The sequence below is a fragment of the Typopeltis vanoorti genome, chromosome 9 (assembly GCF_054136105.1).
Source record: "Typopeltis vanoorti isolate ZY-2024b chromosome 9, IOZ_Tvanoo_1.0, whole genome shotgun sequence".
In the NCBI taxonomy this organism is placed as follows: domain Eukaryota; kingdom Metazoa; phylum Arthropoda; class Arachnida; order Uropygi; family Thelyphonidae; genus Typopeltis; species Typopeltis vanoorti.
The window spans coordinates 58378732-58660000 of NC_143557.1; the positions used below are offsets into that span (position 1 = coordinate 58378732).

The following is a 281269-nucleotide window of genomic DNA, read 5'->3' on the forward strand; positions in this document are numbered from 1 at the left end:
TTTGTTTTTGTTTTTTGTTATCGGCAACATCATTAGAGGGTTGGATTAAAATCTTCGGTTAATAAAATGAAAGTTTGAAAATTACATATAGTTTACCATTTATTATTTCTTGGCAAAATTATTAATTTTATAACGCGATTTTTATTTTGATTTCACTTAAAAAACGCAAATGCAAAAAATGCGGTAACTCTGTTGTCTACTCAAACACCAAATTCAAACTTCTTTTTTATGCGCAGTCAGTTATGTAATTCGGGGAATTCCCAATAAATGAAATTCGTAAGAATTTAGAATTTTAAATTAAGGGGATAATAAATCCCTCATTATTTTACAGGCAGATACGAAAACTTGGAGATCAAAATCTAAGAGTTTTATGCCGAAGAATTATCGGCGAGTCCAAGTGTAAGGCATCACTTAGGTAGTACTTACGCTTGGACTCGCCGACAGTTCTTCGGCATAAAACTCTTAGATTTCGATCTCCGAGTTTTCGTATCTGGCTGTAAAATAATGAAGGATTTATTATCTCCTTAACGTAATTTATGCCACCGAAAAAAAAGCCTCTTGACTCTTTATCGTAATTTAGAATTTTCTTAATTGAAACGAGAATGCAATTCTACAAAATTCTCAGAATTTTCTTGAATTGCAGATTTTTTCTTAACTTAGACTTTAGGTTTGTCACGTAAAAGTGAATAAAAATCGGGTAAAAAAATTATTTTTGATATCCCAGTTCGCGTAAAAAATCGCATAAAAAGAGGTTTAGGCGTATATAATTACACTCATTTGTTATTTAATTTAATGTAGTTTATTTGTATTTTATATGTGTAATTTATGGTTTATATTCGTAATCGAAATACATCTGAAAAGGAGGGATAAAAAAAATCATCCGCTTTCAGTATCTCCAGTGAGTTCTGTAGATAGACTGCTGCAAGAACTAAGCTACAAAATAACTTGGGAAAGTTAATAACATCGTCAAAAATATATCGGATGACTACAGAAACTTTTTATAAATTTAGAAATGGAATGATTCGTCTCTGAAAGTAATTACATTTATATTTGGGATAACAGAGATATCCTGCATTCTGTAGTCGTATAGAATGCGTTGTATGTTTTAGGGATCTTGGATTTCATCAAATATGAAGCCAATTTTAAGTCTCTTTATAGTACAAAGAGCGCTGTGAACCAGCAGACAGAATAATATAAAGGAAAAAGGAATTTTATTCGAAAGGTTAAAGGGGAAGATACCACATAATCTTCTTGGGAACGAAGAATTCTTTATAAGCAGGTCAGAGAGGCATGTTTCCGTCTGTTCAAGGAACAGAAGTTTCCTGTGCCGGAAGAGAACCCAAGTGGTGGTCTGCGTCGACGATATAAAGGATTGAGAGAAAGGCTAAAAGTTATTTATAGTTCAAAAGCCAACCAGAATACGTCGAAGATATATAGAGAAACTTAACACATCATTATAAAATAATCTTAGCTTTCTGTTCTCCAAGTATTATTTATTTAAATTATAAAAATTTATGTTAACTAATAACATATATTTAAAAATTATAAGTCTTAATATATATGAAAATTTTTATCACAAGATAAACATATTATTAAACACCTATTATTTTCAAAACGTATTGTTTTGAAAATAATAGGTGTTTATATTATGTTTAAAATCGTATTAAAATCGTATTAAAATCGTTTTAAAATCTAAATTCACTTGAAACTCGTGTTGGTCATCCAAAGAATATAATAATCGACCGCGAGATGCGGCCATCCATTACCCTTGGAGGGTAATGGATGGCAATGCTGTAGCCAATGAAGTCCTAACTGAGGCTCGGCTACTGCTGTTACTCTCCTGCCATGATCAGAGCTTTAATAGCCCAATTACACCTACACTGTCCTCTACAGATAACGGGGAAGATGAAAAGCATTCTTGCTTCTCCCCTTTAAGCTAGTTCTTATAAGGACTATAAGAACCGTGTATTTTACTCGATAATAATTCTTATCTAGTGAAATGAAAAACCTACTATCTCTGAAAAAAAAAATTTGTCATCATAAAAACTTTTTCATTTTCAATATTAATGTTGCACCGTTGCCTTAATGTTTTGTTGAAACATTTCATGTTGCTCATCATGTTGAAATCTCCAGTGCAGTGGATAATGAAATTATCCACTGCACTGGAGATTTCAGGAAAGAAGTTAGCTTAAGAATGACAGGAAGTGAACCCTTAGTAACATCCTTTCCCTGATTGGTAGTACTTTGGTATGTTCATCAACTAATTTTTTATAATTTTCCGTTTTGGTGTTACTCAAAGTTCTGAAGGCTCCGGAAATCTTGAAGTTAGGTGCTGAAATTCAAGTTTATTTTTTTCCCTGTGCTAATATTAAAAGAGGTAACACCCTATTACATGATTTTTTCCTTCGCCTCATACTAGTACCGCAAAAGGGGTAGACGATCATTTTCACTGGATCCATTAAATCAGATGAATTTTACAAGGCGTGCAACAGTAATTACGATTCTATGCTTTGAATAATAATAACATAATACGATATTCAAACAGACATAATGAGGGATTCGAGGGATGTCAGAACCGTAACAGACACGATATCCCTCGATGTAAGGATTCACACGTGTTTAAACCATACATTGCATCAAAAAGCTACAACTGGACAATTAAATTCATGATTGAATCATCGAAAAACCTATGAAAAATATCTGAAAGCGTTAGAATCGCCTCAATTAATTTCGGTTACAACAAATTAAAAAAAAAATCATTGACCGCATTATTGTTCTGGACCACAATTGCCTCAATGAAGAATCTAACAACAAACAACCTTTACTTATTCAGTAAAAAATTTAAAAAAATATGAAAATAGATTACCGATAGCAGCCTGTCGTAATCACCGTTTAGCAATTATTTGTTCTCGTCATATAATTACTCAAGTGTACCTTTTAATTACAGCAAGGAAGACCGAAACAAAGAAATTCTATTATCAGCTCTTAAGCTATACTTAATAATCCCCGTTTTAAAGTCACTAATCACGTGATAATAATGAAGTCGTCGGCGTAGTTATTCTTGTAAACAGCCTGCTGTGAGTTAATAGGTTCCCTTATTAATCAAGTACTTGAGTGTATTCGAAGCAGAATCGGATTACAAGTAATAGCATTACAACAGATTGGAAGAACTAAAGGGATCTTACTTGCTAAGATACATACCCGTGAGTGAAGTTTAGATAAAAGGCCAGAAATTAATTCAAGAACACGTTGCTATAAAAGAAATTTATAGCAACGTTATAGTCAAGATGTTCAGATTTATTGTTAACAATCAGAAAATTGATTTTTAACTTAATGGACACGTGTAGCGTGGATTTAGCTCAAATACAACATTGTAAATAAAAATTCTTCGATTGTTTCTTAGATCTAAGTTTATAGATTGTCATATGACCTACCAATGCTACTTGGTTTATGAATATTAAAAGTTCTGAACTTATGAATTACAGAGCCGCTTCGAGAATCTTGTCTTGTTGTAGTTTCTTATCAACGGTCTAATGATCCACTGAGATCAGATTAAATTGCATTATATAGAATAAATAAGTGGAATGTCTGGTATGTCAAATGATGGTTGATTTAAGTTCAATGCAAAGCGTATGATAGCTAATGATGATGAAGGTGAGATGTCTAGTTAAGATGCCATTACATGCCAAGAGTAATTGTATTAATATTTCATGATTAATAACTGTTTACATTAACCTATCTATTATGCTAGCACCAAGGGCATTAAACTGTAGCTTATATTTTAGTTTAACAAATGGCTTAATGATAGATTTTAGTAGATTAATTACACGTTATGATAATGTTCGGTGTGCCGATATTTATAAAGGACAGAGGTCTGTTTGAGCGTAGTGACACATGCCGCGTAAAATAGTAAAATTTGGAATGTGAATTAATTTATTGCGCCTATTCCGTTAGTGAGTGCAATCATTTAAATAAATGGTGTTATCAATATCGACAAAGGAAAAAAAAACATTAATTTATATCGCCCATGCTATAATGAGCTATTTGCGGTACTAGAGGGCGCTAAGATCCACAGTGATAAAGCGATTCGCTCTGTCAACTTAGTACCGATATTTGTTTAGTGATGTACAAAAATATAATTTGCAGCGGATTAACTTCTGTAATTTTCTTTTTACATGAGAAACAGTTCACTTCATTATAATGTATGTTTTGAAGTTTAGGACAGTCATATTAAAATAATTTCGCCAATCTTAAAATCATTGAGAATTTATATGGTTACACATGCATTCAGAAAGGGCTCTGGAAATATTAAGTTACAGTGTCGTTTATTGGGAGATAATGCTAATAACAAGTGGGATAGAACATTATATAGTCTTAATACTAGCTGGAATGAATATTTAGTTTAATTAATTTACTTATTTACTTTTAATTAAAATGTCATACGTTACTGTCTTAAATTTTTAAAGAAAAATCAATAATTATCTGTTGACTTCTTAATACACCATTATTTGTAATAAATGATATTTATATATTAATCAATATTGTAAAGTTTCCTGTTGGATAATTTTAATTCATTTGAGTGTTTTACTTCTATCTAGTTGATATCTAGTTGATAATCCGTTTAAAGCAATTTTAAATTATTTAGTGTTACATCTATCTAGTTGATAATCCGTTTAAAGCAATTTTAAATTATTTGTTGTATATTTTACACATCTGCTCTATCTATCTAACTATTTGGTAGCATCGTACATGTATCTCGATGCTAAATTCTTCCTATAATTCCCACAATATTAGTAACCATAATTTTATGTTATTAATGTTGATTCGATACATAATCTTGGTAAAGTAATTGACTTGCTAAATTTCTCTTCCTATAGAATATTTAAGGAAAAATATTTTTGACATGAAGGGAGGGGGGGGAGGAAAGGATTGTTCTTCTAGCTTAGTATATCTACGTTATAGTAGACACAAAAGTCAGAAGATTAAATAGCAAACAGATGTTATGGGTAGGGACAAAGTAATCTGTTGATATTCTTCTTGAACTGATAGCGATTATAGTTCATGGGGAAGCTGTTCCACAGAACTGAGGAGGAATGAATGAAAGATGACTGGGAACAGCAGATTTTGTGAGTATGCAGTTCGACTATAAAATGATGTTGAGCAGCCGGAGCAAGAACTTCTGTAGATCTGGCAGAAATTGAAGGTATAATGGATCTTCTATGAGATGATGGCTGAAGAGAGTCTGTAAGAGAATTGTTATTTATCAACCGCACTGGTTAGTTTGGTGGACAGTACATGGATCTTCAATTATCATTCAAGTGTAATTTCGGTAATACACAAAATCAATTTGAAGTATCTATCTTTCTAGTTAAACACTATCAAAAAAAAAAGCTAAACAAATATCAGTTTCTTTTGGATGTCAGAACTTGCACTTTCTTTTTTTTATTTTGAAAAAAAAAGAAAAAGAAAAAAGTGCAGTCTATAATTTATGTCATGAATTTTCTTATTTGGTATCTTATTTATCATATATTTGAACCGAAGAGGTTTCAAGTGTGGAATATTTCTATCCGAGAAATAGTTGTGTGTTAACATATACGAACTTGGTCATAACCCTTTTCTTTTCCAATTAATAGATATATCTCATATCGTGAACCGTTAGCCGTATATATTTTCCCACCTCTTTTTCGTTAAAAACATCGTACGGAAGGAAGGAGAATAATAAAAAGAAACATTTTTTAAATAAGCACAAAACACTGTGTGATCAATTCGAAATACAGACATCATCTCCCTCCATTTCTTTCCCTCTGGATGCAACCAGGATAACATGGAATCAGCGAATATTTGCATAATTCTCTTTATATTGCGAAATCCTTACCTTCGATCGAAGCCGTATCTAACCAAAAGGTGCTATCTATTCAGCGTCACAAATAGCTTCAGATTGAGAATGGCCCTGTCATTCTCAATTCGGAGAATGACAGGGCCACAGATACCGAATAAGTTTTTGTGCGCCATAAAGCTCACTGGCAACCATCTCCTACTCTTTGTTGACGAATATACCCGATGCTCCTGAATTATGTCTCCACTCACTATTAATTACTTACATTACGTTATATTCTGTATCTTCTTCAAAGCTACGTTATTTTCTCAAGCTCCGTTAGCAGCGTTTTCTGCATTTGTCAAGAAATCTGTCAAATGTACCTCAATAACTATACTTCTCGATTTCCTTCTTCAACCAAATTAATCACTATAGCAATTATCTGATATACAGGATTCCTCCGCGTGTCTTCTTGTCTGAAAACTTAGCCGACATCTTTTCAGTGAAAGGACAGTTCATTAGGAGCAACCCAGCACACAAAACGAAACACTTTTGAAGTTCGGAAAACACCGGTGAGAATTAGACTGCCATGAGTGCTAAATCAGGCAGTGCTGCAGAAACCAGAGGAATCATGGGATCTCGCCTTTCGTTAATATAATAATTTAAAAAATCAAGTTAGAGAGTTTCAAAGATTCTTCCTCGCTAACCCCCCCCCAAACGTAGCCTGCATGCTATATAATCTATATAAAAAAAACAAGATAATTTAGTATTCAACTTGTTTTTTCCTGTTCACTTTAGTTAGTGCTTTATTAGCCAATTCCGTTAAATCCTTTGAATAATACTTGAATATATTGCATGTATTAACATCAGCAAACGTACCATGCAAAGTAAAGATCGGTCGATTTCTCTAACGGAACTGATTCAGTTGAGATATTTCAAATAATTGTCGCTACTTAGTTTAACTTTAAGCATACGGGTGTCGTTTAAATTTTTCCAGATAATGAGTTAATCCTTAACGCTCTACAGATTCTCTTAAGACTCCATCGTTTAGTAGAGATGAGCACGCAGTTTGCATGTTCTCCTCCGTATAAAGATTGATCTGTTCATTTTCACAGTATGATATTTGTGAATTGTACGCAAGAATAAACAGATAGATAAACAGCGACATCTTTTCTGATGTACATTTACTGCACAATTCTTACGAGAAGACTCAGCATTGGTAAAAATATTACTCCAGCCTCAAACAATAAAAAAAGCTGAACTATCTAGCAATGAAAATTCAGATTTTACAAAGAATTAAGATTAGTTCCAGCCTCAAACAAAACAAAAAAAAACGCTGAGCTATCTAGCAATGAAAATTCAGATTTTACAAAGAATTAAGATTGGTTCGTTTCAAATCAAATAGAATCCCAATCCCATCTTTATGTACATAATAATTCCGGTGGCTCATGATGGCCGCTTGATTGTTTGTAAAGCAGCCAACAAAACTCTTTATTCGTTAGCTAGAATAACCAGTGGACAATATGCTGATATTAGTGCTACAACCCAGACTGACTTTTGACATAATATTCACTAGCGGTGCCAAAACCCAGTCTTTAAAAAAACTCACGCTTTAAAAAAAAATGTAAATGATGTACATTTACTGCACAATTCTTACGAGAAGACTCAGCATTGGTAAAAATATTACTCCAGCCTCAAACAATAAAAAAAGCTGAACTATCTAGCAATGAAAATTCAGATTTTACAAAGAATTAAGATTAGTTCCAGCCTCAAACAAAACAAAAAAAAAAGCTGAGCTATCTAGCAATGAAAATTCAGATTTTACAAAGAATTAAGATTGGTTCGTTTCAAATCAAATAGAATCCCAATCCCATCTTTATGTACATAATAATTCCGGTGGCTCATGATGGCCGCTTGATTGTTTGTAAAGCAGCCAACAAAACTCTTTATTCGTTAGCTAGAATAACCAGTGGACAATATGCTGATATTAGTGCTACAACCCAGACTGACTTTTGACATAATATTCACTAGCGGTGCCAAAACCCAGTCTTTAAAAAAACTCACGCATACAAGGATTTTTGTTAATCGTATCACGAATTCCCCAGTCATGCTGAAACGCAAAATATACCCGTGCACCACTATTGAATAGATAATCACACTTTACCTATCTCGATGTCGATATGAACTGGAAAATGTGCAAAGAATACGAAACACTACGGACCTAGCTTACATAAATATATCAGCTCAGGGGATGTTACATATTAAACTATTGATCTGTAAATTCTTGAGGGAAATCTCCTACTATGTCGATTTTATATTCAGCGATCAAATATTAAAAAAAAAAACAGTCTTAAAAAATTCCAAACATAATAAGATTAATTTAGGTCAACTCGATGACAAAGGAGATATAAAAACACTGCTTGTAAACCAATAACACTGTATTGTACTTTTAGAAACTCATAAATATTACTTCGTGTAATATTTCAGAACCACAAGTCTCGCATCACTTTTGTTGGCTTAGACACAGAGTCTCTATTTAGAATGTTGTAACTTTTTTCGTCTATCAGAAAAATTATAGAACTATTATGAATTCTCTCTCTCTCTCATACACTCAAAATCAACATTATAGAACTCTCGTGTATGATTAACAGACAAGCAAAAATGTACCGAAATGATAAAAAAACAACTTAGAATATATAAAATAATATATATTTTATAGTAAATAATAGAATACAACATAGAGATATATATAATTTTGAAAATATCATTAACTAATATATTGATCTGAAAAATACAGCAAAAATGTAATGTTTGTAATTTCCCTACGAAATTTCTTATTTTAGCTTACACCAGTGTTATGTAAACCTCCTCATAAGATGACCTGTAAAGTGCCCATAAACCCACTTTTATGTTCTCATTTTAATTCTTTTATAGGATCGTAAAATTGAATTTGTCTCTTCTCATGTCATCATCCTGAGCATTGCGTAGTAGACACTATAATTTGCATGGTTCGAACCCAAGAACTAGCCAAACTTCTGGTTGAGGGTTTGAATTTTGCTATGATATCGACTGTGAATGTTCTTACGGAGTAGTAGGTAGTGACCCGATCAGTTCGGTGTTGCATGTTTACAGAGTTCCCGGATGATAATTTGTAGTCCGTTCATACTATTAATACGTTATAAGCTCATAAAATTATAGATAAAAAAGTGTTCATTTATTGTTTAGAACCGTTGAAGCGAGAGAGCGGCGTCAAATTAATGACCTGGAGAACACAATGCGCACAAAGGATCTGCGCATCAATTAAAATAAAAGTTGTTTATCTATGAGTAGTATAAGTAGGAAGTTGGATGAAAAGATTCTTAATCAGTTTTTCTTCTTCTTTTATATACAAATTGATTCTCCTCAATTAAGTTTCCACTTTTTAAAATTGTAATTTTTTCTTAGGTGCTATCGAAAAACACCTAAATTCTAAATGTATAAGGAATAAAGAAATACTTGTTGCTGTCATACGCTATATATAATGTATAGGCATTCTTATACTAGTGACTATTTTCTAATGACTGGGTTATGTTTTTGTATTGTATTTTTTAACTTATGGATGTCTTTCAAACGCAGGCCTTGCGATCTTTGTGTTATAAAGCCTCGTTTAAAGAATTTAAAAATAGTTCATTAATAACACCAATCTGATGTAATATTCGAATCCAAATAGTCTCTCTTTCTAATAGTGCATGATAGTATTAACTGAGGTCGACCCATACTTTTACACAGTGAAATTTATTTGATTTTTTTAAGTATATTAATGTTTTGATATTGTTTCTAAAATATTTGTAACTAAACTTTAAAAGTTTTTTTAATGTTTTCTAAGAAGGTAATATATTCCTTTAAATTTTAATTATCGTATTATCCCAATTAAATGATAATTGATATAGACCAATCAGTATCTCAGGCGTGGTGGTAAAAGTACTAGAAAAATTAGTAAAAAAGAGCATTCAAGAATGAGTAGATAAAAATATGATACTCTATCAGGGTCAACATGGCTTTGTGAAGGTTGGTCATGACTTGCTAACTTTTATAATAGCTTAACAGCTGAGATGGATAAAGGAAATGGCTACACGATGATTTTGCAAAGGCATTCGACAGAATACCACATGGGACTCTGTTATGTAAATTAGAACAAATGGGGATGGATGCAACACTGGTTAAGTGAATAAGAGGGTGGCTGCTGGACAGATATCAAAAAGTGGTATATGGAGATGCAGAATCGAGGCGAAAGCAGGTGACTAGTGGTGTGCCACAAGGCTCAGCGCTGAGACCATTGCTGTTTAACTTGTACATAAATGATGTAGGAAATAACCTGAAAGGAAATATTCAGTTGTTTGCTGATGATTTAATTAGGTAGAGTAATATTTAATCAATGGATGTAGAGAGCGTGCAGGAAGATTTAAATAGGCTGTCAGTATGGGCAAAAGTTAATGGGCGTCAGTTTTAATTTCGAGAAATGTAAAGTTATGCACTTTGGGATAAGTAGATTACAAGCCATTTATCATATTGGTGGCACTGTACTCGAGGAAACAGATGAAGCTGGTGATTTAGGGATGGTGGTAAACAGATAGTTAAAGTTTAGAGGACATATTGCTAAGGTAGCCCATAAGATTACTTGGCTATTGAAGAACACATTAACAAGTAGAGATAAGGAAGTTGTTATTCCTCTTTAAAAGGCCTTGATACGCCCACATCTGGATTACTGTGCTTCTTGGCGATGATGAAGCGGTGGATGGGATTCAGAGACGAGTGACCAAGATGGTGAGTCGCCTATTCAATGTTCTCTATGAGGATGGTTTGAAGGTGTGTGGATTGCAGAAGTTGGTTGATAGGAGAAAAAGAGGAGATATGATGGAAACATTTAAGCTGCTTGAAGGATTTTATAGGATTGATGCAGGGGAAATATTTTAGCACTTGGCTAGAAGGACGAGAACGAGGGGTCATCACTGGAAGTTGAATAAAGGTGTGGTCAGTAGGGGTGTGAGGAATAGATTTTTTGTTTAGAGAGTGGTGAATGAGCAGAATGGGTTGCCAGAGTCAGTTGTGAGTGCTTTTTTTCTGTTAATGGGTTCAAGGAGAGGTATGATAGATTGGGTTTCGCGTGATGAGTCTTCGGACTCCATGGAGGTGCCCTTATAATAATAATATTTGATAACTGAACACTTCGCATTTGAAGTAGCAAGAGTAATCTTTCTGTTTTCTCGTATGAAAGTCGGATTCGTATCACCATCGGATTCTACCATCTTCATCCCTCAAAAATTGTCTAAAAAGAAATCTCTTAATTTAGACTTAGAGAGTAGAATCAAAACTATTAAGATTATTGTACGCTCGCGGGAAAATGGAATGAACGGCAAATTTAAGGTATTGTTATACATATTATCACAGAACTTTGATATTATCATCGGTGGTAGATCCCTCTCCCATTGAAGCAGCTGAAGTCTCTAACCTGATCAGCGGGATAGAACATCTCTCTGTAATCCCGAGGCTAGCTTACTGGCTGCGGGTGGTAGATGATTTGAATAATAGATGATTGTTTGGCTTATTGGATTCAGAAGTGGTTTAAAAAATACCGTGTTTTTTTTCGCCCCCAGATCATGGCTCCTGGATTATCTAACCCTTTGTCCGTATACGATACTACTGTAACAGGTTTACAACCTTCCGTGGGTGAGATTCGCATAAAATTATTAAAAATATCGTCCAATATGTGAAAAGTGTACTTCTGCAGAATGGAATCATTCAGTTAGCATAAAAGGTAGGCAGATCGAGAAATGTGCTAACTTGTAAAAAAATATTCATTTAAAAAACTCGATTTACGAGAAACTAAACTTTTAAACTTCCGACTGCTAAAAAAGTTTACCTCCGATTTGGTATGAAGTTTTTCATTTTATCTTCTGGGTTCAGGACAAGGTTTGAAACCGCGCTTTTCATACCACTGCAAATGATGATTTGTATCGTATTTCGAACTGATTCTATATTTAACTATATTGAACTGATTCTGTTAGAGATGCGCGCTATTAAGGAATAATTAATACATACCAGTGGTAACATTCGCCTTTCTTTCTTTCTTTTTTTTTGTCACTAGCAAGCAGCTAGCTTGTTTATTTTTTAATTATTTTCAAGACAAGTTTCGTGTATTCGTTATTGTTAAGAATATGAAGAAAAATGATTTTATAGTGCTTTCGCAGAGCGTCACTCCCATTGTCAGTATTTGTTACTTATTCTATTAGAATAATCCTTAACGATTATTCACTATCGGGCAATTATTTTCATACTTTTCGCATTTCTCTCTTTTTTTTTTTAAACATAATGAAAACATTCTCTTCGACAGGATATTTTGGATTATGATTAACAACTTTAAATGCAACTTAGTAGTTCTCTCCCCCCCCCCCCCCACGGGAAAGAAATGTGGATTATCAAACGTCAGGTTAAAATACTGAAAACCTAACCCAAAAATGAAATTGTCACCATTTGGGTGACAATTTCATTTTTGAAATTGAAAGCAACTGAAAAAAAAAAGCAACTGCTATTTTTATTATTATTTTTTTTTTATCGAAATATGGTTTTGAAGAGCTTCATTACAATATTTTAGCTTTCACCCTAAATTGCTTTAAAGTGAAGATGCTAAAAAGCTTTAAAAAAGCTATTTGTAAAAAAAATGCAATTTATATTTCTACCCTGAATTTATAAAAAGAAAAATAAACATTCGAAGAATGTTCTTATTGGACAATAAGATGTCATCACTAACAAACCGAAGATTCTCGAACTGCTAAACTGTGTCAAGTGTTATTGACGTCATGTTTTGAAACTGCCAAACAAGACATTAAGTACACTAAACCCTCTATTTTACGCACCTCGATTTAACGGACAAAATTTCTGCTCCGTATGTCGCATGTGAAAATTAACACCCTGTTAATTTAAAAATACTTTTAACCAAGATTTGTTTATCATTAAATTAACAGGTTATTTTTTGTTATTAATTTCCTGTTATTTTTAACAGGTTTTGGCAAATTCTCAGACTTGTTTTTAGAGCCTCAAAACCACGGTGAGGTTATAAGCAATAATCCATATAAAAGCTTTTCTGTGAAATTAAACTTTTCATAGATACAGTACTTAATGTTAATTACATAAACGTTTCTATATAAGTAAAATATAAATTAGATAATTTGCAAATTTTTTAACATACGTATTCGGAAAATCTACTTTATTATATAACGGACTTTTGGATTTAATGGACACCCCTCGCCCGAATTAGTTTCTTATATCGAGGTTTTACTGTATATAAAGAAGTATATAATAGAGAGATTATGCCATTCCTTCTTCAAGGTTCAATTTGCAGTATTTAGTCGGAATAACAATATTATTCCATAGTTGCATATCCGAATACAAATAAACACAATTGACACGACTGTTGGTTAGTTGTGCTTATTTGTATTCAGATATGCAAGTATGGAATAATATTGTTATTCCCACCAAATACTGCAAATTGAACCTTGAAGAAGGAACGGCATACGTCTCTATTACGAGAGTGGTCTGAAAAGTTCTGGGCCTAACAATGAAAAAACGAATTTATAACATCAAAATTATTTTTATTTTTCAACATAATCTCCTTTAAGACTAATACATTTATCCCAGCGATGCTCCAGCACCATTATCCAGTTCCTGTAGTGGTTCCTCACTAAGATCTGCAAAATCCCCTCTACAGCTGCAATCACCTCTGGATTCGAAGAGAAACGCTGACCAGCGAGGAAGAGTTTTAGTTTTCGGAAGAGATAGACGTCAAAGGGAACCAAATCTGGGGAATAGGGTGTATCTTCCAACAACTCATAGTGAAGAGCCCTTAATTTTCCCATTGCGAAAACACCTTTGTGGGCAGGTTGTCCTGATGAAGGATGATTTTTTTCTTCTGCAAACCAGCTCTTTTCTCATGAATTTTTTCGTCTAGTCTGGTTAAAAGATCGGAATAATATTCCCCAGTTGTTTTCCCCTTTTCAAGATAATTAATAAACAAAATGCCTTTAGCACCCCAAAACACCAATGCCATGACTTTTCCTGCTGATGGAACGGACTTTGTCTTTTTTCGCGCTGAAAACAACCGGCTTTTGACTGCTGTTTGGATTCTGGTGTGTAATGGTGAATCCAAGTCTCATTCATAGTAATAAATCGACGCACAAAATCAGTTTTATTCTTGTTAAACCGCTCCAAGCACTGTTCAGAGATTTTCATGCGAGTGCGTTTTTGATCTTCTGTGAGCAAGCGCGGCACCCATCTTGCGCAAAGCTTTTTCATTTGCAGTTCTTCATGCAAAATATATCCTACACGTTCTTTTGAAATGCCTACAGTCTCAGCAATTTCACGCACTTTGACTCGCCGGTCATCCAATACCATATCGTGCACTTGATCAATGATTTATGGTGTTGCTACACTTTTTGGACGTTCTTCACGTGGTTCATCTTCTAGACTGATACGGCCACGTTTAAACTCGGCAACCCATTTCTTAATTGTCGAAAACGAAGGAGAAGAGTGCCCATCAACTTTTATGAACTTCGAATGAATTTCTTTTGGCGTTAAACCTTCTTTTACAAAGAATTTTATAACCGCACGATACTCAATTTTATCCATTTCAAGGGATACAGACAACACTTTTGCTTCACACAGCTGTATAAAACAAACTACTTGATAGAATGAGTTGCAAGTTCACATGGATGCTTAGGACAGATGTACCAACTTATAAAAAAACTTTTCAATAGTTTTGCTATCTAGGGTCGAGGCCGAGAAATTTCAGACCGCCCTCGTATATACTTCTTTATGTACTTAATGTCTGGTCTGATAGCTTGAAAATATGACGTCATTAACACTTTACCCAGTTTATTTATGAAACTGATTCAATTTTTCTCAAAATCATAGTTTCTTATATTTAGATATTGATTTAAATATTAAATATTTAAAAAAGTAATTAATTTTTAAAATATACTAAACCTCTTTTTTTAATGATATCATAATTATAAGTAATTTTTAATTAATTCCTATCGAATAAATAGGAATAAATATGAACATTTATTTTAGTTTTTTGTTTATTTTTCTATCGACAGATTGATAGGATTGTGGGTATCAAACTATTAAGATACTTTTATTGTATTAATTTAGTTATTAATTACAAAAAGTGTCAGTGTTATGATAGATAACTAAATTTATTTTTTGTTGGTGCATTAAAGTGAAGAAAAAATCGCCCAAGAAAGCGGCAAACGAAGGGATATTACGAGTTCACATAATTCAGTTTTCTCAATGTCTGTAGATGTGTAGACAGGCGTTCTTTCCGCGGGTAGTTTAGGGGGTTTCACCCTGAGATTTTGCCAGCATGTGCAATGGAAAGGAAACTATATTGTTCTGAATGGTGTATTTGTGAATTTAACTTACATGTGAAGTGACTAATTTTGGTGCAATACAAACTATTTACGAAGGGGAAAGACAGACAGAAAGAGATTGGGGGGGGGGGGGATATGGTTGTCTGAGTGTACAGAGATTCCGCTCTTTTATTATTCCGTCAAAATTCGAGTTATGAAGCGAGCCAGTAGCCCATCGAAATAGAATAAATTATTTTGTAACTGTAATCCTTCTTTGACATTGGAATCATGTCCAACGGAAGTTAATGAGGACAATATTGCATTTCCTTCTTCATTTGAGAAATTTGTGTACACAATCATTCAACTCTGACATCCTTGCTATTTCCCGGTGGGGCTAGGATAATGCAAACTCCTATAATACCAAAATAAATACCTATCTTATATCTGGAAGGAAATATCCCACTTCTCTTTCGCTTATATTGGATAATATCGGCTCTCTAAAGGTCACATTTCTCTTCTAGGGCACTTATCCCTGTAGTCTTTCCTGACAAAAACACATCTCGGCTGTAGTCTTCAATTTCCATAAAGTAGGCGCTTTTTCCACTCAAGGCTACTTCTCAACTACTAACACCTGGAAAAATGCTTTCACTTTTGAAAGGGGCGTTTAAAAATGCTCTTAAATGCAATTGCTGCTTTCCAGAAGCAATACTCCGATCGATATCTTCCACCTATGTATATGTGTGTGTGTGTGGGGGGGGTTCACTTAATCTGATTAGGAGTTGTCTATCCGAGGCATCAATTAACTATAGGTTTAATAATCTCCCTTGTACGGTGTGATACAAAACACAGATTAGATTCACCTACTTTCTCATATATTCTGTTTCTTTCCTGTGCTTGTTCTAGAGATGTTTTCACAACACCCACACAGAGTGCTATCAATCTCCTTGCCATAACATGGCCTCGACAGTGCTTTCACATCCCATTGCTCGGTCTCCCTCTCCGGAAAAGATCTATAGTTCTCCTGCCATACACAAATCTCTACGTGTTATTGTCACATCACACAAAGAGGTTTTTAAAATGCACTTCGCAATTTAGAAGGATGAAATATATGTTATGCTATCTAAGTATGTAATTAAATTTGTGCTAAGAAAAAACTTGAGGAAAGTAGTATTATGAGATCGGCTTTTAATTGTATCTTGCCTAGTCGATGGCTCCGTTTTGTGTTCGTGTCTTTTAAGTTATGCAATATCAAGACAGTTGGTATGAAAAATCGTAAATAATTTGTTGTTGTTGTTTTTTGCTGTTGGCATTTGAGTGATATAATTAATGAGTTTTAAGTTTCTTTCAGAATAATTCCTGGTATTTGAATTAATACACAAAAGTGAAATATAAACATCTAGTTCAAAGTCTCCCCGAAGCAAAAATTACTTATAAAACAATACGCTACTTCTTTACGATATGTTGATTTTGTTGAACAACAACCAGCAACAATAGCTTTCAATTTATTTCTTACTAAATTGGAATAGTAGATAACTAATACAAAAAAAAAACCTTTTAATTTGAACTGGAAATTGCATTTAAAGGATTAGTTCTAATATTGCAGCATTCACAAAGCATGGAAGTTTTTTTGCCGAAAAATGCTTTAATATACAATCCTTAAAAGAAAAACATGTAAAGTTACAAACAAGTATTCGTAAGGTTGAAAAAAATATCAAAGATAAAAAAAAATGAAAGCGAAATTATATAGCAATCACCAAGCAAAGAATAAAAGTCGTCCTTGAGAGATTTAACATTCCAAAAAAAAAAAAAATGGTGCACGGAAAAAGCGGTCTGATGTAGTTGTGCTGACGACTTTGCAGTAGGGAATTCAAAGGCTTGTTGCTTTTGGGGAGCACTCAGTGCAAAAGATCGTATCCCTAGGCGAGATCAATTGTCGTCGTTTTTCAGCGAAATTTTACTGTGAGATCCAGAAACTGCATCGGTTTTGTGGAATGCAAAAGCGCTTCATCACATACACGGACGAAACGAAATTCGTGCTATTGATAGGCAGTGGAGTTGCCGATGATAGAATTGATAAAAGGGACTGTGCAGTGTTTTTTCCTTCTGTAGTTTGATAGAACGGCAGAGCATCAACCAACGTAATGTGTTTAAAAGCGTTTAAGATGAGCTTAGCATTATTCACCTTTGATAATAGAAAATTCCAAACGTGTCATTGGCATTTTAGGTTCTAACAAACAGCATTTGTGAACGAGTGGAGTTTTAAACGGAAATAAATCAGGTCGTAAATCAGATTGGGGACTTTTATTTGATATCACGAGAATAAATTGAGTATTTAGTATACTTGCATCGAAATTATGAAAGTGATCTTTCCTTTCTTTACTTCCCTGGATTTTTGTTTTCATTAAAATTGAAAAACCTGCGTCTTGATGAAAGTCGCTACTTACTTTTTATCATAATGTGATGACTGACTTATTTTACAGGAGCAATGAGTTCCTTTTTGGTGCATCATTGCTGCACCATGAATACATCAAACGGCCAATATTTTTCATCGTTGGTTGTGATGACGACAAAAATCAAAATAGAAGCTCTTTCTTCATATTATCTAAGCCTGGACAGGGTTATACAGCACTGTTTGACCCGTGTTCTGATTGATTAACTCATGAAGGATGATTATAATGGACTAACCGTGAATTGTTGATCCAGCGAAAGACTGCACTCAACAAAAAACCTCGTTAGTTGCTTCTACTCCAGTGATTTCATGGCGTTTGATATACCATAGCTGTGCTTATGAATCTTATTATTTGATTAATGAATATGGTCCGTTTTGATGATGTCACTTCTACAAGAATTGCCCGCTATTGTGAGAATTGGTGCTGCTTTGTTTAATAATTTACTGACCAAAATAGGTACTGCTAACGTCTGCAGTAAAATATGCAGGAAGTCTATTAACTGCTTGTGCTCTTTGGCAGGACAGCGTACTTCCTGTTGAGGAAGAAACAAGCAATGTCACCGCTTCTCATTCGCAGTTGGAAAGGTCCTGCCCCCCCCCCCCCGTCTAGAAACTCGGTTGTTTTCATTTGGCAAAAATAAAAGAAAAAAGCACATGATTTAAAAGCATAATACCCTGGTCTCATAGCCTTATTCGCTTCTATCGTAATTCTTACCAAAGAGTATCTTTTACTTGTACAGCTTTTATAAAATTTCCTGCTCTCTTAGATGAGGTTTGAACTCGGGTCTTTCAAACTAAAGGGTAAAAGTGTTTTGTTCTCGCAACTACAACGCGTACCGCTAAATTACAAAATAATAAGTAAATAAAATTTGCTGATGGCAGTTGTATATACAGCAACATGTATTTCGTGTTTTATCTTTTAAGACTTTTTCCATCTCAACTCAGCGAAAGATCTCAAATTTAGAACACATCGATGCTAAGAATGAGTAAGAGGGGTTAAGAGGATAGTAGAATTCTCTTTGTTTCGTAAACAGTCGGAAGTTATAGCCTTTGGGGAAGGACAGCTTAAAGAAGGCTGTACCCAGTAAATGAATGATGATCAGAGCAACTTGTGTTCTTACAGTCTAAAATGAAATGGAGAGGTGATCAGAAAGTAAGAAACAATGAAACAGATTTTTATTTTTAAATTCGTATTATTCTTACAGACCAGATGTGACAGAAGGTAAAGCAAACTGATGCAATGTGCGTGATCCTAGCAATCTAATTAATTGACAACCCCCCCTCTCTCTGAGAATAGGGAGTTTATAAGTTAATTATAAACTCTTTTTTAAAAAATACTTCACAAAATGCCATAATCTATACCCCACCTCCCTCCACGAAACACATTTCTCGAACTGTATTACTTTGGACCTCAACACCTTCTATTTGCAATCTTCTAAACCCCACTTCTCCTTTTCTTAGTAATTCTCAATAGTTAGTTTCTTCAAACAGTACTCAATATTAGAAGTATTAGCGTTGGAAGTATTTATGAATATTCCATTGTAGAGAATTTCTATTTAGAATCTCAAATCTCATTTCTATTGTCGTTTTAGAAAGATATCATTCATATGTTCTTTTAGTAAAACTAGACATTAGTTGTCTCCTTTCTTTAACCATTAACTAATCTTTAACGTACCAAACTTGTGTATTTTTGAAAAAGAAAATGTCTATGGTTATATTACAATCATGTGCGAATGAGTCAGTTTTTAATACCTACAATTATCTCGATTCTGGGGGGGGGGGGGGGATGTAGAGATAATATATTTAGCAACTAAAATAAAAAAAGAAATTGAATAAAATAATTTTATTATTATAATTATCCTAATAAGATATTTGGGTATAAATAAATAAATATATATATATATATATAAATAATATCCAAACATACATAAGTATGCTTGGATATGTACAAGTTTTGATCTTTGTGTTCAGTGCAAATAAACGACTCAGTTGCAAACCATCAGACATCCATCCATCGTGAAATATAACTTTCCGAACAATCATAAACTCAAATAACCACAATGGTGTCGCCTCGTGAAGATAAGTTCATACTGGACAATTTGAAGGCAAGCGATGTGTATAGCATTTCATCATGATCAGTGTACCAAATAATTTTCCGCATTGTAGGCAACATTTTGCATTCGATTTTATAATCAATGGCTCGTGAATTTGTTCATCAAGGAATATTTTAATCATGCAGTTCTGCCAGAACGTGGACCTAATTCGCGTTAAAATAAACCGATATTAATTTCTCACTTGCATTAATCCACTACTACTCATCTGTGGCTAATATTAATTCTTTTCATTATGTCTGATTATTTATATTTCAGAATATTCATTATGGGCATGATTAGGATGAGGGAAATCGAAAGAGTATCGGAATTTAAAAGGCAAATAAATTTTCCAATATTATCACCGATCTTTACATGATTTAAAAATCGCCAAATTAGTTCTTAGATTAAACAAAGACACCTCTGTAACCCACTCGGAATGATGGATAAAACTAGGTTGAAATTCTTAAATATAAGTAATATTTTTAGGTTTTCCATTGAAGATGTAACATCGAAAACCGATCATTGAATACGCTCAACAGCACGCTAATACACTCGCCTTATGGAGCTCATGTAGCCATACTGTTATGCAAATAACATGTAGCCCTAAGTTATCTTTTAAATTAGGTGTGAGGCTTATAACTGTAATAATAAGTAGCATTTTTGATAAATTGTTATATCGCAACGTATTTAACCAACATCATGTAAAAACTAGCACACCTAGCGGGGAAAAAACGCAACTCTTTTCATAACAAAAAATGCATGAAAGCAACGTTGCTAATAATTTGTATTAGAAAATTTCAAATTTTCATTTATTTTAATAAAATTTGGTTATATTTTAATTTCTCTTTCATCTTATCATTTTTTAAAACAATTGTATTTATCTTTAAATTTTATTATTTGATCATACACCTAATAATAATTAACATCAATTATATAGTTAAGGTTTTATTCTACCGATGTTGAAAAGTCGTTACTTCAATGATTTTCTGGCCTAGTTGTCTTTCAGTTTCATCAATGATGGTAATAATAATATTATTGCTGATAAATTTCAATCTATAATATTTAATTTCAGTCTATAATATTTAATCCAATAGATCTTTAATAATTCTGTTATATTTAAATGTTTTATATTCAAATCTTATTTTTCTCCTTATTTTCACTACTAAGAAATAACTTCGTTTCTATGATATGATTGCTTTTCTCAAAAGAAAGCAATAAAATCATCAGATAATTACAGTAAATGAGAGAAATAAGGATAGACTTTGTAGGCTAAACCTGAGAATAGATTGAAGTCAAGTATTCAAATGAAGAATTAAATGCTTTGAAAAATAGTCACTGATACAAATAAATAAACTCAAGACACTAAGCGCTCAACAGATCGCCTAGATCTCAAATAACGAAGCATTTACTGAAATGAATAACATGTAGGGATAGTGCTGTCGAGGTATGAAGCATAGGTGACAAAATAGGACGTTACTTCCATGGCAGAATAGAATTTGTTTGAACAAAATAGGAAATTTTATTTTCTAGACATTATTTCGACATAGGTGAACAAATTAAAAATTACCAAATTCCTTTTGATCGTTATAACATTTGATTTTATAACTAGATGCATGCGACTAATTAAAACAAGATGAGTTTAACATATATATGGTAACATACAATGATGATTTATATGTTTAATTTTATATAAATATAAATTAGCATGTTACGTTTTGAGAAGATGTTTAAAATAAGTCGTGTACCTTGTAAACAGTTAAGGAAATTGCGAGCAAGAGGATGGTGTCGACTGTGGGATTTGATTCCAAAGCAGGAAATAAAAATTCCGTTCCTCGTTGTCTCCCGAGTGTAATCTATTTGAACTTACTAATATTAAATGAGAATAATATTCTCACTGTCTTATTTATAATCCATTCTGCACATTACCGCCGCAACAAATGACTTTTGTATTATTTCTCCTTGTTGTTGTGTGTGACACGACGGTTTTCCATAGAATTTTGTCCATCATTCCTCTGGTGTCCATCTATCGATATTTATTTTCATGGTAGACCGCAACTTTGCTGTCAAGGGACACAGTTGTCGTGAAGCGTGAGTTTCCTTCATGTTGGTATTACGTAAAAAATTGCCTTTCAATTTCACGGTCCCTTGGATACAACCTAACATTTCTCGATGATTTGACAAAATATTTTATAGTGGACATGTCGGGGAGATTTCTTGCAGAAAACCGAACTTTTAAACCCTGCGGGTGAATAAATAGAAAATACAGAAAAATTTAAGACTTAACAGGGTTAAAACAAACTGAAAAAAAGAACCCAAAAGATGAGAGGGAATGTACGAAAAGAGTAATCCTTTTTTATATTATCATTTTATGATTAATGTAGCATTTAAATATCTTCTCTTCAGCGGTGCGTTTCTTTTATTAATATACTCTGTGGAAATGTATAAGTAAAACATCTTCAGTTGACGATAGGTATAAATAAAGGAAGTACAGTTGCATTAACCTCTGACCTTCTAGTTTTATCGACTTCTCGATACTTTAAGGAAAGCAAGTCTTGCTCTATATTTACATTAAGTTCCAATCAAAGCATATTTTCGGATTTGAAAATTCCGCTTTTGTGCCACTTACGCACTTTTAGTTAAATTCACGTGACTGCTAGTACTACAATTCCGATTTTAGCTTCGCCAACCAAAAGGTTTTCCGTGCATGAAATGTAAATAAATAAGTAATCTAATCGCATATATTATTCTTAAAATACGTTAATTCTCCTCATATTTTGTATATTTGGTTTGAATGTATAATAGGGATTACAAACAGATGCATCATGGAAAACCAGACCTAAACAAATAGGTTACGTCCCTTCCAAAATAAAATATTTATCTGCGGCTAAAATACGAAGAATTTAACACACACTGCTTTCTTTTATTATACTAAAAATCGTTTATTTCCATTTTAATCAATAGCTAAGGATGAATGTAGTTGTCCAAATGAATCTCCTTTCCAATTTCGTGATAGATTTGGCCAATGACACTCATCGGATTTCGCTAAATGGCAGTTCTTTCTGTATTTCAAAGGTGGACGTAAATAACACGTTTCAGCCATTTTTGACAATACAAAATCGAATTATTTGTCGAACAGCATCGGTCACAGATGATCAAATCACATTACCGACTTCCTGCATTGTCGTAAAGACAAATTCTGGAAGTCAGTTGTGGCGCATGCGTGTTGTCGAAGAGCTAATGGAATAAATGGCCAGAGGGAGAAGTGAACCGAACTCAAAGATAGGATAACTAGGAGAAAGGCTCGCAGTAGAGTTTTAAAGCATCGGTTGAGGGTCTTCGTGTGGTTTATTTGGGAAAGTTATCTTGGAGTACTGGCAGTGATCTGAACGCAGGAAATGTTTTGACACTAACTAAGACTAATTAAGCCATTAGAGGACTAATACTCGTCCTGACAGTTAATATGTCGACCTGAATTTGGCCATGCTGAATTTGGAACGATAACAATTAATTGGTCGTTAGCGATAGGCCGTGATTGATTCTTCTCTTTTGAAAAATGTGTCCGAAGGAAGACCGTTAGGTCCGAAAAGATTGTTTCGGCAGTGTTAACTGGGATTGTTGATGGAACATGCATTTCATTTCTTAATAGGCTATACTTCAGTTGGAAACTACCTCATCCTCAAAATAATCAATAAAGAAAACTGCCATCAAGTCAAGATGAATGCGGATGATTTTTGCTAATATTTACACTTTTAGCGCTTTTAAAGTGACTTGTTAACGAAATATACCTTTAGTTTATTGATTGACAGTATTATTTTCCATTTTATAGGAAAGCCATTATTAGCTTTTCATAAGTAGATCGACTTTAACTTATCTAAGAATTCAAGCTCTTTCAATCTCTTTACTTCTTTGCTGATGACAAATTTATCTCGTAACAGTAAAGCATACACTGCTGGAAAGAAATCAACGAACATCCCCATGGAAAAGGTGCATCGTGTCACGTGTTTGTAGCCGGTATAAATTGGAGGAATATGATGCTCCCAAGTGAGTGCAACTGTGAAATGGCTGCGAGAAGGAAACTGACCGAGTTTGAAAGAGGCGTTGCGATAGGATGCCATGTTGCAGGACTATATATTCGTTGACAAATGGTGTTACCCCAAGTCAACAATAAGGGATACCATACTGAGATAGAAGCGCAGTGAGTCAACTGCAAGTGTTACCAGCAGTGCAAGACTCACCACGCTCACCGAAAGTAACCGTAGGGTGCTACGAAAGCTAATATGTAAAATCTGCTATTCGTCGACCGACACGTTGAATTCTGAGTTCCGGTCGATGACCGGAACTCCGCTTATTCCTCACTCGACGCTTGAACCGAGTGTCGAGTGAGGTCAAGGGACGTTCGCTCCCACAACAGTCCAGGACCTCATTACATGCCTGCGGAAAGAATGGTCCAAACTTCCATTAATCGCTATCATTTGCTTGCGAAAGTATACCCCGTAGGATTGCTGCAGTCATTTCGGCGAAAGGTGGTCTTGCATCTTAATAAGTTGGCGTGGCGCGATCTTTGTTCCTCGCACTATGGTGTTCGTTGAGTTCTTTATAAGCAGTGTGTATATATAAGGAAAGGAATAGGAGTAATAGAATGAATATTCATGAAAGTGCTCTTTTTTGTTTTTCATTGATCAAAACTGATATGACATATTTCCCTTTTTTTCCTGAGAAATCTATCTACGATTGTAATATTGTAAACTTAGTTCTGTGGTTGGGCTAAAGTTTAGATAATTCTAATATCCTGCCTCTAGAGACAGAACAGTAATGAACATTTTTCAAACCACTTCGGGTCTCCAATAATCAGGATGGTCGTATAGCGACGATGAAATATCTTTCAGTGCATCACAAAACGGTGCTTCATAGATTTGAACTCACACCCCAAAGTGTGATTTGTCACATACCACCAGTCCGTGACATTAAAAAAAAAGAAAAACGATCCAAAATATACAATTTGAAATAGGTTACTCAAGCAGTTGATAAACAACTCAAACTATAAAAATAAAATGTGAAATTAAACAACAGAAATGTATTTCGTGACAGATATCTTTACTTGTATTACAAATCTACTTATTTAAGAACTACATACATAGGTGTATACATTATGAGCAGCAAAAATTATACTGACAACCCCTCCTGTGGCTACGTGAAGTTTGTGAAACGATCGTTGGTGCTCTAGACCAGTGTTTCTCACTTTTTTCAGGCTGCAGTCCAATTGGGCAAAGCACACAACTCAGTGTCCTACTATTACAACATTAGGGTCATATTTTAATACCAGAGGTGAGGCTTCGTTACCCTCCCCCCCTCCCATAAGTGCAAAATGTGAAATACTTAACATAAGCAACTTTAATATTTTTCAATAAGATATTAAGTCGGAGGGAAATTAGAATAAAATTCTCAGTCGGTGACGACACACATTGGCTGATTTTATGTACCACTACACAGCCGCGTTTGAGATATACAGTCAGAGGCAAAATATTATGCATATTATAATTTAATTATGTATAATAACTTTCTAAACTGATAGAATTTTTAATATATCGTATTCTAGAATGTATCTGAAATTTTACTCACTAAGATAATTTTTAGAATAAAATTCTATCGTAGCATACCGGGAAAAGCCACCTGGCTTACTGAACTATTTGCTGCCGATATGCATGAAATATTCAAGGCCAGGTCGAATACTACTTCCATGTTTAGGGAGATTCCTGGGTTCTCCCAGCACCTCCTTAAAATTCCTTGATCTCCTTAATCAGAACAGTGAGCTTGATTTGTGATCGTTACTCTGGTTTCCTTTACCCCCCCCCCCTCCTTTGGACTTGCGCGTTCATTTACTGCTCTGATTCACTCTTGCTAAGTTTTCGTAAGGCGAACCTCTTCCAACAGAAACTACGATTTGTAAGCAATCAACAGACCTGCCAATAGCTTTTATCTTTCTACGCAATTATTGATCCACAATCGCATTGCTGTATTACAGGTTTTGAAATTTTCACGAGTGAGTCTTCTTTAGAAATGGTAAAACGTTAAAGAAATCTTCTCATCCTTTTTTTACTTAAAAGAAGTAGATAACGTTTTGAAAATCTTTGGCGGTTGGTCTCCATATTTGTCAATTTCTAGGAGATGAATGTGCGTATAGTTGCATTGGTCTAGGCATGGTTGTTTGGTATTACTTCGGAAGTTGAAATAGCATTTAAGACTTGCGTGTGGTCTTTCTTCTGCTAGCTTCTGTTTTTGTTTTGCATATTTGCTTAGGATGAAAACTCGCGTTTCTTGGAGGAATAGCCCTTTAACCTCTGTATATGAAACTGGCTCATTCACTTTTAGTTGAAAAGTCCTGTAAAGGTTTGCACGGTATTCGAACCCTAATCATTGCGTCCAAAGCAAAGGTGGTGATACGTACACAAACAGATAGGAGTATCTGTTTGTGTACGTATATTTTGTTGATGATGCAAACGTAGGAAGGGCAATCAGAAACGACTGACTGTAACACAGTGCGATATCACTCTCAGTGATGACTTGAATAGATCAGTTATGTGTGCGTAGAAGGAAATGGGTATCAGTTAGACGTCGAGTTGTAATGTGTTGCATTTTGTATTGAAGAGAGTGTAAACCAACCAGGAGAGAGAGAGAGACTGGATCACTATATGAGGTTAAGATGGCATATTACAAAAATGGCAAAGACAACACATAAGGTAAGAAATGCCATGAAAAGTACACAAATAATAAGAGGGAGAAATTTAGTGTTCCAATTTATAAAACCTTGATCCGACCTCTGGACCCCCACCACCCATAAATCTAATCACCTGGGTTTCAGGGAGCTGTGGAAAGATAGAAGGAACGAACATTGAATCTATCTTTATATTCTGCGTTCTATTTAGCTATGGAACGTTAAATATGAGAACGGATGCAAATAGACGAAACAGAGCAAGGAGATTACCAAGCATAGAAGTTAGTGAAGATGTTTTAGATATAAAAGAGATTTTTCAAGATATATTCGGAGGGAAAGAAAAAGAGGGATCATCTTGGAATTTGAATAACAGTGTAGTTAGCGGGGGTCCTTGTCTTGCTAATTGTTCTCAAGTAGATGGAGTAGAATCTGTGACTTGAGAAAGCAGTGAGATTACTGACATTCAAAGAAAAGTATGGCAGGTATGTGTGATATAGAATTCTTCTACTGATGAGTCCTAGGACTCAACGAAGGTGCCCAACTAACAATAACATAGTGTTGTCATGATGCTAGCTAGAATCGCTCCTGATGGTTTTCATTTTTTTCCTAGTTTATCATGACAAAAAATACTTTTAAGTATTAAGATATTCCATTATAACCATCCATTCTCTCGGCTTTGCAAAGCATAAGCATGTTTATTTGTAGAGACACTTGATCAGGAACTGTGTAACAATCATGAAAATGCAGGTAGATGTTTCAAACCATTGGTTAGTTTATTGCTATAACTTAGTCATTTTGTTACTCATAGACTACTGCACGCAATGACATTGGTTCCCAAATAGGGTGAGATTTATTTATTAAAAATTACATGAATAATTGTCCTCAGTGAGAGAGGATACTAAGGAATCAAACTGGCACTAAAGATCAGTTATAATAAACCATGTCTAAATATGGTTAAACTATAACTATCTAATTAAAATATTCCCTCAAAGAATTGGGTTGCAATGTTATAAACTGGAATCATAGCCTGTTTCATGAGCTGACTTTGGATGGTTTTAACCATTAAGGTTAGGTCAGGTTAGACACTTGTTACATGTCTTAGGACAGCGCTTCCCAAACTGTGGGCCGCGGCCTCCTTGGGGCCGTAGGTTTTGTTGAGGGATCCGTGAAATAATGAAAATAAATTGAAAATGTTTTAAGACTAAGTAGTTCTTTTTTTATAATCTTAAAAGAAACGTATTTAATTTTTATTATTTCTTTTTTGTTATTTTTTATATTTTAATGGGAAAAAAAATCACACATCGGTGCGGGTTCACAAATTTTGTTTCCTGCGTATTTCGGCGCTTAATGAATATTGCTAAATATATGCTTATTCATATAAGTTTCATTTCAAAGCAGAAATCTAAGAATTGCAGTTTCAAATATTTCACCTGATATTGACTTTTTGTGTAGCAGTGTTGAAACACATCCATCATATTAAATTGTTATTACTAATCGTTTTACGTTTCATGTGCTTGTACTGCAAATGTACAATAACAATATATCTATCTATATAAAAATATGAGATAATGTGCCATATCAAATGTGTATGTAAGATGCTAAAATGTAATATTTGCATTTGAGTTTTGCAATATTCGCTGTGTATATTTTGTATTGAATATAAATACAATAAATATTATGATAATATATGTCTATATTACGTTTTCTTTCGAGGTGGACCGTGAAATATTTTAATTTTTCCAAAGGGGGGGGGGGCTGACATCCAGAAATTTGGGAAAGCTGTCTTAGGAGATTCTCTGTACAGGTCATAAACGGTAAGAATCTTGTTGGGTGCATTCTTTTTTGTTGTTTGTGGGACCAAGGAATGTGTGAAAATGGTTATAGTTTCATATCTTTCTTATGGCTATTAAATAAGTCAACATTTAAATTATAGATAGAAACTTAGACATTTGAAACGTATTTAAATATTATATTTACATAATTAATTGCACATTTTTATTCATAGCAATAAATATTCCATTTGGTTTAAAAATTCGTTAAGCTTAATTTCAATTTATGGGAATTATTTTTCTGTATTTAACCGCAAAATCGCTGTTTCTCTATTTCTGTATGTTTTCTAAGGAACAGGCGTGCACTGCTTCCGACTAAATCGGTCACGGCAAGCGAAAACGTGCTGTAAATATAGTACGGATCTTTACAAACACAACAGAAGCTAAGCTCTGGATTACGCTTATGAAGACCGACAAGCTGTGCGACTGCACCTCGCTCTTAGAAACAGTGGCAAAAGTCTAAGTCTGGTTCTTCCACATTATCCGTCCCATCGCTCAGAGTTTATTTATTTCGTTTTCTTTCCCGCTATATTGGTTTTTAGAAAGCTTTGACTAGCGGTTATAAATCTCTATCGGCCATTTCTTTCTTTAACTTGTCCTTCTAGTATCATTAAACATAAATCTCTTACGTTCTCCTGCCTTCCATTTCTACTTCATATAGCCGTTAAAATAAATTGCTTGGTTTCCTTCCATACTTATGGAGGTCGACTTCCACTGGGCCCAATAAAGATGTTAGTACAATATTCCTTCGCTTTATATGATTTTATCTGTTTTTTTTTCTTTCTTTCCTTTCAATTATATCCATCCATACTTCCTATTTAGGCTTATCAATGCATATACTCGTATTTACAAGGTTAGATTTATTTGCAGAGCTTATAATGTGTTTGTGATTTGATAACAACAATGAAACTATATTGTTTCATAGTTTCATTCAAAGCTACTAGAAATTGTATTTATACGTACAAGTTTACACAATATTTCGTTTTTTATTAGTAATCTTCTCGTTTTAAAATTTAATGTTAGTAATTAAAATTTAATGATTTAAAAAACGTGGAGCATAAAAATTATTATTCCTAACTTAATAATAAGCATATTTTTAAATCATAAAAGTACATTTTAAATATTTAATTATGAATGTTTCATAATTTGTAAATTTTACATTTAGCAGAAATTCAAAAATAACTACATCCTACTTTACATCCCACCTAAAAAGCATATTGAATATAATAAATTTTTCGTCATTTTCGCTTAAGTTTATTATTAATAATAAAATAAATAATTAAATTTAATAAAAGAAAATTAAGTAATTAAATCTTTATAATTTTATAGAATCTTAATAATTTCTGTTAAATCAGACACCTTTATAAAGAATACATGATTTAAATTGAAGTAATACAAAATAAAATGTTCAGTATATCTCGAAAATGGAATTGGAGATGAGACAATCCAATACCCTTGGAGGGTAATGGATGGCAATGCTGTACCAATGAAGTTTTAACTGAGGTTCGGCTGTTGCTGTTACCCTCCTGCCATGATCAGAGCTTTAATAGCTCATTAACACCTTATCCCTACACTGTCCTCTACAGATAACGGGGAATATGAAAGGCATTCTTGCTTCGCCCCTTTAAGCCAGTCCTTATAAGGACTTCAGTATATCTCCTAAAGACGTCCACTCATTCCAATGATCTAGTTCAGCAAGCTTTAGCCTATGAGCCTACGGATACATTCAAACACAAAAGCCATTTTACATCAGTGAACTTCCTTCAGTGATGTATAATCTCCATGCCCATTCTGAGCGAGCAAACTGCTCATAACATAATATTTTCCCTCACTGTGACCGTGACAGACAACGGGAAATATGAAAAGCTTTTCGCTTCACTCCTTAAGTCATAAATGTCAATCAATCACGTGTTCAGTATATCTGAAATAATTTTTCTGCCTGCTTTTTCAGTAATGTGCTTGTAATGTGCTGTGGTCGAAAAAACAGGTTGCTTCTAATTTGCTGCTGACTCTATTTATTTTGTCCATTGAAAATCATATTTATAAGGTACTTATAAATCGTAATATTAGATCTGTAAAATGATTACTCTGAGTTCAATCTTAAATTAACCAACTATGTCGTGTTCGATACCGTACTATTTTCCCCACTGAGTACTTAAAATCCACTTTCCCACATGAGTAATCACATCCTTATACAAGAAAGGAATACTGCATCACACAGAAAGATTCTCAAATAATCTTAAGCTTGTATCAAGGATTTAAACGTGTCTGCGCAGCAAACGCACGAACTCTCTCTTGAATATTTTAATCTTGAAGTTAGAACTGTATGAAGCGAAATCACTGCCATTTTCCCAACATACAGTTGCTTGTGTAAATGATATATTATCTATTACAATAAGAGACATCATTCATTCGAATATTTCCCCCTCCTTTCTTGTCCGTAGAGAGCTTTAGAATAACATGTTGAGTATAAAGACTTGTGTGAAGTGGAGCGTAGTGACATATCATTTATTACATTTCATCCACTAACTGTGATAGCCGAGCTTAGTTTTCTTTAAAGTATATTTCCCTATATTTCGCCACCTTTCTTTGTTTGCCATAATATTTCACAGTTTAAATTTTGCTGTCAGTAGGCTCTTATCATTCTTGGTGTGATAGACGATTGAGGCAATGCGATTTATGGTAAGTTCGTGTCGCTATAAAAATCGTAATATATTATCAGTAAAAGGGATAGGAAATGGGTGGCACGTTTTGCAATATGTTGTTTATGAATTTCTTTGTGTCCAATGCAAATATGTGTGGAATTAAGTACTTCATTTGAGTGGCTACACAGTCATGCTTACCTATAATATCTTATCATAATTATTAAACCATCTATGCATAGCACACCGTGCTAAAATATTGCCTATAAATTTGACATACGTACAGAGTTCGTTGTTGTAGAAGCATGACGTCACATCCGGGTTAAACAAACACTGTATTACAAAGATATCCGTATGTGGATATTTAATGTCTAGATTTCGCGAACATGAAGTCTGCAGCTGACCTTTCAGAACTTTTAAATGGTCTAGTCTTGAGATACCACTGAGAAATGAACCAGTCATAGCTAATGGAAACCAATAAAGTTACAACTCTGAAGCCTCATCGATTGTTAATAAACTGCAGTCTGGGTCAGAGCATTATAGTCATAATTTCCATTTTCCTGTTTGTACATCATTAAGAAACATCCACTATAGTCTAAGTAGTACAAACAAGAATTTATTGGCAACATTACAAAATCCAGTTCCATGCATCATTAGAAAACTTTGTAGGGATAAAAATTAGAAACATATCTTTCTTTTTTTTTTTAAATATAGATTCGAATTCTATCAACATTGTTTTTTTAACTCTTTCTTGGCCTTTTCAAGAAAGGCAAGGTTAACCGGTCTAAGGAGAAGTAACGGCTTCTCTTTCTCTTCAGTTTTTTCTGTTGAAGGAAAATAACCATTTAACAATGATGGGAAAAAGTTTGATGACACAAGTCAAAATTTCGCTAACCATCTTTTTTTTTTAATTCTTAATTATGAAAAAGATAACACGACATACTAATAGTAACGAACATTCCCCGAGAAATCGAAAACGTGGTTATAAACAGGCATTTACTGATCCAACATTGCTTCCATTAACGTTCTTATTATTCCTCTTCACTCTATTGGGAGCATAGACTTCGCTCACTTGTAGGAAATTTGATTATATATAATTTTTAAATGAAAATCACTCGTCACATTGTTTGTCTGTAATTTCATGTTTATGGTAACAAAGTCCAAGAAATTCCGGTTCATCCAATTCGAATCCTACTCCCTCTCTTTCTTTTCCATCCAGATTTTAGTACACGTTATATGAATCCATACTGTAGACTGTGTTATATTATTTGGTTCATTGCAGCTACATCAGTTATCTTTAAGTTAAAAGCACTATCTATGATTGTTTCATATGCAATTGTAGATATATGGCAGAATGGAGCGCTCTCTAGTGTCAAAGTTTTATTATTGTTATGTTACAATTACAAGTATTTAAAATTCATTCTAAGACCGACTAGGAGCAACAAATAACTTGTACCTAATATGTACAAGAAATGCTTTATTTAATTCAGATAATTAAACCGAAAGCTGGACAACAATGTAGATGAGAATACATAAGAAGAATAAAAATGAAGGCAAGTGTGATTTTTCGGAGAAGCAACGAGTTATATTACAGTAAGTCAGTAAAACTCGGGAGACATTTTTCTTTATTAAGCGATCGATGTTGTCCTCGGTCACCTATAAATGGGTAAGAGGGGAAATAAGGGTTGATATTTTCCTTGTCGTCTCTCTCTGATAACCGACAATGCTCTGAATAACGATCCCAAGTTCGGTGTATACAAAGCGAAGCACTCTACTAGTTACGACTCCGGCCACTATCAAAGCACGACACCAGATACTCCGAAGGTAAAAAAGAGAGAAAGAAAAAAACCTTCTTTCTAAAAGAAATATTTCCGCTGCCTAGGGTGGTTTAAGATTACATTCTTAACTTGTATTTCCTTGGGTTATTTCTTAGGTGGAAATGGAGTAAATTACCTCTCGATACCCACAATGTCTAGAAGGTATCCTTTTAACCTTTGTGTTCTTAAAGGACATTTAGTGATTCAGTTTACCTCTTTAGTGGTTGCTCGATGGCATCTAAAGATGTTTCTCTCAAGCTTTGTAAGAGTTAAGTATCTTATCAATGTTGCTTGCTATATTGGACCCAATGTAGTCTTAGATGTCTGCACGCTGTTTCTATATGTTTAAGCGATAGAATATTCGCAGTAACTGCACTTAATACAGAGTCTACGAATTGTATCTGGGTAATGAAACGCTCCGATCATTTATTTTTTATATTTTGGACGTGCGAGAACTTTAACTAAATAATGCTTGTATTTTATTCCACTCCATTTATAACACACTGTAGAGTCATTCTTAACTACATTTATTAATATATTAAGAATACACAGGAATAAATAACTAGAAATACACAAAATGCTATCAGACTGGATCACTAAATTACAATCAGAAGTCAAAATTATCTATTTAATATAATACTTGGCTGTAAAGACTAGTCTGTAACAGTGGAGGGATCTTCATGCTTTGCACTGAAAATCATTTACCATCCTATTAAGGGACTTAGGTATTTGGTTATTAGTGTACAAAAGATTTAAAACACACTTCGTAACTCATTTAAATAACTAATTCATAGATGGAGAAAATGGGACTAGGGTTGAGAAGTGCTATATATCCGACAACGAAAGCGTGTTGTCTTTAAATTAATGCTGTGTGCGCTCTGGTTATTGTGGACTATATTAACATCTTGGGATTTGACTCTGAGAGCTGTTTGACACTTTAATTAACAGAAGCATGTCTTCCTAGGTTTATATTCTTCTGCTGTTTCACTGAAAGATTTCTAATTTCATGCGGATGGCCTCACGTAACCTCCTCTACCCTACGCACACACGTTCGGCCGTATTATGATCCTGCCTGACCTCCATTCACAAGCATTGGGAAAATAATGAGGGTTCTGAGGTTATAAAATCGAACGTAGTTTCCTACCAACCTAGAATCTTTTACGTGGTGGCTATTTTTTTTAAATTCAGTGTGAAAGTATCACGTCTAGGAATTTGAAGTTTTCGTAAGAATCTCGATGTTACGAAACTATAATTTAGATTTGATTTCAATAAAAAAATCATGACAAATCATCATCATGCATATCAAGGATTTAGGCCTAGCGTGGCCTGTTCCGGCCTTAGAAGTCATCGTTGATTCGAGGACGTCCTCGTTTTCTTTTTCCTAATGGCTTGTACTTTAAGGCTTGTTTTGGTAATCTTTCCATTTTCATTCTTTGAACGTGTTCCATCCATTTATGTTTATATTTTTAAAAATTTTCTATTACTGGTTCTTGGTTTAATTCTTTCATTATTTCTTCGTTTCTTTTGTGATCAAATAGGGTATACTTTGCAGATTTTCTCAAAAACTTCATTTCTGCTGTTGTTAATCTTTGTTTGTCTTTTTATTTTATTGTCCAGATTTCACTTCCATATAATAATAATAAGAAGAAAAAATAAATAATAAATAATGCCCATTACTTGTCACACTACACAAAGGTAGATTGAAAATATGGTAAAATAAAGACTTCTCAAAACATTTTAAATATTCTTTCGATTCCCTAAGCTATATTTATTAAATAAAATTTTATTTTATTCAATAAAAATTTTGAAAAAATTTAATTCTTTCGTGTTTATTCTTTAGTTCCCATAATCCCAGTATATAAATACGACATTCTTAATATTGGATTATGTACAGTTAGCAAGTTTAAATTAGATAATTGTAAAATTATATCTTCCAATATTTGCTACTAAATACTTGCATATTTATGAAACGTTTAAGATTATTTCACTTACTCCTCCAACCTTATTTGCATAACCTTTTATTTACTTGATCGTATTAATTTTTCGCATTGCATTTTCACATTCTTTCTCTCTTCATTTCTTCCTATCCAAGCAGTCTTTACATACTTCCATTTTCCTGTTTTATACTTCTTCCCAGACATTTCCAAATCTCTCGTCCGTCCAAAACGCGTTGAATCCCCATATTGAGAGATTCAGGTAATTTAATGCATGCGGGCTTGCCATTCTTCTCTTGCATCCCTCTAAGGGATGAGTATTTTAGAGCATTTTATTCCTGTAGATATGTGTGGAGCCTGTTTGCAGAATAAAAAGATTGGGCTACATTATTATCAAAAAAATAAATAAATAAAATAAAAGAGATTCTTGTATATCGATGGAGCTACTAAGGTTCTCCAATTTATTTAAATGCAATTAATTCTTTAATATTTCCGCCCTCAACGGTTATCTATGTCTTGGATTTATTAACTTCTGCCAAAAATGTAATGAAGCTGTTTTTAATTTATTAATGTTATTATTTCATTACATATTTGTGAATTCTCTTTTAAAGTTTTTCCTTTATTTCTATCCCCATATGACAATCTTGAGCCTCCGTAACTCAGTCAGTATAGACGAAGCCCTTTGTTAGGAAAGACCTGGGTTCGATTCTCGTCCGTGACGTGAGGCACCTTCATCTGGTCTTTTTCGACAAAAGGTGAGTTAGGCGGTCTCATACGTAGGTAGGGGTTTTATCACCTTATTTTCGTCCCCCAGAATAGGCAAACTGTCCCAACGTATACACACGGATTACAGTCATGAATACATCCCAGCCAATATGCCGGTCCCGAGACCGGATAAATTGGAGGGTTGGGGGGGGGGGAAGCAATGGTGAACTACCCTCATCAGGAATACTTTGTGGGCAATGCCTATAAAGTTACCTACGGTCGGAAACGACTGAAAGCGAAAAACCAGGATATGATACCCTTCGAATGTCAATATTTTCTTTTACCTTCCTTAATATATTGTAATCATAAAGATTAGTAGCGAAAGTCTGATATGTGCTATCGTTGGCGTCAAACCAAATTTATTTCTTAAATAAATGTGCAAGCTAGAATTAATTACTAATAATTATATTCTACTTTTAATTAAAACGATTTTGCCCAGTAGTAAAAATAATTAATTCTTCATTTATAATAACGAGGAATGGTATTCTAATTTTATTCATCAAAAAGTAATTAATTTTTTGTCATATTAGAAAACGTTGGTGGGAAAGCAATCAAAATAAAGACAGTAGCAACTTTAAGAATAACATTCAAATGTCTCGGCGAATGTTCTGTTCTCAATTCCTCAAAACTATTACTACAAAAAATATAAAAATAATATTATCTTAATAATAAAAAAGAAGTATTATGCACTTACCTTTCTCTTTTTCACCGTCATGCGATAGAATCCCAGCAATTTTGCAATGGGCATGCTGACGGTGGTAACCACCATCTTTACAAATATACAAATACAAATATTATTTATTTTTTATACATATATCTCTTGTATCTGAGTTATCGGATGGTGTATCCTGTCAGTGAGCAATTGTAGATGGAAAAACTTGTTTGTATAAAATTGAAATTCTCAAATATTTTCTCGGAGCTCGTGTAGAAGCCTATAATCACTTCTTTCTCGATTCCCGAAGAGAAAATCGACAATGCTGAAGATGTTTTAAAGCACAGCTCGCTCATTGCAGAGAGTCCGTTCGATTTGTATTTCTTTCGAAGTAGATCAGATAAGAGAAGCTGCCGAAACGAAGCTAATGTATTTTTAATGGCGAGCTCAGACTGCGCGGTAGAGGAAATTTCCTCTTATTTAATGTAAAGTGTCTTACATATTTCATACAGTTCTTCAGCATGCGAAATTCGTGAGTAGATAAAGAAACTCTACCTGTTGTCCGTCACTTATCATACTTGTGCAATTAAAAATTCATTTTCTTTTATATTCATAAAACGATTTGCTCGAGGTGTTGCTCGACTATGAATAATTGAAAAGATAATCCTTTTATCGTTATTTTCCTGTGGAAAGTTTCATATTTTACTTTGTATTTTTAGGAGTAACAATTTCAAGAATAAACATTGTTTTTATAATAAATAATTTAAATCTTACTTTAATTATCTATAAAATTTTAAATAAAAATAACACTTTAATGAAAACACCATTTTGTTTTTTTAATGAAATAAATATTTATATTTATTGCAAAAATGTGATATCATTTACAATTAGCCTACGAATTATGAAAATACTACTATACTCTACTATAACATTTAATGAAACCGAAAAGCACTCATTGCAAATTAATTGCAAGACCAGTGTGTGTGTGTCGGAACACCTATACTCTAGTTCAGAGAATTTGAGGTGAAGTGGCTATCTTGGAATACCGTATTTAAAATAATAATAAGAGAAATATATTTTAAATTGATTAATAAAGGATAGCTAGTCATGATACATAATAATAGGAATGACATCCAATAAATGACGATAATTATCAACAGTTTATAGTAAAAAATTCTTTACAGAAATTCTTGGGTTACAGTACAAAGACCATACATGTCACATGAACAGTGGATTTTAGAAACCACTGGTTTCTTAATGGGTGGAAGAGATGATTTAGAAGCATGCAGAAATCTTGCATAGTGGGATGAAAGTTACTTTTATGTCGTATTGTCCAATTATTTCTGAAAATTTATCCGTTACATTTTGAATATATGGAAGTTTATGGAATATTTTGAATATATGGATAATGAGACCAGAACAGACCAATCTGGTCTATATCCGTAATTAGCGTTATGATAATGATGATATATGGAAGGATTACGAACTTTTTTCCTAGTTTATTCTAGGTTGTTGTTGTTGTATGGGAGGGATTGTGCAAGATATTGTTGATCATCTTGCATCGTATGCCGCTATCCATCTCTAGCAACATAGAGAAGTGGATTTAAGAACTTAAAGACCTCAGATACACCCTGTCTCAAATTTTCTCCTCCCTAACTCCGGACAACGACAATTAAGTAATAATACAAAGGTGCGGTAATCCTTCCTTATATCGAACATGTAACAGGCACATTTTATGGAATACTCCGACAGTTTTCCTTAAACTACTTCATCCATTCCTTTAAAAATCAAGGGTGGTCTATAAAATCCATTAAGTCAAGTTACTTGGGCGTTACAGATCAACTGAACCTAAGATGTTATGAATAAAGATAAAAGTAGTTTTTAATTTAAATAGAAAAGCAAACAGCGGTCATTATGCCTTAATTTAATCCTAATTTGTCTTTACAATTTATTATTTTATCTGCTATTCTTTTTCGCTTTTCTTGAAAATAACAAATCTTCGACAGAATGAAAAAGAAACGCATTCAGTTCCACCACAAGAGAACTGTAAATTGAGCGAGAGAAGAAAGTGTACAAGCACACATTGGGACACGACCGTCAAGCGATTCTCAAATCGAATTTTCAATACCCAATGACTTTATTCAGTCTCTTATGGTCCAGTTTATCGAGCGAATGCGATGGAAAAAGAAGTAGCCAAAGAAAGACAAGAAAAGAAACGAAAGAAAAAAAAATCGTTTTTCGATCAGTTTAAACTCAAACAGAAAAAAAAAAAGAATTCGTTGGTAGAAATGGAATTAAGCATTTATTACGCACAGAAATAAGGATCTTCTTTCTATTTGAATTTTTTAGAAATCAATGAATACTTGTTATCAGTTGGTAATGCTAAATATATTCGAAGCAAGAAGTATTTCTCCCCGAGCTGTTGGGGGGGGGTTGAAAAAAAAGTTACTTTTTATTGAAATCTAAAGATTGGGTGAGAAATCGTTTCTCGAACTTTGTTATTAGACAACTTTCTGAATTTATGAGTTTTTTTTTTCCTCTCTCCTAAATGACTAAGAAAATTTCAGTTCCTCATCTGAGAATTGAGGGCAGTTAGAGGTTTCTATCATCCCAGCTCTTAGATAATATTACGTAAGTATCGCATTATGGGCTGTGTATATGGCTTGAGGTAGGAGCTCTGTTGACACAGTAGTTAATACTAACGTGATGAAACATAATAATCGGGATTTAATATCACTCCGCATCCACAGCATCATATGCTAATAGAATGAATGCTAATATTTCCATTGTTATTATTGATCCTAACTTCAAATCAGTATTTCATTCGTACTCGATTACGACACATCTTAGAATTTCCGTTAACTATTTGGAAAATAAAGTAGGGGCCAATTCAGTTAAAAAGACGTATGCTGAACTGGACTAGTCCAGGAAACTAAGACGGTTGTACATGAATTTCGGAATGGATAGAAAGGAACATAAACTTGTAAAGAATGACATTTCTCAATGACATCCATTAACTTTTGCACATAATTTGAATGTGTTTTTTTAAGCGGGAGAGAGGGCTAGGAAATAATGAAGAAATAATATAAATGGTACCGAACGAAGAATCTAAGAAAACTAAATATTGTTTAGTTTCTGATAGAGATACTTTCACTAGAAAAGTTCGTTTCCATCGAACTTTTCCATTGATCTCGAAAAAAGAGGCAGACCTAGAATATATTGGATAGGCAATATATAAAATTGGGCAGGTGCTTCGTGGAAGATTTCTGTGAGGAATATTTCCTGATGGGATGAAGAAGACGAAGTGAAAATCCTTTTCGCGCACTTATTCACTCTTCTAGGGATTACCTGCAATGCATTCAGATCACTGTAACTAATACGCATCACTCGAAAGAAAAATTGTTTTTGAAATCGACAGTCGGTTTCCGACCTTTATCATATCAACAAGTTGACTGCATTTGTCATCAGCGTGTTAAATGAAAAGTGACACAAGAATGCAATCAACTCCGCCATCTCATGTTATTAATCCTAAATGTGCATACTGTGTATTCTAAGATCAAGTTGTGTAGTTAAAAATCCGAGTTATTTCCTGAAGGGGAAGTGTGACTGCTTACCTGATACGTAGGATTTGATTTTTTTCCCACATTATAAAAGGAATATATTTTTATAATTAAGCGAAACCAATCGTACTTAAACGCGAAATAGTCTCTTCGAAAATACTACTTAGTATAATAGCGATAGCATTAAAGAGAGAAAGAAAGGTCAATCAATATTCCACAAACTTGGTCGATTGGCCGAGTAGATAGTGAACCCTCTCTCTCCAACTAACGGGCTCTGTGTTTCATTCCCACACTGAGTATTGGTGTCTGTGAATGTCATTTCGATAACAAATGAATTTCATCGCCTATTGTAATACCTCACTCTGCTTAATGGAGGCCTGAAGTGCTTGAAAGAAATTCCATCTTTGGTCTTGAGATCTAGCAGAGTTTCCATGACGATGTAAACTAATATTCTTACCTCGAGGGGGCGGGGAGATACACGAGATCTTTCCAAAACACAAACTGAAATGCGATATATTTAATAAAAAAAAAATAAGGTTTTGTACTGTTTATCATTTTTAGTTTGTTTCATAAAATATTGAGACGCATTGATTTTTTGTTATCAAATTCAAAGAGCTCTTTAAATGTGCACTGACTTGTCATTTTTCGTTATTGTTATGGTTATGCACTGTTCACTTTTTTTTCTTTATCACTGCAACAATTAGACTTCATCCTGGAAACAATAAAATCAGATTTGAGGAACCATGATACAAATGAACAATATCCTTGAATATTTTAGGATGACTTAACAAAACAATCATAAGTATGATTATGTAAACTGTTATCTACAACAACATTTCTTGTTGTTGTAGATAATTACCGAATGGTTCTACTAATTGTAACTCTACAAATCAGTAATGGAGGAAGTGTAGATGTATGAATAATTAGATTCAGTATTATCATATAAAATATACAAACAGCAGGTGATAGACCTCTAAAGTTATTGATTAAAATGAAATAGTTGTAATCTACAATCCACGGATTCTTAATTGCACTCACAATATTATGATCCAGGGATTGCTGAATCCTTGGATTGTAATCCCAAGAAGAGATTATTATACTACACATGTTGCATGACAAAAATGACGTTAAGAAATTGGCAAGTTAACAATTATATTAACTTCTCTCAACAACACGAATTGTTGGAGAGACGTTGAACTATTTAAAAATATTCACAGAATTAATATTACCATGACAACAATATATGTAGAGTACAGATCTTTTTTCTGGGATTTAAGATCTGTTTTCTACACTCAATTATGAATACTGTTAGCAATTTTCAAGGCCTTATTTTACATCTAAGTTTATCCAGACATAAAAGCTTTAACATTCTCTGAAAGGCAGTTTTAGATTCTTCTATCCGTCGTCATGACAACTTCGCGATGTTGACTACCTCTAAAATTAGATGAGTATTATAGCAATCCTGTTTCTTAGGGATTTGGGTCTTCGCTTATCAACAGGAGCATCGCGTTTTGTTCGAATAATGAAATGCTGTGAATAGCTGGTTTCTATGCCAACAATTAACTTAAGAAAATCCTCAAAAATGCAAACCGTGTTTGGATTACAAAAAAAAAAGCTTTCTTTGAAGTAGTAATCCCCACTATGCCTTTCATCCAAAGCATTTTTCCAGCTATTTCTTAGAAAATGTTTAGATACACCGCACTAGCGGTTGAATACCAAAAGAATTGCTACAAAAACAAAGGTTAGGAGTGTCTTCTAAATTACAGAGGCACGCGTTCCAGTGCATCTTCTCTTTTACGGAGTATCGAACTGGATGATGAGCCCAAATCAACTACGGCATAAACCGTCTGCGGTGCCATCCTTTTATTTAACTAGCTACCGAACTTGTCACTCTGCTTTGTGTGCTCTACTTCTTAACCGGATCTTCGCATCTCCCACGATCCAACCACTGAGTAATCAGCGTTCTTTCCATTAACGAACAGACTTAGTCACGCATTAGAAGGAAAACTGTCCGACTATGTCATGTGACTTGTGTAGTGGCTTTCGATTCTTTCACTTTGCCTTCAAATTGGCAAACAAGTGTCGAATGTAAGTAGATCGTTAGTGTATGCTGACCGCCACGTTAAATTCCACTATAATGAGCAATTCCTGTTGCGAGAATTTTAACCGTAATAAGCTTTAATAATTGAACCATTAGTGTAACATGTTAATCTTCTTAAAAATAACAGTTTTACAGCGATTCCTTAACGAGTGGTTTTTCTGGTTTGTATTTAGCTTTTAAGACGATAAGACTTTGCCATACGTCGGGCGTTGTTTGGAAAGATGCGTGCAGTTTATTAAGATGAAATAAAGTCAACACTGCAGATTGTAAAAGTTTCTTGTTTTTTTCATAAGAACAGGAAGCTTAGGGTAATAAGGTTTTGATTAAAAAAACTGTAAAATGTTTGTTTTAATTCCATACATTCCTTTACAGCATTGTTGTAGAACTTAAAACTCGGCAAATTTGATTGCTTATCTATTCTAACGGATAAAATATATAATAAAATCATAGAACCAGGTGGCAGGGTGTCCAAGACGGTTATATCTTTGGTCAGACAATCAAATGGTGAGTTAGAATGGCAGACGGCTGCATTAATTTCCTAAAACCCCAAATTAGGGAACTCAATCCGTTTAGATAGACGAGAATTTGAATTGGATTGAGCCTCCACAGCTCAGTCAGTTTCCACGAAGCCCTTTCATTGGAATGGTGTAGGTTCGAATCTACTCTAAGAGGCGAAGAAATTTTATATGAAGGTTAATATATCGATCTTCGGAAACTACGGTTAAGTCTTATAGCTAAATAAAGAAATATACTGAGTGTGTGGGTATGTATTTTTTTTTCTAAGCTTTTTTTTTTCTGGCTGATTTTCCGAAACTCAAGTATTTTTATTTTCCTGGAAGAAAAAAAAAATCTTTCCCCCTTGGTATAATACCATCTAACACATCTTCATCTGAAAAGACTTTATCAAGATTCTTTGCGTGTTAAACAGGATTCGAACTTTAATCTTTCCAGCAGACTTCGTCGAACTGCACTAAAGATGCTCTTACAATTACGTTGCATATCTTTCTTCGTGACCATATTTTCAATCATTCTTCCAATCCCCACCCCCCCACACGCGGGAACGATATGTTTTTATTTTTCGTATATACAGCTGTTATTATTATTTTATTTTTTGAAATACCACGGCTTCTCTACTCTGTACAGTATGCCATATCACATCATTCTAAAAGAGACATGGACTTGTAAAATAAGGCACGCTTTTCGATAAAAGGATGGTCTACGTGTGCGAGAAAGTGAAAAGCACCAATTATCGAATTTGAGGAACCAAAAAAAAAAAAAAAACATACGTCGTAAGTGCGATCGAACGGTTTCCCAAGACGAATATGTCGCACACGTTGATGACAGAATCTGCCCACTGATTTCATTTTGTGGATATACACTGGTAACATTGTTCGCTCTATCAAAGTGTATTCTAAATGGAATTATTAAACTTCAATAACCCGCGATGCATCAACCATACTCACTATCGATAAATTGCATGAAACCAAAAATAGCGTAACATTTTTACCATTTGTTTTGCATGATCACGCTTAAGATCAATAAAATGTTTATAATAATTCATTTAGTTTTTCAGTTTAATTTATACAAACTATAAATATATTTTATGAATAATTTATATTACAAATTTAAGTAAATAAGCTTTTCTATTTTAGTATATCTATCAAAAAACACACGTTTTGTAAAACACCAATTATAATTATTAATGTATTTGTTTCATCATTGCGTCCAAAATCTTTACTTTTATATATTTTAAAATAACACTTTGTTATTGCGTCCAAATTGTTTATTTTAAAATAAAACATTTTAAAAGTTAAAATTTCTTAAAAGAAATGAATATTTATTTCATTACTTTTGGTGGAAATTCTTAATTTTTTTTTTTCTTAAAACAAAGTGAAATGTTTTGAAAACGCACGCCCTCTAGAGGAGATATTCATTACGAATATCTCATCTAGAATACTTGCATTTTAAGAAATTCATTTCGACTCTCAACGATTAGATGAATACATTTAATTTGTTTTTTTGTTGTTGTTTTTTTCCATAAAAATATCGAAGTTCACTCCACATAAAATAATTCTAATGGAATAAACTTGGCAAAATCTTGTCGGTTCAAAAGTCTGGCAGACATATTGTTCTAGATGTTTTGGCAATATGCCAGTGCTCCACTCGTTCCATTGCATATTGTTTTTATTCTGCAGAAGTTATCCATGCGAAGCCCAACAGCTGTAGTTTTCTAAATGATTTCCTTTTAATATGTATTAGAATTATAAATTAACAGTCTTAAGCACGGAGCCCAAATGGCGTAGATTATTTTTCGTATACGACGTAATTCGCATTAGTTATCCAACAAAGAGGAATTTGAAGAAAGGAGAGGTTTGAACTATATAATTATCTCGAAACTACCAGTATTTAAAAGAATATCATCTTTGTTTCAGTTGTACATGTTCATAAATACCACGGAGGTCGTTCCCTCCATTATGTAAATAGTTTAGTTCTTTGAATACTTACATATCATTAGAGTCAGTCTGTAATTTAAATTCTTTGGAATGGATTATTGTAGATAAATTGAAGCCGTTTCCCCCCATAGATTTTTTAATGAACATACGAACCGCACGAGAATGATGACGTCACCGAGTTATCTGCATTGCAAAAGGAAAACGGTAGAATGTGTATTAGGTTTGGTAGTTTTCATTCGTTGACCTTAACGTAGGAATTTGAAGCAGTGGAAAGTCATCAAAAAGATTTTACAAGAATCTTTGCACCGCGTCGGGTGAAGGAGATGATTGATGGGTTAATGATTTCGCGTTTCATTTTGGAGCAGCTTCCTTCCGGAGGGGGGAAAAAAGGACCACACTGAATTCATCGGTCTTGAAGAAGTTATTTAAAGATTCTTCAAGTGTTCATTAAAGCAAGTGCAGTGTGAAACAACCTTTCTAAATAATTAATCCAAATAAATCGTATGTGGAGTTGTACCACGAGCGATCGACCTTCAAATTACGCTTAAAAAGGTTTTTAATCCGGTTTTACGATCATACTTTACGCGCGGAGCATTTATAGTAGTCAATTAACTCACCAAAGGGGTTTTGTACCGTACACAAACAAGCCGGAAAACTAGACAAAATACATCGTAGCAGGTTGTAGTAGAGGTCAACCAATTGAAGCATGGAAATTGTAGTACATCTGTGAATGTATTATTATTACGTGACACTTCCAAGGACTCTTCGCGGGAGGGCGCTCTACTCCACCCTGCTACACGATCTGACTTTCTCCCCTACTATTTAATTCTCCCGCTACCCACAACTGCCATCAATGCCGTCTACCGCCAATCACCACCAACAACAATATTTTTGTCTGTAAACTGCATATGTTCTTTGGCCGATTTGCTTGTATTCGGGATGAAACTTCCTCCGTATCAGATCGGCTAACGCAACTAACAACTGAAAAATCCCATATAAAGATTCCCCTCGTCAGGACAACGAGAATCGAACTCCATCCAGCCTTAGTCGAAGGTCGCGCAGTGTACGGTCGTTCTTTCAGTTGCGCTACGGAGACCTATGAATGTAGTCCTAATTGGCTTTACAAGTCGATTGACATACCAATTACTACAATTGCTCGTTATACGCAGTATGTACATCTAAATTCTGCTTTTATATGGAATCTCGGGATTTTTGATTTTCTTTTTGGGAAAAAAAATCGTGATCAACTGTTCATATTTTGTTTTGTTCATCACTACTTTCTATACATTACTTTTTCAAGTCATTACTTTTTCAAGTCTTTACCAATTTAGTTTAATAATGTATTTTTTTTTTCTGATTCAAATGCTCTTGTTTCTGGAGTTTACTGTTCTCATTAGCAAAGTTCTACCTCCAAGCAAAGCAATAGTCGCTGTTTTTTATTTAATGATCCTTTATCTCTAAATCTGGGAATATGGTATGGGTTGGAATTACATTGCAAACAATCAGGCTATGCGGCCATTATTAATTATATCTATTATGTGTGTTTTAGGGGGGTTTTTTTTTGGTTTGTTTTGAGGAAGTGAAAAATTCGTGTTGCCTCTGTATAAAGCTTAAAAAAAGTATTTAAACTTAATAGTTCTTATAAAGGCTCGTGATATTTTTGACCCGATTTAACTCAAATGTTTCAATGCAAAAAAAGGAATTTCAAAAATATAGCATTCCCCCCCCCCCCCCCACACACACACAAAAGGGAGAAGACATGTAAATTGCCCATTTTCTTTACTCCCTTAGAGCAGGGAAAAGTTGAGCAATAAAAGTGGCTCTGAGATTCAGCAGAGAGAGAGAGAGAGGGGGGGGGAATAAAGAGTGAAAGAAAAGGTAATAGAAGCAAGAAAAGGGCTTAGTGAAAAGACAAACGATCGTTTGACTTTTTCATTAAGCCTTTAAAATTTGGGGGACTTTTCCTTTAAAATATTAAAGGAAAAGTCCCCCCCCCCAAAAAAAAAGGAAAAAATACACTGAAAACTTAAACAAGAGTGAACAAATAAAAAGAACATTAAAAGACTATACAAGAAACCAGTATACAAAATATAAAAAAAAACTGTAAAACCTAATAAGCAGATAAAAAAGTAATAAAAATAAGTGAACAAACTGGGAAGACTTGGCCCTGTAGATGCCACCCTAAAAGGACTCAGGACCGCCTCGATGTTAGCCTTCGCAGCCAGGGTTTGTTCAGGTCAATCCCCCCCTACATTGGAATAAAACAAAATTATATTAAAATGACAAAAACGATATGAAAATCTGAGTTTTTAAGGTAATGAAATAATGAAGTTACAGATATATGCACACTTTAATTTCCCCCCCTGTGTAATCTGACATATGGTTGTGGCCCGCACCATCTCCTCAAGAGGTGTTGTAGGTTAGGAATCAAGGTAGATTCTGCACTGGTTGAAGAGATGCTGTACAGGTTACTAGCGATCATTAGAGTTTCCAAGACAACGGAGAAAATTCTGATGTAATTTCGTTTAAAAAAATTAAATAGGCTGTTTATTTAAAAAGAAAATAACTTGGTTACAAGTGTCACTTCAACATATTACAAAACTAGAATTTTTCATACTAAAATATCAAATTTATTCTTAAAATTTAAGTTTATTCATATTTTATAAAATGCAATTATTTTTTTCCATTTTTATTAAGTAATATATAATAGAATTACCTTCTATAAGAGAAGGTAATTTTATTCTTCGGTATGATATCCCAGTGATTTGTTATTGTTTCTTTTCTGTAAGCACAATATTATTATTTATGAGCTCAAACAAATAATTTTGGTGCGACAGAGTAATAATACTTGACTTGGTCACACATTGCTGCATCTAAAGTCACCCTTCATTAACTCGAGAAATATTTGCAGGAGGAAATACTAACAAAAATGATTGAGTAACGTTAGTAAATGCAATCAACAATGAAATCTTCTCTTACTCTTTGATATGTTCCCTGTTGTTTTTCTGTTTGGGTCGGTATTTATTATTTGAAAAGAAAAGCAGATTAAGAAAGTGTGATTGTATTTCTTTAAAATTTCTTGCGGATAAATGGGGCAATGATTATTATTAGTAGACACAGGATTCATTCTATTCTATAAGGAATACAGCAGTCTGTAAGGTTTCAAAAATTCCTTACAGAATAGAATGAATCCTGTGCCTACTAATAATAATCATTGCCCCATTTAGCCGCAAGAAATTTTAAAGAAATACAATCACACTTTCTTAATCTGCTTTTCTTTTCAAATAATAAATACCGACCCAAACAGAAAAACAACAGGGAAAATATCAAAGAGTAAGAGAAGATTTCATCGTTGATTGCATTTACTAACGTTATTCAATCATTTTTGTTAGATCACTGTGGTATTTTCCTCCTGCGAATATTTCTCGAGTTTTTTTTCTCTTTTATTCTTTTCTCTAAGGAATACAGCAGTCTGTAAGGTTTCAAAAAATTCCTCAGAGAAAAGAATATTTTCTGCCTTAGTCATCACCTTCGAGTAGAGAAATCCCCATCGTTCCACCTCTGTGTGTGTGCCATTAAGCTATAGGGAATTATTATATTATAAAATTATAAAAAATTACATATTATAAAAAACAGCAAAAGCAAAAAAATACTTAGTCTGAAGATAGAAAAAAATAACATAACACGTACTTTCACCTGGTAGTATTATTGAAATATTTATATGTGAGCTATTAAATGGTGTCTAAAATTATGACTATATAAAAGAGAATAACTTAACTATTTAAAGCTGTTAATTTCAAAAAAGAGATAAATATTTTGCTATTTTATATGTTAAATTAAACTTTATTTTTAATAAATAAATTATTTTTCAACATTTTTGTTAGTATGTCATAAAATACAACTTTCCCAGTAATGATGCCATAGTCATGGTATAATATTACGCATGCAAGAAACATAAAAAAAAGCTAAATGAAAAAAAGCTATGTTGTCTTGTTAACATACATGTGTTAACACTTTAAGCGTCATAATATAATATCTTTATGTAGGAATTGCTTATTTTATGTGATCCAATAATAAATTTGAATCAAATTAGAAATAAAAGAAGGAATATTGAGAGATGTGTTCTTTTGTTTCCCGTATCATCATCATCATAATCTTCTCTTGAATAATTAATGAACTGTTTTATAATGTTATTTTTTTGGTATCAACTTTCCTTAATTCTCAATCACATGGTTCGAACGGGTGAGCATGATGGCGATTCTCTTTAATTGCATCACCTTAGGCATGTATCAGCCGTGTGCTGATGAAGTCTGCAGTACAAATCGATGCAGGATGTTGGAGATATTTGACGACTTCATTTTCGCCTTCTTTGCAATCGAGATGATGATTAAGATGATAGCTATGGGAATCACGGGGAAAACAGCATATATGGACGATACCTGGAACCGTTTGGATTGCTTTATTGTGGTGGCTGGGTAAGTACATAAACTCAAGTTAAAATAGAAAATCTCTGTGTGAAATGTTCTGTATAGTTTTGTGTAATTGTGTTTTAATATGCATATAATTTATTTCTGAATAGGAAAAAAAACAAGAAGGGCGACATACCGTTAATACAATGATACCACGTGGTTATACGATGACGTAACAATTAGAGTAATCATGCATGTAGTTAGCTTGGCTAACATTATTAATTTTTACTGTTTTTATGTATTACATTTGTTCAGCTTCAGCTAAAAATGTGTTCATTTCGTCAGAATCTGTATAGTTAGACATACATATTCAGAAATGGAAATGACTATTACGTTAACAGAAGCAAATACATTATTATAAAATGCCAGAGAACTGGGGGATTAAAATATTTTCTTGTCCAGTGTTGCACTGGTTAGCAGTATATGTATGTCTTAATTTTAACTTCATGTGAATGCGAAATGAGAGGATGAATTCCCCACAGGATTAAATGCGTTGGAAAACTGCATGCATTGCTATTCTAGCGATCCTTAATATGGTCCATCTATCTACGTAGGCTGAGTGCTAATTACATGGTTAACAGAACAAAGCTAATCTTATCTTCCAATTTGCACTCGCAGTTATTGTGTTAAAGTTCATTCTTCCGAATAAAATATAGTCAACTAAGGTCTAATGGGGTGCACATACAATGAGAATGGTTACATGAGCAGCTAGGAACGCGAAGCGAGAATGAGAATGAAAAGATCCACAACCACGTTTTGTATGTTGTCTTGTTAAAAGTATGGAAACAATAGCGTACAGAATAATTGGGAAAATACTTGAGCATTGTTATATCAACATTTTCAGCGGTTTGTGTCTGTTTTCTATAGACTATAGCGGTACATAAAAGTCTTGAAATAAATGTTTTATTACTTAGGATTTAAATGGTTAGAAAACTACCACAATCTCCTTTGTACGCAGCCTGATTTCATTATTCTCCACGCAATTCTGAAACGACGTAACCCTTCGTTTCATAAGCATGCAACTTCTGCGTTTTTCAAATTTACCCGACTGGACAAATTTTGATGAAATTTGATACATAGAATCGAAAAAAAGCCTTGAGAACATTCCGTTTTAGTGTCAACAACCAATTCAGTACTTTGCAACTTGCTTTGCGGTTTGTGAACAGAGAATAAAGTCAAGACACTGTTTAATGAAAACTTTGGAATATGTGATAAAAATTGCACATAACTGTACATAGTTGAGAAAGGTGAGTGTGTGTGTGTGACTTTTCAATTCGGTTTCCGTGAAACAAATAACAGTGACACCCATCTGTAATGAATTTTGGAGCTTAAATTTAAATATTATGCATTGACCAGAAATTTACAATATAAGAATGGCTAACGTGACCTTGAATGTCTATTAAGTTCTACGTGAGAAATCTCCATAATACGCACTCGAAAGAATTCAGGTTTTATGGTGATCCAGCTCGAGCCAGGGCGTTTCCAGTCAGCTGTGCTTGTGGGATTTCTCTTAGTTATTACGAGGATGCAATGATCTAGTTAGAGTCCCTGTCAATCCCTTTCCCTTAAGTTCCTAGCAAGGGCATTATATTAGCTGCAATTGGGAGTTTTAAAATGATTAAATACAGCCTCAGTTTCGACGATGTTCTTTAGTCAGATGCTTCTGTCTTTTCAGGTTCTCCACTTCTGTCCCTCTTACAAACACCATTTGTGCTATTTCTGAAATAAATGTATCTTGCACAGATATTACTCCCTTGACATTTTCTTTGTCATTAGATGCCTGTTTGTCACTGGACATCGAGTTTCTAATTGCCTGCCTTGCAATTAGGACAATAATAATATCATGAAAATGAGTAGTACTTCTGCGTTTGGAGCAAATTTTGTACTGAACCACAATGTGACAATCTCATACTGTACTAAGAAGTTTAAGATGAGCTTCGTATATTTACTATTATACGATTATGCGTTCTCCAGGATAGATTTTGCCAGACCACCCTCTTAACACAGTGTCACCGTACTGTTGAAAGTCTTAAGATAGATCTACATTCGGATAATTGTCTAAATTAGGAAAAAATGGCTTCCAATATATATATATATATTTCTTTTCAAATAAATCAAATAAATAAATTCTAATATATATATTTATATATTCCAAATAAATTTCTCCAGAAATTTTACAGTTGTTGAAGACAAAAGCATAAAAACTGGACAAACTGTGATGTGAAACATAATTTACAAAAAAAAAAAAAAAAAAAGGTCACAGTAAATAAAAAAAAAAAGAATTAAGTTTTGTAAGAACAAGAAAAAATTCATTATTATTATTATTATTACATGACAAAGGAAGGAGTCGGGGACTTATCGTGGATTTACATGGCAAATTGGTTTTTCACAAGTTTCGTGGAAATATGAATCAAGACCGACGTTTGTATAAAAAATGAAGATATATTCCGTAACACCCAATTAAATATTTACGTATGTTTTTAAATAAATTTATCACTTTATTTTTATGTACACACAAAAAAACGTGTGTGTATATATATATATATATATATATATATATATATATATATATTGGGGATCTAAATATCAGAGTAGGAAATGATTGTGAGACATACAAAAATATTTTGGGAAAATTTGGAGAAAAGAGCAAAGCTAATAATAATGGCAAATATCTGTTGGATTTCTGCTCAGGACATGGACTGGTTATTACTACCACCATGTTCCAACATAAAAATGTGCACAAATTCACATGGAGAGAAGAGGCTAGGAATAAGAAAAGTCTCATTGACTATGTTATTGTTGATAGTGATGTTTTCTCCCTGGTGCAGGACACCAGAGTGTACAGAGGATTTGAAATTGGAAGTGATCACTGTTTAGTCTTGAGCAGGATAAAATTGAATTTCATATTGAAAAGAAGAACATCGAAGAAAGTTTTAAATGGAATAAAAGTTTAGAAGCTCTCAGATTTGAACTGTAGACTAAAATACACAAAGATTATTCAAGAAAAAATGAAAGAGTTTGAGAACAGGAACCAAACCTTGGAGATTCAGTGGCAAGCCTTGAAGAAAGCACTGATTGATTCTGTCAGAGAGGCATGTGGTGAGGTTGTCTGCAAGGAGAGAAAAATCAGAACTCCATGGTGGACACAGGAAGTTAAAGAGACAGTGAAGGAGAAGAAGAAAGCATATCAAAAGTTCCTGACAAGTTAGCTTGTGCTCTTGCTCCTTGAGAATATAGAGACAAATGTAAGAAAGCTAAACACCGTGTAAAACTAGCTAAACAAAAGTCATGGGAGGACTTTGGCAAGAACATAGAAAATAAATATCAAGAAGGTGGTAAGATATTCTGGAGGTTGTTGACGAAGCTTAGAAATGGAGGAAAGAGTGCTGTAAAAGGAATTAGAGATGATAAAGGTGATATGAAAACTGGAGAAAAAGATATCCTGGAAGTATGGAGTAGTTACTTTGAAAAACTGCTAAATGAAACAAGCAGTGATGACAGCACAGTGGTAAAAAACACTGACCAGGCATGCAGTCAGGAATACATATCCATACTTGAAGTCGAAAAAGCATCAAAAGCCTGAAATGTGGAAAGGCAGCAGACGTAGATTATATTCGACTACTGCTCAAGTATAGAAGTATAAAAGTCGTACAGTGGCTATATTGCATAGTTTAGAAGGCCTGGACAGATGGACGAATTCCAGATGATTGGAGTAGAGCCCTTATAGTACCCATATATAAAAAGGGAAATAAAACGGAATGTGAGAATTACAGAGGTATTTCCCTACTAAGATCTATGCAAGTGTACTTGAGAAACGGTTGAGAATAATTGTGGAAGAAAAGCTTGGTGAAGAACAAGCTGGATTCAGGCCAAATAGAGGCTGTCAGGATGAGATCTTCACTTTACGACAAATAGTCGAGAAAGCATGGGAATATAACAAAGATCTGTATTTAAGTTTTGTCGATCTGGAAAAGGCATATGACAAGGTGCCAAGAGAGAAGCTATTCAATACGCTGCAGTTATATGGTGTCAATGGGGCATTATATCAAGCAATACTTAGTCTTTATTTGAGTTGTAAGTCAGCAGTTAGAATTGAAGGAAGTACAGGAAGATGGTTTAATGTTAAATCTGGTGTGAGACAAGGATGTACATTATCCCCTCTGTTATTCATTATCTATATGGATCACAGTATGAAGGAAAGTGGTATTAAATATCAGAATTGGTGATGTTAATCTCAGCTCTTTGCTTTATGCGGATGATGTTATACTTCTACATAAATCCGCTACTAGTCTGCAAGATTCCCTGACTAAAGTGAATAACTGTTGTAATAGATATGGTATGAAGGCAGCATGACAAAGACAATGAAAATAGGCAAAAACATTGAAAATATCAACTGCATTGTGAATGGAGAAATTATAGAACAAGTAAAACATTTCAGCTACTTAGGCACGATTTTTCGTGAAGATGGTAAATTAAATATAGAAATAGATAACAGAATCAGCAAAGCTGGTATGGTGGGAAGTCAATTGAATAAATTCATATGGAATAAGAGAGAAGTTAGTCGGAACACTAAATTAGCTGTATACAAGACAGTGTTCAAACCAGTTTTAACCTATGGATCTGAGAGCTGGGTCAGAAGTAAAACACTTGACTAAAGACTAGAGACTGCAGATATGAGAGTCCTGAGAAAGATTATAGGCGTGAACAGATGGCATCAATGGCAATATCATATTAAAAACTAGGATATTAGGAAAGAACTTGACAGTCAGCATCCAGGAATGCGTTAGCAGAGCTAATCTCAGGTGGTATGGTCACTTGAACAGAATGGGCGAGGAAAGATTAGCAAAACAAGTGTTCTCTGCCAGGTTGGCAGGAAAACGACCCAGAGGAAGACCAAGATATTGGTGGATTGATACGGTACAAAGTGCCTTAGACGATAGAAATATAAGATCTGATAATGTTGGAGTCTTGACAAGTAACAGACTGATTTGGAGGAAAATTGTAGATAGAAAGTTAGTAATGATGTAAATTTTTCATGTAGTACTATCATATCCTGTACACCCCTTGAGGGTATATGGCAGGAATTTGATGATGATGATATTTTTACAGCCATTTTCAACGGTAAATAAAAAAAATAAACAACTAAACCAATCATACACTTACATCGGAGGTCGCGGTATCTCTCAGATATAATTTACCATGAAATATCACACATCTTTACATAACGTGTTAAACCAAAACTGACCGCATAAACAGTGTGGAATATCATTCGTGATAAATGCATGCGCAGCTACTCACGACCTTCAAGCTATACACTGGATATGTGTAAGAATATTTATATTAAACAATTTGCATGTATCTGTCAGATGAGCTGCGACCTCCGCAGGGATAACAAACACAGATTTGTTTTGTTCTTCTTAAAAGGTGTAAAATCAAATCGTACTGCGTAAAACAAAATGTTGTAGTATTTTTTTAATCGATAGTGGCAAAAAAAGAAATCATTCTATTTCATTCGAAGCAAAAAAACAGCAACGGTAAAATTAAAAACACAACCTTATATAGCCCTTATAAAGACTGGCTTAAAGGGGGAAAGCAAGAATGCTTTTCATCTTCCCCGTTATCTGTAAAGGACAGTGTAGGGATAAGGTGTTATTGAGCTATTAAAGCTCTGATCATGGCAGGAGGGTAAGAGCAATAGCCGAGCCTTAGAACTTCATTGGCTACAGCATTGCCATCCATTACCCTCCAAGAGTATTAATTAATCACCGCATCTCACGGTTGATTCTCATTTAATCTCCCGGATTGGAAAAAAAAAAACACAACATGATCTCCGTATATACATCTATATATTTGTACGTATAGAAAGCATTATAAAATAATACAACAAAATAAAACGTAATATAGTATAACATATTATTTATTAAGAAATGTTAAAAATGTATTGCATCCTTTACTATTCAAAAAATATCCAAAAGTAGAATGACTTCCTGTTAGATTTTTTCACGTTTAAGTCATAATATAAATATGTATTTATGATTGAAACTGTACAATGAACTTTAAGGAAATGAAAAATAAAACCCGAAAATTAAACTGGAAAAGCATTAAAAAAAACCTTTTTGGTAAAAACATTGTTCACAGTGTGAAAAATATTGTAACTCAAAAGAAATAACAATGGATTGAAGCTTCTGTTTACAAAAGTTTGTAAAACCAAAGCTACGTATCACGCTTGGAAAACTCCAGCGAATTTTGAGTTATAAAACAGAATATGTTTCCCAAATAGACGTCAGAAACTATTACTAGCAACACAAGTCTCTTTGGCCTGCAAGTGATCAAAGGAAAGAAAAGTTGAAAGCGTGTTTAGTTTAGATTTAGGATGCGGAGTAGAAAAATACTCATTACTGAAACTGAACAAATACAAATTTTTTCGTTTTGCTTAAACTCCACTAAGATGGACTTTAGACGTGGACTGCAATACTCCACTGTGCACTTTAACCTCGTATTAGAAATATCGGTGTAGATCCGCGTCCTTATTTTTTTTACTGTAAATTTATAGTATGAAAAAAGTTCTGTTTTGTATCTGAGTTTGGAAAAACGGATAATACAACTAAATTCGCTCTTTTTCTTTCTCTAATTGCTCTGATTTTCTTGCCATGGCCATTTAGAACACATGCCTTGCAGTGTAGCTATAAAGTCGTAAGCTTTCCTTGAAGTTTCTTGTAAGAATAGCATTGAGTTTCTTGTGCACTTTCCTTCCTTTTTTGCCATTATTTCTTATTTATAACGATAATATTTACCGTGAGAGGCTAATAAATGTCTAAGAGGGTATAACACGGAGAAATAGTTTCCTGAATTTGCTACTTTGGTGGTTTGGTAAATGGTTAAGTTCAATATAATAATGGATGTCAATTATTAAAAAACCTCGTCTAGGCAATTACGTTAAAACGGTGTTCATACTAAAAGGGGTCAGACATAGTAATTGGCACCAGTGAATTCAGAAATGAATTATACACGTATAAGTTGGAATGTAGAATTTTTCCTAAGTGTAGGGGACTAATACTCGTGGTTTTGTTAAGGAGTATAACTGATTTTAACTTTTGTTTTCTCTACTAGTTACCAACTATTAATTAAAAGAATGATGGGTGTATAAAATCCTTCGAAATACTTAAATAACTAGAAATGAGAAACAAACGGTTCTGAGTTAACCATTCATTAATTAATACAAGGTTAGCGACTCTAAAATTTTACGTTGGTATCTGTCTTGATAAATTATCAGCATACGTAGATATAGTATGACAACTGACGAGTGCGAAGATGACTGAGCCAACGGTGTTTCGGCTAGCCAAGATTAAATGGGTAGTTTGTGCAATAAGAATTTAGATCACACCATACACAGTCTCCTGTTGTCTTTATAATCCAATTCACGAAAGGTTGTAAAGTCCGTCTTCGCTGTCATCCATGCAACAGCACAATTCGAACCCGCAGTCTGTTGGCCGGAGACGCTGTCTACTCAACAACCAGAAAGTAGCGCAAGAAGTCCTGTTTTGTTTCATCCACAAAACATATAGGACGACAAAGAACATAAGAAGAAACTGGCAACCGAATTGAGGCTATCGCAGGCCGATGTACTCGTACTCAAGGAAATTCCTTCTTGGTGTTTACATCATATAAACACAAGATATGTGTTATATCTACTGCTACAGTTATGTTTTCTCTGTCATTTCTGAAATTGTGAATTTCCAGCAATTTAGTGGAGAATAAAAGTTGAAAAATTACTCAACTCAAAAATACTTCTTTATTACTTTGTTAATGGAATCAAACATTGCATATCGCTTTAAACAACTTAAGCAAAAGAGCTTTCGACAAACTGGCGCGTTCTCCTTTTAATATTGCTATCTATTGTGGCTGGCAAATAACCTCGTTTAGATAACAATAGAATAGAATAGTAGAATAGCATAGAATAGCGATATCTATAGTATAGATAGCATAGAATAGCGCTACTTTGAAAAATGCTTGATTGCAGCATGACTTTAATGCCAGTTTTCACTACACTTTAAGTTCATCGAACGCAGTGTCACTCTTTAATTCTGTCAATCCAACAGCACAAACACTTAGGAAACAAAAGATCGATGGAGTCAATGATCGGAAAAAGATCTCTCCCGGAGATACAGTCCAAAAGCAGTAAAATATAGCTTGTAGGCGTATTAAATTAAATTATTAAAAGAAATTTAAATATATTTATATTTATATTATCTCATTCATACAAGAAAAATTTCAGTGGAAATTTCAATGGAAATATTTCTTCAGAAGGATTTCAGATTTTCGCTAGTTACTCCATTGATCATGAGAAAAAGCTATATCAATAAATAAAAGGTGTATTGGTAAATTGTAAAAATTATTTACATTTTTTATTCAAAAATTATTAATTGATGTAATATTTAAGTGCATTAATATTTTACATAAAGAATATTATTTTTTATTAAATAGAAAAATCAGCATTGATTCTAGAATCCAAGATTTAGAAAGTCATTACAGAAATAGAATGGAATGAAGCTTGTACACCTTCGTCACGAGTTGCCCTTCCATCTATTTCAGAATGGTGCATAACGAGGCAACTCCTAACAACGATCACGTAAAAAGCACAAAATAAACGTTACTAAATTCAAGTTTCGAGGATTTTTTACAACTTTCGAAAACACATCATTGCATTTTAAATAAAAATACAAATAATTCAAGCATCCAATGCGAAGTATCAGTAGTAACGCATTATCCTTATCCGTGCAAATTCGCCATCCCTCATCTATTTTTACTAGTTTTCGAGACTGAATGAATATGTCTAAATAATACTGATCGCCATAGTTTCTCTACCCAAGATAAACTTGTGTTGCAATCTAAGAAAATGTGATTTTACATTTATTTATATTTTATTGAATTTATCATCATCATCATCATCATGCGTATCAAGGATTAAGGCCTGTTCCGGCCTTAGAAGTCATCGTTGAATCATTTAAGAGGACGTCGTGGTTTTCTTTTTCCTAATGGCTTGTACTTTAAGGCTTGTTTTGGTAATCTTTCTGTTTTCATTCTTTAAACGTGTTCCATCCATTTATGTTTATATTTTTAATTTTTTCAATTACTGGTTCTTGGTTTAATTCTTTCATAATATCTTCGTTTCTTTTGTGATCAAATAGGGTATACTTTGCAGTTTTTCTCATAAACTTCATTTCTGCTGTTGTTAATCTTTGTTTGTCTTTTTGTTTATTGTCCAGATTTCGCTTCCATACATTAAGACCGGTAGGGCTAATGTATTGTATACTTTTAGCCTGGTTTGTTTTTGAACTAGGTTTGGTTTAAATATAGAGTTAATTACACCTGTTATTTTTAAATATTTTGCAATTTTTATGTTTATATCTTTTTCATACGTGATCATATATCCTAGATAGTTAAATGAATTCACATGTTCTAAGATCTTGTTATCTATTACTATCTTAATTCTTGCTGGATCTTGTCCTTTAAAGGCCATAGTTTTTGATTTTTACGTTGATATTATCATACCATAATCTTTGGATATCTCATTTAGATCTAAAATAGCTTTCTGTAGTTTATCTTCAGAATTTGTAATTATTATTTGGTCGTCTGCAAAGAGGAGAGTGTTTAAGTTAACTGTAAGAGAAAGTTTAATTCCTTGATGTAAATTTTTATTCCATTTTATTATTATTTCATTTAAGTAGATATTAAAAAGAGTTGCTGAGAGGGGGACATCCCTGTCGGACCCCCTTTGTTTATCTCTCTCGTATATGATAGCTCGTGATTTAATCTTATTTGTATTTGATTATTTTCATATATACTCGTGATAGATCTCCTTCCATAAAGCATTTGTACATTTTGTAAATTTTGCAAAGACTATTGTTTTCATAAGTAAAATTTAGCAAAGACTATTGTTTTCAAGCGTCCATGTGTTTGAAGAGGAGTTTTATTTTATTTTATATATTAAATATTATATATATTAAAAAATCAATCATCATTGTAAACTAATAGCAAATTGTATCTGAAACGTCTCATGAATACATGAAATCCTGCAGAAATATCTCGAATTTACGCCACATCGACTTGAGTCACTCTCCTTAGCTACTTGAATATCCGTCCCCAATATATCATCGTGTACACTTTTTGCTCTGATATCAAATTGCTGTTTCACCTCCCGTCATCAACATATGACAAATTGACTCCACTCTCATAAATCAGCAAACTAAGGATGCAGTCGGGAAAATATTCTCGGTAAAATTTTCTAGAAGTCTCTCGCGGACTGTGTTCTCTACATTCATAATAATCATTTTTCTATTCATATCTTTTTTCATAAACACAGTTGAAATTTGTTTCGTTGTGTATGTTTTAACAGTAGCTTCTCCCTTCATTATATTTGTTTTTCAGGGCTTTAGAGTACTGCCTAGATGTGGGAAACATCAACCTTTCTGCAATTAGGACAATCCGCGTACTGCGACCGCTGAGGGCCATCAATAGGATACCAAGTAAGTTTCACTTTTATGCTCTAAATATCTGAGTATGAGTCACAATTAAATGAATTAATAACAACCATTTTGTTGAAGAAACGATTTTCAGTTTGTAATGTGAATTTTGAATTTTGGTGTTAAGATATTAATATAAAATGAACGATCTTTTTCGGTGAAGAAAAGTCCTTAGAATTCAGTCGTTCCATTTTTTAAATATCACTAAAATATTGACCTATTTACTTATTTAGGATTTGCATCGTATATTCTTCTACCAAACATTACTGTACGTCACAATGCATAAAAAAAGTTGAGTATAAAGATGACAGTGTAATAATGTTACCGGCAGGTGGCGCTTTATTCAAGGAGACAATCTCTGCTGTATTTTGCAAGAAAAGTTCACTTGTTATCCTGCCATATAAGTGAATATTAATTGAGTGTATAGTTAAGAGGATAATGTGCATTTCTGTCTTATCTCATAACACTAAAATTAAATTCTCATTAATAAAAATTATATCCAGTCTACAGATATTTTTAGGCAATCTCAGAAGGCAAAAACAAGCTTACCCAACCATTCATATTAGAGTACTTAATGCTGCAATTATTTAATTAAAATTTAGTAGACAGTATTAAAATGAGATTCCCCGTGTTTGCCAAGCTCTCATTACCTTTTGATTTAGCATCGGATCTCTTAAGCATTTGGATAGTTTCATAGCAGAAAAGAGACTGTTTTGTTCCATTTTTTTCGTCTAATTTCAGCATGAGAATGTGCCAGATGTTAAAACGATGCCTTCTTTTTACTTTCTTATATCCATATTTCATTTCTGTTTTTTATTATCATTAAGATCAATGATTAAGCTGTTTCTGCTTTAATTGTCTTAAAATTAGAGTAAAGATTTCTTCTTTCATGGGTAGTTTTTGTGTACGGTTAATGTTAATAATTCGAGTTTTTTGAACTATTAGTTTCTTCCGTGTGATCATATTTCTTCGCTTGATGCTTTTTATCAAATGTTTAAATTTTCTTTCCTCCGTTTTTACAAACTTCGGCACAACTTAATTTTGTGCCACTACACAACATTAAGAATCATTTGGAAGATACTGCATGTTTCAGTTACAAACAACGTAAAATTCTGAAAATATATATTTTTAATTCTTACTGGGTTTTTTTAGTCGTTTGTCTCCCTTTGAATTGCTAATTGTATATTTTAGAAGAGCATTGTTGTTCTTTGTCAGAACTAGCGCCATCTATCCAATATTTTATATTCGCATGAAGCATTGCAATTAAGGATTTTAATTAAAATAAATAAAATAATTAAAATTAAAATCAAATTAAATGATTACAATTAAATTAAATTACTGGCGTCATATGATAAATTTGCTCGACAAAGGTGTTTTGGATTTAGCTTTCTACCTTATTTTTTGTAATCTGAATTGGAGAATAAGGGGAATACTAGTAAACTGTTCTACATTCCAAACACTTAAGTATCTTTTAAGTTAGTAATACAAAACTCTAAGGTCATGTTCAGAGTGGACCGAAACTTTCCTATAGCGTAAAAGGAACTTTGAGTACAAATATTTCTCCACAGTTATAAGTTGTATTCAAACAAGCAGACGGACTTTTCAATTGGGAGGTGAATGTTTGTTAATTCTTTAGAATCAATTCTCTAGGTCGTTTAAAAATATGTTTAAAGCATGTATGATAGAGAAGATTATTTTTTCACATCCCTCCCCAACACACTGCTTAGGGATAGATTTGTCTTAATTAAAATGAATTTTTCTTTTCTATGCAATGATCAATAACTGATCGATATATAAGTTATATATTGAGTTTGCTGTGAGTTAATGAGGTGGAAAGATTTTACGAAATTTAATTACACATTGCTTTGCAAAAAAAAAAAAAAAAAAGTTATCGACAGTTTGTGTTTACAAATACAAACAAAAATAACCGATATCCAATATCCGGCATGCGACTCAGTTATTGTAACCTTATATTAAAATAAAATCACCCCTCAGGATTTTGTTTTTCATTTTATGAATTTCGGTTCGAAATAAATTTTACAAAATGGATTTTACAAACCACTTCGTTGTCAACAGAGAAACACAAATGTCAATACATACATTCCCCTATTGTTGCAAGAAAGTTAAAAATATTGCATGTATTTGATTACTAGCGCCATCTATCCAAAATTTTAAATTCGCATAAAGTATTGCAATTAAGGATTAAAATTAAATTAAAATAAATTAAATAATTAAAGCAAAATAAATAAATTAAATATTTAAAATTAAATAATTTAAATAAAAATAAAACAAATAATTAAAATTAAATTAAATAATTAAAACAAAATAAATAAATAAAATAATTAAAATTAAACAATTTAAATAAAAATAAAATAAATTAATTAAATAATTAAAATTAAATTATTAACATCACGAAATATAGCCATTAATTTTAAGGAAAAGAAAGTGGAACATTATGAAAACGAAGCCCAGAAGAAGAATACAGAAAGGTGAATAATAAGATTATGTAAACTACGTTACCGAAGCACATCTAAGAATACTCGAAGGTTGTAATCATAATTTTTATTTATTTATTTTACTTGTCCAAAATACGAAACATTGAAATGGTTTAGTATTATTCTTGTTAATGACAAAAGCAGGTACCTCCCTTAACTATTGGACAATTCAAAGTTTTTAAATTTTATCCACTGTTTAATGGAGCGGACACCTGGAGTATAGAACACGTTGTGCAATCCGGAAGATGAAACCGTATTCAGGTCCTCACTCGTATCATTGGCCGCTGCTCTGGAACACACGTTTCATACAACAGGATACTTAGAATGATCTGAACTCCACGGTAACTTCGAAATCTGTAGCCGCGAAGAAGAAGCAGACGAAAATGCGTTGCCTTAGTAACAAGGATTTTTTTCTTCATTTGTTTATTTATTTTTATTAAATAATCCTTTTATCGTTACTTGTAAACTCGTGTACAAAACGTAACTCATTTATCGCTGCTGAATCTCTTGAATTCAGTCATCATAAACATGGTTTCCTTATACATCCTTCAAACCCCCCCCCCCCACTCACGTAACTCTTCTTTCTCAAGTATTCGTATCTACATTTGTTATGAGTCGAAGATGATTTAAGTTGCACAGAATTTTGAAGTAGGCAAGCGAAAATGGGAATGTGGTCAATTTGTTATATAAGAAAAAGAAAAGAAAATATATATCCGAAAGATATTTCTCCATTATCTCTCTTTACCTTTCCTGTGTTATTCTCCGTACATGCCACAGCTGAAAAAAAAAAAAAAATTAACAGAAACTTAATGTTGTACTGGGGTGAAAAACATAACGCAGTGTCCGTTTTCCACTCTCGTAGTTGACCGGATTACTCATCTTCAGATAATAAAACCCTTCAAAGATTCTAAGGGTCCTAAACGGGATTCGAATTTTTTTTTTCTTTTTCATAATTGATAAACTTTTTTTATTAATGAAAACGTTTTGCGACCATTTGATATGCAAAGAGGGTTTGGCGAATTTACCATACTTTTTCTATTCTAAGGCTGATTTAGCATCTCCGCGGTCCCTGTGTACTGCATCCTCTTCTTGCCAATTGTCATTGTTGATACTTACTTAAAATTTAATACTTGTTACGTTCAAAGTATATACAATAATGACAATTCCTCGTAACGGAAAGTGACAGTGTCAACATACGGAATTCGCATTCGGATGTTGGAACTTCTACGCAGTAAAATATCATTCTGTTTTCTCACTTTAAAAAAAAAAAAAAAAGAAGTTAATTCGGAATATTCCTCAGTAGAAATGGTGGCTTCGTTTATTATTGTTAAGATAATAAAAGTGTGTTGATGGTGAACTATGTGCTATGCAAGTGGACTGTACACGGATACGTAGATGACGGCGTATCGTTTCTTCATGTGAAAACCTTCTTCACCCTTCTGCTGTACACTTCTTCCTTCGTCCCACCCCGCACACTTTTCCATTCGAAGTTAACCAGAGGTGGGAGACATCAGTAAGTCTCCATTGGTTATTCTTTAAGCAGTCTTCAACAATTGCTCTTGAATACAATTGTTGAAGACAATGAACAGCAATTGTATTCCCTCCATAGTAACTGCTGTTACTATGGAGGGAATACAATTGCTGTTCATCAGTTACATTCCCTATGGGGGATCCCCCCCTCTCATAGAAACATTTCCTCCTTCTATCTTCATCGAATCAGAGCAATTGTGGATTTTCAGTGATAAAACAAAAGGCAAGAAAATATCTGTAATTGTTTAGTATAATACGAATAAGGAATTTGAAATAAATGCTATAACCGAAGAGATGAAGTCAAATATACTTTAAAGGATAAATATTAACAATCGTAATAAACTTGTGTCTATCAAACAAACAAAGATATCGTTAAAAATTCTCATAAACTCTTGTTAATGTCGGCCATGTCGAAATCCTCCAAGGACATATCTTTTATCTTCTTTATCCATTGGATTCGACAAAAATGTTTTGAAAACCTATTACAATCTTGTTTCAATCTGAATTTAAATTAAACTTGCTAAGAAATTATATTTTTGGTTTAATCGTTTATCTCAGTGTAAGCGAACAAAGTTCACACGTGAAGTATCTTCAGGATTATTGCCCTTGTATATAGAAGCTGTTTCACAACGTCCTTAGTACAATTCCACAATACGAAGCATACTTCCGCAAGGAAGTGTATATTGCTGTGAATTATGGAAAGAATCACTACCCAGAGTGGTATGAACCTTTATTGAAAGTATGATTGGTTCTCAGGATTCCAATAACGAATGAGTCACCCAATGATGTCGCTTTCTCATGTAGCTCACACAAAACCTATTAAATTTCTATCGTATCTCTTGGTCACTATCAAAATACCCTTCCGAATGTCAGACGTGCACAATCATAAGCAAAGAATGCCAAAGCTTCTTAGAAGCAGTTAAGAACTACAAAGTTCCAAGCATCAGCTCAGCACTGCAATACATAAAGCCTGGCAGCGTGCAAAGGGGCGTCAGCTCAGACAGGGAATTGGAAGGGCGCTCCAAAATGAACATATGAGTAAAGATTCTGCTCCAGTAACTAGGTGATCCTTTTAACCCCAATGAGTGACCCGAAAGATCATTTTAATTCATAACTCTCCAAGATACTCAACAGTAATCGCCCCCACCACGGAACAGAACCGCTCATTATCGATCTTACCCAAAGGATCTAAAGCAGTGGTTCTTAACCTTTTTAAAGTCACTGACACCAAAAGCATTCGGGTCATAAAACTAACCGTAAAAATATGCATGGACTTGCCTTTTATAAAAATGGAACTTATTTTAATGCGAAACTTGAACTTGTCCGCTTTTGCAGATTTCAGCAATATCAAGTCTAATATGTGATATAGCTACCCTCATCTCTTTGTCTATATTAGTAAGTCTTTCACGCTTTTTAGTTTTTTTATTGGTTAATATTGAAAAACCGAGCTCACACAAATATGATGTTGAAAACTGTAACAAATTTTCAGTGCTCTTGTGGAGAGAGTTGGGTATTCGGCTTGGACAAAAATCCAAATTTCCTCAAGAGTTATTTCATTTTTACAGTACGATTCGTTGACGAGGTAACAAATTGTTCTTCTTGTAACGAAAATTCCCAACTCGATGTATTAACTGTGCCAAATGGATTTCGTATCCAGTCATAATTGTATGTATTTAAGGAAGGAAAGTAACTTGGAATCTTTTCTTCCAATATTGTTAATTGTTTTGTTATAACGGAAATAATTCCCTCGACATTTTTATTCAGAGTAGCCAATTACACTCAGAACTGTGTCATGTGACATCTTTCACCGGCGGAACACTTTAACTAGTTCGCGGAACACAACGTGTTACCCGGAGTAATGTGTTCCGGGTAACAGCGGTTAAGAACCACTGATCTAGAGAAGAGAAAAAAGTCTATAATAACAATCCTTATAAGGACTGGCTTAAAGGGGCGAAGCAAGAATGCTTTTCATATTCCCCGTTATCTGTAGAGGACAGTGTAGGGATAAGGTGTTATTGAGCTATTAAAGCTCTGATCATGGCAGGAGGGTAACAGCAATAGCCGAGCCTCAGTTAGAACTCATTGGCTACAGCACTGCCATCCATTACCCTCCAAGGGTATTAATCATCTCACGGTCGATTAACCTATAATATAATATAATAATAATAACAATATCTCGTTACTGAATTAATGTTGAATTCATATATTTTCTATGAAAAAGTGTATTGACTCATTATTAAAATACTCTGGATTATTGAAAGTATATGTAAATATTTTAATTTTTTTAAAAAACATATTATATTTGTCAAGAAATTATATTCTTGATTAGTCCATTATGTAATTGTAAGTACACAAAGTTTGTACTTGAAATATCTTCAAGACAATCATTGAAGATACGTGCTAACTTTGCTTACACGTGGATAAAGAATTAAGAATATAATTCCTTGTCAATAATAATTTACAGACTGAGTTTGTTCTGTAATGAACCCAGTGACTATGTGTTCAGTACAGGTAATACAATACTGACCTGTACTGAGTCCATCAGTTCGCCTCAGTCGGTGATCAGCGGTCAGAATGGCGTCAAGTTCCGTATCATTGTCTAGATCAGTCAGAACAGGCTTTTGTGAATTTAGTTGTCTCGCACATTCCCACTCGGCCTAAAAACGAATGGCTAGTGCAACGTAAATTTCTTTTAATACACAGGAAGGGTGTTTGAGGGATTATATATATAATTAAATTACATTAGTTTCCAACATTTAGAGTAGTTTAGTTTATTCCCTTTGAAACAACAATCCGCATGTACGAACAGAAAACTTCGCATGGAATCAACAGCGCAATCAATTATTTCATCAACGGTTATATGGTTTATCAGAATATTCTTAATAATGCAACACATAAAATGCTTCTACTTTAGTTACGTAGTCATTTTTCGATTTTGGAAACGACTGTACTTTTTGGATCACATCGATCCCCTCTTTTTGTGCTGTCAAATCTTTTCTATTCAAGATCAGGAGTGGTGATTCTCTCCTTTTACTAGTGCCTTCTTTTGATATTTCTTGAATTAAATGTTTCGTGTTGTCTGTTTCCTTTAAAAGCGTTGCTTAGCTCAAAGGACGTGAGATAGTAAAGATTGGCTTATTCAAGTTGGGGAAGAGGCTGCGCATGGATAGATTCCTACAAGAAACAAAAGGTATATAAAAGCTCCACATTAAAGTTATTAATCTATGCAAGCTTTTTTGCAGGAATATAATTAAAGAATATCCGCATCTACAACCGATTGCCTCAAGACAATAACTCCCTCTAGGTAGAGCAGGCTGAGTCACAATCTGTTGCTATTTTAAACATTTCAGTTATTGCAATTACCCTTGTGGCAAAAATGATGCTAATATTACAGTTAACATTTGATTAAATAAATTTTTTTAAGTCCAAAAACTCGCATAACGCCCGCCAATTTTATATTAAATTATGTAGCAATAAAATTCACACCCGTATCACTTAGAGGTAAGCCAAAGTAATGACACCGAGTGTTGCAAACAACCAACAAATGAATCCAGTCAAAAATGAAGTACTGTTGTAGGCAAAAGGTGTGGAATAACATCAGTGGAAATAGGTCTGAGGGTTTCTTCTACTTCTGAATTTCATTGAATTTCATCCGTCCTCAAATTAATACCCTAACTCTGCATCAAACGTATTGGGCTATTATTTCAGAGGTGTTCAGCTTCATCTGTCTCGAATTAGGCTCTTTTTTCTTTGTATATATGCGTGTTCCAACTTTCCCTCCATAATTTATCGTACAGCCTTCAACTAAAGTGTGAATAGTTTTTTTTTTAGTTTCTATTGAAAATTTTTAATGTGTCAACACCACATTTTCTTTTTTTTTTTTCACATTTGATCTCCTTTCAAATATTAAGAAGTATATTATTGCACATGCCAAAGGTCTTAGAAAAACGAAAGAAAAGTAGGCGCGTGAAGTAAAACGGTCTTCTCATGGATGATATTGCGATCTCATGAACAGATACTACTTTGTACCATTAGCAAAGACTTCGTATATAAATTCTTCGAGCGTTGCATGTAATAATGTTTTGTGAATGATTCTGCATTTTTAAAATGAATCAAAGAATCATAAGCCGCATTTTCATCACCTCGTTATGATTTTCATTAGCAAGCAGAGATTATTCAGTCCTGTTGCCATAATTGAATTTTATTGATCTCAGACGTTTTCATGAGGAATAATTTGACTTCTCACTGAACTTTGAAAAACAGCGGTGAATCAAGGGATCCCTCCCCACAAAACAAAAACATGGTATTGTGAGTTATAACCGAACTTAATTTAGCGGAATCAATTTCTGCATGTAAAGGACTCGAAACTAATGAGAACAAGATAGTCGAGTTACCTCTAGGGGGCACTGCAGTCACACTCAGACTGCCTTCCGGAAGTACTGGATACTTGATATATACACGATTAACGACTATAAATGTTTATATCCCTAAAGCTAATTTAGGGATAGTAAACACCTTCGGTAAGAAGAACCAAGTTACAAGAATTCCACATTTACACCTCAAGTAGCAACGGAAAACATCCAAGCCTGTATTCAAAGTTCTTCCAGATCCCATATAAGATGTCATAAATGCAATGATTTCTCGAATACATTCCGATAGTTTATTGTCCAGTTTTAGTATTGGTGAAATTAAACATTTTCATTGACATACTGCACATCTTCCTTCCCCAGCTAAGTAAAGTGGAGAATGTATTAAGTTGGGAGACTTCTAGGACCAAAGGAATCAGATCTTTCTTTAAGTTTGCTGCACTCTGTATTTTGCTTAACTTGTAGTGAGAGCACCAATGAGATTGGATGGATCATTAGCCCTGTTTGTAGAAATTTTATTATCTATTATTTTGTCTTTTATTATAAACCTACCGGAATATGTCAAACTATTCTCATTCTAATTGCTTTGCAAGATCTTAATTATTCATTCGGTAGAATTACTAAATAAAATTATAATTATAAAATTATTTATAATAATTATTATAATAAAATAATAAATTAGTATGCTAATTAAATAAACGAATTTTTTTTTATCAATTGGGTTTCCTTTTTATTTCTATCTTTCGATAGCAAAATATTTTGTACTAAAAATGAAAGTGAAATAATTTGTATATTTACAGGTATGCGAATTCTAGTCATGCTTTTACTTGACACGCTTCCTATGCTTGGAAACGTTTTGCTGCTGTGTTTCTTTGTATTCTTTATCTTCGGCATCGTCGGCGTCCAGCTTTGGGCAGGACTGTTGCGACAGCGGTGCTATATAGAGCTTCCGGAAAATGTGTCATATCCAAGGTAAGCCTGCACTCGACTGAAGCACACTTTTTACTGCAGTGGATGCAATTAGAAGTGTAAATAAATATGTAAAAGCATGAATAGTAGAAATTCTGTGAATATAAATATGCCTATATGTTAATGTTAGCTGAGATCTCAAGCAGTCGATCATGATATTATGTTACCTATGCTGGGCCAGTTGAAAATATATTATCTCATGCAACATAACTGTTTTGTATTTTATTTTATTTTGCGCTATTTATGATGAAGAAATACTCATTCCCTTCAGGTAAAATATCAGGAACATATTAAAATCAGATAATTCTTGGGAAAACCTAAGTCAATAATTCCTGTTGACTTTCAAGGTCCTTATAAGGACTGGCTTAAAGGGGCGAAGCAAGAATGCTTTTCATCTTCTCCGTTATCTGTAGAGGACAGTGTAGGGATAAGGTGTTATTGAGCTATTTAAAGCTCTGATCATGGCAGGAGAGTAACAGCAATGTCCTAGCCTCAGTTAGAACTTCATTGGCTACAGCATTGCCATCCATTACCCTCCAAGGGTATTAATCACCGCATCTCACGGTCGATTCACCCCACTTTCAAGGTCCATCTTCATATTAAAATTTATGTATATTTTTAAGTTAAAATTTTGCTGGTATGTAAATATTAATTAATATATAAAAATATTTTATTAAGATATAATTTTAAAATAAAATTATTTTCAAGTAAAAATAAACATGGATTATTATTTATATAAAATAAGTAATTTGTTTGGTTTTATGATGAAAACCAGCGCTCTTGGAAAACTCCAGCAAAACCCATAAACAGAAATTTGGCGAATTATATCGGCTAGGATAGAATTCCGAATTCCTCCCTTGTAAGTCATGTACTATCAAGTTCTGGACCACTTTCGAAACTTTTACGATTTAGACAAACATTGTTTTCCCTACTTCGTATAATTCTGCATATTTATTATTCTTTCTTTTTGAACATAATTTGTATATGAGGACTTATATCGCATCATTGATGGGAGGAAATGAAAAGCTACTAATTAATTTAATAGCTCTCTTCTGAGCATATAATCAAGAATCTGTTCTGTATTTTAGATTTTTTATGGAGAGTAAATAGTAGTTTTAAGACAAAAAGAAATGCCCGAAGCAAAAATATACCTGATTTTTGGATGTATAGTAAGCTACAGGGGTAATATGTTTACGACCAGAAAACTGGAGGGAAAGATTAATATTGTTAATCCCAAACGAAATCCTTCTTTAGTATAAGCAGGAATGAATCTTGCTTGTACTGAAGTTCAGTAAGTTATTGCTCTCCAGTGGGAACGATATAAGGTCAACATTTATGCGCTAGGTATCAAATATTTTCCTTGTTTAGTGCACGTGAAGATTGTGAAATTAGAAAGATGAGAACCAGCTTTTATTATCAAGTTTGCTGTGAACTGATACGCGAAAAGAGGAGAATATAGTAACGCCCAGAACACTCAGTAATCGAGCCTTATTAGAGACTGAAGATAAATCACTCTCATCACTCTCCAACATCACACACCCAAATAAATAAGCAGCTAGTAAGGCAACGAGTGAACTACCAAATCTCAAAAAACAGAAAAGAAGAGTTGAGAATAAAACTTGGTTTAGAAATCCTACTCTAATCTTATTAGGGGATTGCAGTAGGATTTTTAAATTAAACATCCTGAAAATATCAGGAAAAATTTTGAGATCCGAATATCTCTTTGGCATTCAATGGCAAAATTATTCAACCTTTAAGGAATATACGAATGGAAAAAAATATATCATAAAAGGCCACTAAAAGTTGAATTTTGGAACATATTTTGAAAGTATTTGGCGTATATTATTTTTGATAGAAAAGGATGAATAATATCTTTCTGGAAAAATATCAAATTATCGGTTATGCAATTCCTGCATACTCATTTGTTGCCCTTTTTAAACTGGATTAAATTAGATAGACACATTGCAATTTTTACATTTATGTGAACAGAGAGAACAAATATGGAAAACATTTTTGAAGCATTAGAAGTTTGTCAGCAGTTTCAAAATAGTCCGAATCATGTTGTTTATGGAATTAGAGCCAAATGGAAACGAAGGTACTATAGGAAAAAGGTCCTATAGGCTTTATCGTCTCATACTTAAGAACGTGTGCAACAGTGTGATCAGTTTCATCAGAATAACGATGTTCATGTTACTAAACAGTCAGATCATATCCATAAGTCTGCTACAGCGTAGGAAGTAGAGAATTGCCAGAACGTCTATATAACGTTCTGTGCCCCCCCCCCCACCTTCTTGCCAGGTACTTCGTCAAGAAAGGAGGGTATGAGATTCGTAGTCCAAACGCGAAGCAGCAGCCTCAAACTGCAAGTAACAGATGGAACAGCGCATTCTGGTAAAGAACATTCTCTTTGAAAGGCACAACCTGGACATCTCTATTGGAGAAACCAACAAATATTAATTATCTACAGATATATATATATACAGTATATATATTGTATTTTGTAACCAACAGTCACAAACTTTTTCCTTTGTCCCCAAACGAGTTTTTAATTATTGCTAAAACGTAGCAGAAGTGAAATCCATGAAATTGTCATTAACCAGGACCTGCATCAAAATGCGTTTAGTAGAAAAGAAGAGTAAATTAAAAATGAATTAAAACAGAAAGAAGAAAAATATATTTCTATCAAGGCACAGTTACCACTACACAGCTGACAAGTGATGATACACACAACAAATTAGTGAGGGAAATAAACAAATACTAGTGACAAGTACGAAAGCAGACAAAAATTCTGAGTATTTGGTTCAGACTTGATTCATTCCTAATTGTATTAACTCCGTTTACAACTGTAGAATATATACTGAATCTAATTACCGTTTACTTGACGTTTTATCTCTCCAACCTCACTAGATGCCATTTTCATAAATTGGAAAATATATTTACTGAATTGAAACTAGGAATTTTTTTCCCAAATGGTGGAACAAGGCGAAATGGTAAGAGGACATCTCTGGAACTTGCTCATAACAGGTTTTTTTTTTTTTGGAGAATGGCAAGTGAATTCTCCAGTTATACAAGAGTTTATGAAGTCATGCGTTTGACTAGTCTGTAGCTGATCTCCGCATGTTTCAGAATTCATCAGACATCTTGAGAAATATAATAATATGAAAATAAAAACATTGGAACATTATTAATACAAGGAAAAAAATAAATAAAAGAATGTTGCTTTACAAATATCGAGAAAACAAATTCATATTTCACTGTACACCTATTACAATCTAACATAAGCAAACTGGAATAAATTATTCCATATTTTAGGAATGTGTTGACATTGGAGGTGAGATGCGATGATTAAAACCCTCGGAGGGTAATGGATGGCAATACTGTAGCCAATGAAGTTCTAACCGAGGCTCAGCAATTGCTGTTACCCTCTTGCCATGATCAGAGCTTTAATAGCTCAATAACATCTTATCCCTACATTGTCCTCTACAGATAACGGGGAAGATGAAAAGCATTCTTGCTTCGCCCCTTTAAGCCAGTCCTTATAAGGACTAAGGAATGTGTTAGCAGAGTTCATCTCAGATGGTTATGTTGGTCACTTAAACGGAATGAGAAAGGAATGTTAGCCAAACAAGTGTTCTCTGCCAGGATGCCAAGAAAAGAGAGATTCAGAGGAAGACCAAGATATAGGTGGACTGATACAGTAAAAATTGCCTTAGAAGATAGAAATATAAGATCTGATAATATTGGAGCCTTGACAAGTAACAGACTGATTTGGAGGAAAATTGTAGATAGGAAGTTAGTAATGATGTAAATGTTTCATGAAGTACTATCATATCCTGTACACCCCTTGAAGTTACGTCAGGAATTTGATGATGATTCCATATTTATTAATATGGAATCATCAGTTTCCTGATATGTACCCTCAAGGGTTGTTCAATGACGGTACTATATGATTAAGTTTACATTATTATTAATTAAAGTAATAGATTAAAACTAATCTATTACTTGTTTACACTTCAATATTGTCATAGCTAACATTTCATGACTTCTGACTTAATCAATCCATCTTGACTTTGGTCTTCCTCTGGATCTCATTCCTGCCATTTTGACATCAAACACCTGTTTTGCTAACCGTTTCTCACCCATTCTAATCTAAGGCTGTCATACCACCTTACATTAGCGCTGCTCAGACCCTTGAATACTAAAAATGTCAAGTTTCTTTCTAATATATTCATTTATAATATGATTCTGCCATTGCATTGATGAAACGGTTCACTACCCTAATTTTTCTCACAACCCTCATATCTGCGGTCTCTAGTCTTTGATCAAGTGCTTTATTTCTAACCCAACTCTCAGATGTATAACTTAAAACTGGTTTTGAACACTGCCTTGTATATTGCTAATTTGGTTTTTTAGCTAATTTATCTCTTATTCCCTATAAATGTATTCAACTGGCTTTGAACCATACTCGTTTTGCTTATTCTGTTGTCCATTTCCATATTTAACCTGCCTAAAAACTGTGCTTAAATAGCTGAAATATTTTATTTGTTCCATAGGATCTTCATTCAGAATGGAGGTGAAGTTTCAGTGTTCCTGCCTATTTTCATGGTTTTCGTCTTTTTATTGCTGATTTTCATACCAAATTTAGTACAACAGTTTATTAGTCAGGGAATCTTGCAGACTTGTTCTGAATTTATTCAGTAGTACATCATCATCTGCAAAGAGCTAAGTTCGACATCTCCAATTCTAATATCAAGCTTGATGTCACTTTCTTTCAGAATGTGATTCATATAGATGATGAATAAGAGTGCAGATGATGTGCATCCTTGTCTTATCCCTTATTTTACATCAAACCATCTTCCTGTATTTCCTTCAGTTCTGACTGCTGACTTGACTTAAATATAGACTGTGGATTGCTCTGTATAATTTTCCGTTCACCCCCATATAATTGCAGTGTTTTGAAAAGCTTTTCTCAGAGCAACTTGTCGTATGCATTTTCTAGATCTACAAAATTTAAGTAAAAATTCTTGTTATATTCCCATTATTTCTGAACTATTTGTCATGAGGTTAAAATTTGATCTTGACAACCCCTATTTCGCCTGAACCCAGCTTGTTCTTCTCCAATTTTCTCTTTTCAAGTAAACTTGCATAAATCTTACCACGAACACTCAGTAGGGAAATACCGCTGTAATTCTCACATTCAGCTTTATTCCTTTTTTTTTATAGATGGATACCATGAGAGCTGTAATCCAATCATCTAGATTTGACTTTATCAATTATGCAGTGTAACCACTGCAAACTTTTAAACCTCCATATTTGAGCATTTCTGGTCGAATATCATCTACTCCAGCTTCCTTTCCACATTTCAACTTTTTGATGCCATTTTTTACTTCAAGTATTGACATGAACTCCTCTTTGCATTCCTCTTGAAAATTTTCGAGTATGGTTCTGCCATTGCATGGTTCGTTTAATAGTATTTTCTATGTTCTTATCTAAGTCTTCCTATAACTTTTGTTTAATTACTTTTACAGATACTAGTAGCTTAGGTGGCTTATGTTTTTCTCTGTATTCCTTTAGGCATCTGCCAACTTATTTGCTAGGAACTTTTGTTATTCTTCCTTCTTTTCCAGGACTGCTTCTTTAACTTCTTGTGTTCACCATGGTATTCTTATTTTTCTATACTTGTAGGCAACTTCACCACATGCCTCCCCCTCCCCCCTAGCTGAATCAATCAGTGTCTTCTTCAGAGTTAGCAATTGAGACTGCAAGGTTTGGTTCTTGTTTTCAATTTTTTTTAATATTTTCATCAATACTGTTTTTTTCCAGTGTGATAATCATTTTTATCCTACTTAGCACTAATTGATGGTCGTTTCCAATTTCAAATCCCCTGTACATTCTTTTAACCTGAATCAGCCTTATGATGTCACTATGAATAATGACGTATTCACTGAGGCTTTCTTATTTCTTTTGTCTTCTCTCCAGGTGAACTTCTGCACATCTTTATTGTTGGGACATGATGTTAGTAATGACTAATCCGTGTCCTGAGAAGCATTCTTTTATCAAGGACTATTTTTTTCCATGTTCTTTATGTCAACTGCCTGTTCTAATGAATCAAAAAAATTCCACAGAAGGTCCTTGAAAGAACCTTCAGTGGGATCATATGCACAAATAAGTCTCATTGTCCAGTTCCTTATTTTGAAGTTTGCCCACATTAACTTCACTTGAAACTGCCTTCAAATCAAGAAGTTCTTCATCTTTGGTATTGAATGCAATCACCACTCCTTTCTTTCCTTGATCACTGCCTGAATATAACATTCCATACTTATTATCTAGTAAGATCTCACCTGTTTTTGTCTTCTTGGTCTCAGTAATTCCAATTATGTCCACGGGATACTTTTCCAGTTCTTCTGCAAGTTCGATTTCCCGTTCCATCAATACTCCTTATGTTCATGGGTCCTATCTTCAGTTCTGATGTTGGGTTTATTCTTCATCTTCTTCTTCTTCTAGATGTTGAGTTGGAGCTTGTTTCAGTAGTTGACTTTTCACTGTTCGCCTTAGTTTCCTGAAGAAAACAGCGGGGCCTTGTTCAACCGGGCAACGCCCAACTGATATAAAATCTGATGATAATGATGATGCACCATTATATGCATTTGTGGTTTAAGCCAATAGATAGTATAATATGGTCAGTTAAGTCTCAAATTGCCAGCCAATCCTCGTTCGTTCAGTACCCAGATACCTACTAACGGGTTGCACCACTTGAAGACTGAATGTTAGAGCAGAAGCCAGGTTGGTTCTCCGCATTCCTGAAAGGTGATGTAGAGGTCTACTCCCAGTTATTTGGCTTTAACCCTTAAGCGAATCGGTGTAATTTATCAATGCTAATGGTATAATAATAAAATATTATTTATATATATACTATTAAAATTTAACCACCAGCAAATTCAAAAAGTTTCTACATTTTATTAATGGTGTACAATACAATATTATACTATGGTTTATTACTGGTGTTATATAGTATAATATAATTGTATTCACTTCCTTTAGTTGTGATAATTTTTGCGTTTTTACAGTTCCATGATGCCTTTTTACCAAAATTTAGATGATGAATTAGAGTATATATGTAGTTTGGATAAGGATCATGGCATGCATCGTTGTGTCGACCTTCCTCCTGTACGTTATCTAAACGTCACTTGCAATGAAACCGCTGTTCCATTTAGCAATAACACCCCTACTCTCACGTCATGCGTTAACTGGAACCAGTATTATACGAGATGCAGAGCGGGTGACAGAAATCCTTTTCAAGGAGCCATATCATTTGATAACATAGGATTAGCTTGGGTAGCTATATTTTTAGTAAGTATATTATCATATCTCCAAGTTTTCAAAAATAATTAGATTTATTTATATAAAACAATTAAGGAAATTAACAATGCAATATACTTGTAATATTTTTACTCCTTATAATGGCAATTTTTTTTTAAATAGTTGTTTTCTCTATATCGTGAAATATAAATTGAATCTTGATTAAATAAATAAAAATTATTCAGAAATGTTTCACTAAAATTGATTTTTTTCTAGGTAATCAGTCTCGAGGGCTGGTCGGATATTATGTACTATGTCCAGGACGCCCATTCATTTTGGGACTGGGTTTATTTTGTGTTACTCATTGTGGTAAGTATATACGCTCCAGATTCTTTTAATGTCATCGAGTTCATTGTTAATTATTATATTTTATGTTCGTATGGAACAGTGAATGAAATGGAGTAATTCATGGAGTTCATGCAGTTAGCCATCCTAAGTTGATTTAAATCTACTTATACAAGGTATATTATAGTTACAACTATAATATAATATGACTTAAATAACTGCTTATTTAAAAAAGTATAGAGTTTGCTTCAAATATATGTGGTAGTTGTAATAGTAGTCAATGCCTTAATTTTGAATAATTTTTTCAACAGATACTAAATGCTTCGTACTTATTATTTTTTTTACTTTTTTTTGTTCGTTGGTTTAGTTCTTCATATCTCATTATCTGTCAGACCCAAGCAAATGATTTTCGATCATTTTCGTGAAATTTCTTGTCTGAATTGGTAAAACTTTTGCCTTGACGAAGCCTCGTATATGTAAATGATGTATGGATGCCATTATGAGGAGAGAGCACGACTAGTTCGATATATCCACATCATTAGGCAATGTTGTTTGACTGACAAAAAAATTGAAACGTGCATTCGCCTCACTGTAACTGTATTGTTATCCAGATTCTTAAACAAGGCATTTATTATCTAGCCTTTTGAACTTTAGAGAATAAACAATCATTAAGAATATATATTTGTAAATCATATATTTGATACAGATTTTTAGATATGAAAAAAGCAACTTATAATCAGTTAAATAAGTTCCAGATATCGTTATTGACCATGAAGAAAGACAAATTTACAAGAAAAAGTGTAAATCGACGAAGTTACTTTCTTATAACACTACTGTATGATACGTTAATCTTTTGTTTCAGAATAGTATTAGTATTACTTCAATGATAACATTAGTCTTTTCAAAATGATGAAAACCTTTTCGTTTACCAAATATGTATGCAAGTGCTTTACCAAGAACGTTCATTAGACTTGTTTTTTTGGCAAGGATTACGAAATCCATCGTATAACCAAATGATAATTATTATTGAGCAACATATTTTCTTAAAAATGGTGTGGTAAAATTATTACAGGAATTTAAAATTCATAACTCCTATTAGTAGTAAAGCCTCTAATTTTTATTAAAATCTTGAAATTAATAATTATTATATATCATTATACACAGAAAAGATGTGAAAATCTATAGCAGACGAGTCCCTTTGGATTAAAGTACACTTTACAATATCCACTGTATTATTTGTGGATTCAAGGCGCAGTTTCTGTAATTCGTGTATATATTCATGCAGCTATTATAGTACAATAGCTGTACAATAATTGTACATTTATTTTTGTATTTACTCGCTAGATGTTGTTAAAGATTGAATATTTTAATGATAATCAAGCCGAGTACTATATGTTTAAACTAAATAATATAAAAAACGGATTTTTGCTTTAAAGATATTTTATTTCAGAAATATCAGTTGCGCTTCTAAAAAAATCAGGACTACAAAACTGGTTAAAGTACTTAAAATTGAGCCTTTTTTAAAAAAATCATTTTGCATTGTATATCTGTACGCTCATTCTATATCGGATCTACACGGCAAATCAACATTAATATAATGCATCGGTCCCAACCGGCGGTAGTACACGAAAAATAATCAGTAAACAAAATGTAAAACGTTAGTTACAGAACAATAAATGTTAAGTTTGAATCACCGCTAATGGAGACACTTCAAAACTAGCTCACATTAGTGAATGCTGATTGTTGAGGGAGTGGCTATGAACCCTTCCCCCAAACCACTCTTCTACCAATCATTGTCTATTTTAAAAACAAAGGGTACAATTTATAGAAATGGGTTTAAAAGGGGTTCACAAGTGGAAAAACGTTGGGAACCACATGTAATGTTATGAACATTTCAGAACACATAAGTGAATGATAAATCGATCGTTCATAGTTCTTTTAGAATGATTTCCAAGAGGTGGCGCTACTACACTTGTTACGTCATTCCAAACATGGCGACTGTATTGTCCATGACCAAACCACGGGAAAATTAAATGTTTTGAGACGTTTGTACTTCTAAAATGTCAAAGTAATTCAATTAACTTCAGCCACTGTGGAAAACATTTCTGGTTTGGGTGCCATTATTCAGAGCAAATGAAATAAATTAAAGAATACTGCCTGTGATCTACACATTTCGTAAATAAGAATTGTAAACAGTATCATACATCGAAGGCTTAGTGAACTGTCGATCATATATATACGACAGAAACATTTTTTTAAAATAAACTCTACATGAATAAATAAAATAAAGTTGGGAAAAGATGTGACAAAATGGTATAAAGAGGAATATTGTCTATTCGGAAATATTAATAGCATGCTGTGTCAAACGAAAAATGCCAATCAAAACACGTCTCGATTTACTCTCTTAAATACTTCTGTGACCTTTTAAGATTAACGACCTCCAGAAGGACATTATACGATGATTTTTAATAAATGTTACATTAATGGTGAACTTCCCATCAGAGTTATTTCCGGTTAGCTGTCATCTTGTTGTAATTAGTAATTTTTTCCCCTCTTGCAGATCGGGTCATTTTTCATGATCAATTTATGCTTGGTTGTGATCGCTACTCAGTTTTCGGAAACGAAGAAGCGCGAGATGGAGAGGATGCGGCAAGAACGTGCTCACTTCCATTCCAACAGCACTCTGGCCAGCAACGCTGCATCAGAACCAACGGGATGCTACACGGAAATCATCAAATACTTGGCTCACCTATGGCGGCACGCGCGCCGGAAAATAATTCTGTGGTACAGACACATGCGCCGTAGACGGCGGCGTGACGAACTACCTCGAACTATTTCTCTTCGGAGGAAGAAACAACGGCCCCCTTGGAAACCGGGTCAGAGTTCAATGAAACGACGGGAGTCAGAAACTCTGGCGAACAACAACTCGGGGTCCCTGCACTCCAATGAACATTCGTTTGTAAATATTCCTGCAGGTGTCTCCATGGAAACGTCCTCTAGTAGTAGCAGTCCTCAAGCCCCTTGTGCCAGCCCAGAGATATCCGATATTGACCCCGTGTCATCACCGCGTCGCCCATTTACACTTTATGTGCCTCAGGCTAAGCAGGAAGAGTCTTCTTGTGCGAGTGATAGCGTAATTGGTGCTGAAGCAGTAGGTAAGTGTGCTTCGAAACAGCTTCTGCCTCTCTTTTATATACATACATATATATATATATATATATATATATATATATGTGACGTCACCATATTGTTTTTATGTTGATTGTTTACTGAAATATTTCTCTAGAAAATAATAATGAAATTTGTTTTACTTATAAATTTGCATTCAGTAGCGATGACATCCTTTTGCTGGAAAGATCAAGGTTTCAATCCAGTCTTAAATGTGATATTGCAATATCGTTTTTTCCCCTCTGCATAAAACACTGACAGACATGACGAAGATAGGCATAACTTCCCAAATGTAGCATTAAGGAGATTTGAAACGCTATGTTGCTTGGCTGTAAATCAGTATTGACTTGAGGGAAGAGATATTTCACTTATAATTTAATCTACAACCAATTTGCAGACACGTTCTTAGTTATACCCTCTAATGGAAGACATGATTTTCATTCTAGGAATGGAGAGAAGCATAATATCTGGTGATTTCCAAAAAGAGCAGGCGTCACTCTTTTAGTCCTAATTTTTGAAAATCGCTTTAGCAGCCGCCATTATTGTTGCAGCAAGCCGAGAGTGCATTTCTAGCTAGTGTGATTAGACTAAATGAAGAACATATAGACACGGTTCCATGAAAATTCATCGAAAAAACAGTTAATCGAAAGACAATTCGTCGTAAATGCAGTTCATCAAAAAAACAATTCGCCGAAAATTTTAACTAAAATTTCATTAAATTGATCCGGTCAAAGAGGAATTGCTAAATATCATTTCGAAACTTTTTTTCAAAAATATGATAAAAGTGAACCATTTAGAACAAAAACTGAACCGTGCAGACAGCTTCTCGTACCGACAACTTCCACTAATTCCGCTAAGTCAGAGAGTTAGTGTAATACATAATTTGGACACGTGATTTCTTTGATACCCCGAATATAGCTGAACTGAACAGTGAACCGGTTCGACATTTTCTTGTAAAAGTTTCAAATAGCGAATCAGAATCAGATTCGCTATTTGTAATTTTTATTCTTCCCTTAATAATTCTATTTGAATTATTGTGGGATGAATAAAATTCATCCCACAATAATTGCTGTATTGAAGGCGCATATTACTACTAGTAACAATGATAATTATGGAGCCTGCGTAGGCTGGGCCTTTCCTCCTGGAAACAGGCAAATCAGTCCCATGAACAGACAGTTATCGGACAAGAAAGACAATAAGAAACCCCATTGTTCTATAATTATTCCCTATTAAAGTAGCATTGCCTTCTCACTCTGCATATTTGTTCTAAATGGATCACTTTTATCATAACATTTTCGAAAAGTTAAAATTTTCGGTGAATTGTTTTTTCTATGAATCGCATTTTCTATGAATTGTTCATTCGATGAATTGCCTTTTCGATGAACTCTCCGGATACCGGTAGACACAACCGCCGCGACCTCGTGATTGTGATTAGCATTACTGCTTGTTCTACTATGCAATGAATTAACTTCGGGAACAGGCTAGGGGGAAAAAGCGCCTGTAATCCGTGACTATAGTGCAGTATAGAAGTCTTTCTTCTATAGAGAAAATATCCTCTCTAAGTTAACAATAAGTGGCGCTTAGAAGCCCTTAAGATTCACGACCTGCCAAATATGCTTGACTTTCACAACCATAAGTTTCGGATAAGTTGATAAATATCTTGAAATGTTTATTTGGTATGTAAATTGTGTATTTTGTGGTCGATTTGAGGGGATGAAAAAAATTATCAATTTAGTATATGATCATTATACATTTGATAACAAAAAAAAACAGTTTATTCGCGATAGAATTCTATATTAAACCTAAGCTAATAAGTTTATCCGTTACGTTTCTCAATGAATAGTATTATTATTGGGGTGGGAACAAAGTTAGATACAGGATAGTATCTATAAGCTAGAAATGGTGCATTTACCATACTCCACATGTTCAAATTCTGTGTTCCACTTTTAATGCATCACATTAATACTGACGAATGAAACTCATTATACCGTATTAGTTCTTGTATTGTTCTTGGGGATCCTGGAACTACACCAATCACGCCTGGGACAACTGTAACCTGATTTTGGATTACTTCAAGATTCTAGCATCTTAACGACATCAATTTTAAGATGAATGACAAGAAAACTTCTCACCTGCGCATCCTTCTGGGAGTAATTTTTAGAAGAAAACAAAAAAAAAAACAATTTTTTATCTCTCATCTATATTCAGACTCTTATTACAGAAGAATTCATTCGAAATAAACTCTTTTAAATGTAGGAAGGATTCGGTTACTAAATTAAGTGCTGTTTAAAGCGGTATCGTAATTATTAATTTAGCTTCCTTTCTGCACGAACTGCTCACAATTAAATTTTAAAAGCGTTAATGGACAAAGTTTGAATCATGTGGGAATATTTGGGCATGCGCCAGTCTGGGTAAGCAGCCCGCTTGCACTTTTAATATATTAAGGACTTCACTGTAAGCATAATAATACTCAATTATAACGAGAGAAAGAGAAACGTGGCTCGGAAGTCTTAGAATTAACAAACTTTGCTCATTTAAATACAATGGAATTCTTCACGTACTTATTAGTATGTTTGTTTTATTATTATTCAAGAAAAACTCGCGTGGCCTTATTATTAACACTATAAAATATGCGATGAAAATATTTGTGAAAATACAGTGTTTACTACGTTCTGTAATCTCTCAAAATAGTTTGCCTATTTAAACCAAAGGTTTTTAGCTAAGATGGAAATCAGCTAAATAATTCCCGGATGCTGATCTACTATAGAGACCGCAAAACTACAGCTTTTATCTATAAAAGATAACGTCGATCCTAAATGTAAATTTCTGATCCAACAGTAAAAGCTCAGTGAATTTATTTTATAATTATTATTTTTTTTTTAATGATTTTTTCATTGTTATACTATCGGATGTTATTTAACAGTTTGTCCTAACTTTGGGTATGAAATTTTATATTATTCCATTAGATATCACTGAATTATAGCAGTGAAAATGGTGCAGGGTGAAGAGATGGTGCCAGAGTGGATGAAAGCTTTCTGACTGCGCATGTCTATAATCGCTGAATGAAAATTGTTTATAACTAGTGCGTATATTTCTTTTATATCCTACCTGTATATGAGAGATTACGGAACTTACGTTACATTAGTGCAGCTTATCTATAAAGGATAAGAAAGCAGAACCTGTTTATTGATGTTCTTTTTGAACAGCTTTTGTCAAAGAAGATTTCTTTTAGGATGCAATTGAAGTAAGTCCATGAATGAGTGATCATCGCCTAATAGTATTGCTCTCTTCAGGATAGTACCAAGCATTATTGGGGGGGGGGGGTAGGTGCACCATTCAACATTTATGAAGGGTATTCTATATTGGGTGAATTTGGTTTTATATGTAGGTTGTGTGGAATGCATGCCCACGTTTTCAGCCAACAGGCATTGATTTCCATCACGGCCATGGATGTTTATGATCTTGGCCACTGGCCTATTTTTGAAGGCTTGAAAAGGTTCCATATTACGTAAAATAAATAAATATTTTTTTTTATATAAATTCGTTAACCTATCAACGTGCTAATATACACTGTACGAATGTACTACAAGTTCACAACTTCTGCAGGTGAGAGTGTAAATATGTATGTATATAGTGCTGGCACTTCTACATATGAGAAGCAATGTATATAGAGAAAAAAGATGATAGTTTCTTGGACTAGAGGTAAATGTCAGCCTAAGAAAAGAGATCTCATCTTGTCTGAGGATTTGGCTATTATTGAAGCTGAATTGAGACTTTTTTTGCATGACAAAAAACAGAACAGGGCTTTACTAGCAATAAAGTTGACGAAGTTGTGACACTCTATTTGTATTTTACTTTACTTTTGATGAGTAATATCAGAGAAGAATTTGAGTTTAATACTCAACATCTTCGTAAGAGAATATTCACAAGATTTTTATATATAATTATTTTTCTTCTTTGGGTATGTTTTATTTCATTGCATACTTCTAATTCTCGTTCATGTTGAATTGGCGCTTGTTCTAATACATATTAATCATATAATGTGAAAACAATTTCAAAACAGAAATATATGTGACTGTTACAAGCTCTTTCATTCTGAGAAACCGAAGAATTTATTTCTTCTAGTCGAAATACACAGTTAATAAGTTAGGTTGCTGCTTTGTTAAAAGTTAAACATTTAAAAGTACAGGCAGCCATCGGTTTACGCCTCAGTTCCGTTCCTGAAAAAACGGGCGTAAAACGAACCCAATTTTAATGGGAGGTATGAAGTTATGCTCTGCGCAGTCAAAAAATATACACATGAAGTATGCAAAACATTATTATATTTAAAGCTTTGATAATACATACATATATATTTGTTAAAATGAAATTATTAATAACGAAAACAAAACAAAATTACATACAAAAAATACGAAATTTCGAATAGATATTACATATTTCTATGTTGAAGTTTCGGATCACCTGCATGTTTTTAAAAAAAAGTATCCAGCGTTAACTGCGTAGATTTTCTTTTTCTTTCTTTAAGAAGTTCAGTGCAAGTTCGAATAGATGCGATTACACTCTTTTTACACCCCGTTCCCAATCGTGGTCCATTTCGCAGAGTTCATCAGTCAATGTCTCTATGACAATTAAGTCAACATCCAAAGGAGGAGAAAGAAAACGAAGAAGGTCCTCTGAGAGATATGAAAACGTCCGATTTACAGCTTGACTTAATTGTTCTGCTAATTCTTTTAAGTCTTCATTGGAAAGCGGTTTATCATGGCTCTCTAAGACTTCTGTCACATCTTCAGCTGTAATATCGTACAATCCCACCTCTCGCCAAGCTTGGTAACATCTTCAATAGCATTCTCCCTCCTGCTCTAATTCCTCGAAGTCGTGCATAAATGCTGGAAGAAGTTTCCGCCATGCTCCTTTTAAACACTTTGCCGACACTTCGTTCCAAGCTGCCTCGATGTTGTTAATGCCCTTCAAAATATCGAATGACCGCTAATAGTCTTTAATAGTTTTTCCTGAAGTGTCCAAGACTCTTACCATTTCCATAAATGTTATACGAATGTAATAGGCTTTGAAGATTGATATAATCCCCTGATCCATCGGTTGCAAAAGCGATGTTGTGTTTGGGGGCATGTAAACAACCTTGACATCCAATGGTGTTCTTACTTCAGCAAGGTTTTGAGGATGTCCAGGGGCATTATTCAAGAGAAGCAATTCCTTGGCTGGCAAATCATTTTCTTTACAGAAGCGAAGCACGGTAGGACAAAAATAATTTGTGTACTAATCTATAAAAACGTCTTGTGTAACCCAAGCTTTCTTGTTCCATTTTCAATAGACTGGCAGCATGGCTTTTAGACTCTTGAAGGCGCCTGTGAATGGTACACCAACATTGGTTTAAGCTTCAAAGTTCCGGAGACATTTGCACCCAACAAAAGCGTAAGTCTATCTTTTGCAGCTTTAAATCCGGAGCGGAACGTTCTTCACAGGAAATGAAGGTGCGTGATGGCAATTTTTTCCAGTAGAGCCCAGTCTCATCAACATTAAAAATGAGATCAGGAGGATAACTTCCTTGTTCTACACAGTCTTGAAATTCTTTAGTAAAAGCAGCAGCTGCCTTAACATCTGCACTTGCCGCCTCACCACATAATTTGACACTGTGGCACTTACTTCGAGACTTAAATCTCATGAACCAACCTTTGCTTCCTAAAAATGTTTCTTCGCCTCCATCTGTCTTTTTAAGATCCTCAAAAATTGTTTTTGCTTTCTTGAAAAACATTTCTCAGTGGAATGTTTTTCTCATTCAAGTTATCCACCCATAATGATAATTTTTCCATTTTTTCATGAAGTTTATCCCTGCTATAACGTACATGTTTTGCATTTAGTGCTGCCGTAGATTGTTGCGCAGACTGTTTTATTCTATCTGCATTTTTCATAATTGTAGTAACAGTCGATGGAGGTAAGTTCATACTTCTACAGACATTAGCACGTCTGCCCATCTTCCATTTTTCGAATCACCTCCATCATCTTTTCAAGTGCGATTGATTTCCGCGTCTTCTTAACACCAAGTTCTGCTAATTTTTCTGCACTTCTATTATCAGACATGGTATATAATTACGTACTTTATCAATTTAAATACGTATGTACTTAAAAAATATTAAATAGAACAATTAGATAGATTCAACATTAAAATTAGGTTTGATACATATACGTCGTAGTAGCTCGGTAAACACTCAAACACTAGAGTGCCTGCTAGCGTCATTTCTCAGTCAACCACACTACAGTAAGCAAGCACGCGCAGGCAACCGGCGTTATTGTGAATCGGCATAAACCGAAGGCTGCCTGTATTGCTTTTTGGCAGTCAAACGTCGCCTTATATATAATGCGAAATTCGACTTTAATTCCCACATATCGATAACTGTTAACAGTTTAAGTAACATATGAAATGAAAGCATTTTTAAATTAACTCGCATTAATAAATTTCTGGTCTATTAATTAGGATTATGAACTATATTTAAAAAATAGGTGTATTAGCAAGAAACTAGTATTTAGTCAAGAAATATCAGAACTTTCAAAGTAATTTTCAATAATTTTCATTTATCTCTCTGTTTTGCACAATGTTCTATACAAAACATCCTTTGAAAATTGATGAACAGCTTTTGATATAACAGTCAGACATATTACTAAATCATACAATTGTCAGAAAGAAGATGAACATTTTTAGAAAAAAAATAAAGATAAAAATAAATATGTTATTGCTGGAAAATATATTTTTCTTCACTAATTGAGCAAACCAGTACTTCGAGAAACATTTTGAACAAGCAAATTTTACTTACTAAACTGCCTAAAAATATTACGCGCTATAATATATTTTAAACTATAATATAATGTTGATTTATCTTAATTACTAAAATTATTTTAAATGTAAATATTATGTATTTTATATTTATATAATTTATTTTGTCTGGAATTGTTTTGAAAAAAAAATAAATAAAGATAAAAATAAATATTATATTATAGTTTAAAATATATTATAGCCCGTAATATTTTAGGCAGTTTAGTAAGTAAAATTTGCTTGTTCAAAATGTTTCTCGAAGTACTGGTTTGCTCAATTAGTGAAGAAAAATATTTTTTCCAGCAATAACATATTTATTTTTATCTTTATTTTTTTTCTAAAAATGTTCCTCTTCTTTCTGACAATTGTATGATTTAGCAATATGTCTGACTGTTATATCAAAAGCTGTTCATCAATTTTCAAAGGATGTTTTGTATAGAACATTGTGCAAAACAGAGAGATAAATGAAAATTATTTAGTTACTTTGAAAATTCTGATATTTCTTGACTAAATACTAGTTTCTTACTAATACACCTATTTTTTAAATATAGTTCATAATCCTAATTAATAGACCAGAGTGACGTTAATATTTTATAATATTAAACATTATTAAAATTAACTGGATTAATTTTAATTAAACTTTAATTTGAATTTTAAAATTTCTTTATAAGTTTAATCTAAATCCTCACTTTAAAAAGACATTTCAGTAATGAGTTATAATTTGGACTAATTTAAATTAAATATTTTAATTTAAGATTATAATCCTTTTGAATTAATAAAGCATTTCTTATAAAAGATCTTTAAGATTAATTATTACATTCTTTGAATTCGAATAAAATTATTTTTCTTGTAACATTAAAGCTCTTGTGTTTCTGTTGAATATTTGCAGGATGACTAGTTAATGTATATTTTATACTAAAAAAAAAAAAACACTCAATACGGCGGGGGGATTATTATGGATAATACTGACCCGGACAGTGAACATCTGATAAACACATCGGGTAGCAAAATTTTCAAACAGAATGAGCTCTTGGATTTGGTAATATACGAATTAGTGCAGACCCTATTAATTAATTAGAGTTTGTATGCGATAAGGACCCTTTGCTCATGATCATTAGGAAATATCCTAATTTCAAGAACACTAACTCTGAGTGTACGAAGGGGGGGGGGGGGAGTTTTGATAAACACTTAGAACAAAAATGATATTAATTAAAGCAACTGATATAAGCACATAAGTTACCTTCATCACTCTGCTACTAGGATGTAGCAGAGATATTCAGCGATATCGTTTAATAGAAGTGACATTCATGCATGCAAAGAAAGACATCTTACATAATTCAATGTCTAAGTTCGTCAACGGAAGTTGGTATAATAGTAACTCTGGAAAATGCTGGATGAATAAACAACTTCTCAGAAAAGTATACGAAGAAAAATCTATGGAAAATATCAATAGTTAATTTATCAGATTAAGTGTGAAATAAAAACAAATTATTAAATTATAAAAACAAAATTTGACACTAATTAGGACTTCTAAGATGAAAAAAAAAAAGTTTTTTAGGCAAAGTATATTTGTAGAGGAGTCAAGGTTATTGTTTGAGAGCCAAAATTTACCTAATGACGGAACACAAAGAAGAAAATATTTTCTATCTTAAATCACTTGGGAACTGATAAAGTTGAAGATAGGGATGATAAATGTTTGGTAGTGGCAGTTAACAGACAAATATCAGGGTAAATCAATCTTTATGAATTGAAATTGGAAATTTGCATTCCAATTCACAAAGGTGATTGATCGTATAAAGTAGAGAATTAGAGTCTTTAGTGGTATTAATGTTATAAACAATTTCCGTGAAAAGTTAATTAGAAATCGAGGATCATTTAACGAGTAGCTCACAGCATGACAAATCTGCTTACTTTTTTTTATGAAGAAGGCACAATAAAATTAAAACCATGCTAGGACTATTTCCCGTCTTGGATTGTGCTTCTCTTCCTCTTGATGTAAAGCTGAGCGGAGTAGGTAGACAATTTTTAGGATCACTTAAGTGGCTACACCACTCGGCTTCATACAAAATAGGTCTTGACTGTTAGAGAAGTAGAATATTATGAAAATTAAGAGAAGTAAGGTCTTTTTTGTGAGAAGTAAAAGAAACCTCTGTTGTTTTAGAGGCATGGATGGTGAGGTCGATTGAAGGATGATGTGGATATTAGTGTTTGAAGCACTTACTTTTTTTGTGACCCCATCACACGAAAGAGTTTTGTAAACCTATAGTACATGCATACCTTAGGCAGCTAATTATTTTTATTAATTTAATTATTTTGCATTTTTATTTGTTTTTACATATTACCAACATGGAACTTTTTTCAAGCCACTTCAGCCCTCCGATAAATGTAGGAATAGCAGATGAGTTTGAAGCTTGAGGTATTTGAACAATGCAAAGTTTGTTGTAAATAATATGTGTACTTATTAAACTTTTACAAAAATAAACTAATTACTTGCTTACTTTTTGCTCAGCAAAATATTCCAAAATTTTATATTTTAAATTTCTTGCTTTATGGTCCGATTTGGCCCGATCAGCTTAGTCGTGGATCTACTGTAGGTGTTGATTAGTTGACAGTTCTCTGTGTGTCGAAGAAGTTGACCATAGATTATCTTTTCCATCAACTATTGACCTATTGCACATACACATCAGTACTATCTTGAAGTAATGGAGAAAAATAGACATCTGTAGCTTTTTTTGAACTGACTGTATATGGACTTGCTTCCATGCTATTTAATATAGTGTATAGATGGTACAGATGTTCTTAAGAGAAAGTCGGGGGATACTATCACGACCAGAAGCATTTTCGGTACCTAAGTTGTTCAAAATGCTTGAGATACCTCTCTAGCAGACGGATGTTAGTCAAAGTTGAAGTTTTTCAAACCGTATTACATATACTATTTGCAGACATCAGCCATCCTTCAAATACATATTCTAGTATATATCTCATTTGTTTCTGTTCTGTCTCGTGTATTATATACATATCAGCTTCTAAAGATTATTGTAGCTCGATTTAAACTAAACACTGATTCAAGAATACGGGCATTGTTATTGCTCTATGCTGCTTTCAATGGTAAAAATTATCTTTAATGTCAATATTAAACGTAAGAAGTATCCTTATACGAATTCATTAGATTCGGAAATATGCAAATATAATGTAATAGGAAGCCTACTTATATTAATCTCCTGATAAAGACACTTAGGTATGAACAGCCGACGTAATGTATGATGATTTGATGTGAATGATTCCAGTAAGTCAAAGAACTCCGGCTTATCCTTCAGCTCAGAGGACTTTATTTCAGTATTTATTAATATTAAACTCAGTTCAAGGAAGCAAAGCTCGTGCACCACATTTTTATTCACAACCAAAATGCACCAATAGTTTTTAAATTCTTTTGGAATAAAAACTAAATCTCTCCAGGCCTAAACACGAAAACAGATTTTTGCTGCAATCGACACATCACTTTTGATATATTTTAATTCTGAAATTTTAGTTGTTTATTAATTCAGAAATGTTAAACAGTTAATATGGTTCTAAGAAAGACATCCGTTCTTTTATCTCGTTTAGCACCAAAAGAAGCTGAGAACTCGGCATCGAAAGACACTTCATCAGCACAAACTAAAAATCATCAACAGTCATCATCATCACCAGCCCATCATCATCCTCATCACCAACCAACTGTCATTCCATCACCTCGCATTGTGACTGTCCGACCCAGAAATCGTGTACCATCAGGAACCAGTAGTAGCAGTCGACGAACATCTCAATTAACGTGTGCCCAACTTCTCGCTCTTAGCGGTGCTCAAAGTGCAGCTTTAGCAGCAAGTTTTGCAAGTAACTTTGCCATACAGCGATTTTATTCAAACTTTAGAAGAGGTATGCTTAATCCTTAGACTGTTCAACGTAGTTCAATCATATGAGTTGATTTTGATATAGTATATTATTATTGTTCCATTGATATCAATTTTTTTCCCTAACTTTGCACCATTGACTAGGAGAGAAGCATTATTCAGCCCCACAGCTCTTGTTCTATTATCCAGAGAGCGATAAAGACTTCTCTTTGACTCCATCTGAAGAAACGTGGAGCGATTCTGACTTCGATTCAGACAGCATAGATGATGATGACTGCGAACGTCCACATGGAAAATGTTACCGATGGTGGAAATTGCGACAGGCCAACATTAAACATCTTGTTGACCATCGGTATTTCCAGAGAGCAATCCTAGCAGCAATCTTGGTGAACACACTAAGCATGGGAATAGAATATCACGATCAGGTACTAACTAAATTATATTTAAATGATTAAGATAATTAATGTCAATAGTCAGCGTAGCAATATCGATTGGATGACTATCACTTGACACCATTAATTATGCTTAATTCATAGAACTACATTCAATCTATGTTTAGATTAGTCAGGAGTGGAGAAACGTAGATCGTTATATATGTATACTGCCATACCAAAAGTATCTGTATATCTTGGTAAGACCAATTTCAGATGACGTCTTTGAAGAAACCAGTAATGGCTTTTAATGCGATTATCCAATTACATTAAATTGATTGAAATATATCTCATAAAACGTGTAATTTAAAATACTATATAACATCTCTTAATCAAATTTATCCGTTCATTTTGATATAAATTTCTGTAGGAGAAAATGTGTTTTAAAATTCTGACAGTGTCTGTTGCAATATAAAATATATAGCGATATTTGTTGAATAATAAATAATCTTTTCTTTATTAATGCATGTTACATTGCAATGCCCCTCCCCAGACAGCCTTAGAAAAACCTCTGTGTTACTTCGCAAATAGCCATAAAAATGACACAAAACCGGTGCTACGTTTCCAGAGGAAGCAGTAGAAATTAAGCCTGTAAACTCGGGATAACCAAGACATTTACATGTAATTCTCGAAACCGTATATGTCAACAATTGATTTAAATATTGTAATTAATATTGAATATTAATGTTTAAAATCGATTTACTGTAGTGTTTTTGACTCATACTTGGTTTCTATGTCTTTATTTCGTTCTTTTTATTTAGATGCCTCATTCCCTTTAGTTTATGCATTTTTTTTCTTGTTTCATTTTAACGATTTAGCCTGAGGAGCTTACATTGATGGTGGAAACGAGCAACGTTGTTTTCACTGGGATTTTTGCATTTGAGATGACGTTGAAAATCATTGGCGAAGGCACGTTTGGGTATATTAGCAACGGCTATAACGTATTTGATGGAGTGATTGTTATACTTAGGTAAGTATTCTTCTAGGTAATTAAACAAATTTTCTTCCATTCTGTAAATTCTTCGTTAAAAATATTATTATCTGCCACTTTTTATAGATAAATGTAAAAATCTCAATAAAAAAAGTTTACTCAACTTGATTTTCTTAATTGGGAATTTGCTACTATTTTATCGTATAATAATTCCTTTGATAATTAAATTATCCATTTGATAGACATATTATAATCATTAAAAGATTGAATATAAATTTCTCTAAGTAATGAAGCTTTTACATTTTTTTTGCTCTGGTTTTATAGCAAAATGTTTCTAAAAATATAATGTATTTTTTAAAATTTAAACTTATTCTTAAAATAATTTTGAAATATTTGAATAAATTAAAAACATTCTTCATAAAATAAACACACCTTAATTTGATTTATATATGCATGCTATACTATTTATGTTAAATGCCATACTGCTTGTTTTATAAATGCCATAAACCTAAATGTTTTCAACGCAAACAATCTGGAGATCTACAATGGCATAATTTGCATCAAGCAATTGTTCACCATATAATCTAATACATGCAGAATTTTCACGTTAAATAAAAAGTTCAGAATAGAAAGTTAAGAATTCATTAGTCCAGAACGTTACCAAAATAGTGATCAAGTTGGGCTGTGAAGTTTGTTGATTTGTGTGAAACCAAAGGAGAGGAAATGCATTGCATCTTCAATAGTAATCTGAATTTCATGCATTTTGTTTCATAATTCTAACTGAAAATATTCTTTACCGTGTTTTTTTTCTCTTAAAACTTCGTTTTTACAACCAAATATATTCCAGATGCAGTCTGGATGGACGGAATTCAATCTGGCATCTGACAGATTGTATTCTGACATCCCAGAAGTCAGTTCTTTGTCTATACTGATGATGAATCACTAGAAAGGAAGAATAGTATGAAATAAAATATTTTCAAATTGAGGGGGAAATCTTTGTTATGATTTTAACAAAACCATGACAACTTCTTACTGAATGGTGAGTGAAATACCATTCGACTCTTTATCGAAACCTAACTTCTATTACTTTTTAGCAATATAATATTAAACTATTTTCACTTATCATTTCAGCGTAATAGAACTGCTTCAGAGCAGTGGGAGTGGTTTATCAGTACTGAGGACCTTCCGGTTACTGAGGATACTGAAACTAGTTCGATTTTTGCCAGCATTGAGGCGTCAGTTAATCATTATGTTACGCACAGTGGACAATGTAGCAGTGTTTTTTGCATTGCTTATTCTTTTTATTTTTATTTTCAGGTAAGATTTGTTCTTGAAAATATGCAACTTCTTTGTGTCAATAATTATTTTCTCAAAGAGCTAAATGGTCATTTAATTACTGAATCATGTTTCCTTATTGATTGTATACAATAATTACACCTGACTTTTTTACACAATAACAGTTGGTGTTTATCTACTATCAGCGCCCTCTAGTAGATAAACACCAACTACAATATTCTCGGTTACTCTTTAAAATAGACAAATTTTACAACAGTGGAAGTGGATGACTAATATTTATCCGATTGAATATTTCTCATATAAATAACTGACTGCGGTCGTTTTTTAAATGCAGTGAGATCCTCTCCCTCTCTCACTCAGGAGACAGAGATCAGTTAGAAGAATGAAAATATAAAGCTTTTAATTATCTCTAGCTATTATTCTAGCGTTTTAATTTATCCTAAAGGTTTTTCATTTCATCGAAGATGTTTTCTAATATTATTAAGCCATAAAACAATTCATGGTTTACTATTGAGGTGATTACGAACTTTATAAATTAATAGGAAATACAACTTAAATATGATACTTCAGCAAATAAATTGGTAGTTTCTCTTCATAAGTCAAGTGTTATTAACAGTAAATAGATGATGTTCTTTCTCTTTTGTATTCATCACATTCTTTACATAATACAAAATAAAATATAATTAACACAATTTTTTTTTGAATCATTAATATTTTGAAGCAGAAGCTTCTACCTCTTGTAGGTCTTCTTCATTGCATTGGCCATGTGAAGCTACTCGAAATTTTAGTAATTTTTTTAGGAATTATTGCTTTTATGAAGTATGATATCTCGATCATCTTTTGTCTAATTGGAAATGGTTAAAAATTCCCGCTAAGGTATGCATGTTTGCCCTATTTTTTTTCAAAACTCAGACTAAATATATGTTATATATCCAATCCTTTATACACTCATGTTCATAGAAACTGCATCACCTGCTGTAACCATGTTTTTGGTAATTAAATTTGAATGCCTATTTCACAAGGAATAATAACACACAATAATTGTCACAAATAATGAAGAAGGTAATTATAACATTTTTATTTTCGATTAATATTTGGCCCTTTTTAGTACAAGATACGACATAATTAAAAATGACTACAAATTTGCAAATATTTCAAAATGGAGTGGACAGTGAAAAACAAATACCAGTTTCAAAATTAATTCAATTACACAGTTTTACTAACATTCAAAGCTAAAAATTCACTTTTTTTTGTTTAGTACTTCGTGAGTCCACCTCTTGCCTTTATTATAACTTGACATCGGCGTGGCATTGATAAAATCAATTTTCTGATGGATGCAACTGTCAATGCATGGTTCCATACCTTTATAATGGCTTCTTCTTGTGTGTATTTCAGTCTCCATTTGGTACCACAAATTCTCAATGGGGTTGAGATCTGGGCTGTCTACTGGCCACGGTAATTGCACGTGTTCACTGAGCCACTTATTACTCTTCGAGAAAATTAAGTTTTTTAATTAATAAACGCAATTCTTATGGCACATCTTAGGGTTATAATAGCATTATTTACACTTTTTGCTATGACAAGGGGTAGAGTCATCTTGAAATATGTAGTTTGTCATTACGGTGAAGTGGTATCTGATATTAGGCAGCAATTCTAAATTTTTCTGTTATACTTGTGCATTCACTGAACCTTTTGTGAAATATCAAGATAGCAACATCATGATACAACTTACAACCCCAGTTCATTTAATTGGCTGAAAATTTGATTGTTGGTACCAGACAGGATTGAATTTTTTCTCTGATCGTCTTCGAACTGTCTGTCTGCAGTCGGCGCCTTACAGGTTAAGTTTTTTCTTGTCAGAAAAAATGACTCTTTTCCACTGATCAGAGATACATTTGGAATGCTCTTTGCACCAGTTTAACTGAGCCAATCTCGTTTTTTTTTGGTTAACAAAGGCTTTTTTATTTAGGGCGCCTGGCTATAAGTCTCTGTTGAATGAGTCTTCCCACTTCCATTTCATTTCTCCACTTGAGTTTCGAGGAAGAGCCTCTTTAGAACTCTACTTTGGCATAGTGTAGACAGTGGCCCTTCTTCCTTTCAGCAGATCCGGTCTCCTTCACTTTCGACAGTAGCCGTACCACAGTGGATTGACTACAAGACACCCTTTTAGCTATTTCACGAGAGGAATAGCCTTCTCTTCAAAGCTTGAATTACACTTTTCCGTGAGGTGTTAACTGCACGAAAATGCGTAAACTAGCTCTTGCTGTCGATTTATAGAATTAAAAAAATCTGATGCAAGAGCAGCAACGAATACCGAAACCGTGGGAGTAATAGATGATGCAATACAACGAAATATCTAATGCTAAACCAAAAAAGACTATTTAACTACTTAAAACTATATTTATGTAAGGCGATGCGGTTTCTAAGAACATGAGTGTATGTGTATAAAATATCCTCCTCAGTATTTCGTGACTATTACAAAGCTTTGTATTTATTTTCCTATGACATTATATTAATATATATCAGGAAGAAAAAATTCAAATCATGGTGTGTGTGTGTGTGTATATATATATAAATGACAGAGGTGATATTTTCTCTCTCCTGCATCACCATGAAATTATAGATTATTAAGAATCCTTTCATCTAACTGAATTTGAACTTTGCTATTTCTTGTATTTGTTTAATTTTTGTAATATCACATTATTTAAAAAATCAAAGCGAATTTATTTAACATGTGATACTTATCTAGTTCATAAACTGGTCAATATCTATCATGAATTTTAATTTAGTCTACGTTTTCAGTAGTTTTACATGATGTGGATGGAATCACTAATAGTTTTCTTTAAAATCCATTTAAAAATATCAATTATGTCAAGGATTAAAAAAACATACCATCTTATGGACGCATCTGGCGAGTTAACGTCCACCTAACAATTTTGTTTATGGAACCATGGTAAGTCATGAAAGAAAATTGTTGGCGACTACTACTATTTTTCAATTTTTGGAGCTTTGAACTAGGTAAAATATGTTTTGCTAAAATGAAAAACAAACAATAAACCCGAATATCCATATATTATTCTTTATATGAAACAAGTATAGACTGTTCTTGAACATTGATGATTATTAATTTTAGTAGTTGTAACGTCAGTATGAATTTTATTGACGTACTGCTGCTAAATATGAATTTTATTAACATACTGCTGTTAAATATGTATTGTACAAGATTTTATCACAATCATTTAGCTCTTTGTGAATTAAAATACTTTATATTTTTATTATTTCAGTTATATATCATTTCATCTGCTACTGGATTACTGTTTAATGAAATTAATGACAAACTAAATTCATCAACAACTACCCAATTTTATTATATATTATTCCATTTAAATTTCAAAAAGGTGTTTTAAATATTTATGGTTTATTTCCATGAAATGACATTTTAGTGACCAGTAGTGGATGGAATAGGAATGTATTAAATATGTTTCATAGCTTTTATTAGCAAATGTTTATTAATTTAGTAAAATATATGATATTCAAGACGTTCAGTAATGGATCTGAACTACACAGTAAAATACAGAGAAGAGGAAGCTCAATGTCATGTGTCACATAGCTGCTTCTCACCCTGGTCACTTCTATCTTGTCATATAATTTCCTCCTTGCCTGCCTTGTTCGACATTTCATGTTCCCATTCTATGTGCTTCTGTCGCATGCCACATTTATGTTTAGTACCCTATCACACCTCTGCTTCCCTATCCTTTCATTTACATTAATTGAGGGGAGGAAGGGCTGGTTGGGATCTTTCTGCGGTTATATAATTAGCCATAACAAGCGCTTTGAAATGTACTTTTTCAAATTAAGAAGCAAATATGCTAAATTGCAATTCATTTGTTCTCTTGCATGACAGTTTTGTAGATGTTATTGTTTCCTAATCGTGTCAAAATTGATTTTATTCGTTTTTTTTTGTCTTGCATTTATTCACTGTTTGCACGAAAAGTCACTTGTTAAAATTGCAAAATTCACCTGATGTTGCTTTAAAAGTATGTTGCAGTAATGCCACTATTTGTGCTCTGAATAAATTAAAATACGAAATCACTTCTATTAAAATTGAAAACTGCATGTTTTTTGCTTCGTCATACAGACGTCAATAATTATTTGACATTGTATTTCAAAATTATAGATGCCTATACAACAATAATAATGTTTAATTACATATACATGTATATAGAGAGAAACACTGTATCTAAGCTATGGAAAAAATTAGCCAAAATTAATATCACACTACCTTAAAATTAAATTTATTTACTCAGTTTTTGATTTTTGAAAAATCATGAACTGTAGTTCTTATTAAAAAAAATAAAGAAAAATGTGAAGCACTAACTAAAAACTAGAATAAAAAAAATCAGTGATCTCAACGGTCACTAATATTTTTTCCCTGAGAACAAGATAAATTATTTTACTGGTAGCATTTTGCTTCTTTTTTTGAAAATACATACTACAATTAAGTACATTCATAAATATAATCTCGAAGAATAAACTTGTTAATAGAAAATTACATTTTCAGAGTTAAATATAAATGAACTCATTTACTTACCTGTGAATAATTTTATAATCTGAGGTAAAAAATAAATTTTGGAAATATTTGAAATAATTATGTGATATACGAAAAATAAACTAATTAGAAACATTGTAGATATTATCTTCTTACATAAAAATATAAGGGAAATTTTGCTTATTATTATTGTTTTATTGAAAAATTTGCAAAATTTGCGCACACCATTTTTCAAAATCAATAGAATCTGAAGTTCTTAACGGGGTACAAGTGTTATTTGAATATTATTAAACGAATATTATTCACCTTAAAGAGAATTGAATTGAATTGAATTCAATCGACCGTGAGATGCGGTGATTGATTCATTCAATCCAATACCCTTGGAGGGTAATGAATGGCAATGCTGTAGCCAATGAAGATCTAACTGAGGCTTGGCTATTGCTGTTACCCTCCTGCCATGATCAGAGCTTTAATAGCTCAATAACACCTTATCCCTACATTGTCCTCTACAGATAACGGGGAAGATAAAAAGCATTCTTGCTTCGCCCCTTTAAGCCAGTCCTTATAAGGATAAGGAGAAATTTAAGGTGGGAATGAAGCATAATCGACCGTGAGATGCGGTGATTAATACCCTTGCTTCCCCCCTTTAAGCCAGTCCTTATAAGGACAAGGAGAAATATAAACATAAAGACAATGTTTGCATACGACTGTAATTAAAGCGTGTTTAAATAATTGTATTCAAGTTTTATTATGTAATACGTCCAAATAAAATACTTATAAATGGCACCCAAAATTAATTTTCAGATTAATTCCACGTTCTTGAAAATTAATTAGAGATTCTTATAGCACATTACTAATTCAGTGCACAAATTATAGGATATCACGTGAAGTAAGTAAACGAGTTCAACTTTAATTATGCGGTTAAACAATTGATAATGGAAACTGCATGTCTCATCTTATGTTTCACACTTGTACAATTTCAATTAGAACAAGTTTGTTTGGTAGATTTTCATTTATGGAGCTGCTCGGTTAATTAACTTGAAATGACAGTACTATTCTCCCTATTTTTACGCAAAATTTTCAATTTTTCTGTACTAGTAAACTTTTTTTCTGCACGATCCAAAGTGAAACATCGAAGCAACTATGTGAATTACATCAGAGAGATTTTTTTGAATTTTTTGTGATGTCCTGTGTATGTAAACCTAAAAACCAATATCACCAACAGAATATTTCATGTCAGGTTTCCCATTACCTCACTTCTAGCATACTCGGCATGAACCTTTTTGGCTGTAAGTTCTGCAGAAAGGAAGACTCTGAGATACTCTGCGACAGGAAGAATTTTGACTCTTTGCTATGGGCCATTGTCACAGTGTTCCAGGTACATTTTGAACCAGGCAACAATGCCCTACTTTTGTTAAGATGCCAATGATTTATATCCTTAAAACTATACAGATTATTTTTCGGTGAATCTTAGCGTAAAATAACTTTTAATATTTTGATTACCAAATGTGCGCGGATTAATATATCCTAGAGGTTTTGAGTGCGCCAGCTAAATTGTCATTTAAATATATTGTTGCATGGTTATAAATAGAGTAGACACGATGGGATATTTGCGCTTGCGCTGTTGATTGGCATGTACGGTTGCACTATCTCTAGTTGCTATGGTTACCTGTTGATAAATAATTCAAACCAACTGAAGTTACTAACCGTTGCTTCGAAAATTATTTTAACGTATTTCTTAAGCAGTGTATTTTTAAGAAATGGGAGAAACTAACAGAGCATTAAACCCCTGCAGCATACTGCTTTTTATCCACTTCCCCCCCTTAATTGTCGCTTTTCCCAGCACTCCCATATATGGTCATGAACACATGTCTATTATGTTACCAAACTGCTTCATTGCCATATTTCTTTGCCACGTTATCGTATTACCAGTTTTAGCTGGGGCTTCCTCTCTCTTTATAAATACGCATTTAATAAAATTACAAGTTTAATTAAATACTTAAAGATGTCACTGATTAAGAATCAAAATGTGCAAGTAATAACTCCTGTTTTGCTAATAAGAAAACACAGATATGAATTTGGAATAAATGAATAACTATTCCATACCATTGCACACTAAATTATTTTCTAAATCAATCTGATTTATATAGAAATTTAATATACTGAATTATTTTGAGAGAAATTCCAAATGTGTTATATCTTGTAATGTCGTAATTTAAGTTCTAAAATGTTATTATATTATATTATAGTTTTTAAACTATAATAATTACTTCATTATAAAAACTAACATATTTTAAATTACTTGTGATTTGAAACAATTATTAACAAAGTTTATAATGCCACTGAAGCTTTGTCGACAATCAGAGTTTTTTCCCCTACCTGGTAATGAGTTAGTCACTCCAGGACAAGGACAAAGTTTTGTAGGTTTGAATAACAGATTAATCGATTTCATAACGATCCCTTAGTTGATTCCGCGAAAATGACCACCACAGGACGGAATATAGATGCATTACCAGCAGTTATTTTTGGGAATGCTAAAAATGGGATTGTAAAAACAAGTAAATGATCATTCCCTTCAGTAAACAATACCACATTCGTCTTATCGGAAAGTTGTATGTTGTAAAGAAGAATTCCTGGAGAAATGGCAATCACAGTCAATATTAGACACGTAAGAAAATAGTGACTTTACAAATTCCGCAGTGTAACGATCCCAAGAAAAATGCTGACGGTATTACATTTATTCTATAATCTATCTTTTTCACATGACAAGATTATGAATATATATAGAAATAATTTAAAGGCTTCTCTTGCACTTCCACAATCAAGTCATACCAAACCAATCATGGCCTGATGCTGAATTTTGCATCAGGTCATTATGGAGCAAATTCTTCAAGATGGCAGAAACATCGTGTATTTTACCTATTAATTCTAATCTCATCCAATATTAAAATATGGATGTTGCTCATAAAAATTCTAAAACCATTTTTGTGGTTGCAGAACTCAGAAGATGGTAGCAGATATTTTGTTTGAAGGAATGAAAAACCGACAACTGCTTGTCATTGATCCTCCCAGGACTCCGTAACACTCATATCTTTTCTGTAATCAATCCGTGCATAATAATATCTCCAAATTCCCTTAGGCAGAGAAATTTCACTCACTCTATAATGAAGTCGCTGCTCGCCCCACCGAGTTAAGCACACGGATGTTTTAATAAGCTCTTATTAAGTTACTAAACAAGTACAAGCTTAAAAGGTAGGTATTTGAACTCAATGATCACTCGAAATCTGTCAGTGATTTGCTCATTACCTGTGTACAATTTGTATCATCTCCCTCTCAATACCTTAAAAACACATTTCGGTTAAACTAGATATAAAATTAATATGTAAGATTTAAAGTTGTGTATATAGAAAATTAGCTGTCTATGTTCATTAATAAATCTTTATCGCGTATTTTTTATTATGAACTCGACAGCAATTACCAAAGTATATCAAACTAAAAGCGATATTTTACTTATTAAGTTTTTATTTCGAATTAAATTAAAAATGCTGAATTCAATCTAGATCAGCAGTAACGTTATTATTGGTTCATAAATGCGTTATAACTGGTGACAAGTAATTTGTTTTTATGTGAAAAACGTATTTTCTTTGGAATTTCTCTCAATTAATGGCATTTTAAATTCAAATTGATTAGAAATAAATGCAATTTTACGGAAAAATCTTTCTAATTATTGACTAATTATGGCTTACTAAGTAGACAAAAGTACAATAAGTATTGTAAATATAATAAACTGGCGTCTATACTCCGTGATATTAAATTTTCATTTTTTAAATATTGTCATTACCTGACAAATATTAATCTTTGCCCGAGTTTGTATAAAAGATGACAACCGAACATTATCCAAGCTTCTACCAGTGATTCAAATCCTAATTGATCAAATTACGTGTTTTTAAAGTATAAGGAAGGTAGGAAATAAAAGTTTAGAAAGCACTAAACACATAGCATGTTTCGATACGTAATCATGTTACTTACTTACCTTTTTTAAATAACGAAACCTATGGTGCGTTCATAATTAGAAGAAATACACATATAAACCACAGTGAAAATTATTTAATTGTAAATATTTCATCCTAAGTATCTTAGGACATCATCAGTACAGTATTTAAACAAAATTAGGAATAACATACAGTTAGGGCGCATGATTACAATCTCATGAAAACGTGCATAACGTGCTAAAGTAGTACAAAAAAAATGTTAATTATTTAACACAATTTTGTATGATAATTTCCCATACTTTAGGAATAGTAAGAACGTCGTTGCGGTTTAGGTTTGGTCTGCGCCCTAACTGTATGTTATTCCTAATTTTGTTTAAATACTGTACTGATGATGTACTAAGATGAAATATTTACAATTAAATAATTTTCACTGTGGTTTATACGTGTGTTTCTTCTAATTACTTACCTTTATTTAATACAATCGAGTGGCGGTTGTGAATTATATTCTTGACGAATGTCGATTTGCAACAAATATTATAAAAACATTTTTACTAGCACTAAATGGTAATGTTTGATTTACAGATTGCACCTCAGTGTAAAGGAATTAGACAGAAATCTATTGACACCACTTTCTTTCAGATATATGATTCATACATATAATGAAATGACGAACTATATGCGGTGATGGTTTGTTATGAAGCGAATGGATCCTAACGAGAATACCCTTGGAGGGTAATGGATGGCAATCCAGGGTAACAAATGGCAATGCTGTAGCCAATGAAGTTCTAACTGAGGCTCGGCTATTGCTGTTACCCTCCTGCCATGATCAGAGCTTTAATAGCTCAATGACACCTTACCATACACTGTCCTCTACAGATAACGGGGAATATGAAAAGCATTTTTGCTTCGCCCCTTTAAGCCAGTCCTTATAAGGACTTTTTTGCGGTGATGGTTTGTTATGAAGCGGATGGATCCTAACGAGAATACCCTTGGAGGGTAATGGATGGCAATCCAGGGTAACAAATGGCAATGCTGTAGCCAATGAAGTTCTAACTGAGACTCGGCTATTGCTGTTACCCTCCTGCCATGATCAGAGCTTTAATAGCTCAATAACACCTTATCCCTACACTGTCCTCTACAGATAACGGGGAAGATGAAAAGCATTCTTGCTTCGCCCCTTTAAGCCAGTCCTTATCCAAGGACTATATACGGTGATGGTAAGGGGATGAAAAAAAAAGTCCTTTTTAGGACTTCCAGGGTAACAAATGGCAATGCTGTAGCCAATGAAATGAAGTTTTAACTGAGGCTCGGCTATTGCCGTTACCTAGCCATGACTAGAGCTTTTTAGCTCAATAACATTACATCCACACAGATTTACTTCATTCAGATGACGGGATAAAGAGTCAGGGACTCAGTCCATCGCCCAGTTCTTTTAAGAACTTAAGATATGCGGTGATCTGTGAACTGATAGTCCTTTTTAGGACTTCCAGGGTAACAAATGGCAATGCTGTAGCCAATGAAGTTTTAACTGAGGCTTGGCTATTGCCGTTACCCAGCCATGACTAGAGCTTTTTATCTCAACAACACTCCATCCACACAGATTTACTTCATTCAGATGACGGGATAAAGAGTCAGGGACTCAGTCCATTGCCCAGTTCTTTTAAGAACTTAATATGCGGTGATTAATAATATCCTTGGAGGGTAATGGATGGTAATGCTGTAGCCAATGAAGTTCCAACTGAGGGTCAGTTATTGTTGTTACCTTCCTGCCATGATCAGAGCTTCAATAGCTCAATAACACCTTAGCCCTACACTGTCCTACAGATAACGGGGAAGATGAAAAATCATTCTTGCTTCGCCCCTTTAAGCCAGTCCTTATAAGGACTATATTTTCATCAAGGAGAAATAATCGAACGTGAGATTCGGTGATTAATACCCTTGGAGGGTAATGGATGGCAATGCTGTAGCCAATGAAGATCTAACTGAGGCTCGGCTATTGCTGTTACCCTCCTACCATGATCAAAGCTTTATTTATTTATTTATTTATATAACACCTTATCCTTACACTGTCCTCTACAGATAACGGGGAAGATGAAAAGCATTCTTGCTTCGCCCCTTTAAGCCAGTCCTTATAAGGATATTTTCATCAATTGTGTACAGACGGGGAAATATTATTATTTAATTTAATAAAATTAATCGCAGGCTTCTATTTTGTACTTGGATGTGGTGACAGCCCAAGACAGGAGGATGTGGAGGAGACTCATCATCAACAGTGACCCCACTTAAGTGGGAGAAGCTGCAGAAGAAGAACGCAGGCTTCTAAAAATGTGCACCAAAGATCTAACATCCAGTTTTCTCTTTTAACGCTGAGCATCGGGCATGCTGATGTTGCTAGAATTTACTAGGAGTTGGTCGGGTGTTGTTATGTTATGTAATAGAGCCTACCAGATTATGATATAGAAAGTGTGTAGTATGACTTTAAGAAGGCTGTGCATGAAACTATAGTCGACGAGAATACAGTAAGATATGGAGAAATTATTGAAGTAAAATCGGTGAAGCGAGGGATAAAGTGGGTATAAGAATGAGGATGGCTTCGGTAGTGTTCAAACAATTATGGAAAACTTAAATCTGTAATAGTCTGGTTCTGTGTTTGCGTTGTTGGAGCTGAGACATTGTGTAAGATAAGAGGGATAATGGAAGACTTGATGCGTTTGGTTAACAGTGTTTAGGGAGGACTAGTTTAGGAATCAGATAGTTTGAATAATTATGCGATACGGCTCAGCATTATTCACGAGATGGGTCTCATTTCTTCAGTACACTTATTTCGTATTTTTGCTAAAACAATGGTGGGAGGGGATGCTAGGTTGCCTTGGCATGTCTTCTTTAAAATTCCTTAAGGAGAGGTGGTCAAATCCATGACTTACTTGATTACTGCGAAATAGTAAAAACTCAGCATGAAAGAAATTAACAACCTGTTTACCTTAATTTGCATTTGCCTTCAAATGCTGTGTTTATGTGAGATTTAAAAAATGGTCTGAGACTATATTAGGCGCAGATTTAAATAATATGGGTTGATAATATTTTTCCGACTGAAAATGTTGCTGGCTTCACGTTCGTCCTATACTGAGGTAAGCAGATTTCAAGAGTTGTCCACCTGGAAACTAGAAGATCAATTGATATTTACGTCATCTATTGAATTTATTACGTGACAACTTGGTCCCACATGTCTTTGGGCTGACCTGAAATCGCCTTAACCTTAGACCTTCAGAAATCAGGTATTCAGTTGATAAATCCTATGGCTGGTTGCTCAATTATCCTCTTCGCATCCATCAAGAGCTGGAACTTTCTACAAGCTTTCTATATTTGATTTACTTCTTCGGATGCAACGAATGAAGTATCCTTCATTTTGCAGTTTAATTTCAATGATCAGAGTATCTTGCGTTCTGAAAGTGTATGCTACTCAAGATCAAACGAAGGAGTTGAAATTCCGTCCAACTTTCATATTAATGCATGGCGCAGAAGCAATCGATCTCCTACTGAGTGAAAAGTCAAAGAGGAATCAGCGATGCATTAATGCAACTAATGACCTGTGGTTAGTGGGGTCGTTATTGGTCCTTTGAAGTAATGAGATACAGAACTGGCAAACAGGAGCATTTCTGTGGTGGATAATCCTCAAAGGGCTGTGGTGCTCTAATTTGAAATCGCATTTTCATCGCTATGGGTTAATAGTGCCCCAACTCATTAACTGAGCATAACGTGCGATTATTGAGAAGTCATCCGGATAAATTTATTCGTAAAATACTGCCCTACTAGCGATTAAGAGAGTGACAATAAGTCTCAAATTATTATTTTGATTCTATTTAAAATGACACATTTTAATGTCGCATGTAAACCTATCTAAGATTCTACTAACATTTCAACTTTATGGTGAGTGTACTGCTAATGTCTGTGAGTACAAAAACACCTCAAGAGGAAGGAACCAGCTTAAACTTCTTTTTCTTTTCTTCAAATGACTTACAAATGTACTGTTAACTACACGATACCTTTGATTCTGAAATACTGTTTAAGTGAACTCTTAAAATAACAAAATACAACCTTCTCTCATTTTGTCCCACTCTCATAATCATTAACAACTTATCTTCAATTGTTTTTTTCTTGTCTCCCACTTGTCTGTTATAAACCATTATAACTGAACGTTTGCAGACAGTCATCAGTCAACAATATTCCATGCATCTTGCATGCATAAAGACAATAATGGAATTAAGTATTAAATGATACCTGAAATTGGCGGTGTGAATGGCAGAACCTACTTATCTGTCTACAGAAGGCTTGCGATTTGAGGGGGGGAGGGTCAAAGATCTAGGCAATTATAAAGCCAAGATAAAATACAAGATTCATATTCAGTTGAACGAGTCATCATTGAAACTTGGTTTTGTTTTGGTGATATTCGTTTCCTTTACTGCCGTGATCGATTCTTGGAATTCGCTTTAAATGATAATCTGTAAAGGAAAATAGGGAAAAAATTACCTGTTTTAATATACGTATACACTTTGTAAATATAACTTATGAGTAATCTTTGGTTAAAACGTTATATTTTTTCATCATTATTAGCGTCTTTATTCTACAAACTATTTAAAAACAAAATACAAAAAGCTTTGGTAGATTCTCCTGATAGCGATACGACACATCCGATACGTTATTTCAGAACACAAAATGATAGAAGCCATGACTCTGTATCCCTTCATCTGATTGAAGAAAATCTGTGTGGAAGGGGTATTATTGAGCTAAAAGCTCTAGTTGTGGCTGGGTAACGGCAATAGCCGAGCCTCAGTTAAAACTTCATTGGCCACAGCATTGCCATCCGTTACTCTGAGTCTGTCAATGGAAATACATGTATCCATATAAATTTCCCTATCTGGTTAAATGATTTTTTTTTTTTTTGGCTAGATGGGTGAAGCAAAAATGCTTTTCATATTCCCGTTATCTGTAGAAGAAAATGTATGGATGGTGTAATATAGGGCTATAAGCTCTGATCATGGCAGGAGGGTAGCAGGCAATAGCTGAGCCTCAATTAAAAACTTCATTGGCTACAGCATTGCAATCCATTACCCTCCCTGGATACCCATTTTAGTCGCCTCGTACGACATGCATGGGTTACAGTGGAGCTATTCTTATCCCGGCCACCACACGGGGTAGGTTAAATGATCCTTATAAGGACTGGCTTAAAGGGGCGAAGCAAGAATGCATTTTATCTTCCCCGTTATCTGTAGAGGACAGTGTAGGGATAAGATATTATTGAGCTATTAAAGCTCTGATCATGGCAGGAGGGTAACAGCAATAGCCGAGCCTCAGTTAGAACTTCATTCGCTGCAGTATTGCCATCTATTACCCTCCAAGGGTATTAATCACCGCATCTCACGGTCAATTCTCCTTCTCCCAGGTTAAATGATTTCTAACTCAACACCACCTTAGTCCTTATAAGGACTGGCTTAAAGGGGCGAAGCAAGAATGCTTTTTATCTTCCCCGTTATCTGTAGAGGACAGTGTAGGGATAAGATATAAGATATTAAGCTATTAAAGTTCTGATTATGGCAGGAGGGTAACAGCAATAGCCGAGTCTCAGTTAGAACTTCATTGGCTACAGCATTGCTATCAATTGCTCTCCAAAGGTATTCATCAATCTTCCCGTCCACTCCAGGTTAAATGATGATCTCTACAACCATTATAAATATTCTCATTATATAATAAAAACACTGGTGTGTTTATAAATATTAATTTTTGCTTTAAATTTAATGAAATGTAGAGTATAAAAATTTGATAATGAGTTTGAATCACGATTTTTGTCTCACAAATGAATGTCCCCAAGATGAATGGATTAGAAAAAAAAAAGATGAGACGCATATTTTAATATTAATCTGCATGCAAATGATAACAAAATTTGCAATCTTGGTTTGCATTTTTCGAGTTTATAATTTGTGTTCAACATCTCTGTAGTAGAAACAGTCTAAAGTCATTTTCAATATAAGTATTTTAACTTATGACATTTAACTGTGATCGGGTCTATCAGAAAGGGAAAACCTTTGATGATAACAAGCGCACTGTCGACAGCGCGCTCCTTTGCTGACGACAGCATTGGAGTGTACTGTCATCGGCAAAACTATGGATAGGATTGGAAGTCTGTGAGAGCAGGTCATTTATACACAAGAGGAAGAGAGTGGGTGAAAGAGCAGAACCCTGGGGTACTCCTGCATTGGTGAAGAAATCTGAGGAGAGTAAACTGTCTACTGTGACATCTCGTTGGCAAATTGGAGGGAGTTGTTAGATATTCTTGTGGGAAGACTGATGATCTGAAATAGGCCATTACTGATGGCGAATACTCCAGCATCCCTGCCTTCTTTTTGATCGGTGAAACCGGAGAAGGGGGAGCCAATGTAAGTTGTGGACATTAAAGTCCCCAACAAGGATGACCTCACTATTGAGGTAGACTGCAGAAAGTCGAGTTTTAGAGAGAGAAAGTTGAAGAGGCCAGAGTAGTTGGTGGAGTTTGTAGAGCGATAGATGGAGCAGATGAAACCGCTAAACATGTGAGGGTTGTTTTGACTTCATTAAATTGAAAAACCTTAAGTGAAGTGCATGTGAAAAAAAAAGGAGGGGGGGGCAAGTTTATCTTGGTTTTTATATGCGAATAAAACAGGTTTTGACACACGAAACTATAAGTGAAATAAACACTTAGCATAGAGAAGTAAAGAGAGACTGATGATAGTCCATTCAATTCATTTCTGGAGTTCTCCGTGAGGAATTTATTTTAATGATTTCTGTAAAAATTCTTTACCAATAAAGCGATCTCTCAATTGGGTTCGCCCTGTGTCTTAGTAACTGGAACTTAATTGTAACAGTTTATTTTAGTTATCAAAATTATAATACATATGAAGGAATGAGACAAATTATAAGACAAATTATCTTTATAATTTTGGACCTAAATTATAAGATAACGGGGGTGGGGGGGTGCTGCATGGTCTCCATGTGTTCTAGGCAGAATACACGCAACAGTTTACTTAAATTCAAATCATCATAGTGACTATCCGGACAGACATTGGCAAGGTTAATTATCATTGAGATATTGGCTGAAGTATCCGTTATGCTAGCAAATGGTTTATTAAGTTCGATCGTGGATATAAGCTGATCAGATAAACATGTCTGAAAGAGATTCATATGCATCTCATCGAATAACAGGATCTTGTATTTAGTTCAAAGATTTGAGATCCTTAGAGATAAATCAAATGTCAACTTACTCTTTACATATTCATCAAAAAATATAGTCAAGGGCATAAGTATGTTAGCAGTTATGACAAAAAAAAGGAAATATAACAAATGAGCACTGTTTATTTAATAACGCACATTATGTGCACTCCTCTGTACATTATTTCTACATAACGATCTCTGAAAATTTAACATACTTTTCAAATGGATGTTTACTTATTCGGTTGATGTCATGATAAGAGTGTCTTGATTAGCTTTTGACTTAACAGAAACTTCCTCGTGGGGTCGAAACTTCCTCTTTGAACTAAATAACGAATATTTCTATTCTGACAGGAATATGATTCTAATATCTCTGTCTCTTCCAGACATCTTTTGCAAATCAAGCTGATATTCAAAATCTATAATAGATTTCCAGTATTAATACCTCATTAAAGACCTAACTGATAATATCTTGTTATTTTCTATAAGATGGTTATTCTTATGATTTCGTTGTCAGCGAGCTCTTGATACACGTTCTAGAAACTAAGAAACGGCACCTCCCTATTATTTTAAAGCTAGTTTCTAAAATGTGCTCAAAACCATCTGGCTGCAAAATAAACATTTTAATTTAATTGCCAACTAACTGGAAAAAGGTACGTATATTTTCATAGATAGTAGTTGTTATTACTTTTTGTGCACATTCGTCTTTCTCGAGATCTATGGGTGATTTGAGAAATTCTAACTTGACTTTTCTTGTAAGAAAGCTCCCGAGTTGAGCTTAACCACAATAGAGTCAACTCTACAACTTTACACACCCTTTTAAATGGAACTTCAAATAAATTTTAAATAAGTCAGTTTTTCGTTACTAATGTACATAAGAGGAAACCCAAATGAGAAATGACCTCCCCTTTTGTAAAAAAAAATTCTGTCATTCAAATAAATGATTTATGGAGGAATTACTTGAAACTGGCTTTTCTTGCCTATAAGTCAGATATCTGTACCGCCAAACGTTCTTTAAGCAGATACCATCCTTTGAATATGTTAAAATGTGATTCTGATCAACGTTTATAGCCTTCCGCAGTTTATCATGAAAAGTTCGGTTATCTCACACATTTTAGCTTCTCTTCATTGAAATCTGTATTCATTTTTGTTCCTTCCCATTCCAAATAAATATATTCGTTTATTTAAATTCTTAACGTTATCATTTCGGCTGAATAATTTACATAATGTTAGCTTATAATCACATATGAGTAATTTTATTGAAATACATTAAAGGTGTCTATAAGTTTATGATTCGTTAGGAAAAAATTCTTAAGTTTCACAAGATATCTTTAGAAAAAAAACTAAATATTTTTATAGATTAAATATTATATAATAAATAAAAGGATATTTAATACTTTTGAGCTTGAATATAAAATCAACCGGAAGTTGTCCTATGTATATTTCACTAGCCACTGTTCGTAATTTATTTACCTCTTATCTCTTAAATCCGTACTAAAAATGAGTCTAAACGGATTTCTAAAAACGGTACTTTTGTCTACTTTGACTGCTATTACACAACCAAAATAAATTTTAAAAAATTACGTTAGAAATGCTTAGAAATAGTGTGAAAAAAAACATGTGCTGTCCAATTTAATGGACAGCAATCCGTAAAAAAATATGTCGCGTTACAATTTTTGCTTTCCCTAGTTGCTTGGGAATGCATTTGTTCGGAGGTAAATTTTGTTCTCGGCCAGACAATGACGTATATTGCACGTGCGAGGAACTGAGGAGGACGGACTTTACTTGTAGCTGTGACCGCAAGAATTTCGACAATTTTCTGTGGGCGACAGTTACGGTGTTTCAGGTAAGGACGATAGCGTGGCAAACAAAAAAAAAAGTATCTACCTCAAGAATTTGAGCTTATGTTTTTTGTTACCCTTAAATTAGCAGTTATTTCGCACTCTAATATAGCGCAAGAAAATTTTGAAAAAGACTTTGGTTTTACAATACAATAGCTTCAAACAATGAAAGGTATGTTTTTATTCAGTATGCTTTGTGTAATATGTGTTCGAAATATAAATTGTAGTTCGGTTTTTATTGAGCTTTTTGGTCACCACTTTCAAATTTTCAAAGGTTATTTCTCTTTTGTGTCATTAAAATATTCCTAAATTAAATAAAATATATTTGCGGATTTCATAATTTGGTTTTCTATCGATAAAAAATCCAATAGAGAGCGTGTTTTTTAAACGCGCCCTCTATTTTGAACCGTGTGGTCTATCACGTAAATGTACTGACATGCAACTACATTGTTGGTCAACTTGCTCGCCAATGACTATTTTAAGCAACCAAAGTTGTATTTAATTTTGATATTCTTGACCCGATGCGCCTATTCCTTCGTAAAGTCTGTAACTACCATCAATTGGCACAAGTCAGTTAGTGGGATTTGCTAACAGTGCAACAGATGAACTTGATACGATGAATGGGTTAACTTCGTCTGGAGTTAAACATTTGGAAGCTTGCCTCGACATAATGACACGCCATTTAAGCGAAGTTTGTTCCGATTGTAAACTTGTTATGGCAATTAATGAAAGCATTGAGGAAACGTAAAGTTGCGTGAGTGTGAAAGGGAAAACGAATCCATTAATATATTTCTCTTTTCAAGAAGATCCTGAAACGGTATGGTTTAAGTTCGAGAATACGGACATAAGCAATATAAATATATGAATAGAACGTAATTTTTGAGGATCTTCAAGGGATCTATTATAACCGGAATTGATCGTATAAATAGCTATTTTTGATTATGTCTTCTATGCTTAGCGGTCTCAATGCCAGATATAATCAAAAGTTCTGGAAATGTCACGAGCCTATGTTTCACAGAACCTTTTCATGGCGCGTGGCCAGTGGTGAGTAATGTACTAAGAGGCTAGCCGTAGACCTCAAAATGGCGGAATCCATACACGTGATCGCTGAGAGAGAGAGAGAGGTGAGTAGCAGAAGATTGCCATCTGAGTTATAAAGAGGACAAGAAAATTCTACAGTATACCAAAGGGAGATATGGTTTAAAAGAGATCAATAACATTGGCAAAGTGAAAACGGTTATTGGTAATTCGAGTAGGTAGAAGTCTGCATTAAGGCATTCCTTCTAGTAAATACTTGCATCTCGTCTGGCTAGGTCGGTGGTGTTGGGATAGGGGAGCCAGTTAGAGACGTGGAGGTTAGTTTACTGAGCAGAATTTCTCCAGCTTAACAAACACTTGACGAAATATTTCCGATAAATTAATCGCCTTAAGTATTCATTTACTTCTCAGATTTATTTAAATGAGAGCATAGCGAACAAAAATTTATTTCCGGAAGTATTCTAGAAACTCAAAATATTGTCGTGTATGCAGTTGTAAAAACGAGAAAAATTATTATGTTATTTAAGATCACAAAGAAGCAACTAAGATGAGTAAATTATATTTGAATATAGGCGTTTTTGTCAGTATAGAAAAACAGCACATTTGGGTAATCTTTTAAGCAGATAGAATGTCATTTCCATGTATTAATTGACCTATTAAGTGTTAATACGTAATGTAGGTTTGTCTTCCTACAAGAAAGTTGTTCAGGACAACAGTAGCTCTCTCTCAGAAATGATCTTAAATTGCATTACAAAGATCTTTTCTCATCCTTGATGAGACAAGTGATGAGATCTTGGCCAAGGTGTTTTGATTTCTGTAAAGAGGAGGTGTACCTTTTCAACTTGGGTTACAAACTAAGAAAAAACAGAAAAAGGAAAGATTTCTCCCGAACGCCACGGTTATTAGTAAAAGTATAAATTCTTATATGTAAACATAGGGATAGGTTTGCAGTACTGCAGATTTCATTGGATAAACTTTCGGGGAGTTTCATGAGCATCTCCAAAAGCGAAGGTGCCCGTGTGGCATCCTAATGGTAACCTTCATATCGCCATCATAGAAAGAAAACTGTATAAGCTCGGTTCTAGTCGCGACTGTAGGAACTTTTGTTAGGTCTTTTTTTTTTTTTTAACCAGTTCTCAATTTAATGAACCTTGGCGCAGATGAAGAGGATTTTTCAACTCAGGAAATTCCTATTTTTACTCCATAACTCAAAAAAATTGACCGGAACTTTTCATACAATAATGCTAGTTTAGATAGAAAGACATTTGTTGACGACAGGGCGGCAGATGTCTGTCGTACTCTCGTCACGTGTAAATATACAAATCTTCGGTAGAAATGAACTCGAGGAGACAACTGCCTATTGATTTCCGAAAGTTAGGGCTAAAAGCGTTCTTCCTACTCCCTTTGGGAAATGAAAAGGCGCCAGAGTATTTATTTTACCCCCCCCTCCCCACTAAAAGCGAGTTGAGAATGAAACGATAAATTGAGACGTTCTAACGGAGAAAAAATGGGATGTGAAAAGTGAAATTTCGATGCTAAATGAAATAAGAGGGAAGAAAGAACACGTAGCGAGAGGCACTTGAGCATTTAGAAACCACAATGGGAGAAATGAACTAATGATGTTATTATATAATTGACAGAAAAAACGTTTAAGTAATTTTTAGAAATTTTTCTAAAATATACTGTGAAATTAAAAGAGAAATAAAAATTCTAACTTAAAAATTAATTTTCTGGCAAATATTACAAAATGTTATAAATGAATATAATAAACCTCTTAGTTTTTTTGATAACTACTGTATATTTCTCCTTATCGCAATCGATACGTAATCTGGGGTTGATCTGGGAATCAATCGACCGTGAGATGCGGTGATTGATTCATTCAATCCAATACTCTTGGAGGGTAATGGATGGCAATGCTGTAGCCAGTGAAGTTCTAACTGAGGCTTGGCTATTGCTGTTACCCTCCTGCCATGATCAGAGCTTTAATTTAATAGCTCAATAACACCTTATCCCTACACTGTCCTCTACAGATAACGGGGAAGATGAAAAGCATTCTTGCTTCGCCCCTTTAAGCCAGTCCTTATAAGGATACGTAATCTGGGGAAAATCGAAAAAGTCCTTTTTAGGACTTCCAGGGTAACAAATGGCAATGCTGTAGCTAATGAAGTTTTAACTGAGGCTCGGCTATTGCCGTTACCCAGCCATGACTAGAGCTTCTTAGCTCAATAACACTCCATCCACACAGATTCACTTCATTCAGATGACGGGATAAAGAGTCAAGGACTCAGTCCATCGTCCAGTTCTTATAAGATGCGTAATCTGCAGTTTGGGTGGATGAATTTGCCACGAAGAATAACGTTATTATTCTTTTAGCAAAACACGTCATTTTATTTATGTCTGTATATTTCCTGTATATGACTTGGTTTAGTTAATCCCATCCAACAGTTCGGTCAGCAACTGCAGAATGAATCAGCAAGGAAGCCTGCTCTATGAATCAAATTTTTGTCATGTCATTTTACATAATCATCTCACAGAAATGAGAATCTTGATATCTTCTATTCTGCAAAATATGGCTTAAATTCTCCTTTATTAATTACCGCATGTACATTGGCATATCTGTCTATACATTTCTCTCTCTTATGAAATTGTCGTGTCGAGTAAATTCTCTGTTTATATTCTCATCAATCATTAGATAAATTCATGTATGTCACGTTCCTTTAGTAATTTCACTTCACTCGTATGTAGTGATTCACAAAATAATGACAATATTTTTAAAGCATTTTTTTCACACCAGATCGGTGATCAGTAAATGATTGTTTTGTGAGTATGCGTGTTCTCGTTCGAATCAATGTCAAGATGGCGACAGTTCAACATAAAAAAGTTATTTTTTTTTAATAGTATGCAAAATTTTTAGTTAGCGATTCGCATATGCTCAGTTTACGAATTCGAGGTAGGTTTACGAATTCACTGCAGGAGAAAAGGACTAGTTTTGGAGCCAACACGTAGTCCTACTTGGATTGTTGTTATTCAATGGATTAAGTAAAGGAAACGTTGAACAAATCGAAAGTGATTTCGCTACAAGACATTACATCTAAAGATAGTTTTAGTAATATTGGAGAGCACATGGAAAGAGTTGAGTTCCAAATTGGATGTATATCGTGCTATAGATGCAACTAAATACTAAACCTGTTAGCCGCTGATAAAAAATAGTCCTCAAACTGTCATTCGAAATATTGTTATTGTTGCATCTTTTTGGTTCAATAAATATTTCCATTTAAAATATCGATAGCATTATTTTGAGGAGACCCTGTATTTTAATGCGTGGATACCATTTTCATATTTTATTGATCTTCCACATCATTAATTTAACCCCTCCTCTCATTCAGTTAGCTTAATTTATAATTTCTATGGTATCTAGTGCTGATTTTCTCAAGTGATTTCGACGTATTTCAAAATACTATTAATACTTGGGTATAATAAGTGGTGAATAATCTGGAATTCCACTCTAAATACTGTCTCAAGAATTACTTCAGGCCTGCAATAAGCAGAATATCGTCTCCTAGTGTGATAAAATAGAAAAACAGTCACTTATCATTTATCTATTCAAATCATCTATCTAGTGCTTGCTTGAAAATGGTTCTCTGTTTATTATAATGCTATCCCAATGCTATAAGGGTCAAGGACCTCAATATCTGGAGTTTTCTTTTGAAATATCAAAGATCTCTCTCCCATTTCTTGAGAATCCTTCTTCCAAGAGGAATACCTAAGCCACAGGCAGGCTTTTCTACCGGAGTATAAGAAGAGTGTTATAACGCAATCAAGATTGAATAATATTGTACTCTGTTCACTGAAATCGTTTCCGTTTCTCATTTCCACAGTATATGGAAACGATGAAACGATCATTGCTACCATAGAAGCCGTGATTGTTACGATACGATGTTCGTCATGTCTATCAAATTCTTTCAGAATTTCGAAGCAGCTGATTGCGTAAGAAATAAACACGACCTAAAGGATCGCGAAAGTTCTGTCGTCTCCAAAGATAATGCAATGGATCCTGGCATTCGCTTGGAGAACATCAAGCAAATACCTAAAATGGGCAGACCACATGATTAGAGGTTGTTGCTATGATGGTGTAGCTTTATGTGCACAATGAAGAAGCTCAAATATGGAGACAACTACTATAAATGTTTATTTGTTTTGAATTACAGCAATGAGGCTTGTGTATTAAGTTTGGTCATTCCTTTTTCAAGTGACCTCATTTTAGTTTTCTAGCTGTAATTATCTTTTACTTTATTCATGCGCTTTTTCTCTAGCCGTCTGTTACTTGGCTAGCTCGCTGAATATTAAAAGAGATTCCATTCTCCATATATCATCATTGTCAAGTTTTTGATTTCAAACTGTTTTACACTGATGTTGATCCACGATATGTGAATCGAAAACATCTGTAATTAATTCATCTTAATTAAATAGATTTCAACCTTGACTACATGTTATTTATGACACAATAAATAAAGCACAATTATTTCTCAATAAACGTACGTCTCTTTCTTGATCATCACGTGGTCCCCTGGCATTATTAGCTGTTGCCACTCTATGCAACAGAAAATAGCCTTGAATTCTTCCCACATATCGAAACAATGCTATTTGATCACCCTTCTTCCGATCAGGGCATTATTAAAATATCTCTAGTGATCGTTTGCATATCCACAGCCTCCACAAGTGTATTTTAAATTTCAGTGGATAGAAGTCCTCATCTGTCATTTTTCTTACCAAAGAATTATTCAGAAATGTACTTTTAAAATGCGCTCTCCTTCCAATAAAACTTGTATAATTGATGAATATATCATTCTAGGCAGAATAGACAACCCTAATCCGACATCAGGCACGATTTCCATACACCATTGATAGCGGCTTAAATCCTCGGAAGCACTGTAGGATAATATGAAGCGATTAGATGAGTGACTTTGAATTATTCCGTTTTAGTAAGTCCTTTATTAATACGCCATTCAGATTCTCAGACACTGATTTGTGAATCGCATTCTACAAGGAGGAAAAACTAGGACTCTGGCTTTAGGGATTTAAATGTAATATTTTAGGATGAAAGTGATCTGAGTTCATTTTAATTAAATATATAGTAGTATGTTGATCCACTCTATCCATGACCTGAATGGTCGTTTTCACACTGCAGTTCTGTTCCTTCGACATGTTCCGATTCGATGGAAATTGTAGTTTAGTTGCTAGAAAATAGGAATGAAATTGAATGTCAACATTTTCCAGGTTCGTGTTCCCTTCAGATCAGTTACCAAACATCTTGCTTCTGCCTCACCCCTGATAAAAACGTGTACTGTTTTCAATAGCCCTTCATCACAGAGCATACACTCATGATTCAAAACATTATAACTACTTACCTAGGGTATCCTTTGTCCGAGATACCTGCCTGCACCCATCTTCGCACTGCCTCCATTAGACTATGTGTTTTGAGGCACTCCGGACCAACTAGGCAGAATAACGTACCAGAGATCAGCAACAGAACAAGGCCCTGACGTCGGATACTGCATTCCACACCATTCCATAAATATTGGATGGGATCCATCGGGAAAAAAATAACGGAGGGGGGGCACGCATAATGCTTAGATAGTGACAGTTGGATGGAGATATTATCAATCACTGTGAAAAGAATTGCACATAAGCAAAAATGTCAGCCATGGCAATAACAATTTCGCAACACCTTGATAAGAAACGTGTCACAATACAAGCTCTTTACGATTGTACTGTCATATGAAAGGTGCCACATATTTAACACACTAGTGAGTTACGCAATTTTTTTTTTTTTTTTTTGGCTAGATGGGTGAAGCAAGAATGCTTTTCATATTCCCCGTTATCTGTAGAAGAAAATGTATGGATGGGGTAATATAGAGCTATAAGCTCTGATAATGGCAGGATGATAACTGCAATAGCCGAGCCTCACTTAAAACTTCATTGGCTACAGCATTACCATCCATTTCAGTCGCTTCGTACGACATGCATGGGCTACAGTGGGGCTGGTATGTAAGTAAAGCCCTTTCTAAAAATTAAAAGAATCCTCGGCCCACTCCTCACGAGTAGCCGAAATATCGTCCAACTCAGTGACGCCCCCACCATTGAGCAGAACCACTCATATTCCAGGGAAAAGCATCCACCGATAAGTCCCCCCACAGGCCACGCCGGAGACTCCCCACAGACACAAAATGCTCTCTCAGGGCACCCCCCCCCTCACCAAGAGCGAAACTGCGTCCCATTTCAGTCGTCTCTTACGACATGCATGGGTTACAATGGCGATTTTTAAGTAAAGCCCTGTTTAAAAATTAGAACGATCCTTAGACCACTCCATAGTGGCGAAAGATCGTCCAAATCGGCGTTGGCCCACTCAGTGACAGGCTCACCCTACCACCGAACAGAGCCACTCATATTCCAGGGAAAGGCATCCACCGACAAGGCCCCACCGGAAAACACCCTCTCCGGAGACTCGAAATGCTCTCTCAGGGCAAACCCCCCGAAATCTAAGCTCCCCTCACCGAGAGCAAAATTCCTGAAGAAACCTGAGAGGATGAAACTCTCAAAACTCTGCGTCCATTTTAGTCGTCTCTTACGACATGCATGGGTTGCAGGGGCTCAGTGGTGGGGGGGCACCACTAAGCAGAAGTTAAGTTAACTCTGAATTACTATGTTGTCCCTATACTTATTTTAGTCTGGTGTATCTAAGAGAAAGCAGGTTTAAATGTTTCATATTATTCCATTAAGATCTTTTGTAAGTTTTCTTGAGCCGTAATTAACTATTCCGTTGTTTTATAATTTTCTTTTTCAGAATACTCGTCTGATACCCGAGTCAATTAGTATGCTGACTACACTTCTTAAAACTATTTCAATTTCTTATCAGCGATTACTTTAAATTTGATATACGGTCTTTATAAAATGGTTCAACTCTTCTCTTTCATCTTCCTGATCATTTTAAGAATTTCAAATCCAAGTTTTGTTTTCTTCAAAATCATAGACAATACTAAATGTTGTGAGTGTTTTTCCGAAAAGAAACAGCTGTTTTTTTGTTGTGCTATTTGTAACTGAAAGAGAAAAATACAATCGGCGACGTAATAAACCGCACGAGATTAATATTAAAGAATTGTTTGTTTTTTTTTGCTGCAAAAATCTATACAACCATTTGGATGTGTAGAGATATATCACTTCCATTGTGGAATCTTTATATTATTCTGGAAATTTTTTGGATTTTAAATGTACATTTAAAATCCAAAAGCAAGTAAATTATTACTTACTATACAAATATATTACTATTATTCTTACTATATAGCAAGTAAATTATTCTTAACAAGAAATTTTATTCCTGTTTTATCTCCTTTACCAGATTGAGTTCGCGAAGTGACCATGTTCAGATATTAAATCATCTTAGATTTCGATTATTTTCATATTTATATATATATGACAATGCACCATGCCCTCAATCCTCGCAGTGACATTGATAGGCTATATCTATCACGCAAAAAAGGAGGTAGAGGATTATTACAAGTAAGTTATGAAAGAAGAAAAACGAAATTTAAATGATTATCTGCAGCAAACAACGGAAAAATTTCTAATTGAGGTAAGGAAAGAGGGTTTATTTAAACCCATGGAGACAAAATTGGAATACAAAACCAACCAAGTAAAAGTGAGAACCGAAAGATGGAAAAATAAGGCATTGTGTGGAAAATACCTTCACAGCATAGAGGACAGCGCTGACAGCAACTTGACCTGGCAATGGTTGAGAAATGGAGCACTAAAGAAAGAAACAGAATCGGTAATTTTTGCAGCACAAGAACAGGCCATTAAAACCAACGTTATGAAGGCAAAAATACAAAAAATTCACGACGACAGTAAATGTAGATTGTGCAAAGAAAAGGAAGAAACAGTAGACCACATTATAAGTGGATGTAGCAAAATTGCACAATTTGAGTACCCTAAAAGGCATGATAACGTAGCTAAAATAATCCACTGGCATTTATGTAAAAAATATGGATTTGAAGTATCTAAAGACTATTGGAAGCATAAAGTTCACAAGAAAGTGGTTGAGAATGAAAAAGCTAAAATACTCTGGGATTTCAAAATCCAGACTGAACAAAGCTTGGAATGTAATACACCCGATATCACAGTGGTTGAAAAAAGTGAAAACAATGGTGTCAAGTTTATCGAAATATCAGTACCAGGAGATAGTCGGATTGACAACAAAGAAAATGAAAAAATTACAAAATATCGCGATTTGCAAATCGAAGTTGAACGAATCTGGCAAAAGAAAACGAAAGTTGTTCCCATAATAATAGGTGCTTTAGGCGCCATCCCTAAAACATTGAAAAAACATCTAGAAGCACTCGAGTTAGGTGGATTAAAAATTGGGCAGCTACAAAAGGCCGCTTTGTTCGGCACAGCTTTCATTTTCAGAAAGTATTTCCACAACTCATAGGCCCTTTGGTAGGGCTCGAATTAGTGGAATATAACCAGCCTTTTCTTAAGACTGAGGAAGCAAATCAAGCTTTGATGAATATTATATATAATTATATATATAATAATATATATTTTATATATAATAACATATATTATAATATATATTATTGATATTATATTCATGTTTCATCTATTGCTATTAGCAGTATAAAAAGTTGTATTTTATGTAATGTTTGTAATCTTAATAATATGAAGCTTTTAAAAATTTTCAGCATATAGCAAAATCTTTATATATTTTCTTCATTTTTTTTTCATTATGATGTCTCATATATAAGCATTATTAATAAAACATTGCACTGAAGCGATGGGGGAGGGGATAATATAATATAATAAAACAAACACGCAGAATGAATTGCTAATATTTAATCATGATTTATAAAATTATTATTTTTTTTAAATTCCTAATTTTATATAAATAAAAGTAACAAAGTTATATACAATTGTGCAAATTAGATTACGAAAGAAAATATTACCTTTGTAATAATTAATAATGCTTAGTTTAATTTCAACATAGCCCTGCTTCAAAGAATACCTTATCAATTCATGCTGATTGGTTGATATTTTCAATTTGTTCAACTCAAAATATAAACGCTTTATTCTCATTGTAATACCAAACGTTTCTTCGCTAGCGTAACAGTTTATTTATTCCGTGCTTTAATCGAATATTGCACATAAATGTTTGATGTAATTTTAATTGCAGGGAGAATAATTTAATCGATAATAGTTCTTTATGTATCGCGTTACAGATTCTTACGCAAGAAGATTGGAATATCGTTCTGTTCAATGGTATGGAAAGAACTTCCCACTGGGCAGCTTTGTATTTCGTTGCTTTAATGACGTTTGGAAATTACGTTCTGTTTAATTTGCTGGTGGCTATTTTGGTCGAAGGATTTTCTCAAGAGGTAAATACACATCTTAAAGAATAGTAACTAATTCTAAGGAAGGAAAATCATTTTGTGAATCAATTCTTCAGTAATAAATGTGTGAAACTTTTGTCAATTAAATACAAAGGTCTTTAAATATCAGATCTTTTAATTTTTGTAAGGTTCAGACAAAGTAATTGCGGACTTAATGTAATGCTTTTAATATGTCAATTCTTATATCTTCTAATTTTTCTGTTTTTCCTAATTTAAAATAAACTATTTTATTTATTAAATTAAAATTTTAGAAGCATATTTAATATTAATTAGAAGTATCTCAGTCTAGTTCATATAATAGTATATGAAGATTTAATGTTATATTTTAGATTTATACACCTTTATTTATTTATCTAAAAAATAATATACAGTATATATATATATATATATATATATATATATTAAAGTAATGATATATTAAAGAATGTTTTTTTTGTAGCCAATGAAGTTCTAACTGAGGCTCGGGCATTGCTGTTATCCTCCGGCCATGATCAGAGCTTTAATACCTCAATAACACCTTATCCGTACACTGTCCTCTATAGATAACGGGGAAGATGAAAAGCATTCTTGCTTCGCCCCTTTAAGCCAGTCCTTATAAGGATTTAGAGCACGAAGCTCAACACATAGATTAATGAATCAAATCTGGCTATCTAATGAATTTTCATTTTTTTTTCGCATTAAATTCCTAATATGAAGCAGTTCTTGTACTCGAGTCCTTCTCATTCTCGATTAAGTTCAGAAATAGTTTCCAGACTTTTGAAGCCTGTAAGCTATATTTAGTGGGCATTGTTTAACAAACCATTCAACCATGTTATTGAATATCAAGCAGAAACAAGATGTAGTTTTGTAACCTACAAGCCGAACCCGTGCATTGCAGCTTTCTTGTGCACAAGATTTCTAGCGCGCAGATCTGCATGATCACCTTAATGTTTGATGGTACGCTATCAGCAATGAAAATAATTAAGATGAAGAGGTAAATCTACGTAATGGATACACACCTTCAAGGCCTGCTGACGTTACTATGGTAGCTACTGAAATAGACTTCCACAGTTACCATGGTAACTGTCAACAGGCTCTAAAGGAATTTATTGAAAGTAGCTTCGGTTTAATTTCAAGAGCTGGGCCTACTTTAGTGCCTACAAAATGCAGCAAAATTTTATTCCCTTGATATAACTATTTTAGCCCACAAGACCCGGATTTGGCTGCGTCTGGAAATTTAGGTTTTTACGTCTGCAACCACTGCAGTATTAACTGCTTTGACTGTAATCAGAGCAACAATTCGTATATATTTGTTTCCTTATAGTTCTTATAAGGACTGGCTTAAAGAGGCGAAGCAAGAATGCTTTTCATCTTCCCCGTTATCTGTAGAAAACAGTGTAGGGATAAGGTGTTATTGAGCTATTAAAGCTCTGATCATGGCAGGAAGGTAACAGCAATAGCCAAGCCTCAGTTAGAACTTCATTGGCTACAGCATTGCCATCCATTACCCTCCGAGGGTATTAATCACCGCATCTCACGGTCGATTCACCAGTTTCGATGCAAATATCCTTAATTTAATCTCATCGTAATAATTTTTGCTTAGGGTGTACCAATGGGCTTGCAAGAGTTAACCCTATATATTACCAAATCCAGGTTGCGAAAGAACTAGAGCACATTCAAAAAGGCTTCTTTTTTTTTTAAGCCGACGTATCATTCAACCGATTTTAACCAGATCACTACATTTCGTTCAAAAACAAGGAATATCAATGTGTTGATATTCTTTGGAACATAATTTGTTTTTTGAATGAGTGTTCTAAACTTAATGTTCTTAAAAATTTAAATATATTTTTCATAAATATAATATAGAAACTTAAAATAAGCCATTATGTTTTAAAAATCTGAATAATTCCTTTATTTTATTAAAAAATTTAAATATACAAAAATATTTTTATTGATATTTTGCAAGAAATCATAATTGTGAATTTAGTTGTCACGTCGAAATTAACTTGACTTCTCATAAATCTAAATGTGGCTCTTAAACCAATAAACCAATGTCTTTCAATTCAGGTTTTCTGGCTATTATGTATGAGAATTCAAATCAAAAGTTTACCCAGCTTATCGATAGCACTATAGATTAACATTACAAATATAAACTTGTAATCGTTACTCTAATAAAATCTATCCTAACTGCTTAATTAAGAACACTCTGATGTTTATTTTATTCAGTTTAAATGATAACCTCTCACTACTCAAATCTCAACCAAATAACTCAGTTTCTGGTCAATTTCTATGGGACTGATTCGTTACTCCTCTGCGTTGTACGAGGATGGTGTGAAACGTTCTCGGCCTTGAACATAGATGGCAACACTATTGGCACGATTTTTTTAAGTTGATACATCTGTCATAAGCATCCATGTGAAATTGCAAGTCATTCTATCAAGTAGTTTGTTTTATACAGCTGTCTGAAGCAAAAGTGTTGTCTGTATTTCTTGAAATGGATGAAAATGAGTATCGTGCGGTTATAAAAATCTTTGTAAAAAAAGGTTTAACGGCAAAAGAAATTCATTCGAAGTTCATAAACGTTTACGGGCACTCTTCTATGTTTTCGACAATTAAGAAATGGGCTGCCGAGTATAAACGTGGCCGTACCAGTCTTGAAGATGACCCACGTGAAGGAGTCCAAAAAATGTAACCACACCAGAAATCGTTGATCAAGTGCACGATGTGGTATTGGATGACCAGTGAGTTAAAGTGCGTGAAATTGCTGAGATTATAGACATTTCAAAAGAACGTGTAGGATATATTTTGCATGGAGAATTGCAAATGAAAAAGCTTTGCGCAAGATGGGTGCCTCGCTTGCTCACAGGAGATCAAAAACGCACTCCATAAAAATCTCTGAACAGTGCTTGCAGCGTTTTAACAAAAATAAAATTTATTTTGTGTGTCAATTTATTACAACGGATGAGAATTGGATTCACCATTACATAACAGAATCCAAACAGCAGTCAAAACAAATGTTAAAGACACCAAGCAATTTTAAACCTGGTTTTACTCCATTTCCCAAGTAAGCAAACAGACAAACAAGTCAAGTTTGCGCCTGCAAGTGTTGCAAGTCTAGCTGACCCTGCACGTAGTGCAAGACCAAGGCAACTCATGGTAAAAGTAGAATAAGCTCTGATCACTAATCTTAATATTTACCCTTAATGCAAAGCACATCTCCTGGAGGAGATGTATGATGCTTTGTATTAAAGGCAAGGGACCACTACCCAGACCGGTTTCAACCTTTATTGAGGTATCATAAGCTCTGCATTATTAAAATCTTGGTATTTCTAGCCTGGCTTCCACTGATGAGACCTCAATAAAGGTCGAAACCGGTATGGGTAGTGGCCCTTTGCCTTTAATACAAAGCATCATACATCTCCTCCAGGAGATGTGCTTTGCATTAAGGGTAAATATTAAGATTAGTGATCAGAGCTTATTCTACTTTTACCATGAGTTGCCTTGGTCTTGCACTACGTGCAGGGTCAGCTAGACTTGCAACACTTGCAGGCGCAAACTTGACTTGTTTGTCTGTTTGCTTACTTGGGAAATGGAGTAAAACCAGGTTTAAAATTGCTTGGTATCTTTAACATTTATTATACCCAAGGTAAAATACTTCCAGCAGTCAAAACAGTGGACAGAAGCTGGTTGTTCAACGCCAAAGAAGACAAAGTCGGTTCTATCAACAGGAACGGTGTTTTGGGATGCTGAAGGCAATTTTGTTTATTAATTATCTTGAAAAGGGTAAAACAATAACCGGAGAATATTATTCCGATCTTTTAACCAGACTAGACGAAAAAATTCGTGAGAAAAGATCCGGTTTGCAGAAGAAAAAAATCATTCTTCATCATGACAATGCATCTGCCCCCAAAGGTGTTTTTGGCAATGAGAAAATTAAGAGATTTACACTATGAATTGTTTGATCATCCACCCTATTCCCCAGATTTGGCTCTCTCTGACTTCTATCTCTTCCTAAAACTAAAACTCTTCCTAGCTGGTCAGTGTTTTCCTTCGAATCAAGAGGTGATTGCAGCTGTAGAGGGATATTTTGTAGATCTTACTGAGCACCACTGCAGGAACGGGATAATGGCGCTGGAGCATCGCTGGAATAAATGTATTAGCCTTAAGGGAGGGAGATTATGTTGAAATTATGAATTCGTTTTTTCATTGTTAGGTCGAGAACTTTTTCAGACCACCCTCGTATTAAGCGAAGCGTAATTAAAATTGCAGCGAAACAGCTCGCAATTTCGAACAATTCTTTTATGAGAATTAAACAGAATCTCAAGGAAGTCTTTAGCTACATAAATCACAGTTTACCCTGTTTATTTCACTAATCGTGAAGCAGTTCATTACGAGAATCTGAAGATAATTCAATGGTGAATAATTGTAATTGTCGTCGATGTACACTAACGTGCTAACTACCTATATTAATAACACCCTTTTCAATGTTTATGAAAAAATATATAAAATAGTTCCTTTTCTATTTATCTGTATTTTAGGACGATAGGAAAAGGAGTGATGACAAACTAACTCAAGATGGTCCATCCAGGAACACCGACTATATTCAGGGTGGCAGCAATCATCATGGAAGTTTTCGATATATACCAAGGGATGACGACCCAAAAGATAACATCGAAAAAGGTGAGTTCATGATAAGAATACTTACACGATTCGATCTAATAGCTAAATGACTGTGAACTAATATTTCTGCAGCCATTTCTCGATTATGTGGTCAAGTTTTTGTCAAGATTATGTGGTGCAAAAATATTTATTCAATTTTTATTTTGCTTTTTTTTTTTTGGATGTGTTTCAGAAACCAGGATGCGTTACCATCCTCCATCTGTATCAGTTACGAAAGAAAAACACGAACCACTGCCATCTGCGGACACTCTTTGTTTTCCACCCATTATTACCCACACGGCCGCTACTCCGCAGGGGTCACCGAATGCCACACTGGAGCCACTAGTACGCGACCTCAAGGATCGACTGTCTCCGATGATGGCTTTTAACATCAGTTCCCAATCGATTGAAACCATCGACAAGTCCTCGGTAAGTTACAAGGGCGCCATCAAGTGGGTCATGACGCGGCAGTCAAAGAAGATTGATTGCCTTTTGTATGACACGTGCATGCACGCACCGCACATGCATGCACCAACTAAACTGCCATTACCTGGCTGAAGAGATGTAAACAATAGCAAAAGTGTTCAAACATGCATGAATGGGTGCAATTGTTTGTACATGGTTAAGTAACTGTTTATTAATACGATTTCATTTTTTTATGATTACAAATTTTGGTTTCACATCTCGGCAATTATGCACCAAAACCTTTCTAACCCATCGTACTTAAAAATATTTATAATTTAATGATACAAAATTATTAAAGGTGTATTATGTGTTTTTAGAATATTAGAATAAAATTGATTTATTTTAAAGTGTATTTTAAAATATTTCATGTACTTGAAAAGTTATACCATTATTTCTTAGAAAAATAGAGTAATTTACAATGACAAATTCTTTACAAGTAGTTTCATAGATATAAACCCCGTCCGCCCAAGATTCTTCTAAACAACAAGTTACAAATCCGCTCTTTACTTTTGATGTCAAATCGACGGAAAAAATGTCTTCATGCCGAAAGGACTGACTTTTTCTCTTGCAGCCACTTACCTCCTACATCCCTCTTCTCTTTTCTACACCACGTCACGCCCGCTACTCGCACACACGATTACCGTACTTCGCCACAGCTATCCATCAGTTGCTTTCAGTACTCCTGAGCCATGCAAGATCAATAGCAGATTCTCCTCTTCAACGAAGTAGTCAACATTTAACAATCCGCTTCTATAAGAAATAAACAGAGCGACGTTTTTTTGTTCTTATTTCTCATACTGATAACATTCAAGAAGTATAATTAATGACATTATTATTGTGTGCTATCTCGATACGAAACTAAAGAATAATTGCTAATGAATATCGCTTGGTTTAGTATTTATTCTTGTGTCGATATTTAAATTAATTATTTTCGAAATGCATGTAGTCGTTATTTTTCATTAACTATCTCCAAAATCGCTTAATATATATTAATATTAACTTATCTGTTTCTAGACGCGAATAGAGACATTGTAAACAGACGATAATACAACAATTATTTTCGCAAACAGTGGCGCCCCCATCCAAGAGTTGCTATTCTTGGATCGCTTTAAAAAATATTGAATAATATAAAAAATTATTTTGACCATTTTCTGCGTTGGAAAATTTCTATCCAAGCAATTAACAAATGCGAAGAATGGAATTTAAATATACCGAACTTCAATAACAACGGTCGTTATCAAAGAAATACAAGTCTCGTGATGTAGTTTAATCACCCATGTCATTAATGTAAAGGCATTTTCATTCTACAGTAGCTTTTCCCCTAATGAATCGTGTCTCTGGTGGATAGCTGTCAAGTCGTGTTACACAGTAAAGTAATACTGCAATCAACGTAATGGCATAATTAGGGAAACTTTTAAATAATAAATTATTAACAGTAAGATGATACAATAAAACCATTATTTCGTTTTAAATGAATTGTTAAGATGTATTTCCAACCGTTCCTGCTGTTGATGAGCTGGGGGGGGGTTAAGAAATAATGCATTGTTCTTTGAAGCCTACAGTATTATCTTCTGGCTGAAATGTTTTGAAATATAGATCGTGCGGTACTAAAAACATTTATATTAACATAAGACTAGAAAAAATATCCATCGTTTTATTATAATTAATTTAATTTTATATTGAACTGACAGTTACATTGTAATGCTAATATTTTATATTTCGTATATATTGTACTAGACCGGTGCTTCGTCCACTAACCAGTTACATTCTACCTCTCATCCTGGTAACCAAGATAACCAAACCATTATCAACTTATATCCAGTGTCTGTTCCTATATGCGGATCACCTCGCCCAGAAAGGAGGGAGAGCACAATATCGAACAATGCACCAACTGGAAATAGTAGTTCGAATAAGGTAGCTATCAAACAATTCTTGTTTTGTTTTTGATTGGAAATGTATTCGTGCAATATTTTAGCTGTTAATAGAATAACCTTGAAAAACGTTTGATGTAGGATGGCTGGACGTCTGTAAATTTACGGACTATTGGTAAAAAAACTCATGTGTCTATCTATTAACCTTATAGTTTTCGATTAATAGTTTTTCCTATTAAATATTTTAATTGCATCATAAACTTCGATAAATGATTTGTCTTTGGCAACTGAACTAAGTGTACGCTTATTAATACTCAAATTCTAGTGAAGTTTTACCGACTAGAATTGTGTGTTACTTAAGGCCAGTCTAATTTTCATGTAGTCCTTTAAGAAAACCCCTATAAGAACAGAAACGAGGAATTGAAAACAAAAAAAAAAAACGTTTTAAATGAATTGACCCTAAAGTTCTCTTAGTAATTCCAATCGTACAGTGACCACGTTTTGAATTCTCTAATAAGAAAACTTAATCAGCTAACCAACGGAGCATTTGTAATCCGCAATCTTAAAGTAGACAGCTTTCTTAAAAGTGCTCTTTTACTGGAAAAAAAATTAAAAAAAATTAATTGAATACGGTAACATTAAATCCGTATAACATTAATAACTGTTTTTCAGTTAATCCACTGTGCAGTAAAAAAGGCAATTCGTCTTCTGTTAGGTGCTCTAGGGACCGTTTTAATAATTTTTTTATTTTCTTTAAGCATATTTTTACGATTCGGTTTAAAGATGCATCTAAGTAATCCATCCTCTCTCTCTCTCCCCCTTTGTAGAACGTCAGTATTGTGCAAGTTGCGTCAGTTAAAAATTATCGAACTGAAGGGAGATGCTGAGTACTTGAAAAAACGCAGTCACTGCTTCGGTAATATGCAGCAATAGCACGTCTTTTATAGTTGAAGTGACATTTCTTCAGGACTTTAATTTCTTTCAGCTTCATTTTTTTTCAGTTACATTTCAAGTAGGAGGGGAGGGGGGTAAATACCATTTCTTTCAAAACTTCTTAGTAAATCTCATTTACTCTTTTCACGTTGGTTGGTTTTTCCCACGTGCAACTTAGAAATGCCTCTACTCTAGAGACAAATTTAATTAGATCCCAGAAACGATAGCGTCAAAATCTACATGAAAGGAAAAACCAAATAGCTAAGTTATCAAGGCCGACTCTCTCTTCCGCTTCAAAGAATCTTGCAGAATTCATAAGCAATTTTTAAGGAGGAGGAACAGAACCCTTCGAGTTGATATCTTGAAACTGAATTCGCGGATCTGTCATTCCATGAATATCTTACATTTAACGTCCACATATTAAAGACACATTTCCATTACTTTGACAGAACTTATCACAACAAGCATTCAAAATATAGACGTACTGGAGACATTTTTCCAATCGACTAGGCTGCAGGTCATTAAATCTAAATCCTCGCTAAATCAACTTTTTTTTATTCCCTTTTTATATCCATTACAATTGACCGTAGCACATTGACCAAGCCCACACACACAGAAGCGTGTGCGGGCTTAGCAATAATAATTTTAAATTCGAAATAATAATTTTCAACACTAATGGACATTTTATTTAATTAATACTTATTCATTATTAATAAAGGTGTATGAAGTTTATTAAATAATTTTAAAATTATTTAATAGTTAAAATAAATAATTTATTATATAAGTTTTCAGAGACCGTCAAAAGATGTTGGAATAGTTTAGGGTGACTAATATAGAACCGAACCCAAAATTTTCATTCTAGATTACAAACGAATGAATAGACACTTACCACATTATTAGGAGACATCTTATCTCGAATGGCAAGGCAATTCTCAAATGCATGCGCTATTTTTGTCTGTAACATTTTTTTTCTCCCGTCTATATGAATCGCTCTGTATATCATGGGTTAAAATCATTTTTGCGTATTGAATTACATACAATCCACACGTTACCTTTTATTCTGTTGTAGGTTGTAAAAAATGCTTCGCCACTCCCACCTCGCAAAGGCAGCCATAGCAATGAAGGCAGTAACTCATGTGGAATTCAGCGGAAAAATAGTCTCTGGAAGAATAGGAAGAGAAAAGGATGTAAAGAAAATTTAGTGGACTCGGATAGTGGATCTCTTACTGATGGGGAGCAAGAAGAAGTTATGCTGAATAATATGACTGCCAACAACCAAGTTACAAGGTACTTGAAGTGCAAATAAAAAAAGTTAAAAATAAGTTATGCTACTTAAGATAAACAGCTGTAATAGCACTGCTAATTCCATGCTACATTTGACGTAATTGTCTACCGTAAATAAGATAATAATAAATTGTTACTGTATAATAGTCATGTATTATTGATTAGCTCAGATAACTTGATGTAATAGGGTTTTTTTTTTTTGGCTTTATTTTATTTTCAGTGTGCCAGCAACAGATCACAGCCATTGCAATGGAGGAGTCCCCACATTACGCAATACCCCAAACAATATGCGCCCTCTAGTGAGGACCGAAAATACCATCAATAGTCCCAAGGCACTCAGTCCGCAGAATTCCATCAAGAGTCATTGTTCCTCACACAACGTGTTGCCCACCACATCATCGCCTGGTCACGAACCTTCTAGACGTAAGAGTTCGGTAAACAGTGGTCATCTTAGCCATCGCACCTTATCACCTCAAAATTCTTTGAATAGCATCAATCTTAATCCTAGTAGAAAGAATTCTGCAGCTGCTTCCTCCGTCAAGGAAGAATTCAAGCCTAATAATTTAATAGATATTGCCCAAATGAAGGAAGATACAGAAATATACGTCAATAAATGTGAACTCGGAGAAAAAGTAAGTTCAGTTCATATTTCATATATTAAATTTCGCATTACTGGTTAGAATCACATTTTAAATTATTGGTCAGACTATCATCAAGAAGTGCTTTCCTCATTCTTGCGCAACACCACATATAACTGCCAGATTAGAAAGAAAAAAGTGTATTAAAATTTTAATGATTAAAAGCTTTTTATAAATACCTCAGAAAAAAAGTTTTAAGAATGAAATATTGTATCATATCATATTTTCTTATAGTCCTTATAAGGACTGGCTTAAAGGGGCGAAGCAAGAATGCTTTTCATCTTCCCCGTTATCTGTAGAGGACAGTGTAGGAATAAGGTGTGATTGAGCTGATCATGGCAGGTAACAGCAATAGCCAAGCCTCAGTTAAAACTTCATTGCTTACAGCATTGCCATCCATTACCTTCCAAGGGTATTAATCACCGCATCTCACGGTCGATTTATTCCTCCCATATTTTCATTTATATTCCTCTTAATACTATTAACGTTATAATAATAAATAAAAGGTGGTTTGCTATTAGAATAGATATACGATTGGTATTTTCATATTGTATCAAATATTTTAAAGAAATTATATTTAACATATAACTTCCTTTGTAAATAAATAAATATGTATATAATTTTAGAGTAATTGGCTCGGTTAAATGACATGTTTATAATGATTAACTGACTTAAACACCGAGAAAAAATACAAGAGATTTAATATTTCATTACTAGTTTCATCGGAAATGCAGACTTCGTCAGGTGAATACAGCACCATGGAGAAAACAACAACTTAGAAATATGTTGTACTTTAGACAAAACACGGTTTAGAACACAAGTAGTAGATGTGTTTGAAATTGAGTCCGAGCGTTAGTTGCGTGAAGCACTTTGCGTGTGAATAATATCACGAGTGCGCCAAAACTGGATTACAGCGTTATATGAATCCGGCAGACTGTAACTGAGATTGCTGTTGAGATGGGCAGGGTCGAGAGCTATATCTTTGGATTCCAAGATACGTTTATCTAATTCATCGGAGCATTTATGGATGTTTGAAGTTAAGTTCCAGTCTATTTGATGTTGTCGTCCTTCAGTATCGGTATTTGCCGAGAATAAAACGTGGCTGGATAGGGCACTAGCAAGGGGTCTGTTATAAGAAATGTCACGTTGGTGTTCTTCGAGGCGGAGAGAGAGAGAGAGATGGACTTTTCTGTCTGACCTTAATATGGTTTGCCGCAACTCGGTGTTTAAGTCAGTTAATAATTATAAACATATAATTTTATTATATCTTTTTTTATTAATGCTTTTGATGATATATTAGAGTTTTTTTACAGTAAGCAACCTTTAAAATACCATGGCAACCAACTTATTCTATAAGCGCAATTACATTAGTAGTGAATCTTGTAGTTTGCTGTTCTGGATCTTCTTCCTCACTGATGCATACACTTTAAATTAAGCTATGAATTAAATCACTTCACCTCATGTTGTGTATATTAATTTTTTCCTTCAGCCTCATTACTAAATATAGTCTTTCCTATGAAGTAGATTTGTTAAAAAGTAAAGAGCTTAAGGCTATTTTACAATTGCCCTCCTATGCATGACAGCGTAATCTGGAGGGTCCTAGTTCTTACGTGTAAATGTTCGGACTTATAAACACCATCTAACTAATTAGGTAAGTCCTACACACACGAGCACTAACAATCTAAGGCATTTCAGATGCAAAAATTTCATCGCTTAAAAGAAAGTCATCAAAATTTTTGAGCCCAGTAATAAATTAAAACTCAAATGATTACATGCAGTTTCGCAGGCCAGTTAGATTCCACTACGTCCAACTAATTATGTTTGAAGCTAAACCCACACGACCATGAAATTGAAGATGGTAGCAGATGACGAACGTAACAACTCAAGAACATATATATCTGAGGAACGCACTTTTTTTACGTTTGTAATTCTGATAATTAACATTGCTTAATTTGAAAGATAATTATTTTACTTAATGCACTAGAAATAATTAAATATAAGAATGTTTACGAAAATGTAGTTCTCATAACTGTTTTAAGGAGCTGAAAAGTAATTTTTTTTTTGCTTGTTTTGAGAATTATTTTTTCTGACCAGTTTTGCGAATCGAATTTGTTTAATGGTGACAGACAAACGTGAAGTGTCATATGTAATTATGCAATCTTTTTTTGATTTGCGAACTAATCAATCCGAAAAAAAATCAATATTATCCACATTTTATAGTTGCTATTTCAGTAATAATTATACTCAAGCTATATAATTAAATGGTAAGTATAAAAATTTAATTAATACTATTTCATTTTAATACTTTTTAATTAGATATTTTATTTTATTTGAAAGAAATATTTATTAAGAAATTTATTTTTATAATAAATTAGCATTAAAAGTTCAGTAAATTTAAAATTTAAGAGTTCGGATAGGGGAAACAATCGACCGTAAGATGCGGTGATTGATTTTCAATCCAATACAGCATTGCTATCCAATTACCTTTGCAGGGTAATGGATAGCAATGCCGTAGCCAATGAAGTTCTAACTGAGGCTCGGCTATTGCTGTTACCCTCCTGCCATGATCAGAGCTTTAATTGCTCAATAACACCTTATCCCTACACAGTCTTCTACAGATAACGGGGAATATGAAAGCATTCTTGCTTCGCCTCTTTAAGCCAGTCCTTATAAGGACTAATTTAAGAGTTCCAGTTTCTAAGATGGCGGCTCGCGTGTTAGTGTTTCGTGTCGTGTATTATTGATGGTGAATTTGACTGATATGTTTTTAGAGATTAATGCTTATTCATTAGTAATATCAGTTAATTACTTGCTGCCATACACAGGCACTTAATTTTCCATACTGGTTTATCCAGGTAAGTCAATTGAATTTACAAGGGCGATACGCTAGGCCTACTGCCGCTAGTATCACCATTGTTGTATTTTATATCGCGACATCTTATTGCTGGTAGACACCTTAGTGTGTCTACGGGATTTGCTAGTGGACCCTCAAAAGTCCACAGGATTATCTTTCCCTGCTCCGAACACCTGAGCAATCTCTACTCTTTCTCCATCCGTGACTTAACACATTTCCAAATATTGTCATGGCAAAACCTCTGAATGAGGCTAAATTCGAGGAAGTTTACTTTGAATTCCTCAGACTGGGAAAGCTGCTGAGTGATAATTGGCCAGGAAAAGTCAAGCTCTTTGACACATTTCCCCCCACAGCAGTCACAGAGGATAATATGGTTGACATGAGTGAAGAGCCCATAACTCCGACACAATCAGATTTAGCACACTCCCCAAGTATGGAAGATGCTACATCCCAAGACAGCAGTTATCATACCTTGGTAACTGATACCGAGTTCCAATTGGTGAAAAAGAAAAGGAAAATCTCCACCAATGTGGAAGAACCCAAAAACAACAGGGATAGAAGCACTCAATGGTCCTAAAGAAAAGATACCACCAGTCATATTAAGAGATAAAGAAAAATGGATCCCTATCTCATCAGCCCTAAGAGAACAAAACATCTCATTCTCATGGGCTAAAATACAACCCTCTATTGTCTCGGATTACAGACAGATGACCAGATTTATGGACAAAGCTAGCGTCCCATACCACACCTTCACTTTACTTAGCGAAAAGAACCTGAAAGTTGTTCTACGTGGGATAGCTGAAGGTATCCCTCCTGAAGATGTGTTCACTGATCTCTACAGACAGGGCCTGTCCCCCAGTTAAAGTGAGCAGAATCTCAGAGCAGATAAAAGACCAATGCCTTTGGTGCTGGTGGAAATAAACAGCACACAAAAGCAGATTTATGAACTGACTGTAGTATGCGGTCTCAAAATTACAACTGAGCCTCTAAGGAAAAGAGCATCTGCAGGTCAGTGTCATAGATGCCAAAGATTTGGACACGCAAAAAAATTATGTAAGGCAGCCTACAGGTGCTTGAAGTGCGGTGAGGGACACCAGACCATCTCTTGCACCAAACCTCGCACAACTCCAGCATGCTGTGCAAACTGCAGAGGACCTCACCCCGCCAACTACAAGGGATGCCTTTCCAATACAAAAAACCGAGAACCAACAAAAGTCAATCTTGCTCTGCCACATAACAACGTTTTAAGCAACCAAACAAATCGTCTTCCAGTCCGAAACACCTTGCCTTCTACCTCACAAGAAGGAACAACCATGACCAAAATATATGCTGAGGCTGCAAGAACTAAGCCTCCTACATCTCGAGCTAGAAAGCTCCAACATAACATCCGTTTTAACAGCTTCACTTGCCACTATGCTGCAAGAATTCAGCAAGACATGCCCCTCAACATCTTCCAGAAAGAGATTCCTGCAAAGCATTCAAAACATTTTAACAGCCATCTGTCATGAGTAGTAAATTCAAACCAAAAGCTCTTAAGATAATAGCATGGAATGCAAATGGATTGATGAACAAGATTTTGGAACTATCTAAACAGGCAGGTCCGAGAAGCTCTTCAAAAACACAGAAACCATCAATGGGAAACCAAATTGGCTAACATCAATACTGAAGATCATTCTGTATGGAAATTCTTAAGAGCAATCCGCACCAAAAAGCAACTCATACCCCCTATCCAAACCAAGAAAGGGACAGTTCACAAAGATGAAGAGAAAGCCGAAGCTCTAGTAGATAACCTAGAATCTCAGTGCAACCCATCGTATACTAATTTAAATATCAACCTTATGTACAAGATTCATCGTCATGTTAGGTCAACCTTAAGACAGAACACTGTCAACTCTGAACAAATCACTCCTACAAATCCAACAGAAATGATAAATATCATCTCCCATCTAAACAATAAAAAAGCTCCAGGCCCGGATAGCATAACTAACAGAATAGTAAAACTACTTCCAAGAAAGGCCATAGTCCATCTCGTCAACATTACAAATGCCATCTTTAGATTCCAGCATTTCCCTTCTACATGGAAAACAGCCACAATCATACCACTGAAGAAGCCAGGAAAAAATGCTCACCTACCTGAAAGCTACAGACCCATAAGCCTATTATCCAGCCTCGGAAAGGTGACAGAGAAAGTGATCCTCTCAAGATTCCAAGCAGAAACAGATAAGTTAGGAATTTTGCCTAACGAACAGTTCGGATTCCGTAGGGCCCATAGTACAGCCCAACAAGTGCACCGGCTGGTAGAAATCATTACTAAAGGTTTCAACTGGAAACTCAATACAGCTGCCATCTTCATCGACGCAGAGAAGGCGTTTGATAAAGTATGGCATCAAGGTCTTCTCTACAAACTGATAAAATTTAATTTTCCAGTCAGGCTAATAAAGGTAATACATTCTTACCTGAAAGACAGATACATGCAGGTCAGGGTAGGCGAAACGGTTTCGACCAGACGCAGGATCTCTTCTGGCACATCTACTGTTTTCCATCTATGTAGCAGACATCCCTCTGAACCCAAGAACAACATTCACTGCATTATATGCAGATGATACGGCACTGATGGCAAGATCACTGAGCCCAAAACTGGCAACTAAAAGACTACAAAATAGCATACACACTTTAGAAAAGTGGATGGCAGACTGGAGGATCCAAGTTAACCCCCAGAAAAGCTCAGCCATACTGTTTACTAGAAAGAAAATCCATACCATGGAGGATCTTTATTTATTGGGAGTAAAGATTCCATGGCAGACTGAACTTAAATATCTTGGAGTGATTCTTGATAGTAAACTCCTATTCAACAAACATATTAGTTACATTACCTCGAAGACATCCAACATCTTAGCACAGCTCTACCCTATGATCAACAGACAAAGTAAACTGGACATGCAAACAAAATTAACAATTTACAAGATGGTAATTAGACCGGTTATCACTTACGCATCACTAGCATGGAGCCACACCGCAAATTCAGCATTCCAAAACTTCAGAGATTACAGAATAAGTGCCTGAGAATGATTCTGGATGCCCCCTGGTTCATAAGAAACACCCAGATCCATAGAGAAGTTTTTATACCTGAAAAAAAAAAAAACGAAATTTCCGATAACCTTCTTTACTTTTATTTTTTTTAATATTTAGAGTATGCTTGTGTAGCTCAGTGGTTCTGGCGTTTACACACCACCGCGCTTGGCCGCACGAAGGAAGATTTGGTTTCGAGTCTAGTCGGCGACTAGAGGAAATTTTTCTAAGCCTTTTTTCGACCGGTTCCCGAGTTAGTCGATCTCTGGCATGGGCAAGCGGATTTTTTCTCCCGGAAACTCGGGTTTTTCGTCCTGTAAACTCAAGAAAATCGACCATAGAACCCACATTAAATATATTGTGTTAGGGACCACGAGATGGCGGCACATTCGAGCCGTCTCTCTTCACTGTGTACCACTTAATTAGTGATAGCCTTGGGCCATCTATCTCTGATTGGTACCAGTGGAGATTGAACTGCCCACTCAGTCTCCAAAAAGTTAGATAGGGCTAAATGGCCTCGCCTACTCCCCGTATACGGGAATAAAAAAAAAAAAAAAAAAAAAAGGCGTTAGCTGATTTTTTAATATTTAGACTCTAAAATTTAATTGCAGTATTTAAGAATATTAAATTACAACGACTCACTTTTATAGCATAACTTACTGTAGAAGTCACTTCAGTGGTAAACAGAATTTAAAAGAATGGCAACATAAATCGATGGTACAGTATGACTGATTCTGAAGTTAAACAAGCTCCATTATAACATAATGTAGTATTACTTTCTGCGCATGCGCTAAGATGGATATGAATTCAGTGCGATGAATATCGCATTGAATTCGCTGAAAACGAACAAAACACACAATATTAGTGATACGCTGTATATTATGTGTCATTCTATATTACATGTCAATCGTGCTACTATTTCAACACATAGTTAAACAAATCTTTACTTTCCATTCATGCAGCCAAGTGTTATTTTTTATCTGGTAAACCATACACAAGATACAACTCGATGAAAATGCAAACGTTATGAAAGTTTTGTAAACATATTAAATTATAAATCCCTACACTCAATTTGTATGAAACAGTGAAATAATTCATGAATTATTGATGTTTTGCAGATGTGCTGGTTTTTTGAGCCCAATAACTGGATGAAAGAAAGAGAGGATTTTTCCTTGTTCGTCTTTCCAAAGTCCAATAAGTAAGTCAATTTCGAAATATTATTTAAAGTGAAAACATGGAGAAAATCTCTTTCTTCTCTGACACATACATGTCACAACGATCACTCATTCGTTATGAATGAAAAAAAAAAAAATAATAATAATTGCATTCTATAATGTAAATTTACTTTACAATCATAAACAGATGGATTTCGTAATAGTATTCTTCTGCAGTGACGTCATGATCACACCAACTGGACTTGGAGACTTTTTTGGTTTAATTTTTACTATCGAAATTGATGCGATTAAAGCCAAACTTGAAATTTATCGAGTAATTGCAATATGCATTCTAAAAATAAAAATTTTATTTAGCCACAACATAATGTTTAATATAATTTCAAACCATTTTTGCTACTTAAAGATCAGAGTATACGGAAATGGATTAGAGCCGACATATTATAAAATACAATTCTGTTCTATTTACTTGAAATTACAACCTAATATTTTCAGCTCTATTTTCTTAAATTCTTCTCATATAAGAGATATTTGTTTAGTAAATAAATCATCACGATTTTTTTCTCCTTTTTTTTCAGGATTAGAATACTGTGCCATAGATTAGCTAACCAAAAGAGATTCGACTACACAATTTTGTTTTTTATTTCCCTAAATTGCATCACTTTGGCCATGGAAAGGCCCAACATTCCACCTAAAAGTACAGAAAGGATAATCCTTACGGCTGCTAATTATGTGTTCACTGTAGTATTTGCTTTTGAAATGCTTATTAAGGTAAGTCTAAACTTCAATTTCGAAAAGTTCTTTTCGTTTGATAATTTAGAGCAGATGATATGATTTGTGAATTTTAATGTTAGTAAACAAAAAGTGTGATAAATATATAAAACTTCTAAATGGGTATAGTTTGCAAATAATATGATTTTTCTCCCTTTTTTAATATAAAAATTAGAATAAAATAATTTTATTGAATTTTAATGATAACAATATTTCCTTATCTTCGGATAGATGGCATTGATCGTACTCATAAAACATTCATTATCTGGTGAAAAAGAACGATGATGAGTATTTGTGACACAAGTTAAAAGAGAAACAGAGTGAGGTTTATTTTATACATTATAAAAGGAAGCCTTCTCCATCCCCATATGAGACTGGTTAACCTCACCTTCATGTGAAAAATCCTGATCAAGGTTCTTCGTATCCTAGATGCGATTTGCTCCGAGGTCTTTCCGACGCAAGGGCTTCGTTTATACTGACTGATCTATGGAGGCGCGTAACTATATTCTCAGAAAATTAAAAAGAAACGGACTAGTTTCATCCCAATTTTATCCGCAAAGAGCCTCCACTTTTTGTGGCTTGTTTCAAAGATAATATATAGCACCTGATACAGAGTTTATTAAGGATGAGTAGGAGGTCCAACCTCACAAACACTTCAGGTGAAGATAATACATGGCCAGTTTGTGAGCTGAAAACTATAATGAAGAGTGTACGTTATTAAAAATTGTCCGACACATACTTTACGACGATAACAACAAAAAAAAAAACCAATTTCCCGTTTGCTCTCACCGCTGCAATCTATTTGGAGCAGTTGAATTAAACATGCATTTAGTATACATATATTAGATTTATGAGTTCCTTCGAAGAAAAAATAGGCATCAGTGTAACGGTAAGTAGGGATTATAACTCATAGAAGACAAAATTACTACACGCCACTAGATACTTATTAAAACAGCACCGATAAAGTATTTAGATGGCCACAGAAAGAAATCTGTTGCTTGTTTCCGTATGGCCTGTAATCATTTTAATAGAAGTATTACGCGAGTCACTAGCAGCTGCTATAAGATTCTCATTAAATACTCGGCACGAGCCCAACGTAGGGTTGCAAGCTGACAATTTTTCATCCTCAGCTATGTGTGGTGCTTACACGGACGTATCAGAAGCAGCTGGATTACTTGCGCCTTCTTTTCTGTGTCTTGCTGATTAATCCGTTTTTATTTACGTTAAGATTGTCCCTTTAACTTAATCAGAATACAGAATGTTGAAGTCTGCAGATTAAGGCTGCCTAAATAAGATATTGTGTTTAGTTAAAGTTTCGTTTAAAAAAAAGTTGCTTACAGGATTGAGCTACTATTAGGTCAGTCAAAATGGTGATGCTGATAAAAACACCTTTATGACAACTTTCATCATCGGTATTTGGAAAATAATCCAAATCCTTAAAACGTTATATAATTAACGTGATCTATGCAGACAATTTTATAAGGTAATCAAAGTCTTTGAAAAATATTTTGTGAATACTTTGTATTAAAGTAATTATGCTTAGCAGTAAGAAAAAGATAAAATAAATATATTACTTCTACAATAGCAAGCTTTGTTAATGCGATCACCGACTTTACTCACTTTTTTCATTAAAGTCAGAGATAAAGATTTGAAATTGCTTTATACCTGTAAGTGGAACTACTGCATTGTTGGTATAATCAGTGTTTGTATTTTTTGTGTGTGTGCAAGCAAAGGAAATTTGCATTCTCAATAAGTATAGACGAGGCCTTCTTGGGCTGCTATCAATAGGAGTAATCAAAAGCTGAGAAAATAGTTTCTGAACAGCAATGATATCCAGATATTATTTTGTTCACTTCAAACAAGACAGCTCACATTCTCCCAATTCAGGAAGAGGTAAAAAGTATCAACGTATTGTGTGAATCAACTGCAGGTATACAGAGTGGGCTCAGAGTAGGGGGGGGGGAGGGCTTTACGTCAAGTGGTAGAGGACCTCTATATCCGCCAAGACTCAACTATACTGAGTTAACGGAAGCTTTGCATCTGTAATGACCGAGCTAGTAGCTTACTCTGCACTGAACCATTCATTTCTGCACTTTGTGCCTCCTTTGCATCCTTACCAAGAACATTCACCACCACAAATGGGAAGTAGGGGGCAGTAACCAGTTACTTAAAAACTAAATGGAACTTTTAGGTATGGTAGATCTCAGATATACTATACATAAAGTGTTCTGTTTTTGTTAAATAATATTGTGAACTACAGGTGTTTTACCTTTGTAGGATTAATATAGTCTTTTGTGAATGTGGGTATATATATAATATACAGTATATGTATACAATTAGCTACCGTCATATGACGTATGTAAGAAACATGACTGGCGCATATCAAGAATATGAATTGTTAGCAGCAGTCTATGCATTGATATCTAGACACCCTAAAATTCTGAATTAGGAAACGATATGGTTCCTATTTGGGTGCAAGGGTACGTACGATTACGATACTTTAGATGATTTGCTTTTAAATATAGGTGTTGAGATATTTTTAAAATGCATAATCCTCAAGAACAGTTTATCATTTTATTTAGCACAGATATGGATAGGATGTTGTTTTTAAAGATGGAATCTACTGTAGGTTTTTTCCAGCTATAGCTTTCTTAACTGTAGAATTTCAATCATTTATTAGTTCTGTCGTGTTGCTTCTTTGGTTGGAGTTTGTGTTTTCTTGTTCATATTAGTCGAAAAGCACAGCAGTACCCTCTGCTACGTCAAGTAGCACTTGGGAGGTGAATGTCAAGTTAAGGAGTTATACTGGTAATACCTGATTCCTACGTTCTCAAATATAACAAGGATTATGAAGAAATCCAGAAAAAATTATCTCAAGTTGCAATTATGCCATTTTGTTACATCGTGATTTTGGTACAGTCAATAAATAAATAAAGTCAGAGAAAATTATAGAAGACAATCTGTTTCCATCGATGACAAATATTCTTATTATTATTACGTGACACCTCCAGGAGGCCAAAGACTCAAAGAAGGAGGACACCTCCACTACAATTCTCCGCCTCCACCACTCCATCCACCAACTACACCGAACTTCTACTACCATCATCATCTACATCGACGCCAACTACTGCCCACCACTACTAGTATTTTTTGTCTGTAAATTGCGCGTGTTCTGAAGGGACGATTTCTCTGTATAAATATACTTTTCTTTATCTGTTTGAATAAATCAATGCAAAAAAAGATAAATAATCGTGTGCAAGACCATTTGAATGAATATATGAAGAAGAAAGGAAGCTATTTTCTCTTTTTTTTCCCTATTTGTGAGTGTAATGTTGATCGAGAGGTTGTCACTGAAGGCAAGTCACTGGTTTTGCCCTGTTCCTCTCTCTCCTATTTATTAGCTGATTGTTATCATGCGTGCTTGAATGTAGTAGCCTGTCCAAGTTAATGATTTCTTAACTACACAGTGACCATCTTATTAAGGAAGGTTGGCGAATCGGTTTTACTCTATTCTATCTTTTCTTCTTCTGTATGCCCTACATTAAAAACTAAGACGTAGGATAATCATGCCCCAGAAGAACGGACTCTGTATTATCCCCAAGATAAAGTTTCCCCATGTATCTTTAAGCTTATTTCTACTTTATTAATGTAATCTCAGTGTTTACATTTTGTTAATTTAACGTTGTGAGAATACCTCTGAATGCTATGCCAAACCTGAGATGGATGAAGGCATTAGGTGGTGAATATTTATTTATATAAAAATGCTTAGAATTGCACCACACTCAGTGTCATCTGTTCAAATGTCATTATTAGTTAGAAACAACTCTGCTATAATAATTGAACTTAAGCATTTCACAAATAATATAATAAGCGCTTCCACATTTTTCTCAGATATCTTAGTGAAGTTATAATAACAGTATACATCGAATCTGACCTGAATGGCAGTTCCTAATTGGGTTGTGGGGGGTAGCAGCTGCAAGAGGAACTTCCAGTGGTCACGATCATCCGCTACCAAGTTCTGGTGGGACTCCCAAACATGTCCACCCAAAGTTTTGGATATAATCTATCCAGCGAGTCCTCGGCCTCCAATCCTCTGGCTTGGCAAAGAGGGCCTGCTGGGGGAGCCTCTTTTTGTGGCATTCTGACCAGGTGCCTGTACCATAGTAACTGTGATCTCTCAACACGGAGAAGCAGCGGTTGAGTATTGAGGGTTCCCGAATTGCAGAGCTTTTGACTCTGTCGAATCTTGTCAGCCCCGCAACCCCTCGAAGGAACCTCATTTCAGCCGCTTGGATTCGTGTGCATTCTTTCGGTCATTACCCAACTCTCATGACCATAGGTGAGGATGGGGACATAGACTGTATTGAAGACAGCCAGCTTTGCCTTCTGGCTTAACTCCCGCTTGAATACTACCGAACGGCCAAGCTCACTCAATGTTGCGCTTCCTGATCCAATTTGAGTATCTAGCTCTACGTCCCACTTTACATCACTCGTGAATATGTACCCAAGGTATTTAAACTTATCCACCTGCCTCGGTGAGATTCCACTCACATGTAGAGCGCACGGGGATGATTGTCTTGAGACCACAAATGTTTCAGTTTTGGCCACACTGATCTTCATTCCTGCTTCTGCACAAACAGCTACAAACCTATCCAGGGTCCGCTGGAGGTCATCTGTGGAAGAGTTAAGCAGAACTTGGTCATCTGCAAAAAGCAGACGTCCAATGCTACATTTTCCAATTCTGACCCACTCACTGCCTCGGCTGTGCCTATCAATCCAGTCCATAAATATTATGAAAAGGAGGGGTGACAGAACACACCCTTGGCGGAGGCCAACGGAGACTGTGAAAGGTTCAGACCGTGCTGTTTACCCTGACACAAAACTCTGGACATTCATACAGGGACTTGATGGCAGCTAATAGTTGGCCATCCACTCCATACTCCTGTACTACTTGCCAAAGCTTATCCCGAGGAACCTGGTCATATGCCTTCTCCAAGTCCACAAAACATGTGTGGACATTCTTGGCATATTCCCAAGATTTCTCGATGACTTGCCTAAAAGTGAAGATTTGGTTAGTTGTGCTTCTACCAGGACGAAAGCCACATTGTTCTTCCTGGAACTTGGACTTAACTATGTTCCTGCACCTTCTTTCCAAGCACCTAGCATATACTTTCCCACGCAGGCTGAGCAAAGAGAGAGAGAGAGAGAGATTCCACGATAGTTGCTGCAGTCTCCTGGTCTCCCTTCTTGAAGACTACTATTATTATGCCTGTCTGCTATTGGTGCTCGCCCAGATATCCAAGCAGCACTCGAGTCAGCTAAAGAACACCGTCTCGATTAAAGGCTTTTAGCATTTCGGGCCGAATTTCATCATCACCAACAGCCTAGCCCGATTTTATTGCTAAATGGACCTCTTCCGCTGTGAGACTAGTCATCGCCCCGATCTGCACCTCTTGGATGTCCACAACTGCTGGGCCACCTGGGTTAAGAAGGCTCTCAAATTATTCCCTCCATCTATGAAGGATATCCTTCTCGATTGTTAACAGTGCACCATCAGAGGCCTTAATTTCCGTTGCTCTGCACGATTTCCTCCCTCGAAGGCGGCGTATGGTCTGCCAGAATAATTTGTTTGCATAGGATGAGTCTAATCTTTCTCCAAAGGATTCCCAAGCCTTCTGCTTTGCTGTCTTGACTGCCTCAGCGTACCGGAAACGCATCTCAGGTGATCTGACCCTAAGCCATGTTACGTGGTTCTCCTTTTTTGCCCGGACAGCTTTTTTGGACCTCTTGGTTCCCCCAAGGTGTCCTTTTCTCACAGCCCGTCGCCACGCCGAGCCGCTTTCTGCCACATCATGAGAATGCAGAGGTAAGCTATTCTGAACAGCTCCCACTCCTCCTCAACATCTGCATTACGCTCGGGAATCTCTTTGAACCTGGAGGAAATGTCATCTGAAAATTCCTCCTCACAGCCTCATTTTCCAGTGCCTCCCATTTCACGCGTATGGCTGCTGAGACCAACCAGCGGTGATGGTAGCATCTAGTTTCTGAAGCCGTAGAGTGCAGACAACAAGGTGGTGGTCAGTTGACAGTTCTGACCATCGCCTCACACGAATATCCAGCACTGAGGAAAATAGGTTTTCTGAGACTATGAAGAAGTAAATCAGAGACCTTTGTCCAAGTGTATCCCTGTACTAGGTATACTTATGGACTTCTAAGTGCTGGAAGGAGGTATTCATTATGGACAAGTTGTTAGTACAGCAGAAGTCCAATAATTTCAACGTTCGTGTTAAGGTCAGGGTCTCCGTTCCTCCCAACCACATCCCTCCACCTCTTGTCTTCCAACATGTGCATTGAAGTCACCCATTTATATTATAATTATAAGAAACTTTTTATTATCATATGGCGTTTAAAAAATATATATTATAAGTAACTTATTATAATACGGCGTATAAATTCTTAAAAGAACTGGGAGATGTACTGAGTCCTTGACTCTTTACCTCGTTATGTGGATGGAGTGTTATTGAGCCAAAAGCTCTAGTCATGGCTGGGTAACGGCAATAGCCGAGCCTCAGTTAAAACTTCGCTGGCTACAGCATTGCCATTCGGTACTCTGGAAGTCCTAAAAAGGACTTTTCCGCCTCCAGTCTCCTTCATAATTCGGCCTATTCTTATAAGGACTGGCTTAAGGGGGAGAAGCAAGAATGCTTTTCATCTTCCCCGTTATCTGTAGAGGACAGTGTAGGGATAAGGTGTTATTGAGCTATTAAAGCTCTGATCATGGCAGGAGGGTAACAGCAATAGCCGAACCTCAGTTGGGACTTCATTGGCTACAGCATTGCCATTCATTACCCTCCAAGAGTATTAATCACCACATCTCACGGTCGATCACTGCCCCTCTTTTCATCTAATACGGCGTATAAAGAAAATACTAAATTATATATTATAACAAAGTTATTATAATATGGTGTATAAAGAAAATACTAAATTTTATTTAATAACTAGGACTTTTTATTAAAATATAATTAATTATTTATACTAGTAATACATACCAAATTGATGTATATAATTCAATGTTCATTTCTTTTTTTTTTTTATATTTGCGATTCAGGTTATAGCAAAAGGACTGTGGTATGGAAGTCATGCCTATTTCAAAAGTGGTTGGAACATCATGGATGGTTCTCTTGTGATAGTATCTCTGGTAGATTTCCTTCTTTCGTTCATTGCCGATGGGAGCCCTCGCATATTTGGAATCCTACGAGTCTTCCGATTATTACGGTCCCTCCGCCCCTTAAGGTAAATTGTAAGCAAAAGCCATTTCTCCTAATTTAACTTGTGGGAAATTTTAAGTTTGTAACTCCATACACGTTGGTGGAAAGATATGTTTGAGATATATTACTCTATAGTTACTTTCCGATGAAATGCTTGTAACATATATTTTGAAAACAGCGGTTTAATATCTTCGTTTCTTTCAGAGTAATCAACCGTGCTCCTGGCCTTAAATTAGTGGTCCAAACTTTGTTATCTTCATTACGTCCCATCGGAAACATTGTTTTAATATGCTGCACATTTTTCATCATATTTGGAATCCTTGGAGTTCAGGTAATTGTATTTCATTCTTACAGGTTAATTGATAATAAATTAGTTTTAAGCTTAAATCAATTTTATTGCTCCGAAAATTAATTTCAAAACCGAATTGGATACTGAAAAATGTTTCCTGCTGAATTCAACGGTGTTGCTCATTGCAATTAGAAATGCCTTCAAACAGAAAAATAATTTGCTTCAACTTCGTTAATTTCGAATAATTGAATAAATGCTGTATCCATCTGAAACAACGCATCGTTAATTTGCGATCACATGATTGCTAAATAAAAATATTCTTGTCCGTAAACAAACATTATTTATCCTACATAAACCTTTAAATTAACAGATTATGAACATTCGCTGGTTTAATGCACGGTATTATCCTTTCACTTATTTGACGAATTCCAAATATTGCAGCGTGCACTGTGACAACTGGAATTAGCTCGTAATGCCACAAGACAGTAACGAGATCGGTAAGATTTAGCCTGAGGATACATCTCGCAGAGTAAATCTGCCCGGCCACTTTGCTTAATTATGTGTGGTGGTTTATTTCTTCGTTGAGGTATAATTAAACACATAATTAGGGCAAATGAAATGAGTGGATGTGGTTACAAGAGGTAGCGTTCACTACATATACGAAATCTATAGTTAATTGATACTACACTACACATCTATAGTTAATTGAATTCTGTTAGTCAAGCAAAATAATCGGGTATTTTATGTGATAGGAAAGAAGCTAAATCATCGAAATCATATTGTTGTGTGATAATATAAGAAAACTGCAGCCGTTCTGAATTAATTTTTAAAGTAAGTTCCCCTTTTCCACCATACATCCCGGCCTGGTTGGCCAAGAAAGCGTATCCGCTCTCCAGTCAAAAGGTTGCGGGTTCGAATCCCGCCATAGGCGCATGGATGTTTGTGATTGTCTGTGATTATACTAGTGGTGGACGGTAGATGGCGTTGATATAGTTGGTGGAGACGGGAAGTTGTAGAGTAGGTGCCCTCCTTAGATGAGTCTTTGGACTCCCTTGAGGTGTCAAGTAATAATAATAAATATATTAATTTTAGTCATTTGAATGGATTTTCAGAATCTTACACGTGAGAAACATAAAAAGCTCAAATGTTGATTAAGATTAAAAAAAAAAAAAAACATATTTCGAATTTGGTCGAAAGATTGAACTATGTAGAAGTGTCTATAGAGAAAGAAGTCATCCTGGAAAAATAGGCTAAATCTCATCTATATCTTAGTCAGCTTACGATGATTTTCTCAGAGGATCATAAGCGACCTAAGAAACAACTAAAATTCTCTCGCAATGGCAGTACGAGATTGGTAAGATTTAGTCTGAGGATTTATCTTGCCGTTGTAGTTGCCAAATTCAGTCGATTATTAATCACTTCTCACGGCGGTTTGTAATGGTATTATACGGAAGAAGCCAACTCATCCCCCCCACCCCCTTAGTTCGATTAGACGGTATAATTTTTCAAATGTTAAACAATGTCAAAAATCGCTGATATTAAATTTGGCTTAATGGTTTGCCACTCGAGTTTAGGGGGTGGACAAAAATTAAAACGGTATAGTTAAATCTGGGACATTTTAAAAATGCTGTAGATTATTCTTTTATTAAGAGGATTTAATGCTAAATGTTCGGAACACTTTGTCCTAATGTGTAATACCTTTATTTCTGCGGCGGTTTCTGCGGTTAAGAAGTTCAATAAGAGACTTTTTGAAAGTTTTAAACGTTGATTTAAGAAACTTAAATAAACAGGATTTCAAGAACGTTGTCACCCTTCCTCATATCAAGAATGTAACAGATAAATTAGCCAAACTTCTCTACAAATACAACATGAAAGTGACTTCCCTGCCACTTGAAAAAATATCAAAATCTCTTCATCCTCCGAAACCCCCACATCACCCAATGAAAAAACCAGGGGTTTATAATATTCAATGAGCGAACATCAAAAGGACGTACAAAAAAAGAGAAAACATAAGTCTGGCTGGGCATTTCACACAGCTTCTACTGGTCATGATGTACTCTGGGACAGAACAAACATGTCCTACATTGATAAAAACTGTTTCACAAGAAAATTCAAAGAGGCAGCAAATATTATTAAAATTCCTACGCAATGCAACAAAAACCAAGGTTTGATTTTAAATCAGGTTTAGTCAGCGTTTATTAAAAATTTACCCAGTTCAGACCACGGACAGAGTGAACGTGAACCACAGAACGCGACATCAAATAGCATTGTTTTCAGCTAACACGCATTATTGTGTAGATCTGCTATGCGGTTTTTTAACGAAGTTTCTTGATGTTCACAATACCAACAAATGAACTAATTTCTAGTAGTTTGTTCTCTAAAAACTAAACAATTACGAACAAAAATGGATAGAACATGTAAACCGAATGGCCAACACCCGACTAATATAAGCCAATTAGAAAGAGAAGGCAGGGTAGATCTCAAAAAAGGATATTGGGTGGATAATGAGACCGGAACAAACCAATATAGTCTGTACCCGTAATTAGTTCTCTATGATGAACTCTTAGTTCTCTTTATCTCTGAAGATGTTAGTCTGACGACTAACGAAACTTGTCGGGTTTGTTTTTAGTATACTTGTTTAGTTTTAAAAACAGTTTTCTTTAATAAACATGTGGTCACAAAACCGGAATAATTATATAGTGCAATACCTTTAAAGACAGATGACAGAATAACAATATTCGATGAAGTCACAGAACGAAATTTTGGTTTTAATAATTCTTGATTATATAAGAACAGTCACTCACTTATAATGGTTACCGCAATAAATTTCAATGTAGATATTATACAAGATTATCGTTCGTGAACGGTAATTAATATATATATATATAATGTCATCCTAGATGGCATGAACCAGATAGCGAGTTTTTGGCTGAATACGTGCTATCCGATGGCATATGGTATGATTCCCCCCCCCCCCCCTCGTAACAGACATGAAGATCGCACTCAATGAAGTACCCTTTAATATGTTAGTCATCTAAGGCGTAGTAATGTAACAAATCAAAGTAAACCATCATAAAGCAGAGGAAAATATCAACTCTCCAGTAAACTAGTCCTTTCTACCACTGAAAGGAAATTTCTACTCTTGAAGAAAGATTTCTTGGCCTATGAAACTCCCGATCTTATCCGCCTCTTCTTCCAGTATCAAGAAACGTGTTTATATTCCTTTCTACTTACGCACATTTAATGAGCATCAACACAGATGAACAAAATATGTCAGAAATTCTTAGTTAAACACTATTTTTTTTAAAATCTGCATCATTATTAACATTAATGGATTGGGTCACCAATGGTCCACAAATGATTTGTTTCATTTCGTTTGCCATCTATAAGCAATTACAAAAGTTTGGAGAAATCGTTTGATCGTGTATTATATAAAGACCTTCTAAACAACCTGTTATGTGTTGTTGTGAAGGATTCCGATAAAATGCCATGATTTCTTTGTGTAGAACGTTACTGATGTGATGGGTGAAGAACATATGCTTTTCATATTCCCCTTTGTTTGTGAGGGAAATTCTTTGAGTGACGTGTTAATTAAGCTTTAAGCTCACCCTGTGTAGGCAATGAAATTAGCTGTGATCAGCTGGGCATTAGATTGACTTGGGGCTTTTGTATTTGTAGCATTCAGATTCATTGTAGTCCGAAGCTTGTTTGATCAGTGGGTTTGGATGATTACTTGTCTTGATGAAGAACTTTTCTGCTAGATCATGGAGAAGGGAAGAGATGTAAGGAATGCTGACTTCTCTGTGAATCTGGGAGTTTTAATAAACCATGGGAGTCCAGAATCATCCGCAGGAATTTATTCTTTATTCTCTGTAGTTTTAGTATATTTGTATCCGAAGTATGGCTCCATGCAGGAGATGCGTAAGTGATGACTTGACTGGGCGTATTACCATCTTGTATATGAGTAGTTTGTTTCGTATATCCAGTTTGCTTCTGCTGTTGATCATGGGGTAGAGTTAGCGATTACTTTGGATGTCTTCGAGCTTATGTGATTGCTGAATTGGAGTTTTTTTTATCAAGCAGCACGCCGAGATATTTAACTTCAGTCTGCTATGAAATCTTAACCCCCTAATAGGTGTATGTCATCATTCTTGCTCTAAACCTTATTTTTGGAAAACAGTATTGCAGAACTTTTTTGGGGGGTTTACTTGAATCCTCCAGTCGATCAACCACTTCTCCAGTGTATGAATACTGATTTGTAGTCTTCTAATTGCCAGTTGGAGGCTGAGAGAGAGAGAGAGAGAGAACCTGTTAGTAGAGCAGCAGTATCATCTGCATATAGTTCAGTGATGATTGTATTGGGTTTTGAAGAATATCAGCTATGTAGGTTGAAAACAGAAAAGGGGCCAAAAGTGAGCCCTGTGGCACACCTGCCAGGATTCTGCGTCTGAATTCCTGTGTCCTTATAAGGACTGGCTTAAAGGGGCTAAGCAAGAATGCTTTTCATCTTTCCCGTTATCTGTAGAGGACAGTGTAGGGATAAGGTGTTATTGAGCTATTAAAGCTCTGATCATGACAAGAGGGTAACATCAATAGCCGAGCCTCAGTTAGAACTTCATTGGCTACAGCATTGTCATCCATTAACCTCCAAGGGTATTAATCACTGCATTTCACGGTCGATCCACCGAATTACTGTGTAGGGACGTGAGTATTCATGCTTGTGATTGATGAATTTTGCACCTTGGTGTGAATGAGATGACCACTACCATCCAGCTCATTTTAAAAAGTTCTTATTTGGTCTTTAAAATAATTTATGGTCTTATTATTTATATTTTAATTAAAAAAAGGAATAATAATTTTATTTCAGAAATTACCCGGAATTAATAAACTAGATTTCTGTACATTCAGGCAGAGTGTTTACATTGATTGTTAAAATATTAGGATTAGCTAATCGTTAAGTTATCTAAGGTACTAAATGTGTTTTAGGCTTAAGAAATATTGTAAGTGGGACAGTGGTAAAAATATAACCCTCATTTTTTTCACTTTGCGGAAATGATGCTTATTTTAAAGACCAAATAATGCAGATCATGAGATAGAATTTTGTTCTTGTCAATAGCGAGTCTGATAAAAACTAATCAAAGAACATGTAATTAATTAAAATAAGGAAATTTAAACTGTATAATTTCTATTACATAATTTGAAACTCTTTGCTGAGCTTTTTAAAAATTCATTTTACTTAAACACATTATGATAAATCTAAAATTCACAGAAATTCTTCTATTTCAGCTTTTTAAGGGAAGTTTGTTTTATTGCGAAGGCCCAGACGTTGACCATGTGGAAAACAAATCCCAATGTCTAAGTGATCCCAGAAATGTATGGATTAATCAGAGGTACAACTTCGACAATCTTGGTCAGGTAAAACACTTTGACGCAGAGATGACTTGAATATTAATATTCATCTTATATATGCAGTACTTATATAAAAGATTATCCTCTGTATTAAATACGAATTATCAGTTAAGGCAAAAACTTTATTTAACTTTTGCATAGCACGTGTTCTACATTCAGGATGTCCCAAAAATATTTATTTATTGAAGATTTTAGAAGTAAATAGTAAGAACTAAACCATACCCTGTGTTGCTCGGTTTGATGTGGTAAACTTTAGAATTAAAATAACCCTACAAATAAAAATCTAAAGGTGTCTGAAGATCTAGCCGGCCATTTTATAGCCCCCCCCCCAAAAAAAAAAATCATGAAATTTTAATGTTTTAAAAATGCAGTGTTTATGACGTATTTTGTAAAGTGAAGATCGAAGCTTTTTAAACAGTTATAGAGTATCAAATATGTACATCTTCACCCTTCTTATTTTTTACTATTTACTTCTAGGACCGTCAATAAAAGATATTAATATTTCTTTTTCTGACGCCCTGTATGAAGATCACCTATGGTATGATCAGAAGCCATTCGATGGAAGACCTACAAATGTCCGCGCGGTTAGCCTAGTGGCTATTGCCCTTCGCAACCATACGCCTGGCGAAGGATTGTCCTAGGTTCGATTCCTGTCGACGACGTGAAGAGCTTAAGGATCTTCCTCAGTCATAGCCAAGTTAGCCGGTCTTGGGCGTTCGCAGCAGGGTTTTTCCCGCCAGTTTATGTGAGGTTTTTCATCCCGCAAGCAGGCAAACCGGTCCCATGAACACACAGGATATAGTACGGCAAGGAGGGAAACCACCTTGCTCATAATCATCTCCCTAGTATGGTAGCATATAGCTTCTCACCCCCCCCCTTGCCGTATGGCAGAAGGGAATAGATAGATAGACCTACGAATCGCAGCACGTTTATTTAGAAATTCCCTACATTGCAAATATTTTCGTGTGGATTCTTCGGATAAACGAATTATTGGTTTTTTGGAAATCACATTGTAATATAAAAATCAACGTATTTTATGAATTTCATCGTCTATCGATCAAGAAAACTGTAATAATCCTTGGTTTTGCGTCCTTCCCCTCTTAACTTGCCAAATAGAGATTTTTTTTTTAATATTCTTTACAACAAAAGACTGATCGAGGTCTTCAACTGTACTTGTCGTACAAAGAAAATAAAATCCTCTTAAAGGTAGGCGGGCGATAATAAGCCCATTTACATTTTAAATAATTAAAGTTCTTAGCTTTAATCTCGGCAATTTTCATTACATCCATAGACGCAGGCAAAATAAACAAACACGCATGCCCTTTAGGTATCCAGACAGCACAGCTTACTTTTCTTATTTTATTTTTTTAAACTTTTTCTCTTTATTTGCATGCAGCTAATGTAATAAAAAATGCTGGGATTCAAGTTAAGAAATTGATTTTTAAAACAGTTAAGACAACACGTACTGTTTCGAAAGAGAAAGAACAGAGGAAGGATATTTAACAAGACATGAAAGCATTCTGTATATTTTTCATTAAGTGATCCTTGCGTAGGCATATATATTTATCATTTTAGTGCTTGTTTTATTGTTAACATCTTGTTGTTTGCTTTGCAGTAAACACCCTTTTACTTCAGCACGCGCTTGTCCCCCCCCCCCCACTCACGAAATTTTTTATCCATAATCCGGAAACCCTTCTCTAGTCGCTAAATATGGGACTTTTTTCAAGCCACTTCGGGTCTCCAGTAAGCGAGTCAGTGGTCTCACACCAGAGGATAAAAGTCATCTCTCCTTAAAAGCAATCATGCATATCCATGCCTATATGACTCCGCAGCCTGTTCGTTGAAGAACGGGCTACATTAAACACTGAACCAATACGAAACAGTTTGGCCGGCAGCGCCTAACTGGGCTGAGGTTTGATTCGTTTCAGGCATCAGACGAAAGCTAGTGCTTTCAAAGCAATATCACCTCTGACAACACCATTCCCCAATTATGTTTGTGAAATAGTATTTTTGTTCATATTTTCTCGCAAGCCATATCAAATTCCACAATTATTTTAGCAATAAAAGACTGTATTTGCTATTCCCATAATATACAACAATTACACAAATATCAGCGCTAGTAGATCATAAGAATTTTCATTATTATATTTTCATAGAAAATATATTTTACATATTCATTTATTTAAAAAAATATAGACCAATCACGTGGGATTTTATGCATTATATATTGAAACGTCAAATAATTACAAAAATGAAATACGAGTAAAACAAACTCAGACACAAATTATATTTGATTTGATTAACATAAGTTAATGACTTCTTTTATTGCTGAGTCTTATTCATTAAGTCTGAAATTAAGGTAGGTACTTTGTGCGCTTCAAGCAGTACTAACTTCATATGTCAGTCGGTTTCTTTTGTCCGTTTTAATGTTTAACGCCGACAGTAAGGTCTCGCGAGAGTATGTAGAGGGAAAAATTGTAATAAAGCCATTGCTAGATTTTTAATGGTGCCAAATGTTTCCGGTATTCGGGTCCAAGCATTCAACATTTCTTGTTCGCAATGGCACTCTTCATTCTGCAGGCGATTTCTTTCCAGGTCGACAAACACTTGATTCCAGATCTGGCCTGGAACTCTGCTAACTGCAGAGTTCCAGGCCAGCATCTTCAGTTCTAATCCTTCAGTTTGTAGCCATTGGAAATCATTTAACTCCATAGTAGTGTATACTACTACTACATCCGGATACTTAATTGTCTGTTCTAAACTCCTAAATTTATTAAATCTTCCGCCAAACTTATCATTTATTGAGTTTAAAATGTGCTGGTACTTTACATGCAGGGGCTCCATTTCATTTTGCACGTTCGAGCAGAACTCTTCGAAATGTCTTTTTAGTCGAGGAAAATATCTATAAGTTTCAGTCCTTACATCTCGTTTTAAAATTTGAAGTTTAGTTTCAAAAGCGTTTAGGTATCCAAAAATAACTTAAATACTTTTGCCTTGTAACTTTAAGTTCAGTTCGTGGTACTGACTCATGTACAGTCGCTAAGATGAGGAAACTGTTCCAATTTTTTTTATTCTTAACATATAACTTAATTTCTTCATAGCATTCCACAAATCTTTCGAAGACTTTACAACGGCTCAAACACCTCACAATATTGCGCATCAGCAGTCCGCTATAAAGTGATTCAACTTCCTGCAGAAAATTCTCGCTTGTGAAGGGATCGAAATTCACTATTTTTGTTACATCTCTCATTACATCGTGTAGTTCTGTGAATGCTGCCTTGGTAGATAACACCACCTGGTGGATAATATAATGAAACGGCACAACTGGGTGCCCAATAGCTTCCATAAACAGTTTCACAAATCATCTTTTTTCCCACCATATTGGATGCCCTATCTGTCGTCACAGACACAACTTTCGACATATCAATGCTTAGTCCACGGAGCATTTTTAGAACAATTTTGCATATTTCGTTCCCTGATGTACCCATTGGCAGTGTTTCTAGTTTTACAAGCTCTTTTCACATTGTCTTACCATCGGAAAATCTAGCAATGATGACCGACCGAGCCAATGAAGTGACATCAGTAGTTTCAAGACAAATAATTGTAAATATTTTTCGATTTAAGTCTCATTTTAATTGATGTACTACTTCGGAGATCATTGTTTATCACTCTGTATTTTAGGATTCGCAATTACTGGATTAAGGGATAATATATAAATATTACATATCTCATCTATTTAAAAAAGAAAACATTGCTATTATCCCAAACAACTAAAATATTGAGGACCATTTAAACAACGTAGCACCTTCATTTAATTATATATATATATATATATATATGACTTTGTAACACATAAAAGTATACAAAAACATATTTCTAAGATATATATTTTATTAAATAAACAGCAATATATAAAATTGAGCATAATAATTGATGAATTATTGTATCGAAATGTCAGTTACTAAACTGTGCGTTTTGTGATTTATTTTCCTTTTTTGCATAGACAGAGAAAACATCTAATTTAAGCGACATTAATTATTTCACAATGCCTAGGAAGTAAGGTCATAGCTTAGTGCTGTGACCTTATAGACGTAATATATAATTCCACAACACGAAAGCAAATGTTAAATTTATATTCTTTTACTTTCCCATGGTGTAACAAAACGAAATAAAGTGGACTTATTTCAAATATCTCCCACACACGATAAACGTCAAACCTAAATTCTTTATAGAACCAAAGTAGTTACATCAATAAATAAAGACGGGTATCATTGTTAATTACATTTAAAACACAAACGTCATGAATGAATAAAAAATGACACAAGATGCATTTACTAAAGCATTTACTTCTTTAGTTAGGCGCATGCGCAGAGTGATTCTTGCTTACTGAACTTGCAGTTTTATAGCTAATGGAAGTAATAAATAATTTCGGTTTACAAATGAAAAGTTAATCAATTTTATGAATAATCAATAATTTTTCTGCAAACTATAGTATTGTAAAGAAGAAAGTTCCAGTTACTAATCTTTTTATAAATTTAATTACTTATTAGCAATAATGTTTAGAGTTAGGAAGTTTTCACTTTTATCAAAGGCCAGAAATTTGATCATTATGATCTTTGTGGGTCAGTAAAGATTAATATTGGTCACTCAACTGTGGGACTGTGAATGCTATATAGATATATTTACGCCTGACTTTCTATGAGATTAATTGATTCTTTCCAATATTGTATAGGCTTTGATGGCCCTGTTTGTTCTGTCGTCTAAAGATGGATGGGTTAACATCATGTACACTGGACTGGATGCAGTTGGAGTAGACATTCAGGTGATTAATTTCATTTCAGCGTAGATTAAAGATAATTAATTTTCTAAAGGAAATGAATAGGTAATACTAGTCTAACTAGGAATCGTATCATATCCAAAATGAAGTACAGGTGCTTACATACTAAATAACGAAAAATGTCTTTAAATATTTATGCACCGGAAGGGGAAAAAAAGTTATCTTTTATCAAAAGAAACTCCAGTTAGTCTTAACACGCCCCAACATGTAACGGTTAAAAATTCTGCCATCGAAGACTGTGTCATAATAGTGTTGCTCGTAATATTATTTCTTCCCATAAAAATCGTTTCCCATACGAATCTTATCTAAAATACTTTTTTTTTTTAACTTTTCAGCCTCAGGAGAATTACAACGAGTGGCGTCTCCTCTACTTCATTTCGTTCTTGCTTCTGGTGGCTTTCTTTGTGCTCAACATGTTCGTCGGAGTGGTGGTCGAGAACTTCCATCGATGCCGAGAGGAGCAGGAGAAGGAAGAAAAAGCGCGAAGAGCAGCAAAAAAGGCTCGGAAACTGGAGAAAAAGCGGCGAAGTATGGCGAAGGAGGGTCGGTAGTTGTGTGCTGAGTCTGGCTTATCACGACAAGGCTGGAAACAGATTTCTTTCTTTTTTTTTCCCCTAAGATGTTGCTGGTTAAAAGGAATGGCACGGTTGCCAAGAGGAGAGCTTTTCTTTGTATGCATAGATCATTGAAAAATACAAGAAATCCCAACGCAATTTTTATTTATATCAGAATAATGCCGAATCTATTTCATGCAACCTAATCGTCACTGAATTATTTTACAAAAAGATATTCGATTAGGAAGACAAACTTTAACATTTCACTTGGGGGGGGGGGGATAGAATAAATTCTTCCAGTCAGAATTAAAGCATTTTAAATAGAACGAGTAGTTGACTGCTCATTTCTCATGTTGCGGTTTTAGACCTCACTAACCGGTGAAGCTCATCAATTAGTGTTTTTACTTTGCTATTTGATTATGAAAGTAAAAAAAAAAAGAATAGATGACCAGACTTTGAATCAATACTTTTTTGTAGTTGATTTTGCAAAGTTGTTGTTTTCGTGGTCTTTTCAGATCTATAAAATCATTTGATTAAGGCGAAAGTGACGTAATGAATGTTATTCTGACAAGGTGCTTACTAAAACATATAATGATATGATCTTACAATTATATTGTCATAAAACAGCTATTAGAAATAGCGTCAACTATCTACACACACGGAAGGATTTGGTTTATTTATGCATACTTTTTTACAATAATGAGTGATCTTGCGATTAAAACCAACTCCAATTTTACACCGATCATCTAAAATTGAGTAGCTTTGAAAATTATTACACGATTTGGTTCGACACTATCACCCTGTTTCTGATTTCCAAATCTAGGCTCTAGATTTATTCTATCCTTATCCCATTCACAATATTAATATATGAGCGGATTTTACAGCTTTGGGATAAACGAAAAACTAAAGGTCAAGAATTTTGCTGAAGATATGAGATAACAGAATTCTATAGCTAGATTAGTAAGGTTATCCTATGCCTTAAAAAGATCGAATCAGATTTCTAAGGCTATACTTTAGTGACTTTGATTTTTAACTTTGCCTAATGACGCTAACACCTTTTAGACATTATTGATATGAGTTTATGTCACAGTGATGAGTAGGATACTGTATTATATTTGGAAACCTAGTTCTGAAATAATTTCTAACGCTATAGGAAGATAAACACTAGCTCTGTAAGAGACGGTTAGCTTCCGCTCTGACTGGCATTTATTTTTACAATTAAATTATTCTATTAGTATACGAAGCTTCATTCAGAAATAATCTCTGGATGTTTTAACATCTACATGTACGTTAAAATTTAAACAAATCCAATAGCAAAACTGGGAAAATGGAAGAGAAAAGTCTTAAGAAAAAAATATCCGTTAACTGTCGTAGAAGTTTTAGCCCATCTGTTATTTTATAAGAATACACTATCTTTTTTTAATTTATTCCAGTATCAATGATCTGTTCATCTTCTTGATTTAGACGCAAAAGTGAAATAATATTACTTAATTTTCTCCAGCTTTGTCGTTGATTCTTGAAATTTCTTCTTCTTTCTCTCCTAGTTTTCTCAATTCTATGTGCATGTTAGAATGATAAATATTTTTTTTCCTTTGCTGCTTACTAATAGTCTTATGAATTTTCTTTTTTTTGTAGCCATACCAGTAAAATTTAACTGAATGATTTCTTTTGTTTATTTTCCGAATGCACGCTTGAACAGTAGCTTCTGGCATCTACCATGTGGCCGCCTTTCTTCAAAGCCAGGCTCAGAATGTGTTGCTTTGTGAAGTGACGTCTCATTATATGAAAAGTGTTGTCCTTCGTGTCAAGTGTCCTGAAAGTTGATTCATGTCCTGGTTAAATACATAAATTATGTAGTTAAGTTACATTGAAAGGAACATGGTGAGGTGGTGAAAAATACTTGATACTGCCTTGTAATTTCTCTTAAATCTACTAGCAATTGCGAACGTGATAATTTTATGTTGATGTTTAAATGGAATAGATTTAATAATTAGAAACTCGCTTCGCTCGTTCCTTCTTCTCACATCGGGCTAAATAATCAGATCCGAAAAATTCCCCATGGGCAAACATAATTTTGAACCATTGGTTAGAAGGACAGCAGCCACAAATAATATTCTTTCTTCATTGGCTGATATAGAAAACAATACAGAGTAATCAGATAAATTTTCGGTATAATAATGATATTGTTGGTTGCTTCCGACTTAGATAAGTGTAACATGTTACCATGGCAATAGTGGGTTCTGCGTTTGCGCAGTAAATTGCTATTATGTACATGTAATTTATTCACGATATTACGTAAACCAATGCGTTTAAGTTTATAAATTTGAAACAATTGAGATTTTACTTTCAATTATAATTTTATTATTTGAAAACAAAAGAGAGCTTCAAAATATTTACTGTTTGATAAAGTGATATCTACAAGCAGAATCAAATTGTAAAGAAGTCGAAACTCATTCAATGGAAGCAAAGTTTTGTAGAATGGAACTTCAGTTTCACGTCTTGGCTTTCCTATAGAGAGATGTGGTTTCATGACAGCACGAATCCTTTCAGTTACTGCCACTTAACTTTACAATAGCATACATCTCTCCAAAACAGCTGTCCTTACTGTATATGATCCTCTTGAAGCACAACGATGAGCGAAGAGGGAGAGACTTTCACTGACTAAAGGAAATTGTTGGGCTACCTTATAAAAGATTACATAAAACGTTAAATTCCATTTGACTTAGTTTGACAAACAGTAAGGACTCATAGCCTGTTTATAAATTTGAAGAGAAATTTGAATAATACGAATAAAAACGGTGAAAATAGAAATTAAAATTTAAAAAAAAAAATGAAAGTATGCAACGATTCTTTTTTTTTTCATTTAATGGGAATTACTTAATCCCCAATTTTTAATCCTCACTAACGTGGCTTTACTAATAAATAATGTTTTGCACAGCAAAAAACGCTAAGTACTACATTGATAATATAATATTGCATTTCAAATGGCTAGGAATTCTAAAGGTATTAACGGTGAAAATCCTACACTTTGTGCATGTGTGTGTGTGTGCGCGCTATATATAAATTGATCTGATCCCCTAGAAACAGCATCTGCAAGCGTTTTAAGTCTGGTATTATCCCCCCCCCCCCAAAAAAAAAACAACTCCTTTTATATATCATCCTACAGAAAATTTACTATCAACGGTATCACAGTAGCGGATCTATCAAGATAGCGTACTTACTGTGCGGCTACTTGGTTCCGCAAAAGATTTTTATACACTTACAATTAAAGGCAGTGAATATAAATACAAATTGCAGTGGAAACTAGCGTCGAATTTCTGCTCTGTGAGTAATGAGCCTCACTATACTTAATGCAGTATCAAGTTTTTTTTAAAAAAAAATAGCAATGCTTTACGCAAAAATGCTTCACTATTTTCATACATTTTATCCTTTTATTTCTCCAATGCTCATTACTTTTTTTCTCTACTTTCAAATTCCTGTTATTACTTTAAACTGTGGCATTCTTACTGATTTGATGTCTTTCCACCATAGGAATGCGGGAACCACCATATTACATCAACTATTCCAGGCCACGTTTACTCACCCACAACATTATTACTAGCAAGTATTTCGATCTGGCAATCGCGGCTGTGATTGGACTTAACGTTGTTACCATGGCAACCGAGTTTTATATGATGCCCCGGGTGAGTGGAATGCCGTTTTGGATTTCTCTTTTTACTTCATACGAACCATCAATTTTAGAAACTTATTGTTAATACTGACAGCACAAAAGACTGTATTAGTTATTATTAATCCCTACAGACACATTTTTATAATGTTGAAGGCGAAAATTATATTTTTAATGACATGATATTAATTACACGGTCTTCTAGAGGTACTTCGTTTTTCTTTAGGAACTTGTTTACGCTCTGAAAATCTTCAACTATTTCTTCAGCGCTGTGTTCATATTAGAAGCCGTCATGAAGATTGTTGCTTTAGGTTTTACCAGGTATTTAAAAGACAGGTAAGATTTTTAAATTTAAGATAATTTTTAGCATATTTATGTTGCTTATTTGAGCAATAACTGCGTATTTTACTGATACTCATACAGAAGTACAATTCGAACAACACTTGCTCTTTCAAATTAGAAAACGTTTTCCCTGGAATCTGAATTAGAAATAAATTTATCTATAATATTACATGGTGCATTAAAATATCATTCGTTTATTACTAATTTTTTCATAATAAAAAAATTAAAATATTATAATTTTACTTTTTATTTTAGTTTATAAAATGTCTTTATGATGATGTGCTTAATTAAATGAACAATTGAAGGTCCATATTTAGGAATTAATGACAATATTTTCATGAAACATTAGGCCTGCATTTTTCGTATATTACCACACTCTGGTTATTTTGGGTCAAATAATTCTCGGTACTGACAATTACACACTTAAAATAACAAACAAACAAAAAAAACTATTAACTTAATTTGATAATTTTTATTGCTTACAGGTGGAACCAGCTGGATGTCGTCATCGTAATTCTGTCAGTAGTCGGAATTGTATTAGAAGAAATGGAATCGGACGTTATTCCCATCAATCCAACAATTATTAGAGTCATGAGAGTTCTTAGAATCGCAAGAGGTATTTACATTTCTCTTTTCTGTCTTGTAATTTCGTATTTGACAATTACTACAAGGAACATAACTTTTTTATTATCAAAGAAAAAAACGACTTTTAAGGTTAGAACGGGAAATATATGAATGTGCTTCAAGATAAGATTGTTTAGATAACCTTTAAAAATGGAGGATAGACTACATGACATCACCTGAGGTTTGTGCTCAATCCCACACACACACACACACACCAGAGATATAAAGTGGTTAAGAAGATAAGCAATTAGAACTAAATACTCATTGTGAATGTGCTAACCTATCATTTGATGTTCGCGATATTGCCATTCGCTAAAGGGTACACAAAAGGCAAGCCGATAAAACCGAGGATCACCTCGGCTTGAATCTTTGTTTATTCATTCATAATATGCAAGTTGAATGTACAATTCAGTTCGATTTACTTCTTATGGACTCAGTGCAGTAAGTATGGAAACACATGCAATTGGATTAATTTATCATCACTGATAGGACATTACGGCTCGTTCTCCAAATGCTTTAAGGATTTCGGTTCCAAAAAATTGCATCGTTCAGAGGAGTATGTGCAAGCATCAAAACGAGATGATGTCTCACCCGCTATCGACGAACCTCTTTGGTTGGATAGACCTGGATTGGAATTCTGTCTAGGATGCAAAGATCAGGGCTATTCTGAAGGGGAGTTAGCGTCTCATATGGGCGTGGAAGGGGGTTTCTCTCCCATTAATTTGGGTTCCAGGGAATTCTGTACTGCAAACCGTCTACGGTTATGATGTTCTCTTCCTTTTTTAATGAACACAATGCATTCAATTTTATCTTCTTAATTTGACATCTTGTATTGGCCAAGTATCCTCAACTACAAGATACTCGTTGGAGAGTCCCGCTCAGTGAATGAATGTGCCAATGTAATCATTCATTATTATCGCTATTTTTCACTTGAGAACAAGACACATGTTTTTATTTTGTTAATGAAAATTGTCGCATTTAAAACCAAATCTTGAGATGACTTTGACAAATTTTAGGAAATATGAAGGTACCAAATTTAATTAAAATTCGTAGAGTGGAGGTATTATATGCTTACAAAAGAAGTACATGAATTTAATAGGAATTGGAAGCTGAAGAGAGAAAACTCTTTTTGATTTTCTCGATTATATTTCAGATATAAACCAACGAGCGGTTATTGTTAGATGCAAGCCAGAATACGCAACAGCTTATTTTGGTCAGAAACCTTTTCAAGTTGAACTTAAAAAAAGTAAACTAATTCGCAATGAAACGATGTAATTTTAACATATAAACTATTGCAAGTAAGGGAGCGTCCATAAATTATATAATGCCCTTGTGAGAGAGAATCTTATCTGATTGAAAAAAAGTTGTCCGTATTGCTAAATATATTCCACAATTAAACGTGACGAGCATTTTATTCTTCACGGGAAATAAGCCCGCTACGACTGAGTCATTATTTTGCATTAAATAAAATTGTATTGTTTTATTATATTTTAATTTTTGTCTCTGGACACCATTTGAAGGCAGTTGAGATTTCACGATGATGGCAACACTCTCAGATCCATATCGAAGTGACACTTTAAAAGAATCGGTCATCTCGTTACTCTAAAATTGTACTCGATAGCCAAATAAAATAAAAAATATTGGAATATCAATTTACCAAAAAAATTACACAATGCTGTCTTTGAAATTCAGTAAACGCGTTTCAGCTCACCCGTAATGCTGAATGGCTATCACGTGTTGCTGTTTGGGAAGATGAACACGCAATGTCATCATCAGGATCAATTTGTATTAGACGAATCTGATATTTTTGGTACGTGTTATTAATTGCAGTAAGCAAGTCAATTTTGGCGATGCTGTTTGGGAAAAAAACATGGGTTCGAATCCCGTGTTCAAGTATCAATAGTATTAATGCTATTTTTGGAGTTTGATCGCACAAGACTGCCTTACGTGCTTTTGGGAAGCGATTAACAATAATCTACGTGATGGAAGAGGAATATTCTAAAAGTTCAGAAAATGTGTAATTTATGGAGGTCCTAAAGCAGAAATTCCTATTGATTACATCAGGAAAAGTTTTTTTAAAAAAAAACAACCTATTTATTAAATATAATATGGTAAAGAAAACCTAAATAAGCATCCTTATGTGAGTATTCACTATGAATTATCAAGAACTGTGATAACTTATTCTTGACATTGAATGCTAAGAAGTGTGGAGAGAATTCACAATCGTTTAAGTACGAATTTCGACATTCTGTAACTCCATTTGTAAAAATAGTATTATCAATAATAAACTGTCGTATGAACGAGACCCAACATTCAGGCTGTTTGGAAATTTCCAAAATATCAAAAAACAGCCGGAAGGTGTTATTTTCAGTTTGCTCCGCAAACACCTCCACCGTTTTTTCAAATTTAGAATTACTTGTTTCATACAAGAATTTCCACATGGGACTAACGTTAAGGGTGGCTTTCTTCGTATTTTATATATCTATTATTTAGCGTTTGACTAAGAAGAACACATGCATATGCCACCAAACATATATGAGATGGATACAATGGTGTGAGGTGACACTATAGTCATATATACAAGTAAACATTAAATTTTAATGTTATGTCGAAGTTCAACAGCCAGTCAACAGCATCTTTATAAAGTTAGTTACAGGTCCCATATAAGCTCTGTTAGGACATTCAAACGTAGCATGTTGTATACTTTGGTTATCCTCACCACAGTCACATGATGAGTTTAGTCTTATTCTCCAAGTAACCATGGTGGGTGCGGACCCTATTGCGGGAGGTCCATATTTTACGAGGTAGGTCGAACCCTGACGGAGGGCTGTTTGGGTTAAAGAATACATGCATATGAGTCTGTCAGATTCCTGGGGATTGGGCAGTCCATTTCATGTGCCATGTGTCGCATCTCTCTGTTTGAAACTCATTTTCCGCCGTTCGTCAAAACACACGGGCACTCTATAACTCGGCTTCTAATGAAGCAAATGTCATAAACAGTTGACACAACACTAATGAAGGTTGCTGCTTTTCGACAACAAAAAGAGCCACTAATTTCTTCTATTTTCGAAAAGTTCGGTGGATTTATTATTACGTGCCGTGCTATTGTTCAAATGGAAACAGCATGTTTCAGTCTTGGTAGTGCTTGGAATAAGGAGCCACTTCTCAAAGAAGTGGTTTAGCTCCTATAGTTAGTATGTGCTCTATAGTACAGAAATTCTGATAATAGGATGTGATGCACAGATCACCAGCATATGCGAATTTTCTAGATTTATCCTTGGAAGGTCAGAAAATACAAATTGAATAGAAGAGGGACCAGAACCGACCCTTGTGGGAGTCCATTGTTAAGTGTTCTTGGCTTGCTCATATCATCATCAATAACTACCCATATTGTTCTATTAGACGGGTCATTTTTTTTTACATTTCAGTATTTTAAGAAGCTTGTAGATCATGCCGTTCTTCCATACATACAGTGTCATATGCGGCCTGTCAAGTGTATAAAGACTACTAGTTTTAAGGCATTTTTCGAAACCAGGTTCTGTTTGAGTCGTTAGGGCCAAAACCGGCCTGTTCATGAGAAAGAGTGTCAATAACAATAGACCTAATTCTATTATAAATAGTCTTTCTAATAGCTTAAGACACACTGAGCAGCGTTATAGGTCTATCAGCGGGCTTTCCAGGATTGCTATTATATTCTGCTGGTAATCTGCCGCTCTGTAAGTTATTAGAGAAAAATTTGTAAGACATACAATTGTATTTGGTCCAGAATTTTTTAAGAATTCACGGTGAATTTTGTCAAATCCAGAACAACCTTCTTTAAGTCTGGTTAATTCCTTCCTAATTATTTTAGTGTGGGTTTTTTCTGATTTAACTCTCGACAGATTCACTATCCGATACAGTCGGCCCTATCAGAAGCTTTCGCTTGGGGGCGATGGGAATTACTTTTTAAGGTGACTTCCTGCGTGAATCTTTAAAGTTCAGCCTTTCGATGGTGTCAATCCATTTGTTCTTTCTAGCTTCATTTCAGCTGTCAGAAAGACTTCATAAAGTGTTTCACTCCAGCCACGTTGGCTGTAGAAATTACCATTTTCACAAATCTTCGGCAGAATCCGGCGCACATTTTTTTAATCAAAATCTGATGAACAGCAGTTTCGGTTTGCCTTGGCGAAATTCCAACGTGCCAATGGTGAAGTTTCAGAAATTGGGATTTGAGGGCCCATCTCAATAAGGACAGGGCGGTGTTGGCTGTGTGGGAATCTTCCTATGATGCGGGCGCTGGGAGGCCCTTTGATTGGTTGTAACAAAACAGGTCAGGATTGGTACTGCTGTTCCATCTGGCCGAATTAAAAGTGCAATTATTATCCTTGGGATCGAAAATCAGCTGTATGTTGTTGGAATCTGCCCACTCTGCTAGCTTTACACCAGTTTCTCTAACAGCCATCATATCCAATTAAGTTATAAAGTCTCCAATATAAACAGCAGGGTGCATTAATGCTGGTAAAACTTCATCAGGCCAGTTTGTAGGCATTAAAAATAATTAAGTCGTTAACTTATATGATAGCGGTGGTTATCTTTGAAACATCGCTATCAGAAATTAAGCGGACCTCAGTAAATGAATTTCGGGGATAGGTGGCTACCCCATACATCGGATGGCATGTTGTTGCTATGAGATTGAAACCCAGAATGGAGCGTTTTTCTCGTAATTGCGACCCATTGCTCGCATCGGTTTCTTGTAATGATGGCAATTCCAATTCTGAAGACATTCAGCTGGCAGACTCGAAGCAGTTGTCCAAGGGTCGTTCTAGCTCTTTAGCATTACCCAGGGTGCACTACGTGGAGGAGAGAGCTAAAGTTGCACCTCATATATATATTAAAAACATAGACTGCAATTTCGAAGAACATCATCCCCCCCCCCCCAAGAAAAAAAATTCGGATTTTTTTTTGTTTAGTTATCGAAATCCAAAATCATAATTTTCAAGCAATGAGAAACAGCTGCCGACAGCAGGAAATTTAGGAAGATCACGTAGTTAAGTCAAGAATCGACACACACTGGCTAATTCCGATTATTATCAATAACAAGCTAAATAATCCTTTGAAGTTAAAATTGCAGTTTAGTAATCATTTTCTAATGGGAATCTATACTGACTCCAGAAAAGCGTAAATTAATATAACTGACTGATGTGTGACGCAAAGAACTATGGTGCCTCGGTTTACAATACAAATAGCGGAAGGCACAGGATTATGTTTGTGCTTCGGTAGCGCAGTGTTAGCGGCGCGTACTTGTTGAGGCAGAGGACCTGAGTTGAAACCTGCTGGGCGTTGATTCTTAATTTATTTTTCTCTTTAGCACCGCACCAAGAACGAATAAAAATAGAAATTGCAGGTAGGTTCTTACTTAAAGGAACAGTTTATATTTCTACTCAAAGTCAAGTAGAAAAACAAATACGTACAAAAAAGTTGGCTTATGATACTGGAATGAAAGAATATGAGCAGTGCGATTAAATGCGAAGAAGAAAAATGATAACCTTTACAAACCGCTACAAGAAATAAATTATAGCTTATCTTAATAATAGAGAAAAACTTAGAGAACCAAACAGTAAACAAAAATGGAGAGCAACTCATTGATTGCAAGAGACAAAAATCAATGACTATTTTAACAAATGAAAAAACAACAAACCTCTTCCTAGATGCTAAAGTCAAGGGAGGGATAGAAATAGAGACAGATCATTATTTAATGCAGCCAAAATTGGTTACAACAAAACGATTCAAGTATAGCAAAACAAATTTATACCAACTACTTAGACATCTAGAAACACAAAAAATATCATTGAAAATTGCATATATGGGACAATGAAATATAAAAGGATGCTTAAGTATCAAAAAAAAACAAGATGAAATTGAATTTCATAAAAAGACTAGCCAGAAAGGGACATATCTAGACAAAAGTGACAAAATAAGACCGAATGCAGATTTAAAAGAATTTTTGAATTACTTGACAGATAATTAAAATGGGATAGAACTCCGAATTGCAAAAAAGGTTTCATCAGAGAATTTTGAATAAATAAAATATATATACGATTGGAATACATTTAATTTAAAAACCAAACCTTCTAATTACAGAGGTATTAGTTTACTTAATATACATACAGTGAAAAAATTTTATTATTATATTGTCGAAAGATATAACAAATAAATATAATAGCGTATTTATTTGCAGATGATCAGATAAGGAAGACAATCCATAGATAAAACAGTGGCATTTTATGGACAAACTCTAGTTAGAAATAGATAAATAAATACTTTCAATTATCTTGGATGCTAAATATCATATGAAGGAGAAGAAGAAGACATTTTTGAAGATTATAGGTCTAATCAATAGAACACTCGATATTGTACAAAAACGAAACACGCTTGAAAATATACAATACCTTAGGAGCGAAATTTGGCCAATAAACAGAAGTAAAATTCATGAGAAGGACTGCAAAATACACATTATTAGAGGAAAAACGAAACAATTACAAATAAAATTTATTTAGTAGAACATGAAACCGAATGACCGATATCCTAAAGCAATTGAGAAAGCCTAGTAGATCACAAAGGATACTAGATAGACTGGATTAGCGTTATGATGATTGACAAGAGATTCTGCTGCAGTAGACATACGGAATGAGTATGTTTATTATAATATCCTTCATCAAATTTGCACACTCCAATGATCTTGTGAGCTGTGGCAGAGCGTCAGACGATGAAATTGAGCATTGGGCGGACAAACACCATCTCGTAAAAAATCAACTAGAAACATGTACCAAGTAATCTTCGCTGGAAGGACTTAAATTGATATCGACCCAGGCTTTGGGATGTGAGACGCTTGTACAGCATTTCAAGAAATCATACATGAATTTAATGAATACGAATATAGTAGCAATACAAGAGAATCCGTTGCTACTTGATGGTAAATAACAATTTGGAACTGATTTCATCATCAGGAAGAGACAAAGATTGATTAATTTGTTCACATCCAGAAATGTAATAATAAGCAGCACATACACAAACAAACTTAGAAATCTCCAGATGGTCATACATGCAATCAAATAGAACTTCTGAGTGTAATAGCGGCCATTCTTAAGGTAAGCATTTTTCAGCGCACGCAAATCAACTGAGATACAATATTGACATAGCAAAAGAAAGAAGAAAATACTATTGCGAATTAAAACTGAAAATAGTTGGAATTCCAAGTAGAATGATTGAATGGTAGTAAAGAAAAAAAGATGGAAACACTTGGCTTAATAACCCAACTAAAATTCATGACGTTCTGAGATGCAAATAAGACAACAGAAAAGAAAATTTCTTCGTGAACAGATTAAAGAACCCCAGAAATAATATTATACAGTAAATAATCCCATAAAACTAAAGACAGGCCTACATACGAAAACAATAGCAAACAGGTAGAGAGAATACAGTACTGCTAAACTATGAACCTACTGGAAATAATTAAACCTTCATTAGTTGAAGTAGAGTTAAGTAGGAAGCAGCTCAAATACAAGAAGGCACCAGGTACTGATGAAATACTAGCCGAACTCATTAAATATGGGGATAATGAATTAATCACACATATATGCATAAGCTGTAAACTTAGTATGGGAAGAATCGCTAATCATTGCAGTTTATAAAAAGGGAAACAAAAATGAATATGAACATTACAAGGGGATATCGCTTCTGTCAGCAGGCTACAAAATTTTATCTAATATTATACTTAAAAAATTCTTACCTTTTGGTGAATATCAAGTTGGATTCCTAAGTAGAAGATCGACAATTGACGAAATGTTTACACGTAGACAGATACTAGAAAAAAAAATGGGGAAATAATCTGAAATATTAGAAAACTGCATTTAACGCAGAGCTAACTTTATAAATAAAAAGATTTTTTGATCTAAAGCTCAAGAGTGGGGACGGGAAGATTCTCCAGAACCAGGGAGAGTATAATTACGGTGGTGTTTGGACTTATCAGCACCCCGCCATGAAATTCGGGACTCTTGAACAACTGTGGATCTTTCCACTCCTCCTTCTCGAAACACCCAACGTATCATAGCCATCAATTTACGCTAATTTATTATGGTAAGAGGATTACAGATTGCTTAATTCGCTCTATAATATACTACTACACAACGTGTGTTTATGGCTTTTCACTTTCAGAATTCAAATTACAGTCGGACAAGGTTCTCTGGGGTCTATTATGATAGCTAAATAAAAGAATTTGTCATTTTAATAGTCTTCTCCTGTCAGTTAACTCGTAAGGTTTATTTCAAGGAATATATGCACATGAGTGACTGACTGCTAAGAAAAAAACTAATAAGAAGCTCATTTTAAAAGTTAAAACGTAGAATATATGTGAAATTTCCCTAAACAAAAGAATGAAGGATAGGCGTTTCTTTCGATCCACACACCAGAGTATATGAATGCTGTGTGGTTAAGAAGATATAGAACTAAATATTCTAATTGCATCATTCAATTAAAAATATATGCTTGTAATGACTGTGCTTTTCTTGAGCGAGTAACAATTATTTTTTTTTTTATAAATATAAATAAAATATATATACTAGCACGTGTATTACGCAAAGAACTTTGGAGCGTACAATACAAATACAGAAAGGCAGAAGGATTGCGTTTGTGCCTCGGTAGCGTAGCGTCAGTGGAAGACCTGAGTTCAAATCCGGTGGGCGTTGAATCTCAGGTTATTTTCTTTAGTACCAAGTTAGTCGATCTTGGGCCGAGGCAGTGGGGGGGGGGTTCCCCCTCACCCACAGGCAAATCGACCCTGGAATACACATCATTACAGACACCTACTGTCTAATTTTCATACTATGTCTTTAGCAAAGCTGATGCCGGAACTGCCGCAAAAGAAAGCACTGCTTCGATGAGCAATTTCGTATATCCACTTAGAATACATATATTTATTGAAACGAGAAATTTGTTAGACATAAAATAAAACGTAATGATTTCGTTGTTCTGAAACAACGAGATATTTACTAAAGAAAAGGTACAACGACGTTTCTACGACGCCGTACTGGAAATAACATGGGTTCGAATTCCTTCCCCAAAGAGCCTTCATTCACGTATCAATATTAGTAATGTTATTTTTTGGATTTCGATCGCACAAAACTTCTTTTGTGAAACGCGATCAACAATTATCTACGTGAAGGTTAATGGTGTTAAGAATCCAAAAGTTCGTAAAATGTGTAATTTACGGATATTCCTACTGATTACTTAAGAACACATTCTCTAAAAAAATTTTCATTACGATTTTATATTTAATTCTGAATCATATTCAAAGCTTAAATAAGCATTCTTACGCGTGCGAGTATTAACTACGATTAGTTATCAGACAATATAATGAAGAATCTTTGCATAACAAGTGTACAGAGAATTCACAAGAATCATTCAAAAACCGAATTTCGACATTCTGTAACTCCCTTTCAAGAATATATTATCGATGCTAGACTTTGATATGATTATGAACGAGACCCACCCTTCTAAATTTGAATTTCGGGACTGTTTAAAATTTTCCAAAGTATCATTTTTATTTTGCTCCACAAGCACATCAGCCGAATTTAGTTGTTCCATACGACCTGAAAGTCTCCAGAGAATTTGCACATAATTGGACTAAACTTAAGAGTAGCTTTCTTCATACATTTTGAAATTATATCTGCTAAAAAAAAAAAACATAAGTATTGAGACTGAGAGAGGTTGGTTGCAATGTCGAAGAACCTGATACTTGGATGACATTGTTGGTGATATGATTCGGCCCGATGAATTTTTCAATTGGTAATGTAACCAGTCAAAATCCCCAATCTGGAAGACCAGGGTATCTCTCTTAGTCTGTCTAGGGAGCCCCCCCCAGTAGCTTAGCTACCGCTGGATCGCTCTTGAGGTCATTGGTGCGCGCAAACTTCCTTACCGTGTCAATGTGGAGATACCATCAAGAAATATACTTGGTCTATCGATTAAGAAGAAAGCATTCGATTACTATATCAATCACGATTAACACATTACTTAAAAGAAGCCCCGTCGGTGACGATATAGAAGAAGAATGGAAAACTTAAAGATAAAGCATCCTATGAAGTACTTGGAAAGAAAAATAGCTAAAGCTATAATATGGAAAGCTCACCAAGTTTCTTGGGACAGATTTATTAATAAACGTAAAGAAGATATACTTTGTAGGCTGAAGAAAGAGATACAGTACAAATCAAGTGAAACAATGGATGGAACATTATAAAAATTTCTGGTATTACCCAAATTTAATAACAGAAATCAGTCCAGATATAGAAAAAGCAATAAAGGTACCGGAATAGATGGCGGCATAAATATACAGAGCTTTGGAAATATGATGGAGAAAATACTAGTTGTAGATTAGTGGTGGTGACGGAGAGTTGTACAGTAGGTGTCCTCCCGAGATGAGTCTTCGGATTCCTTGGAGGTGTCACGAATAATAATAATATTTACATCACCGATTCTTAAAATTAATAAATAACTGATTGGTGAAAATCCGGCAGGAGTTGATTGTTTTCTTTAGTACCAAGTTAGTCGATCTTGGGCCGGGGCAGTGAGGGGGGGGGGTATTTTCCCCCTTCACCCAGAGACAAATCGACCTTGGAACACACATAATTACAGACACCCCCCCCCAAACACACCTAATTTTCGTACTATGTCTTAAGGACATCTGATGCTGGAACTGCTACAAAAGAAAGTATCGCTTCGATGAGCAATTTCGTATTATCCACTTAGAATATTGAAATGACAAATGAAACCTATTATGCTACTTGCGCATTTTAAATGAAAAATAATATATAATATTCTTTTTCTGATATGAATGAGCTATAAAATTAATCGTATTGGAACATGTTGCTACTTATATTATGGTTAGTGATTAGCTAAAGAAAAGATTATTTTACAATTAGTCTTATAAACAGAAAAACGCATGTACGTTCACGACACCTTACTGCTACACAAAAGGGAAAAGTGTAAGATTACAATCGCCACCCAACAATAAGAAACTGTGAAAATGTATTTTCGTCCTAAGGCACAGTTGTAGTTAATAACTGCGTAACTCAACATATTATATTTTTGACGGAGCGCAGGGCGTAAAATCTCACCGTATTGATTTTTCTCCCATTAATTTGGGACTTGAGTACCACCGTACAGAAAAATACACAAAAATGTGGCGTTATTTTGAGTTTACGAAAGAAGTAAATAAATTTAATGGGAGTTACTCGTTTGGGATTTCAGCGAAGAAGCAAGTCACAATGCCTAACATTTTATTTTGGTCAGAAACCTTACTTTCAGGTAACATGGGGGGGAGGTAAAAAATTAAAGTAATTCTGGATGTAGCGACGTAATTTTAAAATATCGAGACTATTGCAAGTAGGATATTTTCCATAAATTCGGGAAGGAAGTGGCGGAGAGAGAACATTGTTTTGCAATAAAATCGATGCGCACTTCATTTTTCAATGGAAGTAAGCCCGCTACGACTGAATCATTATTTTGCATAAATTATATTTTAATTTTTAGTATCTGAACAGCATAGACGGAAGTTGAAATTTCACAAGGAAGTCAACACTCTTGCGGAAGAGTAGACAAATAATTTTGTTAGTGTTTACTCCAAAAAAAATGTATTTGACTTGGAATTATGATTTCTTATTTTGTTACAATTTTCGAAAATATTTTAAATGATGCATTTCATTATAACTGAATTAGGTGCCCTTCCTCGATGAGTCTCCTTGGAGGTGTCACGTAATAAAAATAATTCGAGGCTGAAATCATAATTATATGAATAATGTTGCTGAGAAAGCCATGACCTCTAAGGAATGAGATGTTCGTTAGAGGTCATTAATGAGTGTATTATGATGCAAACTAAGCGTATGATAATATTCTATTATATTATCATATGCATCTTTATATTCTCGTACTTCAGTCCAGAATAGTTCAGTGTTTTCTATATTTGTCAATTTATGTGGATGGTATTGAGCAACATCTTTCTAAGATGGGAGTAACAGGTTCTTTTATATGTTTTAGGGTATTGTCAACAGAAAAAGAAGACATCATTCTTAAAATATTCAAGTTTTCAGGCAACCTTTGCTTAAGCTGTTTGAAGAGACCAAGAAGAAGAAACTGTCTTGCTCAGCATTTTGACTTATTTTCTTTTGTATCATCAACTCTGAAATTTTTCTTTCAAAAATCTGTAATCAGGATTGGGATCCAAACAGTCACTAATCTCTGACTCTCGAGGATCGACTGTGGATGATGGTAGCACTGACATATTAGCAATAGAGCGAATCAAACGAGAAAGGTCTTCAAATAATCTTATCCGCACTGTTAGATTCGAAAATTTTGTTAACTTGCTGAAATAGATGCAAAAATAAAATGAACAACAGATTCCTCTCATCTTTGTACATCTCCCACAAAATTTGAGCTTTGTGACATTTCTCAGTCACACTCACGACTTCGAAGTGAGTTTTTAATTCCAACCACTGGCTGAGAATTCTGTCTACTGTAGGTTCAATGGAGAGCCACCTCGTTGCACAATTGCTTACAATTTTTCAGAGGAGAATCATTTTCGTTGATAGTTGATACAGCTCTTTGTATGCTGCTTGTCTTGAAGAAGAATGTGAAAACCACTTATACGTTTCGGCAACTAAAAATTCTAATTCTCTTGGGAGAGATTCTGCATAAGTGTGAGACATTGCCAGTTGGAATGAATGGCATACACATCTAATTAAAATTAAGGAGGGAATATATGCCTTTGGTTGCATAAACGCCATTATTGACATGACATCACCCATAACACTGGCATTGTCTGTACCGTTTGCAATGAGATTTTTAATGTCCAGTTTCTTGGTCAAAAGCTCTTTTTTCAGTGCAGCCACAATACCACTAGCGTCGCACTTTTCTAGAACCACCATGCTCAGAAACGTATACATAATTTTGTTGAATTTCTTGCTATAATAAATGATGGCCATTCCTAAAATCGTATTCACTGTAATATCATTCAATTCATCTATTAGCAAACTGAAATTTTCATCTCCAATATCTGCAATTAGATCTTCTTCAAAATGCTCAGAATATTCTTTACAATTGCAAAGCACTTAGTTCGGTGCATGTTTTACCTTGGGCAAAATTTGACTGTATGGGATGATATTTTTGCAAAGATCTACTAGATGATAGTAGATTGTGATCAGATGATCTTTCATCTGATCACAATCTAATACTGTTTCAGTTGGGAAACCAAGAAAAACTGTCTCCCCGCCCCCCACGCACACACACTCATTCATATCATGGGAAAGGTTGACCAAAGTACTCCCGAAATATATTGGTCCTGTTTCCGCTTATAAAATAAAATCCAAAGAAGAAATTGAAACAGCTGTTAAAGATCTGACCCAACAAATTAACACAGCCCTCACAGCAGTCACTACTTGTACAACTGCTCTCATGCCCAACCACATCTCAAGGAGAAAACTAAGGCTAGAAGAATGTTCACAAGACAAACGCATCCTGAATAGACTCAATTCTGCAGCGATGCCCTTGAAGCACATAAAGTCAATCTTTCTTCCCAAAGTTGACTTCTTTCTCTTCTGATAATCACTCCCTTTGGAATCTAATCAGAAAGATCAAAAAGAAATCTCTTCCCCGTCTCCAAACAGATGACGCAATAGCAGAAAACTTAGACAAGCAACGTAAACCCTCATATGAACACATTTACAGGATCCATCGACATGTCAGATGTTCATTAAAATCTTCTGTAACCTGCTCCAGTCAAATTGCACCCACATCACCAGCAGAAATATATGATATAATCAAGAAATTAAAAAACAAAGGCTCCTGGACCTGATGGCATCAACAACAAGGTGATTAAGCTGCTATTGTACATCCGACCAACATAATTTCATCCTCCGATTCAAACATTTCCCTTCTTGTTGGAAGGTGGCGGATATAATTCCAATCCATATGACCGGAAAAGACCCGCACCTACCTCAAAATTACCGGCCAATCAGCTTCATCTCAAATTTGAGTAAAATCGCAGAAAAAGTTATTCTTACCAGACACAAGTTAAACATTCTTCCTAAAGAGCAGTTTGGGTTCCGTCATTTCCATACTACCACACAACAGATGCATAGACTACTCGAATACATCTCCCTTGGATACAACTGTAATCAATGCACTGGGGCTGTTTTCCTTGACATGGCCAGTGCATTTGGTAAAATTTGGCATTTCGGATTTCTGCATAAACTAATCTGAACTGGAATACTATTGGAAATGGTTCATCTAAAATCGTACCTTTTTGACAGGTGTATGTAAATCAAGATCAACGGTACAGTATCAGCACAGAAACGTATCTTGGCTGGAGTCACACGAGGATCCTTACTGATCCCGTTTTCCATATACATGTCTGATATCCTGCACAATCAGTGGTGAGCTATAAGGGGCTCGTTAAATTTTTCTCAAATTTGCGAGCCCCTTGTTCTTCTTGTTTAATAATCTTCTACAATTAGAAAATACCACCGCGGAATGTATACATGCTACTATAATTGCTACTTTAAATTCATATGGATTTTCTGATAACTATATAAAAAAAATCATTTCATTGCATTTGGTTCTGATGGAGCTAGTGTAATGTTAGGAAACAAATCAGGTGTTGCAATCAAACTTCTACAAAAATTTCCCAACGTTGTGATTTAACATTGTGTAGCTCATCGTTTACACTTAGCATTAGACGATTCGATAAAAAACATTAAAGAAATAAATCATTTTGAAATGTTTATGGATAAATTACATGCTTTTTATCTTCAATTACCAAAAAATCAACGAGAATTAAACATGATTGCAGAAGACCTTAGTATATCAAAATTTTAAAGATCGGCGTGTGTTTGGACCACGGTGGGCAGCTCGCGGCTTACGAACGGCTCTTGCTTTGTGGAGAAATTACCCAGCTTTATGCAAGCATTTTGCATCAAACGATTCATATAAGAGATCTAGCATTAATGATTGATATCCTACAGGAATCATAATATCTGTCAGAAGCTCTACAAAGTCGCAATATAAGTATTATAAGGGCTAAGTTAGCTTTGTTTTTCTCGACGATGCGAGCGCTTTGTTAAAATTTCCATAGCTCACCACTGCTCGCAATCCATTGTCATCTATCATGGCCCTCTACGCGGATGATACAGCAATATTAGCCAGATCTCTACAGCCACATCTTGCCATCAAAAAACTGCAAGAAAACCTACTACTGATTGAAAAATGATTCTCCAAATGGAGACTGCAAGTGAATCTATCAGAAGACCGATGCTTCCTAAAGGGGACATCTTCCTGCTTAAAAAAAATTCCGTGTCAAACAGAAGTCAAATACTTTGGTGTAGTACTGGACAGAAGGCTAACTTTCAGCTGCCATACCAAGGTTTTCTGTGTAAAGGCATCAAAAGCCATTGCCCAACTCTATCCTCTAATCAACAGGGACAGTAAACTAAACACCAGAATCAAACTACTTATCTACAAATTCGTCCTATACTCACTCACGCTTCTCCTGCTTGGAGCCATACCGCTGAAACTAATATTCTCAAGTTACAACGAGTGCAAAATTAATGTCTGCGAATGATCCTAAACGCTCCATAGTTCGTCAGAAATGTGAACTCCATCGAGACACAGATCACCTCTATATTTACACTTTCCTGCAAACTATAGCAACAAAGTTCTTTTCAAAAGCATCTGTACACCCTTCACAAACTGGTTCAACTAGCTGCAAATTACGAAGCAACGGATTACTTCTAACATAAAAGACCAAAAACCATCTTAAACTACAATTCTGATGTTTAATATTCAAGCCCGCTCGGGGCGAGCAATTGGCTCATAAATTTTTCCACTCACTGTTTCCCTATCAGATAGCGAGTAGTATGAGAAGCATTTTGCTTCACCCTTTATGTCAGAAATGATATTGATGGAAGTTGCTCTGTTGTTCAAATCAGTGCTGATTTTACTTGGTGGTTAATGAAATAGCAGCTAACTTAGCAAATACCGGATTTATCACATCACAAAACAAAGCTATCAGGATTCTTGATCTTAAACAAACATTTAGCTGTCAAACGTATGTGATGAGAGATTATCTTCGTAAAATTAATGTCTCTCTATTTTTATCACCAGGAGAAGTGAAGAAACGATGAAATGGTATTGGCAAGTGACAATGTACCTTGTTCTTAGGGATTAAAGAAACGGTTTAAAGCAAGAAATAAAACAAATCTAAGAAACATCAGAAACTTAAAACTATATATAAGCCACATAAACATTACCTAAAGTAGAAATTAATGAAACCTAAATTTAGGTACTTAATATTATCTTTTTTTTATTATTGAATACTTCAAATTGCATATAAACTAATATTAGTTGCGTTAAATGTGCGGTTGTCTTTCATTACAATATCTGAATTATCTAAGGAATTCGTGTCGAAAAATTATACTGGAGTTTTGTATATAAAGTGGGGGGGGGGGGGTTCTCATTCACGCAGCTTTTACAGGGAAAGTATATTACTAATGCACGATAAACACACAACGTATCTCAACCAGCGCCAGCTTACACTCTGTATGCCTCTCATCATAGCAGAGTGCTTAATTTGTTATATTTTATACAACTAAAGATATCATGATAGCTGCAGTTAGTTAACTATATAATAGAAGTTTTAAACTTACCAAGTTTAACTAACATGATAAAACTTCATTTCAAGGAATATATAACGTACATATCCGGATTACAATTTACGTTGCACTTGAGTAAAGGACATACGAAAAAAGACCAAAAGATAGGCTAAATGACATCAGCTGGTGTTTCTTTTCAATCTTATACACACGCGACAGTCATACGATCTCTGGTGTGTAAGTGGTTAGGAAGAGATACAAATAGAACTAAACATCCATTATGAATATTCTAAACTATCATTTAATAACAAGATTGAGTTATAAAGTTAATCGTAATGAACATGTAGCTATTTTTTCTATTAATATAAATAAATGTAAGTGATTAGTTAAAATCGATAACATAAGAGCATCCTTATGTGCGTAGTATTTACTACGAATTATTCTGTCTCTCAAAGTATTAACTAATAATACCGATTCTCGGCAGTGAATGCTTAAACGCGTGGAGAAAATTCACAATATTATTCAAGCCCAAAATTTGACATTTTGTAACTCCATTTATAGAATATATTATTTATGATACAAACGAGATCGAACCTTCTAAATTTGAATTTCTAGCTATTTGGAAATTTCCAAAGTATCATTTTTATATCCACAGGCACTTAGTTGTTTCATACATCCTGAAAGTCTCCCGACTTTTAGAGGCAGCTTTCTTCACGCATTATGAAATTATACACTTCTTTGAAAGATGTTGGTTGCAATTTCAAAGAGCTTGGCTGAAATTATTTATTGAGCATATGATTCATTTCCCCACAGCAGCCAGATTTCTTTTGTACTAATGATAATTTACAAGCAGTGAGAAACAGATACTGACAGAAGATCACTTAAAATAGAAACCACTGGATTATTATTAATAACAAGCTAGATACAAAGGTTTATTAATTTCTTATGGCGATCTTTACTGTCTTAACCGGGGAAAAAAATTGTGTTTTGCTTAATAAAGCAAAGTACTTTTTTTTCCCGGTTTATATTTGAATGAATAATGATTGGCACGTGTGCCGCGGAAAGAACTTGGGTATGAACATTCGCGCTTGGCGTACAATACAAATAGTGAAAGGCAGAAGATTGCGTTTGTGCCTCGGTAGCGTAGCATGAGTGGCGTGCGCTTGCTAAAGTGGAAGACCTGAGTTCAAATCCGGCTAGGAGTAGATTCTCAGGTTGTTTTCTTTAGTACCAAGTTAGTCGATCTTGGGCCGGGGCAGTGAGGGGGGTGTTTTCCCCCCTCACCCACAGACAAATCGACCTTGGAACACACATAAGTACAGACACCTACATTCCCCCACCCACTCTTCAACTCTCTAGTTTTCTTACTATTTCTTAATGCTGGCTGCCAGTACCAACATCAAACTGTCAATACGAAATTGCTCATCGTTATTATTAATAACAAGCTCGATACAAATATATTATATTAAGGAATGCAAATTCAGTTTCATGTATACATACAGTACTTCCATTTAACCAAATCTCATCATAGCATTCGGCTAGTCATACATTCAGAAGTTCTGTTTCTATCATAATACACTTAATCACATGAAATCGTCTTAAAGCTAAGCATATGATTTTTGATAATATTCTCCGTTAAGTATCTACTGACTTCCATCCCCTCACCTTTTGTAGAGTCAAAAGAAATTGTTTTAAAACAAATTAATTTTAGATTTCATTTAACACTTAATATTGTTGAATGTTTCATATAAACAATAAGGGTTCTACAATTAGTTGCGTTAAATGCGCGGTTTTCTTTATCTACAATATCCGAATAATCCAAGGAACTCGTATCAGAAAACCATGAATTAAAATATTTTGAGAAAACGTATATATGAATGCTATGCATTCATATATGCACAGTGGGGGGAAGTGATTCTCATTCACGCAGGGAAAGTATATTACAGCAAGTTGAACTAAGGGCGGTGTTTGGATTTTATCATCAGCAGGCTCCTGCACAACTGCGAATCTTTCTAACTCCTACTGGAGAGAAATCACTAACGCGCGATACGAGAAATGCACTTTTTCTATCCCTTTTTACGGTAGTTTATAGAACCTCTATGCTTCTTATCACAATAGACAGTAGTATATAACATATAAAGCAATCGTGCTTTTCTTTCATGGTGTTCAACGTGCGGAATTAATATCACAATTTTAGTGAATGTTAATAATCGGACAAAATGCCCTAGCTTTGGGGGGGGGAGGAGCTTATCATGACAGTTACAAACTACAGAATGCAAGTTTAGCAGATTTCTCATGTTAATTAACCTTTACAATTATTTCACCGAATATATAACGCACACGTACTGATTACAATTTACATTGCATTTGAGTGAATGACATACATAGGGATATTTCGTACCACAAAAATGGCTCCACTTAAAAATAATTTTGAAAGTGATGAATCTTTCCAAAGTTTAGAAAGATTCATCACATAATATGCATGATTGTGTGCTTACGAAAGAAGTACAAAAATTAATTGGAGTTACTCATTTTGGAAGTCCAAGACCTGAAGAATGTTTCTTTTCTAGATTACTTCAGATTTAAACCAGGCAATTTATTTAAGTCAGAAATTTTCCTTTTTTTAATCGATCACCTCAAAGTAAACTAATTCTAGATGAAATGAGGTTTATTTGAGCATACGATACCACAGATAGTTCTACAAGGAAGAAGTGGAGGAATTTTTGGAAGCATTAGAGAAGGCAGCTGGCTCACAAGAAAAGCTGGTCCTTGTTGGAGATCTAAACAGAAGAATTGGAAATGTTTACCTGAAATTAGGGAAAATTTGGAGAAAAGCTCAAAACTAATAATAATAATGGTAAGTGCTTGTTGGATTTCTGCTGAGGACAGGGATTAGTTATTATTAACACGAGCATGGAAAGAAGAGGCAAGGAATAAAAAAAAAGTTTCATTGACTGTGTTATTAATAGCAGAAGACTGTATTATGTGCTTTTGTGAAACGCGATTCATGGTGGGCGGTTAGGGGGTGTCAAGAATCTCAAAGTTCGGAAAATGTGTAATTTATGGAAGCCCCTAAAGCAGAAATTCTTATTGATTACATAGGAACACGTCTGCCTAAAAAATAAAAAAAGAGCTTTTCTTATGATTTTATATTGCCAATAAGAAACTTACGTGGATTATAAATACAATTTGAACTTGAAAGGTTTACTAATTTCTGAAATAATCAGTTTCTAATGGGGATCTATGCTGACTCAAGCAAAAGACAAATTAATATTTGAATTTTCATTGTGAATGAATAGCATAACTGACCGATGTGTGACGCAAAGAACTATGGTGTGGCGGTGCTTGCTAAAGTGGAAGACCTGAGTTCAAATCTGAAGGGGAATTGAATCTCAGGTTATTTTCTCTTTAGTACCAAGTTAGTTGATCTTCGGCCGAGGCAGTGAGGGGGGGGGTGTTTTCCCCCCACCCGCAGACAAATCGACCTTGGAACACACACCTACATCCTCCCACCCACTCTTCAACTCCCTCTTAATGACAGCTGATGCCGGACTGCCACAAAAGAAAGCACTGCTTTTATGAGCAATTACGCACTTACAATTAATATTGAAATGAGAAACTTGTTCATGCTACTTCAGCATTGTAAATCAAAAATCATGATTTCTCCGATTTACTATTCTGCAAGTAGTGTTTAACCACGGAAAGTAAAAATAATAATTGTAATTAGTTCACATATAATGATTGATTTGTCTCTCTTTAATAAATTCTTTTGAATATGGGGGGGGGGGGTTGACTGTGTCCAAAACTTAAGATTACAATCAGAAATTCAGAGGAATGCTTGTGGTAATTTGCATAACTGACGATTTCGAGTAGAAAGCGGGTACACATTCAATCGGCAAAAAGCTCAGTTAAGTGATTTTGTGATTGAAGGAAGCTCTTTTCATCATCTACATGATTTCACGCAGGGACGAATTATTGGAAAATTTCAAGTATCTGGGCAGCGTTTTGAAACAATGGAATGTGCTCCAGATATTTGCTAAGAGGTCTCCCTCGCTCTATCACGGAACATGTAGTCAGATTTTTGGGTATAACAGCAAAAAGTAATAGACGCATCACGGCAGGTCGGCTCCATTGAAGCACAGGTACGCGTGGCAAGACGTCTGGAAGAAGTTAGTCTTGTACCCAAGTCTCTGTGTTCCTTTATCCACAGCTCATCGTAGCGCACATTTTCAGTGGTGTTGCATAAAACTTGGAAACACACCAAAGGGCTCATGTACTCTTTACAGATGAGAGTCGTTTTAGTCTTTCCTCCGACTGTAGATGTCACTTGATCTGGCATGGAAGTTGTACTGCTTATCATCGCGAGAATGTTTGTCAAAAGGAGATAGATACGGCAGTACTGGGGTCATGGTGTGGGGAGGTATTATGCTTAATCGTTCACCGAGCTATAAGCGCCGGAAAAATGGACTATGATTGCAACGAAGTTCTTCAACTTCATGTTCGATTGTTCCGTGGTGCTGTAGGCGAAGAATCCATTTTTATGGATGACAATGCCACACCACATCGTACACGAGCGATGGAGATACTTCTGTAAACTGAGGTTATTAATCGAATCGAGTGGTCAGTACACTCTCCCCCAGATCTCAACCCCATAGAACATGTTTGGGATGCAATAGAGAAACGCATTGGTGCTTGCAATTCCCCCTCCAGAAAGCAAACAAGACCTAATCCTTGATCTGAAGGAGGAGTGGGCCAGTTTGCTTAAGAACTCCTGAATCACATGGTACGACGTTGTGAGAGCTGCATCGCAGTTCGGAGTGGACATATTCCATATTGAAATGTCTCTTCCGTATAATTTTCTGTAAGCACTGTACGTTAATTCCTTATCCAAGGCTTTAGGAAATTTGTAACTTTTGCCGAAAACCTATTGCAATTTAATTTGTACGACGAATTTTTGTGTAATAACATTTATTAGTATGCTGGCAATAAATTCGTATCCACATTTGGCTGCAGTCATGATATTTTCATATACAGGTAAAAATGTAGTTCATCCTTAGCTTTTGGACACCAGTGTATTTCAACTATATATTTGTTCATTATAAAAATGACACTCGTAAATTATTAACGATGAAACCTATGCAGTAATGAGCGCACTGATAAGCTCTTTTCAAAACCGTTGGAAGTAGACAGAAATACTGCTTACCCACCTTTTAAACAAATACATAAGTGGAATACACAATTCAGTGGCATCACTTGAAGAGCAACGTTATCCTCAAGAAAAGAGAAGAGTCTTTATTTTCTCGATTATTTCAGTTTAAATCAAGCCGCCAGATGCAACAGTTGAATTTGATCAGAAAATTAACTTCGAGGTGTCCTGGGCAAGGGACGTAAATTAATTCTGGATGAAGCGACGTAATTTTAGATCATCGAAAATTCGTTCCATGTTAGATTACTGCAATTAAGAGATTGCCCATAATTCACATAATGTCCTTGGAGAAGGAAGTAGTGGTGGAGAAGAGTATTTTATATAACTGAAAAAAAACCTTCTAAATTTGAATTTCTGCCTGTTATGTATGAAGAAGAAAGCTACTCTTCTTCATACATTATATTTTTAAAACGGAAGCAATTATTGCGACTGAAATTAGTTGGTTGCAATTTAGAATCTGCTACTCTGCGGACATTATTTATAATATGACTCTCCCCCCCCCCAAAAAAAAAGGATCTGGATTTTTTCTACTTAAATACAATTCGAACTTGAAAGGTTTACTAATTTCTTATGACGATTTATATACTAAATCAAGCAAAGCATACTTTTTTTCTGCTTAATATTTTTGTATTGTGAATGAATAATGACTGGCACGGAAAGAACTTGGGTATGAACACTCGTGTTCGGTACAAATAGCGGAAGCTATACGATTGTGTTTGTGCCTCGGTAGCGTAGCGTCAGTGGCGTGCGCTTGCTAAAGTGACCTGAGTTCAAATCCGGCGGCCTTTAATCTCAGGTTATTTTCTTTAGTACCAAGTTAGTCGATCTTGGGCCGAGGCAGTGAGGGGGGTGTTTTCCCCCCTCACCCACAGGCAAATCGACCTTGGAACACCCATTATTACAGACACCTACATGCCCCCACCCACTCTTCAACTCCCTAGTTTTGTTACAGTTTCTTAATGAAATACGCATCGGCTGTCAATTTGCTGGAACTGCCAAAAAGAAAACATTCTTTCAGTGAGAAATTTGCTACAGAAATAAAACGTATTATCTTTTTTTCTTTGCAAGGCAGCTCGTGTTTTATTAAATACATACAATAGACACTTGAACGTCTTTAATAGAATACGCAATACAGTGATACTGTTTGAAAAGCAATAAGACTGTTGTAACAACAGTTTAAGAGTAAATTCAGATAGATGGCGACACCGATTAGAGCAGGTATTCATTATTGTGCACGTGTATACTGAATTATGATTTTTGTTTCAGTTTTCGAAAATATTTTAAATGAGCCATTTCGATAGCAGAAGACGCTGGAATGAGAAAGCCATGACCTATAAGGAATTCGGTTTCGTGTACTGCCATTTTTGTATTAAATCTCTCTCTAACGCATTCGGCTAATCATACCTCTAAATCAGAATACACTTCATATAATTAACTACTGGATTATGCTACGTATGCTAACATATAGAATTTACTTAGTAGCATGCATTTTATTTTTATATGTTATATTCTCTATATACTCTGCAATCTGCATAACATTATATTTTAAAAGAATTAAGTAAAAGTATACATTTTTATTTTAAAGTATTAATTTTTTTGGTTAATTTGAAGTTTCTTCCATACACCTATTTCAGTATATTATCTACTTTTTATGAATTTAACAAAGGTATATTATCTGTGTTTTTTTCTTCAAAACAAAAAAAAAATCTTTCTTATATACAGTTATTATTTCTTTGATTCCAGTAGTGTTTTGGTTGTTTGTTGGATAATAAAATAGGGAGTAACTTAGCAGCCCCTTGTTCTACGCTAAATTCAGTATTCTCGTTGTTTTTAAACAGAGACATTCTTTAACGTATTTACTAAAAAATGTACAATATAAATGAAAGAAAATTATAGTATACATTTCGCTTGGAGATTTTAGACCTTAAAAAACAATTAACACCTACTATGTTAAAGGGAGTGAATATTTTGTCCATCCTAGCTGGTTTTTTAGGAATTAAATTTTCCTAATCCTTTGCAGTATTAATTCAGAGGAAAGTCTGCTATCAGTATTAATTAAAATATTGGACTTCTTTATCCCCCAAAGGGAGAGAGTTATTGGAAATGGGAAAAAGCACTTCCACTTTTAATTCGATATTGGGTCATGAAGTAATGCTTTCTTATCCTAGGGTGTTTAAAGTTTGCAACAGGGTCACTTATCACCGAATTTTTGTGTGGCAACAGAAACCAGGAGAGATGGGCACATTAGATGTGAAAAAACAGACTTTTTTACACGTAAAAAAACTAACACAAAAAACTAGAAATGGATAATCAATTCTCCATACAATTAATTTGAAAACCTAAATCATTTTTTAAATGAGGTATTTCATAGGAAATGCTCTAATTCTATACACGAAAGACAATATTTTTTTCTTTTTATTATTCGCGCTCATATACAAGCAAGAAATGTTTAGTGAAACAAAGAGGTTTTGATACCTTTTATTTTTTTATATCAATTCCCATATATATGAAAGGTTGTAAATCTATAATCCAACAGTGTCGTGTGTGGACAAGTGATCAGAGAGAAAAAATACTTTCGTCAGCAAAATTATAAGAGGTTTGAGATTCTTTACACTAGCCTTAAACAGCCAACCATATATTCTATTTAAAAGAGTTTTTATAAAACTGGAAAATTATATTTATCAGCTATTTATGAAATAGTTGATAACATCTTAATTGTTCCGACATAAGAGAGAGAAATAAATATTAAATTAATTCATATTTGTCTAAGGCAGTGGTTCCCAAAGTGTGCACCGCGGCTTCCTAACAGGGGCGTCCCAAATATAAAATTTTCATAATTTTATTTCCATTTTCAATTGAGTGTGATAGGACGCGACATCTAGCGGATCTGGTGCAAACTAGTAACTGACTTAGTAATAACTGTTTGCAGAAACCTCTACAAATGGTTACTAGATGGCGCTCTACAATAATTAAGTTTCTCGATTGTTTTTGTAGTTTCTCGGTACTTTGGGTTCGTATATAAATAGCTGTCGGTTTCGCACGGTCTTAGTGTTGAATTAGTTTTCGGAGATAGTTTCAACTGAATATTGTTGTGATTTAGTCAAGTGAAGTTTTTGAAGTATTTTTAAAAATGGATCGGTTTTTACTGCACAGTAATAAGCTTTGTGTGAGAGACAAAATAAAGAGAGCACACCGTCAAATAGTGGCAAGAGTGTGAAGAAGCGTAAATATCGAAAATATAATGACAGTTATTTGGAGTTTGGTTTTACGTCGACAGAACTCAATGGTGAAGGGAGGCCGCAGTGTTTACTGTGTATGACAGTTTGGGCACCAGAGTGCATGCCACCAAGTAAGTTGAAACGCCATTTAGAAACCAATCATCCCAGCATGGGTAGTACATCTCGTGACTACTTTACCAGAAAGTTAAAACAATACTAAGCAATGCTTTGCTAGCATTTTACAAGGTGGCACATAGAATCGCAAACTATAAGAAGCCTTCATACCATCGCAGAAGAACTCATTCTACCGGCTGCTGTAGATACGGTGAACATGATCGGCGAGTCTGCTGGGAAGCTGCTTTCAAAAGTGCCTTTGTCCAATAACACCATCAGTCGCAGAATAGAGCACATAGCGCAAGACCTCAATGATCAATTAATTGAAAAGATAAAAGGGAAGGAATTTGGGTTGCAGCTGGATGAGGCCACAGATAATAACAATGATGCTCACTTGATTTGCTATGTACGGTTTATCACTGCTGGTGCTAACGCTCAAGCCTTGTTCGAGATCCTTGATACTTTTATATCCGAAAATAATTTGACGTGGACTAAGTGCGTTGGTGTCTGTACTGATGGTGCTCGTTCTATGTCAGGCTGCTATGGAGGATTGCAGGCACTTATTCGAAGCAAAGCCCCTGCATGCCCTGTGGACCCATTGTGTTATTCACAGGGAAGCACTCACGTCAAAATATCCGAGTCCTACATTGAACCAGGTCTTAGAATATGTAGTGAATGTAGTAAACTTTATAAAAAAAACTCGGCGTTGAAGGCAAGGTTTTTCAAAACACTATGTGAAGATATGGGATCCGAGCATACGTCTTTGTTATACTAAAGCACTTCGCGATGGTTCTTTGTCTCGTACGTTTGAACTGCGACAGGAAATTTATATTTCTCTTAAAGAGGAAGACCACAAGTATTCCGAAAATTCTGTGAATGAAGATGTTTTGATAAAACTAGCATACTTATGTGATATTTTTGAAAAGATGAATGTTCTGAATCTCTCTCTGCAGGGATGCAACATGCACCTTTTAAAGTCGATTGAGAAAATTTCAGCTTTTATAAAAAAAAAAAGATAAAGAAAAATGAATGAAGACGGAGTGCGGTGATCAACAGGCTCATCCATTCCACTAAAATTTGTTCAATTACTTTTTTGTGATCTTAAATACGTATTTATTTTTGCCTAACCCTTTAATTAAAAACGTTATTCGCTATTTCGCAAAGTGTACTTGTTAGAATTTGACATATAGGGCGCCTTGGGAAAACCTGGATTCAGCAAGGGCGCCAAAAATCAAAAAACTTTGGGAACCACTGGTCTAAGGTCTATTAGGCGAATTTAGAAGGTATTCTTAAAACTATATCTAAAGAAAAAAATTAAAAATACTTTAGTTCTTCGCACACCTATTTTAATTTTCATCTCTTAAATTTAAGTAAATAACAACAAGGTAGAGTGGAGAATGTCCTTTTTAGGACTTCCAGGGTAACAAATGGCAGTGCTGTAGCCAATAAAGTTTTAACTGAGGCTCGGCTATTACCGTTACCCACTCCATCCACACAGATTTTCTTCATTCAGATGATGGGATAAAGAGTCAAGGACTCAGTCCATCGCCCAGTTCTTTTAAGAACAACAAGATAGTTGATAAGTAGTTAATCCAGAGGGTAACAGATGCAATGTTGTAGCCAATGAAGTTTTAACTGAGGCAACAAACATCTTTAGTAGCGGGCTAATTATATATGAATTACTTTATCACTGTTCTTCGCATTCCGTGAATGAGATTTGAAAGTGCAAAGTTAATGACAACACAATCATTGAATTTTTATGTTGCTTAGGGGTGAAATGTTTTATAAAATTGCTTTTTACTCATCTGTTAAAAGTTTCTCCTAAAAATTATTCCGGTTGGATAAATAAATGCTTTACTAATTCCGCTAAGCGCTTACGGCTTTCATCTGGTAACTCATTAATTTGATTCATAAAATATTAAAAGAGGTATCTTTAAAAATTACTATAAATAAAATATATTTAATAAATTGCATAAAATTTAACAATTAATTATTTAAATAAATTTGGATTTAAAAGTAATAATTAAAATATTGTTTAAGCTGGCAACTGATCATCTATTTGGCCTGCGGCCATCTGAGACTCTTCAGTCTAATCTGAAAAATGAGCCTCTCAATATTATTATACTACAGTATGCTTTACAAGCAAACACCTAGCTCTTGTTAATCATAAATAATTTCGATTCGCATTTAGGAGGATATCTGTTGTCTGTGATTGGAAGTCTAAATTTTTCATTACTTCAGAAATCGGAAAATATAGATCTACGAATATAATATCAGAGCCGATGTTTGTTAACATATTAAATCATTAGGTTAATATTGACTTATAGAAAATTAATAATTAAATAACGTATATTCTGAGAATGACTACCCTTTTAGCGGAGAGATATCTCATATGCTATCGACAAATAAACCAGCTGGAATCGGCAAAGATTAATATAATAACCGATTATTAAATTTCAGCATTTTAACCCCTTGGTAGAGCTTTCTACGGTAAACCAACTATTGGATGAATCTGTGTTGCCAATGTAGAATATTTCAACAGTGAGGAAACAATTAATGCATACTATACAGCGGGGATTCTCAACCTATAGTACGCGTGCCACTATCTTATTGGTACATCTAATATCATGAATTAAATATATATATATATATTTATTTATTTATTGGTACGCCACTGAAAAAGGTTGATAACCCCTGCTATACAGCATCGAGCAAACTACGGTTCCTTATATAAGGACTGGCTTAAAGGGGAGAAGCAATTATGCTTTTCATCTTTCCCGTTATCTGTAGAGGACAGTGTAAGGATAATATGTTATTCAGTCGAGCCTCAGTTAGAACTTCATTGGCTACAGCATTGCCATCCGTTACCACATTACAACTACGGTTTGATCCTTATAGTCCTTATAAGGACTGGCTTAAAGGGGCGAAGCAAGAATGCTTTTCATCTTCCCCGTTATCTGTAGAGGACAGTGTAGGGATAAGGTGCTATTAAAGCTCTGATCATGGCAGGAGGGTAACAGCAATAGTCGAGCCTCAGTTAGAACTTCATTGGCTACAGCATTGCCATCCATTACCCTCCAAGGGTATTGGATTGAATGAATCATTCACCGCATCTCACCTACGGTTTGATTAAACAGGTCTGTCTAATATATATTTACAAGATAAATAATATAAAATGGCATATTAAGTTTTTTTTATTTAATAACAACAGTTTAAAGATTAATTTAATTAATATTTTATTATTGCTATCTTATAATAAATTCATTAAAGTTATATATATTATTAACAAAACCGGTTCAATTTGTATTGAAATTATGCTCTGATTTTATTTTATAAAACAGTGCATACACTGAAAAATATCACAATATGAACAGTATCACACACAGACGCCTGATACGCTCTCACTTCTCTCGCACACTATATTAATTTGCTTTGTAATTAGGATGTTAATAAATATCTAACCGTATATTCATTTCGGGAAAATATATATATATTCAACTAAAGAATAATTTTTATAATATAGCTTTTTCATGCATTTAGATATCAGTGTTACAAACATGAATTTATAAAACTGTTTTAACACTAATCATTCTGTCTATTTTCAACAGTACTCAAATTACTAAAGATGGCCAAAGGTATCCGCGCCCTCTTGGATACTGTGATGCAAGCTTTGCCACAAGTGGGAAACCTAGGCCTTCTCTTCTTCCTTCTTTTCTTTATATTTGCAGCGCTTGGAGTCGAACTATTCGGAAGACTGGGTAAGTTTCGGTTTGATTTGTGATTAAATATGAAAAATGTTGGTGTGACAGAAAAAAAATCCACCTAACAAGTGTCGGGCATAGTTGATAAAGTTCACGATGTAGTCATAACTACTTGTATAGTTATTACCAATGTGTTAAAGAAAGATACTCTAAATTGGCTGTTTCAAAATTCGTACATTTTGTGTGTGTGTTCAATAGCGACAATAAATTCGCAACTGTAGCGAATTTTTGCACCCATTCGCATTTTCAGTAAGAAGCAGAAATAAATGGAAAGTAAATAGTCCGCCTAAAAATCACAATTACTTTCTTTATTAATGAAATCCAGTATCCATTTATGATATCCAGAAATAATAAAAGTGATGCGCTTCTTTTCTTAGGGATTCTATTTATGCACAGTCGAAATAACGCTACACCAATTACTTTGTGAAATTACCTAAACATGAATTGATTAATTATGATCGATGCTCACTGCTAGAGACTCGATTTTTTTTATCAACGTGTGAGGCTGAAAAACAAGAAAGGAAAACACGGTCCGGGGATTAGAATACGTTTAATCGTGAGAAATAATTGGAAGAGAAAAAAAATTAAAGGTAGATAAATTTGATGCAAAGCTCATATCACCTTTGTTCAGTTATGTTTATGTGCACCTCTAGGGTTAACTCGTTTTAATTGTGCTCAATGAGGGTGGTTTCTACTTTGTTTCCCTCCCGTTTTGGAGGAAAAGAGTGTCAAACTCATTGCGTAAAAGTCCAATTTAAATTTTTGAAGGAAAAACCAACCAACCAATTGCATTTATTCATTCAAGACTGTTCCACGCTAACCCAATAACTGGGCATTCGCATTATTTTGTTCTAAGCATTTGTGTACTAACGTGGAAAACCGATATGCCCACCCCTGTATCTCAAGAGAAGTGCTGTTCACTTCCTTCTGAATGTCTTGAATGATAGCATAATACAATGAACATACATCAATTGTATCACGCCATCGCCGAGGCATTCAAAAGGAAGTTAACAGTAACTTCTCTTGAGATACAGGGTCGACACATTGGTTTTCCACGTTAGTATACAAAAGCTTAGAAAAAACAACGCGGATGCCCAGTTATTGTTCTGAGTTAGTGAAACAATCTATCTGCTAATAGATGCTGCAAGCTTCCGTAGTTTAGTCAATGTTGCCGATTTGGACTAAACTTGGACGCAAATTCCCTCTAGGATGTGAAGTTCAGGTTTTTCATCAGCAAAACAGGAACTGGATAACACCCAATTCATATAGTGGCTTCTTATCCTAAGTTGCTTTGACCATATTTCCTAACAACACTGTCAGCATCTGTTGCACACCAATACGAATGGTTTACGTTTTGCATTTCTGAATATTACTTTCTGCTATTTATATTCATCAATATGTAATCAAAGGTGTTTTATTTCTGAAGGATCCAGCTCTCGTACCAAATATATAATAGTTGTACCGAATGATTAATGTTTTTTGAAAGCCCTTCAAGATGATAGATGAATTTTACAATTCCCGGTGTGAGTCTAACCATGCTGTTTATTGGAGACTTGAAATGACTTAGAAAAAAAATCATCCAAATCTTCAAAGTATTCGGGAACAAGGCAACAAATATTTGCCAGTGTGTATCTACTAAACATGTTAATATCTGTGTTGATAGCTTTGAATAATGTAATAAATCTAGACAAATAATTATTCTTTTAATTGACTTTATTTTCAAACGTCGGAAGGGCTGTAACCGACTTCAGACTTTTATGCAGTAGATGATCGTTAAACCAATATTTCTACTCTCCACGCGTCACATAACTACAGCTAATGTCGTTTCAGCAGAAACAAGTACAATGGCATCTATGAAGTAACCACAATCAAGAAATGGGCCCAACATTGCTTTCCACTCAAGTACAAATGGATGTCATAGAAAACTAGTTTCATAAATGGTGGACTGGAGAGTTATGTAATGTACTGTGCTGACGTGACACAGTACTAGCGAGAGATAAGTGTCACTCTATTTAAGCGAGTTAAATGCTACCACCATACGGAGTGTGTTTGGTGCCAGATGACTCGAGCAGTTCGTGTGAAACAACGCAATCTTTGCTACTCACGCAAGTCTATTTAGTGTTTATCTTCCTGTCACACACAACTCATACTTCCTGCTGTGTTTTCATGCAAACGTGTGGGAAATGTCACATGATTTCTTTACAGGGAAACAAGTTAACAGTTCTTATAAGGACATCAAATGATACATAAATGAATAATAAACATCCCTAAATCTTAAGTAGTGAGTGTCTATACAACCTCGAAAGATTAGATAAAGCTATTGATTATGTTGCATAGGAGATTCTTGTATTTTACTATTCGAAAGCAAAAGTTTTAATCAATTATGAAGTCACTTTTATTGCATTAAATTACAAAGTTCTAAATTATACTTAATATAATCATCTCGTAATTTTGATTTGCTTGCTTTTCTCATTATCAATTTCTGAAATTTACCCCATCGATCAGTACATTTCAAATAGGATAGCATCCTTCAACTCGCATCTCACAAAAAGAGATGCATACTTTATACATTATTACGTTTGTAGCAAATTTCTAATTTAGCAATTATTTCTAATCAAAATAAAAAATTATAAAAAAGGTGTATAAAATTATGATCAAATATTTTTTTCTATAATTTGAATTTCTTAGGATTTTCATTATATATATTTTTTAAAATAATAATACAATGCTTTTATATAAAATTGAAGCTTTTTAATAAATTAATTTATATATTGTAAATATCTGGAACGATGTGCAAGTATAATAGCTCTCTTTCGTTACAATATCAGTTCCAGATCACTTAACAATGATGTGAGATCTATTGGTATTCATTTGATGGCTTCCGGTATATTAATAAGTGTTGATTCGAAACTATTTTTGCTTTTAATCTTAAGGGGCTTCATAAAAGTGGTACATCTTCAAAAATCGTTGTAATAATAATAAGCATCTGTGTATTTATGATAATAAAATATTACTAACTTTAATACTTTATTTATAAAGCTGTTGATATTTTAATGTTAATAATCGATTATTATTATTACCATTTGAGATTTTAACATGATTATTGTTCGTTTCTGATGATATTAACGTGAGATATTATGATTTAATTTCAATTTTTGATATTCAATAATGAAGTTAATTTTTGTTCTCGATCTAATAATTCATTTTCATATTTGGCTTTATTTTGTTTTCAATATAAAATTTTATTGCAAATATGTTGTTGCTAATTTTTCAGTGTTTTCCATTAACACTTTCATTGCCAAGCTGAAAATTGGAATTTCGTGTGGTGGCCAAATTTTTTTATTTAGTTAGCGACGTCCACGTGATAACGCGTGATCGGTCGTTTGGTGAGAGCTCGCATCGCGCGATAGGCAATGAACATGTTAAACTTGTCCACGTTATTATGTTTCTTGTATTGTACTGATGCCTATTGTGATATTCTCATTTTCACAGAATGCACCGAAGACTATCCTTGTCAGGGTCTTGGAGAACATGCACACTTCAGGAATTTCGGAATGGCATTTCTCACTCTATTTCGGGTGGCCACGGGCGATAACTGGAATGGTATTATGAAAGTAAGACAAATTATTGTAAATTCAAGTGAAAATTGAAGAAAAAAAAATTTTTTGGGGAGAAAAAAATTGCAGTGAAATTTGTGTACTTGAGTATTTGATGGTCGACACATTTGTAATTTACTTTTTTTTTAAATAGCTTGTATCAAAACAAGATTTTTTTTTTTAAAAAAAAGCAATAATATTAATGTTTGTATACACATTAAGTTAAACTGCTGACCAGATTCGCCGAATGGATAGTATCTCTCCCTCTTCAACCGATAATAGTGGGTTCGAATTCCACTACGGCATGGATGTCTTGAGATATTGAATGAATTTCATTTTGCCAGGAACTTTTCCCTAACATATTGGAGCGCTGAAGTGCTTGATAACATTATAACTTTGGTCTTTAGATTTACGTTTTACGGATTATCAAATCCTTAGACTATTATTAGTATCATGGATGGATGCACTAAGTATTAGCATACAATTCAAGTCGCCGATTTTCATCGAACATTCCGTTGATGGCATCAGTACCGTGTAATTTGGCGATATGAACGTACTAATAAACCGTCTCCACCCTCAAGTCGTGACAGCATTTTTATTTTTTAGTAAAAAAAAAAACTATCTCTAGTCAGAGTTAAAAGAACTCTTCCAAAATGTTTTAGAGCCTTAAATCCCAATACAGAACCAATTAACGTTACAAAATGAATGGATCAAACAAATAGACTGTTGAAAGGCTAAAATAATCTAATACCCAGTATTTTAGATAAAACAAATGTCATCCAAAGATGCAATGAAAGCACACCAATTCAACCTGTTTCATCATTCCTATTGGAAATGGAAAGACAATTTAATCAAGAATGTAATGCAACAAAGTTTGTTCAATTATCTGTATTCTATGAAAAGTTATAGCTAAATAAGCAGAAAAAAAAGAAGCACAACTTGCTTAGGATGATATGAAGTAGCTTTCCTTCATTTGAATGTAGACAATGAGCATGAGTGTTTAGAGAGCCAATCAGATGTCATCATGTTTTGGCAGTGAGCCAATAGGGTCACAGTACGATTCAGCTATTGATGTCATGTATTGGAGCTGAGAGGAGGACATTTGTCAGTGTGTGTCATATGAGTGCTATCAAGTTCATTGTTTTTTTTTATGTTCTTTCATTTAGTGATCTTGTAAAACATAATAAAATTAAAGAAATGGCGCAGAGCACCATTTCTTTAATTTTATTACGTTTTCTGGGTGACCAGCAAATGGCTGGTCACCCATAAAGCGATGTAAAATAGTACTATTAAGTGAACAAGGCTACAATTATTAAGAAATTAGAAGAAACATCGGTGGAAACTTAACCAAAGGTGGCATTTCTAAATTTTTGAAGAGGTATGAGGAGATTCAGTTACTACCAAAACTAAAACCAAACTGGTAAAGGCAGGAAAAGGTGCACAACAGCAAGTGATGATGGAAGAATTGAGAGACAGTACCTGCGTGACAGAAGAAAATCATCTGGGTGTATACAAGATGAAATGGCTCAATACAATGTGAAGTTGAGTGCAAGGACTGTTTGCGCAGACTGCAGGAATTTGGTCTAAATGCTAGAATTCCATGAAAAAGCCATTTTTATCTCTCAAACAAAGGTTGAAAAGATTAAACTGGGCTAAAACCCATGTTAACTGGACAGCGGAAGAATGGGACAGTGTTATTTGGAGTGATGAGACCAAAATCTCCCTGTTTGGTAGTGAAGTCATAAAATACGTAAGGAGAAGAATCGGAGATCTGCATCCTGATTGCATTACACATACCGTGAAACACCCACTTAGTGTTATGGTCTGGGATTGTATGACATCAAAAGATGTGGGCAGAATTTGCGTGATTAATGGGAATATTAACTTTAAAAGTATAATGTATCGATAAACCATCAAACCAATTGGATTCACAATTCCCCTCATAAACATTTGAAAGGAACCACGTTTTCCTCAACAAGCTCTGATGCAAGACATAATTCAAAATTTCTGTAACGAAAGAATTTCTTTGTCTCTGCACCTCATAACGACTTTTCCTTGGATCAGGAAGTAGCAGTTTTCATTTTTCTTACTTATTAGAACAAATACAAATAATAACGAAGCACCCTCCCCTTAAAGTTTTGTCCTTTATTAATAAAGCGTAAAAAATAGCTATATTGCATTCCTTTTAAATTTACATGTGATCAAATCGACATAGTCAACTGCGATCGATATGGAATCTTTATAGTTATGCGTGACATTTGTTTATCCCTTTTCTCCAGAACAGCCGTTATGTTGCTACAAAGGCATGAAAGGAATATTTTAATACAAGCAATTTAAATGTTTTATGGCGAAAACCAAAAAAAAAGAACCATTTCAGGTAGTCGGGATCATCACAAAGAAATTAAAAGTAGAGGTGAAGTATTATATTAAATTCCTCTGTGATGTATCATTCTCTGCAGGCACGCGTCGCTTCTTTTCCTCAACATAAATCTAATTAAATTCATCTGTAGATACCGCACTCTTCGAATTACTAAACAAAAGGATAGCAGACAATTTATGATCAGTTGCAGTATACCTTATAATAGATATCACTAACTCTAAAGCAGAAAACATTATTTATAAATATCTTTAAAGGAACTATAAAATAGTACAAATTTTATAATATTCTTCATAACTATAAATTTTATTCAAAATACTATTAAATAAATTCTATAATACCATATTAAAATAAATATAATATAACTATACTATATATATAAATGAAAAAAAAATCGGCTAACGCCTTTTTATTCCCGTATACGGGAGTAGGCGAGGCCATTTAGCCCTATCTAACTATATAAATGAACTAACTGATAATTTTGCTAGGGGGTTTCCCGTGTGGTGGCCGAGATAAGAATAGCCCCAATGTAGCTCATGCATGTCGTACGAGGCGACCAAAATGGGTACCCTGGGAGGGCAACGGAAACGGATGGCAATGCTGTAGCTAGTGAAGTACTAACTGAGGCTCTGCTATTGCCCTCCTACCATGATCAGAGCTTGATATTTATATAGCTCAATAACACCCTATCCTTACACTGTCCTCCACAGATAAAGGGGAAGATGAAAAGCATTCTTGCTTCGTCCCTTTAAGCCAGTCCTTATAAAGACTATATATAATTTTGTTAGGATAGGATATATCCCGTGTGGTGGCCGGGATAAGAATAGCCCCCACTGCAGACCATGCATGTCGTACGAGGTGACTAAAATGGGTTTACACAGGGTAATGGATGGCAATGCTGTAGCCAATGAAGTTTTAACTGAGACTCGGCTGTTGCTGTTACCCCTCCTGCCATGATCAGAGCATATAGATCTATATTCCTCTATCCATATATTTTCTTTACAGATAACGGGAATATTTAAAGCATTTTTACTTCACTCATCTAGCCAAAAAAATTATTAGGTTGTGATCATTAAAAATGGAAGGAGGAGACCCAGAGTAACAGATGACAATCCTGTACCCAATGAAGTTTTAACTGAGGCTCGGCTATTGCCGTTACCCAGCCATGACTAGAACGTTTAGCTCAATAACACCTCATCGACACATTTTCTTCAATCAGATGAAGGGATAAAGAGTCAAGGGCTCGGTCCATCTCCTCCCCCCCCACACACACACAAAAAAATTGTTACATGTTCTAACCGAAGTATGGGTCGTCTTTCTCTCGTTATAATTAGTATGCTTTTTATATTTTAAAATTAGAATCCACAACAATGTCCAAAAGGAGTGATTTTTATCAACTGCCCTATGGAAGTTAGAAATGATGAATTAGAGTATGCTTTATGCAAATATCAATGAATAAATTATGTAACATCGAAATAAATGTAGAATCATACCGTACCGTTATCATCTTTGTCTTTTTCAGATGTTATCTCAAATTCTTATTAGTAATCACAGATGGCCGCCCCCGCTAGGGTTGAATTTATAAACTATCTGTACCGATCCTGTATTTGTCTTGTTTATTCTGTACTATATCATTAGCGTTGTAACAAGCTCATTTTCGTCTGATTTCTTTTTTAATTAAATTTCTTTTCCATAAAAAAATTAAAAATAAAAATAGCTGATACCATTTACATCGAAAGCCTTCGCTTCCAAACTTGATAAGTCAATTTCGTGCAATCTACTGTCGAGTACATCAGAGTACTCTCTTTCTGCTGTCCTAATCTTCGATAAATGAAATCTGAACTCAATAATAGTAAATAACAACCTTGATTTAACTGGCCAGGTGATCAAATTTATTTATTACTTGGTATTGTGTGTTGTTTCACCACACGTTTTGCGTTAAACAGCTTGTCGCTGCTTTCTATTTTGACACACACACAAAAAAAAGACTCGCACACACAGGTCAGTTAGATATATACTTGCAGGAAAAAAAACCCTTTTCAAACTATTTTTCTTGGGCTGAAATTCTTCATCATTTTTTCTATGGATAAAATTAATCTGAAAAAACAACTGAATGCATTAACAGGGCACAAATCATTGACAAGATTTGCGCACTGATTTCCTTATAGTCCTTATAAGGACTGGATTAAAGGAGCGAAGCAAGAATGCTTTTTATCTTCCCCGTTATCTGTAGAGGACAGTATAGGGATAAGGTGTTATTGAGCTATTAAAGCTCTGATCATGGCAGGAGGGTAACAGCAATTGCCAAGCCTCAGTTAGAACTTCATTGGCTACAGCATTGCCATCCATTACCCTCCAAGGGCATTCTACTCACTACCTTGACATTCATCCCACACCCATGAAACAATATAGGATGTAATATCCCTTAACCTAAAAAAGAAATGCATTCATTTTTTGTAATGGTATATTTAAACTTTATTAAAATTTGATTGAGATAATGAAGTTTTAATTTAAAATAAGTAAAAATAAGTAACATTATTTAAAATATTTTTTTATTATAATTATTCAACATTCGTCTGTTTGATCACTAATTTCAGGACACGCTAAGAGAGACATGTGATCATTCGAGTGACTGCATTCGTAATTGCTGCGTGTCATCTGTTATCGCTCCAGTCTACTTCGTTGTCTTCGTATTGATGGCGCAATTTGTACTCGTCAATGTTGTAGTTGCAGTCCTCATGAAACACCTGGAAGAATCTCATAAGCAAATGGACGATGACATGGATATGGATGCAGAGATAGAACGCGAGTTGGCCGCGGAGTTTGCCGGAAGAACTCATAAGAAGGTAATTGAAGATCGATGAAACGATTCTCCATAATGGGTTTCCCAGTGACACTGATAAAATGATGCATGTCTGTGTAGGTGATGCTAGAAACGTCTTATTAATCTCACGCACACAGTTATGTATTATTATTTTTAGCAGCTGACAATATTCCCAAAGTTTGATAGCCTCGAAGCATTTGGAAATCTCCCGCGTGTACAAATTACCGTTTTGATACACGGAAGTAACTATTAAAGGTGCGATTTGAGTACCATTTTGTCAATAATTCATACCCACTGTTTCAAATGCGATCCGAACTTGTATGAATAGGTTTCGTGCCCCAATCTTTAAGCTGACATAACTTAAACTCAAATATATTTCAATGTAATAACGCGAGGTTCTCTATCCACCATTTTATAAATTTATTAAAAACTAAGAAATTTTAATTTTATAAAAACATACTTATTAAAAAAAATAGTTCCAGTTTTATCAAATTTTAGGCAACTGACTACTGTCATCATTAGTTTTATTAGCATTACATTATCTACCATTAGTTTTTAAGCATATGTAAACTATTTAATATCGTATGTCGTTTTTTCTCTATTGTATATTTTTACTACAATGTATACAAAGTACGCATTTTTTTCTAGGGAGGTGATAGGAAAAAAGAAAGGCATCATGCTAAACCTGCAGTACACCGGCCGCTGGTGAAAATGTCATCCTTACCAGCAAATTTCACCTTCACTTTCCAGAATGGTAAAAGCGATAGTAAAGATAACGGTAAGCTATGAGTTCCTATAATAGAACTATTTTCTCAACATATACTTCCTTAACTTTATAAAATAACAGAAATTTATCACTAATCATTTTGTGCTTAAATCAGAATTTTAAGGGCATAGGAAATAAGTTATATTCAGTTAAAATAAGTAATTTTACAGCCAATTAGTTTTCTGTATTTGCAACCAATTTGTTTTCTATTTTTCAAAAAACTAAAATTTTCATGACTAAAATTTACTTTTAAAAACAATTAAATTTAAAACTAATTATTGATTAATTAGTCTTTTTATAAAATATTTCTATTATATATATATATAAATTTCTCTTTCGGCGATGTAAATCACAAAAAAATAAAAATAAATAAAATAAAAATATTTCATAATTGTAACCATACCTGTGACATCACTTATGTACAGTATTTATAATGTAATTTACAACAAACTGTTTATAATTCGTTTATTTTATTTAAGAATGATTAAGTAGAGTAAGGAAACCTTTAATATGCTATGAAACTTTTTGTGCCATTTATCTCTTAAAAATGTGCATAACTTTTATTTGTTAAAAACTGCAGGGAAATATGTATTTAAAGCATTTATTGAAAGTGAAAAAGAATTTCGTAGGATGAATGTAGAATCACATTAAAAACGAAAATATGTAAATTATAAAGGGATTGGTCTGGAATACAAAAGGTGTATTTTGATTAGATATATTTCATTTTTTCACAGAATTTAGAAATTGGTTTTTCGTTCTTCTAATATTATTACGCAATGGAAAATGCTAGGTGTAGGCATTTGCTGTGGAAATAATAAATGCACACCAATTCTTGTAAAAATTTGGGGCCGTATTTATTCTTTTGAAATTTGGTCTTCCAGGTAGCCCAGATGTGACCGTAGCAGCAGTGACCATCGAGATCACCGACGTTATGTTCGATCCGTTAACAAGTGTTCCTTCGACAAACGCATATCCTTTAGTGAGCCTCACTCCAGCGGTGACCTCCTCGATCCCGATTAGTAACATCAACTTACGACAAGCATCTCCGGACGAAACGGTCAAAAAGGTGGCGGTAGCAGATCTCAGCTCCATCCCTCTCCCGCTGGTCACCAGTGTCATCACCATGTGTTCTCCGGATCAGTACGCCCCGGTCGAAACGACACAGAGGTCGACTATCACCTCCGGCACAACGATGCAAGGGTCGTTCGACGAACCGTTCCCGGTGACGGACAGTGCGAAAACCGCTGCGCCGCCCAACCGGGTCGGAAACGTTCTGCACGAAGACATCGTGGCAGAATTCGAAGCATCGATTCCCTCGTCTTCCTCTGTCGAGCTTTACGCCGGTGCCACGTCGGACTTTGCCACCGTAGACGAAAACGGAGTGGTGCGCGAGCACGAGGTGGACATCTCCATCGTGATCAGTGACGATAGCAGTGACTCTTTGGGTGCGCAATCGGACCAGACCGCCAGTGACCTTCACGACAAACATTCGTTCACGGACGAAGAAGAGTCGGTGACTTCGACGAACGAACTGCTCAGAAACTATCCGGAATTCCGCATTCAGGAAGGGCTCGATACTGTTTCGTGGACGACGTCCGAAGACCTATCGACGACCCTTTCGGGAACGCTGTCTGGCACCGAAGTTGTGGAGGGCGATGGTGGCGGCGATTCAGAGGAACTTCTATCGCTCTGTGAACAGTCGCCATTCAAGTACGACAACACTAGCGAGGAAGACGACGTGCTTTTAGTTGACCCAAATGCCCAGAAAGCAATCCTCGTAGTTGGAGGTCAAAGGTTACCTCCAGACCTAGCAGAAAGTGATAGATATCCCCCTTCTCCGTCGACCCCTCAAGAGCCGTCGTCTTCGCAGAACTGCTAACGATGCAAAGACAATTAGGTGGAAAAGTGTCTGTCGACGGACGGGACGTGGCAGGAGATTCCATTCTCCACGTATTGTTCAATGTGGTATTTGTTATTGTAAACTATATGTATATATTACCGACAATAGATGGCACTACTATAGCTGTTTTCTAGCACACTTGTGGATATAGTAGGGGAAATTTAAATGCAACACCAAGGATATTTTAAAAATTAAAATGAAACGAAGCCTTAGTGGTCTTTTTTGTACCACCTGACCATGACGCTCATCCCACCCTATTCCCCAACGTGGTCGAGGTCACATGTGAAAGGGATGCACTAGTCAATGCAAAAAAAAAAAAAAACGGGAGGGGTATTTGTCATCCGGTGACTTTTGTAAAATAGTGTAATTTATGTATATATGAATATATATGAAGAAATGTTAAATGAAAATATATCTGAACAAATTCGACAGAACAAAATCTTGTACTCGCCTTTTCTACGTACCCTTCACAATTTTTTATTGCACTGTATTTAAGGTGGAAAGCGAAGCAGACTAATTATATTCTAACCCTCTTTCGAGTACAAAAATAACACGTTCCAAACATATTTAATCCTACGATAAACGTTTGACTCATTTAGAATTTTTCATAATAAAATAAACATTCTTACTGAACTAAAATATAAAATACTTACGGGAAAATCTTCATAATTAATCCCATAATAGAAAAATCTGCACTCTGTTTGCTTATGGCGTGATTTTTTTTTATTGGTAGCCAATTGCCAACCCATTTCATTTTCAAAAATGCATGCATCCCAGTCAGTAAGAGCACAGTTAATGATGTCATGTCGATACTGAAAATATTATTTGATGGCAGCGTGGGAATATGATACATATCACTTCTTGTATCTAAATCTGCTGTATACTTTCATACATATTTATAGATTCTGTTTTGCAAAACTGTCTAGTGAGTGAATGTTTATTTGTTGTCGTTGTGATAAAATGTATTAAGCTGCAAAGAAAAGCTTCATAAGGATGCCAAATTGTCGAACGTCTTTATTAAAACGATACGAACAGTCAAATGACCTCTTAGTTCTTAAAAATTATCTCTGGAAATTTTCTTTTCTTTAAATGCATGAAAAAGATTACTTTTACTTCGTGAATATCTTGGTAGGAACGAAGACGAAAGTGTAATTGTGATTCTTTCATACGCTTTCGCCCTGGTGACAAGGGCATCTTCAGTATGACTTTCAAATCGAACAACCAGAACAGATTCGTAACAATGAAATTGTTTTCTTGATATTTTCCATTAGAACAAGTTTATCTGGAATTAAAAACTTTGAAGAATATTTGTCTTCTTTCAATCGCGACAGCATCAAGCCTACTTATTTAATTTTTAAATTAGCTTGAATTGTCTCTAGAGCAGGGTTCTGAATTATTTAAACCCAACCATGGCAAGCAATTATGGAAAAAAAAAAGCTAATCATGAAATATTTTAATGAAAGTATAGCCACAGATTTGTTGTAGATTTCGAAAGTTCTGTTGTTAAAATTTTTTTAAATGCTGTTAACATTCTCCCATCTTTAAAAATGTTTTCAAAATTACCATGTAAGATATGGAAACATTTATCATGTATTACATAGTAATACAAAGTTGGTCAATTATTTCGATTTTAATCAAAAATTTATAACTATCGATATTAAGAAAAATCGATAAATGTAAATTCGATATTACTACAAATGAATATCAAATTTTTCTTGGATCAGTTCTTGGTAGAAATATCCCAATGCTGGAAATTTGGATATACAAAATCCATAACATAAGATTCAAGTATTCATCCTCTTTGTATAAAGTTTGTTATTATAAGTACTTATCACAAATATATTTAATATCTTCTCCAAAAATATTTGGTATATCTTATGAAGTTTTTCTTAACTGGCTAGAGCTTTGTTATACACATTAGTTAGAGAAAAAACTTGAACTATTGTTCAACACCTACATTTTATATGATAACTGATTATAAATATGAGTTAAATGGCTTAATGTTGTCAAAGAGTTGAGTTTCTTTTCTGACATTAGCTGGTTTTTAAATAGCGTTATTTAAAAGTGATATTGATAACAACAAATTTCAGAGTTGAGTTTATTTTCTGACATTAACTGATCTTTAATAGCGTTATTTAAAATTGATATTCAATAACGGGCAATGTTTCGTTTAATCTAGCAATCATGTTTTTGAACGTGAATGAATAGACTGAAAAGAGAGGTTTTTTTTCTAATTATGAGCATAAATCAAATATATATTTTTTAAAATCGTACAAAAAAGTGTTAGACCTATGGATGCTCGGCTATCATTCAAAGATAGAATACTTCAAAATCTAAGTATACTGCATTTTCGGATTAAAATTTACCTGATTAACAGAACTAAAATCCTGCTTAGAATCATTAATTGTCAAAACACTCCTTTTTCTGTGACACACACTCACATACACCTAAATATAGAGTATATGCACTTAGTTAAAAAACGTAGCGTAACTAGTTAATTTATATATATATATATTAAAAAAACAAATGAAATCCGTATTTTCAAGTTTATGTCCCCAATATTATCCTCACACTGTGTTCTGAATCCGGAACATGTTAATTCGCCTTAAACTCAGTCCATTGTGGATACATCAAGGTTAGAGAAGACTGTCTCTTTCGCTTCTCTACAGTACTTCCGCTGATGTTATTTCTGCTTCCAGAGGTATATGTACGAAAACTATAGAAACTCACTGTTGCTATGGAAACCTGTGTGTGTTTTGGAGTACAAAACTGAACCAGCATACTCACGTCTAGCACGGTAGAAAGATACATGTGTTAATGTTTACACACAGGCTAATGTGCTGGTGAATACGTCAATTGACAATCTCTTCAAAAAATTGTAAATATTGTTAATGAATATTTTAAAAGAAGTATTCTAGACTAATCATACATGCTGTACTATCATTTCTGTAACTGGCTTCCGGAAATTAGAAGGATTTTTGTTGAGCGAATCAGATGAATGACCCTTTGTCTCTATGTGCTTCGGTATTGTTAACTGCCTTGTTGATCATTATTCTATAGTTTAACTAATGAAGGACCACCGACTGAAGCTAAATAGGAGTTCATTCCGATTCATTCTAACTTCACATTGCTCTTTGTGTTGTCATAGGTACGCCCTTATAGGGATATCTCATAATGTACTCACCCCATGGTGATAATAATGACAATGTATTTTTGTGTTGGCCGTTATGACTGCCAGTAAAACATTTCTCACACTATTCAGTTATCTATGTGTCTTGTCTCCTTTTGTTTTCAGCTAACCACAGCAAGAACATACCACTCAATCTACGCTATCTTTGTCTACACTATACATACACTTTAAAGGTGTTTTTATTATTACTGTAAACCGAACACCGTCAAGCATTGTTTTACAGCATTTATCAGAAATGATGCAATTTTCCATCATTTTTAAAATGATAAACTTATATATTATATTAGATTTTATATATTCGTATATAAATATTAACATCAAAATATTTATCAGCTTATTTATTAAATAAACAATAAGGCGTATAGAATTATCAGTGCTTCTGATAAAAAAATTATTTTCTAAAAAGTAAAATATCGATACAGAATAATTTTAAAACAAAATGCTTTTTATTTTTAGTAAATTTTGAGTAACTGATGTCAGTTTTGTACCACTGATTAAATAGTACTGTTTGCGAATGGGAAAACGAGAGAGGGAGAACTGCTCAAATACGAACACATAATTACTCAATGCTAGTATTACTGCAACCTGCAGTATTGTGCAAATATTTAAATGTTGTAACATTATAATTTCAGCTGATTTTTGTAATATACTATCTCACAAGTTTTACTTTAGTTAATTCATCGCAGGTCAACCGGAAAAAGATTCTGTTAACAAACCAATCTTATACCCAAATTAAAAAGCAAATAACACAATTCTTGGTGTTTCTCAACAATGCGTAGAATCTGTGATGTAATGCTAACTGAGCCACGAGTAACACTGAAGAAAACTGGGAAATGATATTGTACTACGCATGCGCATATTGCGCTACTTCATAAAAAAAAAATTCCATACTATAGAGAGTATGTAATTTCTCTAATTTATTATTATAATTCTATGTCATCTTTTATTTTTCTATTAAATCAATAATATTTCTTTAAAAAAACGTTTTTCTAAGTTCTTTAGCAACAAATTGATGCTTGCACCATACTGGACAACTGATATTGTTTTATATAGTTTCCCATTATAGGAAATTGCACAAATGTAATTAACATATAGTTAACAGTTCTTAACCTTTTGAATTATTGGATATGAGATGTCTCGAGAAATGTTTATTTTGCTTACACGTATATCTATTTTTTGTTTACCAAATCCCGATGCGTGTAGTTCTTACAGGCTACTCTTCAGCAGAACAGTAGCATGTAGCTCTGTGTTCACGGAGCCGGTTTGTAGCATTAGCAGCAGAAGAGAGGAGTGGCACACCAGCTGAATTAAAATGCCGTGATCCCAATCATGGAACTCTGCCCATCTTAGGGTATAGAAAAGGTGAAATGAAGGACTGCAATTCAATATTATTTCAGCGTGCTCACTGCATTTATGCGTTTATTCTCTTGTTTGCATAATGCTTATTCAGTTTCAGCTTTGAACACCCTGTCTTGATGTGTGTAATATAAAAAAAAACCTTTAAATATTCTTCAAGCGTCTCTTAGTCTTTATTTCAAATTATATGGAACAATTATTTTTGTAGACGTGGTTATAAAAAATAAAAACGCGATATTTCGGATGAGTACATTTATATTTGTTAATTAAGTAATTGTTTCCTCTGGTTAATTTGACTATTTTGAGAAGGGGGGTATTCATTATTTTCGTATGGGACCGACCAATTTTTTTTTATTTCAAAAGATATGTATATATATATATATATATATACACATATATATATACATACACACACACACACATACATCTTTATTAATCATGTTAACTCTCTCGTAAATCTGGAGGAAAAAAAACAAAACCTATCACCTCATTCAGAGGCCGGCAATTTCATCTATTATTGTCATAAAGGAATTTCTTAAGGATATTCTACGAATGTCCTTAAGAAATGCATAGCTACAACTTAAAAAAATTGCTGGAATGTAATCGACAATTACAATACAGAACAGTAAAGCGTATATATAACCGCTTCAATGACATCAGATTTAAAAAAAAACCAAATACGTAAACCAGGATTAATTGAAATATTAAACGTTCAAACCACTTTCAACACAGACAGAGTCGAGATTAAGCAATGAAATAGGTTGATAATATTGACAAATTCACTTTCCCTTAACTGGCGATGATAACTGTATAGTTTTGGGTAATGCTACGAGTTCATAAATTCCGTGAATTAAATTCAATTGACAGTCAAGAATTATTAACACGAAAAAGTTCGGAATAAATGCCGATGTTAGTGTATGACAGCTATTAAAACAACTGATCGTCATAATAGCTTAGATGTATATTTGTGACCAAGAAGCAAACAAAAGATCCTTAGAACACACCAATGTAACGTCCATGTCTCTGGTATAAGAGCAACTAAACGAAATATAATGAAAACTGTATTGTGTCAACAACAGATCCCAACACTACTTGATTTATTTAAATGTTTGATCAAATTGCGATATAAAATCATTCAAAGTACGCTAAGTATGGGTAATTCGATTGCTTTTCTAATTAAAAAAAAGAAAAGAAAGGGTAAAAAACTAACGCCTAGAAATGCTATAGATAGCAAGAAATGAATTTCAAATATACGACAGTTTTTCTTAAATTCCTACTGATCCTGATGAATACAAGTAATTTTAAGTTACTTCTATTCATGTCATTTTCTCACTTATCCCTTCACCGAAGTGGGGGGAAAGGCGTAATATTAGAGAAAATAAATTTATGCTGCTCCTAGTGTAATCAAAATTGACATTCCTATTTACATGTAGGCATTGCTGTCCATTAAGTCTTAATCTTTAGCTGGAAATCGTTAATGGGTGTCTTTGTCACATAGAACGATGACAAAACTTCCTTCCCAGCTTGTCATCATTTGTGAAAGAAAATGTCGTGCCTTCCTCTCGATGTCAGTGAACAGCGAGATAGAAGGCTTCCTGACTGGAAACAAGCTGGGTAAGCAGACACAAGGCGCCATTTACACGTCTCCAGACAGATTGCGGAATGTGTTCTGAATCTCCCCCACCGCTTGGAACGGCCTCGAAGAAAAACGTGTTTTGGATAACAGTAAAGGGGGTGGAGGATCGTTAAGGAAATATTTTGTGCGAGGTCGCTGCTTGACTGAGACTAAAATATCATTAATGTATTCTCGGAGTGTCGTAAGGTGCAGTCGGACCCGAGAAAAAACTAAAGCGGGCAACATCATCGATATGGAACCATTAACAGCAAAAAACGTCTGAAAATGTTGCAAATAGTCAATTTTTCGTTGTAACTGATCCATTTTAAAGCTGAGAAAAACCAATACTGTGCATGTAGATCATTATTTTCGATGTGAAAAAAAAAAGATTTTTTTTTCAAAAAAGAAAATAGGAAACTGGGACCGCTTATCTGTAAGTTTTCTTATGTTTCTATGATCACTGCTGCATGAAAACAAGAGGTCAAAACTCTCAGAGTAAAATATACGTTTCATTCTACGGATTTGCCTACTTGACTGTATCAATGGTATAAAACTAATTAAGACAGTAAAATGAACAGAATCCCTTCTGATTGGCTGTACTATATAATTTAGGTTGGTTTAGTTTGAAGTGAAGATGGCATTAAACGTACTATTTTTAAATGCTCTTTATTGCAGTGTTTTTTCATTATGATTTATATAAAAAATTACCTTAATATTTTACTTTTTATTTTGCATTTAACCTAATAATTACTTTTAAAAACTTCTAAAATCCTAAAAAAAACTAAGTACACTTTTTATTATTTCATATCAAAATACTACAATAGCATTTTAAAAAAGGTAACGGATTAGATGCGGTGATTGATTCATGCAATCCAATACCCTTGGAGGGTAATGGATGGCAATGCTGTAGCCAGTGAAGTTCTGAGGCTCGCCTATTGCTGTTACCCTCCTGCCACGATCAGAGCTTTAATTGCTCAATAACACCTTATTCCTACACTGTCCTCTACAGATAACGGGGAAGATGAAAAGCATTCTTGCTTCGCCCCTTTAAGCCAGTCCTTATAAGGACTAACGGATTAGACCCTGAGATGCGGTGACTGATTCATTCAATCCAATACCCTTGGAGGGTAATGGATGGCAATGTTGCAGCCAGTGAAACTCTAACTGAGGCTCGGCAATTGCTGTTACCCTCCTGCCATGATCAGAGCTTTAATAGCTCAATAACACCTTATCCCTACACTGTCCTATACAGATAACGGGGAAGATGAAAAGCATTCTTGCTTCGCCCCTTTAAGCCAGTCCTTATAAGGACTAACGGATTAATATTTTTTTTAACTGGGTTACAAGGAGAAAAAAAACATCCTGGGAGGGTAATGGATGGCAAGCTGTAGCCAATGAAATTCTAATTGAGGCTTGGCTATTGCTGTTACCCTCTTGACATGATCAGAGCTTTAATAGCTCAATAACACCTTATTTCTACACTGTCCTGTACAGATACAAATAACGGGGGAAATGAAAAGCATTCTTGCTTCGCCCTTTAAAGGACTGACGGATTAATATTAATAAATAATCATTTTGTTATTATCAGTTACGGGTTATTGAAATAAGTTAATGAAACTAGATTAATTATTACATTAGCACAATGTTCTTAAAAATCACGGATCAGTCGACTGCTAAATAAAGGTCTCGCCACAATGGGGGAGGATATTGTTACAATCGTATAAATTACTTTACAGTTAAATGAATACCGTAACTAAATTAAATTAATATTTCGTATCATAATGTTACAATAACATATTTAACCAAAAATTTTTAAAGCAATATGTTATAGTTAACGTTTGATTTCACAAAAATTTTCGAACGGTCTATAAATTAGATTTCGACAGTAATAAGTGAAAAAATATATAAAGTCAAACACAGAACCCATTAAATAAATACAAAATGGAAAAATCAAAGTGATCTTCTCATAAATATATAATCCAACCACCCCCCCTTCTCTCTCTCTCTCTCTACACTCACAGACACAGTACATTACATCTTACTATTGTGTGATTTCTCTACATAACAGGTTATGTTATTATTTGTAAATTATTAAATACATATATGAAATAGTAGAATGATTTACGGTATCACTAGATTATTATGAGAATTATCTTGAAATACAGTAAACACCTTTAAATATTTTGTATGATAATATTACGATTAATTATGACAATATTCGAACTGCCTGGCCACCACAAGGGGAGGTGGCCAGGATAAGAATATCTCCATTGAAGTCCATGCATGTCGTACGAGGCGACCAAAATGGGCACACAGGGAAGGTGATCGATGGCAATGCTGCATCCAATGAAGCTCTAACCGAGGCTCTGCTATTGTTATCCCCCCCTGCCATGATCATAATATTACAATTAATTATGACAATATTCGAACTGCCGTCCTCCCATTGTGGTGGCCAGGATAAGAATAGCACCAATGTAGCTAATGCATGTCGTACGAGGCGACTAAAATGGATACCCAGGGAAGGTAATGGATGGCAATGCTGTAGCCAATGAAGTTCTAACTGATGCTCGGCTATTGCTGTTACCCCTCCTACCATGATCATAGCTCAATAACGCCCTACCCTTACATTGTCCTTCACAGATAACGGGGAATATGAAAGCATACTTGCTTCTCCCATCTAGTCCCCTCCCCCCCCAAAAAAAAAAAAAACTGCCGCCCATAAGGTAGTTTATTGTTGTGATTTGTTAGGAATAGAGATTTTTTAAAAGCATTTTAAGAGTTATATTGATGCCCAGCATTGTGCAAATTCACTAGCAATATCGTGTCCTCTGCAAAACTGCCCCAAGAAATTCGCTGCTTGCAATATTGTAAGGCTGAATAGACTTAGCTGACACAGAGTGATTCAGCTCCGCCAATTCATCTTTACTAGTCGATAACAGCCATTCGATCACTTTGACGATTACATCCGGGCATTCGTGTCACATCCAGTGACAGTTCATGACGTCCGCATTAACTCTTAATTCACACGCACCAAGCGAGTCCGTAAAGTATCCATTGCGATGCATTTCCTTGCTAGGAATTGTGTTGCAAACCAATCGAAGAACCGATTTCCAAGTGAATAGTTTGATCTTCAAAGCGAGCGCAACACGAAGAAATATGACGGAAGACAAATTACCTTAAACGAAAAATGAGGTTTTATCTCACGTAGGGTTGCCGCGAACACTTTAACTTCGCCGGAAGTAGAAAACGTAATAGTTGGCTCATCTGTAAGTTCTATATATTGTAGTAATTGTTAGACTAATTCATTGTTGAATTAACTTTCCGTCTAACAATAAGTTAAATCAATGAAGATTTCACAACTGCCAACTGAAATTGTTTACGTCACTACCTCATTGACCAATGGGATCATACTTCATTTCTTTCACTTCGATTTCCTTTTAAACAGGAAAAATAAATACCGACTAAACTACAGTGTTAATTCTCATGGTATTTTAAGCACTTCTGCAATCTCTTGAAGCTTTTTATGTCTACATCTCCCTCTTTAATTTGTTTCTACTACTTCTAGTAGAATGATTCTGTAGTAATCACCGTGCCTTATTTAGTGGTGGTGTCATTAGAAGCTCAAGCCATGTGTAACATATCTCGTAAATTACCGGATACCGTCTACTTCCTCTTTCAGCAATCCACATTAATTACTCGACATTGATTTTTTTTTAATGAGCACAGGAAAGAAATGCAGACGCTTTAACTGTTTGGCATTTTCTTCCTAAGGATTAAGTTAATATTAGCGGAATTTTTCCAAGGTTTCTCCAAGTACTTACAGAAACTGTAAAGATAAACTCATTAGTGATAATAATTACTATCCTACTTTAAGCAACAGTTTTTCTGTTTGCGTATTAAGGAGAGTATCTATATTCAAATTCGGAGCAGACAAATTAGAAATGATAAAAAAATTGTCTGAGTTTGACATTTTTTGTTGTAATTTTAATATTTTTGAGATTTTATGAGAATCTCACCCACACAAGGTTGTAAACTTTATTGTGCATTTTATAAACCGATGTAGTGAGCTAAGGGCCTGTTAATCCAACTCCCATCCTCTTGCATCGAACTCTTTTTAGGCCATTTTAAAGGTCAAATTAGCACGGTGATGATCTTCTACTGGGCAACGAATACCACAAATGTTTACGATACGCGGTCAGACTAATCAGGCAATATTACTACTAACTCATCTTTAACTGAAAAACACTAATAAAAGTTGGGTCCTGAATAGAATTCGAACCCTTGTCTGTCCATTCGAAGGGTAATTGTAGATACCAACAAGGGGGAGGGGGGGAATCGTTTATTATAAAGTACTCATCACGAAGAGTATTTTTTTGCAAGAAAATGTCGATGTAAAAACGAGTCCCGAGCCTTAACTCATCAAGAACTCAACAACTGCGGCGAGGGTTGTTAACCCCCCCCCCTTAAAACTAGCCATTCGAAAGCCTCTAAATTCTCTTTGCCTCCTATAGTGTACTGGGGGGGGGGGGTCAAAGCTAAGCATACTTAATTAGGTCCATCTCGTGTAATTAATCCACAAACCCATTCCTATGGTTTATCCTCAGAGTTTAATATTAATTTACTGGAAACTGTGTACCCAACTTTAATCACTTTCATTAAACAATTATACTACTGTAGTAACTAGTGTGGAGAATTTCGGAACTCTTTTTTTTAATCCGCCGACCAAAAATCTCATTATTTAAAATAGCTACTTGATGCCTAAGAAACTCTGTACTGAAAGAGAAGTCCTTCGTATACAGGCGTCCCTGTCAAAATGATATTTAGTAGTGTTTCTTCCAGCCAGAGAAAGCAATGTATTCTACCCATCTCGGTGTCACAGAGAAAATTTATGGCAGTGATAAAGTAATGGGAGAGAGGAGTAATGGTACAGTAACTGATATATACCATGGCTGATAAACCAAGCGAAACTACCTCTTATATAGGTCCAAGTATTAAAGAGAAACTCCTAACGCAGATGAGATCTAGAAGAATGCAGGGGAAAAAACGGTACGTATTTTGAATAGATATAACTAAGCAATAGTGATCCGAAAGCCTCATTAACGTAGTAGAATTAATAGTGTTATCAATAAAACTAATAATAAAACTTAATATATTTCGTAATCATACGAATAATAATCAATTTAAACAAAACATTTCGCTACTAACAATGAATACTATAGTTGGAAACCTCAACAATGAACTCGTTGTTATGGCAACAAACTTCACGTGAACGACTATTTGAATTTCTTCTGAAAAGTTTTGATTGACTGATTGAAAATGGTGAAAATCAATATTACTGGATCACGAGTTAAGGAAAAAAATTTAATATTCTGTAGCAGTTAGAAAACAATACAGATATCCATCTCAGTGTAAATAAACCAATATTCCTTCTGAATTTAAAAGAGTAAAATTGAAAGTGTACAAGGCTGATTTTAGCCTTCACTTCCTTATTGCTTAATGTTATTTTCCAGGGGGTTTATAAAATTCAATTCTAACCAGACCGTCTGACAACAGTAATTTAAACTAGGTAATTCTCATTCACTACGATTTTCTGGCTAATGAACTGCGACAATGTGTTGTAACCCTTGGCAAAGATGGTATCGATTTATCCTAAACGGAGACCTTCGTTTATTAGAAAGACTAGAAATGCAAAGGATTCCGATACTGTACGAACACACATTCGAACAAGATAGAGTTCTAGACCATTGATTGTCTCTTATACCAGCTCACAATTAACGAGGAAAATGTGGGATGGAAGGATTGTATTGTTCTCATCACTAGCTAACTGACAAGCCAAACAGATAAACTCTTTACGCTTTGAGCTGACCTTTTACAATAGCCTGTACTAAAAGGTGCTTAAGGACATTCGAAATAGCAACTAACGCTAAACAAATTTTTTAAAAAAAGTTCATTTTTTATAAAAACTACTTTGCAACTATAATAAAAGAGAAAATGTTTCAATTTTTGCATACCGCTTGCTGTTTTACATAATTTTTAACTTTATCTTACAGTGATATAGTCACTTATGCCAAATGTATTTATACGACTGAATAAAATCAACAATTAATTGCATGGAGCGTTTAATTGTTGAGTGTTTTCTGCTAGCAACACTAGAGCGCGCTGCAACTGTAGTGTGCTCTAGTGTTAAAAACCTGCAATTCCGAACTGATAAAACTTCCAAAATTGTAGTCTACTGGTATAGAATTGTTTAACGTTGTTGGTAATGGTCAATACTCTATAACACGAGAATTCTTTGACGCAAAACAACAAAACTAAGAAAAAAAAATTCAACAAAGAATTTATCAGGACAAGCAGCAGCCACCTTCATATTTCTGACTACACGATGTTACCTGACATTATCAGGACTCCGCTGATAGTTCCGTCACAAACGCAGGTAGTGCCAAATAAAAATATCGCTGTTGTGTGAGGTGTCATTTATCATATTTCTTCTGATGTGTAACCATGAACGACAGCTTCAGGTGTCGGACCAGCATCATTCATAAATCATTCGAAGCCGCTTAATACCGTAAACGGTTTTCGCGAACGAACGTCATTACAAGATTACAGATAAGATGGCGCCTGGTTTAGCACATAAACTGTAATGGTCAGTGAATGTTTTCGAACATATATTCCACTTGGTAGAGCATAAAAATATTACGAACGTTCGGGAAGTCTGTCGTCTGAAACAATTAAAATGGTGGCGATCCTCGCATAGTTCGAAAGCCTGTTTTTTTTTTCTTCTTTGAAATTACTGGTTTCGTTCTGGAGTTATTTGATATGGTGATGTAAAACTGTTTCCTTTTTCTGAGGTTAACGTATTGCTTATAAACTGTACAATTCGCTCTCTTGCGAGTTCAAGTGTCATGACGTATCCCTTTAATCTTCGTTACCATTACAGTCACGTGCGAGTCCTTACAATGATGAAAAGTTCTGAGAGCCACTAGAGTCGTAAGTCAAGCGCGAAGCTGTGAATTAATCCTACTTAAAACCTTGATCGTTAAAAGCAAGGAGGAGGCTGCAAGACACGTGATGAATTGTTATTAATTCGCACTTCCAATAAATCGGCGTAGATTTACCGTGAGATGTCTTTAAGTAATAGTTGGTTTTCAGCAAAGATATCCACGGTATTTGACGCAAATTCTTCAATAATTTAGCGACAATAGAAATAAACAAAGAACTTTAAAAGAATCAAGCGTAAGGAAGCAAACGATTTCTTAAAAGGATAGATATCGGAGTGAAGAGTTTAGTGACTGAAAGAGGAGTCTAATACTGAAAAGATTAATCAGGAAAGAAAAGAAACTAAATTGGACTTTCATCATGGATATAAACGTATTCTTAAACCTCATTCGAAAATATTCAGTATCTTCAAGTTATTATTATTATTATTATTATATATTATTAATTATATAAGGAAACAGGTACATGTCACAGCCGGTGTATACAAATAAAACACGGTGTTCCACAAGCGCCATATTATCACCCACTCTATTCAACATATACATTAACGATGTTCATAACATGGCCATAAGAAATCAAATATTTCAGTACGCAAACGACACCGCACTACTAGCAATCCACACAGACATCAACACGGCTATCTCCAAAGCACAACAAAACCTAAATGAAATCACAACATACTTGTACCAAAACGCAATGCTAATCAACGGCACCAAAACACAGATGTTGATAACACACAGCCCAAGAATCATACGTCCCGAGCCACGATCAATACACTGTTACACATACCGCTGCATTAACAACGAAAAGAACCTCCCAATGTCTCGAAATCAAACCTGTAACACATGCAAAATACCTCGGTCTCTACATAGATTGCCACCTTAAATGGACAAAACATATAGAGTACCTACATACCAAACTCCGGATCATCTCAGAAAACTCTTCCAACGAAAAGACATTATTCCATCCAATATAAAAAAAACTCCTATATCACGATATCCGCGAATCCCTACTCAGATACGCTATAACAGTCTATGCAAACACATCAAACAGTCACCTAACAAAATTAGAAACACTACACAGGAAAATCGTGTCAACAGTGATCTGGACACCTTACACGCAACAACCAATATCCGACAAGCACATGGCGATACACAGAAATCTGAGCATTAAAAACCTGAAATACTACATAACATTAACAAGGAATCACTTCAACAACACCTATCGAAACAACAGAGACATATATCGTATAACACGACCCACAACAACTCTCTACATCCCTACACCCTTCAGCAACTCATATGGTTCTTTTGTGAGATCACATCAGATACCCACGCAACTCAACAACCTACCAAGAAATTTAAAACACGTAGATAACTACAGAACATTAAGAAACGAACTCTGGAAAATATACCAACAAAGTTAAGTTACCATTAACACTAATATACACATCACAAATCACCAGTATCCAATGCCTACATCCCATATATATAAACAGTAACAACAACATAAATAGTGAAGGCTAAATCCCACTCTCTTCATAAAAGGTAACCCAAGCTTCGAAGTAGGTGCGATTAATAAACCTCACTCATCTACACGTAATCCTTACAATCTAAGAATGCAGATTATGTAACAAAACAGTCAGTAAAGTGTATAACAATAATGACGATACTGATATTAAAAAAAAACGTGTATATTTAAACAGGTTGTATAATAATAAGCTATGATATCGATATTGAAGGAAAAAAAATTATGTACATTTATATTTTTTTAAAAAATCACTGTACTCTACATTTGTACTAAACAGAAAATGTAATAGCCATCAATAAATTATTGTTAAAAAAATTACATAAAATTATTATTACATCAATAAATTATTATTATATTATTATATATATAATTATTATTAAAATTAAGGGGATATTAAATCCCACATTGTTTTAAAATCGAATAAGAAACTCAAAGATTGGAATCAGAGAGTTTCATGCCGAATATAGTAAACTATAAAGTATCGGCGACACTAGCGTGAGCTAATGCAAGCGACCCTAGTACGTAGTACAATACCGGACAACTAGTTGCAAAGGTGCGGAAAGTTCAGATCGCTATTCTTAGGTATTTTCCATAATGTAAAAACACATTTCCTAGGAAATGTATGCTGTTATTACATTATGGTGGGAGGTCACTACCCAGACCGGTTTCAACCTTTTTTGAGGCTTCATCAGTGAGTAGCTAGACCAAATAAATACCAAAGGGTATAGCGAAATAACTTATATACTCTGCTATACGAGTTGTCAAACAGGTGCAACCATTAAGTTACTTAAATATAAAGAGCCAATATGCTTCATTTCAGCAATATAAACATAATTTTCCAGGAAATGTGTTTTTACATTATGGAAAATACCTAAGAATAGCGATCAGAACTTTCCCCACCTTTGCAACGAGTTTCCGGTATTGTACTACGTACTAGGGTCACTTGCATTAGCTCACGCTAGTGTCGCCGATACTTTATAGTTTACTATATTCGGCATGAAACTCTCTGATTCCAATCTTTGAGTTTCTTATTCGGTTTTAAAACAATGTGGGATTTAATATCCCCTTAATTTAAATAATATTTATATCGCCGAAATGAAAACTATTGGCTCTTTATATTTAAGAAAATTATTATTATATATATATATATATAAATATTTTAGCCATCAATAAATTATTATTGTTAAAAAAATATTACATAAAATTATTATTATATTATTCACTGGCTCTGTTTCTTAAGTTCTTAAAAGAACTGGGCGATGGACTGAGTCCTTGACTCTTTATCCCGTCATCTGAATGAAGAAAATCTCTGTGTGGATGGGGTGTTAATGAGCTAAAAGCTCTAGTCATGGCTGGGTAACGGCAATAGCCGAGCCTCAGTTAAAACTTCATTGGCAACAGCATTGCCATCTGTTACCCTGGAAGTCCTAAAAAGGACTTTCTTATATTTTTTTTCCTCATCTAGCTCTGTTTCTTATAGTTCTTATAAGGACTGGCTTAAAGGGGCGAAGCAAGAATGCTCTTCGTCTTCCCCGTTATCTGTAGAGGACAGCGTAGGGATAAGGTGTTATTGAGCTATTAAAGCTCTGATCATGGCAGGAGGGTAAAAGCAATAGCCGAACCTCAGTTAGAACTTCATTGGCTACAGCATTGCCATCCATTACCCTCCAAGGGTATTGAAGCCGACTCCCTCCTCTCAGCTCTGTTTCTGTCATATATAATTAGGTCAAGTAATATTATCATGGTACTAACAAAAAGGTGTGAAAAGTTGAAATGGAACCAATTTTTGAATTTCTTTTTCTTTTCAATTATTGCTTTACAGAAATGAATAATCTCATTAGTTAAATCGTTTTTCAAATCTAAATATATTTTCTTATTTAAAAGAATTAAATTTACACACACACATACGCAGCATTGGACATGCAAATATTGTATTAAAACCAACATTTTATTTATACATCTGGTGCAATTTTCAATTTAACCACTATAGGATATTTGATATATTTCACAAGTAAAGATCTACATGAAACTGAAATATAAGAGAAGGAATATACGTCTACACTAAATCAAACTCCTCTGCTGCCATCTATTGACTAAAAAGCTTAATAAATCTTGAGTAAAAACTATCCACCAAATTATGGAAATTATAAGAGCAAAGAAATTACGAGATTCAGGCAAGTACTTTTAAAAGGTATTTCTAATACTAATTTCTAAATTAAATACTCAATGAAATCCTCGAATTTTTTAGAAATTACTTTTTTATTAAATGTTGGACAATTTTAATTTAGTTTAGTCTACAATTTTAGTTTTTACAACTCCATTGCTTACATCATTTGAAACAAGAATATCTGCATAAAAGGGCGATTGAAAATGTGCTCAACTCTTATCTTTCAAAGTGAAATGAAAGCTCACTTATCCTAATACTGATGTCTATTGTAATTACGATTCATTACCACAATCACTACCGGTAGAGGGCGCCAGTGACTAAAAAAACTTGTTCTCAGTTGCTACGATTGTCTTATAAAAGCTAAAAATCTTCGACTGACATGCTATTAATCATTATCAGACTTTGTATTAAAGTTCATTTATCCCTAGACTTAATCTGCGTATGCGAATTTAAGAAGTTAAGTACAAAATAAAGGACAGGAACGAAAAAGACGCGCAAAAATCAAACTCATTAATTTCCAGATGTCTTTTAGGGATTAAAAAAAAAAGATATTTTTCGATGTTTGGGTTCACATGTTTCCTTGGAAGTAATTGATTACCTTCCAGATGCTCGGGGTTATCTGTCTAATGATGATACCGTCACTCCAGTAGCCAGGTCAGTGCGTGAAATGAGTACTGTAGCTCTCTTCACTAATCGGAAATGCATTAATCACCGTGCAAGGATTAGCAGCTCGAATACGTTTCTATTGAGACTGCCTGTGGGACTAATTAGCGAAGCACGTCACATAAAGATCTTTAATTTGACTACAAATAATTACGGCACAGATACCACCATGCAGGAAGCATCCGTCAAGCTCGTCAAAACGAAAGATAATAACGGTTAAGATAGATGAGGAGATGATTGGAGTGTTTTTTTTTTGAGCGCGTGCTTCGACGCCTCCCTAACTTTACGGGTCTTAATCGATGAGTCGGTTTTCTCTTGGCTCGCATTTTGGTAACTTGGGTTCTGAAAACTACCGTTAGATGGCAGTCCGATCAATAACGTCTCTTTTTCACTAGGTATTGTCTTTATAGGACGTTTGTGTTTACTGAAATCTATCACTAGATGGCAGACCGATCGAAAATGATCCTTTATACTAATCGTTCCCTTTATAGGACTTTTGTGACTGTTATTTTTCTTTTACTTTCTTTTCTTTATTAATCCTTTCATTATTGCTTTCTTACTTAGAAAGATTGGAGTTTGGTGGGGGGTTTGTAATGAATACTATCTAAGTAACTACGGTTATGAGATTATGTCTGTAAATCGCGTGAGATCTTGATCCGGTTAGCCTGTTTGGAGGGATGAAAGAGAAAGCATTTTAAAGGTTTTTGAGGTTTTTAGACGGAAATCTACCCGGATTTTTCCAATTACGGATGTAATTGGAAAAATCCGGGAGATCTTACAGAAAAGAAGCTACTTAGATTAACCTTTTAACAGGATTTCCTTCTTTTTTTCCGCGAATAAGCAAAGTAAATAGAATTATAGTACCAACAACTGCCAAACAAAAAAAAAAAAAAAAGAATCCAAACCAAGGACCGTTAAAACAATGAACTTCCCATACAGCGACGGACAAGCACGCGCTACTTGAATATCTTTTGTATATTCGAAGGTCCTTGACTGATCTCATAATCCCACGTGAACTTAAGTCCTCCTTACAAACTCTTCACGTGATTATGGATGTCAAGAGAGGTTTCTTAAACACACACAACTTTCTAGTAATAAGAATAAGCTTCTTAAAGTGTGTCAGGACATGCGAAGAGCAGCAGTTTCCAAGAAAATGATGTAGTCAGTCTTAATCATGTCAGTCCCAGCTTCTGCCTTCATATTTCATAGCATGTCGCCCGCACTCTCTCTCTCTCACCTTGTTACGAGTTTCATCTTTCCGCCGCTAGGTTCGCTGTGAGCAGTCAGATTTTTTTTTTTTATCTTCGTTAACGACATCGCTAAACCACTGTAGCAGACAATGTTTTAAAGAAAGTTATATTGGGATGGTTTCCGTAACTTCCGACACAAGTCTCATTCTCCGAATTCACAATTACTACTTCTTATTTCTTGCGATTTAGTTGACAACGTAATTTTCTCTCAAGAATTCCTTTTCTTTTACCACAGCATTCCCAACATTCCTTTCAATCTAATTACATCCCTCGCTTCTACCTGACTGTAAACGTTGAAGAATAGTTTGGAATTTTTAAAACCTCAATTTTCGAAGTAATTTGGTTCACTTTGAGTAACTTTTTCGATTGAAGACGAAGTAATCTCTTCCTGTCCACTGAGAATTGTTCATCCACCCCATTCTACGTAAAAACAATCAACAAAATGTTAGTCTTCTATTACAAAACGTCGTAAAAAATAATTAAATGAGACTTGTTTGAGAATGGAGTAACAAAGTCAGCATTCCAGGAAGATTCTATCTTATCTGGAAATGCCTTGCGTTTAATTCGGTATGCTTAATTGTTTGGGCAAAACCCACTTATCGTGCTTATCAGTAACGGAGAGAAAGACGAATGAGATAAAAAGAATGTAAGAGGCCCATCTTTTTCAATCCAAGTAATTTTACACGGAAAAATGTTTGCGGTTTTTTTTTCATTCTCCGTATACAATTCTTCATGAAACGTACTCAATATAAACCTCGTAAAAGATTAAAATAGGTAACTCTTAGACTTAAGATGTTTTAATCAAAAGAAGCTCAAGCTTCTTGCTCATGGTGCTGATAACTGTACTCGTGTGGAATGTAATCTCAGACCAAGTGGCGTAAGATGAGATAGGAGGCAGAGAAAATCGGTATTTATGAAAGAAGAAACAGTATTTGATGAAATGATTGTCAAGATGACAAAAATCTACTGTGCAGCTCATTTGCTTATGCCTAAGATGGCTTACATTATGACAGCGTTACCGTTTGCAATACATTTAGTGTTACAATTTAGTGTTAGAAATTAGACACTGTCCTGAATATGGGTCATCACACCATCGTAACCTTCGCAAAATACTATAAAAATATAACACTCGTATCGCGACCTCGAAATCTGGCCACCAATACTTATTTCTGTATACGTAGTCGACGTATACTGTGTCAAGACCTAGATAAACACTTCCACTCCCTCAAACTAACTCCACACAGCAGCATCTTCTTTATTGTTCGTACATCTTACCTCTATACACCCTTTCGCTGAACTTTTCCACCCGCCAACATTCCAAACAGTACAACGTGTACTGGTGAGCTCCTATGACCCTTTTCCACACTACTTGCCCCACTAAAATATGATCCGTTCCTTCAACCTTCGCGACAACCATTTATACATTCAGAAAGAGTTCAGGGGTCCTCTTAATACTTTACTATAATAGAAAGAATGCACTTTTATTATTGACAATGCTAATAAAAGGAAAGCAAAGCATTATTGTATATTTAGATAATAATAGAAGGACATAATGAATATTGAACAGCAAAAAAAAGTTTAAGTTCCTTAGTACACCATTTTATGTTTAGAATAAAATTGGTTAAAATGTCTATAGAAAATGTAACATTTAATAGGATTAGAATCAATCGACCGTGAGATGCGGTGATTGATTCACTCAATCCAATTCCCCTGGAGGGTAATGGATGGCAGTGCTGTAGCCAATGAAGTTCTAACTGAGGCTCGGCTATTGCTGTTGCCCTCCTGCCATGATCAGAGCTTTAATAGCTCAATAACACCTTATCCCTACACTGTCCTCTACAGATAACGGGGAAGATGAAAAGCATTCTTGCTTCGCCCCTTTAAGCCAGTCCTTATAAGGACTAACATTTAATAGTTACTTAAAAAATTAGTAACCATAATATTGAGACAGTTTTCTGTGAGCACCATGAATGCCGGTTGGAACAAAACAGTGTAAAAACGCCTGTTTGGCACATCTAATATTTGAAAAACACGCGGGTATATATATATATATATATATATATCTGATGCGCATTCGATTCAAATTATTTTATTTTTTCTTTCGTGAAATTCAAAATGCACACGCGGGCAGCATGCGGCCCGCTGACAGTGCTTTGGACAGCCCTGATCTAGACGATTAATCTGTTTAGTTTAAAAAAAATAAAAAAACGAACATTTTTGCGTTTAGCGAAAATGGTCTCCAGCTCAGAAATTAATCCTTCACCATTGAACTAACAAACTTCACACAGAAAAGAAACATGAAAAAAAAAAAAGTGATATTCACAGACATCAGGAAGGAATATGAATTTGACCTTGTACTTCATTCACCTTTACTATAAGTATTATATTCAAGTAGTAAAAGAAGCAAATGTTATTAGATTGTTCAAAAGTGACAAAGAGAAGACAAGTTGTACGATTGGACGGAACATTTAAGCGACTACTTAAATGTGGACCTTCTGGAAGAAAGTCACTGCGAAGACGACCAATCGTGTTATTATTATCGTTGTAAACGATTTTTTTTGTAAGTAAAGCTAAGCAACTTTCTGACTTGTTTTGCTGATGGCTAATTAGTATGAAATATTAATTATTACGCTTATGAGCCAAACTTTATTACTACCCACATATAGTAGCGTGTTTTTAGGCCTCTTCTGCTCTTCACATCTACTCTACTAGACCACGGAAGGTAATCTGAGGCATTCTGGCTCAATTAAACAGAATGCCGTCTCTGATGTCAACAAACAAGTGAGTCACGGAAGTCAACCGACCACGTGATCCATGATCCACGATATAGGCGGCCATAGGAGCACTCGGAATACTTGGATAAGCTCTTCGAACCATGGTTGCACAATGCGAGCCTTGTGACACTGAGAAGGCGCAAGTTTTGCTGGAAGAATCCACCACATTGTTTCCATGTAGGACAACATCTGTTATGAAACTGTCCCCAGGTAAGGATTTCAGGGGGTGTTCAAAGGTGAAGAGAGGATGCAGCGATATGAATGGAAACACTCTCCATGCCATCAGTAGCTTGTTTCCAACCAACTGTGCAGCCTGTTGGCCGGAAGCAGGTTGGGTGGACATAATTATTTGACTCATCAGTGTAGGTATTATCCAGATGGCATTCTTGATTCAAAGATTTTATTGAAACGTAATCTCACGTGACTGATTTTATGGTAGGTAAAACAATCCTGATACTAACAAATAGAGAACTATTTTCACATTATGGTTCAGTAGCATTAATGTAATGCCACTGAACCATCTTGAAATCCAGACCTTAATTGAACCACTTGTTTTCGAATAAAAATTGTTTTCCATTTCGAATAAAAAGCACTTTGTTTTCAGTGCTAATTATTATGTAATTTGAGTGCATTAGGATCCCATGTGCTTGTTAACCCTTTAACGACTACGGTCGCGTTAACTGAGCGCGAAAAAAAATGGCGACCTTGCTACGATCGAGTTAACTCGATTTTTCATCCCACATACAGACAAATCGGCTCTTCAGAACACACGCAATTTACGGACAAAAAATACTAGTGTGGTGGAGGGTGGTAGATGGCGTTAATGTGGATGACTGTTAGTAGAGGTTCGGGTGGAGACTGAGAGTTGTACAGTAGGTGTCCTCCCGCGATGAGTCTCCGGACTCCTTGGAGGTGTCACGAATAATAATAATAATATGCAGCGCGATGCATAAACCACGTGACTGCGGGGATTTTCGTGATGTCACAATATGGCATCTACCAGTAAATATCCGCGTTATCTTACTGATGATCAAATTGATGAATTGTTAATAACAAATGAGTCGGGAGAAGAATTGTCCGAGTTAAATGAATTGTGTACTTCAGATGAAGAAGATCCTGGTGATTCTACATAAATTAATGTGTGTAATTTGCTTAATCAAGTGGACACCCCTTGATTATGCAAATATTATAAAACACTATTATTGCCATTTTTGTGAGTGAACAAGTATATATCAAGAACGTATGATGCCGTCCGGACTTCTTACTTCAGTAAGAATTTTAAGTGATTTTATTTATAATTTTTTTGCAGAATTAATTCAGCACATGGGACAATGTCAGTAGAATATAAAGTCAGCAGTTAAAGGGTTAATCGCATTCATATTGAACTTTTTCGAAAAACACTAAATAGAAAATTGAATTTTATTCCATAATTTTAATTGACAAAACTAAATATACTCAAAGTCAAGGTTTAGTTAGCTAAAGCTAGAATTATATCGAAACACTTATAATGCATTATTATTCAACCCTGGTATAAAAATGAAACGATATTACAGGAGGACCGGGTAAACAGCTGTTTCAAACAAATGACTCTCATCAGGAAGGATCAGGTTGAAACCCTCAGAGACCACATAGAAATTTGGACTTCACTGGAACAGTTGTCTAATTTACGTTCGCAAAATTTCTCCAAGAACCCCAAATACCATTATTAAAATCCGATTAGTTAGAATAGTACAGTTAATTATTGTAGAACGCGCCCGAAAAATATCACAGAGAAAGAATAGTCAATGACCAATATGAAAATAAGCGTTTCGAAACTGTTATAGTGGAACCATAAACATGAAAAAAAAGTATAAAAAAATATATTTTTAATGTATTTTCACTTGTAGCAGCGTAGTTTTGCATTGGGCCTATGGATCAAATATAAATTAAAATAAAAAAATAAACTACATTTTTTTTTATAAATTGATGGTAAACACTATTCCAATGAATCCTTCAAATCTTGTGCTCACACACACACACAAAACGTCGAGAGCAACATAGACTATATACTTTTCATACAGAAACGATGCCACCTTTGAATATAAACTGAGTGACATCTGAATACCATCACTGGCCCTAACACAAAAGTTAATCTTTATTTTAAACTGAAACAACTAGTTTTGACTGTATCTATCAAGTGGTAATAATAGTTGCCGATAGCAGAAAGGACACTATTTTCGATAAATGTTACGTAGTCAAGAACGAAATAGACGATATTTTAGTACATCAAAGATCTAGTTTAAAATAAAACTGGCAATCTTTCATCGTTTATTATCGGAGCTGTTTTTGACACGTGAACGAGAAATAATTGGATAGCGTATAAGATGAGCTCTACTGAACTTCCTTGAGCAGTTCTGTGAGGCGAATGTTTCACCCCTCTTCGCGTCAACGGAACATGTTCAAATGTTGACATACGTCTTGGCCTGATGTCTCATTTGCGCTTCGACGAGAAGGGAAGGTGTTCCTTCCAAGTCTTGGCGTACCCTCCATGTCATTAACAATTTCGAGTTTACTTTGAATCCCTGATTAGCTTACTGGCATGATGCATCCACGTCGAGCCTATGTTATCGATGCCGAAGGGGCGTCAGTGTTCCTTGTTATGCTCTGATGCTGACGGTTCATCACCCTCCTTTTTATGGGAGAAACGAACTGGTCAGATTCATAACCAAGTGATGATAAGCAATCGATGATAGGAAATTAATATTGGAAATCGTTTATTTTTTTTCTGAAAGAAAAAATCCATATGGGTTTCAGAATCAATTATTTCTATAATGCAAATAGGTTTTTTTATTATGATAATTCACGATAAAAATGTAAACATCAGCTTTTTCCCTCAAACAACTACAAAGATTTTCATGTTACAATTTTAATTCAAATTTATTCAGCCAGCTACACAGCAGATTATCCACTTGACAGTTCCTGCACGTCATATAAAGGGCAGGTTTTGGTTCTCCAGTGCGAATGACGAAGTATGCAACATTACAATCTCGGAGAATGTTCAACATACAAGGGGGGAAAAAATCTGATTCGCAGCAACAAAAACAAGTCGAATTTTCTAGTCACAAAATATATGGATGAGGTTAAATTGGGCGGGACTTTCGTTACCATAGCAACGGCTCCAACATACGTCACGCCAGTTTTCCCCTCTTTCTCTCTCGTCCCCTTTTTCCCCGTCTCTCTCGTGGTATTCGTACATCATTCATAAGAGCATGCGCCCTCATGAGGTTCAACAATTCGGCCTTCCTGTGCACTACACACGAGCTATCTATTTTCCACGAGCCAGCAATGAGATGGTAGGCGAACGGCGAAAACTGACGCACGAGTCTTTATCACCCAACTAAGTCACGTGCATGCATTGTTGGTGGAATGCCAAGTGTAACGATGAATGTTTAATTTGTGGATGGAATCATAAGAATCGATGTCGACGTCTGATGACCAAATAAGAAAGGGAATTGAACTGTGAAGGAGGGTTTGAGAAGAGATGAAGGTAGCGCAATCAATACAGCCCGAAGAGTGAAAATCAGGTAATGTTAGCTTAAATTCTTATTTATTGACTGCATATGCATATTTAAATTTATTGACTGCATATGCATATTTAAATATTTAAATATGCAGGACTCCTTTATTGCCTGAATGCAATGGAACTTTTATTCAACTACATTTAGAAAAATTCTCTCTCCCAACTATGTATACATGATATATTATATCTACTAAATGGTGGTGGAGATATAATCCTTTTTTAAGAAGAATTTTTTATTATGTCTTCCTTTAAGGAAATAAAAATAATTTAGTAAATTAATTTATAAAATGTTTTATAAGTTTTAATTGAATTAATGAGAAACAAAGTCTAAAATATCTGTAAAAGGAGTTTCTTTGCAATTCTTTCTTTCTGAGTCCTTTTCTTATTTTTTATTAAAAGTAGTTTTTTTTCATTCTCCACACGATTCTTTTATTGATCGAACCACTATTTTGAAAATGCGATAAATGACCAGCTCAAGAAGATAAAGGAAGTTCTTATCTCCAAAACAACGTACTTCACTTGCATCACGCTACCGTGAAACAAGTCTTTGCCTTATCAGTGCTAAATAATATTTACAAGAGGGTAGCGTTCTCTCTTTCTAGCGAACTGCGAGACGGATTTTTCTCCCTCTTCGTAATGTTGATGAAAGATGACGCCAAACTAAACTGCATGCCTGATGTGATCGAATTATATTTCATTCAAAAGACTTCATCGTCAGAGAAAACCAATCTACACAGCATAACATGTCCAGGGGATTAAGACGAGTATTAGATTTAAATAAATCTAATGCCCGTCTGTAAATAAGGTCCCTATTACATCACCAACTAGTTATCGTTTTTTGAAGTAAAAAGAAACAAAACAGATGGCAGTGCTAGCCATAGAAGAAAGGAAAACAACAGACGCTTCCAAAGATAAGGACCCAAGTAGTAACCATGGCAACGCTCACATAAACTCAGTACGTAGGTGACAAATGATAAAAGAATATTATCCCACAAAACTGCTTCACAGTTGAAATATTTTCTCTTCGCAAAAGTTTTATAGTTTTTTTCTTTTGCTAGATGGGAGAAGCAAAAATGCTTTCCATTTTCCCCGTTATCTGTAAAGAAAATGTATGGATAGCGTAATATATAGAACTATAGGCTCTGATCATGGCAGGAGGGTAACAGCAATGGCCGAGCCTCAGTTAAAATTTCATTGGCTACAGCATTGCCATTTATGGAAATGTATATTTATAGTACCCTCCTTGGGTACCCATTTTAGTCGCCTCGTACGACATGCATGGACTATAGTGAGGCTGTATGTAAGTAAAGCCCTCTGTAAAGACGATCCGCCGCACCCTACGAGTGGCCGAAAGACCGTTTAACTCAGCGTTGGTTCCACTCAGTGACACCCCCCCCACCACTGAGCAGAATCGCTCATATTCCAGGGAAAAGCATTCATCGACAAGACCCTCTCACGGGCCGCGCCGGAGAACACCCTCCCCGGAGACTTAAAATTCTCTCCCAGGGCAAACCTCCAGAAATCAAGCTCCCCCCCCCCATCACCGGGAGCAAAATTCCGGAAGAAACCTAAGAGAGCAAAACTCTCGAAACTCTGCGGCCCATTTTAGTCACCTCTTACGACATGCATGGGCACTATACAGTGGCACTATTCTTTCCCGGCCACCACACGAGGAGATTTATAGTTTTTTTTCTGTTTTATAAACAATATGTATACATGATATATCTACCAAATGGTGGGGGAGGATTCGATTATTTTTTAAGAAGAATTTTTCATTATTTCTTCCTTTAAGGATAAAAAATAAATTAATTAATTGATTTATAAGATGTTTTATCATTTTTAATTGAATCAATAAGAAGTAACGTCTAAAAAAATCTATAAAAAGAGTTTCCTGTTTGATATCCTAAATTTAAGAAACCGGAAAAAAAAACAAAACAAAAAGATGCACTTTATTTTTGAGGTTATCTTTGTTTCTATTCCATTGACATCTTTGTAATAACTGTTCCGATTAACACACTCATCTGAAATAATGTATTATTTCTTTTCTTTTAACTAAAAAAATAACGTCTTTGTAATTAAACTTCTTTTGACTCCTGAGATTCCTTTTTACCTTTACCTGTTGTCGCAAGACTCGATTCTCCAAGGATTTCCTCCCAGATTAGAGAACACAATGTCTCCACTTGCGAACAAAACTTTTTTGTTCGTTCCTTCATTCGCTCTTTCATTCCTTCCTGCCTTCAACTTCTTTCTTTCTTTTTTTTTTTTTGTAGCTGCACAATTCTTAGTCTTATTCGATCAACATCAAATGCCTTCACTGTCAGCTATTCCTAAATGCTACGCACACATTTGTCTCTTGTTCTGAGTATTTGCGAAGGACGCAATTCTGTTTTTCTATAGGCTTTATTGTAGCAATTCAACCAGAAGTATACATTGTTTCAGTACTTTTAGAAATAGTAGAAAACTTTCCAACAATAAAATAGGATTGTTGCGAAGAGAGCCAATCACACGAGAAACATCCGCAATTGTTGTACAGTTTAATACATAGCCGGGAAAAAAAAGTTGCAAAGTGCGTGATTAACTAGCTAGAATTGCAAAAATTGTAATTAAAACTCATTCGTTTTAATTACAATTTTGTAATTAGAACAAATTGTATTCCGTAATAAAAATTATTTTAAAAAAATAATAAACTAAGCATTCTTAGTTGCCAAAATAAAGAGATCGCTACAGCGTAAACAAACAGAACAAAATTAAAATAATTAGCATGCGACTGTCTACGAATTCTAACCACTACACTTGACCACCCCAATTTATCGATTCCACCTTTGATATTTCGAACCTCAAATCACGTGACTGGCAAACGAAAAGACTTCGATGAAACGGTACGTGTTCATTTAAACTACATGTCCTGGTCAATGGACCGTAATTAGATTTTTACAATTAATTTTGACTATCGATGACGTAATCAGTGCCAAGGGTTCATTGCTCCCAGAGCCCTCTAGTGGCGTATGTTGTTTACCTCTAATGTACGTTCCTTAAAATAAAATTGCTAAGTGCCTTATATGGAACACAACTGATTCGTTCCCTGACAATTCACTTTACTATTTAATGTAAAGCGCCATCTGGTGAGTTCTCAAGGAAAGTGAAAATGTTACGATCACCCAACACAGGCAGTTACCAGGGACGTTGTCACTACTACTACTTCAAATTGAAAGAATATGTGCTAGGGACTAAATTCTTTATCCCCCTACAGGAAAATGAGTTCAGATTGTACTCAAGAATTCCAGATACCTTCCTTATGGCACATGATCACGACACACAGTCATTATTCATCTAGAAACGGTGCGTGACGAAATTGGATCTAATTATTCTTCCGAATAACCGAGGTCAATCTCTACACGGAAATAATCGAAAGTTAGTTCTGTGTGCTGTACGTGTGCACAAAGAAACCATGATAGATTAAGGTCACTTCCTTGCATTACACGTATAATCACATGCCTAGCAATGCAGAGAAGCCATCTTGTTGGGTAGCATTCATTGTTTGGTTCAACAATGAATGTTAGCGGCAACATTAAGTACAAGATATCGACCCAATATAACACTATTCCTACTCGCTGTTCTTTGTACGGTTCCTTTCTGCAAACGAACTCAACACGTTGTTTCGATAATCGATTCTGTTATCATTAGGAGCGCACTTCTTTTAAACACATCATCATTCTTTGTGTCAAGCGACAATGCACATTAGTATTTGATATCGTCTCACTTTACACTCGATTCGCTTAATGACCTAAGAGTAATTCACAGCACAAAAGCTCTAAATAAGCATAATATTAATTCTGATTAATAAATCTGATATTTGGTAGTTGATGAATGTAGGTTGCTTACAATAATAAGAAAGATTGAATTATATTCGAGTTTAATAAGAAAAGATAAAACAAAATCTGATCAACAATGTTTTATTGGCATTGATACGTGTGAGAATTAAAGCTGCTCATATTCAGCAATTTTTTGGGTCACACTCAGCAAAGAGACTAACATAAGATGAACATAAAAAAGAAGAAAATACGGCTGTAAATGTACAGAATAATATATATATGGACAAGAAGATCCTCTGTGGATTTCTAACGAATTCTCTGATATCAACAACAAAGATGGCGACCCAGAAATCGTTAGGATTCGGCTAACAGTCCTGGCAATTTGCATTTTTTTAAATTATTATATTACTAATTTGCCATTCGCTATATAAATAAACAGCGGTGAAGTGTGAGATGGGGTGTACGTAGTTCTTAAGGTATTAATGTCATTTCTTTCCATTCATTTCTATCTCCTTGGCAACCAAACTCATAAGTTTGAGATAGACCAGTAACGTTTCCTTCATGAATTATCTTTATGCAGTTGTCGTAATATATACTAAAACGCGTCTGTAGATGAGCTTTGAAGATGGCCTACAGCTGTGGAATTCCCGTGTGGAAAGAACATACATTTACTTACTTAGCAAGAAAGTTGAGGCAGTGTACAACAACCAGAATACATCGTATTTCCCGAATGGCCATTGTAAATGTAATCAAAAAGAAAATGGAAAATGTTTCGTTTCTCTCTCTCCTCCACACTCGGTCTTTCATTAATCATCAGCCATCCACTATTCACGTTAATTGTACAACGCTAAAAACGACCTCATTAAGTTACTGTCGCCATTTTCATTCATCGCTTCTTCTGTTTACTGAGGAGTGTGTTCCATTAAGGGACATTCTAAGACTGTCCTTTATGCTTGCTTTTACTGTTTGCTGATGCATCAAGTGCAATTCATCACAATGGATAAGTTCTTTGAAGTATTTAATGGCAAACAGCTCGCATCAAAACACACATTCTGCATGCAACGTTTCTTGGCGCGCACACACACACACACACACATGCTCTTTATTTAAGCCTTTTGAAGATATTTGAGATGGAGGATGTAGACTGAAAAACGCATTCTTTGGATGGAACCTAACCAATAATCAAGGGTAGCATTAATAAAATTAAATATTTACTAAACTTGAATTCATAGTTGCATTACTAAGAAATGTGTGACGTCAATATTAAGTACGTCAACATTTTTATTTTGGGTATTGATTTGTAAAGTCAACATGAATGGTGCTCCATCACGCAACTGAATTTAACTTGACAAAGTTAAATTTCCAAACGTGTTATTTATGAATGCCCATACAATTACCTTAAGTGCTCAACCATGTCCGCTAGGCAGTTCTTTCTTTTAATTTCTTTTCACACAAAAACAGCTTTCTTTATTGACCCATAACGATTGTTATTTTCACACTCCCACAAAAACACAACTAAAATACCATTTTTAGATTGAAGAACGAATCAAAAAAGGCTTCAACTAGCCAGAAGAAATTATTGAAAGAAAGAATAATACATATCCATTGTTATTTTATAGTCAAGTAATCAAAGAAAGTTTGACTTTTAAAACTTTTAAAAAAGCAAACTTTCTTTCTCTTTCTTGGTTATAAAATATCAATGATTGTTTTATTATTCATTCTTTAAGGCCATTGTTGGAGTGGAAACTCTTATAACGAATCAATATTTTCAAAGAATACATAGTTTGTAGCTTAAGTTAGTTTGCATCACTTTTTCTATTTTCATTATTTCAAACAAAGATTTCATGGAGTAGACTATGCTTACGTCTATTGTTAACACTTATAGCTATAGAATAGGCATCTCCTACTTCCATTTTAACGCCTATCGCTATAGAATAAGTATCGCCTACTTCCATTGTTAATACTTATAGCTATAGAATAGGCATCGCCTACTTCCATTGTTAACACTTTTGCTTTAACTATAGAAGTAGGTAGTGCCTATGCCTTCTTCTATAATCAGTGTTAATGAATTAGTTTTAACGTCAGTGTTACTGGAATTTATGAAACATTTCTAGTTTAGTTTCTTATATTTCAAACAATTCTGTTGATGTCTGGTTCTAAACATTCTGCTTCCCAGATGAATGTATTTTCCATATACGTCTATTTATTCATTAATATGTAAAAGTCAATTTTTTCATGTTACAAATTTATTAAACTGTTATCACCGGAACTGATTTATCAAATGGTTTCCGTTAAGATTTGACGAGTACGTTTTCTTCTTAGGGTTGCGTGTCAGAAATACGTACTAATTTCTTTCAAGGATGTTCACGACAGACAGTATCTTCGTCGTGGCTGAAGGTCAAGTAGACCAAACAAAACAGTACACAACTTATTGAATATTTACAGTAAAGTTTGCAATGGTAGTAAATATATGTTATTCTACTTGATTTTACATTCTTTTGTATGTTATGATTAATTGATCTATATCAACAATGTCGAGTTCGCCAACAAATGACCGAATTATATATATATATATATATATATATATATATATATCACAGTCTTACACCGAAGAGCCGAGACATTATGACAAGAGCGTCTTCATGCAAATCGAAGCCACGTGTGTAGGTCATGACACAGTATAAATAACATCTGATACCGCTCTGTTAATCAGTGTTGTTCTTCGGATGACAAACGCAGCGAAGTTAAGCGAGTTTGACCAAGTCCAAATTGTGATGGCCAGACTGCAAGGTTTGTGTGGGGGGGGGCTCACGGTCAGCCATGGTGAGTAGCTTCAAAAAGTGGTCCGAGAAACCACAAGCCGCCGACAAGGTGTGGGCCGACCACAGTTCATCGATGGTTGAAGTGAGCCAAGACTATCTCGGATGGTACGCGCCAACAGAAAGGTTACTGTGGCGCAACTCGCCGGTAATTTGGATGCTGGTGACGGGTGCAATGTGTCACAACAAACACACAGTACATTGAATCCTACTGAATATAAAGCTGCATAACCGAAGTCACTTCGAGTACCCATGCTAATCTCGATTCACAGTCGAAAGTGCCTTTAATGGGTACGAGAGTATCAAAATTGGACTTTGCATGAGGGAAGAAGGTTGTCTGTTCCGATGAATCTCGTTTTCTTGTTGCACCATGTGAACAGTCAGATACCTGCGTTATTTACGTGGGCAAGTGTTTGCACTAAGATGCACAATGGGACGAAAACAAGCAAGTGCAGTCAGTGTACTGCTTTGGGCAATGCTGTGCTGGAAAACCCTCTCATTATGCCTTCTTTCAGCAGGATAATGCGCCATGCTACACTGCCCGGATTGCGCGAGGATGGTCGCGGAACATCAGGAAGACTTCAGTATCGTCCAGGCCTCCAAATTCACCAGACATCAATCCAATCGAGTATCTGTCGTGTGTGCTGAAACAGCACATCCGCTCTGAAGTCTCAACCACGTGACCTACTAAAGTTACAGGATTTACTAGCTACGTGTTGGTACCTGATATCACCCCTTTAGGAATCTTGTAGAGTCGAAACCTCGCGGATAAGAGTTGTTTTGGCGACACGTGTAGGACCAACATCGTATTAGATAGGTGGTCATAATGTTTTGACTCCTCGGTATATTTTGTAAGTCAGACATTGTAATACTTTGAAATGGTCATGTCACTTGCTCATTGAAGCTATTTAGTATATAATTATGATAATTGAAGCTACACGTACTGAAGTTTGTACATTAAGATTGCATATTTAGTTTAAGATGGTTAATTAATATTTGACGGAGGGAGAAACTAAAGCTATTAAGCCAGTGTCTTATATATATTCTCTTATAGGTTTTTTGTTTTGTGAGATGATAAAACCCCACTTTCCTAGATGGAAGACTCTGGGAATGTGTTCCATACTCTCCAGACAACTAAAGTTGTATGGAGAGTATAGAACACATTCCCTTGAAAATATACGAATGAATTTCTTAGATTTCCGCATCCTTAATATCAAGTTAAACTCGTCTAAAAGAATACTAAATTGGAAAACCATGAAAGTGTCTTGAGAAACACCTTGTCTGATAAAAGTGTTAAATGAAAAGTGAATAAATAAAAGTCAATTCTACCGCGATGATTATTATAATTTGAAGTTCCATTCCATGACAAATGAACTTCACGACTGTTCTACAGCTCGAAGATTCTCGGGTAAACCTTAAAAAGAAATATCTGTGGCAAGTGCCGTAACGTTTATAGCAAATGCCGTTATCAACTCATTTGCATATAAATACAGACCCAATAGTTTCTTGCCGTCTCCATAAAGAATCTAATTCCCCAAAACAGATAACGTCCCACGGTAGACACAAAACAAACTCATCACCATCGCTTAATAGAGTCGGGCAACATCTGGATGGAAATCTTGAGCGTGTGGCTGACAGTTTGTCGACGAAAGTGCGGACCTTCTTTCAGTAGCAATTTCCTCTTACCGTTCAGCAGGTTGGTAGCAGCGGATATTGACGACTTCTTTGAAAAACTGCATGTTTCTCCTGGCGGTATACGATGCACTTGTTGGTCACATGATCGAAATCGATCACAGTTGGAATAGTGCGCTCTCTCTCTCTCCCCACGTGATCAACAGTTTAGAAGCAGTTCCGTTCACATAATGGAGGATAGAGAGAGATGCATTATGGGTATCAACACTAGTTTTTTTGTTCGTCTTGGAGGAAATGTGGAATTCCTCTGACAGAAGAAGTGATTTTGATTTATGACATTCTAATGTATCTCCGTCAGAATGTTAAAAGTCGAACCATTTTTGCAATAATACGTGATATGGGGGGAAGCACCTGTTGTAGAGGAAGTGATACCAATATAAGGAATTCCTTAGTATTATGTAAGTCAAGCAATTCCGCATCTTTGTATTTAAATTGAAAACTTTAATGGCGTCAAAGATAAGAATATGACTCCCTGGCTCTGAACTTGGGGGTTATCTGGCATGGCACGACTTTTTTTACGCGCTTCTATAGCACAGGAGAAAGAAAACCAAAAAATATATATTACGTAGTATGTCCTTTGTCTAGAAAAGACGTCGGCTCAGTTGCCCTCTATTCCATGAACATCAAGCTCAAAAAGCCCATCTATTTGCAACGAAGGCAAGCTAATCGGTGTCACACGGATGGAAAACCAGATAACTAGCATTAGTTATCTGGTTTTCCATCCGGCGAACAAACTGCTCTAAGAACATAACGGCAGAGAAACATTCATAAATGCAGGGGGTGGAAACTGCTTGCGTACAGTCTGAGAAACTAGAATCTCGATCTATGTGGGTGTGGATCATAAAGAGATTGAAACCAGTGCTAAACAAGCAGATACTTGGATATGCGAGTGGTCTAAGGATTATACAAAGGAACCGTACATACTCCGTAAAAATCCCAATCCCAATCTTGAGTTACTCTAACTTTAATTTTAAAATAAGGAATTGGATGCAATTAGTTCCGAGGCAACTAAAGTCATGAAGGCAATATTATTTCTATTAACTAAGGAGATTATCCATTTAGTTCGTGGGTCGGGAAACTTTTGCAGAGACAGGAAGTGACGTTCAAATTTTAATATAATTTTTTTTGTTATTCAGAGGAGAAAAGTCCTTCAATAATACTCACTAGTTCATACCAATTATGTTCAAGCATTTTTGCCATTGCTACAAGTTTCAAAAACTTCGCTGTACATAACAGAAATTCATTTAAAAAAAAAAACTAAAATAAATGGAATAATTAAACTGTCACTGAATTTAATACTTTTATTTTTCTCTCCTATAATGTAAACCCTCCACCCCTTGTCGGTAATGGTGCTGGCCCCACTCATAGTTGCACGCTGTCTTGTGCTTAATTGCTGTTATCTTGATGCAGATGTAATTCAAGGTTTGATAATACTTTTAGTCTTACATTCTATCAGAAGCTATTAAGGGTTTCCATTGAACACGTGCTTGCGTTTACTTGCAGGATTCCGACCGCAGAGGACTCCTAGAAAATAATCAGATTGTGAGTGCGTGTGTACTGTCTTCTCTACAAGCTCTTGTTCCTATCCAAGACGTTAGAATCCAGGGACATCAGAAAGGCGTTTATGTCTTGCCGAATGTCAGTCCTCTGGCATTGGGCCAGCATCGATCAGAATACGTCACCTCCAGGGGATGACTGCGCGCTCTTTTAACCAGAGATTGACGCGATCTTCTTTCTACTAGCATCGGGTTCACGTGACAATTAAAGCAGTGGTGCCAAGTACGTGGTGCTAGTTCTGGGCGGCTGCTGCTGCCATCTGGCGACGAGAATCGGAAGACGAACTAAAATGATGAAGCCAGAGGTCGTCAGAACGCCAGCGAGTATTGTGACGACAAGGAGACCGCATAGAAAAGGCCACTGCTTTAGTGAGCCAAACAATGTCCAGGGGGCGTGATGGCCCGGCTTCGGAGTCGGGTGAATACTGATCCGGCGACGATTGTCCGATGCGAACAACGGTTGTTACTAGCAGTGACTGCGGGAGTTATACTAGCCGTGTTATTGTGGGTGGTTGCGGTGTCAACGGATTACTGGTTCCACGTGAAGGTGCCTGGAGGCGTGTACATCAATAAAACTGGTGTCTTCTTTCACAGCAGTCATTCGGGACTGTGGAAGATTTGCAAGTTAGAGTTCAAGAATGCAACGGGACGAAGCTACAACCTCGTCTGTAAGTAGTCATAGATGTTGTGTTGAGCCTACGTTTAATGTTATTTTACTAATTTCGTAGTTGAAATACTGTGCCTTAACTTTTTTATTATTCATCAGTGAAAATCTTTGTATTGTTAGAAATAGAAACAATTACTTGCAGACACGATCCGTTTGCACTTTGCTTAACAATCACTCATAGTTAAGTGTTGCGGAAACACTCTTGGATGGTTATAATTGTTAAAAACTAGATTCGTGCGTGAAATACACATTAGATGCGCTTTCTACGTAACACAGGGCAGCCTATAAGTCACGAAGGGTTTAAACATTTAATAACGTTTTTATTTATATAAAGTAATTAGGAACATCTCTAATTTAGGGGTGTTCCTAATTGCACTGTACTGTATAATACTCAATAACAAAAAGTTAAAGAGACAGCTTTATTCAGAAGAATAATAGAATAAACAAAAGTAAGGGATTGTCAGACCAGTGAAATAAAATGTACACATTTAAAATAATTATGGTATGATAATATCAACACAGAAATCAAAAACTATGGCCTTTAAAGGACAAGATCCAACTAGAACTAAAATAGCATTAGATAACAAGATCTTAGAACAGGTGAATTCATTTAACTACCTAGGATGTATGATCACTTATGAAAATGAAAAAGATAGATAAACGTAAAAATTGCAAAATATTTAAAAATAAAAGGGCAATTAACTCTATATTTAAACCAAACCTAGTTCAAAAACAAACCAGGCTAAAAGTATACAATACATTAGCCCTACCGGTCTTAATGTATGGAAGCGAAATCTGGACAATAAAACAAAAAGACAAAGATTAACACAACAGCAGAAATGAAGTTTATGAGAAAAACTGCAAAGTATACCCTATTTGATCACAAAAGAAACGAAGATATTATGAAAGAACTAAACCAAGAACCAGTAATTGAAAAAATTAAAAAATATAAACATAGATGGATGGAACACGTTCAAAGAATGAAAACAGAAAGATTACCAAAACAAGCCTTAAAGTGCAAGCCATTAGGAAAAAGAAAACCAGGACGTCCTCTTAAACGATTCAACGATGACTTCTAAGGCCGGAACAGGCCATACTAGGCCTAAATCCTTGATACGCATGATGATGATTTAAAATAAGCAAAAATTGTGACTTGATTAAAGAAATTCAAAGAAAATTTTGAAATACAATCACCAAATGACTGGATCCGAAAACGAAGTAATAAATAACTATTAAAATATTAAAAATCGTTGTAGGATAGCAGATGGCGAGATGGGAAACTAAAGCTTAGTAATGGTACTTTTTACGTCATCATAGATTTGATGACGTCATGATGGTGACAGTATGTGACAATTAAAATGAGCTTCAGTTGAGCATTCTTTGATCTTATGGTTATTTTCTTTTGGCAAAATATTTTTTGGAACCGACTATTTTGAGCTATTTCTTTCTTTCTTTCTTTTTTTTTGTAAAAGTAATAGTTACTTTAACTATTATGAAAGCAGTAATGTCAGCATAGACGCTGAAACAAAAACAGATCTTAAAAATTCGCATCAGAGGTCTCGTTTTTCACAAAACTATTAAGAAGTAATAAAAACATTTTTCTTATCGCACGTATGTTATCATTACGCCAGTAATAAACATTCCGTCACTACTTAAAAGCTTCCCTCTCTTTGAAAAAGTGAACGACTCCGCTTGTGAACATTTCTTTTTTAGCAAGTGTCACGCTCTAATAACTAGTATTACATCCTTCTCTTTAGTTTCCCCCTCACCACAACCACCACTGCATCCGTTTCACATTTCCAGTAGTGAATGAAGTAACAACTGACTTGTTGCCTGTCCCGGATTACGCGTAAAAACTTCTTTTGGTGTTTATTTTTACCCTTTCTTTCCTTGGATTTCTCTTTACCACTTTTCCTCTAGTTCGCTGTTATTTGAATTTATAACTTTCTTCTTTGTAGTTTATTTTCAGGAAAAAAAAACTAAAAGAAACACTCCTTAATAAAACTTGCTATTGACATTAATGGCTTTAGGGGAGAAGCAAGATGCTTTTCATATTCCCCGCTGTCTGTTAGGGCTACAGTGTGGGGAAAATTTTACGAGCAGTTTGCTCGCCCTGAATGGGTATGGAGATTATGTATCGCTACAGGAAGTTAAAAATGCTTTTGGTCTTTTATGTTTGAATATGTCCGTTGGATCGTAGACTACAGCTTACTGAACTAGATCGTTGGGGTGTATGGACGTTTTTAGGAAAAACTTTGTTGCTAAAAAATTGTAGGAAAGAGAGAGTATATAAGGAATATTTTTATCTCGACGATTGTTTCTGACGAACCATGGGGCGTTTAGAATCATTCGCAGGCACTTGTGTACCGTTGCAGTTTGAGAATGTTAGTAATGGAGGTATGGCTCCAGGCGGGAGAGGCGTAAGTGACTACGGGACGAATCATCAGCTGGTATAAAAGGAATTTGATTCTGATGTTTAGCTTGCTTCCTGTTGATTAGGGGGTAGATCTGGGGGGTGGCTTTAAATGCCTTTGCACACGTAATCTTGATGTGCTGGTCAAAAGTTAGTTTTTTGTCGAGCACGACACCAAGGTATTTTGTTTTTCTCTACCAGGGAAGTTCAGTATTGAATAAAAATACGTTTCCTGCTGGAAATATCGATCTTTTCGTGAAGGGAATGTCTGAGCTCTTTTGGGGATTTTCTTGTAGTCTCCATTTCTCTAACTTTAGAAGATTTTCTTGAAGTTTTTTTAGTAACAAGGTGTGGCCGGAGAGATCTGGCTAATAATGCTGTATCGTCCGCATATAGGGCCATGATGGATGACAATGGGTTGTGCGGAATGTCTGACATGTATATAGAGAACAGTAATGGAGCTGGTAGGGATCCCTGCGGTACTCCGGCCAAGATATGGCGCTAGGATTAGGTAGTACCATTTATCTTGACTTGCATGCTTCTATTCTGTAGATACGATCTTACTAGGTGTACCATTTTCAGTGATATACCGATAAGTTCATGTAGCAATCCAAAGTGCCAAATTTTATCAAATGCTTTGGATAAATCAAGAAAAACAGCTCCAGTGTATTGACGCCAGTTGTAGCTGGTGGTAATATATTCAACTATACTGAGGATTTGTTGGGTAGTACTATGGTGTTGCCTAAAACCAAATTGTTCTTTAGGAAGGATGTTTAGTTCATTCACTGAAGCTTGAAGTAGTGAGAGGATAACTTTCTCTGCAATTTAACCCAAGTTTAAGATGATACTGATAGGACGATAATTTTGAGGTAGATGTGTGGGTCCTTTCCTGGCTTGTGTATTGGAATTACATCAGCCAGTTTCCAAATGGGAGGAAAATAGTGAAGACAAAGATTCCAGTTATTATTATGATCAGGTGCACTACAGCTTTTCGCAGCAACAGCTTGATCACTTTATTTGCGATGCCATTTGTACCAGAAGCTTTCGTGTTCTTTAAATGTTTTATGATATCATATATTTCAGCAGGTGATGTGGGTGCGATATGATCAGCAACGGTATAAGGAAGTTTTAATGAGTGTATGAGCTGTCTGTGGTTTTATACAAGGGATTGAAATCTAAGTTTTCGTATGAAGGTTTGCACTGTTCTTCTAAATTTTTTGCTATGGCTTGTGCTTTTTCTACGTCTGTGTGAACAAGGCCCTGGTCAAAAAGTATAGGGGGGAAGGATCTGCCTTTGTTTCTGATATTCCTCAGTCCCTAGATAGAGAGATCAGTAGGTGAGATAGAAGTCAACTTTTCGTCCCGTAATTGATCTTTGTAAGCTTTCGGTGCAACTCTGACTGCACCATTTTGTCTTTTAGCGCCGAACGTACTGAGATGAGTTGGTTAGGTGGGGCCTGCCACAACAACATAGTTGGATCCTATGTAATTGGAAAGGGTGCACCATTCTTGTTGGTGGTTCTACAATTCCAGGCAGGGTGCTTGGAGTTTAAGTCTCCGGCAATAATGGACTCTCTCTAACATGTAAGATGACATTTAGATCAGAATGCGGTAAAGTTTTTAAGGGTGGGTTGTAAGCTGAGTAGATTTTCAGTCTGCCAGCCGAGCTCGTGAACACTTCCACGCCTGTGACCTCAAGGTTAGTGGCTGGAGGTTTATTTACAGAATGGTGTTTGATATAATTTTTAATGAAGATGGCAGTGCCGCCGCCTCTATAATTTAACCTATCTGTTCTGTATAGGAGATAACTCCTTATTTTATGGCTGTCCGAGGGTTGTCTCGCTTATTAGAATAACATCTGGTTGATATCTATGGGTAAAATCTTGGAGCTCCAAAATTTTGTTTTTGAGACCATTTGCATTCCATGCAGCAATCTGAAGAGAGGCTGGAATTAGTTTGTTTCTATTCATCTATAAATGCTGTGAGGATGGCTTGTTTCGCGTAGGAATCTTTCAGTGGAGGTTGCTAAAGGGTTCGACATGCACAATGCAGGGTTTGACATGCAGCATGTTTGCTAGAGAGGCAGTAATAACAGCGGTCAGATTTGTAGGTGCTGTTGGGTGATTTTGTTGTTGACCTGTTTGAGCGGGCCACACATGCATAACGTCTTGTCTGCCGTTGGTATTCTCTATTCTTGAAGGCCTCTGGCTGTGGTGCAGGGCCCTCTAGTATTCGTGTACTAGAGGAGGAAGACTGTTTAGCTGTCTCCGACCATCTGTTCTTCGGGTGTTGAGTACATCCCTTATAATTGGCTGGGTGAGGGCCATCTTAGTCAGCACATTTAGCCGGGGTGGTTTTCGGCTTGGTGCGTGGGGTGACTCACCCAGCACTTAAGCCATCTGAACTCTGCTCGCACAGTTTCTGCGCATGGCCAAAGTTTTGGCATCTGTGGCAATGTCCCGTTGAAGCCCTTTTCCTAAGAGGTTCAGGACTGATCTTAAGTCCACAGATCGATGTCACGTCATAATGTTTTTGTAGGCCTCATGGATTTCGACCAAGGCCAGAGGCATCGGGCTCTTGTCAGCTCTGGTCATTCTTCTTATCTATTTGATGGGTGGTGGGTCCTGATAGCAGATATCAGCAGCGATTTCATCTATGGATATGTCCTCAGAAACACATCGAAGAACCACCTGAAGGTGGTTCTTCGAGGCCACTCGGGTTCGACTTTTCTTACAATCTTTTTGAGAATGCTGAGCTCCAGCCCTTTGTTGAGCGATTCAATATAAGCGTCATCCTCCTCGCTCATGGTGATGACGACACTACAATAGTTAATCTGTTATATAAGCCAACAATGGCGATTCTAAAGACGGTTTGAAAGAAAGCAAAAATTAGGCTTAGTAAATCGTAGCAACTACAGTTTTCTGAAGTAAAGTAATAACCAGAACTACACAACAGATAATAACAATACCTCAGTCATTGTGCTACACACAAATTTCAAAAAAAAAAAAAAAACTAATTCGTGATCAACAAACCGTAATTATAATCACTCATTACATTTTCACCGACTACCATCGACCCCACCTCCTTAATAATAAAATGTAACTACGAAACATTACATGTATTTCAAACTTTCATTTATACAAATAGTGTATAGTAAAGAGTAAATTATATTTTATAAAATTATCACTAAGAGAAATGTTTCATTGAATTTAAACCGTTAATTTCTTATTTACATTTTTTCATTATTTTCTTATTTAAATTTAACACTACATTTTTGCATAAATGAATAAAAAAAATTCTAATTATCTAATTACTAGCATTGAACTATCCCCCGCTCCACCAATGTAAGAAGTAATCTCTTTTTTATTAAAACTTATTTTATTTTTATTTATCTATCATCCTTTCTGGATCTGTGAAAAGAACAGTAGACAATACCCAATCTCCGTTTTAATAGATTTTCCCCCATCCCACACCATCTTATATATTGAATCTAAATGTTTGTTATTTACATTATAATGGATTTACATGCAATCTGTTAACGACACGTTTACTTATGTTTTTAACAAAAAAATCTAAACATCAGTTGGTTCACTACTTGACACGTGTAGTATAAATCTCGAGCATATCGGAATAAATATCCCAAACAGATAGAATAAAGAGAAGAACCGTTCTAGAAATGTCGAGAGGGTAGCACATGCTTAAAATCTGAATGGTCTAAATGTCTCATTTAGACAATTATTATAGATGTAATAATTAAATGTTAGTTCTGGAGCAATTATTAACTACACAACGGATCGATTTGGCATTGAGGAATGATTTCGCAGATGGATCTGGCTTTGATTCTGAGAGAAATTATTTCGTTGATTTGACACTGTAATTCTGTTGAAATTAACTTTCCCGAGTATGTTTTTATTGATCATAACAACACAGTTACTGTACTGATGTTCTTAATGAAGATGCAGTATATGTGTTTAAGTAGTAGGCCATTTTCGTTTCCCGATGCGAGGATTGCACCCTATTTTTATTATAAGCCCGAAGCAGTTTGAAAAACCTATAGTCTTTAGCCTCTAAAGCAGTATTTTTAAACTATCTAATTCTTATCCCTCCTACGATACTAATGTACGACAGATTTACATCTTTTTGCGGATGAGATTCATATAAAAGTTACAAATTTAATAAACCATATTGGTATTATCATATTATGTATAGATGTAAAAAAATTAAAATAACTATTGTTAGATCAAATTTCAGTTTTATTTTTAAACATCACTTCACTGTAATTTGAATATAACGTATCTGGCTTATAATGGATTTCGACAAACAGACATTACCATGAACCAGAAAAGAGAAAGAGATGAGACCAGACAAAATAGTTGTAAGTATAAACAGACTGATATTTTCATTATGTGCAATTAGGTATTTTTCGTGTCAGCCATCTTTAAATCATTCTGCAAATTTTAATGAAATTAAGTTTACGAAACTCTTCTTCAAAGATTCTTACTGGAGAATATCCGAAAATGAATGACAAAATTCCTAGAGTGGAAAAAACGAAGGCGACATTACTCATTCGTAATTCAATCTGATAAAAAAAATCCCCCATTGAAGTGTTAATTGCTGAGTTCGAAGAGTCTTGCGAACGTTCTTCGTTTTCAGCAGTATTATAATCTTTTGATGCGGTAGTCTGTCTGTCTTGAGAATTATTTACGTGTTATCTGACAGAGAGGATACCATCTAAATCTTCCTGAATAGATGAAATCATCGTAAAACGGTTTGGCATCAATGATCATCGCTCAAATAAAAAAATGAAGCTTCCCAAACTCTTTTTTTAAAATCTTAGATTACACGCAAAACGTACGAGAAAAATTTGAGAACATTTTTATATCAATGCTACGAAAATTACGAGAAGTGGTGACAGAAACCTCCATTGCATAAACATCTAGTATTAGTAACATCAAGACAGTTCATTTACTGTCATATAAACTCGATTCCTACTACAGTACCGTCCGACTCTCAATTGGCAGCAGAAATTAACCACCATCATCAATAAGAATTACAAGCACCGAGTATGCTGCTTGGCCACTACTACTACATGCTTACGAATGTTCTACGAAAGCAAATATCTCGTCTAAAATAATTTTCAACATCCTTTTGTCTCAATTTCCGCTCTTCATGTCGTTATTTGAGTCATTCAAATCGCTAATGGACCCTCTGATTTTCCATGCCGAGTTCTTGATTTTTTTCCAACTTAAATATGTTCTTATTGGGTAAATCTTTCTCTTCTTTTTAAGCTTTACTGGCCAAGGTGGACCGATGCCGAAGTGGATTAAAACCGAATCTCCTAGAACACTCGTTCAATGTTTTTCTTCATAATGGATATAGTGGATGTGTGACGGTCCATACTTGCATAATGTTTCTCCTACAGGAGAAACTCTCCTCCCCTTCAAGGACCATCATTTGGCACTATGACAGTTTCCAATGTTGTATTCTCCTTATGCAAATATATTTGCATCTTCTCGTTTGAGTCAACCCTCACATCTTGAATTCAAAACGTTGTCCAAGGGTGCTAGCGTATTACAAGATGATACATCAGAACATAATCGGGTTTACATTAGAAAGTCAGTTTTCTTCTTAGCCCGTTTTAAAAAAGGTAAAATTCAAAGATTTTGTGGTGCTTTTAAACTGCTCTAATTTTTGGAATGACACAACCAAAAGGTCTTCATCCAAATGCAACCGGACGTTCATCCTTCCCGTCCTTCGAGTGTTCTGAAAACTACTTTTCAAACCCTTAATTCCATCCTCCGTCTGTTGCTCTTTGACATTTACATTGCGTCTTGGAAATTAGTCTGTATTCAATTCCTAAAGAAATCTTCTCCTTCGAACTATCATTCTCCCACTCTTTCAACTCAATTTGTTTAACGTTTTCTGTTTATTCAATGATCCCCAAGTCTGAAACATTTCTCTCGGTGCATGGGATCTTGTCTGCGCGTCATTCATCAGTTTGGATCCTACTCGTTTCTTCTGATTTTGGAAACTGGGTGGTCAAGTTGCTTCTGCTCTCTGATGGTTTAAGTAGTGAAATCTTCTGTCTTCTACTAACGCAGGAGAGTGTCTCAGTGGTGTTATCTACCCTATAGATATAAAATTATAAGCCATTTTATGTAACGTTTTTTATCAAGTTATTTGAAACTCAGAGGCCACCCTGAGTGTCGAGTCATCAGAATTCAAGAAGAACCGGCCTACGTCCGGAACTCGGGGGGGTTGGGCGCCGTAGGCGTCAGGGGGTGGGCGGATCCCCCCTAGTATGATATAAAAAAACTCTGTCACCTTCGTATCAGGCTGGCTGACTCACCTTCAGTTAAAGAGGCTTTTTTTTATAAAGATTCTTCAAATCGTAAAAGCGATTCCGTTCTCTCTTTTACACCAACGGGCACGGTTGTTGTTCACAGAGTTACGGTCCGGCAATGATTTTTATTGCTGGGTGTGAGGCCATTCACAATTCCGCTTCCTGAGAGCCTTTAGTGGCTTGGAAATGGAAGGAATGAAGCCTTAGTTGCATTAACTATAATTCCAAATAACAAATGATAACGATTAATATTATCTTAGGTGTTCTTGAAATAAATACCTCGCATTTACACATTCAAAATCGTTCATAACCTTCATAATAACAAAAAAAAATACTTCTTCCTCAAAATAATCTCAAAAGGCGACAAAATGCGTTTTGTACAAGTCTTACAAACTTCGGAAAACTTGTCAACTCTTCTGAAAGGCATAACTATCAAGCCTTATCTTTTCAATCTCAATTTCAACTTGTGAAATAATAATAAAAATGGAACCTAGTACGGGGAGTTGTTTCGCATTGTCATCTGCTTTTGAAAACGTCTACATGTTGATCCCTGTGTGTATCGAGGTCCATTGTCATGCAACGGCTGCCCACCAGACTTTTCCATATTTGGCCGCACATCCTTTTTCTTGCCAAAAAGCGTTTCAGAAACTCCAAGTAACATTCGCTAGATATAATCCTTATTTTTGATTAAAAAAAATTTCTTATGAATTATCCCTTTGCGATCGAAGAGGACAATCCACACAGTGTGGATACGTGATTTCTGGAAGCAACCCTTTCTTTGGTCTTGGTAAGTTTCGTGATCATATTTTGCTCTTTATTTCTATCTCGTGATCATAGTGGAACTCTCGTCTCCAGTAATTACACTGTTTAAGAATCCGCGTTCATTGCGACAAAGATAGAAATTGGTCTGTATTCATGATCATGCAAATAATGTCAATTTTTTTCCAAATCTTATTCGCATTTTTACTGACTCGCTAGCATTAACAGTGTTAATCGCATCCCTTGCTCATAAATCCCCCCCCCCCAATGATAGCCGGTGATCGATTTCTGTTCATTTCAACGATCGCCTTTATTGTGCCTGTGATACTTCGGGCTACTTCCGATGGTTCGACAGTCCCCAAATATGTTCCTGGAGATTCGCATGAACTGCGATATAACTATATGTAAAACTATACATTATTACTAAATAAATGACAGTTCAATTTCGTGCTAACGAAGGTATTAGATTCTTACTAAATCTAAAAAATGATTTCAGTGCAGGAAAAACGTCTAAGCTTACGTCTAAAGATAACATAATCGCTCTAATCCACGACGCAAGACTCAGTCTTAATTCTTTAAGTACAAAAAAGAAAAGTAAATTTCGAATTCTTTCCAACAATCACCAACCATAAAACGCTTTTTCCACTGAACAGTTCACGGAATTCGGTTCACGCATGTGCAGAGAGAAATCTCAGTACGTCAGTGGCAGGAACAGGCCCTAAAATTAGTGGAGCAGCAGCAGAGACAAAAATAAAACGGATGCGAAATGTGTGCGTTTGTATGTGAGCACGAGAGAGATGCACTCACTAAATCCTTGGTATTGTGTTGGCAGCCTCTTCCAAGGACACATTTAGACCCACCTGAAGTACACACTGGAAAAAAAAAAAAAAAAAAATATATATATATATATATATATATCGGTTTTCAATGTAAATAACTGAAAACTGATCCGGTGAAGGTGGCACGACATGTCTCTCGCAACGCTGGCAATTTCCATCTCACTGCCGTGCCTTCATACCGCTTTGACACTTCAAAGAATTTGTTTCCAGTTTTACCTTTTTTCTATTACCTCCCACGGTTTTTTTAAAATCTATCGATCATTTGTACGTTGGGAACTCTCTCAGCGTTTTCTCTTATAATTCAACAGAAATCTGTATAAAAAAAAATAAACATACAATAATCGCTAATGAATTGTAATTCCTTTTTAACAACACTATATTTTTGTATTATTAAGTAAAATGCTCACGAGACAAATTTATTATAAAAAATCAACAATGCGGTGTCATCTTTGTCAACAACAATTCAACCGACGTTCCATTGTTGATATTGAAGAACTGATAAACAAAATGTACCTAGACGTTTGTGCCTGATACTGCAAAAGAAGTCTTGGCAAATCCTAAAAGGGATTCTAGGACAGTTCTTTTCCCCATAGCAACGGTTGTGTTTTGAAAACAGTATCCTAATGGGAGACAATTATTTAACACAACTGTTACAGCAAACCTGCCTAAGTATTTCACTTAGCTAACGCTTGTTTCTCTAACCAAATAGAGCCCTCAATACTAATTAGAATTGGGAATGCTGACTAGAATACCTGGCATCCCAATGTCACTTAATCAGTGTACAACTGTCTCTACTGTTCTATTCTAAATTTAAACTCTGACTGTTTCCTAAGCGAAGGAAGTGAACTTGTATGAAGTTCATGGTGAACTTCAAATGAAAACAAAAATTGTTGGAAATGTAAAAATGACCGAACAAAAGAAAGGGCTGAATGATTGGTGTATTTCTCTTTGTTCGGTCATTTTTACATTTCCAACAATTTGTATAAAAAGGATAAACACTTATATTTAAGACATTATAGGATGTATAAACCATGAGTTATTTTGAATCAAGGCCAAAGCAATTAAGGCTATATGAGACCAGTAATTATGTCTCTATTCTCTGGAGCAAGGTTTCTTTTATATTTTATGGAAAGAAAAAAGCACTGATATCTCTGTATGAGTTCGTTAAAATAAACAAATGCTACTACTAAATATTTATACAAAATATTCTTCTATATTTATGCTAGTTTTGGTGTTGTTGCGATCTTTGAGAAAGCTCTTTTCCACGTCCCCCTATACAAATTGATTTTCATGATTGTTGTAGAATTTGAATTGTTGTATTCATGTTCATTCTTGACCTAGATTGTTGATAGTTTCAGCATTCGAAAATACTTTATTAAAAATGATACAAAGTGACGTCACAATGACTTGTTATAGAAAAACAACAACAATAAGCTTGATTATTAAAAAGGGGCAGTTTCTTGCAGACAATAGTTCATTGTTAGGTCACTTTCAAATTCATTGTTGGAAATAAATATCTTGGAAGGCTGAAATAATCAACAATTCAGTCAAGAATAAACATGAATGCAGCTAGCTTCTTGACGTTTTCCCCTCTAAAGCCCCCCCCCCAAAAAAAATTCAATTGCAATTATCTGTCGACTTAAATTACAAAGCCAAGTTCTGCGTAGATTTCTGCTAATACAAATAAACCAGTACATTCTTTTCAGCGAATAGAAAATTAAATTATCGTCGAAGATATTTAATAAAAAAAAAAAGCAGTAACAACAAAAAAAAGGTTGTATTCCTTTGACGTTTACTAAAAGAAAAAAAAATTGTGTTGAATGTGTTGTGTTTACATTTCTTTACTGTCCATTAAGGATTCTGTGCAATCTTTAAAAGCAAACACTCTTGCATGTCACATTTCGGTATCTTTAGCATTTCCCTTGCCTAAATGATAATGGTGATGTGTCAGATAATGGAAAAGACAATGGCCACTAACTACCTCTTATGACTGCATGTGACAGCAGAGGCTATTAGCGTGTGGTTAGAAAAAGACTACATTTGAGATCCACGTAATTGGTGCTGTTATACACGTACTCCCAATCCATCAGCAGAAGCATGCAAGATGTATGTTACCCGTAACCGTATCGGTTAAAACCATGGAATGAGTCTTCACCATTGCTTTTTCTTATGTTCCATCCATTTTTTATTGTCATCATCAGTGTCAAACATAACCGGTTGAAGTATGCCCTTTGTTTATTAAAAAGGCAGTTTCCTGAAGACAATAATTCATTGTGACGTCACTTCTTTCAAATTAATTCTTGGAATAAAATATCTTGAAGGCTGAGACAATCAACAATTCAGTCAAGAATGAACATGAATGCAACTTCTTGGCCTATAATAGACCGAGAAGTCGGACCACTTAGGCCTAGACTGAACACCTTTTTGGTAGAAATAACGTGTGCTGCCCTCTAACGGGAAATATTAGAGTACCATCAATAAATATCTCATGTTAATATTCTCATAATCTAATATAATAATCTCATATTAAAGATATTAAAATTTTTAATAATTGAAATAATTAAAATAATTGTTAATGTATATATTTTTCATTCCGAATCCAACAATCCGAATTCGTCCTTGCTTTAATAAGTTCCTTCCTGTTATCCAAATAGCGCTGCGTTTTTAATTGAAATTATAACCTCATTGCAACAATTAATGGGTGTGTGTGGAGGAGAGGGGATGTAGCGCGTATATTTGAAACGTGCTCAGCAGTTGACTGTGATGCTGTAACGTGTGACCTTGGTTACGTAATATGTCTTTTTTTGCTATCAGCTTAAAACAATGGTTTTAAGCATCCGTGAGAAGGTTTGCATCGTCGAACGTAAATTTTGCTCCTGCGGTGAAGGCCAATATCGTAGACCGATTGTGAAAATGGCACATAAAAGTGTAAATAGAAGCTCTGAAGACGGGCATATAAAAACATATTTTTCTGGTAGCAAGTGGCTATGGCTGGTGGTTACACGATTTGTGTGGTTCTTTCTAGTCTACCTCTTTTTCCTGTTTTTTATTCTTACTTTTCTTTTTAACCTTCTATATTAGTGTTTCCCAAAGTGCATTACTCAGAAATTTTTGCAGATTAGTGCAGGTCTAGTCAGAAATTTTTCAGTAAGTAAAAAAATTAAAGGAAGTTTTAAGTAAAATGTACCTCATGTTACGTATCGACTGACCTCCATTTAGAGAGCGCATCAGGTTGAAGGCACGGTCGTGTTCCAACTGTTAGCATTAAATGTTAAATTCGAATAGTCCGACACCCACATCGTCGGTAATCTCCGCTAATTTTATTCGCATTAACTTTTTTCTACCGTATGTATATTGGATTCGTGTAACTAAAAATGCATTTAATAATTAAAAAAAAATAATGTTTCACTTGTTTGTTATTTACTATGGATATTAGATAAATCCATAACATTTAACCTCCTGGATGAAAATGACACTTGACAGGACATATTTAGAGAATGTCATATCCAGATGCATCGCCTCATTTCTGCAGTTCAGAGACCGGGGTGTACTTGTCTAGAGCCACTTCTGCTGGTATGTGTTATTCTTTGGTTATGTCTGGAAGGAAGGTCAATATTGGACAATCAACACTCCCTAGGAGATTTTATCAACGATGTCCATAAAGCTGTGGGAAGTCTCCACAGTTTGGTACAGAGACCTGTATCTCGACGAGACAATGCGATATTCTACTGCTGACGCTATTGCAACGTTGTCTAAGGAAATTGGTGTGGAAGAATTTAACTTGAGTGACCTGAAGAGATTCATGTCTCTACTCAACAGAACACAGTGCATTGATTGATGGGCATGCTGAAAGCAAAATAGCCCGAAATATCATTAATTATATTCAGTCATCATTAATCCATGTGTTGTTAGTGTAGTTTAGTTCCAATTAAAATTATAGTTCGTCCCAAAGGTAGACAATATATCTAGAAGGGGTGAAAAGCGTGATCAGAACCAAATTAAGACGCGCGTGCCATTTATGTGTTTGTAATATTACGGAGAAGAGATTAATGTGTTTATTTCTGATAAAGGAAAATAAGACACGAAACTTTGTCATTTATACTAATAATTTAAAAGTCATAGTTCACGCGAAACGAATTTTTTTTTAAAGTTACGTCCTCCATTTGGATAACTCTCGTATTAATTCAATGTGAGATTAATATGGGACCGAAATATCAAAATCATTTTCATTAGCAAATAAGTTTCGATCTTCAAAACTATATGCTAGCTACTCTAACTTGTCTAGCCATTGTCTGTCGTTGAAATCCTTTTGATATGGCGAATAATTATTTTTCAGTATACTCTATATTTATAAATATTATAAATATATACTGATAAACAGTAGAGACTATCTCAGAAATACGAAATCGTCCTTATTACCATGTAGACTCTACTCTACATGACTGTTTTTGATCGTATCAAACTGGGGAATGATAACAATAGTTTGGCTAGACAACATACATAAGACATTGGGTAAAAAATAACATGCATTCTTGACGACACACTATTGCACATAACAATCGAAATCAAGTACCCACTTCAATGCCTTTTCCTTGAAATCCTCCGTGTTTTTTTTATCATATATATATTGGATTCTGATCCTACTCTTTTGTTTTCAGCCACATGCCAATACCACACTATGTTTCCTACGGAGGCGGAGATCAAGGAGGATCCGGAGACAGACAGCACAATACTGGGTAAGTAGATACATTCGCATTTCTGAATATTACATTTTAAAGTGCATATTTTAGAGTGCATATCAAATGAAAGATAAATTTATCTTATATTCTAATCAGCTTATAGATCGATGCATTCTCTGTCTAGACTTGGTTTGGTCAATTGCCAACTAAAAAAACTTGAACAGTTAGTACGTTAATGTACCGCCGGCTATGAATAAATATTTTTTTATCAGTAAAGGATAATTTCTTATAGCATTTCTATTATGTAGCATTATTATAGTTCTCTCTTGCGTTACGCCCTCTGGTGGATGAAGAAGTATTTCTTCTACGATCTAATTCTGATCGATCCAAAGATGGAGTGGGTCTTTAAACCTTCATGAGCACACCCAGGAGATCGTTTAAGAAAAACCATTTTAACCCCCCCCCCCCCAGAAATATCTCGAACTTCTGAAACATCATTAAAGTGCAAATAGAAATGAAGGTCAACGAACCAATGTAAAGAAATTGAGTCGTTTTCTAGAAAATTATGTCCAAAATGACAGCGCAATTTTTAAGATGATTTCAAAGCTTCAGATGGTACCTTATTCGTAGTACGGTATAGTATCATTTTAAAATTACAAAATGTAAACTCTATATAAACGCAAAATGTAACCACTATGTTTACATTTTAATGTTTTCTTGTATTGCATTGAATTCGTTGAAAATAAGGATGAACTAATAGTTGCTATTAATTACCGAGTTAAAGATCTGTTGTCCAAATTTTACCACTTTTACTGGTTCCATTAATATTTTGCTTAACTGGTATTTCGCCGAATGATAATCTAAAGACACAGAAACGCCTAAGTTAAAAAAAAACATATATTGATAAATATATTTCATTAAAATAAGTTTGGAGAAAAAAATAAATACTAAAAATAATTTAATAAAAATTCTTTTTACTGAAAAGTTTCGATAAATTCATTTTTATAATAAATACACCTAAATATTTTTCTTATCAAATATTTATTTAATGATTCCATTAAGATAACTTTATTTTAGGTAAACTTATGCGGTGATTAATACCCTTGGAGGCTAATAAATGGCAATGCTGTAGCCAACGCAGTTCTAACTGAGGCGCGGCTATTGCTGTTACCCTCCTGCCATGATCAGAGCTTTAATAGCTCAATAACACCTTATCCCTACATTGTCCTCTACAGATAACGGGGAAGATGAAAAGCATTTTTTCTTCTCCCCTTTAAGCCAGTCCTTATAAGGGCTATTTATTTTAGGTGAGATGCGGTGATGTTCGATTAGGTTGTTGTGAAAAAGTAACTGAAGCTGTGCATACGCCTGTCATAACTTCTGATCGGTTTGTCTGTTGTACGAGATTTCATTATGAGAGAGCTAATTTATTCAGATGAAAAATTCTGATTTAAATTCTTTACGTCCAACGGAATTCGAACCCATATCTTTCTCATCCAACCAATGGGCTCTGTCGATACACACGTAAAGAACTGAATGTCAGGGAAGTTCAGCATTCTAGAAAATTTGAATTAATAAACATGACCGGACAGAATTGACAATGGAACTGGTCCTGTACAGCGTCTGCTCACATCACAGTTTCGTCTAGTGGATATGGAGGATTACTGGAAAATGCCTTTGACCTGAATTCGTTATCGTGTTGAGGAAGTTGAAAACTGACAGTATAATGATGTGGGGGGGGAGGAGGTTTCTAGTTGTGTTAGGAATGATTTTATGCTTTATTTACAGTGATCAAAATGCATATAATTAGAACTACTTGATCATAGAATGATGTTCTAAACAACTCTGTACGTCCTATATTACAACAATGTTGGCATCTTGGAACGATTACGTCATACAGAAATGATTGCAAACACGTGGTCTCTGAAGAGAGCACAGACACTCGACATCTGATTTATTCCATTTTTATAAAGTGTCGCCTCCTATTAGGATGGGGATTGCTGTGTCAGGTAGGCGAATACTTTCACTCTACGTACATCGAATCTCACATGTAACAAGACGAGGCCCTCAAATGATCGCAAGCTGGTGGAGACTTGCAGTATATTTCTAGTAACCCCTGTTGCCATGGGTTTACTATATAAATATATAAATCCGAGAAAGAAAGTTACGTATCAGTTTTGTTCCACGTAAGTAATACCCCCCCCCCCCGACAATAAGGGACCTCCGTTCAAAAAGTGAATTCGGGATGTTGAAGAAGGAAATCCGCTGTACGCAGCAAAATTCCGTTTGTTTCTGGGTTTATGCTGCATACGACGAATTTCCTTCTTCAACATCACGAATTCACTTTTTGAACCGAGTTCCCTTATTTGGGAAGAAGTGTTTTATGTCGGGGGGGGGGGGGTATTACTTACGTGGAACAAAACTGCTACGTAACTTTCTTTCTCGGATTTTATATTATCGGTATACACCCTCGCGTCTTATTGGCAGTAGGGGGCCAAAATAAAATGGAAAACTTATTAAAATGCACTTAATAAATCCAAGTTGATCGGGACTAGAGGACCTTCCTTAAAGATTGAATCTGAAGTTTCTCAAATACTGATCTTCGCATTATCTGCGAATGGAAACAGATAATTTAGAAACCTCAAAGAAAAACAAATTGACAAACTTCCTGTCGCGTTTTATTTGTCTCTCTGATGTACGAATATTTTTCCTAAAGCATGGGGTACTTTGCTGTATTTATAAATATTAGTTAAATATTAACTAATTTAAAAACAATTTAATCAATATTTTAAAGTCATTTTATTAAAAAAAACTTGTATACTTTATGTGATCATTATTCTCATAGAAATTATTTTATATTTTAAATAATGTTTTTAAAAAATGACGATTTCTTAAAACACCAACTATTTTATTAGAACATTTTGTCTTATAATATATAATTATGAGCACACGAATCGTGGTCGGATGAAATTGAATCGGCCGTAAGATGCGGTGATTGATTCATTCAATCCAATACCCTTGGAGGGTAATGGATGGCAATGCTGTAACCAATGAAGTTCTAACTGAGGCTTGGCTATTGCTGTTACCCTCCTGCCATGATCAGAGCTTTAATTGCTCAATAACACCTTATCCTACACTGTCCTCTACAGATAACGGGGAATATGAAAAGCATTCTTGCTTCGCCCCTTTAAGCCAGTCCTTATAAGGATAAGGACACGAATCGTGATTCCTGTGTGGTGGTGGCCAGGATAAGAATAGCCCCAATGTAGCTCATGCATGTCGTACGAGGTGACTAAAATGGGTATCCACGGAGGGTAATGGATGGCAATGCTGTAGCCAATGAAGTTTCAACCGAGGCTCGGCTATTGCTGTTACCCTTCTGCCATGATCAGAGCTTTATTTATATTTATATTTATATATAAATAAATATATTTATATTTATATATATATTAATATATTTATATAAATATATATATAGCTGAATAACACCTTATATTTATATTTATGTATATATTAATATATTTATATATAAATAAATATATTTATATATATAGCTGAATAACACCTTATCCTTACAGTGTCCCTCTACATATATATAACGGGGAATATGAAAAGCATTCTTGCTTCGCCCATCTAGCCAGTCCTTTTAAGGACACATATCATTTTAGTTGCATGATAGTAATGTTGTGAAGAGTGATCGGAATGAGTTAAGGCTTTTCCGGATTTCCAACTCATTACATTTCTGTTAGCAAAAGAAATACCCTTTTAAGGACAACGAGAGGTAAATGTCGTTATCTTGGGTACTCGGGTTTGAGAGAAGGCGTTTGAAGTCTGATCATCATGAACAAAAGTGATCCAGAATTCATCTACGGACATGGACTTTTCTTCCACCTTTAAATCTTTGATTCTCTTTTACTCTTAATCTACCAAGACATTCCAATAATGTTTGGTCTTATATGTTAGTCCTCAAAGGCACTTTAAACTGAATCATTCTATTTTGGTCTTCGTCTGGATTTTTGCTATCCATCAGACATCTGTTTTGCTAATAATTTCTCTCCTATTTTCTAAGTGACCCTGCCAACCAAGATGAACTCTTCTCATACATTCCTGGATGATAACAATGGCAAGTTCCTTTCTAATATCTTCATTTTTCATATGATTCTGCCATTGATGCCAACTGTTCACTCCCCTGATTTTTTTTCAGAACAAAAATCAATAAATTGAAATTGGTTTGAACACATGTATTACAGCTAGTTTAGTATTTTGATTAATTTCTGTATAGTCTTCAAGATATCCTGACTAGACTGAATATCTGCTGTAATAAACTTGGTATGAAAATCGGCAATCTTGAATAGGCTGGGAAGAATCCAATAAATAAAATTATATGGAATGAGAGATTTATTCATTTGATTCTTCTCGAGGATTGTTGATTTGCATACCAAATTTATTACAGTAAATATTCAATCTTGTTAGAAAAGCTTGAATACTTGCACTGTATTTATTTATCCGTTTATAATTGTAGTGTTTTGAACATAAATATAGACGTGCAATGTCCCATTCACACAATAAAATTCACACATTGTCTATGGTAGATCTACAAAACTCAAATTCAGATCATTGTTATACTCCCATGATTTAAGACTATTATGGGTGTGGATCCTAACAATCCACACGCAGCTTGTTCTTCTCCAGTTTTTGCTTTTAATTTTTCTTAACTTCTTCTCAAGTATATTTCCATAAATCTTATCTAGAATGCTGTTACAATGTGCAGATAAAAACGACTGAAGTGTTAAAAAAAATTTTTTTTAAATCCTGGTGATTGCAACTGCATAAAGAGGCTTGTGTGTTCTACGGTTTTGAACCAATTAAAATGGTAAATTTAGTTTGCATAACCACCTAAGAGATAATGTAACCTTGCGATAAAGATTGAAATTTGATATTCAGGTATGAAAGAAAAAAAAAAGTTAACGGTCTTTTTTTTTTTTTTCTTAGCGGTAGATGGCAAATCGAAAGTATCACAGATGCTGAAGAAGAAAACGACTCTGATAATAGTATAGATTTCAAGGTTATACAAGCAAAGTCAACATTTATAAGGTCAACTGACGGAATTTAGGCGGCATGATAACATTTTTCTCCTAAAATCTCGGGTTTTTCATCGCACCAAAGAAAGTATGACATTTAAAATAAGGACGCGATATCCTCATCACTGGAACACATAGCAGAGAGGCAAACTTTGTTTTACACTCAATTTTTATTACATTCTAATTTTAACTTTTAGTTTCTCTTGTCTTGAAGTTCACTCCTTAATTGTCTGGCTAACTTTTTAAATTTAAAAAACAAGTTCAGATTTTTAAAGTGATTTTATACTACAGAAAATTGCTGTACGTAAAGATGCTTTGCGTATGGTCCGGACTTTAATTATCGCAACTAATATTTCAAACCAATTTTCACTTCCTTTCTAAAGTCTTTAAAATGCGCGTGTTGATTGCTTTTCTCCACTGAAAATGAGGGGAAAAAACGCTCCTTACACCACTGTCTTCGCTATTATGACCGTGCTCTTGTATATCTACTGAATTCTCTACACGTAAGTCGACAATCGTCTCATCTAAAGAACGTAGAGGATTATTCTTCCATTTTTATCCAGCTTGGAGATTTGTTTAATTTCTTTCTTCTTCGCCTTATGAAGCTTTCATCGCTGTCCCAGTTGTTCTGCTAACTTCAACCGATTGTGCTTTCTTCAAAATAGGATTCGTACATTATTTGATGTCCTCAGTAAAGTTTTAATTAAGTTCGGCTAACTTTTTTTTAGATTGCACTGCGTGATCATTTCTTTGAACGAAAGAAGTCTGCTTTTTAAACTTTACAAAGAAAAAAAATCTTGCCCTAACATTGGATTTGGAATTGCTATTATTTCTGGATAGGTCACCTGAACTAGTAGTTAAAGTTCTTAAAGTTCTTAAAAGAACTGGGCGATGGACTGAGTCCTTGACTCTTTATCCCGTCATCTGAATGAAGATAATCTGTGTGGACGGGGTGTTTTTGAGATGAAAAGCTCTAGTCATGGCTGGGTAACGGCAATAGCCGAGCCTCAGTTAAAACTTCATTGGCTACAGCATTGCCATTTGTTACCTTGGAAGTCCTAAAAAGGACTTTTTTCTAGTAGTTAAAGCTTCAAAGACTTTTATTTTTAGATCAACTAATGTATGTGACATTTTGGTGTGCTGAATACAATGGTTGAAAAACTGAAAATAAATATAAAAATTACTAAAGAAAAAAAAAGAGGTAAACTTAAACTTATAAAAAAATATCTGAATTTCTAAAATAACGATGCTTATATTTCTTAAGATACAAGTTATATTGAAATTGAAGTTGATTTGAAATCAACTTTATAATTGAAATTATGTTTCTTTTTTATTTTATTGTAATTGAAAGGGTAATAGGAATTACAATAAAATTGAAGTACAGGACGCAGGACATATATGGCGCAGAGGGTGAAGCTTGACGCTTTTTATATTTCCTGTTGTCTGTTTCGGGAGCAGTGATGGGTGAGATTTGTGAGCTATTTTAGCTTGCCCTGTTATACGTCGTTGAGTGTTAGGATGGCTTTCGGTCTTTTATGTTTCCAGCGGTCATTACCGTCATAGTTTCCGGCTTGTTGTATTAGTTGGTTTGGATGCGTAGATGTCTTCATAAAGAATTTTTCTGCTAGGGAGCGTAATAGTGGAGAGATGTAGGGGATACGTATGTCCCTGGCGGATCTGGGCGTTCCTGATGAACCACGGGACGTCCAGTATCATTCGCAGGCACTTGTTCTGTAGTCTTTGTAGCTTGAGGATGTTTGTCTTGGAGGTATGGCTCCAGACTGGGGAGGCGTATATAACTGTGGGACGGATCACTGTCTTGTACAGTAGAATTTTATTTCTTGAGCTTACTTTGCTGTGTCTGTTGATCAGAGGGTACAGCTGGGCGATAACTTTTGAAGCTTTGGTGCATGTGCTCTTGATGTGGCTTTTGAAGCATAATCGCTTATCGAGAAGTATTCCGAGGTATTTTGCTTCAGTTTTCCAGGGAATTTTCGAGTTCAACAGGGTGATGTCTCCTTTGGGGGATGCTCGTCTTCTTGTGAAGAGTATCGTTTTGCTTTTCTGGGTGTTTAATTGTAGTCGCCAGTCTTTAAACCATTTTTCTATATTTAGGATGGTGTCTTGTAGTTTTTTGGTTACGAGATATGGTTGACGAGATCTGGCTAGAATAGCCGTGTCATCAGCATAAAGGGCGATGGTGGATGCGAGAGGATTTTGAGGGATGTCTGCCATATAGATGTTGAACAGGATCGGGGCTAGCAGTGATCCTTGAGGAACTCCAGCGAGGATTTTCCGTTGGGTTGAGACTGTTTCATTAATTCTGACTTGCATCCTCCTGTTGGAGAGGTATGATTTGATCAGGTGTATCATGTTTAGTGGAAGGTTAGCGATGATAAGTTTGTAGAGGAGGCCTTGGTGCCAGATCTTATCGAAGGCCTTTGAGATGTCTAGGAAGACGGCTCCAGTGTGCTGATTCCAATTAAATCCTGTGGTGATGTATTCTACCAGTCTATGGATCTGTTGGGTGGTGCTGTGATTTTGAAGGAAGCCAAATTGTTCTTGTGGAATGATATTTAGTTGGTTGACATGATCTTGGAGTCTGATGAGGATGATTTTCTCTGCTATTTTCCCTAAGTTGGATAGCAAGCTAATGGGACGGTACTTTTCAGGTAGGTGTGGGTCTTTGCCTGGTTTGTGAATTGGGATCATGTCAGCTATTTTCCATGACTGGGGAAAATGGAAGTCCTTATAAGGACTGGCTTAAAGGGGCGAAGCAAAAATGCTTTTCATCTTCCCCGTTATCTGTAGCGGACAGTGTAGGGATAAGGTGTTATTGAGCAATTAAAGCTCTGATCATGTCAGGAGGGTAACAGCAATAGCCGAGTCTTAGTTAGAACTTCATTGACTCCAGCATTGCCATCCATTACCCTCCAAGGGTATTGGATTGAATGAATCAATCACCGCATCTCACGGTAGATTGATCAGGTCAACCCAATAAAATTGAAGTACATAACGTACTTAAAATATTAATGAAATTACTTAATAATATTTATTGGTGTCGTTAAATATTTACTTAATACTAACAGTTATTCTAGTTATTTAATAAGTAAAATATAATTACAGTAGTAATTATTAAGATACTATTATTTTAATATTAATTGATTAAGATACATTGGTGTTAATAGTTCCATTGATAGCATTAATAATATTATTCGTTGTGTTGGCATGAATTGGTATTAACAAAAATAAATTATAATAAAATATATTGCATGGGTACGCATTTAACGATATTAGTAATTTGTGTTATGGGTATGCATTGGTATCATTTATTCATTAATGTGTGTTATAAATGATGGCTTCAGCCAAGAAATAGTGATGTTAATTTTTTTTTTATTTATAAAATATTTGAAATTACTTAATAATATTTATTGGTGTCGTTAAATATTTACTTAATACTAACAGTTATTCTAGTTATTTAATAAGTAAAATATAATTACAGTAGTAATTATTAAGATACTATTATTTTAATATTAATTGATTAAGATACATTGGTGTTAATAGTTCCATTGATAGCATTAATAATATTATTCGTTGTGTTGGCATGAATTGGTATTAACAAAAATAAATTATAATAAAATATATTGCATGGGTACGCATTTAACGATATTAGTAATTTGTGTTATGGGTATGCATTGGTATCATTTATTCATTAATGTGTGTTATAAATGATGGCTTCAGCCAAGAAATAGTGATGTTAATTTTTTTTTTATTTATAAAATATTTGAAATTACTTAATAATATTTATTGGTGTCGTTAAATATTTACTTAATACTAACAGTTATTCTAGTTATTTAATAAGTAAAATATAATTACAGTAGTAATTATTAAGATACTATTATTTTAATATTAATTGATTAAGATACATTGGTGTTAATAGTTCCATTGATAGCATTAATAATATTATTCGTTGTGTTGGCATGAATTGGTATTAACAAAAATAAATTATAATAAAATATATTGCATGGGTACGCATTTAACGATATTAGTAATTTGTGTTATGGGTATGCATTGGTATCATTTATTCATTAATGTGTGTTATAAATGATGGCTTCAGCCAAGAAATAGTGATGTTAATTTTTTTTTTATTTATAAAATATTTGAAATTACTCTTCTCCCCAAACTAATTAGTATTTGCCACTTTTCTTTTAATCTATTTAATTTAATTAAATAGATAAAAACAGATTTTTAATTCTCAAACATATCCGAACTATGCCTTTCTCTCCTTTACAAATCCATCTGTGCCGACTAGATTTGTAGGGGGGGGGGGGTATGTAAGGGTATTGATGCGGGAGGGCATTAATGCATTGTTAGTTCATTTCTAAGAATAGGATGACTGCTACACATTAATAACAGTGATATTTGAATATACGATGCTAATGATGATACCATGTTGATTCATTTGATTATTATTTTATAATAATTTGGACGCAATTTCTGTTTTACTCTATAACATATTACTCTTATAGATTTGTGTAGTTTAAGACATGAGAATGCAATCTTAAATTTTAAATATAAAATTTAGATAGAAAAATAGTTTATTTTAGAAAGAAAAATCTTCTTTCTCATTTTATTAATGAAAAACTTTCTCTCTCTCTCTTTTTTATCAGATTATACCAGGACAGAAACCGCCTTCTCCATTATAAGTGTCTGTCTGATGACTATGGGTTTGGGATTTAGTGTTTATACCTTCAAGGAACCACGTTACATGTTTAAACGCCTTGCTGGGGGAGTTCATTTTCTAACAGGTAAGCAAATATGGGGAAATCGTCTGTCTGTCTCTCTCTCTCTCTTCTCTCTCTCTCTCTCTCTCTCTCTATATATATATATATATATAAATGAGCCGAAATTCTAAACATTTTTATGTCTTACCAGCTTACCAGTCAGGAACTCGGGGTGTTAGGCGCCAGGGGAGGCGGAACCCTTAGTGTGTATGTGTATATATATATATATATATATATATATACACACACACACCTTTTGACTCAGGGTCAGTGGATTTTCAGTGGCAACTCAACAGTAGCAAACATTCTGTTCCTAATACGGTAATACTACACACACACAAAAAAATATATAGAGAGAGAGACACAAACATTATATACGTAGTATGTATTATAGAGTTTCGCTGTTTTATCATGCTCTATTAATACTAACACATAATTTTCATCCTAGTTCAGTCTATTCTTGTGTGTTCAGGGAATAACAGAACGTCTGCTGTCATATCTGAAACATGTGTGGGCATTGAAGCAAAGGCAACCTCATTTATCACATGGGATTCTTCTGACAGCTTAGTGAACCCCGACAACAGTGATGTAACATCGACTTCGGTTAACGCAAAGGAGTTTTTTTTTTTTTTTTGGAAGTTTAATTTTTCACTATCTGCACGTAATACTCGACTTCTTAAAGTGAGACATCACTCGAAGAACTCTGGTGTCTTTCCGATTCGCGTGACTAGTATTGCATAGTGTTTCTAACCATCGCACTACCCTCCCTCTTCGTGGAGACACCATCAATTAATAACACTGCTCCCAGAGACACATTCAACATTTAACCGATTCACGTTGTCTTTGAAAAAGGTATTCTGTTTGCGGTGTTTTGGTGACGGTACGACTTGAATGAATCCAATAGGTACATCGTAGGAGGAAAGATCAAATAAAATATTTATAATAAATCTTTTAGAATAGATTTCGGTTTAAACGGGTACTTAATGTTTTATTTGATAGCTGTTGTACGCAAATAATTTAATACTACATCAAATTTTATATTAAAAACATCAGAGAATAATTAATGGAGTGTTGGCATCAATACGATATAATACATTAAATTTTCATTTTTAATTCTATTTCAGGTAATTTCGTTCGTAGATCAACATCAGCTGTCAATATTTCGTAAATTTATATTTTAACATTTTTTTTAATTGGGAAAACGATGATGTGGAAATATTAAAGGTGTATTTCAGAATTTTGAAAAACTTATACTTTTAAAATTAAATTTCAGATAATTTCTATAGTATATTTTAATGTAAAAAAGTTATATAATTGTTAATGAAAATAAACGAAGTCAATAAACTGTGTAATAGAAATATACTTAAGAGGACACCTCTGTTCCAGGCTAGCTATACAGCTAAATGTTATCATTGATATACTCTTTCCATTAACTACACTTACTTAAAAACAAGAAATATTATTAAGTTAAATATGGTTGGACGACATCTGATGAGTATCCAGATTACTTGGGGGAAGCAATAAGCTGAACAGCGCAAAACCGTTCATGGATAAACTTCGTTTGTTCAATTTAAATTAAATTATTATGATATTAAATAATTAAAGGTGTATCTAATATTTTAAAATTATTTAAATAAAAAAAAGCAAATTATAAAAAATAAAATAATTCTTTTTTTAGAAATAATAAATAATTTGATGAACTGGTTGAAATAATAATTATTTTACTCAAATTAATGTTATAAATAAGCGATAACATTAATACTCATTAGCACACAAAATTTCATTTGCGGAGTGAAGTAAAACTGGACGAATTTACGGAACCCTTTTAATAATTTGAGCAAACCAAACTGAACTATGAAGCACCATTAACAAAAACTAAACCGGTCATAAACACGCACCTCCATCGCCCACTGTGTTCTCACCGCCTAGCGACACACTCCAGTTCGAAGTGCCAAAGAAGATAACGCGAAATTAGTTGCCTCGGGGTTTCCTCGAGGTTACACGAACAGCTACTTAGGGAGCGGTCGGTAGACACACAAATAACGCGGATTTCTTGAGATAAAACTTCTTTGAGAGTCCAGCAGTGGCTGACTCAGCCAAACCAAACATTCACTGATCGTCTTGTAAAACTTTTTTTTTTCATTTTTTTCTCCTTTCTCTCTTTCACAGCCGCCACCGTCCTCGTCGTGATTGAAGTTCTCGTCAACTCCGTGCGTTACGAAGAGCAGTACCTGACAGCTCGTCATCCCAGGGGTGCCGTGTGGTCGTACGGCTTTTCCTTCTTCCTTGCTTGGATCACTTTTCTTCTGTACGTCACTGCCGGGACCGTTTTCATCATCTGCTCGCGAAAAAGAAAAGGAGAAAGGGCCGCATCGGAGTATCGAGCCCGAGAGGACGAACCTCACATTCTCGGCAGGCTATGACTGCAAACGGGGGGGATGATTGCAAATTCATGCCCACATGTGTGTTTCTCTTTTTCCCCTAAAACGTGATAATTTCTGTCCAACTTATTGCAGTGCCATTTTATCCACAAATTTTCACTGTCCAGCGTGCCTCAATCTCATATATGCAACTCCTTCCAGACGTTCTCTCGTTAATCGTGCAGAATATTTTGCTGAGCAAAGAAAAAAAAAATAAGCCCAATGCGAATGATTCTCCTTGTATGCAAATTTCTTTACTGAAGAATGTCTTCAGTACGTACATATCACTGGACATATTGCCTTAAAGCCTCTGCTGCACTTTTTGCCTCACGGCTTTACAGAGATTTTCTATCCTTTCCACTTTTCATGGACCTTTGGATAAAGGGGAAACCCCAACCTCAACTTATGCACCCTTTTCAACCGTTCTGTGTTCCATCAACTTTATCTCTTGTTTCCAAATAAAGACAAAGACTTATTCCCATTGTAACGTTCTACCTAAGCCTTTATACAATGTATGTTTTTTAATATAAAAAAAGTAATGAAAGTGTTTGACTAGTTTATTTACACACACACACCTCACGAATTAGCTTTTTTTCCTTGTTTCCACCTTGCACCGGTAGATGGCACCACAATCTCATCTTTTATTATAATAGCGTGGAGTTGTGTTTCGATTCTTCTATAATCAGTGTTTTTGTCTTATGTGAAATCTGTAAGGGAAAACAAACTTCGGTTTCATGCTAAGAGATCATTCTAATAATACAAATTCCCACTATTATTCATTTAAGGAATACTTTCGAGACAGATAATCCTCATGGCATGCACATAACGAATATTTCACTATTTGGTTTGCTTTATATTCCTAGCGACGGAAGTACTTACTACTTTTATTCATTATTAAATAAAAGGAACTTTAAAATGGACATTTATAACTGCTTGCAGGTATCCAAAGGATAAATCCTATTTCTTTAGATTGACACTAGATGGCAGCACAACACACGGCTTCCTGAGCATGTCATTTTATCGCATGACGAACATCCTATTTTTAAATATTGGCTTTCGAATCTTTTTTTCTTTCCAGCATAACAAATAATAATAATAAAATATAAAAATAATATGTTTGAATTTCATTTATTTTTGTCTGCCTTCTGAAATCTTTATGAAAATAAACCATTGGGATAACAAGCCAAATTACTTTGTTACATTTCACGAGGAAGTGCATGATCAAAAGTCAATTGTTGTGGGCAACTTAAACAATTAAATTCGTTGGGGAAGCATCATTGTTAAGTATAAATCTATCGAAATTTTGAACAACAGGAAACTGATCTGTTTGGACTATTCGGTGTGATCATTCTGCTTTAAAAATGTTTTTGCAGAGAAATTAATTGGGGGAAAAAATCTATTATTTCGCAAAATTTCTTTACGTAACCGGATATGATGCTAAAATAGTGATTTATTAATATTTTATCATTATTAAATTAAACTGGAATATATGTACAATACTGTAATTTGCCTTTAAGCAAAAGTGGGTTTCACCATCGATTTTTGTTGGATGTAAGAATGACATCCATTTTGTTCTTGCAATTTCCAAGTTTACTTGGCGTAAGAAAATAAATAAAAAAGGAAAGCGGTGTATGAAAATGCTGTCATTGAAATAAACAAAGTATATTTAATTTAAATAAAGAATCGAATGTCAACGAGCTACCTAAAATTTTAGTTTGCCATTTCATATGCCAGTATAGTGCTGCCCTCTCGTGACGATTATGCGCATTCATCCACAAACCATTATTGTTGTCGCTGTAAGGATTTTTATAAATTTATGATGAATTAGCTCATGTTATTTTAGCTTCCTCCAGTGATTTAATACGTTGGCATTTCTATGATAATATGAAAATCAAATTCATCTAGAAAAATCATTTTTACGTCATTTTTTACCGCTATTAACCAACAAAACTATACTTTTTTAAGTTTAGTTGTTTTTTTTTTAAATAACAGATACGGTATTTAAATAGATATGACATATATGATAATTCCTACTTCATGGATCAAGCTGTAGCTACTTGAATTAAGCTTCGATAGCCTTAACAAACACAAAAACCGACTGGATAATCACTGAATACAAAATGATGATGATCTCCTCTTGCTGCTCAAGATAAAAAAAAAAGTCATCTTAAATTTATAAAAAGCTATGAACAGATTTTTATGGTGTATAAATAACTACTTATCACTATTTAATACAAATATTAAATGCTAACGTTATTAAATCAAAACAATAAACAAGTTACTTTAATATTTATTATAGGATTGTTGAATGTATGTGTGGCAGATGCACAAGTGAAGCATGTATGGATTTTTGTTCCTTCTGGCATAGACTCAAAACGCTGGATTTTATACAATTCTCGATAATGCAGTACATTGTGACAGTTTTATGGAACAAACCAGGGTCTCTTCGTATACGACCGTGCATACTACAAGCTGCTACTAAGACCTCTTTATTTATAGGAAAATGATGTGGCAAAACAACATTCGCGGCCTTCACATAAATCCAACAAAAGCACTTTTGCGATGAACTGAAACATCGGATATATGACACGCTAGCTCCCGTGTGTGTCCAACAACAATACACAGATTGTTGATTATGGTGAAAGAACAATGGTTGAAAGCATCTGATGATACTATTAAAGATTGGTATTTTTTTTTTTCCCTACAAGGGCGGGAAGTATGTTTGAGATGCAAAGAATAGCACCTAAAATATAGTGCACCCTCAGTAAGTATTTAATCATAGTGTCAGTTATGTTAAATTATGTTCAGGTATGTTTATTCTTTTTGTTCTTTTAACTAAAGCTGCGAAAATCTTAATTGACAAACGAAAGAAACAACGATGGCCCAGAAAAACTAACTTGGCCGTCCTTCCTTTGTCTCTCATATCCCAGTCCTTGAGATAATGACTTTCAATTAGATCGTTTCTATAGAATTATCACAGCGTAAATATAACATAATGGTGCATAAGTGTTAAATTTTATTAAAAAATCGTGTTAATTTTTGAAGACGCTACGACAATTGAACTGGAAATTCTAGTGCAAATCACCGTTGTCGCACTGATATGGCATCAAATGATATCATCGCGCCACAAGTGGGTCAGTTTCAAGTGCTGTGAGTGAGCGTGCATTGCTGTTTAAGCTACGTTCTTTTATCTTTATGAGGATGTTCTGAAAAGTTCTCGGCCTCGACTACAGATGGCAACACTAACGGCAAGATGTTTTTCTTTTTCTAAGTTGGTACATCTGTCATAAGCATCCATGTGAAATTGCAAGTCACTCTATCAAAAAGTTTGTTTTATACAGCTGTCTGAAGAAAAAGCGTTGTCCGTATCCCTTGAAATGGATAAAATTGAGTATCGTGTGGTTATAAAAGTCTTTGTAAAAGAAGGTTTAACGCCAAAAGAAACTGATTCAAAGTTCATAAAAGTTTATGAACTCTCTTCTCGTTCGTTTTAGACAATCAAGAAATGGGCTGCCGAGTTTAAACGTGGCCGTACTAGTCTTGAACATGATCCATGTGAAGGACGTTCAAAAAGTGTAACAACACCAGAAATCTTTGATCAAGTGCATGATATGGTAGTATTGGATGACCGGCGAGTCAAAGTGCGTAAAATTGCTGAGACTGTATGCATTTCAGAAGAACCTGTAGGATATATTTTGCATGAAGAATTGCAAATGAAAAAGCTTTGTGAAAGATTGGTGCCGCGCTTGCTCACAGAAGATCAAAAACGCACTCGCATGAAAATCTTTGAACAGTGTTTGGAGCTTTTTTACAAGAACAAAACTGATTTTGTGCATCGATTTATTACTATGGATGCGACTTGGATTCACCATTACACTCCAGAATCCAAATTGCAGTCAAAACAGTGGACAGAAGACGGTTGTTCGGCGCCAAAGAAGACAAAGTCGGTTCCTTCAGCAGGAAAGGTCATGGCATCGGTGTTTTGGGATGCTAAAGGCATTGTGTTTATTAATTATCATGAAACGAGTAAAACAATAACCGGGGAACATTATTTTGATCTTTTAACTAGACTAGACGAAGCAATTGGTGAGAAAAGACCCGGTTTGCAGAAGAAAAAAAGCATTTTTCATGAGGACAATGCGCCTGCCCACAAAGATGTGTTGGCAATGAGAAAACTAAGTGATCTGCACTATGAATTGTTAAAAGATCCACCCTATTTCCCCAGATTTGGCTCCCTCTGACCTATCTCTTCCTAAAACTCTTCCTCATTGGTCAGCGTTTTTCTTGGAATCAAGAGGTGATTACAGCTGTAGAGGGGTATTTTGCATCTTACTGAGAACCACTACAGAGATGGGGTAATGGCGCTGGAGAATCGCTGGAATAAATGTATTAGTCTTAAGGGAGATTATGTTGAAAAATAAAAATACTTTTGAAATTATAAATCGGTTTTTCCTTGTTAGGCCGAGAACTTTTCAGACCACCCTCGTATATCTTACTGCGCCAAGTGGTTTGTCAGTGGCAGGCAAGATTCGGAAAAAAGTGAGTTTCTAATTATTTTTGCAACTCAGTGTACGTGTTTACAAGTTTTTATTTGTAATTAAAACGCTAATTATGTACTTATATAATTAAGTTAGTGAAACTTTGCCGAAAACAAAATTATACTTACTATTTAAAAGTACAAAAAAAAAAAAACCTCAATATTATAAAGTAATAATGAGGGAAAAAAATAATTCAGATTACTTAAAATTGAGGAATTTAAAAAAATCCGTTTTCAGAATATATATTTAAAATAATTCACGGAATTTTAGATGTTCCATTGATATTCATTTATTTCAAGATTAATCACGTGTTCTTGTCTATGATTAATCGTGAGAGAAGTTTTTTTTTTTAAATATTATTGCATTATTAATACTTTCCCTCTTTTTGTTCAGTCATATTGATGGCTTAAAAATTACACTCAAGGGCCACTTTTCATTTTTTTGACCAAGGAGAACACATTTAATTACAAGATTAAAAAAAAAAAGAATTCGGTAACAGTTGGGCAACATGACGATTGCGACACAGCCCCGGTTAGGTCAAAGTTTAAAAACATTTTCTTACAGATAAATATTACACATAAAATAAAATTCTCCGATGAAAAATAGATAAAATAATTATGTCCAGGTTAGGTCTAAGTATTAATAACACGAAGGACGTATACGTGAGGGAGGGAGGGAATACTGTTCTTTCCTCTTGTCCCAAGCTGGTAAAACATGTCTGGCACCATACGGTGCTGGAAGGGTCCATAAATATATCCCACAGTTGAAGAAAACAGGAAACGGACTGTTTCCTAGTTAAGATTATCGTTAATCTTGGAGATGCTGATACAGTGTAGGTGATGAGGAGCCTATTAGAGGAAAGGGGAATCGAGAACTGAATTAACTAGACTTCATCCCGTCTGTCAAGTGTGATAACGGTGATTTGGACTAGAATCCCCTCTCCGCTTGTCGTAGTGACCCAAGCGTTCCTTTGTTTTTGATGTGTCAGCTCAACAGTAGATGGCTGACGCCAAGCTGTCCCGTTGCTCATGGAAATCTGAAATATTCGCCGGAATGAAAGGTCACGCTACGGTTTTATTTTCAGCGGTATTAATCACGCCACATTTACTTCCAACTCTTTTCTATAAATCAAACAATTTTCTTTAACTAAGCAAAACGGGTTGGTTTTTAGGATTGGGTGGAATTCTAGACCGAAGTATGTTGTCTTGTAAATGAGGGGGTTAAATGTTTCCGAGAAACTAACACAAAAATATAGCCGAATGGATACAATTCACAGAAAATCTGTGTTGAGGGATCGAATTCAAAAGGGAGGGGGAGTCTATCTGCTCATGAAGGCTCTAAGTAATTAAGTTTCCCTAATAAATTCATTTCAGTTGTGTGGTCCTAAGTTGGCAGTTGTTTCATCCCTAATCCCTCCGCTTATAGCAAGAAAATTTTACGTTCACTGTAGTTGCGATTCTATGAATCCAGTAGCTGTTCTACTAGCGACATTCAAGAGACTAAATCATGTCAAAACAGTGTTTAGATTAATATAAAACAATGCGGTAAAGATTTTATATTTCCATTGAAAAATTCCAATAATTAAGATAATTCTGTTGAGAATTCAGATCGTTTTGGGTTATAATCTGAGCTGCTCGCATTCTACAGGAAATCCACCCTTGTCTTAACTTCTCTTTCTCTTCATACGTACGTGTAAGAAGGTGTAGACTATTCTGCGTTCGTGTAGCTACCATCCCTCTATTCGTTATCATTCTATGATACGGAAATAAGAGCTTTTTAAGTAGAGATTCTAACATTTATACGGCATGCAGAAGCGAGTCCAAGTGTATTGCTGTAACAAGACGTCATTGTCCGGGTACGAACTTGTCTGGAAATGGCAAAATATAGATCGTGGACAACGGATTCTGAGTCCGTAAGTGGGAAAGAGAAGTCGCCTTTCGAAAAACATGTTCAGCATTCCTGAAATGAGTTCTGGGATTCATTAAGCTGTTTTTACCTGCTGGTATTTTATTTATGAAATTGAGATTAGTAATGAATTACAATAATTTACATTCGCTTAGACTTTTATTGATATTGTTTTATTTCTAACAAACTATCCGGAATTATTAATGCCTTCATTATTATTAAATATTATAATCCGAACATAAGCCAACTTAAGATGTCATTTTAATATTTTTCATATTCTTTATTAAAGTTGTCTTTATTTTTTTATAATTCCAGCATCTCTTTGACCTTAAATGTTTTATTTATTTATTCAACTTTTTATATTTGCACTGACACATTTTAAATCCACGTGTTATTGGGATCGAAATGGGCAACACAGAAGTGGAAAATAAATCAGTTTCTGCATGAAAAATTAGGTGTTTCGATCTCTCGCATCATTTTATCCTAAGAAACACAAATAAATTTTTAAGATTATTTTAAATGGAATGGTGAATTTAGTATCAAAGTCATTCAGGTGTCGTTTTCAAAAGGATTCCATCGTTAAGCAAGTAATTTGTTTAACTATTATAGGGGTAGGTGGGGAGAAACTTTATAAAAGATGGTGCATCTTTTACAGTATTTGAAATACTTATTGAGTGAGTAAATCCCTTGGAATCGAGGTTTTGGATGATTGAACGTTTTGGATTCCCTAGATGAGTTCCTTGAGCAACATCCTCTTCGATACGCAAGATGTGTACCGATCATTTCTGCTTCAAATGTATATTTGAATTCGATTAATGCAAAATAATGTTAAATGTTTATTGACCACACTTACGTATTTTTGTATTTTAGAGAAGTTAATGCGATGTGTAAAGGTTATTTAAAATTAAACTATCGGTTCTACTGAAGTTCTGTTGAGCTGATTTTACATAAAAGTCAATAAACAAAACAAAAAACATATTCTATGAACAATAAAATCTCAAACAAGTTGGCACTACAGTTTATGGCTAAATTAAAATGTCACCTTAGCTAACGCACACACCGCTAGACTTTCGGGCAGTGTTTCTCAACCTTTTTTGGATCATACCCCACCTCAACGTCTCAAAGATCTTGATGCCCCCCTCTAGCATAATAGTCAGCCAAGTTCTGAAAAAGTATAATATAAGTATGTGCATGTACATTTTCTAATTGTCCCCCAAAATATTCAAATTGCCCCTCCCCCACGTTGAGAAACACTGCTTTAGGGGCTACGCGTAAAGTCAATAAACATCAGATCACTGCGTTTCGCTGTGAATGCTTACTTATCTTGACTGTAAACTGATCATTTCGCATCTGGAATTCAGTTTAAAAAATTCACAAGTTTTTTCCCCACCCTAAAATGATCACTTGATCAGATGGAATTATTATTCGATAATGTTTAGAAACACTTAATTGGAACAAAATATATTTTAATGACTATTTGTTTCCAGCTTAAACTACAAAGGCTGAAACAGTTTGGAATTTTCTGCAGTATATAATAGTGATTTTTACGTACATTTCATTCATTTAATATCCATAGAGGTTAATGTGCTATATTTTTACCTCCTGCCTAATCGTAATAAAACCAGTGTCTGTAATTTATTGGTTAGTTTTCGAGAATTACAATAAAACTAAGTTTCCTATTATACAATGTAATAAACGTCATCAGTTTGATATGAATACGACTGACAATTGTTTCTATGGTAACAAGAATTCTGCTTGTGTCTACTAGATGGCAGGGCAATCGTATTTATCTGCTATCAACAATCCAGTGCGTTACTTCAAGAATAATAATAATAACAATATTTCAACACACACACACACTAGTTAGTTCTTTCTTTATGAGTTTTAATTTTTAAATTGAAGTTATCAAATGTCTTACTGCAGAAATTCAGCGACAAATATATGAATTACAATCATATTTAAGAAACTTATTATGGAAAAACACCCACACAGAAATCTTCGAATAAGTGTGGAGAAAGTTATTCGCCTCTCATTTCTCTCTTCAACTAATACACAGAATTAAAAACCTTTTCCCGTTATATTTTCTAAAGTGTCTTCAGTTAAGATAATAGTTAAGGGAAAAGTCTTATCTTCACGTAAAGAATGGCAGCTGCCCAAAGGAAGCGACAATGACGCAGGGGATGGGGTGGAACGACAAGTTCCGGAAGCATGCTAGTCCCAGGTGAGCTGCTATTATTAGTGAGAATAATCTCTTCGAAATTAATTTCGTTCCTGCAGTGAGGATCTCGATTCAAATTACTTACCGCTGACAAGAGCTTCTTGGCCCACTAGAATCTGATTAATTTGAAGCTTCTCGGCAGGTGCCAGAGTCAAGATGACCTACTTATTTCTCAGAGAAAATGAAATTTTTCATATTTTTGTGTGATAGAAGAAAGAATAAATTAATTGTTTCTTTCCCAGGCTGTTTTAATATAGTTAAGGAGAGGTTTTCGTTGCTAGTACAATGTCGATCTTTTCTAAGCCTTAGGAAATGTCTCAGGTCAATTTCTCCAGTAAGCTACGATTTGTGTTGTAACATGCGGAATTGATGTTGTGTAAACATATTTCCATTTGGAGGAACAGTTCCTCCATTTGGAGAACGTTAACAGAATGGAGGGAACAGTTCCTCCATTGTAATAAAGGTTCCTCCAAATGGATTTGACGCAAGCTCCATTTAGAGAATACTCAAGTCATCTTGGAAATTTGAGAAAAAAATAAATCAAATAAAAGTACTTTTAAATATATTTTTCGTGAGTATTACAATTCTTTTTCATTGAGCAAATACTCTGCCTCAAACACACGTCCAATTCATTTGAAAGCGGGTGTCAGTGACGTCAGAAGTTTGGACGAAGTGCTTGTTTACCCAGAACACAAACTTGTTTGTTGTTTCTGGAATTACTGCTAAAGTAATCATGGCTATAAAGCTGCGCTTTGTGGGAGGAAATCTTGCCACCTTATATACTGACAAACTCAACTACAGTTATAAAAAAACAGTATATCGATTCTTCGAATCCTAAACAGGATTTGAACCCAAGATTTTACAACTTAAGGGAATCTTTATTCTGGCAGAAACCAAATTCGTCTTTGCAGTGCTAGCTTTTCTACGTTTTCTAAAATTCTCAAAGGACAGAATTTTCTTCTTAGTCAAGTAAACATCTTCGTCGTTAATTTCCCGCCATTACTTGCATAACTGATACCATCGCAATATACTAATATAAGAAACGAACCGATTGGGAATACTTCTAGAACTGCTGCTGCAACTGTTTGGGTGCGAATGACATGAAGAAAGAGACATCCACTAACTGCGATAACATTTTACGTTTGGGAATGGTGTTGCAGACACGGATGGAATTTTGTGGAGTGCATCTAAAAACAAATCCGGATTCAATTTCCATGCTAATTCAATGACGTCACTGCTACGAAAACAAATAATCAATCAAATCCCTGATGGCTTTCCTCAAGGGGTGTTCAGGATACTCTGATGGTGACAATATCAAGTTCTTTCCTAATATCCTCATTTTTAATATGATACTGCCATTGATGTTCACGCCTCTAATCTTTCTCAGGACTCTCATATCTGCGGTCTCTAGTCTTTGATCAAGTGCTTTACTTCTAACTCAGCTCTCAGATCCATAAGTTAAAATTGGATAAATTCCATATGAATTTATTCAACTGACTCCCTACCATTTGAAGAGCTTTCCTCTTGGCACCTTGTCATATTCCTTTTCCAGATCTACAAAACTTAAATAGAGATCTTTGTTATATTTCCATCATTTCTCAACTATTTGTTTTGAAGTGAAACTCTGACACTCACAGGGTCGCATCGAACCCCGCTTGTGTGTTGTCAAGGTTCCTTCCATTAGTTTCTTCTCAAATATATTTGCATAAATCTTACTAGGAACACTCAGCAGGGAAATTCCTCTGGAATTCTTACATTAAATTTTATTTATTGTTGACGGATGAGATCTACTCCAGTCATTAATTCGACCCTCTGGCCAGACCTTCTGAATCACTTCAGCGCAGTCGATTATTTACTCCAACTGCCTCTCCAAATTACGGGGGTTCTGATTCCGATCAAGTATCCATATTCTTGATTGCATTGGTCAATGCTCTGTTACTGTTTATTTCGTTTAGAAATATTTTAATCTATTTCTTTCGGACATGTTGGTTATCTTCAGTTTTCAGTGGAGCCAAACGTGTGTAGATATCTGGGGTGGGAGAAGGGGAGAATGTGTATCAGTATTTTTGTGAAGGTAGGTGTATATAGGGGTGTACGTTTAGATTTAGGGGTCAGGTAGGTGACTTCAAAAACAAAGTGGGGGGGTGGCTGGATGGGAGGGATTTTGGGGATGAGTATTTTGAGTGAATGGGATGGGTGAAGGCCTGGCGACCTTCAGCGACAGTAACTTAACCATTTAGCTAGTGAAACTAACCAATCACCACCCCAACACACACAAAACATGACCAAAAAAATATTAGAAACGCGGGCACCAAGAATCAAACGCCTCTGGTCTGCGCCGTTCATCCTGACCGTGAACTTTATGTTTGGGAGCGAACTGATGAGATATTCTTTAAATGGAGTTCCCTTCGGTTTTCCATGACCAAATAATGAAAATACCTTCAATATAATCTGCTTACATTTTATTGAAAGTGTGAAGGATTTAAATATAGCACCTTCAGACGTCCTAGCTGGTTCAGATGAAAGATGCCGCTACCCACCACCATCCATTACAAAAGATAGGCATAATAAACACATTACTGTACGGATCCTAAAACATATTCAGAAAAAAGTATGAAGAACTGAGTTATCCTTGTCATATTCTGTCCCTGAATGGATACGAATTGAATATTAACAAAATTCGTGATAAGCCTCTAACAGCTCCTTCAAATAAACACGATTACATTACCTTATATCAAGAATGCTACGGAGAAAATTTCAACGTTTCTATGATGTATAAGATTTCCAGGTTCTTACATCCCCCAAACCGTCCACACAACAAATACAGGTCACCAAGTAGTTTGAAAATAAAATAAAAAATGACGCATATTGATCATAAATATTTTATAAGAACATTTAAAAGAGACATCAGAAATGCTCCGTCCCCTCCCACAAACATATGCAATGAAACAAAAACTAAGGTTTAATCCTACAAACTAAAATCTAGCAACCGCGTTGGGATATGACACACGCGTTATGCGACAGAAATAACTAGCATTGTTGCAACGCGCGCAACATTTCAGTTAAAACAACAGCTTTTTTTTTTTTTGGTTCTGCTGTTTATATGAAATAGTGTTAACGTGCTTATAATATGGGTTGTAATTAATTTTTCTAGTCTGTTTTATACGAAAGTCTTGTGTACTTGAGGGTGTAAGTCCAACGACTTACGATACTTGTCGGGTGACGTTGTTTGTGTATAGAAACGCGTCATCTCCATACCGGAAGTTAAACGAAGACTTTCCACATGTCCTTGGTAACGAAGTAATAATTTCATAAAATACCTCCGGCGTAACATGTTTCTTACGTTTCAAACTGAGTTGGTTTCTTATCGTCCTCGCAGCGGCGCATCCATCGCTCGAATGACGTCACGACTTCGCTTCCGGTGACGTCGTTAACGTTTACCACCGCAGAATCGCGCGGTTTTGTTTTATTATCGGAGAGCAAGTTATCATCGTATTCTTTTACCACAACGATAAAAGAAAAACTTCTAGAAGAACAAACCCAACATCAGAAGAACTGATTATAGGAACCATCAATATAAACGAGTATTGATGGAAAGAAAATCGAGATCTTACTAAATTCAGGGTTCAATGAAGGGAAGGGGTAGCGATAGCATTCAACAACAAACATGAAGGTCAACTTCTTGATTGGAAGCGAGTTTCAAGTTGACAATGAACCTTCTGTGGGATCATAGGCACAAATAAGTTTCATTGTCCATCTAAGGAAGAAGTGGAGGGGATTTTTTTAGTCATTAGAACAATCAACTGACAAAGAAAATTTAGAAAAAAAATAGTCCTTGTTGGAGATCTGAACAGAAGAGTAGGAAATTAATTCACCAGGAATATAAAAACGTTTTGGGAAAATTTAGAGCGAGAAGGATTTGGTATTATTTGCTGGATTTCTACTCAGCATATCGACTAGTTACCATGTTTCAACATAAAGATGTGCACAAGTTTGAATGGAGAGAAGACACAAGAAATAAGAAAAGCTGCATTGACTACGTCATTGTTGATAGTGATATCATCATGCTGGTTCCGGATACGAGCGGTGTACAGAGGATTTGAAATGGGAAGTGATCATTATTTAGTACTAAGCAAGATAATAATGTATATCACATTGAAACGAACAGCATGTAAGAAAGTTTTAAAAAGAATTAAAGTTGAACAGCATTTATGTAAATGTTAATTTCAACTATATGAACATTAATTGAACAAAAAATGAAACAGTTTGAGAACAAGAACTAAATCTTGGAGTCTCATTGGCAAATTCTGAAGACATCGATTGATTTAGCTAAGGAGGCGTGTGGTGAAGTTTTTGAAAATATAAAAAAAATAAGAACACCATGGCGGACTCAAGAAGTTAAAGAAGCAGTCCTGGAAAAGAAGACCTACCAAAAGTTCCTAGCAAATAAGTCGGCATATACCCTAATAGAATACAGAGAAAAATGTAAGAGAAATTAGCTGTCTAAAAGTATGGAAAATAAATATCAGGAAGGCAGCAAAATATTCTCGAGACTAGTTAAAAAATCTCAAAATGAATCAAAGATGATCAAGGAGACATGAAAACTGAAGATAAAGTTATTTTAGATATCCGCAGTCATTACTTGGAAAGAACTGTAGTAGACATTTTTCAAGAAGAATGCAAAGAGGGTTACATATCAACACTCGAGGTGGAGAAAGCCATCAAAGACTTGAAATGCAGAAAGACAGCTGGAGTAGATATGATATTCCGCCAGAAACGCTCAAGTATGGAGATAATAAAAGTTTCGCAGTGGTTATACTGCCCATAATTCAGGGTCAGAAGGTTGAATTCCAGACGATCGGAGTGGAGTTCTCATAGCACCAATCTATAAAAAAGGGAACAAAACTGAATGTGAGAATTCCAGAGGAATTTCTCTACTGAGTGTTCCTGGTAAGATTTATGTAAGTATACTTCAGAAAAAGCTAATAAAAATTGTGTTAGAGAAACTTAGAGCCTCTCCGTAGCTCAGTCAGTATACACGAGGCTCTTTGGTCGGAAAGACCTGGGTTCGATTCCCGTCCGTGACATCAGGAACTTTTATCTGATGTCTTTCGACGAAAGGTGAGTTAGCTGGTTTCATATGGAGGCAGCGGGTTTTTCTCACCCGAAAACTCTGGGTTTTTTTTGTCCCCCAGAACACACACTGATTTATAGTCATGAATATTGCCCTTAGAGGATGCAGCAATGAGTGACGAACCGGCCGTATTAAAAATTAGTCGTAAGTCCATAATTAGAGTACTCTACCCGTACTAAAGGGATGGACGAGACAAATCAAGAGAAACTTGGAGAGGAACATGCTGAATTTAGTTCAAATAGAGATTGTCAAGATCAGATTTTCGCTTTAAGAGACAAGTTGAGAAATTGTGGAAATATGAGAGGGATCTGAACTTACGGTTTGGAAAAGGTGCACAGAGAAAAGCTCTTCAAAACACTGCATTGAATGGGGTAAAGGGAACCTTATACAGAGCAATACATAGCCTGTATTTAAGTGAAGTCGAGTCAGCAGTGAGAATTGAAGGAAATATGGAAGGAAATTGAAGATGGTTTGATATAAAATCAGGGGTAAGACAAGAATGCATTATCTTGCATTCTTGTCTTATCTCCACTCGTATTCATAATCTGCATGGATCACATTATGAAAGAAAGTGGGATTAGACCTGATATTAGAATGGGTGATGTCAGACTTAGCGCTCTGTTTTATGCAAACGACGTTGTACTTCTGCGAACACATCTAGTGCAAGTCTTCAGGATTCTCTAAATAAATTGAATAACAAATCTGGCATGAAAATCAACCATAAAAAGACCAAAACTATGAAAACAGGCAGGGACATAGAAAACTTCAGCTTCATTCTGAATGGAGATCCTATAGAACAAGAAATATTTCAGCTATTTAGGCATAGGTTTTTAGTGAGGATGGGAGTTTAAATCTGGAATAGCCAAAAGAATAAGGAAAGCTGGTACGGTGGATAGCAAGCTGAATACACTTATATGGAATAAGAGAGAAATTAGCCCAAAACATCAAACTAGCAATATACAAGACAGTGTTTAAACCAGTTCTAATGTATATACCTGAGAGTTGGGTTAGAAATAAAGCACTTGATCAAAGACTAGAGACTACACATATGAGGATTCTGGGAAAAATTAGGGGAGCGAACCGTTTCATCAATGGCAGAATCCTATTAAAAATGATGTCAGAAAGGAACTTGACATTATTAGCATTTATGATTTGCTAAGCAGGGCTAATCTAAAGTAGCAAGAACACTTAATGGGAGAGGAAGGGTTAGCAAAACAAATGTTCTTTGCCTGGTTGGTGAGGAAAAAATTGAGAGAGAAAGACTATGGTCTAGGTGGATTGATTCGGCAAGAAATGGCTTAGGAGATAGAAATGTTCTAATATTGGATTGCTGACAAGTATTAGACTTATTTGGAGGCAAATTGGTGATAGGAAATTAATGATAATGTAAACTTAATCACGCAGTGCTGTTATTAAACACCCCTTGAGGATACGCAACGGATGACGATAGAAGAAAAAGTAACCAAAAATGTCCAGAATTGCTGCCCTGGATGTTTATAATTTCTTGCTGTTTCTTAGTCCCCTTTTGAATATTAGGGAACGAATTGTTTTTGTTTGGGAGACGAAGCAGAAGGCGAAATATTTACATGAAGGGATATCAGACAAATACTGTTATTTATCTACTAATATTTAATAATATACAAAACATCTGTCCTATACTTTCATGAGTATTGTAGCATTTTTATAACATTTATATTAAAGCGTAATCCTCGAAGGTCCAGAAACTTAGGAAAGAAACAGGTAAGGATCCAATCGTGAATTATATGGTGTGGTTGTGAAGCACGGTTTGACGCTTTCCAACAACCCAACTCGATGTGATATTTTCCTTGGGTTTGTACGGTGCATTTCACCTTACTTCGTAAAATACTGTTAAAGACCAATTTTCTCTACATATTGTTGCTATGTTTTTGTGTTTATTGTATTTGATGACGTAATAGGCGCCATTGCAAATGGATACGCTCTACGTGGAGAATCAATGCATGGACTTTGCACCCGTGGCCAATTTTAAATTTGTCGGTGGGAGAATCCTAAAGACCGAACGTTAACAATAAAGGCCGTGATGTCTTGTTAAATTGTCTGCAAGGAAATATTCAAGTTAGTTTTTGATGACGACTTTCCAATACAGTGAGGGATCTTACGGGCAGGGAGAGGGGGAAGAAGTCGAATGGCATACCTTCTGTATGCGACATACTGCTGCTTACAGAAAGTGACACAAAACAATTTGTACAAAGTTAGCAAACACTCTAGGCAGGCTCGATCTAAGGGCTGTGTTTACTTGAATTATTATTTCTTGAGCGGAATATTTAAGCACATTCGGATAGGAAATGCACGAAATATGACGGGAAAGCAATAAAATTATGACTAATCATGTTCAACAAATGTGAAAGGGGTTGAAGGTTCCTTCGCTTCATAAAATGTTGTCGCTTCGTACGTGCAAAGGTACAAACTAACAAAAAATAAAAGTGTGGAGTCCGTTTCTTTATTTACGTCATGCAGGACATATTTCCTCCTTTAACACAATTACGAGTGAGGTCTGTTTACACC

At 34.8% G+C, this 281269-nt stretch overlaps 2 protein-coding genes across 2 annotated transcripts; both read left to right on the forward strand.

The window, feature by feature from the left end:
* The first annotated feature begins 48438 nt into the window (after positions 1–48438).
* On the forward strand, positions 48439–205225 carry LOC150103071 (voltage-dependent T-type calcium channel subunit alpha-1G-like). Its single transcript, XM_090398087.1, has 32 exons — positions 48439–48680; positions 59103–59200; positions 68390–68561; positions 75626–75908; positions 76134–76226; positions 78763–79357; positions 89755–90108; positions 90228–90508; positions 91333–91484; positions 92577–92762; positions 98554–98668; positions 120673–120828; positions 125361–125502; positions 125675–125910; positions 127684–127860; positions 129820–130037; positions 130255–130666; positions 137714–137793; positions 138346–138538; positions 145647–145831; positions 146011–146137; positions 151382–151510; positions 156237–156326; positions 156677–156869; positions 160427–160578; positions 160789–160898; positions 161390–161520; positions 190351–190500; positions 193996–194117; positions 199074–199322; positions 199949–200078; positions 200948–205225. The coding sequence occupies exons 1-32, from the start codon at positions 48454–48456 to the stop codon at positions 201943–201945; spliced, it is 6936 nt and encodes a 2311-aa protein (XP_090254213.1). The 5' UTR covers positions 48439–48453; the 3' UTR covers positions 201946–205225.
* Positions 205226–237249: 32024 nt separating this feature from the next.
* On the forward strand, positions 237250–265477 carry LOC150103072 (voltage-dependent calcium channel gamma-5 subunit-like). The gene is made up of 4 exons (XM_090397696.1): positions 237250–237613; positions 252625–252702; positions 262397–262534; positions 264680–265477. Exons 1-4 carry the CDS (start codon positions 237343–237345, stop codon positions 264931–264933), a joined length of 741 nt encoding a protein of 246 aa, XP_090253822.1. The 5' UTR covers positions 237250–237342; the 3' UTR covers positions 264934–265477.
* The last annotated feature ends 15792 nt before the right edge of the window (positions 265478–281269 follow it).

Excerpts from the sequence above, each read along its gene's own strand:
- LOC150103072 (XM_090397696.1), top strand. The coding sequence starts at position 237,343 with ATGGCCCGGCTTCGGAGTCGGGTGAATACTGATCCGGCGACGATTGTC. Across the intron at positions 252,703-262,396 it reads GACAGACAGCACAATACTGG|ATTATACCAGGACAGAAACC; the intron begins GTAAGTAGATAC and ends CTTTTTTATCAG. Across the intron at positions 262,535-264,679 it reads GGGAGTTCATTTTCTAACAG|CCGCCACCGTCCTCGTCGTG; the intron begins GTAAGCAAATAT and ends TCTCTTTCACAG.
- LOC150103071 (XM_090398087.1), top strand. The coding sequence starts at position 48,454 with ATGATGGCGATTCTCTTTAATTGCATCACCTTAGGCATGTATCAGCCG. Across the intron at positions 125,503-125,674 it reads AAAAGATAACATCGAAAAAG|AAACCAGGATGCGTTACCAT; the intron begins GTGAGTTCATGA and ends GATGTGTTTCAG. Across the intron at positions 156,327-156,676 it reads CAGTTGGAGTAGACATTCAG|CCTCAGGAGAATTACAACGA; the intron begins GTGATTAATTTC and ends TTAACTTTTCAG.